The sequence below is a fragment of the Hippoglossus stenolepis genome, chromosome 16 (genome assembly GCF_022539355.2).
Source record: "Hippoglossus stenolepis isolate QCI-W04-F060 chromosome 16, HSTE1.2, whole genome shotgun sequence".
Lineage (NCBI taxonomy): Eukaryota > Metazoa > Chordata > Actinopteri > Pleuronectiformes > Pleuronectidae > Hippoglossus > Hippoglossus stenolepis.
Window position 1 is genome coordinate 18,793,020 of NC_061498.1, and position 228,314 is coordinate 19,021,333.

The 228,314-nt window shown below is 40.8% G+C and overlaps 10 protein-coding genes and 1 non-coding gene across 13 annotated transcripts; 5 read left to right on the top strand and 6 right to left on the bottom strand.

Annotated features, from left to right (window-relative positions):
* Nucleotides 1–49,678: 49,678 nt before the first annotated feature.
* On the bottom strand, nt 49,679–102,187 carry tmem104 (transmembrane protein 104). Its single transcript, XM_035180508.2, has 10 exons — nt 101,906–102,187; nt 100,527–100,593; nt 98,936–99,057; nt 97,919–98,000; nt 94,746–94,839; nt 93,620–93,703; nt 87,313–87,412; nt 85,103–85,199; nt 65,045–65,138; nt 49,679–53,813 (listed from the first exon to the last, which is right to left on the bottom strand). Exons 2-10 carry the CDS (start codon nt 100,569–100,571, stop codon nt 53,050–53,052), a joined length of 1,482 nt encoding a protein of 493 aa, XP_035036399.1. The 5' UTR covers nt 100,572–100,593; nt 101,906–102,187; the 3' UTR covers nt 49,679–53,049.
* Nucleotides 102,188–102,395: 208 nt separating this feature from the next.
* Nucleotides 102,396–107,512, bottom strand: LOC118123621 (5-hydroxytryptamine receptor 3A). The gene is made up of 9 exons (XM_035181112.2): nt 107,417–107,512; nt 107,129–107,298; nt 106,113–106,157; nt 105,865–105,974; nt 105,296–105,468; nt 105,049–105,209; nt 104,752–104,953; nt 104,163–104,324; nt 102,396–103,925 (listed from the first exon to the last, which is right to left on the bottom strand). Exons 1-9 carry the CDS (start codon nt 107,454–107,456, stop codon nt 103,654–103,656), a joined length of 1,335 nt encoding a protein of 444 aa, XP_035037003.2. The 5' UTR covers nt 107,457–107,512; the 3' UTR covers nt 102,396–103,653.
* A 1,622-nt stretch (nt 107,513–109,134) lies between these two features.
* On the bottom strand, nt 109,135–117,389 carry tsen54 (TSEN54 tRNA splicing endonuclease subunit). Its single transcript, XM_035181106.2, has 12 exons — nt 117,282–117,389; nt 115,508–115,666; nt 114,191–114,254; nt 113,614–113,697; nt 113,377–113,475; nt 113,244–113,296; nt 112,937–113,050; nt 111,260–111,722; nt 111,034–111,169; nt 110,874–110,934; nt 109,684–109,797; nt 109,135–109,354 (listed from the first exon to the last, which is right to left on the bottom strand). The coding sequence occupies exons 1-12, from the start codon at nt 117,335–117,337 to the stop codon at nt 109,204–109,206; spliced, it is 1,554 nt and encodes a 517-aa protein (XP_035036997.1). The 5' UTR covers nt 117,338–117,389; the 3' UTR covers nt 109,135–109,203.
* Nucleotides 117,390–120,378: 2,989 nt separating this feature from the next.
* Nucleotides 120,379–123,240, top strand: LOC118123613 (pentraxin fusion protein). The gene is made up of 4 exons (XM_047343881.1): nt 120,379–120,486; nt 120,602–120,663; nt 121,217–121,429; nt 122,787–123,240. Exons 2-4 carry the CDS (start codon nt 120,612–120,614, stop codon nt 123,107–123,109), a joined length of 588 nt encoding a protein of 195 aa, XP_047199837.1. The 5' UTR covers nt 120,379–120,486; nt 120,602–120,611; the 3' UTR covers nt 123,110–123,240.
* A 1,349-nt stretch (nt 123,241–124,589) lies between these two features.
* trnat-cgu lies at nt 124,590–124,661 on the bottom strand. The gene has a single exon. It is a non-coding gene; the product is annotated as a tRNA-Thr (tRNA).
* A 7,008-nt stretch (nt 124,662–131,669) lies between these two features.
* On the top strand, nt 131,670–156,076 carry LOC118122968 (polycomb protein suz12-B). Its single transcript, XM_035179951.2, has 19 exons — nt 131,670–132,406; nt 133,100–133,146; nt 133,273–133,337; nt 136,550–136,618; nt 137,380–137,429; nt 137,542–137,627; nt 137,727–137,973; nt 138,852–138,954; nt 139,041–139,146; nt 139,519–139,693; nt 139,839–139,927; nt 140,914–141,057; nt 141,656–141,813; nt 141,927–142,125; nt 142,991–143,070; nt 144,520–148,824; nt 150,146–150,199; nt 150,290–150,370; nt 155,186–156,076. Exons 1-16 carry the CDS (start codon nt 132,208–132,210, stop codon nt 145,079–145,081), a joined length of 2,379 nt encoding a protein of 792 aa, XP_035035842.1. The 5' UTR covers nt 131,670–132,207; the 3' UTR covers nt 145,082–148,824; nt 150,146–150,199; nt 150,290–150,370; nt 155,186–156,076.
* crlf3 (cytokine receptor-like factor 3) lies at nt 153,640–168,991 on the bottom strand. 3 transcript variants are annotated; one of them, XM_035179952.2, is made up of 9 exons: nt 168,859–168,991; nt 162,436–162,563; nt 159,083–159,290; nt 158,837–158,924; nt 157,426–157,603; nt 157,106–157,334; nt 156,712–156,850; nt 156,431–156,543; nt 153,640–155,565 (listed from the first exon to the last, which is right to left on the bottom strand). In XM_035179952.2, exons 2-9 carry the CDS (start codon nt 162,550–162,552, stop codon nt 155,300–155,302), a joined length of 1,338 nt encoding a protein of 445 aa, XP_035035843.1. In that variant the 5' UTR covers nt 162,553–162,563; nt 168,859–168,991; the 3' UTR covers nt 153,640–155,299. The 3 variants fall into 3 exon arrangements, with proteins under 3 accessions (XP_035035843.1, XP_035035845.1, XP_035035846.1); XM_035179954.2 differs by lacking the exon at nt 168,859–168,991 and adding an exon at nt 165,101–165,145; XM_035179955.2 differs by having other exon boundaries at nt 155,405–155,587.
* Nucleotides 168,992–169,852: 861 nt separating this feature from the next.
* Nucleotides 169,853–174,427, top strand: LOC118122794 (mpv17-like protein). The gene is made up of 4 exons (XM_035179657.2): nt 169,853–170,858; nt 171,200–171,270; nt 172,030–172,059; nt 172,458–174,427. The coding sequence occupies exons 1-4, from the start codon at nt 170,552–170,554 to the stop codon at nt 172,671–172,673; spliced, it is 624 nt and encodes a 207-aa protein (XP_035035548.1). The 5' UTR covers nt 169,853–170,551; the 3' UTR covers nt 172,674–174,427.
* A 3,170-nt stretch (nt 174,428–177,597) lies between these two features.
* On the top strand, nt 177,598–189,493 carry LOC118123438 (nuclear distribution protein nudE homolog 1-A). Its single transcript, XM_035180823.2, has 9 exons — nt 177,598–177,817; nt 178,490–178,624; nt 179,664–179,817; nt 182,926–183,074; nt 183,799–183,935; nt 184,268–184,549; nt 185,285–185,370; nt 187,622–187,764; nt 188,363–189,493. Exons 2-9 carry the CDS (start codon nt 178,539–178,541, stop codon nt 188,409–188,411), a joined length of 1,086 nt encoding a protein of 361 aa, XP_035036714.1. The 5' UTR covers nt 177,598–177,817; nt 178,490–178,538; the 3' UTR covers nt 188,412–189,493.
* Nucleotides 189,494–191,903: 2,410 nt separating this feature from the next.
* Nucleotides 191,904–218,909, bottom strand: LOC118123439 (myosin-11). Its single transcript, XM_047343838.1, has 41 exons — nt 218,573–218,909; nt 217,163–217,333; nt 215,542–215,698; nt 213,610–213,637; nt 212,813–212,912; nt 212,221–212,313; nt 212,045–212,108; nt 211,836–211,934; nt 210,565–210,708; nt 209,577–209,672; nt 209,357–209,475; nt 208,913–209,065; nt 208,637–208,810; nt 208,012–208,185; nt 207,452–207,566; nt 207,186–207,352; nt 206,976–207,097; nt 206,223–206,292; nt 205,781–205,941; nt 205,533–205,641; nt 204,759–204,890; nt 204,452–204,658; nt 204,226–204,363; nt 204,027–204,150; nt 203,686–203,857; nt 203,104–203,316; nt 202,754–202,898; nt 202,108–202,314; nt 201,750–201,854; nt 201,005–201,157; nt 200,603–200,851; nt 200,173–200,385; nt 199,871–200,083; nt 199,563–199,724; nt 198,519–198,647; nt 197,704–197,792; nt 197,068–197,191; nt 196,759–196,967; nt 195,953–196,061; nt 195,675–195,847; nt 191,904–194,055 (listed from the first exon to the last, which is right to left on the bottom strand). The coding sequence occupies exons 1-41, from the start codon at nt 218,735–218,737 to the stop codon at nt 193,830–193,832; spliced, it is 5,973 nt and encodes a 1,990-aa protein (XP_047199794.1). The 5' UTR covers nt 218,738–218,909; the 3' UTR covers nt 191,904–193,829.
* A 2,733-nt stretch (nt 218,910–221,642) lies between these two features.
* hoatz (HOATZ cilia and flagella associated protein) lies at nt 221,643–222,295 on the top strand. Its single transcript, XM_035181182.2, has one exon. The coding sequence runs from the start codon at nt 221,685–221,687 to the stop codon at nt 222,147–222,149; it is 465 nt and encodes a 154-aa protein (XP_035037073.1). The 5' UTR covers nt 221,643–221,684; the 3' UTR covers nt 222,150–222,295.
* The last annotated feature ends 6,019 nt before the right edge of the window (nt 222,296–228,314 follow it).

A 228,314-nucleotide genomic window follows, 5' to 3' on the forward strand; every position in this document is an offset into this window, starting at 1 on the left:
AAATATAGTCAGAGGCACATCTGGGTTGCTAATGTGTAAGTGTAGCCAGAGTCAAGTCGACCACAGGCCTCGGGAATTCACTTTACATTTTTGAGAAGAAGCCTTCTAAACTCATCACCCTGGATATCGTTTTTGCCCCTGAGTGTGTGTATGTACAAAATAACTCAACAATGCATGGACAGATCCCCAATTAACTTGGTGTGAATATTATTTGGGAGATTATCTCCAGATGATTAGATTTTGGAGCTGAACAGTTAAAGGTCAAGGGTCAATGTCAACAAAATGAAGGTGCAAAATACACATTTTCCAAGATACATCCACAAATAATAGAGCTGATATTGATCAGAAAATTATTCCCCATAATACGATGTCGTATAAGTGATGTCGTGAAGCATAGATCGAAAATGCTTTTTTCCAGGTATCTCTGCACCTTTAGAACTATAGACACAACTTAAAGCTTATTTTGATCAAAAATGATTAAGGATCATATGGTAGGATAGTAACGTCTCATGAGATTTCAATTTGAAAAAGTTAGCATTTCGTTATTGGGGTATATACAGCATGCTTTTCATTTCAATGCTGCTGCCCTTAAAGTGGTCGATCTACAGTATTTACTTTCTTCTCATCAGCGGAGAAATCCGTCAGAGTTTTTCCCCCCGAACAGACTCCACCACCTCCCTGAACCTCAAAGGTCACAAAGTCAGGTCCTATCCTAGAGGACGTACCTGCTGAGGGTAGGACCCCTGTTCCCGTTGTCTCCTGAAGGGCTGGACTTGTAAAGATCACAGGTAAAAGGAAACACCTAGTGGTCCTTGGAAAGAGAGAGACAGGTTCTCTTTCATCATGCTGGTGTGCTGCTTAGTTGTCAAACCAAGTCCCTGCTGGAAAAATAACAAAACCAACTAGGTCTCTGTATGCAGGATTACGAAGGGGGACTACATTTTCCTTTGCAGAGCCAGTAAAATGATCAAAGTATCATTGTAATTGTATATCAAAACACAAATAAATCAAGTATAATATAATGAATACTATGAATAAATATATATATTTCACTAAAATGCATTGCACAGTTTATTGCGCTTCATGTTCAGGTTCAACAGCTCTAAGCTGTTTTTCAGATGCTTGGTCCACGACCTATCGACCTATTCACCACACAAATATGCTGATTCATATAAAATACTGTATATTACATATTTATATTCCCTACTGAAATATTTCATTCTTTAATCCAGGTAATTTACATCCCCTATTTGGATGCAATTGTCACAGTCAGCTTAGATTCAAAACGTGTATCTTTTGAACACTTTTTACCGAAGTTATATCTCAAAAACTATTTCCCTGAATGAAGTGCTCCTGCCCCCGAGACAAATGTCACATTTTTTATAGGAATATATTAATTTCCAGTCTCCATAGGATCAATGCTGCTGCTGTTAAGGTTGTCGATAAATTAATAAAATTCCTCAAATCAGCAATGAGTAGGACAAGTACATTGAATTAACATGACAGGTGTCACTCAAATCGGATTCATTAGGTCAAAACAACAATCACTTGAGAATAGTATTAACAGGAACACAGTGTTCTGTGACTGATAACAAAGTAAAGCAAAGTGGTCATTTAGTGTGATTATCAGGCTGGGAAAGTGCCAGGAAATTTATGGACCAGGTTTCCTTGTCTGACTGCCAACATCGGCTATACAGTCATAATGCCAAGGTCGTGGCACTTTAGAGTGATGTTCATTTAAACTTTATTTGTAAAGCATTTTTCAAACAGGTTAGTGCTGTTCATGGTGCTTCACAAATGAGCCGAAAATACGACAAAACGAAAGAAAAAAGTCCACAACACATCTTCTTCACATCTATCACTTTTGGTGATATAGGCCGATTCCGCTGTTGATGTGCTGCCACCAAAACCTGTCCTGCCTCCTGCGTGCTCTGATCCGCAAATGTTCCTGTTGTTGTGAACGTGTTTGACATGGACCTTCTCCTGCTTCGTTCTTCATATGTGAAAGACAAACTCTAGAAAAAGGTCCAGACCCAATTTTCTGGATATGTCATATCTGAAAACATCTATGGATGTCATCTCAAAGGTTACACCCAAACATCACCGACAGTTGACACTAACTCAGACTCAAAAGCAAGTGACATTACCAAAGGTTATTGCTTTTCTTGCAGGAGAACATCAGATTCTTCTTCTTATCATTGAGAGAAAAGAAGAGTGCAGAGTGTATGTTTCTCTGGATACTGATCTGTTCATAGTGTATCTGAAAACACAAAACCAACTCCCTGACAATGCTTCACCTCCACTCTGTGTGGTTCCACCCCTCACTTTTTCTCTTAGACCCCCCCACTTAACCCACAGACAATGTGTTAGTGATGTGTTTAATCAAACCACCTGGATGGAGAAGAGCTGGACGAGAGCCACACACATACACACACACACACAAACACACACACACACACACAAACACACACACACACACACACACACACACACACACACACACACACACACACACACAAACACACAGGGCCCTTCTCATTAGCTCAGTCATGATGTGAATAGACCGGTGCTGACCACCGGAGCAGGTTTCTGCAGAGACCGAGGCCAGCCGCTGTTTGCTTGATGGATCCTTCAACTCCTCTTCCACTGCAGGCATGACAGAGGGAGGGAGACTCGCAGCTGCAGGGGGGGTCGACAAAATTATGGAAACAGATACAGCTTATACATCGCAGATACAAAGTCAAATGAGTCACATTCTGAAGATGACTCACAATCAGCACCTTTACCGTGAGTTGTCAAAGTAAGATCATGCAACCGAGAGCCACAGTCCAGTCGGATCAGTCAAACGTGCAATGCAAAACAAAAGCTAGCTTCTTGAAAAAATTTGCGGGTTGCTATATGTAAGGATGCGACTGTCCAATTCAGTTTCTCTGGACATATTCAGCAACTTTTCCTGCGAGCTCCCTGGTGAAATGTCAGAATGAGCCCATGTGAGAATGTAGGACGAAAATGTCTGTGAAAAATTCACAGCGAGCGAGTGAACATGTTGATAACACGTCTAACACGCGGCGGACGTGAAATTGGAGGAATACAAATATCACGTAGGAGACAGCGACAGCGAGATTCAAGAACACCAGCGTCAGTGGACTGTGCTTTCCACAGCGGAATTTATACATCATGTCCTCCTGCCAGATTCATGCTCCACCCAGACCTCCTCCTCGCCTGAAAGTTCCGGACATTTCCCTGTTGTTCTGAACGCATCTGTTTCAGAAAATTTCCAGCCTCACTCTTCATATTTGAAAGGTAAACTCTGCAAAACACCCACAAGTCAGGTCACTTCCCAGAGTTTATGTCTGAAAAGGGCTCAAGTCTTTTTCTTTAAATGAACATATTTATTTGTGTCAGGCCTCCAGGACTGAAGAGTTAAATGTATGTGTGTGGTATTAGCGCCGCCATGTCAGTGTAGTTTTGATGAATGAACTGGATCCATTTCATCAGGCTGTTATTAACTGTATGAAGCCATCGGGAGGGTGGGGGTGGGGGCTGTTGACATGAGAGATCGGGGGCATTAGATTAGTCTAATGGAAGTATAAAATAAACCTGTAAAGCACTGCTATGGATTAAAGTAACAGCGTTGACCCCAAGATGCTGCATATTATAAAAGGGACATCAATATTCCAAATCTATATATGATCATTTTTCAAAGCTGTCAATATCTTTCTGTTTCAATATCTATTTTCATTTCATCACATAATCTCATGGAAACAAAAATGACAGCTGCTTTTATCTTGATAATCATCATACATTATATATATAACAATGGGAAGTTTATACTTTTATAGTTGTGGTATTGAAAATGAACATGATAAACAAAAGTTGTATTCAGTTTTCTATTGTCTATTTTACTCTTGGAACCACAAACCCATTTTGTTTAGTAGGATAAACAAAGTGTTATGTAATTCCATGTGGGATGGGCCAAATGTTTTGCCTGATGTGAAAATAAGGATTAATTAACTTTATCAGTTTGAGTGGCAGAAATTGGCCACATCCCAAACATGCATTAGAGCCAAGAGAGCTCCATCTACTTTCCAAAGTCCAAAACGCCTCGAACTACACATGTGCATCATCACAGATTAAACTTTCACAAAGGCCGTCGTTCATTTTTAAAAACAAACTAATCAGAACTAGAAATTCTCACCCCCTTTCACGTTTATGCAAAAGCTACTGAACGGATTTCCACAAAACTCCACAAAGGATGGGGCTTGGGTCAAGAGAGAAATCATTTGATTCTGGCGCAGATCAGTGAAAAGGAGTTTTTTATCTCTTTCTTTAACATTGTTTGATGTTTTTTTGACATTTTCATTTCTCAGAGAATAATTCATGAGTTTTGATGAAAAGGTTTAGGGTTATGGAACATTAAGAGTACTCATGTCGTCTAAAGTGTTGCTGGAGTTTTGTTTTAGGATAAAAAAAATGCAACACATTGTCAGCGTATTTAAGGTAAAAAATGTATGACAGCAGAAAACAAATCAAATCTTGATGTATGAATTAATTCCAATGTTTGTTCTTCCGTCTTATCAGTCAACAAATACCTCTTTTCACGTCATTCACAAATGTCAACAGATCCTGAAGTTTGTTGAGAAAGGATCCATAAGCCTGGGAGACAGGCTGGTTCCAGTCTTTGGGCAGCCGGCCAGTCGACCAGGCCCCACAGGGCATCAGCATTACGTTGTATTTGTGGGCAGATGCCATGGCATCTGGGCCCAGGGTTAGTAAGTAACCATCAGTGTGTGCTGGCTCCGAGCGAACTCTGCGCTGTGCTGGGCCTGCCAGTGCGCGGGGCCAGGAGCTCTCAGTGGAGCAGATTGGTGGCCATGATGGAGTCTGATTTTCATCATCCATTATCCAGGGCCTGCAGATAAGTCAGGCTCCCGCAGGGGCCTTCTTCTGAACTGCACTCTCAGGAAAAGATGGTGGGCCACATGCGAGGGGCTGTGCGTGCCAGGACAGCAGGGGAATGGGATGATGCAAACTGAAAGAGTTTGTGTAAATTAATAGGTGTTTAGTTTTTACTAGAAGATTCTGCTGTATGTTGGTCCCATGGATTGTTGAGACTGGAATCCAGTTACAGTTATCTGAAGTTGGTAAATCATATTAGACATTAAAATTAAATGATCTGGTTTTCAAGACTGACTTGTAACACATATAGGAGACATGTTAAAGGAAAAACCCAAGTAAATAAGTGGACTGACAATACTGTGCATCACCGTGTGGTGTCTTCAACAAAGTTTTTCCCAACCATCATAAAAACCCCAAACAAAGAAATATCTTCTGGTAGAGAAGAGTCGAGATTAGAGAATCGATGATGACGATCACTGAAGCCATTGTGAGGATTTGTGCTGACCAACCAGGTCACAGTAAAACATTTGAAGTTGCTCTTTTTCTTATATAATTTGTCATTCATCACATATTTATTCGTACCTTCAGTGCACTGAATCCAGGTCCCTCTACCTGCAGGTGTCAGGAGAATGTGCCTTCTTGTCCTGTAGCTGGTGCAAATGCACAGATCAAACATTTTATCAGGCAAATTATTTTTCCATTTTAATGTTGATAGTAGTTTGGATTTACCTTATAAGGTCTGAATCCTCCGTCACCACCTTTAAATCACTTCTCTATTCCTGACTTAAGTGTATCACACTTGCTGAAGCCAAGTGTGATACAGTGTCATTGTTAGGCGCCTTCTAGTGGCCGTAGTAATTATGACTGGAGCAAAGGAAGTAGTCGAGTGATGACGATGATTGGGGTGGTTGATAAAACACAGGACCTTGTGGTGTTAATGTTGTGTTTGAAATTGATCAACATTGTTTCTTGTAACCATGACCTGTTCAACAAACATGTGTGTATTGCTGTAGCCATGACTACGAAGGTCCAGTACTCCTCTTTCCATATAAAATGCGTTACATCAGAGTTTGGGGACAAATGACCATTATAGTCGTTCAGGCAGGAAGACGAAAAAGACTTCACTGACCTTTTCGGCCTGATGTTTGTACCCTTGAAATTTTGATGACACTCCACGATGCAATATACGACCTTACCTCTAAAATCCCAAGCCGGTTACCATTACCCTTTAATCATTCACTTGCATCAAAACACAGTGTGCCATCTGGCCCAGGCATTCAAACCAGTGACCTGCTGTTCACCCACACACACCTCTCCACACAGTGTGGGTGCTGATGATATATTTGCCATCAGCTTGATCATGCAAACTGAATGAACCCAACCCATTCAGATGTTTTGATGTGACAGCAGCAAGGACAGAGGAGGAGAGACGTGGTTTAAAGTGCCTTCTTTTAAATGTTTCACACTTCAGGACATCTCAGTATTTGCATTTCTGTCATGTCAAGTGTTCCCTGTTGGATTGTAGAAAATTCACTACAGCTGCTTTCAGACATGAGCTGAATTCTGGATATTTTCCTGAAACTTTCCAAAGGAGCTATTGGAACGTTTGAAACTTCTCCTGCCAGCCCCTTGGTGAAATTTTTTCAGAAGTTGTCAGAGTAAGCAGGAAAATGTCCAGAGAATTAATGCCGATCAAGTGGTTGATGAGTTTTCAAATATGTGACAGATGTGAAACTGGAAAAATACAAATATCTCAAGATGAAAAAATAGGAGACAAACACATAAAAGACAGCGCAGACGTCAACAAGATTCGAGAGCTTTGGGCGAAAAAGGGCTGACACTGAAATTCCCATACAAGTTGCAGGGTCTGCAGTGGAATTTATCCCTCCTGCATGCTCTACCCAGGTGCCACCCCTCGCCTGAATGTTTCGGCCATTTTCCTTTTGTTGAGAGGGCGTATGACCTGCAGCACTTTATACTGCTGTTTACTTCATATATGAAAGACAAGCTCTAGAAAATATCCGAACTGAATTTCCCGACATGTCTGAAAACAGCTTATAAATGGTGGGACGATCAGAATCTAAATCCTAATGAAATCCACCTGATCCTCCTCGTGTTTCTGTTGGGGACACGACTTTGTGACCTTGTGACTATTCTCCGTTAAAGTGGCACGCCATTAATTAAGCCGCAGTCTGATCAATTAACAGAAAAAGCAGCGACTCGTGGCCGTTAGGAAACAATTGATTTTCTGACCTCTGCTTGTTCTCCCCCCCCCTCCTTAAACCATAGTCATGCTTCTAATGTTATTCCACTTATCTGCTCGGCAGCACACGCGCCTGCATTCAGATTAATGTGTTCCTGTCAGTGGCGTCCGACAAAGACCTGGGGTTTTCCTCTTGATGGTACAATGACAAAACACACAACATGTAAAGGACACGGGTGTTTGTCACAGTTTTATCCCTTTTCTAAAAGGTTTCTTTCCTCTTATATGGAAATAAATACATTTTAATAGCACTTACCTTCAAAGTTACTGATTTATTTCAGCATTTCTTAGGGATAGCTCTTCCAGGTTCAAAACCATAGGGTGAAGACATAAAGAGAGTTTGTTGTGAGGATAGCCGACACCAGTGTCGATGGGGTGTCAACAAAACCATGTGATCTCTGCAGCGGAGTTATTACGTGATGTACAGCCTCTGTATATTTTGATGCAGAATAATAAGCAGAAAAACTAAGTAAACATACCTTAGTTAAGTAGATACATAGTCTGTCAGTGTCTTTCAAAATAATATAATTAAATCTAATAAAAGGATAGTGCTGCGGAGAATGTGCGTTTTCCAGCTAAAATACAAAGGAATAAAATATAAATAGATATTTAGTTTTTTTTACATATAAATGTTTGTTTTTCATCATTTTGATTGTGGACCAAACATCAGCCACAACAGTCACAAAAACTGCTCTTCAATCGGCCTTTGAATAAACATGTGTGTAGCTGATAAGAAGAACAGTTCTTGAGATATACAAGTCACATACTGACAGAGCTTTCTGGAATCACGAGACAGAGGAAAGGTCACTGTTATTGATAGATTGTTCTTTTTTATTTTCTAACACATACAGGTAGATGGAGGGTGAGGAGGGGAGGGGAGGGAAGAGGGTAAGGAGGGTAGGGGGTTAAGGTGTAAGGTAGTGGGGGGAGCTGGGATGAGGGGATGATTGACAGGGCAGAGGGAGAGAAAGGATGGGAGAGGAGATTAGGAGGGTTAGAAGTTGAAGAGAAAACAGGGGAACCTCCTCGTCGTCCCCTCATTCTCCTCCTTCTCTCTCTTCTTCCTTTCTTTCTTTTTCATCTTCTCCTCCTTCTTCCTTTCTTTCTTCTCCATCTTCTCCTCCTTCTCGCTCTTCTTCCTTTCTTTCTTCTCCTCTTTCTCCTTCTTGACCCTCTCCTTGTAGCTGTCAGTCTTCAAGGCCTGTTCCTGAAAACACAGAGACAACATAAGTTTCACTCTTTTCTTTTTCAAAGTCTGAATCAGAAACAAATCAACAATCCAATATTATTCAATCAGAATGAGTTGGTGTAACGTACCTGAAGCACAATCTTCTGCTGGATCAGGAGTTTTATGGCATCCTCCAGCTTGATTTCATTTTCTAGGGACTCCTCGTGCTCGGTGGACCTCCTTTCATCTATGTCTCTAATTTTTTTTTGCAGCTCCTCTATTTCCTCGGACCTGCCCTCATTTTTGAGGATGTAGTGCTGCAGCTTGTCCTGCTGGAGCTTCAAGTCTGCATCCGGGGAGACGACCTCTTCCTCTTTTACTTTAAAGAGGGAGACGACCTCTTCCTCTTTTACTTTGAAGCTCATGTTCATGTTTCTGAGCTCCTTCTCCAGCTCCTTCTTTTTGGCTTTTTCAGACTCCACGAGCTGAATCAAGCTGGTCAGGTCGTCTTTGGACTTCAACAGAAGTGAGGCAGAAGACTCCAACTTCTCGACCATCTTCTTCCTCTCTTCTCCCCAGGAACTATTTTCCATGGTGATCTGCTTTTTGGGAGCAGCGTTTTCAGCCCTCAGCTTCTCCAGCCGTTGGTTTTCAGCCTCCAGGTCTTTCACCCGGGCATTTTCAGCCTTCAGCAAGGCATTTTCAGCCTCCAGTCGGCCGTTTAGTACCTCCAGCTCCTTCAGCCAGGCGTTTTCAGCCTCTAGCTCCTCCAGACGGGCGTTTTTAGCCTTCTGCAAGGCATTTTCAGCCTTCAGCAAGGCATTTTTAGCCTTCAGCAAGGCATTTTCAGCCTTCAGCAAGGCATTTTCAGCCTCCAGTCGGCCGTTTAGTACCTCCAGCTCCTTCAGCCAGGCGTTTTCAGCCTCTAGCTCCTCCAGACGGGCGCTTTCAGCCTCCAGCTCCTTCAGACGGGCGTTTTCAGCCGCCAGCTCCTGGTTCTCCCTCTGCGAGTCCTGGAGGGCTCGGCGGAGCCTTTTCTTCATGCTGCACTTGTGTTGCTCATCTCCTGAGCTTTTGATCCTCTCCATGTCGATTAACAGGTGCTGCAGTGTAACAAGAAGGTTTCTGTAGAGTACTTTCTTCTGTAGCTGTGTACAAAAGTTTTTGTAGAGTATTCTCTTGTCTTGTGATGGTCGAAAGTCACTGGAGAGAAGTTTCTCGTGTGTCTGACGTTGGCTCACGGTCGTCGTGTCTGGTTCCACTGACAAATGTTTCTCTTAAATAGGTGAGCTAATTTGCTATGATGTTTCATTCTACAACACTAGTATGACTTTGAAGTTGATCAAAGGAGGATTCCTATCAAAGGAGGATTCCTATCAAAGGAGGATTCCTTTGATCAACTTCAAAGTCATACTTTAATCACAGATGAAGACCATAGACTGTATATATAGATGGACGTCACCCGTTGGTTTCTGAAGAGTGAAAATGAGGCTAGTAGTAGGCGTTCACCCGGCGCCATCTTGCCGGTGCTGACTCCTCCTAGTTCCTATATGTAGTAACTATGTTTCACAAATGTTCTAATACAGGCTGGTATAACCACCATTACTATTGCCACCTTGTTTATTTAGCCTGTTATGGAATTTACAGTGAATTAGACAGTTTAGATAAGATTATAATCTCCACACACCACTGTTGGTTCTCATATTTATTATATAATTATGTTTTCACACTGAGATAAGTGGAGAGACTTGATGTGGACTGTTATCAACAGCTCTGTGAGAGATTATCACCTTGAATATTACAGATGAGGTAGAAAGACATTTTATCTATTTGTACAATGTTTTATTTCTTTCAGTACATTTCATTTAGCTGATTCTTTTATCCAAAGCGACTTACAATATGTGCATTTAACCATGAGGGTACAAACCCAGAGCCCAGTACATCGGTTCTGTCTGAAATCTGTGGTGCTTCCACCTGCTGAACACAGAATAAACTGTAAGAACCAGTATTTGCTGGAACATACACAGCATAAAACATCCTTTTATAGTGAGTTTCTTCTTTTCATTAGATGAAGCACTGCAGCACCTGATGTCCTCAGCATCCACTGTGGCAGCCGCAACATGGTGGAGATCGGCAGCTTCAGGCTGGTCAACATGAGGACGACCTGCACCAGCTTCATCTGCACAGCACTTCATGTTTTCCTCCCTTAAAGGGGAAATAGCATGCCCATTTTACCACAAGTTGATATGGTTCCTTGGGGTCTTAATGAAATGTCTGTAACATACTTTGGTCAAAATACCACAAGGATCATATAAAACAGCACCCTTTTTACCCTGTATAAAACAGCCCTCCACAGAGTGACCTGTTTTGAGTGCCTGTTCCTTTAAATGCTAATGAGCCAGCTCCCCTCCCCCTCCTCCCCATGATTTTAAACGATAGAAATTACATATTTTATATGATATAAATTATCAAATATGCATCCCATACTTTGTATTCCCTTTGTTGTCCTGGAGTTTTAATTTTCCCAATCACATAATTAAATGTCCCCTCTGCCCATCCACTACAAGCACACAAGCAGACAGACAGAGAGAGAAAGAGAGGGGTGGGGGGGGGCTATGAAGACCATCAATTACCCCCGAACCCCGACATTCAACAGGTACAACAACAAGCGGAGAAAGCAGAATCGCGGGCTGACCTTATATATACAGTCTATGGGGCTGACCAGCGCGGAGAAATCCACGTCCCGTGTGAACACCCAGGCGGCTGCGCGCTTGAGAATGGCGCTGCGCTGCCTCGCTGCGGCGCTTCCGCGTCCGGTGTAAACCTGGCGTAACGAGTGGGGGGGCTCTGTTTGTGCCAGTGATACAGTAGTGCTGAACGCTGCGGAAGTCTTCCACACTGCTGGCTGTGTGGCGCTGACACAAATTCCAGCTCACGCATGGGAGAGCGAGCGGTCGCGCCCGAGCAGCTGCTGCAGCCTCCCAGTCCCAACGATCCAGACAAATGCCGGGATGTTGCCCCTTGTTCAAAACTAATGTTTATCTCTGAGCTTCGACTTGTAAAAGAAATGTCTCGGTTGAATGTTATTTTGGCTGATGAACCCTTACTTCACAATATTTAGTCATAATAAGAAATGAATAATGTTCCCATAAGGAATACATCTTGGAATTAAGTGTTGGAATCCCACATCTCTGTAAATAGAGGTATAAAAGCCAAACCTGTATATGTTTCCCCTTATTTCATCATTCTAGATCTTCTATTAAAACCATTGGGTTTAATTGGTTTAAATAATGAACATCACAAAAAGGAAAAACCTGTGCTAGTTCAATACAACCTGAACCTTATGTTATGCCCGGTTATACTCCTGCTTTAAGGAAAACTGGGCTGCATTCAACTCGGACAAACATGGCAAAAGGTTTATTTAAACATAAACAGTGCTGCGTTGAACACTATTGTGATACACAAGTGCTGCAACTATGGCAGCCGACATGGCCATTCTTAGCGTTCTTGTGGAGGAAATCTCAGATGTAGATGACCTGGGTTTAAATTCAAAAATACACTTGATGTTACAGTCTCTGCCTTGATCGCCTGGAATAGCTGCTTAAAATCTTCAATTGATAAGAACAACAAGCAGCAACTACTTTACAATCCAGTGTGTCACTGCCTTTTTAATACTTACAGAAAACTTGCTTGTTGAAGAGAAGAAAGAATGAGGAGAAAGTTTGCTATCAGCCGTTGGTCCAATCCAGAGGCAGTAATCCTTCAAATGGACCAATCGCAGGACCTCACGTCTTTCATCACTCATACACCCACTGAGAGTTGTAAAGGGACATCTACAGCTTAAAGCAAAAGTATGACTCAGGGTCATTACACCTTAAAAAGCAAGTCTTAACCCACAAACAGCCAAAATGTCCTTACTTTCTCAAAGTGTCCTCGCTTGGTAAATTAATTCAAAATGGTCCTCACAAAGATACACACACACACACACACTGACATCGTCCCTCCCTCCTCCTGAGCTCCACGGAGCTGTTTCATAACCGAATTCTCAGGACGTCCACACATTAAATAAAATGCCTCACACTCCATAAATTAAGAGTCACTTTGAGAATATTGTGAGGGTTGTGGTGGGGTGGTGTGAGGACACGTGTGGACGAGAATAAGAAGATGACTGAAAGAGCAAAAGGAAAAAGACACAATATTTATGTGTTCATCATGAAAATGGGGACATTTCCTTAAAAAACAGAATAAAAAGTTTTGTTTTTAATTTTGATGCTGTAAAATGATTTATTAGAATAACTTGTTAACAGGTTAACAGCACATCAGCACGAATTGGCTTCTTGCTATGAACCGGACATTTCGCCGATCTGCGTCATCCACTTCTGATGTCGTCAGGTATCGACCTTCAAAATCCCACATCAAGTCGCATGACCCCCCTCATCATAAGCTTAATCCTCTGGCATTGCATGTCTTTGGTTATGGCTGGTGCAAGGGCAATGGAAGTGCTTTAATGGGGTCCTCCCTTCCTCCTCCATTTCATTTCCAGTGTCTGTGAGAGAGACAGGAAAGGAGGCCAGGCCGGATCATTATCGAGAGCTATTCACTTTCTGGTAATGAGACAGAAACCAAGGTTAACATGAAAAAGAATTCTGTTTCCTATTCAGTTTGTTCATTTGTAAGAAGACTGTTGAGACTGTGTTTATCTGCATGCTGATAAATCAAGGTAAAGCCAATATAAGCTTAATGTTCCCTGAGGAAACTCCATCGACATGTTATTCCATTTAAACACCCCTGTACCCCCCTTTTTTAATTTCTTCTTTTTTATGGCTGTACAAACTGACTTTACTGAATCTATCAATCAATGTACTGGAGGGACTTAATGATATGATATTCTCCCTCTATCTTTAAATATGATGAGGATGGCAGATATATCATTCCATTATCTAAACACTGATAGATGGTCTGGGATGATAAATCTTGAAAAGCACTTGACCGTTTTTCTTTAACGACCACTGAGGACCATTGTCCTCAACTATGAGCTGCTGCTGCTGCTACTGGGGCAAGAGGTGTTCACTTTTTTGCACTTTATAAGACTTTAATTTCAACCGACATATTGTCTACATTTTAAAGGAAAAATCCATTGTCGTGTTTGCCCGAAGGCACCCACCACGCCTTCAGAGTGCCCCTCTTGTCACTGCAAATGCCTTGATGTCCTTTGAGGTGGTTTAAATCGCTTTTTGTTTCACCCCAGCAGTCCTCCACTGCGTCCAAATGCCCAAGTGCCCCTCAGGACAGGTTAAATTACCTGGTCAGTCCAGTGGCCCTTGTAATAAGAGCAAGCATCATGGTTAGCCCATGAGTCAGCTGAAGAGCCCTTCTGGTCAATCCAAGACTGCAACTTCTACCAAGCTCAAATGACCCCCTGATTACCTTTACTGCCCCTCGAGTCATTTCAAAATCCTCTCTGGTCACCTCAAGTGCACCTCTTCTATGACCAAATCATAGACTGTGAATAAAGATGGATGATGCGTCTTCAATTCCTCACATTGTACAAAATGAAGCTAAAATATCACAGATACAGGTGCCAGCTTCTTTCATTTGGAGTGAGAGTGCAGCTGAGATTGAGATAGGGAGCCGCAGTAGTAAGGTCCCACCCATACACGCTCCAGACCAATCGCAAGACCGTCTCAGCTGTCAATCACGACATCTCAGCAAATTTATAAAATAAGTAATATAAATGACCACACATCATTTTGATCAGAGCTATGTAAAATGACAGAAACAATCTTTGAGAAAATGTATATTAACTTGTACTTTTAGCTTGGTCCTTGTCCCATCTGCTAACATTGAGAGATGGGATTTAGGACTTATACTGCAGCCAGCCACCAGGGGGCAATCCTGATGATTTGGTTTCCTTTATGGGGAGCTGCTTTGTCAACCATCTTTGTATAAAGTCTATGGTCCAAATGCCCAAGAAGTCAAAAATGTTTAAGGGCTCTTTCACTCCTTCTGGACTTCTTGACTACATTTGAGACTGAACCAAAATAAAAGGTGCCTCGGACCTACGGGCCAAAGTTTAGTTCGACCAAAAGAGGGGGTCTCGGTCGGGACCAAACTGAACCACGGTTCGGTTTGTTTGCAGTGTGAAAACACTTATTTGTATCCTTCAGACTTTTGGACCAGATGCAGGAAATTAAGTTTTGTGTTAAACAATAGAAGAAAAAGAAGCTTAAGCTTGGAGTCTTCACCTCTCCGATGATATGTTTGAACGACAAGGAGGTTCATTCTGCTGGTAGTAATATCATAATGATATTACAGTGGCAATGAAGAAGTCCATTTATCATTAAAATGGAGAGACTATGGAAAGACTTTCCTATGCACTTATTTTAGAAAAGTTAGTGAATGGAATAGCCAAATTGACAACATGCCGACATCAGACGCACGCCACACACCAATTAATAGGTAGATAGACCCCACATAAGTGATGATGACAGGACATACATTGGTCATACAACATTATTAAGTGGTCTCCCTAACTAACAATGTGAAACCAAAACTAACCAGATCAAATGTAAATAATGTAACAAATACATGAAGCTTCGTTCAGACAATGACCCAGACTTTCAGGTGTGGAAACACCAAAACCATTTGATCAATCTAAGTGCCTCCTTTCTCGTGAGTCCAAGTGCCGAACCTTGTTTCATATAAATACGCAACTGATCAATCATACTGCGTCCTCTATTGCTCACATATCCTTGAATCTGTCTCAGATGTCCACTTGTTTGGCTCAAGTTCAGTTCTACTCCATTTAAATGCACCTCTGGTCAGCCCAAGTAACCGTGAGGTGCTTTTTAACTCCCTCTACAAGCCACTGTTAGGCTGATACTTGGCAGTTCTCTGGTGTAACTGTGTGTAACCATGTGAGTCTGAGTTGTGTTATTTGTTGAGAAAGAGCCTTCACGCTCAGCAAACCTTTCCTGAATAAATAAAGTGTGAAGAAAATCAACAGTGGACATCAATCAAGCCCTTGTGTGTGAACATCGCACACAACAACACAAAACCTCCAAACCGTCCTCAAGGCCGGGAAATGTAGTTACAGTACAAGTGTCATAAAGCATATCCTCAGCTCCCTCACTCCCTCCAGACAACGACATCCATCAGTTCGGGTTGATCCATGAATTGTTTTCTGCTCCGCAGTTAATGATCCTGCAGTCTGCAACAAGGAATCGACTCATCCTCATACTCTCCTATGGATTTCAGCATCACAGACATTACAGATGGTTGACTTCTGATCATTTTTATTATTGATTTTTCCTCACAAGGCCAAATGTGCCAGGGCTACAGCAAAGGAGAAATGACCACATAAATCTGATACATGCAGGAGGTTCCACTCTGCAAAATGTACCTAGTCTGCCTGACAGTTTTGGGTGCTGATGAAACAGAAAGAGGACTTAACTTAATCTTACCATTCAAGATGGAACTTCAGTTATTTCTTGACTACTTGACAACATCTGGATGGCCCTCCAGTCACTCCAGTAACTTCAGGTTTAAGCTCGTTCACTTCAAATCAACTGAATATTCCACCTCGTTTTTAGGTGCTCAATATCTTTAGAGTATTGCGGATGACAGGCGTAAACATAGCAACAGTGACATGTGGATGTAGCCACAAAAGGACAATGAAAAGACATTAATGAACCAAGAAACAGATAATAGACGATGGAGAGAAGGACCATAAAACTAAGAGCGAGAAAAGAACTACTCCAAACAACATGGCTGATTTCCGTTTTGAGGTCTTTCTCCTATGTAGTTGCTTTTGACATGTTTGTGTTTTGTCTCTCAATGGTCTGCATGTATAAGTGATTAAAATATCACCGGCATCCTATCACACTTTCTTACAGTGTAAAAACAGATCCGCTCCTGCAAGGACAAACATTAATCTCAATCATGGAAGAGACTACAAAGACAAAAGAGCTTATTTATACTCATTTTATCGCATGAACGGTGTTTTAAATTAAGGTGAGAATGACAAAAGGTAGCATATGGAAAGAAAATTATGAAAAACATAAAACACCAAAAGAGCAAATACAGCAAAAACAAAACCATAAAAAAAGACCATAATGACAGCAATAGTTTGTGTGTGGTGGAGTGGGGGTAAAAGGTTGTAGGTTTACAGCCGCTCCTCTCCGAAGTGGAAATATCCCCAGAGGAAATCAGCAAGAAAATAGAGACCATTTATTGTATGTGCTCACTCCTCCCTACTGCAAAGGAATTATCCTGTACAAACCCCCCACATCTGCGGGAGCGGCGCTACCTTGACCTTCACCACGGTCTACCTGTTATAAAGCCTCTCAATTTGCAGCCTATTTTGTGCTGGATATAAAAAGCAGAGCGAGTTCGACCATCGGAGAATAACCTGAACTGACATATCCATGAATTCCAATAAGAGCAGCCTATAGTTTACGTCACTGGTTGTGATAGTGTAGTAGCTGGTGCTTAACCTGTGGTGGCGCTGTTAAGTCCACAAATGGTCTTCGCCGTTGTGAGCATTTACATTTGTGCGCCGGTTTGTGTGAGTAGCTCTGTAATAACACCACCAAGATACTTGTTGGCAGTGAGGTATCTAAGCCACTATGTGCGAAATTGACACTGAAATTACTGCAACACACAAAAGAGAGCAGACGTCAGAGGAGATGAGGAGAACGACCAGGAGACATAGAAACTATTACCAAGTCGACCAATCGACCAATCACAATCATTGTCGTCGACAAGTACAATTAGATGCAAATCAGGCTATGGTGCAGGGTGTTAGTGTTTGGCCAATAAGAATTGGTCTATATATGTCTTTTCTCTAAATATTGATATCTGCATTTATGATTGCTGAGATGAAAATTTTATTTAAATAGAAAAAAGAATGCAGAGAAGATGTCCATTTTTGCGGAGAGTTTGATACAGACATCATTGGCATTTTGAATAGATATTTTTCTACTGCCTATATTGGCAATTATATGAAGATTTTATTTTTACCACCAAACAGGTAAATCACATTCACCCTCATCACTCAACAATCATAATATAACTAAATTCATATGTTTTTGTTTTACAACTTTAACATGTGCAGAGCAATAAGCTGCATGTCTTAGAGACATTTATATTATTTAGACTATTTCCTGTGCCCATTCTTTACTAGACCTGCATTTTATACTAAATGTGACTGTTTTAACTTTTTCATTATAAATATTCTAACTGCTTTTATGTATTGTATTTTATGTATAAATTGTGATATATATAAATAAGGTTATTATTATTATGTATTTGTGTGAGAGTAGTTATAAAAACGTCTTTATATATTTATAAAAAGAAAAACAGAAAACACGGCCAAAGATTCTGGTCTTCACAAAAGATCACATGTCAGTACTTGACAGTCAGTACCCTGCAATTCATCAAATAAATTGATGGTAAAGATCCAGGTAAACCAGAAGATTAACATTTACTGTGTATGTAACCTGTGTTAGCTGCTATTTTACGTTTTTGGACATTTATACTACCAGTCGACAGATCTTCACATTGTGTCTACAGCTGGAACTTCAGTAATAGGTTTGCTAAAGGCTGAGGCCCGGTGTGGGTCTGATAGAGAGAGACTCTGCAGTCAGTGTTCCTGTGCACCTCTCTGACCACTCAACACACAGATAAGACAAACAGACAGCTCAATGAGCAAAGCAATAAGAGGTCAAACAACAGACGTCTCTCAGCAGGAGGTGGACGCTGAAATACTGAACAACATGAAGCATCAGGATGAGAGAGAAGAGTCTTTTATCAGGAAACGAGAAATGTCTCCACTTCACTTTGTGTGTGTCTGTCTGTGTGTGTGTGTGTGTGTGTGTGTGTGTGTGTGTGTGTGTGTGTGTGTGTGTGTGTTGTGTGTGTGCGTGCCTGCGCGTGCACTCCGTGACAACAGCAGTCGAGTGTGTTCTGACACTTGGCCCTCTGCGGTACCCTCAGTCCCACAGGTCTCTCCTTCTACACAAATTTGTTCCCACTTTACTTGCCCTCCTGACACTTTTCCACAAACTCAGTTTTATTTATTATTTTTCTTCTTTTTTTTTTGCAAAGCACGTAGAAAACTCTCAAAGTCACTTACAACAAGGTCAAAAGTTTCTTCACATCGCAGCCCCTGAGGATACTGTGATGGCCCCAGGGCCTGTGCCAGGGCTTGTGTGCATTGTGCTGTTGTGTTATGTGTGTGCTTTGTGTTTGTGTTGCAGGTTGGTAGTTGGGTGGAGCTGGACACTGCCTCCCTATAGATTATAAAAGAAGTTCTCAGGTCAGGTCAACTCCTTCCTCGTTTGCACTGAGTTCTGTTTCAGTTTTGATTGTTGTTTTATTAATTTAGCATTTCCTTTTGGCTCCAATTCCTGCCGAACGATTTGTTGAATTCACTTAATTTGTTACCTTAGATAAATGAAAATTACTTTTTGTTAAATAAAACTTATTACCTTAACCAAGGAAAACTGAACATATTTCCATGAACTCATTACATTTTCATGCGGACACGGATCAGGGGGCGGATCCAGGATGTGTTTTTTTCACTTTATTCATCATCGTGAAAGAGGACGTTTTTCCACATTTCATTGATTTCTTAGAGAATAAATCATGGATCTTGATGAAAAATTTAAGATTATGAGTGTGTGGAGTTTGTTACAAATCCAAATAAAAATCTATACAAATTTATCATCAAATCGATAAAAGATTCCTGATCTACTGCGACATTAAGTTCTTTCTTATAACCTCTCGGGCATATAAGTAATGAAACAAATGTCACATAAGGCAGATTCAGAAATACTTAGGAGAATAATATAAATTCTGATGTTTTTTTAGGTGTTGATCAACGATTACTTGCTTTTTTTCCCCTGTCTATAATAATTCCACCATAAATGTCCATAAATGGACATCTGGCAGTGTTTCAAATAGCAGAGCGTCACACAATTATGCAGACAGGTGTGGATAAATCTTTGGACACGTTCAATCTGGCTGTGTACTCTAATGACTCCACTTCTTGTTCCTGCTTCTTTTCCTGCTTTGATTCTTCTGTTCACTTGCAGATGCTTTATTTGTGATTCATCAGTGTCCGAGATCCAGGAAACTTTTTTTGAATGACCGCCAACAAGGCGCCATCTGTCTCCACCTGTCCTACGCTGGAGGTGCTGCATGAGAAATTAATATCAAGGGCTGAAGCTTCACTCGCAAAAAAATGGAGATAGGGCCTAAGGAAAATGGTGCAGTCAAATAACTGGAAATTATAACAGAGCAATGGCACCAATGTGTGAATTTTGTAGAAATCCAGTGTGCAATCATAAATGATATTTTCTGGTGCCTTTTCCTTTGAGTCATTCAGTTTTAAATTCTAATTCACCAAAATTTGGATCAGAACTGATCACCTTTGTGTGAGTAATGGTGACATGTTGCTGAATAAATAAACCATAGAAGGAAAAGAAAGGGTTTACCTTGATATGTGCTTTAGAACAGCGGTTCACAGACGTTCGTGCCCTGCAGAGCATCTGCCTCTGCAAACTGATTACCCGGAGGACAGACCTTCCCCCCATCACACACTCACCACAGCTGCTGGTTTAATTAAAAGCTGAATGCAGGTCCGCTGTTTTCCAACTTTGACCAATAATATCTATAGAGGAAGAAAAGAGGGTGTCAGAACTGTTGAGCTGTTTATTGTTGGAATTTGGGCGTCAGGCCTGACTGGACCAAGCTAGGTCAACTAGTGGCCAATATCTGAATCTGCATGTGAATATGAACAAGACAAGATATTGTATGCCGAACGATTTCTGGTTTCTGTTTCTAATATAACCAATAATGTTGGAGCAGGCTTTGGTCTCCCATGTAAAGTCTGTGTGGAGAGCAAACAAGAGGAACGCATTGAACGAAATGCATATTTATCTGATATCCACTGTCTACACCCGAAGCCCCAAAATATTGGTTGTGGCCCCCAGAGGCTCATTTCACTGTCCCGGTGGACTCACAGATTGGCTGATGACAGGTGTGTGGTATTTTATGATTATTTTCAGGAGGTTATGTCAATTTGTTTGTTTATTTGTCAGTAGAATTTCAGAAAAGACACAAAATCGATTAGTACCAAGATGGAGAGATAATTTAATTTCTTATTTATGTGCAGAAGTAGTAGTGTAGTATCCATGCATCAATCAATCTTTTATCTATATTGTTTATCCAGGTAAGCTGGAGCCAATCCCTGCTGACATTGGACGAGAGGCAGGGTACATCCTTGGCAGATCGCCAGTGGAGCGCAGAGCAGCATATAACAAATGGCCATTCAAGACAGCAAAGCTTTATTGTATAGCAGCTTTGATCCCAGGTGGAAGCCTAAAGTGCTGCACAAAGCAGGGTACCAGGGAAGTTTCAACCACAAAACTATGTGAAAAGTGTAGATAAATATTAGACACAGATTAAATCAAACACACAAATTGAAAAGTAGAAATAAGATGTGATTAAAATAAAAATTGAAAATAAAATAATAGAAAATGTGGCCTGGAGCAAAAAAGCTTAAGCTTGTATAAAAGTTAACCAGACGACCAGTTCCATCTGACCTGAGGGATCAAGCTGGTTGACGAGTAAGTCAGAGTGATACTGAGCTGCTAGACCATGTTTGGCCTTAAAAGGAAGCATTGAAATTTAAAATCTTTTCTAAAATTTACTGGAAGCCAATGAAACAACCTCAGAACTGTTGTTATATGGTTGTGTTTCCATCTTCTAGTTAAAACTCTGACAGTCATTGTGGAGGCAATTACAATAACTCACATTCACACCTATGATGAAAGTAGACTTCAGGCGGTGGGAGGAAGCCCACGCAGAGAGGCCGTGGTTTGCCAGCAAATTAATTTTCAGAACCTGCTTACTGTGAGGTGTCTGTATAGACTCGTTTTCAGACGTGTGAAAGACAAACTCCAGAGAAAGTTCCCATCTTGTGGACATTCTCTGGAGTTTGTCTCTCACACATGACCGACGCAGCAGGAGGTTCTCTGCTCAGACGTGTTCACAACAACAGATAAATCTCCATAACGTTGAAGCGAGGGTTGGTGCAGTAGGTAGAGACAGGATGTAACGTATTAACTCCAGAGCAGAGATCATGTGTTTTGTTTACAGCACATTGACACCAGCGTCGACCTTAATGAACGCTTGTGCAGGTAAGGTAAGGATACTTTGTTGTCCCAAAGGGAAACTTGTCTTAGCTCCAAGCCATCGCAACACATAACATACATCATAATTGTGCACATACATATAAATGCATCCTTAATACATTAAACATTGATGCTCCTACAAAAAAACTTGCAAAATAAGTCTGCAATGTAATATCCTGAAGAGTCAGTCGCACACATGTGCTCTTAAGATTGTCCTGTGTGTATGTGTGGTGACCTTGTTTTGTCTCTTGTCTGTTCTGACTGATCTGAATGCTCTGTGGTTTTTGCAGTACATGATGCAGATGACATTTGCTGATAGTACACAACTTTTCCTCAGGCATCATTAAACCCCTAAGGAGCAGAAGTTTGCAACCAAGACAAAAGTATATCTTCATGGACCAATGAGAAGAACCTCAATATGGGTTCCTTTTGCCGATAGATAATTACCTCAGCCACTTCCAGCGGAAACACGAATTGACCCTTGAGTCTCCTATAGTTTCTTACATCTCTGGAGCCCGACATCAGCAGCCTATCGGACATCAAGACGACGCCTCCCTCCTCAGCCTAATGAGCAGTTTCAGGTTTTATTTTGGCAGGTTTTCACTGGTATAAGGCTACACACTGCAGGATGTCTGTGTCTACTGAGTAGCACAGAACAAAATTCACAATCGCTTTTAAAATTGCATCAAACACAATCTCTACTTCCACTACAACTCCAAAAACACAATATTCTGCACACACACATTACTTCCAGTAAACAACACATGGTTCCACTACTGATTTCGCCATTAGCTAGTTGAAGCACTTTTACATGTGTTTACCTTGCAAACTCCGATATAATTCTCGTATGTAAATTTCTCGCATATCAATATCCAAATAACCAAACGTAATCAAAATAATATGGGGGCGGGGGGGTCTATTGTCCATTAATATGCCCAACATTACTATGGGTCCCACAGATTGAACGTGCCCCAGTTGAGTAATAAAGTTAAAGGCAAATAGGAATGGCAAAGACAGCTAGTGTTAGCATAATATCACAATAAAACATGAAGTACTGAACGCATGACAAATAACTTTCCATTTCATTTTCAATTATCAGACAAAATCACTATCTTTCATCAAGTTGTTATTACTCGAGCAGTAGACGATATCATGAGGACGTCCACACTCATGGGATTTGAAAATCAAAGGAGGAATTAAATTTCCTCCAGGATAAATTCGATTAATCAGGATAAGTTCTTTATGAGACGGGAATGGAGGCAATTCAGATGAAACAGATCTCGACAAATTTTCCTAAACTGACTCTGACATCTGGATGAGTCAGCACTTTTAGCCTTTTGTTCGGCTTTGTGTTGATTCAAATGAGAACATGCATTTTGTGCACTTGTACATTTCTGAATAGGTCCACTGCATTTTTCAAGCACCACATGCTCCGAATGTAATTATGATGATGACTAAATATTGATGTGTCCCTGAATTAAATTATCAATGCATTGCAGTGGAGATTCATCATTGTCCTGTGCAGACACTATAGGATGGAACTTTAATAGTTATTTATTTTATTGATTGGAATAAATTAAATTACTATATTTTGCAAGTATGCACTGACGTGAAGAGACTGGACGTCAGAGTGGTGCAGTTTGTTGACTATTGTCTTATGTCATCGGAGAAAACAGATGGATACGAATGGAGATTATTGTTATGTATTATTGTTATGTATGTAAAAAATGGTAGTCAACTCTAATTGCCCCCTGGTGGCTGGCTGCAGTTGAGGTCATGAAGCCCGCCTCCTCCATGTTAGCTGATTGGACATGAACCAAATAAAAAAAATTCAAGTACATCTCAAATAAAATGTTCTTATCGATGGTTTCTCTCATTTTAGGTCAGTGGTCGCCAACCCGTCGATTGCGATGGACCGGTCGATCTTTGAGACTTTCCAGTAGCTCCCGAAATGAGAGGTAATGCAAGAGCATTACCTCTCCCTCCCTCTTTCTCTCCCTCTTCTTCTCTGTCCCTCCCTCCGTCTCTCGATCCAGCTGATTTTTTTTTAAAGAGTAACAGGTGCTGCCTTGACCAATGAGATAAGAGATAAGTTGCCGGTACATTAACTGTCGCAAATGTCAATATACTGCACTCACCGGTGATAGGTGGCATGGCTGAGATCTTTGACACTTCCCTGTAGCTCCCAAAATTAATAGAAAAAAGTAAATGTTCCGTTTTATAAGAGCATCACCTCTCCCTTCCTCTCCCTCTCCTTCTCTCTCTCTCTCTCTCCCTCTCTCCATCACTCTCTCTCTCTCTCCCTCCCTGCTCTCTCCCTCTCTCTCTCTCTCTCCCTCTATCTCTCCCTTGCTCTCTCCCTCTCCTCTCTCTCTCTCCATCGCTCTCTCCCTCTCCCCGCTCTCTCTCTCCTTCCCTCTCTCCCTCGCTCTCTCTCTCTCCCTCTCTCCATCGCTCTCTCCCTCCCTCTATCTCCCTGTCTCTCGATCCAGCTGCTGAGAGTAACAGGTGCTGCCTTGACCAATGAGATAAGAGAGAAGTGCCAGTACGTTAAATGTCGTAACCGTCAGTATACGGTACCCACTGGTGATAGGTAGCTAAAAGTTAGCTAGCATGGCTGAGGCTCCACGAAATAAGATGAAAACATACAATTACCATTCAGAATGGGAAGAGGAATTTATTTTTACCTTGGTGAAAGACAAATACTTGGTGTCTATGCATGTTGTGCCACCAAACACAAGCACTGTTTAAAAGAGGAAATCTGGAGCGGCACCAGAACACCAACCACCAGAAATTTAAAGACCGCTACCCGGCGACGAGCGAAATCCGTACAAGGAAAGTTGAAGAGCTAAAACCGGAGTTGAATGCTCAGCAAACACTTTTCACAAAACCTGCTACTTAAGATAAGGCAGCCACTGAAGCATCATTTGGTGTTAGTCACCTTTTGGCTAAACACAAGAAGCCTTTTACAGATGGCGATTTATTCAAGGAAGCAATGGCCATTACCGAAGAGACTGTTTTCAACGACTTCAAAAACAAAGACGTCATCAAAACCGCACTCCGTCATATATCGCTTGGCCCTGCGACAGTTACAAGGAGGGTCGAGTCACTATCAGAGGACATGGATCAACAACTGATGAATCTCTGGATGTAATGGACACAGCTCAGCTTGTTGTATTTGTCAGAATGGCTTTCCAGATTTCTACAACAAAGGAGGACTTCCTCACTCTTTTGCACTTAAAGGAGAGAACAAGCTCTGGTTTTATAGCACTGTGCTGTAATGACCCTGATTTTCCAAACTTTGTAAATTATAACTGTGTGATTCATCAGCAGGCCTTGGCTGGGAAGGTCGTGGACTTTTCTCATGTAGTGACACTGGTGGTCAAACTAATAAACTTGATTCGAGCAAAAGCACTTCAGCACTGCTTGTTCAAGGCGTTATCGGATGAGCTCGATGCCGCTTAGGGAGACCTCCTTCTCCTTCTCTATGCGTCCGGTGGTTGAGTCGTGGAAAAGTGGTTGACTTGCTGCCCGAGATAAAGACTTTTCTGTCGAGAAGGAACGAGGAGCACCGGGAACTGTCAGATTATGCAAGGCTATTGGACCTGGGGTTTCTGAGAGACCTCACAGCAAAACTGAACGCACTCAACAAAGCGCTCCAGGGAAAAGGCTGACACCTGCCCCACATGATAAGCACAGTAAACGCGTTCAAGGCCAAGCTCGGAGTTTGGACCACACATGTAAAGAATGGAAGTATGACACACTTTCCCAACCTGGAGAAAATGTCACAGGCCATCGAAGACAAGGATGCGTTTTACCCTGAGCAGTACTGTGCTCACCTGGACAAAGTGGCAACCGAGTTCAATCGGTGTTTTGGTGAGTTAGATGTCATGGAAGATATTGCTGCATTTGTCTCAAATCCATTTCTGCCCATGAAATAGAAAAGGTAGCAGACAAATTCCAGCAAGTATTTGCTTTTCCATGTGGAGTTAACATGGAGATGGTTGATTTGCAAAATGACATGGAGCTGAAAGCCAGATCAAGGGACAGTGACTTTTGGGGACTTGTCAGCAGAGAGAAGTTTCCATTCCTCACTGCATGTGCACTAAGAGTGAGTGCCTACTTCGGATCCACCTACCTGTGTGAAAGGGGGTTTTCACGAATGAAAATAATCAAATCAAAGTACAGGAGCCTGCTTACTGACAGACACCTCACAGACTGCCTCAGTATGGCTGTCTGTAACTATGAGTCAAACTACAAAGCACTCACAGACAATATTCAGTCACAGCCATCACATTGACTTGAGTGAGTAACATTACTGCAACAGTTTTGCCTTCTGATGGCATTGTGGCATTGTGAAAAGTGATGCGAATTTCGTTATTTGTTGTAATTTTGTTGTGCATATTACAGTTCTACTTTCTAAAATACAAATTTTAACGTAGCAACTTGCATGAGGCTTCAGAGGATAAACATTTACAGTTAACACTGGCAACTTATATGATCTACTCACTGCAAGTGTGTTGATTTTTTTTCTTTGTTAAAATAATTTCCTTGTACAAAATAGGCCACATGGCTTTTTTTGGTGTCTTAAAGCAAGACAGTTCTGCTTGATATGCTAGTTACATTGTTTTCTTTGTTGCATCAATTTGAAAGTTGGATCAAAGCATTTCATGTAATTCAAATACAATTAGCGTAAACAAAAGTCTTCAAGTTGGAAGTTCAAACTGGCCATCTTTTTCTCTCAGTGCTTCAATAGGTAGATCTTGCCTTTCACCAAGGCCAAGGTCGGGGATCTTGAGCTTAAAAGGGTTGGTTACCACTGTTTTAGGTTGTTCTTATCACGCCAATGTATGTTCACATGTCCATGTTTCTGACAAGCTTGGTTTTAATTAGTTATTTGAGGAAATAAAAAACGAGCTGAGACGATGAAATAAAAAACGGGCTGAGATTTCGTAATTGACAGCTGAGACTGACTTGCGATTGATCAGGCGTGTGTATTGGTGGGAACACGGTACCATGGCTTTATCCCTCAATCACTATGGCACAGATTTTGGCCCAATCCTATTTCACCCCTTGGCCCTACCCCTACCCCTACCCCTTGTTTTCGAGGGTTATCTTGCCCCTTGAAACAGTTTCAAGGAGCCCTTCAAGAAGCCGTTACATCATCAGTAGTCGTTGTGAAAACCCACAACGTCATCAGTAGTCGTAGACAGTTTGGTCGGGGATGTCATTGTAATAACATTGTTGAGATCTTAAATAAACCAATGCTATTGTTTGCAGTTACTAAAGTGACAAACCTATAATATACAAATAACATCTGTGCTAATGCAGGTGAATCAATGACATCTGAAATTGAAAAGCTTAGATGCTCTGCATTATTTCACGTATGAATCAAAAGCCCACAGCTTCAGTTAGCTAGCAGCGGTCTACATGCAACCCTGCTAGCATACACACACCCGTGTATATTCGAGGGGGGGTGCTGTGATATGAAATTATGTGAAAATACGGGATTATCATGCAAAAACACAAAAAAAACAAAAAAAACATAATACATTTAAATGATATTAAACTAAGGAATTATAATCTTTATCGTAATTTTTAAATCCTTATTAATGTAAATTAAAATACTTCATTTGTGGGTCTTTCTCCCAGCTTGCTGGTGATTCGCAAGGCATTACATTTGCTTTGATTCAAAGTCAAAACGAGGAGGAAAGGTCCCTGGATTGCAATTTCGGTGAGTCAACTATCTATCCCTACTCTGCCATACGTTTCAAGGACCTTTCTGTTCTTTCCCAAGCCAGTCTCACAGTTCACAGTGCAGTTGTCTACTTCTGCAAAGAAGGTGAATATTTGAAGCCACAAATTCCTCTCTTATTGCAAATTGAAAAAGAGGGGGGAAAAAAGTGAGTCTGTCAGCAACATCCCTCCGACTGTTTCATCTGCAGGTAAGACATGAAATAAACAAGGAGACGAGAAGGAGCGGGGAGGGAAACTGAGTGTGTAAATCTGAGCAGAGAGACTGAACAAGCACACCGGCAAATATGGCGAGAGGCTTGTGGGAAGTGCATAAGAGAAGTGACAAGAATAAAACTAATATGTGTCTTGGGGCACGGAGAGACAGACTCATTTCCAGCTGATAAAATGGCCATCCCTCCTCGCGCCCTCTCAGCTGTCCTGTTTATCACGACGCGTAAAGAAAAACCTACCAAAAAGAAGCGAGAGCCACATTTTTATGGGCCTTTTTTCTTCACTCATCCAAGGATGATTTCTCTGGGAGCTCTGCTTGTCTTCTATCACCCCCCTGCACCTCCTCCTCTTGCATCAGCACCTTTGCTTCAAATCTTTCAACCCCATGCATGTTCATTCCACTCTGGATCGATGTAATGTTATTTTCCCATTATGTTGTGCTGTTATGGTTTGTAGTTACGTGGTAGGCAGGATATTTTTTGAAAACTTATACTTCATGTCAAAAATAAAATACAAGTGATTCATGACGTGTTTTACAAATTACACAAGCTTTTAATGTGACAGCAGGCCGCAAACGTGTATGAAAACACTTTTTAGCATTAATTCCACAATTCAGTCTTTCTCACTCAAGCTCATTTCAGTTAATCTGTTTCCTGAATTAAGACATGAAATCAGAGTTTTGAAGAACAAAGAAAGAGATGTCGTGGGCTCTCTGAAGGTGACTCTGAAGCATCTGGAGATTGGTCATTTGCTGAGGGCAGTGGCGGAAGTCAATTCTCCATTACAGCAGATTCTGACAGCTCTGGTGGCTATAGGGTTAAAGAACCGACCAACTGAGGCAAACCGAACAACATCCCTGCGATGGGTCTATGACACTATATATTGTGTTTGTTTCTAATTTATTTGACAGGGACAGTACATTAATCAACGGACAAAATAATGTAAATGAGTCCCAGTTAGCTCTCCAGGATGATTTTCATTAAACTGGCAGCCAGTAAATGAAATACAAATATATATGGATAATGATCATGTGCATTATACCATATAGTGCCAAGGCTGCACTGAATGCGTGAGTGGGGCGTCGCTAAACGTCTTGCTTTTCATTTCGGCGCACATCTGACAGTGTGAGACGTGTCTGTTCATCTTGTATCAAAATATTAGAGAAAGTTGGCACCATCATCATAATGTGTGTAATCCACATCGTTCATCGAGACATTTTCACTCTTCAACTTAGAGATTCCACCTAATGGTTGCACAGGTACAGTGGCCCTGAGGGTCAAAACACAGCAGCACGTTATAAAATAAAACATTTGAGTCACATTTTCTTTGTATTTTCAACATTTACTGAAATGTTTTGTAAAACATTGTGTTTGGACCCTCAGGGCCACCGTAGACAAAAAGAAAAGCTCACAGAATCCCTAGAGTAGGTTGGATACGTCCTCTCAGAACCCAGAATAGAATAGAATAGACTAGAATAGTGCCACCCCAGTTTGACAGTTAAGGGGATGCGACTGGGAATCTCTGTACTAGACTTTGTACCAATCCATCAAGTTCATATTATAATATTTCACTGTGAATGTGAAAACTTGCTGCTGGAGTGCCAGTGGGTGAAAAGGTTAAAGAGTCATCAGAGTCAGTGGGACTCATCCACAGGGGGCCTTGAATATCTGCTGCACGTGTCACAGAAATCCATCCAATAGTTCAAACTGAGGGGCTACGTGATGGACCTGCTGACCCAGAATTCTAAAGCCATGACACGAGCACGACGGGAAACACAACACGCATCATCGCACAACCTCATACGGTTTATTTATGTCTTTCTTGTTCAGCCTTGACACTGAACCTTGGCAACTGTGACAGACATCTCCATCACGACTCTACCCTTCAAGGCGACAGACCTGGAAGAAGAATTATCCTCTGCGTCCGCCGGTTTTACATACGTGGAGGAAGGATTTGTGGAAGTCAAAGCTTGACATTGTGACTAATGAGATTTGAGCCTCATAGACTGTCGTCAATCTCAAATCCAATCTAGGAGGCAGTGATGAAAAAAACATCCCAAACAATGATAACTGCTTTGGCTTCATTATTAAGAAGTGAATCACATGGCCAACGTTTACATTTATTCAAGGCTGTTTCCTTCATAATCAAAGCCTCAAATTACTTCCAGCACAGTGCTTAACATCAGTCGGCTGGCTGGCACACAGCGAGTGGACAAACTCCCAATCCAAGGTCAGAGGGTTAACAAACAGATCCGTCATTATAGCCAAAACAATCTTCTTCCCCCCCACACAATTAGTGCCAGGGTTCCCAGCGGAGCCCGACAGAGCCCGACAGTGCCCGAGCTGCCGTCTGTCTGCTCCCCACTCCGTCCAGGATGAGGACACATCCGTTCCCAGCCGCTTGTTTCCCCCCCTCTGCTTCCTGCTGCTGTGCTCAAGACACAGCAAGACAATGTGTTACCAAAGCCAGCAGTGATCAAACTAAGCTGCTGCAGAGGGCCCCGGGGCCACAAAAGAGTCCCAATACATGCAAACACAGACAATAACAAACTGGAACAATTGACTGTCTGGCCTCTTCTTGCACTAAGAGGGAAATCTCTGCAGTTTTTTTAAAGAAAGTACATACCGGTTAACTTTTTGCTTGTGTTTTTGGTGCTTATACCTGTGCAGGAAGTATCTGGTTTTGGTCTTTCCAACATTCAGGAAATATCCCTGGAGCGGGACACTGATGGTGGCGACAATGAGGACTGGAGCCCGAGGTTGTGATGTCTTCATTCTAGGATTTGAGGGTTTGATTCGACAGGTCCACAAGCCCACAGTTAGGGGATTAGCTAAAGAACAGTAGAAAAACAACTTGGGACAAAGAAGGAGTCTTGTCCTTTTGGAACATTTGCTAGGTTTCAATAGTCTCCTTATTTACATTACACAGGTCTGTTTTAAGTGTTTATAGAAAGTAAAAAAAGGTAATGATAAGAAAAAGCATGAACAAGAAGCACCTAATGAAACAAAGTAAAGAAGCCATTAATATGAAGTTAATCCTCTTCTCTCCCCTGAAATAAAGAAAATAATCAAAAAGCATGTGTCAGCCCTTACTTAAAGTGGAAGGGGGTAGGTGTTTGGAGGCACAAAGGGAAGTGTGGGTGGTTTGACAGATGGTTCAGGGGCCAAACAGTTTGGTGAAAGATGTTGCTGGTCGTCCTATCAGAGAAACGCTTTATACAGTGGGGTAGTTCTCACAGCATGTACTTAACATAGATGGTGGATCACAGCTGAAAGGCCCTTTATTCACTGTCAACTTCAGCCAAGTGGCTTGTTGGGAGGACACGCCACCTGACAGGGGCAGCTCGTCCTCCGAGGCCGAGCCAAGGCAGCGTGGTCAGGGTTTCTTCCACGTGTGAATGCGCCAAGGACTGAGAGAGAATGGATGAGGAACACCATCAAGATGAGCAGTAATGTGCTCATCCATAACATGCTGGGAAAATATCCCATAATTACGGAGCGCATCAGGGTCCAAACATGAATGAGCATTGATCATTTCAGCATAAAGCTGCCTGGTTGAACCAACTGACGACACCAATCACGGTCTAAATGAATCCTACTTAGCACCTTAGCTAGTTATCCCAGAGTCATTACTCTCCTGCTAAATGAGAGGTGCTGCACATACTTTGTATTCCTGTTCAACCAGCAGGGGGACGGTGGAGTTCCTGTTGTGATCGACTGATGGTCGGCTTAAAGGGACCTTAAGGTTGTTCTTTTCAAGTAATTCTCTTTCATGGTTAATACAAACTGTTCAGCTCTGCTAGTTTCTCAGAATGCCCCTTAGGTTAAAGTAAATGGAAAAATTGTTGATTTTTTTTTACTTTGGTCACTTAGCGGAGCAATGAGCCGTAACATGCAGCTATAATGACTTTCCTCCTCCGGCTGTTACAAGAACAAGTCGGTGGAGTTACAGCTCATGGTGAGTGACTGTCATTGTGTCAGTGAAATGATTGTATTTTGTTTTTTAAAGGCAGAGTCAAAAGCAATGGGGTTTTTTGTGAAGAAACAAAAAACTGTGTAGGTCACCATGTGTACTTTGGTAGTGAGCAGTTCTACAGGACAGGATCAGTAGATCAATAACCATTAATGACATAAGTCATAAGTCCACAAAACAATACAGTACCAGTTAAACTTACTGAGGTGTTTACCATTCTATTTTTATCCACCACAAAACACACAGATGACAGGTGGTTAGCAGGTAAGCAGCTGTTGCCAAAGTTTTTCATGTCTCAGGCCTTGTCTACAGTCCTGCAGATCCTTTTTCGAATGGATATTATCCCCTTTTTTTTTTTATCGACCTTCTTTTTCCAAAATATCTCCATCCAAACGACTACAAAGGCTTGGACAAGCATGCCGGGCCGGTAGGTGTCGATAAAGTCGACATCAATGATCCTTCAAATACCAGAGAGGCTGGACTGGTACTGGCTGAGTGGGGTTGAGAGAAGAGTGCGATTGCAAGATGACATCATACGGAGAAGAAGTACGAAAGCGACGTTTCAATAACATATTTCCTAGAATGGACTGAGTCTAAAAGTCCGCAGAGTGACTGTTTTCATACTTTGAGGGTACCTACTGACCCCCTTCAAGTAATTACGGATAGTAAAAGCCCAGAAAATGTATTTTACACAATATGGGCCCTTTAAAAGAAGTCAGTCTTTATAGAAGTATTTGAGATAATGACTCTACTTCTCACTTGATGTAATGACAGTAAACATTTCCCTGAGGAGTTTATGGTCTCAATCTCTACTTTCAAGTCTTCTTCGATACAACATGATGCTCACGTTATAAATTATGGTCCCATTTAGAGTCAAATAAGGACTGTATACCATGTTGTTGACAGCTCATACCATCCAATGGGTGCAGGTCACAGGTGTCACTGGGTGTTCAGTGTCCCAGAGCTCTCAGTCAGGCTTCAACTCCCCAATATGGTTACATCTGGTTTTAAAAAACTAAGATTAAGCAGAACAAAATTCGAGGCTTCACAACAGCAGCTCTCAAACCAATGGGTGACATCACAGTGAGTTGACACTTGGGTAAGAGTAGATTATTATGTATAATATGACATATAAGAAAAAACAGATATGATGTAGTACTGTAGAAAGCAACAGAAAAACATATTTTTACAATGAGGAATGACTTGTCCTTTCCTGCAGTAAAGAAAGTTTCAGTTATTTCACATTAGAGGTTGTTTTCTTTTTGTTTTTCTGTGTAAAAAGTTGAATAGACAGCTCACATATTCCTGATTAAGCCGTTAATCTGAGGATGAAAAGTTTGATACTTCAAATCCTCGTGTTTAGATGCGTAACAAAACATTATTTTCTGTTCTTTACTCACTGTACTTGTAAATCTACCATGGACGAAGATAATCTATGTAAGCAGCGGATCGTCACTGTCAGGATTTTTTAGTTTTGCTCCAAATGAAAAGTGAGATTTGTGGGAAAATATTCCCACACTTTTCCTGTGAACCAGTCCACCTCTCAGTGCCACAGTCTCCCTTTGAATTTATTAGCAAAGACGGCACCAATACCAATTAGGAGTAAGCATGAGCAAGAGGAGTTAAGAAAGCTCAGTTTGAATCCAGGGGACAACCAACCTGCAGCTTATATTAGCACAGTTCCCACGACCATGAAATGACCAGTCTCACACAGGGCACGACGCAGGAGCAGAGATTTACCCACCCTGTTCCCAGCTTCCCTCGAGAGGCAAAGAGGCATGCTGGTCACTAATGACAGGAACGAAGGGGGCAGCTACAGCAAGAAGAGAAGCACGTGTGTAAATCTGTAAAACAGTTTCAAAGGCAGGGGGCAACATTTCAGAAGGACAAATATTTTGTCACGTCTACATAAATACCGTTCATAAAAGCAGACATATCCTTTGGTCCTTGGAGGGCTCTCAGACGAACTGGCTCAGATTATTGAGACAGCAAGGGCAGCGCTGTTTATCAAGTGGACAGACTTGTGGATCATGGCAGTGCAACGAGCTGTTGGGATGTGATATTAAAGCGATATTTCACTTTCCTCCAATAGCCCGTAGCATATTCCTCCAGGTGATGGAGTTCACTTCAGCTTTTCAGACTCCTATTTCACCCATTGATGATCAATACAAAGAAGGAAATGAACCTGCTTTTAGGAGGCTGTGATGCAGGAACAACCCATTTGTTGTCGTTTAGTTTTTTTTTTGCAGATAAGGCCTAAAAAAAAGGGTTAATCCATTACACTTCAGCAATTTGGTCCAATTTTTAAAGGCTGCAGCTCCATTCAGACCTTTTCAGCTGCAGCTTTACATTATGCATCAATACAAAGCCGAGAATCAGCTTGTAAATGTGATTTACCTACAGTCTTGTGCAGTCTTTCATGTGGAGCTGTAAAGTGGTTGACAGGTGGCGACCGCAGACAGTGAGCAACGGCGATGGAGAGCTGAGTGACTACCTCGTGTGAACACTGAGGTAAATCACAATCAGACAAACGACTTACATCTGATTGTTCATGAAACTGCTCAAGCAAAGACGAATTATTCGACCACAGCTTAGCGACTTCAAGAACAGCATGTTGAAGTAGGTGTTACCGGGGCCATGTTAAGAGTAGATATTAATAGTGACTAGAGGATTGTTACTTCAGCCTTTCCAAAGCACAAGACCAAAACAGTCATGTCTAACCATCTGCGCTAATGCATGCTGCTATCATTAGCATGCCTAGCTAACTTGATTACTATCTACAGTGAGCTGTACTTTCAAGGCCGAAAAGCAAATAATTAACCTCCTGAGACTTGAGCTTTTGTTTGGTTTGCATTCTTAATTTCTGCGAGCTATGTGGGATTAGTAGAACCTGATATACAAACTAGGAACTGTCTTTGAACTTTGCTTACTGATCTTTTAAAGGGCCATGAATGCTAGCTGACACAAGCTAATGTCACGTTGCTGCTCTTAATTCGATTTTGGGATGTTAGCTCTCTTACGCCAGCCAAGTTTCTTGTATTGTTTGACAAATTCACAAGTTGGTACTCATCCTTATGTCTTCACATTTGTACGTTAAAAAATACAGAGTTTTTATTCCTAGCTAAAATACAACTTTAGTGCATTATTTGGGGAATTCTTTGCAAAGAAAAAGGAAAATGACCCATTGCATCCAATCATTGGACAATCCTCTTTGATATAACTTTGTTCAGGTAGCTAGCTTATAGGTTGTTGTTTCCTGTAGAGAGACACCATCCACATCCTTTAAATCAGACGTACCCTATTGAAATACGAAGATACAGTTTTTTTATTTGCCAAAGTAAACAGTATCATTTATGAAGCCCTCAAGTCTAAGACCCATTTTACAAGAATCAGTTCTAACAGATTAGTTTGAAACATTAATGAGCTAATGGCTAATAGCTATATCAGTTAGTTACTTACATCGTATAAAATCTGCCAGCGACAGTTATTTTAGCTAGTGGCCTACATGCAATGGTTGCCTGCCAGACACACCTGCTTTTTGTGAGCTTCTGTCTGAAACCGTGATCCAATGTGTCAAGATTTATAACAGAAATTCAAGAGTTGAACCTGATTCAATGTAAACGACATATTTGTTTGAAAGTTCAGTATCCGCTGTTACTTTAGAGCACAATAGACAAAACAATACAGATATTCTCCAAAATCACACGTGCACCACCATGAGCAGTGTGTGATGTAATGTTCAAGTGACTACATGATCATGGAGGAAGTGACCGTGGATTCTTGGCACATGTCGGGTGAATTCTTGGCACATGTCGCACATGTAGGGCATGATTAAGCAGCCTTATTGACCGGTCATTTGGATAAGAACAAATTGAAGGCCAAGGTTGGCATTAATGGACCAAAGTCATTGAGAGATGGGGGTGGGATGGAAAGGGTGAGGGGAGATACAAGGCACCCAGAGACTAATTAGATATGACATTCAAAGCCTGCTATCAATTTGTACCCTACACACAGAAGCTTTGAGAGGACTGACCTAGTTCAAGGGCAAGACAGCCAGGTAAGAAAAAAAAAAAAGGTGAGGTAAGAGAGGAAACGGGTATTACAGCCTTGTGAGATAAAGAGTCCTCTACATTATTCTGTAAGTAAAATTTCAAAACAGCAGCAATGCACATTCAACAAAGGAATTTCAAGAAGAGCAATTTATCGATCAACAGATTCATCCTCTCGACAAAAATGGCAAATATTCGCTGTCCATTTTGTTTTAAATCATATCAAATTAAACACTTTTGTCGAACTAACAAGACATTGGAGGCTTGTATGATGTTTCATTTAGCTGTTTTTTAAGACTGATGGGCATTTTTATTTTTTGTTTTGTTACCGACACCAAGGATGTTACCTATGTGAGTGTGTGAAAGTTGGTGCAGACCAAAATAAAAATCTGGATTTAGGGGGTTTGAATTTGGTTGCATTGGAGGATACGATTTTTTCAGTCACTGTACGGAAGCAAGTAGGGTTAGAAACCTATAACTATCACAAATGTGTATATGAGATAATGTAGATTCAGTACGGAATTAACAGTTTAAATGCATCTTCAATAGTTATAAAACTATGTCCCAAAAAAAACATGATGGATTTTGGTGCAGAATTGAATGGGACTGTTTGGCCTTGGTAGAGGTATGTGCTCTACTGTGTGCCAGTTTTATTCTGTTTTCGTTTGGGAACATCCTTAAGCATTCCAATACTTCACCACCCTCAGGCAAAAGTAGCAGCTCATTTTTCCCAGAGGATGAACCCTTCATTCTTTTTACATTACATTACATTTCATTTAGTTGACGCTTTTATCCAAAGCGACTTTCAATAAGTGCAATCAACCATGAGGGAACAAACCCATAACAACAAGAATGAAGTAAGTACAATTTGCTTCAAAAAGGCCACACTACAAAGTGCAATATGTAAGTGCAATATAAGTGCAACTAAACTGAATTATTATTATTATTTTATACAATTTTATAAAAAAATTTTAACCAAGGTGAAGTCGGAAGAGATGTGTCTTTAAATTACTTTTCCCACGCCAACCTCAGGATCACTGGTACATTACCAAACCTGCAGCTTGACAAAATTGTCAACGTCACAAGAGTTGTAGACAACAATGAATCCTTTTTTTGTGTGATATTCAGAGTTTTTTGATGTGAGTGTTGGGAAAAGGTTCTTTTAAGTGAGGAAGCTTCAAATCAGACGATGACTCTAAGTTGAGGCGCTGGGTAAATGTTTGTTCTCAGCATGCATTTGAGAAAAAAATCCAATTTGCAGAACATAGTCCTCTGTGGGGTAACGTGAACTACACATGGGACATAACGCGTGAGCCATTATAGACTTATTTCTTCCCTTACATTTACATAGAAGGAAAGGAAAGTATTCAGTTTCTACAAAACAGCATACTGGGATATATGCGTCAGTGACCTCTCGACATGAAGCATTAAATCATCTTCCACAGAGCAGCAACATGTCAATAACGATAGATGTCTCTTCAAGAGTGATGTATGTCGCTCATGTGGACATGACCAAGAAAAGAAAATGTGCCTACTAAGTCAAAGTAAGAACAAAGGGTCAAAGGGTGACTCTCACTGGTCATAAAAATGGTCAAAATAAAATAAATCTGTACGACTTCACTGAACCACAACTGATTAAAAATATTTCAGCCAAGCGTCTGTCCTGTAAGGGCTCTTACTCCGATCCTCATCACTTTCACTGACTTCCCATCAAATCCAGAATCCAGCTCAGAATCCACTTGTAACCAAAGCTGTGGCGCTGTTATTTACAACAACAAACAGCAGCATTGCTACACATCTGCATCGCTCCCGACAACGGAGGAAGCAGCAGTGGAGGGCGGAGGCGGGTAGGACAGATGGCTCCAGACCAAAGAGGAAGGGGGAGAGCTCCAGTATGTCATCATTTCATTTGAACTGCAGCTTGAATCCCAGATGAAGCTCCTGTAATATTTCAAAGACGCAGCAACAGATTGAACCTCCATCCTGTGAGAAAAATCACAGGCAACAAGAATTTATTTGGGAGCAGAGACATGCAAATCCATCGCGGCATCAAAGGTGACTGCAATTACTACAAACTTGTCCATTCAGGCAATCTGTTGTGCATCGCTGCAAGAGATGCTCTACACTTTGTGAGTAAAAGGCAAATCTGACCACTGGCCGACATCACAGCAACAGACAGACCTTTGATTTAATGTTTAAGTAAGTGACACACATGCAGAAGAAGTCTCGACTACGTACTGCTGATCTTATCAGTGCAAAGATTGAGATTGAGAGTCAATTGATGACCTGAGGTTATGAAATTGCAGAGGGGGGGATGCAGGAAAGTCAAAACATGTGTGATGGATACAGTACTGAAAATCTTAATCTGCTCCGAGAACAGCAAGACGCCGGGATATGCTGCGCAGTCAAGCATGTCACCCCACTCATGCATAAATCCACATAAAACATGCATAAAACACACACACACACACACACACACACACACACACACACACACACACACACACACACACAATCGTCACATCGTCAGAGAGGGACAGCATGAGGGAGGATGACTGGTGGGTAAGTGGGTCGGGGCTGCAGGGATAGTGTGAATCAGAGTATAAATGAAAAATTTAAATCAGGTAAAGTGTTGTGGAGGTGTACAATAGGAAAATACACTTTGCAGGACAAAAGGTCTGCTGTAGTGGCCCCTGGAGGCTGTCAGGTTCATTGCAGTTCGCAGTGTTTGAGTGTTGGACAGTGTTCTGCAAAGAATTACCAGTTGTACAGGTACAAATCCTACTTTCCCCTTGGTGCAACAGAAAAGGTCACATGATTGAAAGGAGTATTGGCAAGTGAGGAAAAAATAGAAGTACTGCCTGTGGCTGTATATCTCCTCCGCTAACCAGCACAGTGTCAGTCTGCATACGGTTTTCTATCCACACTCATAAGAGGTCACCATGACCTTTGACCACTAAACTATAATCAGTTAATCTGTTTGATTTGAAAGGATTCTTTGAGGTAATAAGATTTCGCTTTCACAACGAAAAAATGTGACATTTGAGGTCATAGGGTGATCATTAGGTCAGCTGTGGGTGAGGGGGTAGAGCGGTCGTCCTGTCACCAGAAAGTCAATGGTTTGATCCCAGTCTTCCCCATCTGCATGCCGAAGTGTCCCTGGGCAAGATACTGAACCCTAAATTGCCCCTCATAGAAAAAAAATGCTGCCCATAGTCATCAAGACTACAAAAGCTATATAAACTTACCATTTACCATTCATAGCGACTTTGACGTTTGACCACCAAAATCTTAGGTCATGTTGAGTTCAACTGAGATATCATATTCACAACAATGGGATAAACGCAAGGATGGAAAACATCATGCCTCCAGCAACTGGGTGTCGCCATCGGAATAACACCTTTGTGTAAACTGAGCATATACACTGCAGCACCACAGTTTTAGCAAAGAGAGAAATTAAGTTTTTGCAGACAAACAGGTGGTACGTCATATTGGACAACAGTGTAAATGACACCGTTGCCAAACCAGCCATTGGGACACAAGTGCGGCTAACCAGGGACCACAGTGGCCTCACGTCCAACCTGCTTCATGGGGCTTTTTTTAGCGCCATCACTCTATGGGGTTTAAGCATCTGTCAGTTTCACAGTTTTGCATTCTGAAGGCGTGTTTCAGTGAGGAGCGCGGAGGTGACCCTCTCGCCCCCACTGTCTGACCACATCAATCTAAACTTTGACACTCTAACTCTCTGCGGACAGGCTCCAAAGCCAGGCCTCACATCCTGAAGGACGCTCCGGCAAAGACGACGGCCGCGCAAAAAATGCAGCAGCACCTTTGACCTTAATTTTACAGAGGGAGCTACAAAGATGGAAATTGCTGCCAGGAATAATTAAGTGAAACAGTGATCGTGACTGGCTTCCAGAAATGGTCACTCAGAATGGATTATTACAGTGATATTCAAATATGAGACATTGTGTGCCAAACACAACATAATCATAATCATTTTAACACTGTATATGAATTAGAAGACGTTTGCACAAGGACTAAATTAAATACACCCAGATGTCAGTATGGAGACTAAGACCATGTGCATTTAGCTACTGCATAACTTTACTGGATCAACAACACTAGCACATTAATAAGCATTTCATTGCTGTTGTTAAGATCCATTTTAACATGTGTTCACTATTGGACAGTTAAATCGCTAACAAATGAATTCTCTTCGTATATCGTGTGTTTTCATGTAAAGTTGTATTTGTATTTCACGATTCTGAAACAGGTCTATTTATTGTTTGCAGGTTGGGATGTAACAAAGTGCATTTTACTTCAATACTCTACTTCATTACATTTTTATGTATCTGTAGTTTATGATTAGTAGATTTCTTTTTGGCTAATTTTCACTTTGTCTCCACTTCATATAATCTGCAAATATCTGTACTTTCTACTTCAGCATTTTGCTGGCACTGCAGTTTTTATGTTATCAATTAAAAGCAATCAATAAGATCGTATGAACAATAGAACAGATCCGCCTGATCAGGTTCAAACCCAGAACCGTCTTGCTGTGAGGCGACAGTGATAACCACTGTTCCATCGGGCCGCCCTAAGACAAGTACTTAAGAAAAAAATTCTGAAATCAAATAAAAATACAGTTACACTGAAAACATGGTCATAAATTGAGAAAAGTTGTTGATGCAAAGTTGAAACTCAACATTCCTCAAAGGATTCTTTCACGTCAAGTCATTTATTTTCAAAGCTCTGTTCATGTTTAGAATAAAGACACAATCGTCTGCACAGCTTTGTGAGCAGAATATTAGATTTCAGTGATTTCATGCTCTGAGTGTGTCATGACTTCAGGCTCATAGATAATGAGCGGAGAACCAGACACTTTGAATGATGATCAGCAGCGGCCTCTGTTGCACTCTGGGGCCAGTTTTAAGGCTAAATAATTCAATTATCGAACCAGGGGTTTCCTACAGGTGCAGCACTGCTTTCACCCCGGTGAGTGGACTGAGACGTGGACAAGAATTTTAATAAAATTCAAATCGCTTGATGGCAGAAACAGACCTGGACTCTCTGACGTGTGGCACCGTCGCGTCTGCAGAGGAACAACAGAGGTGTGTGGGAGGGGCGACGAGGTTGATGAACAGCAACGACTTCCCCCGTGTTTACAGTAATTATTAACGACACTTCAGTGCTAACTGCATCCTCATTCTGATTCGCTGAGGATTTATGGGAACACAGAGACAAACGTTTTTCTTGTTCACCATCAAATATCAATACATTCTTCAGTCCTGGTGCCTGTAAATCTTTTTAAACCTTGTGAGAATGTCATGCATTTTTAATCAATGACTTTTTAAACCTGACACGAGTGGATTTGACATTTTAAAGGTTATTTATTGCAAATGAATAATAAAATAAAATTATGACTTTTCATTCATGTTCAGCAAAAAAAAAAATGGAACCGAAGAGCAGATACTCTTTAGATAGACTTTAGATCTTATGTTCCCTGATGCATGCAGGTGTTTGCTGCTATGAACAAATTAAACTTCAAACTGTTTACGACCTTTTTAATTCTACTAAATTAGACTAAATTTGTGATGAAAATAAACACCAAAAGTGAAAAGATACTTACTCCAAGTAAATGCATTAATGTCCGTGAGACACCGCCCTGATCCCCATTCGCCCACGTTTACTTCATGAGCACTTTCTTTCACCACCGTGAGAACTCATCCTCACGTTAAACAGGCTTTCCCTGATGTTAATAAACAAGCAAGCAGGCTGGATAGAAAGTCATTGAGAAACACACTGGCGATGCAGCACCTTTGGACTCACTAGAATTCGCAGTAGAGCACATACCTTTGCCAAGGCCCAACAGTCCCCTTAAATCCAATCAAATTACACACACACACACACACACACACATACATATCAGTTGGTTATTGGGTAATTTCTGCCGCAATACATATACTTCCTGGTGTGGGACACCGACCAAATGGATTTGAACGTGGGTCCTTATACTTTTGCGAACCATGTGACCTGAGGCTGCTCTTTAATTGGTTTTTGCAGATTTTCCAGGTCACTCCAACTTTCATTTAAAGGCTAATAGGTATTGATTTACATTTTTTTAATCTAATGTGATTGGTCGACCCTCGACGCTGTCTCAGGTACGTCTGCCATCACTGAGTTACTTCTGTGAGCCGACCGGCGAAGATAATCAGGTGATTTCTTTACAAAAACTATGAAAGAAAATAAAGATCCGATTTACAGATTCACCAGCAAGTGATGTGGACGAGTTTACACCCAGGGCTCCTCCTGCTCTTGTTATGAGAAACAGAGGTGACCAACTGGACGTGGTGTAAGTAATGCATTTTACTGCTTCCCCTGTTTGCTGTCTTGCGAGACCTAAAACATCTCTTTGAAAAATGCGGCATGAAAGTTGCCACAGTCACAATGAGGCTACAGGATTGGCATATTGTGTGTTGTGTTGTTGTTGTTGAGTCTGGCTTCATTTTGTTTAAGCCCCCGGGGGAAAAAAGGATAGAAAAAAAACTGCCCCCTTCCAGTAAAGTAATTCTGTCGACCAACAGACAGTTAGTGTTTGCAATTTGGTGCACATTCAAATATGAATCAGGTTCTAGTGAATTTAAATGTGGTTTCATAAGGGGACTGTCAGGCCCTGGCTGAGGTTTGAATTCTACTCAGTGACATTGCAACATTGAATTTAAGACAATTTAACTTTTTAGATTTTACAGTTGAAACACGTGAGGTGGAGACACCTCATGTGTTCTGCTGTGTGTTAGTGTTCAGATTCAGACAACTTTATTGATCCCAAGGAGGGAAAATGAATTTGCAGCTTACCCCGTTTACAATCACACAAACAACATCCAATATGATACATGTCAAAAAGCACAGGTCAACAAACAGAGGTCGATGAAGGACATCAAGATATAGATTATGAGGTAAAATAAATAGCAATAAAAAAGACAATAATTGGATAATAAATAGGTATTTGTTACATGTGTGTTTGTAGGAGTGAGTCGTGCAGGTAACACACACTGCAGCACTGGTTCTTGATGGATGACGAGGCTTCTGACACAGCTGAGGGATGAAAAGACTCATCGATTCATCACCTGCCTGGTACCAACACCACACTTTCCTCATCTCACTGACATAGTGCCATCAACTTTCCATTTTGTATTTATATTTCATATAAAGTTTCAAGTCTGTGAGGAGAATCGTCTCAAAATGGATCCAAACCACAAACCACAGCCACAACAGAATTTGTTGTTTGGGGGTAAAGAATAAAGTCAAGTTTGAATTTAGTTAAAACCAGTTTGAAGTCAAATCCACAACTTTAAAATCTCCATGGGCTGATTACATTTTTCAATATGAACTAACCCCCACCCCCCCCCGACCACTGCAGTTTCAAGATACTGCACATTATCCCCACTCGACCGAATGGCGGCTGGGAAATGTCAAAAATTACACATTAATAGTTTTTTGAAGGTTGACAGTGATTCAGATGTTTGGCCCGAAGCTGCCGATAAACCACAATACTTTGTGCTTTTTAATCTGACCTTTGTCAAGACAAAGATTTCCATAAAATTATCTGTGTTTACTGTTTCCCCCTGCAGATATTATTTTTGTCACAGTGGAGGGAAAAAATAACACACTGAAAGTTTGCAGTTAAGACCAGGGACACATATCATTATAATACTAATCATAGAAATAAACTGTTAGAGTCGTCAGTGAGGTCCAGGGCTGTGGGGGGAATGACTCAGCAGGGAGAAAGAACAGTTATTTATTAACTGGGCCTGGATTGGAAAATGTTGTTAGGTATGTATTGGTGTCATTTACATATTTCCCTCAGTGGCAGATTTCAGAATAAAAAAAGTGATGATTGTTTTCTGTATTGTTGTTTTGTATTTTTGTTATACTGACTGAACTATGGGTCTGATATAAAGCTAAATAATAATTAAAACCTATTTTTACAAATTCCTAAATTTCCATTTCTATTTCTTCCTCATCAGATGAATTAACACTTCGTGGCCAAAGAGTTATAAGAGAAGAAGAAAACAACTGATGTACACAGACATGTTTATAATATTTAGTCTGAAAAAACTAAGAAAGGCCCGCAGCAACAAGCTGACAAAAGTTTGTAGGAAATGTTGCACAAACAGGAGGAAATTGTGCATTTTCTAGGGACTATTTTCATCAGCTGTGTGTTGGACCGAGTGTGTGTGTTCATGGTGATGAAGCATCATGTCAGAGCAACTGTGATGGAGACGTTGGAGCTTTATGGCTCAGAGGACTAACATATATCAGGCTGTGAGACACACACACACACACACACACACACACACACACACACACACACACACACACACACTTGTCTCTCTATAGTTGTCAGGATACTCATTGACCTGGGCCTTTGAGCTGAGGACAGAGCTGAGCCACACCAGTCGATCTCCGCTCTGACCCTCACGTGTGGTCATGAGGGCTGGTAGTGACCGAAAAAACAAGATTGTGGAAACAAGCTTCTGAAATGAGTTTTCTCCATCGTGTGGCTGGGCTCAACCTTGGATACAGGGTGAGGGGTTCAGAGTCGAGCTGCCACTCCGTCTAATGGAGAGAGGCCCGTTGAGGTGGTTTGGTCGTCTTATCAGAATCCTCCAGGTCGCCCTCCATTGGAAGTTTTCTGGGCACAGCCCAACTGGGAGGGGACCCCGGGGTGGACCCAGAACTCTCAGGAGGGATTATATGTCTCATCAGGCCTGGTAACACCTTCAGTTTCCCCACGAGGAGCTGAAAAGCTCTGCTACCCCAGTTGAACAGAAGAAAATGGATGGATGAACTCATTGTCACAACATATGGACGACAGGAAATTTGACTGACTCGGTCGACCGTCTATGGAGATGGAGGAGAAATAAAAAAGATATGAAAACTGGGCCTGGTGCAGTGACACATATCAGATGCTCACAATAAATCAATTTAAATCAATTTCCAATTCAATTTTGTTTGTATAGCACAAAGTCACAACGCACATTATATCAAGGTACTTTAAACCCAACAGTTCCCACAACAAGTGAGCACTTAGTGACTCCTTAGATATCCATGTAGTGTATATATTTGTTGAAATGGAGCAAATGCCTTTGATCGAAAACTCTATAGATGGTTCAGAGACATATTTTGTCTGTTGAAATTCAAGCACATTACATGAAATAATGACAAATAAAACATGGACTACTGAAAGTGACTGTGCATTGAAGGGAAAATGCTATATTCTCTATTGCATAATAAAACTTGTTAAAATCCTAAACATAAAGTACTTTTGTAAGCGCAGAAAGCAACTGGCAGCAGAGTGACTCGTTCTGAGACAATACCAGTTAGGTACAGGTGTCAGATTGTGACACATTCAAAGGTTCCTCATTAAAACTTTTCATGAACAAACAGAAAAGGTGAGGATATCCTCGAGAAAACAGCTGACAGAGGACGATCGTCCAGACAGGAGCGTGACAGACAAGATAAAATACCAACAGCAGGACTGACTCTAGGTGTTTGCTCTTCTCGGTCGCGAAAAGGCTGAGGCGCCTGAGATTTCTGAGTAAACACAGGCACATGACGCCTGAGTCAACACGGAGCTCTGCAAACAGTCGACAGCGAGGAGGTGGAGGCTGACGGCTCCGGAGAGACAGGGGAAACACCACCAGAGGGTTCTCCACCCAGTTAATGTTTCCACACCAGAGTTCACTAAGTTTGTTCTCCATCATCGAACAGTCATTTTTGGAAGAGTCATATTTCTGGCACCTGCGACATCTGCGATACCTTTGGGATCTCTACTACCATCTCATGACCTCCGGACTCCAGATTCAAAACCTGCTTAGAATGGGTGTAAAACACAGCTGCAGTATATATGCAGCTGTCTGGTTATAATCTATAAGCAGGAGGTCACCTGTGGAGCTTCAGCTGGTGACTGCACAGGTACAGCTTGTGGACTCATGCGTGAGTGGGCGAGTGTCTGTGAATGACAGGAAGCTGTGAGGCATCGCTGTATGTCGAGCATCGTGGTCCGAGTCTGTAAACCGGACAGGTGTCAGAGTCTCCGGTTCCAGTGAAAGGTTTCTCAGTGAAGCGGTGAGCTGACAGCACACAGCAGCTTGTTGACCCAGTAGCTGTAATAGAGAGCTGCAGCCACAGCGTTCAGCCTGTCAGTCCCATTGAGATTAAGAATCTCTGGACGACAATCTCATTTTCTATTTTTTTTTTATATCTCCTAGAAGAGTCAACACTCCCGTCACCCTGAGAGAAATGTTTGTCCACACACAGATTTGAACATGAGGAAGAGAAATAAGCTGCATATGTCTCTGTGAAGCCGTTGGCAGCTTCCTCCGGTTTTATCAAACATAGCTGGACGTTTGATTTGCTCATTTAGCATCTGTTGGTGCACAGACGTTGCACAGACTAGATTAGGGCCAATATGAGTTTCCTGGAGCTGGTGCTAAAGTGTAAATATTTACTATTACAACGACCATCCTGAGAAAGAAAAGTTACAAGGATGCGGAAATATTGAAATTTCCTCAGGGTATTAAAACCTCTAAAGCTGCTCTGAAACACCGACTTCTGTAAAACTCTTAAACCCTCAGATAATTTGTTTTTTTGTTATCTTTGTGATAAAAGAGTATAAAACTGTTATAAAGACAAATAAATAATAAAACAGAATCCAGTATCTGCTGTCAGGGAAAGATTTTAAATGGGGAGTGTTGAGTGATGAACGACGACTGGGTCAAAGACGGACGTGTACAAACGCCTTGTGAATGTAAACAACATGTTAGTGCTCTTATCCGAACGTTAAGCGTAATGGTTATAAATCATGCGCTGACACTCTTCCCCGACACAACACCTGCAGGATATTCAGCCACAGCTTCTGTCAACACGTCAGACAAGACGTCGAGAGACAACGGGAGACGGGAAATAGAATTTAGGATTATTGTGTAAAAAGATTAGACAAAATATATATATATATATATATTCAAGGTTGAAATGTAAAAGAATAAATCAGGTTCAGAGAAAGTGATGGAGTGAATTCATAGAAAACAACAGACAAGCAAACATCCTGCAGTGTTGCTGTCGTGACTAGAAATACGTTTGCAAAGTTCATTTTAAAGTAACATGCATTCGTCCATCATGCCACCATTGAGGGATTCTATAGGGCAGCTGGAGCCAATCCCAGTTGACATTGGGCAAAAGGCGGGGTCTCCTGAGGAAATGGCTCATGATAATTGTTTTTTACAGGTTTATGTTTGCGGCAGCAGAAATGCAGTCAAGAATACATTGGTTTCAATCTGCCCACTGAGTGGATGTTTGATATTTTTTATTCAAGAAAAACTGAAAGAGTTTCCATTAATGCTGCTTGCTTCACTGTGCAATGTTCTTCATTTTCAAGGTTCAGTCCCTTTAACGTTCACCAACAGTAAGCGGGTCGGAGGCATCCGCAATAATTCAGGGCATCTGCACATTTTGTTAAGTTCAAATCTATTCTCTTTTCAGACCTTTTTATGACAATAGAGTGGAAAAATAAAACTTTTCTTCCAGGAAGTGGGAGGTGTTGGGCCCTGAAGGCTTTGATTGAGTTGACGTCATCGCTGTGACAGCTTAACTAGACGTAGAAGCACCCTATAAGGTCTGAAGCTCAGGTTAGTCAGTAATAATGGTAACATAGATTTTCTACAGCATTTTGAACAAAGTTAAAATAGTTACGTGTCAATTTTGTATTTATTTAACATCTTATTTTTAAACATCTTTTTTAACTTGCAAAGTTTTAAGTTCCTCATTATATTTATTGCAAAAAATGTACTCCTTAAATGGAATGTCTATTTATTTATTCATTATAAATGCTTACCTTTGTTTTTTAACTTACCAATTCCCCTGAGTTCATATCGTCTCTAGACTCAAACGTATTCTGAATACTGTGTTGGAGAATCATAACATTTTGGGGTATATAACTTAATAAAAAAGGTGTTAGTTGGTTAATAATGAGCAGATCAAGTTCCAGCCTGTTTATTTCTTTATGGAAAGTCTGCAGAGCCGTTTGTATAGTCAGAGAACTGCTCCCAAGATTGTCCTTGGAGGACCCACACTTACCACACACACACACACACACACACACAGTACCATCTGCAGTTGAGTCCATTGTGGCCCACAGCTTTATTACCAGATTTATTTACTCTGGCTGGTTCAGGTGCGACTGTGAGACCTGCTCGCCCCCACAGGTGTGCCCCGGGGGGGTGGAGACGATTATGACTCTATCAAGCAGCCTTATTAAGTGTCGGCAGCAGCAGACAACACTGCAGCCGCTGCAAACCTGAATAACAGACTGGAGATACAGCGTCCTGTTTTCAGGCCTGCTCACTGCTCATTATCAGGTCACATTTTCACTCCATCCACTGTCGTGCTGCACAAGCAGGCTGTGTTCACCACGGTGCTGCCTCAGTGTAATCATTCATTTCAGGCCACAGGAAACACAGCGACTTCAAGATAGAAACATGAATACGTTAAATCAGAGCTGGGGGCTGGTTTACTCAGTGCTCAGCACTTACAGAAAGAGCAGCATCAAGAAGAGGCATTAAAAGTGGCAATTGTCCTCATCTGCCACCTCCCTTTGTTACTCTCCAACATCATTCACATTTAATATTTCCCTGCCGGGGGGTTTTAGCACATTGGAACTCATCATCAGCCAGGTGTAGTCTCATCGTGTGATGACAGATGGCTTTCTTTTAATTCCAGACAGATGCCGCCCTGTTTTTTTAATGACCCCTTTTCCGTTTCTCCCCCACGCCTCGTCGCTGTGAGGTTCATTAGCACAGAAAGGGCTCAACTGAGAGTGGGTTCACAGTGTTTTAGGGATGGAAGTCGAGTGCCGACTGAGCTGATCGTCATGCAGGACACAGCACTATTAAACGGAGACAAAATCTTAAAGGGATAGTTCACTGAAAAATGAAAATTCACTCATTAACTACTCACCACTATGCCGATGGAGGGGTGGGTTAAGTGTTTGAGTCCAAAAACTGAAGTGTCTGTAAAGCCACTTTTGGTGGATTTTTAGGCTTAAAACATGGTGTAAATGAACTCGTTTCGAGTTGAATTTGAATGTCGGGGCTTGCTGACACGAGCAAACATGTTGTGTTTTTTCCGTTGTTTTATTACGTCTGAAGTCTCGGTCACAAGTTACTTCAATTGTATTGGATTAGGCTGCAGCACTGTTTACCCCTGCAACTCCTAAAGTGTTTTGTGGAGTCAAACACTTCACCCACCCCTCCATCGGCATAGTGGTGAGTTTAGTGAGTGAATTTCTATTTTTCAGTGAACTATCCCTTTAATTCAGAACAACTTCCACAACTGTCTCCAGAACTAAACAAAACTTTTTAAAGAAAAGTGTGCTCTGTGTTTCTGGTTGACTCTGGAATCAAAAATACTGAAGCTATTATACATATTATACATGGTGGTGCTAAATATAGAAAAATAAAGTGTAGCCACCATGCCTTATAATCTGTCTTCTCTCACATGACCAGCAGAGGGCAACTCCAATGTTATTTTTTTGTTTCTTTAGAAGTCAACAAGAAAATTAGCTAACTTCTTAATTGATTTATTACATCAGTAAACATTTTCCTAAGGAGTCTATTGTCTTGATCTCTAGTGTCAGGTAGTAAAAAGGTTGTAAATTATGGTACCATTTAGAGTCAGTTAGACAACAAGGTGTAGATACATGTGTGATTGACAGTTAGTACCATCCAATGGGTGCAGCTCCCAGGTGTAGGTGGGCTCACAGTGTCCTCAGGCTCTCAGGCAGGCTCCACCCATGCTCCTCAAAATATGGTTACCTCTGGTTTTAAAAAAGAGAAGATGGCGCTGGACAGAATGTCAAACTGTAGGCTTCAAAATGGCAGCTCACAAACCACGGTGGATTGATACTTGGGGGAGAAAAATCAGTTCCGCTCCATCTACATTCTAATGGCCATCTACTGTAGCTCTGCAGTGCATTGCCATAAAGGTTTTCATCTCTAAATGTCAATTTCTTGGTGTCTGTGCAGCAGGATCTCTACACTCAATCACAGTCGTCGTTATCAATGTCACATGAGCAAAAACGAATTCAAGTATCTAATGCTCATGAGGTTCAGATGAACATAAAGCCTTTATTTTCTTAGTGAAACATTTAAAAATCAAATATAACAACAATTAAAGCTGTAAACATCCACATAAATTGAACAAGAGTCACAGGCCGGACAACATATCGTAAACAAAAGGAGCAAAAATTTGTAAATTAGACAAGTCACAGAAAAGAAATTCACTGAATTGAAATTCTAGAAAAAGTGTTACAGGGGATATTTGTGGACACACCGATTGTCAGATAAATGAAATGACTCACATGCAGATGTTTTCACATAAGCTGCTTTTTCACAAGACGATAAAAGAGAAACAGCAGAGTCAATTCGTTTTTTTAACGGTTAAAAAAAAGGCACATTTCACAACTCTAAACAAGAGTCATCTAAAACGCATTTAACATCAATATCTCATTTACACACACACAATTTTATATTCTTCTCTGTAGAGAATTATCTGCATTATCCAAATTTAAAATGTTGGTTCTTACCTCTATCAAAGAGGTTATGTTTTCTCTCCTTGTGCAAAATTTCAAATAAAATAATTTCCAACAGCTTTGGATTTGCTGTGACAATGTATGAATCAGGATTCAAATCATCTGTTCACAAGGTTTGAATCAGTATATAATCCAGCTTCCGTCCCATCATATCATTACTTTCCGTGATGTTACACAAAACAACAATTAAAGGGCAAGTTAACACAAATATTTTCTCATATACCATGAGTGGTATCAAGCCATGGAGGAAAGTTTGGGTTCATTTGTCCACGTTTACCCTGGAGGTGAATGGAACATTCCACGTGGTGCTCAAGTGTTTGAAAAATCACATTTCAAATTTACAACAGCGGTGCCTCGATCCACAGAGCGTCCTTGTTATCTTGTTGCTCCTGGAAATCCACAGAACACAGCGCTCATGCAGCCGGGGGACAAATGTAGTCAAGTGAAACCTGGATGATTGAGTTGAGAAACAGTACGAAGGCAGATGCTTCCATACAGCTGCACTGCACGCACGGTACAGTTCAACAATTTACATCCCCTCGTGCATCTGTAAAAAAGCTGAGGTGGCTATATCTGTCCATATGTATCACAATGGCAGAGAAAAAAATCGTAATGACTTTGAAAGAGGGTTCACTGTCGAGCCATCCACAGCAGGAGCATTTAGTCACAAAGTAGTACCGGTTCCACTCATTTACACATAACAAAAGTCTTAAAGATGACACTGGTCATGACACAGCTGCTGACTACGTCAGGAAATCGTCTGCCATATTGAAAAAAACATGAGCGAAAGCAGCAGCAGCAGCGGTGTCCTTTTCAAAACCTTCTAATACAAAGCAGTTGCATTGTGTCAGCCTCCATTTCGCCATCTAACTTTCCAACGGAAGTTACCTAAACCTCAGCTGCGTAACGGTCTCCATCTTTTTCTTGTGAGGTTTACTTATGGTTGGCAAATTAATTGGTGCATTAGCGCCACCGTGGAGTGCGAACCACACTGCGTTTGGTTCGCAGTCCTGTCGACATCATAGATATCATAGATAAAGATGTCCGACTTGGCAGCTCCCCAAAAATGTCTCAATTACCACCTGGTGGCTGGCTGCAGAATAGGTAATAAACTTGCCCCCTTCAGGATACATAATAATAGTAACGTTTTTTTGTATTCGTCCGTTAGTTGCCTGTAGAGGTTCCTGAATGTTTTCATTGTTTATCTGCTTGTGATCCTGTTCCCTTGTGTCCTTGGTTTACAGTTCATGTACAACTTCCTACTGGTACCTCTCATCTCATCTCGCCTTTCTGTTCTTAAACATCTGCGCGTTTTCTCTTCCCCATTAAACTGTCCTCCCTTCATCAGCCTGCCTCTGAGTGTCTGTGTTTGAATCCCTTCCCCTGAGTTCCTGTCTTCTTTGTAACAGTGGGAATACCTTTTAGAAAAGATTGGAGATTCTGTAGCATCAACACCGAGGCGTGTTGATGCTGTTCTGGTGGCCTGAGGAGCCACGACACATTACCAACAACTTAAGTTGGTTTTAGCTTTAATTTTGTCACCTGTAGTTTGGAGCTACTTTCTCTGAACGAAGAGAACAGTCCAAACGAGATGCAGGGAAAGAACCACGAGTTAGATTTCATGCACCTCCACTGTAAACTCCGCCAAAGATAATCAATAAAATATGTTTTATATACCGGGACTTTAAGAGGTACTTTACGAATAAGGAAAACCGAAGAGACAGGACCATTGGACGGGACAAAGATGGAAATGTGAGGGCAATAGACGAGAAAGCTGCCAAGTGTCAGTGAAGTCAGCGTTATTGGACATATAGCACAGAGTGTGGCGTTGAAGCTGTGGAGTTATTGTGGGCCCGGTAGCAGCCTTCACTTTGGGTCACTGATGGCTTCCCCACAGCCAGAGCAGAAGCGCTGTAGATCACGATTAACTTGTCAGGTGATGGGCGGCGTGATAGATACAGTACGAGCCTGTCAGAGTCATGAGGGGAGGGGGAGAGGAGCAGAAAAAGACGAGAGACATGCCCTGTGTGTGAACTACTGGTGATAAACAGAAATGTAGCTCTTCCTGGAGGCCTGTCTGTCTGGATCTGTCACGCACGGGGCTTCATTGTTCACGAGGGGGACGAGGAGATCGTAGGCCACTAACGCTGACGAATGGAAACACGTCAGCCACGAAAGACTTATCATCCCCGATGCGTCCGTTTCTCTTCTTCTGTTGATTTTGTTGCCAAGCAGTTCCGCAACCGGACACGAGTCTGGATGTGACAGGCCCTTTTTCTTGTCGCTACTCGGCTCTTTGAATTGCTCTAATATATTTTTATTAGAACATTCTGCGCTGAAGGTCTATTGGATCATTCAGGACCACAACCCTAACTTTCTTATAGTTGGAGATTTGAGCAAAGGCGTAGTTTAACAGTGTCTGACACATCTTGTTCCGGTGTCGGACAATTTCTATAACTGTCCAACACCAACAACCTGTGAAAACATGAGCATTTCTGCAGTTTATACATGTGTGAATAGCACATGCTCCAGAGGAATTATTTAGTTTGAAGCATACTGGACCCGATCTTTATAAAGTTATACAAGTGCAATATCTTGAGATATTTTAGGTGTTTGTTGACAAAAGCTAATTTAAATAACTTCCCTTTTAGTATTTCCATGTACTATTCCAGCTTTTATCTTTTTTATAATGAACATAAACACGTGACATTTGGTCCCTTTTAACAAATTTGATAAATTACTCTAAATTACATTGAATTTATGCAACAAAAGTCCCATAAAAAGGCACACTGTCCAACCAACAGCAAGTAAGGCCTCGAGAACAGGAACAAAGAAACTGGCCGACTGTTAGTTTTTTTGAAAGTTTTGGGAACGATGAGTTCTCATTTCTTGGTGTCATTCAGGATGATGTTGGCCGTGACAAATATGAGGCAGAAGGCGGCCCACAGCAAAACAAACCACACCCAGAAGGCGTGGCGGAAGGGAGACTGGTGCTTGTTGATGGCATTTCTGCCCATCACGGGCTCAAGATGGCGTCTACCAAAATAAACAAGGCAGGCTGGGATAATGTACTGGATCCCTGTGCCAGCATAAGCTCCTGTAATGCCCACCAGGGACTCCAGGTTGTGGGTGCAAAAGGCCACCACGATCGGGGGCACAAGGGTAATGAGAGGAAACACGACACGGTCCACCACCCAGGGGTAGGTGCCTCCATCACGATGGAAGAGGGTCCTCCAGTTGTTGCTAAGCGTGACGGCAATGATGGGGAAGTTGGTGCTGATGGTGAAGACTGGGAATAAGCCCAAGAAGTAGCGCAGCCATGGAATATTCAACACATCGCAGTTGTCTGTGAAATTCAGGGTGTACATGTCGTGCAGCAGTGAGCTGTCAAAGCAGAAGATGGCGGTGAACGACAGGAGGACGTAGAAGCCCAGGATGAGGGTGTAGTCCGCCAACACCAGGGTGCCGACTCGTTTCTTTTCAGAGATGGGCGTCACCAGGGAGGGCAGGGAGTGCTGGCACATGAAGGAGTAGACGCACACCCCAAACAGGTTGGGGACTCCGGATAAGGAGGCGACTGGTGGGCGGCCCTCACCGGTGCCTTTGCTAATGCGGATCAGAGCCAATATGATCATCATGGTAAAAGCTGCAAAAGAAGAAAACAAACATAAAAAGACAAGATTAATGCTGTTGTGACACAGAAACACAAATTTCATGTACATTTAGCTGTCAATTATATATTTCTCACAATGTTTTCATTGCATCAAATGACAAATTTAAATCAAACATATCTGTAAGCCACCCACCAAGGTCATTTTTGTACACACATTGAATTACCAGTTTCTTTAAAAACATTATCATTATGTTACCTGATGTGATTATTGGTGGTACCTGTGTGGTGGTCGTTCTGAACCTGACTCTTTTGAATGGTCTGTTTCCTTAGCCTGTGGCTACTGTAAAAGTGAACTTCAGTAATTGAGCTGGGTTAAGTAAAGACCGACTGCTGAAGATGCACCAACGCTGCTGCCCAAAGAGCTGTTCACCAGTTTATTCAAAGTTTAGTGAAGCTCAACTCCAGAACACTGAACAACAGAATCAATTGTTGAACATGCAAGAAGGTGTGTTTCTTTGAACTGAATTATTATGCTCTTGCCATCAAGAAAAAGCTTAGCAGCAGTGTAACCACAAGGAGCTGATGGGCTGGGATATAACAGCTGTCCTGGGTCATCCTGAGGCCAAACCCGGAAATGATCCTTTTATTTAGCTCATCTCTAATCCAGCCGCCTCTTCGCAACCTTTTTCCACTATTCTCTACCGATTATTTTCACAGATCACACAGACACAGACATCAGAAATCTAGACTAGTACTGCTGCTCCAGTGTACAACTGTCTGTATCTTACGCGTGTCTCTGCTTTAGGACCAAAATATATCACCAAATGAACCCTCGCACCTTCTTGGGATCAGCACTCAGATAATTGACCACATTTCAAACAAAATGTTCAAAAGCAGTTTTTAGTTAAGATAAAAATGTCCAGAAAATAAATAACTCCAGGTTATCCACTGCCTATAACTTATACTAGTATTTCTTTATATATATAAACAATTAAATTAAGTGGAGCAAAGGTTTATACTTTGGTTAATATAAAACATAGCAAAAATTTATTTTACTTCTTCACTTCCCATTTTCCTGATGCTTAGAAAATGTCTACATATGTAAGCTACTGCAAAAAAGTTAGCTTTTTGTTGACTTTTGGAAAAATTGCAATTCCTCTAGTCACTTTTTTGACTCTGTAATGTGAATTGTTTGAATTGCATTATAATGTTTGAAATGAGTTTAGAAAAAGTATCCTTACAAACTTTTTAAATGAACCTATATAATGATATTATTGCTGAAAAACTACATCAAGTTGAACACACCTCATGTGGATAAATTTCATTCTCCCAGTGTGTAACAGCTTTCCATCTGTTTGCCCCAGAAACATCGACTGTAAAAAAAAAACACTATGGATCATTTGCTGGCCCAACATAAAGTCACTGGAGCCAGGTGGAGATGGAGGGAACCACCCCCACCTCCATCTGTGTCCACTCCCCGCTGTTCACATGATGTTCACATCTCAAATTGATTTCTGGAGACGCCTCTCTGGCAACCGGCAGGAGCGTTTCAAAAGGAGACCACTGAGTGTGGGGTGCAGTCCTGTTACTGGCTGACGGTCATGTGACCCAGTAAGCCGTTTCACCTCCACACACATTCAATCAGCCCGTGACACCAGGAGTTAGTCATAGCCCTTCGATGGCTCGCAGCCAGCCCTTCAACTTTCATCACCAGCTGTCCTTTAAACACGAGGTGACATTTAGGCAGTGACACTCAGACCATGATTTGCCACACATATGCAGAAAATGATTCTATACCATACACTGCCACACACTGTTGGGGATTGGGTTTAATGCATGACTTAAAGATCCCTGCTGCTGTTGATGGTAATATTTCAGGGCCAATGCAGCAGTGTCAGAGCAAAGCAGAGTTTCTGTTTCCAGTGCAGGTCACAGTGTTCCATCAGGGTGGAGGAGTAGGTGGGAAGGTAAAGTTTGATTAATCAGCTCCTGGTTTCTCCTGCAGTGGCACTTTAATGTACTTCAGGAGGATCAAATTCATTACAATTACCGGGGGGGGGTGGCGGTGGGTGGGGTGTACGAAGGGAAGGAGAAACTATCTGAGACAAAGGCGTTCAGCACTGAGGTGAGTGTTTGGGGGGAAAAATATATAACAATAATGGAGATATTATCTGTGGGAGATAAGAAAGAAACAATAGTATCACTACGAATCATCACCAGTAAAATAATAACAATAACAGTTATTATTGTTATTATTATAACAAAGAAGTAGAACGGGGGAATAACTTTACAGAGACAACACAGAGTAACAAATAACAAATAAGAAGCGATCCATAAAATTAACAAAGGAGGAAACATCAAAGACGGAAAGAAAAAAACTGAGATACTCTGGACCTGTGTTTCAGTAAGGTGATCATTTATTTAAAATGTCAATACGTCCAAACACATACCATAGCTATTAATAACCTACATTTATTGTTTTTGATCAGACAACTGTGTAACCATATCATAGTGAGATATCTCAGTAGAGCAATGGACAGATTTCTTATCTTCTTGATAACTGATAACTAGGTTTTAAACTTGTAGATTACATATGAAGACCTGTTCTATCCTGGCTCCTGTGCTGACCAGAACAGAGGTTTAGCGAGTCGAGACTCTGCAGAATAACCAGATGTTCTGTCCCGATTGTCTTTAGATAATGGCTGGGATGAACAGATCGAAATATTCAGTATTCTGCCATTTTCCCACTGTGTTTTGTTGTTTCAGTGTGGATTATTTTGCACAATCAGTCTGAAAAACACCCCTGTAAGGACCAATTATTTTCACGGATAAACAAGAGTAGCTAAAAGTGACAGGCCGCCTCTTCTTTTCACACATTTTCTTTAAACTCACATCAGCGTAGATCTAATCACCCACTCATGTCATGAGCCAAAGTCTTTTCACTTGTTGCACAAGTGTTCAGTATTTAATGCCTCGTTGGCCTCGATCCAATGGTATCTTTGGCTCTGGGAAAAGCTCTGGGGGCAACATCCCCCCCCACTCTGACCTTAAACACTCCTCCTTCATACAGAGAGGTCAAATTGTTTGGCAGCAGACCAACTTTCAATGACATGGAGATGTAGGGCTGCAACGGAAATATTACTACTTTCTACTCTCATTTACGAGAATTAGAAACAGTAAATTGTCATGTTTTAGAAGGTGAGACGACTCACGATTTGTAATTTTTCCTCTAACAAATCATTTTCTGAAATAGTCCCAAAAAGTGGCTTTCAGACCTGCAATGAAACCCGGATATTTTCCTGAAAATTTCCGGAGGAGCTTTATGCGAGAACGGAAATGTCTGAGTACATGCTCTGGAGCTTTTCCTGCCAGTCCCCTAGTAAAATGTCCGAGTGAGCCCATACCAGAATGCAACAGGAAAATGTCCAGAAAATTCACAGCGAGCGAGTCGGCATGTTGATGACGTTTCTAAAATGCGTCCGACACTAAACTGGAAAAATAAAAATATCTTGGGATGAAAAAGAGGAGCCATACACGAAGGAGAAACTGACGAAGACGTCAACTTGGAAAGACGAGATTCGAAGGCTTTAAAGGCCAATGCTGGTGTCGATCCTTTAAACAAAAACACTGATTTCCGCAGCAGAATTGACTGTATACGTCTTCTCCTACCTCCTACATGGTATACCCAAGCTCCTCCCCTTGCCTGAATGTTCCGGACATTTTCCTGTTGTTGTGAATGCGTCTGACCACGACAATCTCCGTTTGGACTTTATATGTGAAAGGCAAACTCCAGAAAACTGAATTTGTGTGTTTTGTGGCAATAAAACTGTCTCCTACTGTTGTCTATGTTGTAGACGCCCCTTTACTGCATTACTCTCCATTCCCGCACATCATCTTTAATGTGTTAAAGATCGCTACATCCCATCTGTCTGCTCCCGTTGCTCCCTCTGTCTTCTTTCTCCTTCAAACTCTCATCCTCTTCCCACCTTTCTGTCAGTAAGAGTAGTTTCGTGTGAAGCAGCAAGCGCAGCCACCTGTCTGCTCTGCTGTATTGCCAGAGAAGAAAAGGTAGAGGACGGGAGAAAGGAAGCTTTTCTCCTCCTTGACATCAACACTCACAGGCTGCACAGGAAGGAAACAAGCATGGGGCTTTTAATTAAAAGTACCTCAGGGTGGCAGGGCACGTTTTTGGCAACTTAAGCCAAGATTAAAATGCTGCAAGAGCCTGTGTCACACCGGTTAGCTACCAGTGCAAATGTAAACAAGGGGGGATAATGAAGCAATATTGCAAATAACCCCCTCAACCACCTCAAGATGGTGGACAGAAGCTGAATACTGAGAACAAAGCCCAGAGAATAAAGCTTTTCATAATGTGCTCATATGTCACTGACTCTCAGCTGCATCCTTCTACATGCGGTGGAGGAACCATCGACACCTGCGACAACTTTAATCTCACTCATGGCACCTGGAGCCATCAATCTCAGTGCTGAGGTACGACGCCGCCATGAAGCAAATGCATTTTAGCTCACATCAACTGTCATGAAGGACAAAGGAAACTAAGGAGTGTGGTGCTATAGAGTCAATCCATATTAATGCGATTTACTTTTAAAGTCTACATTCTACAATGGAAACAATGTCCGTCCACGCGAGCGTTTTGGCTTCTTATCAGAAATGATCTTTGTTCGCTGTTCATTCCCTGCAACTCATACAAAAGTCTCCCACCTGGTTCCAAAAAAGGAACTGCATTGGCTACATGAGTCTTTAAGATGGAATTTAATTCTTGCCTGATATTTTTATCCTTGGTTTTTACTAACTTTTTCTTTTTCATTTTTTATTTTGTAGTTTTTCAAATATACTTATACACCACGAAAGTTGTGTTTTCCCCCCAATGTGTTTGTTAGCAGTGAAAAGCTTTCCACGAAACTTCCTTTCAGGACATGGGCCAAGAGAGAACCAATTAAAATTAGTGAATCCTGACGAAGGGGCTGATATAGGATTCTTTATATTACTTTCTTTATATTGTGAGAGGACGTTTATTGACGTTTTTCACCAATTTCTCAGATAATATTTCATAGATCTTGATAAAAGAAAACTTCCTCAGAGGGGATTACTATTTCATGATCTGAATCGTTTTGTTGGCTTAGCTATAAGGCCAGATTGAATTTAAGGGACTGTTCTATGCTCAAGGCCAAGGGCATTGTCGCAGGCTGCCTGACTGACTGCTGGTCTCCTGCACATACAGGCAGTTGTAACCTTATAAAACAAGAACAATTTGGCACAATGGCTGCTACAATAGAAAAACAGATTAACGACACATGGAAGTCATTACCCATGTTGCATTAAACACCTTAGGTTCATGTGAAAGGTGCGTGATGAAACAGGAAAGAACACGTATTTTGAAAATACCATTTTCAAGTAATGTTTCCAAATTTTCTACATTGAAGGGCCTGAAAAACTCTGAAGTACTATGGATGCCAGATGTCAACATAGCTCAAGTGATGCACGTATCAGTTTGGGTGCAGCCTCCGAATGGCCTCCTAGATCACTGGCTTCATTAAAGAGAGAGGTGCGAGCCACATTCAAATGCATACTGAGACCACTAACACATAGAAGTGGAATTATAATTATAATGATTATAATGATTTCCTTCATCATCTTCTTCCTTATTCTAGATTGACAGGAAGGGGAAAGCCTCTTTAAGAGATGCCACCAACTCCCTGATGTAATTCCATCTGAAGAAATCTGTCACCCAACTACAATCCAATAGCAACAGCCCCCACGTGTCCAGAGACCCTCCACCAAAGTCATTCATTCACACGCGGGGAGACATTTACTTCTGCAGATATCTGTCAGGATATGGTGATTACATGCACTTTCAAAGTGACACGCTGGGCTCTGCAGATACTCTCCGCTACACTTGACATGTGAACACGGGAAGTGAATATATATTGAGGAGGTGTCAAACAGCCACAGATCACATCCATATAAGTAGTGGTCGTCCATCATGCAGCCTGTGATTTATATTACCCGGATGGGGACAGGAATGACCTTGGGAGGAATGGCTCAACTTAACAACCCCCCGCAGCAGACTGTTACGGCTGTGCTCTCTCTGGTGGCAAACAAAGCTGTAGCTGTTAACCCAAGGCTGGCAGACACTCTCAATACTCGAAGGAGTCATCGAATGCCTATGGAGAAGGACTATCTCGGCGGCTATCTCAGAAGAGATGGGATCCCTGGACTCAATTAATGAGTAGAAAATGGTAGAAGGTGAGAGGTGATCAATCTCATGTGCGACGGAGCTCGAGAAAGCTTTGAGGGGGTGGGGGCCCGTTCCTTGGAAAGAATGACTCGGACACTTAAACGTGAGCAATTCATTGATGATAGTGAGAAGGTCAAGGACTTCTCAGCCATGCATCTAAAAAACTAACGCACAAGATTCTGCTCTTTTTTTCTCACCTCGTTTGCCAGTTTGAACATCTCCCCCTCTAGTGGCTGTACCGCTCAGCAATCATCCCATCATTAATTAAGAGAGACACTCCTTGAGCACTCTTGGATAATCTCGGCGGTAATTAGCAGTGCCGGCTCTTTGCCCACTTCTCGCCAGGGTTTCGGGATTTCTTGCTGTGGCAGAGCTCTGTCACTTCAAAATCAGGAGCAGAGCTACAGTGAGCTGTCGCTGTCGTGTCTGGTGGGCGGCCGGGTGATAAGTGGCTGCCTTGCCTGGAGACAACTAGTGTGATCTCAGATAGGACAATCGGTAAACACAGCACAGAGAAGCACAGCAGTCGGCCTCACTGTTTAACGCCCCACATCGCAGCTCAGGTTCAGAGGGAAGAGGCAGCCAAACTCCATGACACTGCAATATGTAACAGCTTCATGTGTAAAAGCTTCATGTAAACGGCTTCATGTCGAAAAGCTTCATGAAAACACCAATTAGCTCCCTCTCTCAGCCAGTGCTCAGAAAATGAGCCACAGATGAGAAAGCTGCTGCCTCTGAAACCGGCAAGATGAGGAACAAGCAAAAGAATTAAAGTAAAAAGTAAAAGTTTGTTTTGTTGATATTTAATTATTTGTTCATAACTTAAGTTATTCCATGAGACACAGTCCTCTTCTCCTGTGATGCACAGGGTGGGTTTTTTGTCATCGATTTGAAAGTCATGATGAAATAAACACGGTATCTTATTTTGGGATAAAACTAAAATTTCCAATTTGTTGGGACAATTTGTCAACTGATGGGAAATTAATGCAGAAAAACTTCAGAACTGAGTAATGAAGGAACTTTGTAAAAGAGTGTTGCCTTGACAAAATAAGCCACTTAAAAAAGTTACTTACTTTATAGACTAAGCAATTGATCTATTAAGAAAATTTATAAATCAAGAAAACAATTATTTGTTTTGTTTCCATATTTGTTTCCGACTTAGTTGACCTGAGGATAATTCTTGTGATTTAAATTTTATCTGTGACATTCACATAAAATCGAGTCTACTTTTGTGGGGTTGTGTCAAACAAGAAAAAACATGCTGTTGAACAAACTAACATATTTTAAATGTGAAAAAAGGACTTGACCCTGGTTGGGACTCAAATGGCTCCTTTGATTTTTTAAACCTGCAATTGTTGAAATCATTAATGTGTGGTTTGTATTTATTATCTCTATCTATTTATGCGATAATACTTTTATTTTATACTCTTTTAAAACATAAGGCAGGAGGTAACATCTGTCATTTATTTACCTATCACTTATTTACAAATAAAAATTATTTAAATCATGTTTGCCGTGTATTGAAATTGGCAGTTTGAACTGTTCAATGCCAGCTGAAATCTACCATAGTGTGGCCAGAGTGCGCTACAGGCTCACTTATGCTCAACGTTAGATACGTACACGAAAAAACGGACAGAGCCTTCAATTATGGTTCATTTCGTCTGTATTTGTGCGTCTTCTGACCGTAGCGATATAGACAAAATACAGCAGAGGAAATCGTGGAGGAAGCGGTGTAGCCAGTAGTTCAACAATGGCGGAAGTTTTTAAAGAGAGAATTTGCGAGTTGGTAAGAAAGATGTTACTTTGGCCGGGCTGTCTACGATACAACTCAATAAAATAATCTTCTGTTAAAATAAAGGTGCAGCTCTCATTCGTCCCTTCACACCCAGGGATGAAGGCAGCTCTGGGGTAAACAAGGTCCTGAGGTCAGCAACCGTAATTAAAAGCTTAGTTACAGGGTATAGATCTTATAGATCAAGTTCTCTGGCCGACGCAGACGTCAACTACACATTCCCTGAATCACCCTGGAACTCATCTCCGCAGGAAGTCATCGATACAGAGGGATACAGGACAGGGGCCTGCAACAACAGAGATTTGGTTGGAAAAATGCCTGATCCTTTCGTCCTTGAGTGAAAAACGGGGTGTCACAGAGAGACAGAAAAAGATGGTGTTTCTCAAATGTAATTTTTACAGGACCTCTGAACTGTGAGGTTCTGTTGTACGGTTCATTAAGAGCCGCTCATATTTCACCATCCCCCTGTGAGCTACATGCTCTGGACAAACTGAACTTTCCGCTCAAACAGCCACCACAGTCCCGCTGACCTTCAAAAACAATAGGTTCCTCTCTCACCCATTTAGAATGGCAGCAGGCGGCTGTGAATATCCCCTCGGGAACTTTCTTAGCCTCTTATACGATGTTGTAGTGAACTATGAGCCTGAGGTGGATGGTGAGACGCTGGAGTTATTATTTTTTCTTGGTGCAGAGAAGCTATTTCACATCCTTTATCCTTTGAAGATGCAATGATGCACATTTATTTGACCATAAAATGAATTGTGTTGGTTCAAATATAATCTTAAAGAGTCTGTATTTTAATTGTTTTTAACAGAAAGCAAACTATGTGTCAATATAAATGTTGAGCAAATCGCCTAACAAAATTTGACCCCTTTACTGTTTTTATATTTTATTGTTTAAAGATGCTCATTTCATTCTCTATTTTCATTCTGGGAGTCCACTAGAGTACCATTGTCTGATTTACAGTTAAAAATATAAACTACCTGTTGAGCCTCAGAAGCACTGCTTCATTCTCTCAGCGAAGTGGAGGTTCTGAAAGCAATCTGTAAAACTCAGGCTACATCCACACGACAACATGTTAGTTTAAAAACTGATCACTATTGCTACATTTACACCTGCCGTCCTCACAACTCCGTTTTCAAGCGACTAAAACGGAAAAGTTTGAAAACTCTGCTGCTGCCGTCTTAGATTGAGTGTTGTAGTATGGACGGACAAAAACTGAAATGTTGCTTGACAGTTTTACCTCTTTGTCGCTCCAGGAGAGCATAATCCCCTCTAAGTTTGTCAAAAGTTGAATTTGTAATAAAGTTTACAGATGGCTTTACATCGTGAAATTCCTGAAAGCCGGGAGTTCTGTGTTTTACAGTCTGTGGTTGCACAAAAGGAGTCACATTGAAAGTCCCAGCATGTTACAGATAGCCAAGCAGCAGGCAGTCACACCATCACTCATGTTTAGTGCTAAAAAAAAAAAATAGGGGCTCACTGGACAAGAAGGTGACAACAGTTGAGTGGCAACGAGCGTGATAAGGCCTCAGCCGAGGGCAGAAGGCAGGGCCCTGATGCATCAGCCAGCTGCTAACCCTGGCGTCCAGCACACCATGTCGCCCACATGGGGCAGCCCGGTTCGTGCGGCATGCTATGCTGGACGCCAGGCTTATCCAGGGAGTGTCACAACTACTGTATTAAAGCAAACTAAACACCTTTCACAGCTTTAAAAGCAGCAGGGGCTTCTGTGGTTGATGCTGGTGGTTCCTAAAATGTGTCATATGTTCGATGCAGCTGTAAAACATCTGTCAAAGCACCTTTGAGCATATAACATTTCATTTAAAGGAACAAACTGTGATCCACGTGTAAACAGGGGAGTACTGTAGGACATTCAGGCCACTTGCTACAGGGCGGTTATAGTGCTTTTGAGAACAGCACAGCATTTTAAATCCATCCTAACACACTGAAGCTGTCCAGAAAGAGACTCACATACATATTTCTGGAAAGAAACCACGCCATAAAAGCATAGTGCAGTCTGTTATACTCGAAAGGCTCAGAAAAACAATACATATACAAGTCAAACCGTCTCCACACAACAGGAAATGCACTTGATTCTCTGCACTACACAAAAAAGATGCACAACAGGAAAAGGAAAATTAGAGGAAATAATTTGAGTGCAACCAATTTATCTGTTGGATGATCAAATTGGTCGCTATGAGCCTTTCACATCTGATATATATTACAGAATATACAATGCACAAAAGTTATCTCCATTATCAGTGTCAGCCCCAGATCTATCTATTTGGGTTGGGCTCTAGAGCAATAATTTCATTGTTAGTACTGATGTGCATGATGTGATAAAAATAAACGAGCAGTCAGATGATCAGACAGGTAAACTAAATTATAGGTTCCCAAATTTTCAGCATCTGTACTCCAGAATACCAGTAACCAAAATGTGTGACCCCCATTAGGAGACTGAAGCGTTCAAAGAATATTGAAATGAGTTAGTTCCTTTTCCTGTGATGCTGCAAACGGATCTGCTGCAACTGATGCCGTCGCTAAATGAGATGTGTGTTTTAAAATCCAAATCTGATTTTATTTATCTTTCTTCTGAATCTGTTATCGCTCCAACACATGGAGGAAACATAAAGCTTCCTCTGGAGCCATTTCTAATCATCAGCCAGTGCTGTAAAGAGCCCTGCACAAACGACTCAAACAATCAATTGCATAGGGAGCCATGGGAGGATGAGGACAGACGAGGCAGCGTGAAAGGTGCTGCTGAAAGCCCTGTGATATTTAGCCAGCCAGCGGACAGTGCGTTTGATGCTGCTGTGGTTGTGTGTTGCTTCTGCGATCTGGCACGCGCCTGTGCGGGGGTGACGGGATCACCATGATTCAGTGGTGTTGTGATTTTAACAGCGGGGCCCAGGACGGGCGGTTTATTTTCGTCCGACGCCCTGTGAGTGACAGTCCAATCAAGCTTGGGACGGCCTGTCAAGCCTGTCAGGCTGAGGAATGAGGGGAGATGGGGACCAAAGACATAGAGCAGGACCAAACCATGATGGACGGACCTGAGCACGGCAGCCACACAGGCAAAGGGGTGTGAGGGGGGAGGGTGGGCATCAAGGAAATGGAAATGTGTGTAGGTTGAAAAATAGGTTGTAGAAACCAAAACCTTCAACATATCAGCAAACTGAAAGATGTGTAGGAGTGAGGGAGAATTCTTACCAATCCAACGCATGAATGAGGTGAGGATCTGCAGATATTTGGTCTTCTGAGCGTTAAAGAAAGCGAAAGGCCCCAACATCACCGCGAACACACTCTGCAGAAACACAAAGAAAACAAGCAGTCAATCAAACTGTAAAGCCCACATTGACAAATCATAATTTGCCACATAGGGCTTAACAATCTGTACAGGGTGCAGCATCGTCCGTCCTTAAGCCTCAACTAGATTGAGGAAAAACTTTTAACTGGAGAGTCACAAGTGAGGGATCCCTCCCACACAAGTGAGGGTCACAGAGCACATCAACATTTTGCTGGCGTGGAGGCATAAACATTTACAAGCTCTCTTGTAATTGGAATGTTTGCATTGTTCCTTGATTGTGTGTTTGCTTGACCCTTGTTTCAGTTTTGGACTTCCGATTGTGACAATTCCCATACATGTAATTCTGAAACACCAGTGGAGACGCATCAATCCCCAAGTGCTGTGAAAATCCCATCAGCACTCTCCAAAAAAAAGATGGGAGACCAGATGAACAGGTGGGCCAATCCATAGTCCAACAAAAACTTCAAATCCTCTCGGGCCACAGCTCTGATTGCCTATCAGATAGTCTCTTTATCAAGAGCTGCAATCAGGGGCAGTGGCTGAGCGTCTGCAGCTCCAATTCCATCAGTTCCACTCGCTCATCTGCGGATCTCTTCCCCCCCCCCCCTTCATTCTCTGACTGCACAGAGTGAGAGCCATGTGGCCGTCACTTGTGTGCCATCCCATCTCCAGAGCAGCCTGCTGAGTTTCAAAGGCTGTTCAGACCTGATATTAACATCCGTCCCTGGTGAGAGGATCACAACTGCACTGCTCTGAGTTTGTCAGTTCACACCTGGTGTCTCCACATGTAAGTTAAGTTTATTCAGTAAATCTTATTTCACATAAAAGTATAAATAAACACAATAAATATATGCAATTAAAAAATGTGTTAACATGGACCAACCCCCCCCCCCATAAAAAAATCTCAGTACACATTTGTGTGAATGGTCAAAATAAACTAAAGTGTTCATGTTTCTGATAAGTTTGGTTTTAATTAGTTATTACCTCCGCCAGGGAGATTATGTTTTGTTTTGTTAGGAGGATTACACTTGCAAAAACTATATTTTTATACTTGGTATATCTTGGTATACTTGGTATATACTTGGTATATACTTGGTATATTTTGATGCAAAAATTCTGACATCTTTTTGGGGTTAGTATTTAAAAAAAAAAAAATTCTCCCTCACAAACCCGCAGACACCCCAGCTAGACATCTAAAAACAATAGTTGACTCTTGCTGTGTTTACCCCTGAAACACTTTTGCAGGTAAACAGCGTTGCAGATCAAATCCAATACAATTGAAGTTAACGGTGACCGATTCTTCAAACAGAAAAAAACTACAGAAAAAAAAACATTAAATGCCTCCAGACTGCTCCTGTGGTCTCATCCAAGTGTCTGTAAGTTTAGGCTAAAAACATGGTGGAAATGATGCCATTTCGAGTCAAATTTGAATGTCGGGGCTTACGGACACCTGGAAGACAGGAGTAGTTGTTTTTCTGTTGAACACTTCACCCACCCCTCTAGTGGTGAGTAGATAATGAGTGAATTTTCATTTTTGGGTGAACTATCCCTTAAAGTTTCTTAATGTATCTTACAGTGAACTACATATTGCTAAAACTGTTTAATTTAGTTAATTTGGGAACAACGGAACTTCGGAGTCAGCTATTATTTCCAGATGTCCAGCTGGGATGTCTGCATGGGTGAAAAAATAAAAATAAAACAGATTTTAATTCTGCTGAATAATGATGTTGCCTCTGTGTCTATATATTAAAGAATCACCAGCTGTCTTCTTGGCAAAGTGCGGCCAAAGCTCAAGACGAGTCGAAGCATAAATCTGCACACCCACAGATGTAATAAATGAATCATAATGAAGACACGTGTGTCCGAAGAGGAAAGTGAAATTAATGGCAGCCGGCTGATGGACCAAACGCTTCAGCACAGGGAGCCTTTCTCAGCATCTCTGCTTTAACGTTAAACTTCCACTGCACGATATCAACCCAGGCCTAAGTTGAAATATTTATTATTGTTTGAGACATATTGATCATGTAATGAAAGTGGCTCATTTAGCTTCTGGCATAAAGACTGTATACATGCGACTGCTACATCTGTTGGCCAGCTTTACTCATAGAGTGCAGTATTTGTTTTATCAATTGGTCCATTAATCCATTAAATTCATTAAAGCTGCACCAAATTACACTCGCTACACAAATCAGTTAAAATGGAACAATGTCCAATCCTCCCTCCAAGCGGAAAAACGCAGAGTGAATAGAAATGAGTTCTGACTGGCTGTTTTCAGACGATCAGCAATCAGTTCAACGTTGGTCTAGTTTGAAGTTTAATTAAAGCGTGTTAATATCTGTTACTTTGAGAAAGAACTACAACACACAGAGACATTACAAGCTGAAGTATATATGATGCAGAAACCTTTCTCCTATCTCTTTCTCTTGAAAAACAAATTTTAAAGGGAGACAAAAGTAGCGACAGAAGTTTTTCTAAATGTGTCCAACCGAGAAACGGAGCCAGAATAACAACAATAAATTTAAAAAATCAGGTTTTATATATTATGAAATTTCATCATGCAATTTCGTCCTCTCCGAGTTCTCTCTTAAAACGACCACTGTGCATTTTCCCCACTTGACTGCACTTCGTAAATACCCCGACTGACCAGTGGTTTCAAAGCACTCCTTCATTTTTATGTTGATCTCTAAAACCTTATTATACTTGTGAAAAATGTCTGGCCCTAATGCCATATGTAAAATAATTAAGGTTAATGAGCTAAATCATGTACAACCAAAACACAAAGGCACAAGAGCGGCACAGATGATGGAGGAGGGCCACAGGAAAAGACAGCATGGGAATGGAAAAGTGGAAGTGAGAGTGGGCGAGCGTAGGGGCATCAGATGCCATGTGCCGTAGGGTGACTCAGACCCAGAGAGCTGGCACGGCTCTACCGGAGCAGATACATGAACTGGTAGTGTGTCACTAGAGGCAGCAGGAGATCACCAGGCGGACTTAAACAAACAAAAAAAAAAGGTGATGCTAGGGCGCACACATATTCTGTTTATCCCACAACGTGTGGTTCTGTTGATGTGGCACACAGGGTTGGTGCTTGGAGCTCTACCTGACGGCTGCACCACAAGGAGCTGCTGAGCTACAGCAGACTGCGATGATTAGGCACATTCAGAGATTTCCACGCGTCAAACCGAAAACAAAACACAGAGACAAGCAAACCTGCTGGAAAGCCACAGAGAATCCTTTTCTGTGCTTGATTAGGTGCATTTTAAATAGCAGTCATTTTACTAATATCACACATAATAACCTTGGCTCCATTTTCCAAGAATCAGCTGGAAATATGCAGCAGAGTCAACTCGGGAAATAAAAGTGCAAGACAACAGGAGAAGAAGAAATTAATACAACTGGAATTTCATAACTGAGACAGATTGGCACTTGGTTCCAATGCATTTATTCATTTAATACTTTGTCCAGGCTGTTCCAGCAATTTCATCTCACTCTTGCTCGCGAGGCCAACAGACAGATTTTCCTCTGCATTTTTGTGTCCTTGCCAGAGAAACTGCTTGCATTTCATGCTCAGTTTAATAAATGTCTCAATAAACACAAACACTTCAGTCAGGAGAGAAGTGGCATGAATCAGATTAGGCTGGAAGATTCCTTCCCATTGCCTCCTGCTCCTGGGCTCTGCTCCTCCTCCACAGCAGCAGCACACTCATCACCTACAAGCGTTTTACTTTTCACAACAAACATGAGAAAAATCGTAAAAACCTGCCATTTTTCCTCCACGCTATGAGACAACACCTGCCTGGCTGCAATTACACACATGAGTTTAAATGAGTGTAGCAACAAAGTAACTCATTACATTACATATATTTTGAAAAGTTAAAGACAAGCCTTAAATTGTCTGAATTGTGAAAATACCCGCTTTCCAGGTGAATGGTCCCTTTATGACCATAACCAAGGCTAACTTACATGTGCGTGGGTGTACCATTAGGCCTTTAGTACTGGAACTGTGCCCCCTAGTGTCATCACCCAGAACTCTCTGAGCTGTATTTTCACCAAACTTCACATGGAGCTCCAAAACACCAACATATAACATTTTATATTAGTTTGTTCACACAAAGGTAATGCATTCCACTGAATCACATGATGTATAACACTTTTGCTAGATATATAAAACTACATCCAGGTGTTTCTTAATCTTTGCAGGTTTGTGAGGGTTAAAAGCAAAGTAACAAAATCACATCACTTTTGTAAAACTTCTCCAGTGGCCTCTGTGACGCTGCAAAGTTATAATTTAGGAGTATGAGATTAATGGGGCTTAGATATGGTGAATGATCTCAATTATGGTGAAAAGCTGCCACTAACTGGCCTCCGAGGCCATAGCTGTCAATCACTTTCTTAGTCTATGACGACCAGTGTTTTGGATTTGTGCGGATGAGAGACCACCAATCCACTGGTCTCATTAATCACCGCATATGTGAGCGTTTCTCCTGAGCCAGGTGTTGCGAAGGCTTTTCATACATCACAGCAGGGCCGCATAAGTCAACCCCGACCGTCCACCCCATTAAATAATTAATCAACATGTTTGTCTGTTCTTTTCGGAACGGTGGGCCAAACTCTGCGATGGCACAGATGTCCTCCAGCCCTTGGACATCACTGCAGCTGAATTTGTATATCGGTTGTTCGCGACTGCCAAGCTGCCAGGCATTTAAATTGTGAAATCGCTTTTAAGTTTTAGATTTTTTTTTTTTTGTCTGACAGCAAGAGGGTTAACAGTCAAAGACCCAGAGGACCAGCAGAGATCCTAGCACAGCACGGAAAATCACAAGTGCCCTGGTGATTCCATGCGGTAGTCCAGCTTGGACACTGATAATACCCCCAACAATCAAACAGAGAGAGGAGGATTATAATCCCCAATCCCCACAGTCCCAAGATCCCCGGCCATTTGTGTCTGATGTTAATCTTTATTCCAAACAGATTGGAAACTGAAAATACTGAAACTGCACGTCAATTTTTAATTAATAATTGCAAAATTGATGAATTTTGGTCACAACTTTGGAAAGAAAGGAAATATAAATCTTAAAAAATAGTATTCTGTAGAAGTTCGATGTGCTTTAAGTGATAAATCCATGTTGACATATGAGGGGTTCATGCAGACTGTGTGTTCAGCAAACTTCAGCCTTCAACACGAGGAGCTTTTCTTTCTCAGCCTGTTTCCAGACCGATCAAACTTTTTCCAACAAACCTCAATTTTCTCAATTTTTGATCAATGAATGCAGAGCAGATCTTATGTTTGATATATTAATTATTGTCAGATGCTAACTAATCCCTAACCCAAACCCTTTCAGATGGGGTTTTAATACGTGAACATTGCATGTATGATATAATGTTGACGCAAGTCATAATTATATTATGCTCTGTAATATGTAAACAGGAATATGAATGGAATATTTTAACAGAAACTCATGTAAACATGGTGTTCATGTAAAGATAGTCAGTGATGAGGGTAATATGCATGGTGTATAACAATTTTATACAAATAAAGTTATTATTATTATTACAAGTATTGCTTCACAATTTATTTATTTTGTGGGAGTGCATTTGGAATGCATCTTGTTTCCATTAATATGTTTTGTGTTGTTTTGGCTGCTAGTTTAAGTTTGGTAGATATTTATGATGTGTAAGAGTCTGGCGCCATTTGCAATGTGGCAGACAACTCTGGTATGTGAGATATTTTACAAGGAGGTGCAAAGTCACAAGGAAGACATTTCAAGAATTTCTTGTCGTCATTTGCAAAAGAATAAAAAGAATAAATAAATAAAAAAACAAGCCATAACCCTTTCTTATAATGTAATTATAGGAAAGCTTTCTTTATTTTAGAAGATTAACGGGCTTCCTTTTAATCTCCTTTTCAGTCATTTCACCTGCAAGATTCCTCAGATGTGGAGCCAAAACCATGTCAATATTTTCAGTCACATCTTTTGTTAAACAATAAAACCAAATTAAAATCACAGCTTTAATTACAACATGCATTTTACAACACAAACATATGTGGTTGTAGTGAAGACAACAAATCGAAGAATGTTTCATCACCAGAAGAACCGCTACAAAAACACCAGTAATTCAAGTCCTCTACGACTGCACACATCATTTAACTTTAATTAAAACCTTGAATTGATAACTTGGATGTTGAATATATAGTATTAAGCAATCTAACAGTTTTTTTTTTAATCTATAGACAGTTTGACAGAAAGTAAGACACTGCTTGACACTCTTGTCATTGGGATTGGCTGAAATAAATCAGCAGTGAAAAATGAACCAAGCAAAGACAATATTGTTTGTTTGCGTGTGTGTGTCAAAAGAAGAAATCAGTGTGTAAAACAAGCCAGATTATTCAGATTCCCAGACAATATTTCATCTTAATGATGCAAAACAAAATAATATGCTTTTTGAAAAAAAACCACACATCATACACATGCAGGGTTTAATGGAGTTCTGGATATTATGGGGCAATTCATTGCCTTGGTGTTGACATGTATGATGAAAGACTTGAGGGGAACCTAACCATGGTGGTATGGAATAGAAATGGCATAAAATAGGCCATAAAAAGCCCAGGAGATACGAGCAAACCCTTATGATGGCAATAACACGTCAACTGATTCAATGAACACACGAGCAGCAGCGAGGAAAAGAAAGTTAAGACAAAGATGCTCACAACATGAAGGTGGGGGTGGGTGCTGTGAGCAGGGGCAGATATTACAGAGGGGAGCAGAGTTGGTGCCTCGGAGGCAACACAACGCACTTGAAACCATATTGGAACGATACGTCTGTCAGAATGAACAAGAGTCTACCTTCAGCACCATTAATCACCTGCAAACATCTCCATCAAGTGGACGTAATTTACATAAATCATAAAAGAATGAATCAGTAGAACTGACATATTTCAAAAACCAATTAATGAAAACTAATTAAGATGTATGGCTCCATGCTGCTTTATTTTCCCTTTGTCAAGAAAGAATTAACTAAGCGTAGTTTACCTAATGTCAGAATCTCACCACCAAATATAACAAATGTTTGATATTTACGATGAAACATCTGTGGGACAATTCAGTCGGTGGCATTAGGATAATGTCTGTAAACCCTTCACTCTACAGGATCGTTTGGCCAGATAATCTGCTCAGATCAGCCTCAAATTGGCAACGTCCCCCGCGATCGTCACGAAGGGAGAATCTGACCTGAAATCTTCCTAATTATCCTCTAGTGCAGCACGAATAAGTGTCTATGTCTGCTAAGTGACAGTGCAATTATTATTAATTAATGCCAGGATGGCAAAGAGCGTAGCGCTGCCATGATTTCTCACTGAATCATATGTCAAACAAAAAAATGTATCTTTGATAGTCGATATTCTCTGGTTTCTGCTTGTCAAAAATGTAATTATCTGTTTTATCTCTTTGTAAACTAAAGACCTCACCATGCAGACTCTGAGTGTAATTAATTTTAATAAATAACGGAGTGAGTGCACTTTGGCAAAGAGCGCAGAGCCGCCATGATTCCTGAATGAATCATATGTCAACAGACAAAAATAAATGATAAATGATAATCCATATACTGGTTCCAGCTTCTCAGTTTCCCAGCTCCACTCCCAACTAAAGATCCTTACACATGTAATTTAAACCTTTGGGCATGAAATTACTGATTTTTTTTTTTTAGATTAAACAATTAATCAATAAATTAATCAAATAATAGTCATTATTTGCCGGTCTAACAGAGTGTCAGAGCCTCATGGATGAAAATAAAGGAACAAACCAACAGAACTTGACAGCAAATTAGTCATTTAAGATCTTTAATGAGAATAAGTTAATTTGTAGATGCAGTTAATGAAAGGATCCAGACATTAAATGTCTTCTACATAATAATAATAATCAGTGAGAATGATGCTGTGCATAAAACCAGGAACTGAGGGTGAAATTACAGCAGATTCAGGTAAAGCAAGAAACTGAGCTGTGACCTTAAATCAACAACAATAACAACAACTGAGTAAGACATTAAGAAAGGGGAGGTCAACCTAAATGTGACTGACAAAGTCTGGAGAGATTTGTTTAATTAAATTGTGTGCTTTCTGTCTTCAGTGTCTGTGTCAGACGTTTTACAAATGAAAAAGTGTTGACAGAGCATCAAAATGAGTGACGAGTGTTGGCCCGGCAACAAGGACAACTCTATTTTGCTGACTCAGAGTGTCCACAAGAAAAAAATAACATCACTTCAACCTCTACAGGATCGTGTGCATTCCTACAGCTGATGAGTAGAGGAGACATGTCAGAATCTACAACTAAAACTACTTATAAATACAATTAATGAATGGCAGATTTAGGGTCACTTTAGTGTTCATGTCTGTGTGTGTGAGTGAGTGTACATTTTTTTATGTTTTATGAAAAAGGCATAAAGACCGAATGTAACTGTGCTTATCTGCTGCCAACAGTCCATCTCTCATGTGACTGTCTCTGTCGGCTGCTCACGTCCCGCTGGCTCTTTCGGTCAAGCTACAGAAACTCAACTTCCTCAAAGACATACACACAAAACAAACTACCCCACACCAACCCACACTCACACAGACACGCACACGCGAACACGGATAAACAATGCAGGTTTCAGGAAGTAGTGAACCAGACTGTGGATGACCGATCAGGCCTGATTCATAACATCGGACATTCCTTCAGCCAGTTTGTTCAAGTCAAGGCCTGATATCATTTTGTATAATAACCTAATAACAAATAAATCTAAATCGAAAAATGTAATCAAGCTGCACCAAATTAAATGTCTGACTTTGTAAATCAAGACCCATGAACCCACAGTGTTAAAGAAAGTGAAAAAAGGACCCAGCCTCTCTATAGAATCCTTTAAAAAAGTTAATGAGTTCTTCTTTGGCCAATACCTGACCCTTCCACCAAGTTCCAAGTTTCAAGAAAATTGGTTCAGTGGCTTTTTGCATAATCCTGCTGACAAACAACTATGAAAAGTTACTTCCTTGGCAGATGTAACAAAATCACTGGAAACACACGTTTTTTGGCAAATATATGCACATTTTTCCAGGGTGTGAGCCAAAGATATATTCATGCTAATAAATTAGCACTTACCTGGGGTCTTTATGGTGCTACTTAGATTGTAGGATTGTTTGGGGTTAAAAAACGGAGACTGCACTAATGGTGTAAGCAGCAGCTGATTTGCATGAATAACACAACACTAAAATGTGTGTCTGGTTTAAGGGATCTGTTACTGTGCATTTTGGAGGGTGCGAACAGACCCATCACCATCAGAATAATTACAAAGAAGCTTATAGTGTCATTAAGAGGTATCAAAAGGTCTATATTATATATATATATAGAGAGGTACAAATAATTTATACATAGATAGCTAAGCAGGCAACTTTACAGCTGCACAATCTGTGGAGTCTGCAAGAGCCAAAGAGAAAGAGTTGAAGACCAAGCTGAAGGAGATGAGGGAGAAAATGAATAAAGGAGGAGGAAATCATTTCCTAGAATGCACATATGCTGCTCCAGAAGGTTGAGACCCAGAAGGTCTATCAGGAGTGGAAGTTTAAATTTGAAGGACAGCTGTGAGGAGAAGCTGAGCCACACCATCCAAGCCGGAAATATAAAGGAAGAGATCACACTTCTGATCCGGCAAAACATTGCATATAAACACGTAAATAAATGACTTTTCATACAGGTTTGTACTTTGATTCCAGATGATGGTTGGAATACAATCTCAATGATGATCTTTAAATAACCTGGACTCAATTCCTATCATTATTTTTAATCTACTATTTATGCAGAGCTACTTCAGAAGAGGACGTATGGCCAATGATTTCTGCATGTACATTCATTTAAAAAATGCATTTAGGTCTGAAAAAGGCTTAATGCTTAGTGAAGTGGCTCGAATTATTATCTGTAACTCTAGATATTTAGGACAAAGTACATCCATTGAACTGCAGGAACATGTAAAATTACTGCAGAAAACAAAGAAAATTCATAAATATATTACTGTTGGTGAAAGTGAAACACATCCAACGCTGCAGCCTACACTGTGTGTGGCCCCAGAGACGTCTCTACAGGATTTAAGATAGGATGATAATGAGGCAGAGGTGGAGGAGGGATAAAGCCAGGCCAGAGATGTTTAAATATATCCATAAATATATGGATATTATTCTTTATTTATGGATAAATACACCCATAAATATGGATCAGTAAATGGAGCTGAGAATACATTTTGGGGTACATCTCTGACTCAGGGCCACCAGGCTCAAAAATAATGCTGTTTAAGGACTTTGGATAATATCAACGAACAAGAGTCTGGGAAGATTAACTGTGTGACATTCATCTTTGGACGACAGAGCCTAGCTGATGGGAAAAATATGGAGCAGGGACGCCTTTATTTCACTGCAGTGCCACTAAATCACGCGGCCTCATCACTGTCAACCAAAGACCGCTTCAATATGCAAGCACAAGTAATGAGTCGGCCGGACTGTTTGCGGCAGAACTCGCGTGTAAAAGTTAATCACACACTGGTCATCTGCAGTGTGATTTAGCCGGTGATTAGGATGTTCCACTTGCATGGTTTTAATAATGACAAAAAGTCGTTGTGCACGGAGCTCTCACCTTCCATCAGCAGGGTCACATTTACCACAGAGCTTGTTTACATGCTCAGAATGAAAATGAAGCAGAGATAACTCAGAAAAACTAAAACTATGAGCGCACAGCATCGTTGCGGAACTTAATATTGATTTATATGTTGTACCCCAATGAGGCAATGCTAACTTTTCTATATTGTAATAATATCATTTCATTGAGAAATAACAGTAGGACATCCAAAGGCTACCATATAATAATTTAATATTCTTCAATCTACATAAGACACACTTGAAAAAATGCATTTTTGAACAATGCGTGATGTCATTTACTGATTTCATGATGTCACTGATCATATGGAATAATTTTCTGATCAATCTATTCATGAATCTCTATTATCTGAGGGAAAACAATAGAAAATGTGTTTTTCTGACATGTTTTAGTTTATAGTTAATCATCTGGAGATAAACTCCTCAGTAATATTCCCAGCTAGTCGGGACATTTTTTGCAGAATGTGAATTTTTTATTCCCTAACATCAGTGTCTGAATCTGCCCCCATAATTCCATATCTTTCGGGCTCTTAACCCTTCTCGCACAGCTATGTCATCATGTAGTTAAAACTCAGTTTCTCTCACATCTGCACAGCTGCTTAATCCCTGAATGAAGCGGGAGTGAATATCAGATTGTCAGTTTTAGCCATTTACAGAAAACACTTGGTGTTCTATGATGGTGGAACGAGCTTCCAGAGCAGAGACTGTATACGTCTAAAACTGAGCGTAGACTGTCCAGAAAGTGAAGCCAAGATGGAAGGGCCTGAAACCTTTTGTGTGGAATGACTGGCAAAGTGCCACTCCACTGGTTTTAAAAGAAGTGAGTTTCTATGTCAATGAGAAAATGAACCTACTAAGGAGTTATGGTCTCAAACTCTAGCTTCAAGTCATCTTCAATACAGCATAATCATTTTGCAAATTATTATTGTCCCATTTAGAGTCAAATAGACAATAAAGCATGCATGTATGCGAGTGCCGTCCAATGAGTGCAGGTCACAGGTGTGGGTGGGTGTGCTGTGTCCTTGAGCTCTCAGTCAAGCTCCATCCCCTACCCTCACAAATATAGTAACTACTAGTTTCATTTGAAGGGCAAAGTGCCAAACTCAAGTCTTTAAAACAGCAGCTCACAAACCAATGGGTGAAGTCACAGTGGATTGACACTTGTTCCAGGTGCCAGAATAGCAGGAACCTCACTCTCTATCTTCCAGAACCACTTGAAGGTTCATCAACAGGAGAGCACCTCCTCTCCTAACACATCTCACCGCCACTCACTAACAGACCACTTACACTGTCTTATTGAACAGTTCTTCCTCAAGCTCTTCTCCTGTACTGAAGCTTTAGAGTTGTCATCTGCCAAACAAGTGAATATAAACGTACCCAAACCTGTTACAAAAATGTATTTGTAGTCGTTCCTTCCTTTTCAAAAGGAACTAACAGTCACCTGTCAGAGTAAACACAGATGGGCGTCTACTTATTGCAGACTTAATGACTTTGAACAAGTTCCTATTTCAGAGACATTTGCCTGATTAAAAGCCATTATACGCAGTTCTGCTCTTCAAAAAAAGGAGACCATTACACGCCCACCGTGGTAAAAATAACGAGCAACGGCACGTGGCGAAGATTTATGACAGGCTCGGGACATATCTGGGGAGGAAATGAGAAACGATAATTTGCCTGCGGTATAATAGGACAAAGGCTATTTCACACCGCCCATCATCCCCCCAACTATTGTAAAAGACAAGGGGGACGCTTTCCTCCCTATTTAAACAGGTGATAAACCCTATGAAAAAAATAAAAGAACAAATCACACAGAATAAGGACAAATTTATATCGGTGGATATTTCATTCTCAACTCTGGAGAAGGGCACAGTGGATCAGTGGACGACAGCTGAGCAGCTGTTCTTAACACAACATGAAGCCAGACACAAAATTAGCTCAAGGTAACTCAGGGTCTCGATGGGGGCGGCTATTGTTAACCTGCCTGCGTCTTAAAAGTGGTCATGATCTGCAGCACATTTCATGAAAATCACGTTCATTAGTCCTCAGCATGTGAGACCATTACGACGCTGTGACACGTCCTTGTACCTGATAACCGGCTTTACACACCTTGCAGGCGGCATGTAGATTTGTCTCCCCTCCGTGCCCCCTCATTCCAAAAAAAGAAAGAGAAATCACAGTGGGAGGACCTTGTTAAAGCAGTGAAGGAGCAACTGAAGTAAATTTACTTTATCTCACCCTCCGAGGAGAAATGCGTGGTGGGAATACAGAAGCCCAACTATTTAAAAGGAGACATATGATGTTTTTTCAGTGTTTCGGTCCTCTAGTGTGTTATACAAGTTATCTTGTGAATGTTAAGAGTTCTGTAAAGTTAAAAACCCCATACATACAAACACACACGATGCCCTTGAACATGAAAAAATCTGATAACATTTTTGTTGGGGGGAAATCTGTATTACTGATTATTAAAACCATGATGTACGAGTGTACAGTACACATTATCGAGTATAAACTCATCATAATGAATCATTCACTTTATCACGCTCCAACACAATGGGCTGAATAACTAGCTAAATCTAAAGAAAACAGGTGGTCAGTTATTTCTGTATGACCGGTGCGTCTCCTTGACGACTTCCCCTTCTCACCAGTGACCACCAGTCAGTTCAGTAGCATCTCCTAGCCGTCCTGATGCGCCACTCTGATTGGGCTTCCTGCTGTTGAGTGGAGCGGACTCCGCACAACATAGCCCACACCTACCCCCCCACCCATGTGGTATCACAGCTCAAACACTCCTTCCTGCTGTGATAATCTCTATTAGACCATCTGGGAAAGTCACTGCCCCTTGACTGTAGCATATACCCTCCTCTCTATACACATCGAATATGAGTGCTCAGCCATGTGTGTTTTGTTTCTGTGGGATGGAAAACGAGGCCAATCCTTCTCATAAGTACATGTCATCAAGTCAGTTAAGTTGATCCAATATTGGTGTTTAAATGAAAAGAGCTTAGTCAAATAGGTTTATGTTTCTTAAGAGATTTAGGACATATAATGTACTGTTTAGGTAAAGTCATTTTCTTTCAAAAATGTGGTTTTGTATAATTAATGCCACTTTAACTTTATATTTCCATAGTTTTGTTCATCATTCCTATCGGTAATAAATGTTGGTTGATTACTAAATTCTGAGAACGCTGCAAAATCCTAAGAGCTGGACATACACTGCACGTTTTGAGCCTGGTTTCTAAGACACACGATTTATTTTTGAGTCTCACAAATAACACTTCTCGCACTGTGCACAGTGTATGAGCAGCTTTAAACAAAGTCCAACCGGACATGAAACAGACAGTCAAGACGAGCAGTGTGTAACAGGGTAAAACAATGCAGTAAAAAGATGGCCTCCCTGGGGAACGGAGTTCTTCTTGGGATAAATCTTTATCAGTCAATTGATGAACCAATCAGCTCTGTATGAGTAAAGTGGCAGGATGAGTCATTTATGTGCTTAAAAATTAACAAAACTTTGATACATGAGACACACACAGTAATTCAAACATCTGCATGAAGATAAGACGCAAAAAATGCAGCGTTTGTGTTTGATCGCTTGTACTGCATTGATTTTTCCATTGCTTCCTACTTACTGGGAGAACAATAAATCAGCCATTTAAATTGTCCTAGCAGGGTGGAGGGTACCAACCGCTGCTTGGTTAGCCACTGTGACGAAGCCCCTGCAGTGAAATTCTAAAAGAAAACTTAGCAGGGGACAATCAAGGACAGAGAAGTTTAATTGAGGTCTCGGGACTCTCTGCTGGAGCTGAACAAAGACCCAGAAAGGCTCCTCTGTTGCACAGCCCCTTAATCTTTTCAATCAGAGTTGTGTAAAGGGCCAGGATCAACACTGAGGGCTCTGTTATGCAATGGCCTCAGTCATCTCTCATTTTCACACCCCCAAAGCCAACAAATATCATAGATATTGAAAGAAAAGCCCACAGCTGTCCACTCCAGCAGCGAACAAGAGAATCAATCAAGAGAAAACCACGGTCAATTGATCTTCTTAAGAGCTTTTAGAAGCTCGGAAGGAGAAAATGGCTGGCGTGAGCATGTCCATGGCTGATAGTGCTGCTGTGTAAAGTCAATACAGATTAAGTCAAAGATCTGACCTGATGAAATATCAACTGGGCTGCCTCGAGACTTATTACCATGAAGTTATTAGTCCGTCTTGATGTGAATTCAGCACAGAGGTCTTTATAAAAATGACGACACCAACTATAATGAGAGCGTGATGTGCATTTCAGTGTGAACCTCACTCCGTGGTGACTTATGGCCTTTGAAGGATGAGAAAAAGTCAACATGACGGAACTGGGTAGATTGCTGTGGACATCACAAGCAGAGGGCAGCTTATATAGTTTGAGGAAACAGCACATTTATCCCAGTTTCCCTGTCGTCCGTGCATCAGTGTCAAGACTGACACTCAGTTGATGTGACTGACACATGATGCTTGAGGTGTGGAACTTAAAAAAAAGCCCGATGCCTGAAGACACAAAAAACACACTTGAAATAAACATTAAAGTGAGAAACAGGGGTCCGATGAAAAAGAAAAAAACTCTCAGGCTAAGACACTGGGAGCGACAGGCTGAATAGAAACACTGGACTGATGAATACACACTGACATATTTAACAACAAACTGAAAATAGTGTCAAAACTCAAAATCGGACTATACTAGGATTAATGCTTAATGATATCCTCACTTATACTCAGTGCTGTAGTGCTGTTGGTAAAGGTCTACTGATACGTACAGGGGCAGTAGCCACACCTAAGGGTGCTTTCACACATACCTCGCTTGGTACGGACCTTCTGACTTTTCATTTTAGTCCGAACTACAATAAGAGGTGTGAAAGGTGCCCTGGACCCCAGTTTGGACCAACAGACCAAAATTTTGTCCGACCACAAGAGGTGGCATCAGTCTGGATAGTTAGGACTTTTGCAGAAAGTCGAGACAGCATTAAACAATAGAAGAAGAAAAAGAAGAGGAAGCATCTTGTCTTGCTTGCAGTCCAAACCTCCGACAATATAATGTCTGAACTGTGCATCTGGTGCATTGGAACTAGTTTGGAGAATTGCGCCGGAAGTTTGTGATGCTGGTAGTAAACCCATAATGATATAACAGCAGCAACCAAATTAACCTAATGAACCGGTTCATTCATTTTCTCCATTCAAATAGAAAGACTACTACCTGCCAAACTGACAAGACGGTGACATCAGACAAACCAATCAATGTCAAGGATAGGAAGACACAGCCTATGAAGCTGATGATGGCAGGATGTACGTATGTCATAAAAAATGATTTTGTCCGCTCCCTAAATTACATGTGACACCAATACTAACCAGATCCAATGTAAACAATGAAACAAAGACATGAACCTTGGTTCAGACCTTCAGGCCTGAGAACGCCCATAGAATTACCACAATTTGTTTTCCATTCTTTCCTGGAGGACTCAATCTCTCTGCCTCTCCAAAGCGCTGTGACATCAGCCTCTCTTCTCTCTCTCTTCCTCCCTCCCTCAGCCCCAATCACCCACAAAGGGATTAAAGCTCTTTATAGAAACACCATAATCGGGCTGCTCTTTAATCTCTCGAAATTTTCTAAACTCTAAAAATGTTACGGCTGCAGTAATGTCTCTACCGTCACTCCCTGTGGTTCCCATGGACACAACCAAGGCGATCCATCGGTGTATATTAATTCACTGTACAGTACGGTGTATGCACAATGAGGTTCAGATGAAATTCAAGAATTTTATGCTCAGTCTTATTGGACAGAATGTAGAATTATAACTCACAAAAGAGTTACAATATTTTGCCTTAATTTGCTCCCATCATATTGTTAAAAATAAATATCTCTACTAAAAAAATAGCAAAACTCCATAAGATGAATAAATCCTGGAGTCGTGAGAATATCAGTTACAACTCTAGCTCTTTACTGCAGCTTCACATTCACAGTAAATTTGAATCAAGGTCTGCGACACAAAATCTTGGCTTATGCTGAGGATGATGATGTTTATGTCTGTGTCAATGGCTCCTACTTTGTATTCAAAGCTTTTATTCAAGGTCTAAATTAGGTACCGGGGAAAAAGTCTCTGTTTTGGGTGTGGTACTTTACCAAAGTACAGAAGCTTTGGGGGTTAAGTACGCCAGTGTTTTATTTCAGTTGGTCAATCTCTGCAATAGCTCCAAAAGTATGTTTCCTTACATTAAATTGAATATTTTTAATGTTATATATATGTTCTGCTACAAGTCTTTGTCTCTTAAACAGGAATAGGAATTTGAATCTCCACCATGCTTACTGTTGTTCTAGTGTTGCTTGATTTAATTCTTGTTGTGTAGTCTTCTGCATTACCGCCTCCCCTGTGTGTGGAAACACACACAGGGGATGATCTGCCACTCTGTGGGTCCTTTGAAACTACAATACACACAGTCAATGTTACTGAAAATGTATCTCCTAGTTCCTCCTAAATCCCCCTGTGAGTCATTCAGGAGGGATGGATCGGGAGGACACAAGACAAATCTCACTTCAGAGGGACTGATATTAAAAAAAGGTTGTAATTGCCCACCTTCCAAAAACCAATAAAGGTCATCATAGAAATCAGTTTTTTTCTGCTTCCAATTTTGTGCGTGGCCTCTCTGAATGACCCTCTGAAACGTTGCACCTCAGGAAGAGCTGAGTGAAAATGGTGGGTTAAAGAAAGGGATGACACTGTGGAAGAAGGGCACCGTGTAAACCTGGGCGAGAATACAAAAGGAGCCCAGGTGGATCCGGGTTGGACCAGGTTTTGACGGCTCTTTCCGTAGGGCAGAGCGCAGCTGATGAGAAAGAGTCAATTATTTAGAGTCATCATTCAGAGTCTGGGCAGCCTCTTTCAGGCCTGAAGCCACACACACACACACACACATATACACACAAGATAGGTGAAGAGAGGACCCACTGAATGTTTGAACACAGCTCCGTGATTTTAGATTTTCAGTAAATGTCAACTAGGACGAAAATAAAATATAAGGATACCATGAAAATCTCGCACTATCAAAACAAAAAAACTAAATATTAGATATCCATCAGCATTTAAATAATGAGTTACTGCATCCATTGCTTAGGTCACAACACCTTTTTATATCTTCATCTTATAATTCTTTTACCATCATTACCCTATTTTATTTATTTATCTTTATTACGTTGAATCAAATCTTATCTTTAATCCGTCCAGTTCCTCCTCCCAGATTTGATTCTATCGTTGCACAAATTAATCTTTTTATCATGTGACTCCTGTTGCTTTTTCATTCGCTGTTATTCTAAAGCACTTTGAGTCAACTACTGTTGTTTTTAAATGAGCTACATCAATAAATGTGACTTAACTTGACACATTTACAGACACTAGTTAATTGCTTTCTTTTTTTCTGCAGCTTTATCTCCAACGTTGAAGACAAGACACAAACAGAGACCACTGCAGTGTAAAATCTGGCAGCCAAATACTGACTATAAAGCAAATAAAATCTCCAATATAGTTCCACCCAGGAAATATAGAACCTTTTGTTTTGGTGTTTCCACCAAAGAGACTAGTCTAAATTAAGTTCCGGGGAAATATATACCCCTAAAAACGCTCCTCACACAGAGGTTTCAGATTTGAAAATTGGAGAAAATGTTTGCACTGGCAATGGAGCGTTCTTTTATGGCCAAGAGTATCAGTATAATTGGAGAAAAAGGTCAGATCAGTGCATCCCTATTTGTCAGTGTTAAGTAGTAAAAATATTCTTCAGTGTAACAAATCTATTTCCCTCAGCGCTCATGATGAAACATGGGAAATTAGTCTGCAAAACTGCAAGTGTAAACAAACTGACCACAGCTTACAAATCAGCATTATTTCAGTTTGGTTACACACACCAAGAGGCTTATCCCATAGGAGGTAAAGAAGGGGAAAAGTTCATATTTTGGCTCATTCCGTTAAAAGGGATGAGGGAGGAGAGAGACAGCGAGGGCAGGGAGGATGAGAAATTATATGGGAGGGGATCAGCACATCTATCACTGTCGCTGTGCAAAGTTACAGCTCCAGTGGAAATCACAGAGTTTGACTCGAGTCGGACTTCAAGGACACAAACGCTTCCTGCGGGGCTGCGGAGGTGGGTTGTCACTTAGAGGACAGAAAATATCGTCAGAGCTGAATCTGAGAGAAATGCGGACGAGGCGAGGCCCATTACACCGTCTTCCGGAAAGTGTGTTTAGCGTAGTTTGGGTCAAAAGAGTATTCCTAAACACCATCCAGAAAACCTTCAGAGAGGAGAAACCCTCTAAGAAAACAAGCTGTATTTGCATTGTTTACTACCTATGTTAAAACAGTTAAGTGAAGGACATGATGCTGCCCATCTTCTTTAACGTTTCACCTGCAGCAACATGGGACCTACTGTATAGTACATGGAAAGCTACAAAGTATTTGTATCTTATCACAGACTGTGAATTAAGATGGACAACATGTCTTCACTTCCTCCCACTATCCAGAAATGACTCCAAAATATCTTGGATATTTGAGGGAGGAGGGAGGAGAGAGACAGCGAGAGCAGGGAGGATGAGAATAACGCCAATGACGTTATTTGGAGCCCGAGTTTGCGCAGCAGTAAGTCACAAAGGAAACGTAGGCAAACAATGAACTGCATGGAAGTTAAATAAAGTAAAAAATGGGTTTCTATTTATCTGCATCCACTCCTTTCGTGGTAGATGCCCCACCTTTTCACAAAATTATTTGCATAAATATTGTTTGAGTAGTTTTTGTGTAATGCTACTGACTAACCAAAAAATTATGATGAGAGCAACTTCAACAGTGGAAGTAACAAAGAGAGTGTTCATTTCTATTCTAAACATTTTTTAGGGAGTTTTGATAAATATAATAAATAAAGATAATAAAAAGAATTATAAAAAAATAAATAGTGCAGGCAGTGGTTTGCAGAGAGTGTAAAAAACTGAAAACTGCAAAGAGTTTAATTTTTTCCATTGTCTGACTCATGGAATGAACATAAATTAGATACAGCTCATAAAATCTGCTGCAGAGAGTTGTCATATAAACTATGAAGACTGACAAGTTAGCAATTAAATATGTGAAGTCTGGCATTTTAATGTTGTCTTAAAAGTTGAGCTCATTTTGACCAGTTGCTGTGACTGGAAAGAAGGAGGTGAGTTAAAGGTCAAGTGTCTTTTAGACTCACTGCATGAGAAACTGAGGCAAGGGGATGTGAATGTGGCTGTGACAAGGAATCAGGACTTACCAGGAACACCCTGTAGGCATCTTTCCTTGTGACGGAGCCCCAGCACGGGTCTGTGTCGTTGTACTTGACACTTCCAGCGCTGCACGAGTGGTTTCCACTGCACAGGAACACAAGCACAAACAAACAGAGCTTAATGTTTCACCACTTTTTTACCTTCTGAAACTGATTCACACACCAGATTGTCCCTATTGCTCATTTAAGCCTTTTGTCTGAACTCTTATTACAGCTTGTCATGTCAAATTTCTGAGTATTATCACAAACAGGAGACAGATCCGCTGAAGGAAATGCTGCTGCAGGTGGCGCAGGTTGGGAAAACTTAGAGGGTATGATTCAAAAGCAATCCCGAACCCAATCGTTGCTGCGTGACAAGTGGGGTGGTGCTGCCCATGCTACAAATAAGTCTGCAGTTTGTGCCTTCAGGCGAACAAAACTCCTTCTGAAGTCTCAGTTACGTCTCACATTTATTGTTGCTGGAAGATGAGCGGGGGTTTGACCACGGTGGTGGAGAATTTAACACGATAAGACAGCATCAGTGTGCTTTGCCAGAGGGCCGGATGAGGTACAACAGCTTTGTTACAACAACAATTGTAAAAAGAGGGCAGAGTGACTTTTCTAACTAAAAATCACCCTGTCATTTTTTTTTTATTATGAATTAATACAGTAAAGCAGGAAATGAAAGAAACTTGCTTTAATACTTGCGCAGGGTCAAATGATACGAGTCTGTTTTCACTAGAAGACGTACGATATACAAAGAGATTTCGTTTTTTGTGAATCTGTTTGTGTTTAATTGTGATGCAGGTTCAGGTTGGGTGGACAAAAACATCCTCGAGGCGATCAAGATGCTTTGGCTTCACTTTTGGAAGCTGTCATGTCATCCATCGTTATTTAAAGTCTACGGACTAAATTTGGAAATAAATCTTTTTCTGTAATGAAAGCATGTGATGTTTAGTTCCAGTTTGGCAATGCTGCTGTTTTTAATTATATTTATATGTGGTTAGGAAATCTCATAATAATACTTTGATTAGCTCTGTGTTTCAAGAGCAGGAATTAACAATGAATGTTAATAACCTGCAATTATATCAGTATTCTAATGCTCTTTCAGATGTTAATGAGATCAGTAAATCATAAGTTCAGCTGCATCAAAACACAGAAGGGACGATGAGAGAGAGCAGGAGAAACCAGCAGCAGAATATTTCACAACACTGATACGATTTAATTACAAAAACAAAATCAGCTTCAGTCCAGACAAGCATTTTAGCTCCATATCAGAAAAGACAAACACACCTGTACCACATATCGCATGACCATTCACATACAGTGGTCATGTTGAGAAACAACAAGCAGATTGTTCACTGTGCAGGTGATTACTGAGTTACAAAAATGCTACGAACAAGGAACAGCAATGGTGAGTAGTTTTCTTGGAGCAACGGGGAGGTGGCACGGTTACTGCCAGTAAGTGTAAGCAATGCTTTGCATTCACCGCTGGTAGTCAGGTCATGACTGATAACATCCAGTCAAGGAGAGAACCTGGGGGTCTGCGTCTTTGTTTCTGTTCGTCCAGGCTAAGAAGCAGACTCGAAGTTATCACGCCAAAACAGGGCCAGCTGAATTTCCAAACTTCTCCAATTCAATTAGTGTAGAGAGCAAGTTTATTAGTTTCATCAAACATATATATAGAAAGTATAATACTGTGTGTAAAAGCTGAGAGTTCTGAAACTGTCTGAAACTATAAAAAAATATCCCTGTCAGAAGGTTTAACCATCACACACTATAAAAAAAAAAATCATCTCCCTAAAAACTAAAGGGGGAACGGCTATTTCTGTGGTCCAGGCTCTGAAGGGTAGAGTCTGTAACTATATGAAATACTTTATTCTCACTCCGTCTGGCCAACAGACTTGCAATAAAAACGTTTCTGGAAGCAAGTCAACATGACTCAGATGTCGGGAGCACCAGTATGAGGTCAGCAGGCCTAAAGGCCTCTGTCAGCAAAGCTTTATTGTCTCAATCTGGAGTTCAGAAGGTGAAAGTAGGGCACAGGAGCCAACAAGACGAAGAAGGCTGTGCCAAAATGGAGATTAGCAAATGTTCCAAATGTTCTTGAAGGAGAACATCTATAAAATCCATCCATCCATATATGTATATAAAATATATTATTTTATTTCACAATAAAACAGAGAACAGATGAGATAAAGTGAGTAAATTAGTCTTACCAGGCCACTTCCATTAGTGATATAGGCACAGCTGCTGCGTAGATGGCCAGGTCCCCGTATAGATAGACTATGATGCAGATGTAGAACATGTTGACACCGACTGAAAGACAAGAATGAAAAAGATACAGACATGATATATGATATCTATATCTATATAAAGTTATTATGACTGAATGAGGGATGTGTGCCAACTTCAACTTAAATCAAGGTTCATGAAACAGCTTGACGTTTACAAGGTTACAAAGACGTTTTTCATCTTTGTCAGCCGTCCAAACCAGGGCCTTTGCAACAGCGTAGGCAAAGCAGAATATTGACTGGCTCCCCGAGCTGAGAGGGGGCCCTTCAGAGAACAGCAGACTACATTAGTCCATGGCAATGACAATTTTGTGAGAACCCCCTTGAGCCCCCCTCTGAAAATAGACCAGTGGACAGCCCCCAACTCTCAGAAGATTGTTGTTTACATGATCCTATTAGAATTGATCTTAAATAAAAACCATAACAGTTTGAACACAACTTTTGTAGCGGAAAGTCAAGGCCTTCCACCCCTATTGCCTGGGGCCCCCAAAGTCTCTTGAAACCCTTCTTGTCTAAAGGCTTGGTCATGAAATGTGGCTGGTGGACCATGAATCCCTCCATCGCTTTTCTGGGACATCGTATTGGTCCAATGATAAGTATTATTAACATGAATTTTTTTAAAGCAACCACTACATGAAGGAACATTTTACTCGTCAGCCATTGCTCTTCACAGTGACAAGCTCTTTACCATCTGCACCCCCTCAGCCACACACTCGACTGGCAGGCCCGGCACAACTGCCTTTGCCAAGCCAAGATGGAAAGCTCTCACAAGCAGACATCATCACAGGACGCCACACATCCATCAGGCTCTTGAATTCTCAGAAGAGGGGGGGGAGGGGTTCAACCGTCCAACCGGACCTCTCAGCTAATTCATTACTGCCAAGGAAATTAGAGCATGGAGTCCATTAAAAAGACATAAAAAGTGACAGATTTACAGCTTTTCAGGCTGCACTGGTTCCTTTATGAATAAAGGGCTGGGGGTGCCTATCAAACAGTAGAAAACATACGGAACTGGCAGCCTCATAAACAACCATTCATTTAGTTGTTAAAAAAAAAAGCTGTTAATAGATTCACAACAAAAAAATCCACCATTAGAGACTGGAGGCCAGAAAATTAGCTGGTGCTTTAGCTTGAGGTAAAACTAATGATTAGTTTTAAAATCAGCCAAATCTGGAGAACGAGACTGGATTTATGGTCAGCACGCGGGTAATCAGGACAATTAAAAGAAGACTAGATGCGTTTCAGAAAGATTCTTGAGTAGTTCATTGATAACCTTTCTCCATATTCTAAGTATGGTAGATGTTCAGCAACAAAAAGCTGCAACGCAGACATTTATTTGGGCACAAAGTATAAAGTATTTGGTGGTGAAGCGATTCATGGAACATTGGTTAAACTCGCGCAGCACGATACAGACTTGGGTTCATGTTTCTAATATGTTTGATTTCAATTTTATTATTTGATGTTATAAAAAACGGCTGATTGGAAGGAGAAAGTAGAGTAAATGTAAAATGCGTAGCTCATCTTTATTTCATGTTTTTGCCAAATTCAAATATCTGAACTCAATGTACAGTATGTCACCCAGTTATTTGGAGGGCCACCAGACAGTTGTCCACCCAAACTGAAACAATTAAACACAAACCGACTGACACAAAACTAAATGACTTTGTCAATCTTCTATCGGGAAAAAACAAAACACTTTTCATTTAACCCTGAATAAGCATCTAAAAAATATTTTAAAAATTCTTTAATTTTGTGCTTCATTAAATTAATCCATAATAACAAAATTACAGTTGTGATTTTAGGTTAAATAAATCTGTGTTTTTATAGTTATTGGTGGTTGTATGGTTCATGTTCCAGACAAGTTGCTGCATCTTTTAAGCTTGAGACAATGAGAATACACAAATCCCTCCCTTCGCTGCCTCCCAGTCCCGTGTGGCACAACATGGACGAGGCACATTAGTGTCTCAGTGGCAGATAGCAGAGACGGGACGTACTGTACTCTGCTGGCAAGGCGAGAGCGCAGCGTGACCACAGGGATGCAGGCCTCCACAACGCTGTAACTAATATTTCTCGTTTAACCGAAGCTACAAGGACAAAATGCTGCGAATTGGGTCTTCACGTAGAACCCTGGTGTTTGGTATGGCTGTGAAAATGCAGAACTATCCATCAACACTGACTGACAGCGGACGTGACAACCTGGCTGTGAGGAGCAGCAGGAAAAAGCTACTATTTAGTTAAGTGCACAACAGGGAAAGGCAGTTTTATTATCGTGTAAAGACTCAACGCCATTGATTTACTGCCACGATTGTATATTACATCATAGGAATAAGACAATATTTATGTAACTGTGATGTAAAGCGAGTCTTGTTTGGTGACAAATTTCTTATTAGAACCATTCTCACATTTAAAGCCTCTGAAATTAGGAACTAAAAGAATTTCACCTCATTTACATCCATCTTCTTATATTAAAATTCTGCCTCTTGTGGGAACATCAGAGTGTAAATCTGATGAACTGAGATTAAAAAATAAAATCTAAATTGAGCCTGTCCCAGAGGCGGCAAACTCATTAACAACTGGTCTCCAAAAACAAGTAAATAGGACAGTGCGGAATTAGAAATGGATAATTTAGGTCTACCTTGACAACAAAGCAAGTCTGTGTGACAGAGGAATCATTAGAGTGAATCTGTTCGACTGGGAATTCACTTTTGTGCATCTAAGGATTACTGGGAAGGAGAATAAAACTTCAGAACTTAGTCAGAGCCGGACCACCACTGGTTTCGTTTTCTTCAAGGTAAACAGATTTTTGAGAGATTTGGCACCTGATAAATTCGACACAGTTCATTTTTAACAAACATTTTGTTATGTCTTCATCCACGTCCTAATCTTCAGTTGCAGTAAGCAGCTCCAAGCTTAATTTTTTCACATAAATAGTAATAATAATATGGTATTTCAAGTGACATACTGCATTGTCGCGTAAATCACATTCATGTTAGTTGCCATTTTTCAATTCTCTGATTGTGACACAGAAATAACACGTCCAAGTTCTTAGGTTTGCCTCCAAACCTTTGATTGGTTTGATTGTGTTTCCAACAGTAGAAACTAGAGAGTAGACTCGCTGTCAGACTCCACCCCCCACTCCTCCGAATATGGTTACTTCTGGTTGATGGCGCTGGACAAAATGCCAAACTCGAGGCTACAAAACAGCAACTCAAACACCAGTGGTAGACGTCACGGTGGGTTAACACTTAAAAGCATTGCAATTTTGTTGTTTTGTCTATATTGGCAATACCGATTCTTAGATCTTGAGCAAGAGGAGAAATTAGCTTCCCTCTGATACATGAGTACTTTCTATACTACCGCTAGGTGAGTCGTAATCTTCGATCCATCAGGAAGCAGAGTTGAGGTCTGAAAGTTCTGAATAGTGCTACAACATAGGCTTCACTCAGTTCCATTTTCAGAAAAAATTAAGTTTTCATGGAGCATACTTCCTTCCTGAGACTAAACTTGTGAAATCCATTTGTTGGCTTGATCATAGCTGTAGCCGTTATAACATATACTCCCTGAAAATTTAAGTACATCTTTTATGAAGCTGACACTGAAAACTATTATAGCAGTGGCTTATGGAAAATGATTGGGCTGCAAGCTGAAGCAAACATGTCCATTTATCTTCCCGGAGGCTCTTGCACCCCTGGATCCATTTTGCCAGTGCTCTCAATGCACAAGTATGACATTTAAGTAAAAGTCACTGAAGTATTAAAAATGGATGTGCCCATGTTTGGTTCTAATTAGGAGACGCAAGCCTGGGTTAAAGCGGAGTGAATTAGTATTCGCTGCCGTGGTCCTCCGTATGTCAGGGGAAGGAGCGCTCATGTTGAAGAAGCGAGCCAGTTGTTTGCACAGCCGCTGTTTGAACCGCCACATCACGTCACAAGAGGTAAGAACAGCTGAGACGAAATGCTGATGCAAGGACGGTGTTCAAGCGTTCGCTCTCTTTCTGACTTTAGCCAAAGACGTCTTCTAATCAACTTACAAATCATGAATGTGAAGGTTACAGTAACACCTTTACACAGTGGTGCAAATACCCCCCCCCATCAACATTCCTGTCAGTGGCTGCAGGTCAGGCTCATACAACAGCCGTGGCCTTATTCCAAGTCTGCTGCACCGCTGCCACATCAATTTCAGCCCAGGAGGAAGTCAAACGCCCTCTAAGCAGGAGAGATGCTTTTAATTGCCTGCGAAGGTGCAGGACAGAAAGACAGTGTGCAATCACGCCCCCAGTTTATTACCTGTGAAGAGTTGGGAGGTGGTGTTTAAACTGTTTTAATGTAACCTGTAAATCCAGCAGAGTAAAATAGACTTGTTTGACTCTTTCCTGTCTTTTAGCTCCTAAAATGCATGAAGAACTAGCTGTAGTTTGCCCCCCCCCCCACTCATTTTGTGGCTATCAAATGTTCACATCTGTCTCCTCACAAGCAAAACCCCTTGTCATTCAGGGCAGTTTCCTGGAGATGGTTTGGATTAAATTGTCACTTCTAACAAACTGCACAGCCATTCACTTAAAAAGAGGACAGATTTCCATTCAGATAAACTATCCAAAAAAGTGTTATCACGCCACCAACAAACCAAACCATAGTTCAGTTTGATCTGGACAAAGATCACCACTTTTGGTCTGACTCAATTTTGGTCCATTTGTCCAGACCATGAACCCCTAACTTTGGTTTGGACTAAAACTAGGTAGGTGTGAAAGTGCTCGAAAGGATGACAAACGGACAGACAAACAGGCGGGCATGGCGATCCCGATAGCGCCCCCATTACTTGCCAGGAGTGATAAAAAGGTTCAATGGTCTGGTTCGAGATGTAACATTTTGCAATTTGCCAATTTAAAAATGTTTTATTCAGTGCTTGCACAACTGTTTGATTCAGGCACCACTTGAAATTTGAAATATCTCAATGTTTTTTTAACTGTTTATATTTTCTGTGAGGGATTGAAAACCTTTATCATGTTGTCACTAGGATGAAGCTGAGGTATCATATCATTACTAGAATCACATTTCAGTTGTGCAAACAAATTGTGGCCAGCAGGTCGGAGCTGAGCAGGTCTGTGTTTGTCCTCTCCCCTTTCCCCGTTCAGCGTGTGCCGGGACCTGAGCCTATCTCATTCATCTATGATTCACCGCGCCACTTTCCCTTAGCGTGGGGAGAGTGAGAAGAGGAGAGAAAACTCATTTCCTTATTAACAATCGATACCTCCACGTGCCTCACCTGCACACTGTCCGTTTCATGCTGGGAAAGGTCATCAGCAAGGTTTTTTTTTCTTTAACAGGCAGGAGAGTCGAGTGAATGAGTGACAAGAGGGTGAATCGGAGGGAGCACACTGCAGCTTTGACAGCCTGAACTGCATGTCAACATGCACGAGTGCGTTCACACGTGTGGGTGTGAACACAAGCTGAGTGGACCTGTGGGTCTGCTCTGTGCGTGTGCGCGCTGAGTGCTCCACCTAGTGTCGCCATGCTGAACGACAGAAAGAATCTGCTCACACGACGTTGTCACAGCTTTGACCTTTCACTGTTCCTTCATTCCTTCAAACTGTTGAGTCGCCTGTATGTGGTTAGGAAGAGCTGGTCGGCGTAATGCAAGCAGACAAAGCCAGAACAATGTTCTGATAAAAAAGAGAAACGTGACGCCACAATGTTTCTCCGTCTCTGGTTCAAGGTGAATCTACTTTCAATATGTCATCCCATGTTAGAAGACGGTTCATTAGATCCCAAGTCATTCTAGTGGAAGCTTCACTATCATTTGCCACAAGCACAGGCAGTTACGCACAGGCAGTTACACACACACACACACACACACACACACACACACACACACACACACACACACACACACACACACACACACACACACACACACACACACACACACACACACACACACACACACACACACACACACACACACACACAGTGGGGAGATTAACAGCCTTGATGGGGTCTGAAACAGGTAATTACAACCAAAGGCAATTAATCCATATAGAATTACATCCAATTAAACAGCCAGCAGCCTTCCTCTGTGAACGGACATAAAAGAAAAAAAATAAAATCTTTTGGGATTCATCCCACACAACCTTCACCACTCCTCCATAAATGTTACACATGGCTAATGACGGCGGTGTCTGCAGTTAATTGAATAACGCCATGAGAGGAGCAGCTCGAGGCCAGAGGGATATTACCTTTGTTGAAGTACATGGACGCCATTTGGCCCATCTCCACCCGCTCCACGATGTCGAAATGATCGACGTGACCTCCTGACCTCTCTGTGAAAACACATCCAGCAGTAAATAACCAGTCGCAGTGGAGCCACTTTAGGTGTCAAGAAACAGATTTAAAATATATACACATATATATATATATATATATATCAGGACAAACATATGAAACATATAAAGCACTGCTGACATTTTAAATGCTGAAAATAAATAACTATTACTTGGCTGTTATTTTAGTCAGCAAACAATGTGATCTCAATCCTGAAGATGTTTACACGAGTGATAAATAGAGTGTTTCAGTGTTTCACAAATTACTGAGATTTGATGGCACCAGCAGTTATATTTTAGAGGAACATGTTTTTAAATCGATTAGTCAGCAGACAAAACATAGAATTCACAGACGTGTCAATCATTGATTAATCAGTGGTTCCCAGAACTTAAATGTTGGGGGTTTTGGTCAAGCAAAGACAAATATGTGGAGATTTCAGATTGGTTCTCTCATTTTTTACTTATTATAAAAATAGAAAAAAAAAATTAACAGATTAGCTTATGGATGAAATATTTGTTAGTTGTTAGTTGTGTTATTTGAACAGTAATAACATATATTCTGATGATCACCGAAACATCTTGATTAGAGTCTGACCGATTTATGAGTCTTTTACAGACATTTTGTTCAAAGATATGAAAACTTTTATTGTACAGAATAAACCATGTAGAATATATTTGATGTATTTATGTTTACATTTTATATAAAAATATTTGTATTTTCTTAATTCAAGTTCTATTTACTTGCATTTGTGTTATTTATAATGAAGTTTATGTAAAATATTATTCCTTTTCTTTTTCATGATGGTTTGAATATGGCCTGATATTGGTCGGGCTCTAATCTTGATTATTTCAAAATACATTTTTTATGAAATACATTTACACACACAAACTTAAAGTGCAGATTTATTCACTGTCTCTGCATCACTTCATCAAACTTTAACCTAAGCAGTGATGGGTCAGAAAACAGTTACACAAATAATTTTCCCGAAAATGAAGGTGTTTTGATTTCGATCGTTTATCGACTGTAAACACTGATACTCACGAACAGACAAGATGGGCTTTGTCTCCGGCTCTGATCGACCTCGACCCACAACATCATCGTCCGAATACTCAGAGGTGGAGTCGCTGTCGTTGATCTGAGGGGGAGAATGATGATGATGAGGATGATGATGCAAGTTTGTGGAGCTCTATTTAACCTGCCTCTTTTCCTAATTTCTCAGCATAAACCGCAGTGAGTTTACAAGCTATTAACACAGTGTTTATTTGCTATGTATGTGACACAGGGGAAGGCAACATCTGGAAATTACTAGCAACAGCTGGAAAGCACTTTGGAGAATGGAGGACGTCACAGTTCGCAGCTATCACGTGCTCACACATCGCTTATCATTTCTCTCCAGAATAATATCAATGAGCCGTCAGTGAACGTTGTGATCAGCTGAGTGAATACAAGACACTTTGGCTGAGACGCGATGAGCGATGGCGGGAGGTAACGGCTCTGTGACAAAGCGGAATGGAACAGAGGCAGCTTGACAAACCGCCACATTAATGTGAGTAGCTACGGCTGAGACTCAGACGAGCTTCTAGCGACAGACAAAGTCAGACCAATCGTCTGAAAGTAGAAATCCGGTCAAACACCAGGCGTTAGGCAAACGTGGGACTCCCCACTGTGGCTGGGATGAATGTTATATTTCCACTTGCTGCAGGTGAATCAGAAGAGGAAGCGGAGGCAGTTTTCTCCGATGAACCACAGACTTAGGGACGCCAACATTTCACATCACAATTTTAACTACAAAAGTGAATTATAATGTGAGACACTTTTACCTGAACTGGATAAAAGAAATTAATTAACTCATCGGCCATTGTGATTGAGAATTTAAACAGTGACTTTATCTTTAATTTTAGACCTATATAGTTTTATAGAAATATTATAGAAACATGTGAGATCGTAGATTAGATTCTTTTATCATTTATTTAGTACCCCAAGTAATCATCAACAGACTCTCTAACAACCCCTTGCAACAGTGATAAAAAAAAAATACAATTCCAACATATGGAATTTCAAGACTAAAATGTATTCACCAAAATAAAGAATCCAAAGATGATAAAAATGTGTTTATTTTAGGAAAGCCTTTTATCATTTTTACACTCCTATTGCAAGCAATTGTTTTTTATTATTTAGCATTTATCTTCATTCCTGGGGTTTTAATAATTTTCATTATATTTATTATTCTGTCTATTATATTACTTGACCTTATAAGGTCCAATGGTTTCCATCCTGTTTCAAACTTGTAAAGCACTTTGTAACTTTGTTTTGAAAGGTGCCATACAAATAAATTATTATTATTATTATTATTATTATCAAATAAATCATAAATTGAGTGTGAATTAACATGGGACCAAATGGGGCACTTCAACACAACAAACTGTTTAAATAACACAGGAAATTCCAGGAAATTTCCAAGAAATTTATTAGGAGATAAAATACCCTCAAAATAGGGCACTGCCATCAATTACATTATTATTTTGTAAGTATTCTTCTTATTATAATTTTGGGGATAACATTTCTCAGTCCATCTTGGAGCTTTAACGAAAGTATATAGTTGCACTTTGCTCATACCACCAGCAGAGGACAGTGTCTACAGCCAGTGCTGAACATAAAAAACCTCGTTCAGCTGTAGATTAAAAACACAGTCACGGTCGGGGGGCTCCTGTAAAGATCTTTTCCCATCACATGACCAGAGTTTAATACTGCTCTTTTAAGTTCTCTGCTTTTGACGTAATAATAATATTTCTGTTCAGAGGCTTCGCTCAAGCTGAGAGAAATAAAAAGCATTCAGCGGGAAACATTTCCAGTTTTTCCTTGTTTTCCATTACGTGGGAGGGAAAATGCTGAGAGGAGTCAAGGAGCCATGAATCAAGGCCGAGTGTTGGGGGCTCAGGCGATTGTCCGCAGGCTCGTAACTCCTCAACTGGAAACCCACTGGCATTAACCAAGATGGTTTCTGCACCGTGGGAGACACAAAGTCTTTTTCTCGTTCAAAGTAAAAATGATTGAAGAATGCTCGGTAATCGAGTTGAGTCATACATGTCCTGTAGACGTGTGGCAGGAGGCACATTTCACTTGGGCTAGAACTGAGCCATAAAACACCCTTCTAAATAAAATTCAAAAATGTATAGTTTATACATTAAAAAGGAATTTTCCTTTTGGGATTTTCAGTCATAGAAGATGAAAGTTGTTTGAATTTTAATTCCATTTCTCTAAGAACAACGACTATGTTGTCAACTTTGGATAAATTAAACAAAGAACAACAAAATTTAAATGTATTTTTTTCACAGTGCAGACTCAGCATGTACGATACCGCCCTCTATTGTTAGTTGAGACGTAATGCGCACAGACTCATGTTTACCTGTGTAATAATCATTTTTCTGTGCCATTTTAATGTCTTATATGTGCAATCCTGTTTACACTGCATATGTTCTGTTTACATTGTACTTTTTATTCATACTTAATGATATTTGTTCATGCTTTCATTGTAGGTTCTATTACTTCTGGAAGAAGGCAAAGTTTTCCCGTAGTGGTACTAATAAAGAATTATATTATTTTATCTTATCTTTTTGATTGCAGACCTGCCATCTACCACATGCATCAGGCATAAATACAGCTTTACCTTAAGTCAACAGTTCACTGACAACTACAAGTGAAGTTGAATCTGTGATCAACTGCTTAAACATGCTTTGACCTACATAAGTAACTCATATAAATGCTTTAATAAGGTCCTGCAGGGTGTAAACAGTTTGCAACTTTTATTGAACAACAGCACCCTCTGCAGCCACATGTGGGGATGGCATGGTTTTCATGCCATCCCCACACTGAACTGAAACACAACTGAACGGTGAATATTACCCATGATCCCCAGCTTCCTAAACCAGACCAGCTGCTGTTGTAACAAATACACCAAATTGTTTAGAATTCTTCAAATATCAAAAGTTTCCTTGCAGAATATTGGCGATAAACGCTGGTTTTTAACAACTTTTGAGTCCTTTTAAACTCATCTACAGCATTACTCTTGAACTTGGTGGACCTGATTCTGGAAATTGAAGGTACGACTATCAGACTGGGAATGAAAGAGGAGACATTCTGACAGAGAGAACTGTCCATCCAACCACCATGCAATTAAAAATAGTTTTTACACACACTATAGATTAACATCTCACCTCCTCCTGCTCTCTCCTTTTCCAGCGCAGCTGAGCGTTGGCCGCCGCCATCGCCTCGATCACGAAGGTGGTGGTCATGTAGCTGGTGAGGGGAGAGAGGGACCACCACAAGACAAAAAGAGACGACAGGTGAGCAAGGAGCTTTTAAGGACTAATGGTCAAATACAGATAATGCAGGTTGTCAGACATCAAAACTGTTCCATTATCAGAACAAATTTATGTTGGGAACTTAGTTGATAATTTTTTTTTTTCATACAGAATGATCAATTAAAGTTTTATGGTAAAATGCTTATTTCCACCTTAAGTGAGTGTAAATATGAAAAGAGGCAAATCTATTGAATGAAGACAGATTTGCTGGTCACCAAGGGGGGGAACAGAAACAACATCTACAAACTCCTGATGGAAATATGAGGCTCTTAAGCTTCTGTGTTCACCAGCTGTTGTCTAACTGTGTCTGAACCAAGTGTCATCCCAGCCTGACATCACCCATTGGTTTGTGAGCTGATGTTTGAAGCCTCGAGATTGGCATTTTGTCCAACGAGCGGGGGTGGAGCCTGACTGAGATCTTTAGGACACTGCACCCCCACCTACACCTGCGACCTGCACCCATTGGACAGTACTAGCTGTCAATTACATGGTATCAATGCCCCAATGCATACGGGGCTTTATCGTCTACTTGAAATCGAAATGGGAACATCATTTACTAAATGAAAATCATGCAGTATTGAAAAAGACATGCAACTAGAGATTGAGACACATACTCCTTAGGAAAATGTTTACTGATCTTATAAAGCAAGTGAGAAGTAGAGGCATTTTCTCATAGACTATTAAAAAAAACTGTGCTGGTGACACGAGAGAATACAGGTTTCAGGCACTTTCCGAACCCAGTGCATACATCTATTATTATATACAGTGTCTGCTCTATATATAAACAAAGAAATATTTCAGATGTTGGTCTGAGGAAGTGGGCGTCGTCTGTGTTGTGGAAAGCTGAGTTTAGGGTCGAACGGGACTCACCTCATGAATCCTAAAAATGAGATGAGTGCTATGCTGACCACCCAACCGGCTGTGGCGAAGGCTTTGGGCATCGTCAGAGCTCCCGTGCCCACGATCAGGTTGAACATATACACCAGCCCGACCTGCGGAGGAAATGGAAGGTGAAGTCTCACACAAGTCTGACATGAAGACCACAATTTCACTTTCTACTGCATCTTGTGTCCTAGAATTTCAAATTCCACCTGCGACAATGTTTTACTTTTGACGCCTCACTGACTGAGATTACACAGAAAAAAATTCTGTGATCTAATATTGTAATATTAATATCAAATATCTAATGATGTTTTGGTAAAGTCCAAAATCTCAAGAATAAAAGTATCCAGTGTTCCTCATCATCCTTGTGGATGAAGACAGTCGTTGGGAAGGATGACGGAGGGCAGCTCTTCTTACCCTGCTCAAGTAGCAGAGTCCTTTAAAGATTTAAAGCTTCCTCTGGAAAACTAGAATTACATACATAGTCTACATACAATTGTCTCCAACTTATATTAGGTCACTGTGATCACTGAGATCTAAGAGTCAAAGTGACAATTGGTCCAAATTTAATGAAATTCCATAAAGGCAGACTTGAGATATCATGTTCAAGAGGCCAAACACACGTTTTGTGAGACCTTTGATCAGAATTCAATCCAAAAAGTATGAGTGAGTCTCAGTGAACAGTTGTGCCAAATATACAAATGGTTCTCTCGAGGCGTTCTAAGGATAACACGTTAACGAGGCAAAAAGCGTTTTTGCATAGTCACCGTGACCTTTGACCACCAAAATCTAATCAGTTCCCCCCTGAGTCCAAATGATTGTTTATTCCAAATTTGAAGAAACTCCCTGAAGGGGGTTTGGAGATATCGTGTTCACAAGAATGGGATGGATTGACCGATGGGTCCGGCCACTGGCAGTCGTCAACGGAGAGACACAAAAAATGTTTGACCAGCGGAACTTAACGTTTGTGGCAAAGTCAAGCTGACGTGGGCAAAGTCAGGGACAGCTGTCAAAAGCGAGTCCAGACCATAAAGAGGCCTTGTGTAAAAAAAAAAGAAAAAGAAAAAAGATGTGTAAGCAATTTAGTTTCCTCTTTATTTTTCACAGCACTTTCATATGCACCCTCATTGCTCAAAGAGCCATTAGACCTCGAGATTGTTCTTCATGCGTTCTTTTCCTCTTGTCTTTTCACCAGACAGAGTTTGCATAGATTATATTAGAAACCGCAGCAGCCAGACTTACTAACAACTAACAGAGAGCCCGTCACTCTGAGTTATGCTTCTCTTTATGGTAAATTTGAGGAGAGATCTTAGGATTTTATTGTTGACTTTTAAGCTTCCGTTCTCCTTTCTAAGGACTTGAATTTCACAAGGAGTAAGTCATGAATCTTGAAGAAAATAAAATCCAGTCTGATACATCCTCAAAGCTCCAACCTACTAAGGACTTTATAGACAAAACACATCCTTTCTGAGCTTTTATCTTATTTTTGCAGGGTTGTTTCAATGTGTATCTGACCCCTGACCTTTGTGTGATCAGAAAGAATTCAGGAATCAATAACATGATTACACAGGACACTCACAAAGGCAGAGTAGGGTTCCCCGGTCTCTGTAATTCCACCCGCCATGGTTGATGACACAGGTCTTCACCTGAAGGAGGGAAAAAAAAAAACACAGCCAGGTAACTTAAGCCTTCCATATTGACTTTCTTTAAAGCTGATAGTTGCTTTATTGGCATAAGGGATGAAACAGTTACTGGTTTCACCGTGTACTGTGGTAAAATTCCTGACAGTTAGTTGGATGGTTTAAGTGTTTAATTACTATAGTAACCATGGTGATTTAGTTGGTACAATAACCGCATGAGCTGCTAGGGCTCATTCACTGTCGCCAAATTGCGTGCTTTAACAAAACTGATATTTTGTCCTGACTGTAAGACATTCAGGGTCAACGTGACAAGTCAACGACATTCTATGCTCCACTGTGGCTCTACTCCAATTGTCTTGTGTTGTTGTTGTTGTATGTTGTCAACATGTGACATGGGTTGTTTTTTTTTACATATGGTTGTATTGTTCCTACCTGCACATTCTCTGTTCACAATGGTTGTGTTGTTTTAATAAGCACATTTGATTTACTTATTTAAGGTTTCATTTAAACCTGCATCAGGGGAAGTTTTCATTTGAAAACAAAAAGCTTCTTGAGCAAGTTAAAGCCTTAATGTTGCACATTGATATGGCATTGGTACTAAATCATTTATATCAATAATTCACATATTTAAATCTAATAACTGTGAAATTACTTCAGTTTGTGTACGAGTACTTTTTTAAACATTTCTGCACATTTGAACATTGATAACAATGATATAACATCACAACGTTTCAAGTCTGAGTGACATATTTAGTTCAGTAATGTACAAACTGCGTGTACAGGACCCATGATGGAAAAATAAGACGCACAAAAAAGAAATGGAGAAAGAACTCCGATCACACGTCTTTACATTTAATGATTATGTTAACGTTGACTCAAAGACACACGAGATAAACATTTGATTCAAGACTTTTCTTACATTTTAAGACCCATTTTTCAATTCGGCATCAATATGCTTCGCTAATAATCCACCATGTGGCGCATATTTCAATAAAATACGCGTTGTTTTTTTGCTTGTTTTACAAATATCTACACACGAGTCGTGTGACAGGGACAGCGTGAGGAAGAAATGCTTATTTTCTTTAATCATAAACAGTATTTTAGTGTTACTAACTAGTGTAAACTTGTGTTTACTTGTACAAAGTTGTGTGACTACTGATCTGGAATCTGTTCGCTAACGCGCAGGTTTGGTGAAGCTGTGTCACACACTGTTAACGGGTTATTGTGATTTCATAATCAACACAAAGAAATGTGTGAATCTTGTGGAGGCTAGCCACACATGGTCGTTCACTGAAGACAGATACTGAGACTGCTTTACCTCACTGCTCCCAGGTCCACTGTGTTTTGCTAGTTTAGCTGCTAATCTAGCCGGGTTGCTCCAATGCTGTCAGCCGGGGATCAGCTCCTCACTCGCCGGGTAGATAACCGCAGAGTCTCGGAGCTAACGTGGGCCGCTCCGGAGTGAGACAGCCGGAGGTAGACAGTGTCTGTGGGCTAACAAGGCTCCGACATTGGGCTAACAGACAGTGAGCTCACCAGGTCAGTTGACCTGCATCAACAGGCTGACCCTTCCTGCTAACACACACTTTCACTTCCGAGACTTGCTTTCAAAGTAAAAGCCTTTCTCTTGCTGTCAATCGAAAGCTTTTATTCTTAAATCACCAAAAGATGTTTTTTTCCCAATGACGTAATTGATTCATGTTTTTTTCTTTATCATCATTGTCATTATACAGTTAGCACAACAATAACAATAACGTGCCTACCACATGATTTCCATTATAACACTTTTATTTTGAATTCCGGATTAGTTTCAACCCGCCCATCGGTGCTGCTGCGGAAACCAGTACGTCCTGTCACATGACCACAGCATATGACAGGCGCACATCTGTTTGCAGCAGTATCACCTATTCTTCTGTTTCCATGTCTGCCGATGATTCAATTGTTAATGTCAATGTCAATGTCAATTTTATTTATATAGCACATTTAAAAACAACTCGGTTGACCAAAGTGCTTTGCAGGAGTAATGGTACAACAAAAGGACAGTAAAAAGGTAATACATTATAGTGCAAGTAATACAAATAAAATACAATTATTAATGTAAAATAAAATAAATGAATAAAATAAAATAAAAGATATATGATAAGATAAATAAAATCAGCTGCGATGAAACGTACTCAACTCGAGCAGAAAGCCTGGGAGAACAGGTGTGTTTTTAGTAGCGATTTAAAGTGTGTTAAAGACGGGGCAGATCTAATGTGAAGTGGTAGGTTGTTCCACAGGTTTGGGGCGGCTACTGCGAAGGCGCGATCACCTCTGGTTACGAGCCTTGTCTGAGGTTTGTCAAGGAGCAGTTGAGTGGCTGATCTCAGCTCCCTAACTGGAGTGTGCATAAAGAGAAGTTCGGATCAGTAAGACGGTGCCAGTCCGTGAAGAGATTTAAAAGTTAAAAGCAAGATTTTAAAAAACGATCCTGTGACAAACAGGAAGCCAGTGTAGGAGGCGCAACATGGGTGTGATATGGTCCCTCTTTGTTGTCCTAGTCAGCAGGCGAGCAGCAGCATTTTGGACTAGCTGCAGGCGTTTAATGGATGATTTGTCTAAGCCTACATACAGGGAATTACAATAATCCAGACGGGAGGTTATGAATGCATGGATAATTCTCTCTAGGTCTTTTTGTGGGAGGTAGGCCTTTACCTTGGCTATTTGTCGCAGTTGAAAAAAGCTACCTCTGACTACTGAGGAAATTTGCTTTTCAAAATTAAAAGCCTTGTCAAAAAGAACACCAAGACTCTTTACAGTGGAGTGAGTATAAGAAGCCAAAGGCCCAAGATTGTCCATATCTTGCAGTTCCAATTGTCCAAGTATGATAACCTCAGTCTTATTGTTGTTTAATTTGAGGAAGTTTGAATCCATCCATGATTTTACGTCATTTAATCAACTAATCATTGCATCTCTCAACTTCTAGTTTCTGGACGAGAAATAATGATAATTTGATCATTTATACATTTGAAGTCAACAGGGGCCCAAAAACATATTTTGCCTTATATGGAGGCCGATTATAGTGAGCTACTCTTTATTATTTGATAAATAGCTTCCAAGCCACTCCACATTCATGTACATCAAATATGTTGCAATAGTGAGAAAATAGAGGAAAAAGTACACAGAGTCTATGATTTGAGCCAGTCTTGCGTAGCGTCCCGGCTTCCTGTCGTCTTTGACCTGTCGTCCGGTTTCCTGTCGAGCCACCTTCACTTCCTCCAGGATGAGCATCAGCAGCTCACCCTCACTGGGCTTCATCACTGGACTCACCTGACCTCGCTCTTCAGCTGCAGAGGGGTCTGAGTGGCAAACATGATTCAAAAGAATGGTACAAGTGGAGTAAGTAAGACCACAGTTTAAATCAAAAACTAGGATATTAAAGGAAAACAATTCAGAGAAAGTAAATAAGTAAGCAAATTTTAAAAATTATAAAATTCTATACAGTATAAAATGTATAAAAAAATAAATAAAATTCAATTTATAATAAAAGTAGTATACAAATAGTATAATAATAGCACATAAAACACAAAACGTACCTTTGTGAGAGTTGCCTTCCAGCTGAATTTCCACTTCCTGGCTATTAACCGCGTTTTGAGCCTTGTTTCCACAGTAATCATCGAGCCCCAACAGAAAGTCCATCAGCATGGTTTCCAGGATGCTCAGCCCCACCAGTGTGAAAACCGACACACAGAAGCTGGCTGGAACAAACATGCACATGGTCAGTGTGTAGAGGGTGAATTTGGTTAATGTTTTTGCAGTTTTGATTTCTGTGACTTATTCCGATTTCAGTGACATCAACTCCATGAAGTCATGGGATTTGAGTCACATTGTATTTATGCTAATTTATAGTAAAAGTCTTGTTGACTTGATTTTGTTTGAACAGGAAATAAACAGACAGAAATGTAGGTGTCCCACATTCTCTAATATCCCAGATTACCAGAATTCACCCTGCAGATGGATGGATCGCTGGTGTGTGTGTGTGTGTGTGTGTGTGTGTGTGTGTGTGTGTGTGTGTGTGTGTGTGTGTGTGTGTGTGTGTGTGTGTGTGTGTGTGTGTGTGTGTGTGTGTGTGTGTGTGTGTGTGTGTGTGTGTGTGTGTGTGTGTGTGTGTGTGTGACAACTGACCCATCAACGGCAGCTTGTCTTCTGTGGACGGCAGCATATCCTGAAGAATGAGCAGGAGGACGGAGATTGACAGGAGCACAGTTACTTTGAAGCTCAGTTTTTCACCCCTGATGAAAAAAGACGCCAGATCCAGGATCAGGAAGTAAAGCAGAGGCACGATTAAATTTATCACATAAAGCATTGGCTTCCTCATGATGAAGACCTGAAATAAAAAATAAAAAAAACGTTAAATTAATTAGGCTAGAAATAAACCTAGTTGGACGATGTGGAAATAACTATGTTATGAAATATTCTTACCGTGTATATGAGCCTGCTCTGAGATACATTTTGTATATCGAAAGAAAAATAAATAATTGTCATGTTTAAAAGTTGCCATTCTCCCTGTGTGATCATTATCTGCTCAGAGACTAAAGAAAGAGTTGCTTCACTGTTGAATGTGCTCAGTTTCATAGATTCCGCTGTGTAAAAAAAACAAAATAATTACATTAAATATGTTCTCGTAGCAGAAAGAAAAAAACAGACAGCTGATGTGGTTTTAATTTACCGTCGTAGTTCATGGATGAAAATGTGATGCGACAACGCTGCGTGTCAAATGGGAAGAGGTAAAGGTTGAACTGACAGGTGGTCGTCAGCCGCTGGCGTCCGTTTGCGATCACCAAGCCATCATTTGTCAGAGTGAGCAGAGGACTGTTCTGAATGCTCCCAGTGTCAGAAGTGCTGAACAGAGGAACAGGAAATGGAATCTTTTCAATCTCTCACCAGGATTACAATCCCAAATCAGTGTTGGTGTGTTTTCTCTCTTGACCATTTAGACGACTATAAAAATAACCCAGGATATTAAATACAAAAAGGTGCGCTTGGTTTTTTCAATTTGTGATAATTGTGTCTACAATTTTTGGAAGGAAGGAAGGAAGGGAGGAAGGAAAGGGAAGGGAAGAAAGAAAGAAAGAAAGAGAGAGAGAGAGAGAGAGAGAGAGAGAGAGAGAGAGAGAGAGAGAAGAGAGATAGATAGATAGATAGATAGATAGATAGATAGATAGATAGATAGATAGATAGATAGATAGATAGATAGATAGATTGATTGATTGATTGATTGATTAGATTGATAGTTACTCCTCTTGAATGGCTACATCTGGGACCCAGAGCATTTTCCTAGGAACCGTCAACGTTTTAATTTCACAGAAGTTTGAAGAATTCCACCTCAGGAATTCATTTCTCCACTTCTGAGAGGAGACAAGAAAAGGCTCAGGTTGGAGAGTGATGAGACTCAAAGAGCTATGACAGTGGACCATGCTCCTGAAGTTAATGTATCTAGTGACATTAAAAGTTTCCACGTTTCATGTGAATGTGCAGATTCTTACCATTTGTGTCTGGATGTGAGTGGTGACAGTTTGAGACATCTCATCCTGCAGACAATCAGCAGCACCATGGTGAGCACTCATGAGTATTAACAACAAAAACAGCCACGTCTCCAAAACACACCAACATGTCAATCATCTGGGATGAATAAAACGACTGGATGAGTTACAGCATGTTTTCGTAACTTGCCAAGCAACTTGTGTTTTTCTGCTGAACTGGATCAGGGGGCAAATCCAGGAATTTTGTATTACTTTGACATTGTTTTTCAACATTTTCACAATTTTCCCAGAGAATAATTAATGGATCTTGTTGAAAAACCAGACATATTTAAGGGAATGATATTAATGATTTGGGGAAATGTGGTGCAAAAATCCAGATCTATAGTGAATTTAAACATGGTTTAATTCAGGGACTGTCACTCTGTGAGTGTCATTCTAGTTCTATTTGTTGCTAGAGCTTTTACTTTATTCAATGCTATAAGGATGCTAAGAGGATTTCAAAAGAACATTTGTACAATACTTTGAAATATAAGAGTTTAACATCTTCACAAATGTTGTTTAAATGATGTGATCTTAGAAGTTTAAAGAGGGAAACATCTCTTGAAATGTAAACACTTGTGTTTCTTCACTTCCTGTTAATATTGTCTGGCTCTGTGATGGATGCATGTGAGTGGAGGGAAGAGTATTTTTTAATTTCTTTTATCCATTGCATTACATTGTTTGTATGAAAAATGCTGTGCAAATAAAGTCTGACTGATTAAAGTTTTGTTGTATATCAACTCACACAATTGTTTTCAATGTAAAATATAAACCTTAAAGTAACTATACTTTCTTTGTTACTAATCATACTTGTTCACTATGGTGAATAAAGCTGGTAAATAAATGTAGAGCAGCAAAAGGTATTATCTTTTCTTTCTGAAATGTGAATTGTAAAGTAGAAATAAATCGAAGTATTTAAGTGCCTTAGGAGCAGTATAAATACATGTAGTTATAAAGTCAGTTTGGCAGAAGACGCTCACCACTTCTAGAATACCATACAGCACCATGTCCAGGTAAACAAGGGTTGTTGTAGTCCAGTTTTTCACGGGTCTCATTATTGACATAGAGGAGTTTGTTTGAATCAGGTTCAAGTGAGTCAGGAGGCTCAAGTACGAGCAGTCTGACGTCTCACTGCTGGAGACACCTGCAGCTGAGGAGGCAACGAGGAAAACACAGAATCTGAACCCTCACAAAGTCAAACAGCAAAAAGAAATCTCAGCTGCAGCAAGATCTGTTATTATCAAAAAAAAAAACATTTTGTAACTCACCAGTGACTGCAAGAAAAGCGAGAATCGTCAGCCCTGACATGACTGTTTGCCCTCAGCTCGACGTGAGCCAACGCTTTTTAACTGCGAAAAACACACTCACACAAACAGTGGAACAATAGAAGATGTACGTGTGGATGCAACGTCAATAGGAGTTATTAACCTCATTGTCAACTTCTCTTTGTTCCTTAACAGAACAGTCTATTGTCGACCTGCAGCTGAAGCAAAAAGTCAACATGAGGTGCATCTCAGCGAAACGTCCAGAGGGAGGGGAGAGATTTTTTCAGAAATGTAGACTAGAAATAAAAAAACTGAAATGATTTCAGGTTTTTGTTGTATGTCCCCACCAGCCAGTGCAGTTTCAGTTTCCACACATTGTTTCCAGACTCATGAGGTCACCTTGATCTTTGATCACGAAAATCCTTACAGTTAATCTGTGAGTCCAAGTGGCAACTGATCAAAATTCAAAGAGTCAGACTTTAAATATCATGTCCAAGAGGCCAAAGACTGTTTATGAGGCCACCCTGAGCTCAACCTTCGACCATCAAAATCAATAGAGTTCCTCAGTGAGTCCAAGAGAATGTTAATGGAAAATGTGAACAGATTCTCGAGAGGCGTTCTTACATCAAGCATTCACAGACAAAAAAGGGTTTGTGAGGTCACAGTAGCCTTGACCTTTGAACTCTAAATCCTCGAGTCCAAGTGGATGTTTGCACCAGATGTTATAAATACCAAATGGGTGTTCCTGATATATCACATTCACAAGAACGACACATCGACCTTTAACCACCAAAATCCAATCAATTGTGAATGTTTGAAACACATTTTAGAAAATTCCCTCAAGACGTTCTTGAGATATCGTGTTGACTGAAGTAACTGACCAAAAACAGTGTCTCTGGCCACTGGCTGTTGGTGAGGCGGTTGCATATATATATATATATTAAAAAAAAACAGATATGTGACCAGAGATGATTCCAGGTTTTTAGTTTAAATATCTTAAAATGTAAATAAAATACGTGAACAGCTAGTTTTCAGTATTTAAAAAAAGCAGACAACCACTTTACTTGTTGTGGATTTGAAAAAACATAGACATTTATTGCAGGAGGATCTTTCATTTTAATTATCCTTTTTATTATGGGCTTCACCCTGATTCTCCCCCCACGCACATTTAAATTCCTAATTTGTAATATTATTCATACAGTTCATCTTCAGCCCTATTCTGTGTTATTATTCTGTTCCACGTCCGCCATAATCTTTTCTTCTGAGTCTTTTATTGCATTTTCCTCTTGAACCTTTTTCAATTCTAACATTAAATTAATTTATTTACACGTTTTTTTCTTTGTCATGCTTTGTAAAGAACGTTGGCTCAACTTCTGTTGTTATTTTGATGAACTTTATGAATAAATCTGACTTGATTAATAACGTAGTTTTGTTGTAAACTGCACCTGCTGTACAATTAAATCATTTTTCACCTGAAAATAAACTAATATTGAGTCTTGTGAGATTCATAATTAACACCAGATAGACAAAGCGTCTCCATTTTCTCCCACTGTACAAAAATGGAGCCAAAATACCTTGGATTCTAGGCTACTTTGAATTTTGAATCTGGTCCAATGTCCCATCTGTTCACGTGGAGGAGGCGGGGTTTATGACCTTATTTGGAGCCAACCAAATATCCACTCGTAGTAAATCAGACACACAAAATACGTATATCAAACATATCAGTCCGACATTTGCAGATTTATTTAAAAGTCCCGAAAATGTGTGTGTGAATGTTTTGCAGCGACGTCTCAGGGGTACACATCGGTTGGCAGCTGGAAGTCTTTGAAGGTGTAGAAGGAGATGTCTCCGTAGTCCACCACAGCAAAGACCACTGGGACGTCTCCGCTCTGGGAGGCCAGCAGCTTGATAGCTCGCAGGTCGGGCACAGGGCCGTCGAAACTGAAACGCGGCAGGGATGGAATCACATTATGGAGAGTGGTCAGTATCGGAGGAAGACACAAGCCTGACATCAGTTAGTCGATCAAGAGAAAATCGACAGCGATTCTGGTTATTTCTGGTCGTTTATCAAGTAAGAGAGACAAGTGTTCTCGGGAAATTATGTTTGTTTTCTGGCCTTTTTAACTAAATGACTGATCAAACAGCAATGTTACCAGAATCATAACAAGACAAGACAGAGATACAAAAGAGCCATTCATCTCCAATCACTGTAACTCGGGTCAGGTACCTGTCGTTTCCTGTAAACCAATCCTGAGTAAACATGGCCGTACCTGCACACACACATGCGGGAGTAAGGTTTCCCCGGGCTGTTCTTCTTGAACTCAGCCACCGAATCAGGTTGGTAAACACCGAAACAAATCCTCCAGTCCTCTGAGCCTTTTAACCTGAGCACACAAAAGCACAATGTTGTCACACTGCATCACACTCGGTGAATGAGAACACGACAGGGCGGGAAGTGGCTCTGGCGTTTGTCTAACAGATATGGATTAATTGGTTATTTGCTAGCAAACTTAATTTATACATTTCAAGTCTCAAAATGAAATTTCCCGCTGCTTCCGTGGGAAATAACTAACGGCTTAAAGAAAATCAAATATCTGAAATCATTTGTGATTTAGTCAGAGCCCAGCAGCGAATCCTGTGATCCAAATCTGTGAAAAGGGCACCAGGGTCATATTTGCAATATTTATTCATTCATCCATTTTTAATATAGGGTGTTTCACACCTGCCGTCTTTGGTCTGAACCTTCAGACACAAAAGGTGTGAAAGGTGCCTCGGACCAACAGACCAAAATTTAGTCCGAACAAATGAGGTGGTCTGCATCAGGGTCAAACTGAAACATGATTTGGTTTGTTTGCCGTGTGAAAACACACTTTTTGCATAGTTTGGACTTTTGGAATGACTGCAGGAAGTTGAGACAGCATTTAATAATAGATGAAGAAAAAGAAGAGGAAGAGGCTCACAGGATTGCTTGTCGTCTACACCTCGGCGATATATTGTTTGAACGATGAGGACATCAATTTGAACACGTATGGAGTACTGCACCTGAAGTTCCATGATGCTGGTAGTAAAACCATGATTATATTACAGTGGCAACCAAATTAACCGATTCATCACATTTTTCCATTCAAACAGGAGGACTACTAACTGCCCAACTGACAACAAGCCAACATCAGAGTAACACCCGCCTTCAAACCAATCAATGTCAATTATAGGTAGATGCAGCCCAAGAAGTGGTGATGACAACAGGACGTACGAATGTCATAATTCTTAAGTGTTTTCCCTAAATTACAATGGGAAAGCAAAACTAACAATAGCAAATGTAAACAATGCAACAAAGACATTAAGCTTGGTTCAGACTTTCAGGTGTGAAAACGGCTTGAACTGATCTCAGGTTACCTATTTATTCATTCATTTATTTATCCGTTTTCAGTGTAAAAAGAGGAAGCAGAACAAGTAATACCTGGACGCCCCCTCGAGTAAATCTGTAGACTCGATCACGCTGATTTTATCCAACAGCTCCTCTGGAATAAAAGAAAAGAATATCAGTGACGTGGTTTTCAGGTTAGACTGAAATAACTTTGACTGAACGTTGAAGTAAAACTCGGGTCTTGTAGTCTCACTGGTGGGGATGGGTTGTCTTGGGTCATGCAAGGGAGTGACTTCTCTGTTCCACAGGTGAGCTGGTCGACCGTCCCCTCTCTCATGTCGCCTCTTCAGGAGCTCCTGATACTCGGCCCAGTTTCTGCATTGCCGGACCTGAAGAAAATCAACAAAATCATTTCCCTGATAAAAAATTTCAGGTACGTCCTAATGTCATGTTTGATATAAATTGTTGTTGTCACAAACGTCTTTGTCTTTGTTGACATCCCGCCGCCGCCCGTCTTCTTCCCTCCTCTGCTCATTTGAGGACATCGCCACCTTCCGCAAGTTTATCCTCTGCTTCCAGGGGGCAACGTCACAGACTCCCACAGCCAAAGCCCCAGGCAGCAGAGAGGGGTCTGGAGATGCCAGACAGCTGGACAGATGTTCACTGGAGCCAAGGTCAGGGAACGGGATGGAGCTGAAGTCCCAGCGGGAGGGAACAGAGGTGGCGCTGTGATTTGATCCTCTGGCCGAGTCCCTGAGACCATCTGCTGCCCACCAGCTCCTGCCCCCACCTTCGTCTGCTGGATTAGTGGTAGTCGCGGTGGAGATCTGGACCTCCATATCCTCTTGAGAGGTTGACTCGGGAAGCTTTGTGTCCTCCTCGCCTTTATCCTCCATCATCCTCTCAGTTCTATCAGTGGAATTTTCTTGAGCGTCAGTACAACTGCAGCAAAAACAGAGTGTGGCCCTTTAGGAGAAGATCTTCACACTCTCACCACTGCACTGGAGCGGCAGTAACATTTTAACAGTCAGACGAGGTTGATGGAATTTACTCTGTGCAGTTTTAGATTTGTACTTTTTTTTTTTAAATCTCCAGTTCCCTCAATTAGCTGATAAGTTGATCAGAGAATTTAGTCTCCATTTACTGTGTCGTGAACATTTGCTTTTTGTCCAAAATGATCTGTGCCAATGCTAAAATCAAACCACAACACGGAGAAGAAGGTGAAGAAGCATTAAGCGTCTTTACGAGCATAGGTCGTCTGTGCTGAGCCTGGTCGCCATCTTGAATCAGCTGATAACAACCTGATTGTTCCCAGAGCCGGATTGTTGATTAAGGTGAAATCCATACTGATGATTTTTTTTTTTATTATAAAATCAACATCCATCCACATGAGCACTTTAGCTCCATATTGAATCAAGTCCATACTGCTATACTACTTTTCAATACTAACACACCTGAAACACATATCACGGGACCATTCATGTGGTCACCACGTGCCGTTTTAAACAGGAAGCAGATTGTCTATTCTGCTGTTGGATGCTTAGTAACAGAAAATACTACAAAAGAGGAACAGCAATGGTGAAAAGTAAGAGCAGGGATTTCCTTTTTTGGGGGGGAACACAAGGTGGAACTGTTAGTGACGGTACGTTTTAGCAACACTTTACATTCACAGTTGGTAGTCGAGTCGTGACGGAACCAATCAGGAAGAGAAAGTCGCCGTCTGCATCATCGTTTAAAAAAAGTCTCTGTTTTTGTTTGGCACTCCTGAGTTTTCTAACTAAAAACGAAACCAGCAGCGTTTCCAAAAGTCTCTCTTTAAGGCATTCAAAACCAGTAGTGTGGACGTCAGGCGTAACCATAGGAACAGCGCATTTTAAAACTAAAACACAATAGTGTGGATGATGCATAAAGGCTGTCTGACATTTTGCAGTATGAGCCCCCAAATGACTTAACCATAGATTTCTAAATCTATAACTGGTTTTAAATCTTTACATGTATCTTTAAATGTTCTTTCTGGAAAATCTTTCATCTGTGTGAAATTTAAATTCCTATCATCTTATTTTATTGTTGTTTTATCCTTTTGGCTTTGAAAAGGTGCTTTGCATATTAAGCTCATAATTAATATCATTTCTGTATGATGAACTGGGCCAGTTTACCTGGATGTTGGGGTGGAGGAGGGGCTGAAGCTACGTTTCCTCTTCAGTAGTCTTCCCGCTCTATCATGGGACTGAGGCAGGTTCAGCTGCCTTGCGTACGACGATGGCTCCGAACTGGAACAAACCACAAATAATAAAAGATTTAGCTCATTTTTGAAACCTTGACCTCCGTTATTTATCCACTTATAACCGAGTCTTTAAACCATCCATTTGGACAAAATCAGGTTCAACAAACGGCGTGACGAAGTGGGTTTATATGGATGTGCTGTCTTACTGGACTGGACACTGGACATTAGGTTTTTGTTACCTGGGATCAAACCTGTGTACCACATAGCCAAGCCTCTTCAGATGCCCAAACACCTTTGTGAGGAGAAAGATTTATTAGACCGATTCAGCATCGTGCTCCGCTTCCAGAACTTGAGTCGGACTGAAAGCTTTACCTGATACTGTCGGAGGCTCACTGTGGCTGAGGACAGAAATCTCTCATAACCGTCCTGAATGGACAGCGGCAAATCCTGATAAAACACCTGCAGGTTTCCCTGTTCACACAAAGTTTGTAGACCACAGTTTATAGGTCAAACGTATTTCTTGACTCTTATTACAATAATGCTGATGAAAAATTATGAATTTTTGTGCTCCAGGTGACTTTACCACACCAGGTTTTATCTGCCACTCACACACTCCATCAGGTAGAGCGCCTCTTCAGGGAGGAGACACTGTTTGCCATTGGCAGAAAATCCCATCGTATGCCAGAACTTTCCCTGTGTACAAAAAGTGTATATATCATTCAAAACATTTTCAAAAAATCCAATTCACATGATAATAGTTTGACAAAATCTTGAAACCAAACAGACAGGAGACAAAGTGCAGAAGATGTCAGAGGGTTCGGAGTGTGTGTTTATAGTTGGTCACACTTGCTGTGATGCAGGCAACATCCACATTAGTATGTATTAGTTCTTATACGAAAAAACAAAACCTGTGGTTGTGTTTTCATCTGAATGGACAAACAGGAAGTTGTTAGTAAACGATGACACAGATGTCCACGTTCTCTTCCTGATTGGATCTTATCAGTCATGACTCGACTTCCAGTGGTGAACACATGACTATGTGTATGTGAATGGTCATGTCATGTGTTCTATCGTGCGTTAACAGATGGAGATTATTTCTGATGTGGAGCTAAAACGCTCATCTGGAAGCAGATTGATTAAGTTTTGAATCTAAGACGTGTCAGTGTGGACACAGCCTCATACTCACAGCTGGAGACTGAAGCTCCACAATCCGGTCGTCTGGAATCCATGTGGCCTTCACTAAGTTTCCTCTGCAGCAAAATAAAAACAGAAAACATGTATTACATGTCAGGGCAGCACAACCGGACTCCTGCTGTTTGTGCATCCTCTTACATTAATGACAAAGTGGAATATCAACATGATGCATCTGGTTGTCTGATATAGGGTTTGCGGACACTTGGATGACACCACAAGAGCAGTATGGAGGAATTTTATGTTTTTTTACGTTTGAAAATATTCAACAGTGTCTAAGGTATTGGAAACTCTGACCAGGTGTCTAACTGCTGTGATACTGTCTACCTGATGAGGATGGAACCTCTTACTTGGTGGTGTCTCATCAAGTTATGACCTTGATCAACAGGGTGCATGCCCTTATTTTGGTGATGTTTTTCTTCCAACTGCTACAGCGGACGGACAGACAGATGATCTCATGTCTTTCATGTCTTTTTCATATTATGTTTTATGAAACGCCTCTTTTGTATAAGTTCATTTTTGTGAACTTGCAAGAAGTTCCATTTGAGCACTTGCTTGTTGTGTAACCTCTGCAGAGCTTACTATTAAAAACTCAAAGGCAACTGGGAATCTCATTTTTCCACATCTCAAGATGAATTTCCATCACAGTTTGTGTTGTTTTCACACATGAACTTTGAAGTGAAAATTTAGTCTGGACTGTTTCTGGTGTTTGTCTTTCAGATATGAAGAACTAAGGAAGAGAATGTCCTGGTCAGACATGTTTACAACAACAGGAAAATGTCACTTCATATTCAGATGAGGGGTAGAGCAGGATTCAGGACATGATGTATGAATTCTGTTGCGGAACTCACGTTTTTCTTTACAGCACATCGACACTGGCGTTTGATTTTATCCCCGAAAGCTCTCTAATCTCATCGTCTTTCCAATTTGACATTTCCGTCTGCATTTTCCACATTTATGGCACCTCCAGTTTTCCGTTTGGTATCATATGTTAGAAATGTGGATTATCCGGACATCCTACCGTATACTGACATGGTCTCATTTGGACATTTTACTCAAGGTGGCAGCAAAAGTTCAGGGAAATGTCCAGAGCAACTGACTCAGACTTTTGTGTTCTCACATACAATCCCTCAGGAAAATATCCAGGAGTTCAGTACCTGTCTACAAACTTTTTTTTGGCAACCTCAGTAACTGTTCCTGCTTGTTTTGCACAGTTGACAACAGAGCTCAAGTAGGATACTGTCATAAAATGCAGGACAACAATAAAGGCTTCAAAAAGGTGAAATCAGATGATGGACAGATGCCTACTCACAGCCTCTCCACTCTCTCCTCTGATAGGAGGCTCCAGTGCTCGGTCAGACTCTGGTCAAGCCGCTGTCTCTGCTCGTCTGAGCCGTCAGGGAAGAAGTCCTTCGGTCCTCTCACTGGGATCTTGTGACTCCTGGACCGAGCTGCAAACAGCTCAGACGGACTGGAAGTTACAAACAATAAATCTTATATAACTGGTGTGACAATAAAACATAGTGAATAGAGTCATAATATCATGACTCACTGTCAACAAGGCGGTGAAGTTAATTTTAGGTTGGATATTGGACAGACATCCACTCTGGATCACAGGGATTTCACTTAGGGACCATCAATAAATTCCCCTTTGATTTGGATATAACTGCATTCTATTTAGGCTTCCATGTCATGTCAGTTTAGAATTGTGTGCTGCACATAAGCATTAAAGTAGTAGGAAAAGCTCTTAAAATAGTCTATTCGATCAGGGTGGCCACACTTGGCCCCCTCTTGGTAGCGCCACTGCATTGAGGTGCATTACTCTGCACCAGTCGACAAGCAATTCTGCTCTCCTGATCTTTTCTTAACACTCACATGTAGAGCTGATCTTTACAATAACCTCATGAATGAAAATGTATATACCTGGATAAGCGGGGTGTCGCTTCTACTGCAACAATTAAAGGTTCATTGTGTAGGATTTAGTGACATCTAGTGGTGAAGTTGCATGTTGCAGCTAAATGCCCCTAACCTCACCCTCCCCTTCTAAACATGGGAGAGAACCCGTTGAAGCCTTCAGTTGTCATAAAAACTCAAACGGTGTTTAGTTTGTCCAGTTTGGGCTACTGTAAAAAACATGGTGGCCTCCGTAGAGAGGACCCACTCCCGGTGTATTTCAATAGGGCTCATTCTAGGGTAAAGAAAACAACAATTAGTACAATTTAGATGATCACACACTAGTGAAATCATCACTAGGATTATTTCAATTTCAATTTCTGCAAATAGATCCCTTTAACCTACATCTTACACACTGAACCTTTAGGTTAAAAATAACACTGCGTGGTGTGATAATCAGAGGGAGAAGTATCTCCTGTCTGCAGCCTGTGTGTGTCGTCTGCTTATTATTCAATGGGTTCACATCATAAATCCACATCATTCATGTCACTTTACGCCTGATGTCCTGGTTGTGTACGTCCCTTGTTGTGTGTGGCAGGTGAACTGAGTTTGAACAAAATGTTGTACTCAATATGTTTATGCATGCCACGTGACCGAATCAAACAAACCCAAAGTTAACTACAGGTACTGCACATGTCCTAATGACTTCTGTTGCGCCACCACTGCAAGATCAACATGACAGATTTTTTTAAATATTAATATGTATGTATTAAATAGAGGAAACATTCAAATCCATTCAAAATAGATGTTTGTCTATGGTAGCAACAATATCTGGTGTGATTTGGAGTCAGTGGGTCACAGGAAATAAAAGTTGTTCTTCCCTGTTCAAAGATGAATTTATTGATGGTCCCTAATTCAAAGCCCTGTGAATACCCAACCTCAAACTAACTTCACCATAGTCTGACGAAAAAGGCAGATTTACTCAAAGTCTTTCATAATTTCTGCTGTTTTCAAACAACACAACTAATTTCTACGTTTTGCTTCTCCGTCACTCCTGTTCCACCATGTGTTCACTGCAACCGCTCCGGCGACAGAGAGAGACGTGAAAGAGAACCACCGAGCGACAGTGATGGAAGCTGAGCTGCTGCTCGTCCCTGAAGGAACAGTTAAGACCAACTGAAGCGACAACGAACCTTAACATCTCACTGTAGAGACTCTGCTCAGCGTGGGGCTTGTTGTGGTCCGCCATGTTGGCTGACAGGCTGTCTCCTCTGGGTCCTGGCGCCCCTCCTGTTCTCTAGATCTAAGTGGTTACACTCATGGCCAGCAGGGGGAGCCAACGCGCAGAGGGTGGATTGTGGATCGTGATTCGGATTCGGATTCGGATTTTGGATAGTGGTGATGGATCGTGATCGTGGTGGTGGATCCTGATCATGGAGGGTGGTGTTGGATCCTGATGGTGGATCCTGATCATGGAGGGTGGTGTTGGATCCTGATGGTGGATCCGGATCATGGATAGTGGTGATGGATCGTGATGGTGGATTGTGGATCGTGATGGTGGACACTCATCATGGATCATGGTGGTTGATCCTGAAGGTGGATCCTGATCATGGATAGTGGTGATGGATTGTGATCGTGGTGATGGATCGTGAAGGTGGATTGTGGATCGCGATGATGGATCCGGATCATGGATAGTGGTGATGGATCCTGATGGTGGTAGATTGTGATGGTGCATTGTTGATTGTGATGGTGGATCTTAATCATGGATCGTGGTGGTGGATCGTGATCCTGGTGGCATCGGATCATGGACAGTGGTGATGGATCCTGAGGGTGGTAGATTGTGGACTATGATTACAACACAATATTGTTCTTCATCTTGCCCAAGGACACTCCAACAAGGATTACTGAATGAGCCACATACGTGAGTGGGCAGTAGGTGAGCAGCTGGATCTGATAGTCAGGTGTAATAAGAGTGTATTTCTTTTCATATTAGTTTATGTGAATTAAACTGACCCACATCATAACCTTATCTGAATAACATGGAAGTGGTTCTGTTATGGCTCATGTATATTGGCATTTATTGATGAAGATTGATTTCTGTTAGTGTGCCAAATGCAACATTTCATCAATCAGTAACCTTAACAATAGAGCATTTTGTTCCTAACAGTGGTACCTGATGTTGGGCCATGGTTTTTTGTGAAACCACACTTCGGCCTACATGTGCCATCAAAGCCTGGAGCAGCATGTCCCTCCAGGACTCAGTCTCCCAGGGGCCATCAAAAACCAGAGCAAGGAACTCAGTCTCCCAGAGGGCATCAACTTCACACAGAGGTGTGACCCCCAGGGACACAGGTTTCAACTCCCATTGGTCACTCTGGACCCCATGACCTGTGAGGTCACTGGGCCAATATAAGGCCTGTTCTCCCCCTCTTCTCTCTCTTCTGCCTCTTCCTACGATCCTTCCACAGGAGGGAAGGCTGTCGAGCCTCTTCTCCAGCTCACATCTTCTCTTCCCATCCAACTCTTCGAGAGGAGCACAAAGGTGCAGCTTCCAGCTCATCTCACCAAGGAAACCTCTTCGCACTCCAAGCTCTACCAACCCTTCAAGCAGCGACTCAATGTCCTGCTTGAAAACTTCAGCCAGCAACTGAGCTGCACAGCTCAACAGAATCACTAAGGCGGGAGCCACAACCAGCCAGAAGACTTCACAAAACTTCGAACTGCACAGCAACTTCCTTTTTCCCCTTTCCACGGACGGGTAACACAACTGGGCTTAATAATTATACTAGGCTAAGCAAGACTGTTTATTCGATTCTGTATGATGTTTATAAGTTTGATTTGTGTTGTGATATTGTGGTTACAAGTTGTTGAGAAAGTTAATGCTAGTTATGCTCTTCAGTCCTTCCTTGCATACATCTAGCAACCTTCTCTAATTTGGCACACACACAGACACACGCATAACTCTTCACCTCATTAGCTCTACAGGTCGTAAACATTCCAATAGGGGGGAGGGTGTTATATTCAATTGGCCAGCCGCCATTTTGAGAGCACGCTGACTCACACAGACACACACACATGCATACTCACATACCTGTCTTTGTTTAGTAAGTACACCGTTAGTAATTTGTGTTTTTATACTTTATTATATTCATAATACATGTTTTTCTTTCACAAATGTTTTTTCATTAATGTTGCATAAGTGAATTTTGCCAACCTCTACACTGTCAAGAACTCCATATCCTTCAACTTAGCTAACTATCTATATGGTAATTTTGGTTATAGTTATTAATTTAATTGTTAATCAGAGTTCCAAATTTGTAGTTAGTACCTTTATGAGACTTAATCAATAAATTTGGCTATCTTTCCTTTGAAGGGTGGTGCCCCGAGGTAACTTTAATCAATTCAAGTTATTATTTAATATTAATAATAAATATTAATATTTAATATTTTTATTTTGATAACCAAATTTATTGAATGCCGAAAGGCACACCATTTTATGGTATCACGTTTAATGCATTGTGGCACAACACTGAAGAGCCTAATGTTTTCTGAGGTGGTACATGGTGTAAAAAGTTTGAGAACCACTGGACTAAAACATGTTAATGTAACAAACTTAATTTTAAAACTAAAAAACAGTATTCAAAGATTAACAAGTAAAAATCTAAATAAGGAAACAATGTCCCTCCCCATGATTATGAGAGACATGGTGCAGTCCAATTAGTGCTTAAAGCCATTTAAGGTTGTCTGCTGCAGCCGGGCCTCCGATTGATGGCTGGCCAGACGACTCCAGCAGCAACCCCCAGGAACTGGTAACTCAAAGAAAACTTGGAAAAACTATCACAGAAAAAAGATATAAATAAATGAATGAAGTATGTTGTATGAAACCAAAATTTGTGTCCAGTTATTTATCTGTGATGTGGGTGTGTGTGCAAAAAGAAACAAACTAAGCAAATTAAAGAAAGGTTACCACCATGTTACTGAGTTTCAGGTTGTGGTTGCTGGTGCGGCCATCACAGGTACTATAAGCTCTTTAAGGTATGAAGGTGCCATATTATTAAGGGCCTTGTAGGTGAGGAGGATTTTAATTTCTATACTAAATTTAACTTTAAGGAGGTTTAGTGAAGCTAATACAGGAGAAATATGATTTATTTTCCGGGTTCTTGTCAGAACTAAAAGGCTGAATATTGTCCAGTGAGCTCTCCTCGATTGTTCCCCTCTGGACTTTGTGTTCTTTCACCTTGATTGAACCACACTTCACAAGAAAAGCTGCCTCTGAACACTGATATTATATAATCCAGACAAACAGTCAGGGGAGGCAAGTAACTTAAAAACCCCTGTTCAGATGATACAGCTTGTTTAGTTTTTCCAGTTTTCTCCCGGGGCCCTCACAGCAACACAGTATGTGTAAAGCTTTATTTATTTTAACCATCACTGCATATAGTTTTTACTACAGTACATGATGCATGAAGAGAAGCTGAATGAGTTGATGAGTAAATTGTCTTTCTTTTGGCAGATCCGACAAGATGAGACTTCTAGTCGTCTCTTTTCTCGTCGCCATCTCCGCGGTGTTGGCTGGTAATAGTATTCCTTTTGTGTCTTAATATGTGTGTATGCATAAAAGTATATTTATTACATTTTATTCTTAATGTGAACGCAGCCAATTTGAAAGTGATTAAACTAACTAGAGCTAAACTATCAGTCAATTACTTAATGAACAGAATATAAATCGGCAACATTTTTTCTTTTTCAAGTGATGAATCATTTAAGTGTTTTAAAACTATTAATTAAGACAATAATTGTTATTAATTTAAGGATGAATAATATTGTACTAACCCACTAAGTCTGTCTTCAGGTGCATTTAAACACCACAACATCCCTCTGAATATATGACCTATATAATTTCTGTGTTCAGGGCAATGAATATTTTCAGTAACTGAGTCATTTAATAATCCGGACCACTGTTAAGGACAGGCTTTTCCCTAAATCTAAGAGTATTTTTCAAGTTGTAAAACATTTGACAAACGGTGATCATTATAGACATTCGTAGGACTTTAACTTTTCGGGCCCAGATAATGTTTGCTTGTTGCCTGCTCTTTCGTAACTCCTCGACAAACCTCTGGTTTCTCAGGGAGCGTCGTCATAAAGACCATGGTGTTCCAGACTGAGAGCAGTAACAGTTTTGTTGAGATGCTTCCTATGAAGCCCCTGAACCTGAGAGCCTTCACTCTGTGCATGCGTGTGGCCACGGAGCTGAAAGGTGAGCGAGAGGTCATCCTGTTCGCGTACCGGACAAGAGACTACGATGAGCTGAACGTGTGGCGTGAGCTGGACGGCAGGTACAGTACAGACTGTTGGTGCTACTTCCGCTCTACCACTCTCAACACGTCTATTACTAGTTAGTTACTTCTAACAGTACTTTATCCACTAACAATACTTCACTTAAAACTATACTACTGCTAAATATACTACTTCAACTAACAATACCTTTGCTTCTACCACTGCTATTACTGCTATTTCTTCTTGTACTAATACTACTTTTATGAAAGATGAGTCATTATTGAATCGCAACTACTTGTACTACTACTTACAACTAAAAACTAACAACTGCAATTGACAATACGATAAAAATAGAAACATTGATACTAGAATAAATAATAGATACTACTACCTCTACCAAAATAGATACTGCTACACTAATACTACAAATTCTAATAATAATACAAATGTGATTGCTAATAGCTCTACAAACACCACCACCACTACTACTACAACTCTTAGTCTTATGACTATTACTACTACAGATATAGGCTACTAATAGCAATAATACTATCTCAGTCACCCATGTACCTCACCTCTATACTTAACTAATACTACTACAAACAACACTACAATGTACTGCCACAACTTTGAACAAAAGGCTACAATATATACTTCTACCCCTATTACTACCACCACTGCCAGCCCAGTATATAGCAATATAGTACTATAATGGACAATACGCTGCTATTGAATGGCAATAAAATGTCCACTACTATAAAGATAAAAAAGAATATTGATTTAAAATTGGATAAAACAAAACATAAAATGTGGTTAACAAGTAAAAGGTATAATGCAGTTATAAAATATAATTTAAAATGAATATTTACTGTGTTTTTATTTTTTTAATTCTATAAACTATTGCAAGGTAATATTATAACATTAATTATTTAGTGCATCCATCTCTAAAAGATGAGTTTGCAATATTACTATTCCTTCTATTGCTACGTCTACTACTACTAGTACTACATTTTCTACTTATACAGATAACACTACTACTAAAAGTAGCGAGAGGCCAGTAATACTACTGCTACAATTAATACGACTAATAACATGATGTAATGGGAAATTGTTATATAGTACTGTTCATTTATTGTGCCTTGTACTAAATAACTCATGCAATGTAAAACCACAGTCTGTTCACACTATCGCGCATGTCTGTACATTTCTGATAAGACAACTGTTCACATTTAGGAAAGGGGGAGATCCCCTCTATAGGTATTCTCTGCATCTGCATTCAATATTCCAGCTTCTGAGAATGCCCAGCACTCTATACGGTTGTGAAACTTTCTTGCAAGAAATAAAACCTCGAGGACAGTTTGGAAATTTCCACAACAATGACTAAAACATCAATACTTTCACTTCTACTCTTATTGCTGCAGCTACTGTAAACACTAATGCTAATACTTACGATACTGCAAACCTACACTTTCAGCCCAAGATTTACAAGAAGGGTCACACCATCCGCCCCGGGGGGAAGGTCATCATCGGACAAGATCCGGACGCCTACATGGGCAATTATGATGCCAAACAGAGTTTCGTTGGGGAGATCTCTGACGTTAATTTGTGGGACACTGTCCTGCCAGCCAGCACAATCCAAGACATCTATACAGGGAAGAGAGTGGCAAGAGGAAATGTTTTCGACTGGGAAACCACAGATCTAAAAATCAACGGGGAGGTAGATGTTGTAACTCGAGAGCTGTAGATTTAATGCTGGAATTATGCGGCCTCTTTACACCTGAATGACCTTTGTGAAGAAGGTTTGTTGATCAAATGTACGTCTGTGCACCAATGTCAGTGCCATTGTTGTTCAGTCCAATAAAAACACTTTGACAATGTCTGTTGTGTTGGAATAAATTACATGAAAATGTCAAAATAGAACATATAGTAGTTAGTAGTAGTAGTTATAGTCATGTTCGACAGACCACATCCTTTTACCTCATTCTAATTTAATGATCAGTTATTGATATGCCCACTGTACTGATTTTCAGATTTATAACAAAATGTTATATTTCAAGTCAAGTGTATTTATAAAGTACATTTAAAACTAGCAGAGTTGACCAAAGTACAAGAATAAAATAATATGGCTAGTGGAAGTCACATATTTTTAGAAAATAGGACAAGATGGTGAATATCCCTTGACCGTTTGAAGTTCTTCGGCACAAATTAAGTTACCAACTATTGGATGTTAGCATGTGTTGTGCACCTTAGCGCCTTCAAGGATGCAGGTGTTTTGGCCTTGTAGTCAATGATACAGGCTGAACTTGATGGCACGCTGAGGCTAAAGGAAAATCTGACTGGCTACTGGCTTGTATGCGGGTCACTATGAAAACCATGTGACCCGCTCAGTAGATCACACATCATTACCTCTACGCCTTTTTAAACTAAACGCTGTCCCATTTTATGGTATGTTCTACAACACTAATGCCTACCACCACTTGATGTTATGTGATGTTAGTGACCACCAGCGGCTGTTGGGGACATTTCTTCAGTTGTGTACCTTAGTGTCCTCTGATAATTCTGCCTTTTAATCACAAGACGAGCTCTTCTAAGGGAGGCCCACCACAGGTTGATCAGACCTGGGTGCATGTCTCTAGCATCTTGGAGCCGTGTTGGGATCATTCCTCCTGTTCAGAGCCATTAGCTGCAGCGTTCTGCAGTGTGAGATGTTTCTTTTACGGTCTGGCGCAGGGCTTGTCCGTGGATCCCCAGATCTTTGAGCAACCTGATGGTGGGTGTTGTAATGAAACCCCTGCAGCCAACCTCCACAGGGCAAACTATTGCTTTCCTGCCAAGTTGCTCTGCCTCAAATGCCATGTCTGCATACCTTCATCAACAGCATCCTCCCAGGGTACTGTCAATTCTACAAAGTAGACGACGCGCAGGGTGTTGGACCAACTATGTGGGTTGTTTCCCCCCCCTCTAATGGAAGTCACAATAAAGAACACAATATTATGGTAACAAAAAAGTAACTTTGGGGTTTTAGTTTCTGAACAATTGAATAATAATTTGAATCTGACTGATTTGTCAGTAAAGTTCTTTTATATATTTTCAATTTCACAAGGAGGAAATCAGAACAATTCATTCATCGTTTATTTCCTCTGTGTCGTCATGCGAAGAATAATTGTGGAATTCACAATCTTAAACTGATTAAGAAAAGAAATATGGTCACACCCACGCTCCGCAGGCACGGACGGGGTTCGAACCCGCGATCTTCGGTTTACGAGACCGACGCCTTACCACTTGGCCACCGCGCCTGGTAATGTAGACGGGGCTCTGCGTCTCTTTTTATACCCAGTGTCTTATATGAGTTTGGCTGATGTATATTTTTTAATGTTGAGCCTACAGCACCATCAAATCCCTTTCTGTCACCAGGTCGACCGAGTGGCTGGTCTGTAATTCCAAACTCCATTCATGATAGCTACTCTTTTGATTAGCCATCGCACTTTCACGTAGATTTCAAAGTTCAAACATTTTCCTGATTGTTCGAAAACACTATTTCACACAAGTCCGCCAACCTTTGTAAAATGTTCAAATGTGTTAAGTAGCGTCTGTTTCGGATGAGATAAAAAAGAAACCCGACTAAAATCTCAAATTTACCTGGACAGCTTTGGTGAATGGTGCCGAATGTCCCAGCAGATGCCATAGTTGATTACAAACAATGTTTCATCAATCATATTTTTGACGGTGGGCCAAGTTAGAAAAAGTGTCAACTTTTGAAGGGACATTTGGCGCAGCGTCCAGACCATCGCACGGGAGAAGGGGACACTAGAGGAGGGAACACACCAGGGTTGCCAGGCCTGCGGCTTTCCTACGGGATTTTGTTGAAAAGAGAAAAACTTAGTGTTTCTACAAGATAAACAGTAGAGCTGAAATAATTATAACATAGTATATCCACTGCCCATTTACACATAAAATACAAACTAAACGTAAAGCATTTTTAGTGGTCATCAAGACCAGAAAAGGGCTATATAAATACAAACCATTTATCATTTAAACTTGTTAGTTTTTGCTTTCTCTTCCCTTTCTTCCTCCACGTGCACAAACAACATGAATTTCACTATTTATAGCTCATATGCATTTGGAACCAAGTCGACCAGCTACGAGAGGAATCGTGATCATAAAATATTTGATTCAGAGCAAAACAAATATTCAAAAACGGATAAAATGCTAAGGTAGAAAACTGTATGCATAATTATTTTTAGAGTGAACTCCACTTCCCATAAACCATTTGAAATGATCCCTTTCTACATTACGTTACATTACATTTCATTTAGCTGACGCTTTCATCCAAAGCGACTTACAATAAGTGCATTCAACCATGAGGGTACAAACCCAGAACAACAAGAATCAAGAAAGTAAAATTTCTTCAAGAAAGCCAAACTACTAAGTGCTATCAGTAAGTGCCATTTAAGTGCTACAAAATGTTAGATTACATTTTTTTTTTTTTTATTATTTCTACCAACCTCCTTCTTCTTGAATTGAAAGGGATAGTTCCCCCCAAAATTTGAATTCACTCATTATCTACTCACCACTATGTGGAGTCCACAAAACACTTCTTGAGTTTCAGGTGTAATCAGCGTTGCAGCCAAATCCAATACAATTGAAGAAACTGGTGACCCACTTCTTCATACAAAACCATAACATGCCTCCATACTGCTCCTGTGATGTCATCCAAGTGTCCGTAAGCCCCGATCATTTCAAATTCGACTCGATATGGCATCATTTACACCAATTCATTTTTTGGTGAACTATCCCTTTAACATTGTTGTTGATATCGTGTTGCAATACATTGCTGTGTGTATCTTGCATATATATATATATTTATATATAACACAGTTGGTATCATACAGACAGGTAAAGAAGCATATAACATCGTTTCAGTCTCGTGGCAGGTCTACCTTGGTAATGGTTGGTTACAACATTATGGCTGATAATCAAAACCTATATTCACAAAATGAATTGAAAGGGATTTGTACTTCCGCTATTGGGTTGGTCTTTATCACGCAGACCTGGCAACCCGGGGACCCACCCGGAAGCAGCTTTCAGCGGCTCGGGGCGGACGGGATGACTTCAGTCCGTCACTGAAACATGGTGGCTGCTTCAGATGGGGAAGTTTCGAGCTCGTGTTCCGGGTGTCGGGGAGTCTGTGCGGACCTTGTGAGGAGAAGCTAATGCTGTGAGTAACATGACTCTCGTTTGGTGGAAAATCCTCGTTTGCTTGGCGGAAGTGGGAGAAGAAATAATGTTTACAAGCTAACGTTAGCAGCTAGCACATATCAACACAATTGGGGGAAAAAACTGTATTTACCTGCTAGTTTAGATGCTGCGAGAATATGCAGCTCCATTGATCAAGTTTATTACTATGTGATGAAGGATAAACCTGTTTTATATTATACATTATGTTGTTGAACATTATTAATAATGTCTTGTAAACCCTGCTACATACTTCATCCTGTCACAGATTCATTCAACTTGAATGAAAACGCTCTGATACATAGAACATGCCAGGAAAACATGAGTTCATACTTCCTACGTGTCACTGTGTTCCATTCTCTTCTACAGCACATCAAACAGGACGTGACCTTTTGTACAGGGCCTTGTGGGAAGATTGGTTTTCCAGTTGTCATAATTGAAGCTAAAGATTCATGTGCAGTATTTGAGCAGGAAAATTGAACTCTGATTTCTCCCTGTTGCTCAAGCTTCTACCGTCGAGCTGAACGATAATCAGTAACTCGTATTTCTAATTTAAACGGCCTGATGTCATGTTAAGGTTTTACACAAGTGTTGCTATTCAAAGTGGAGATGACAGCAAAATCAGCCATGAGTTGTTGAAGGACAATCTGTTTCTTCACATCAGTGTAATTATTGTGATATGTGTGATTCTTACATTCATTTTCATTTGGAAAAATTAATTATAAATGTGCAATAGATTTCAGCCAGATCAGCATAGGGTATAAATCAGCACTGAATGATTGTTTCGGTTGTTCTTGAGAAGGATGACATTCTTAATTTTGAACTTTATACCGTTTATTCTTTACAAACGAGTGAAGACTTTTTCAGGTAAGCTCCATTAGCAAAATGAAAAACACTACACAGAGGACAACTTAGCCTAAGTCTCCAGGTGTTAACAGTTTGTCCATTCACTAAAGCAAACTAGGCTGTTGAACTTGTTTTGTAACATATTTCAAATGACTGACCCCTGTATCATTAACAACCCTCTTCAGTGTTGTGTTTGATTGTGGCATTGTCCGTTCCCTACTGGAAGTCATCACCTGCATGTGTGCTTCCGCGCAGGCAAGTGTAAAAATAATAATTCAATAATAATAATATTATTATATAATATTACGGTTTGGTTGAATTCCTATTGCGACGCATTCTTTAGAACTTGGAGAAACTCTCAACACGATGTCCACTGTGTGAAAAGTTGCCCTCCCTGAATTTCTGAGTGATAATAAAAAAATATATATATAATATGCAAAAATTACAGTAATAGAATAAGAATAAAATAAGAATATTTTGTACTGACATAATGGAGCAGATATATACATTGAATCTGTGGACAGTTAGCTAAACTTGACTAAACTAAACAGTTTCTGTTTGCAAGTTATGATATGACAGTGTTTTTTAAAAAAATTTATCAAGACTTGGCACTAATGGAAGCAAAAATATTCTGGCAACAATAGCACCAGTTTCATTCTACAGCAAATGTTTCAACATTGACCTTGGATTAAATTGTGTCATGTTGTTGTTCCAGTCTGATCTGCAGCTCAGCCCCCCCGTCTGCTTCACCATGCCACTGGTCTTGGATGCCGTGTGGGCGCTGTGGAGCATTGGAGCTGGTATCTATGACTACTTCCATACCAGTGCCATGGAGGAGAGGATCCACACGCTGGAGAACCTCCTCTCTATCCACCAGTTTGTGATCACAGCCCTGTCTGCAGGCTTCATCCTGCTCATGATGTACATACTGTGGAGAAAACACTAAAACCTCACCGACCTGGGCAACTGCTGCCACTAAATGTTGTTTTGCCGCAGGACATCTTTCATTACCTAGGCTAATGTCCTTCAAGATGTTGGCACAGGGACAGTCTGATTCATACAGCTGTTCACACTTGAAGATGACGCGTGTTCAATGAAGGTGTCCAAGGTGAGGTCAGGAGCACTGAAGAGCAACTAAACCGAGGACTATGGCTCCATAAGGACATCTTGTGTCTGAAAACTTGTCGGTAGTTGAGCTGCGTCTGTCTGTGTTTTTTGAATGTTAAACTTGCCTGAGTCATCTACAGACCAGTGTCCAAATTAACCCCAAATCACAGCTGCTTCTCAAGGCAACTTTGCACTTTGACTTTTTTTTGCCGAGCTTGAAAGAATTCAATGTCCAGAGGTTTTACAACCTTTGATTTGTTACAGAAGCAAAGTGTGACTAGTTACCACTAACTTTTTTAACCCTGATATCCCAATGTGATTACTTTGTGTTCACAGATCAGTCATGATGGGGTTTTTTTTACATATCGGCTCTTTTTTTTTTGGCTGAGTTGATGTAATTATTTCATCCTCTTGACGTCGTCATCATCACAACTTTATTATTTCTGTCCAGTCTCCTCTTTTATCTCTGCTTTGTTCTCTCCTCAGATACCTCAATCTCACAAAGTTGAGACAAATAATAATAATGAAATCCACTTTGGATAGACCCTAAAGTAGATAAGTCTGTTATCTGGAGCTATTTATGCCTTTAAGTTCACTGAGCAGTGTCTAAAGAAAAAAACCTCTCGGTTGAATATGTATAGTTGCTTTCAGACATGCATTGAAGTCTGGATATTTTCCTGAAATCTCCTGGAGGGGCTGTATGAGAGAACTCAAATGTCTCAATCAGTTGCTCTGGACATTTTCCAGAACTTTTCCTGCCTGCCCCTAATGTAAAATGTCAGAATGAGCCTATATGAGAATACAGCAGGGAAATAACCGGAAAATTCACAGCAAGCAAGTGTATTGATGGAAGAATACAAATATCTCAATATGAAAAACCGGCGCCATACACACAGAAGACACAGAAGAAGAGATTCAAGAGATTGTGGTGATATAAGGGCCGGCACAAGTTCCTGTTCTTTCCACAGTAGGATTTATATATTTCTTCATATGTGAAAGACAAACTCCAGAAAATGTCCGGACCCAAGTTTCTGGGCATTTTCCAGAGTTCGTGTCTGAAAAAAGCTTATGTCAGGCAGGTGGTAGGCAGACTGAGGCTTTGAGGAGAATATGTGGCGGCTGTTAAACTCTGGGTGTTTTACGGTTTCAACTACAGTAGAATAAGAGAAGATAAACACAAAACTCCAACACTGGGAAATGAATTAATCTGTTGTGTGGTTCTTTTTCTTATGCTGTCTAATGGGTTTTGGAACTGTAGCTTGTGTGTGTGTTTGTGTTTACATTTTTACCAACCATGTTTCCAGTATATGTCATTTAGGTTTCCTCTTGTTTTTCCCACTACGTTAAAAAATTTGATCAGATGTATTGATCACTTGCTTACTCTCTGTACTGCTTACTGGACCTCTGCCATGGCTTCTACTAAAGGGAATATGTTTGGATAATAAGCCAGAACTTTGCTTTTGCCCACTTGTTTGTTTTAATTACAACAATTTTTCTTTCCTGTCATGTCAAATGAGTTGTTTTTAAATGGAATAAATTAAATGATGTTAAATAATGGGAGGAACATTCTGGTCTACATTTTTAAAATGTATTTTAATCTTCTGTATCATGTGCTCTTTTAGTCATTGTGAAAATAGAAATTGTGTTTGCAGGAGAAAATCTTTATAAAACAGAAAACAAATCTGAGACAGAAAACCTGATTATATAATAATTGAACATTGTCACATCTATGCAGTTTAATTGGTATTATAGTGGTAAATAAAATACAAATAACAGTTTACACGCAGGTAAACTAAGAATACAATTAACAAGGTTTCCCTCTTAGGACAAAACTCAAAAGTGAACAGCCATACTGTCAAGAGATTTTTCTGTTGACTGGTTAGTTATTGTTCAGTAACACAGTGGGAATATCTCACCAGTGTGTGAGTTCAACTGTGTGCTCATGAGCTATTTTTGTCCTCATTATGTTTTGGGTTCAGTGGTTGAGTCATGTGCAGGACACTCATTTTGAACCAGAATGGGGGAAATTATTACCATGCACAAGTTGTGTTCACACAATCATCAACTGATTTAACATTTGGTACTAAGGCCCCCTGAGATACATGGTTATAAATATTTGATGCAAAGTTAATATGAAGAAAATATCCCAAATGTATGGCTTTTAGTTCATTTCAAGGCTTTTTGAGCAGAGTAGGATTAAAAATATAAAAAGCAAGCAATAAAAATAATCATATTGCAACTATTTGGACAGATTTCATTTTACTGAATGGGGGAAAAATCCAATGGCGGTTTTTGCATGTTCTGGACCAAACAAGCATTTCCCTTATTTTAATGAGAAATTGCAGCTTGTGCAATTTGGATATTGCATTTAGCCATTTAGCTATTTCAATAATATTTGGATAAATTCGTTGCAGAACTGAATTTCCCTTCCCCCCCACCACCTCATTCTACACCTGGTACTGGATATATTAATATTAGTAAACTACTGCATCATGTCATAGTTTTCTTGTGTACATTTTAAGTAATTATAAGTAAGAAGTAAGATATTTACCTCTGGGATGTTGTCCTTTAGTAATACAAAAATTGTACGTAAGTATTCGACTAAGTTACATTCCATCACTGATTAACTCCGGTGTAATTCAGTGGGTTTTCCTCCAGTCGCGGGTCCCTGACCTTATTTAGAGCTGCTCTCCATGCTGATGCTGCAGGCGGCAAATGCGCCTCTGAGACCGGACAAACATTCCCACTAATCAGAGCGCAGCCTTTTGCAAACAAGCACGGTGATTGGGTGGAGCTGTTAGAAGGCGGGATCTTTCAACAGAAGTCACACTGGAAGTGTCAACCTACATTCGTCAAGTTGTCCGTTAGACCACAGAAAACGGATATTTGTCGTCAAAATAAAAGCACGCAACTGAGTAAAAGTAAGTTTCCACAAGTGATGCGTTAAATATTTGGAGGTTTACATAAATGTGTGTTAGCGAGATTTGTAATAACACGTTTATTACACAAAAACTGCGTGGAACGCGCAGTTGACAATTGTAAGTTCTTATTGGAATATATTTTGAAAATATAAACCGGATAACGTCCGTGGTGCTTTATGCTACTTTCCACCACAGCTATCCCAACTTGCAAACAGGCGCCCGGCAAGAAGTACTGTGAGGTCTGGTGAAACGATGGCGTCTAAACCACAGGGAACGTGCTTTATTTCTGGCTTTAATCAGTTGTCGATTAGCGGCAGCTTTCGTTGAGTTAATTGGGGAAGTCACAGTGTCGGAGAATGCTAACCGGTTAGCCCGGCGTCGTTGCTAGCTGGCTAAGGAAGTTAGCCAGTTAGCTAGCAAGCCGCGTCAGCTTGCCGGAGGCTGTTCTCTTGTTTCGCGCAATTCAAGCCTGTGGACGGAGCTTTGTAACTTTCAGACGATCGCTGAAAGGAAAACCTTGGATTGTGTCTTCACTAATTTTTAATGTGATTCAGTGAAACTTCCATCGTCTTGTTTAGAAATGAGGAGTCAACACAGTTTCTCCTGAGCGGCTGGTTCTCTGCCAGCGCTGCTCTTTTGTTTTGACAAAGGAGAAGGAACTGAGTTTCTTTCCCACATCAGGTGGGGGTAAAGTTTCTTTGGCCGCTTTTTTATTTGTGTATTTGTCGCGGCGATGGCTCCACACAAGCAGAGCTCCTCAGGTGGGAGCCACCCGTTGGGCTGCGGTCCCGGAGGAAAAGCCAACGGGTTTCACCAGGCATCGTCCTCCGCCTCCTCCTCCTCCTCCTCCTCCTCCGCGGTGGTCGCAGCCAAGAAGCCCAACATGCAACAGATTCAAGCCGACCACGAGTTGTTCCTGCAGGCCTTCGAGAGTGAGTGCCTGCTGTCATCGAGCTGCATGTTAAAACGACATCTGTGTTATAAGTTTAATTCAAGGTTACAGGAAGCTGTGGGCGGCGAGGTGAGGACTTGCAAAGCTGGATGACTTCACATTCAGTCCTGTTGCACCTGATTCCAACCACGTTACTATGAATTACACGTGTTGTGGTGCTGTCATGCTTGAGTTCACATGTCACACAATTTGCAGCTGCCACGTTGTGTCATTGGGTTCATATTTCAATCAAAGGAAATTTAGTAGTTTTTTTTTTTTAACACAGGCAGATAATTACATTACTCTAATCTGTGTGTTGCTGCCGTTTAACCACGTGTTTAATACTGCTGCAACAAAACAGTGTTCTGTTTCTGTCTGATTATTTTAAATATAAATTTATGTAGTTAATGTAATCAAGCAATGGACTTAAACACAAACTGTTGCCTTCACCCCTAATTTAAATTAGGACCAGAAACAAGTCAAGTCTCACATTTTCGAAGATTTAAGCAGAAACTGCTATTTTGATTAACTTATTAACAAAGTTTTCACTCATCAGGTGGATGATTATTTAAGCACTAAGTGCACTCAGGTTATCATGTTTCTGCTTGTTTAAAACTCAACATGTTCATTTAATGTGATCCATTATTCATAAAGGAAAGTCTTGTGCTGATGGTGCAACTCAATTTCTTTACAGAACCAACTCAGATCTACAGGTTCCTCCGCACCAGGAACTTAATCGCTGTGAGTGGCCTTTTCTTGAAACTACCTCACATGATTAGCTGGATCATTTGACGTATGGGGAAATGTTTGTGTATCGTTCAAGCAATAACACATTTATTTGTTTTATCTCTCGCTGTTACATTTCAGCCCATATTCTTGCACAGGACTCTAACCTACATGTCCCACAGAAACTCAAGGAATAATGGCAAAAGGTAAAAAAAATCTGCTGTTTGTATCCAGTCATAACTGTTTTCCCTCACGCTTTTGTTTGGTGTGAACTTGCAGGGTCATGGCTTGACTCACTTCTTGTGTCTCTTTATGGTTTTGTGTCTTTCTGTTTAAAGTTGAATTTGAAGTAGTTTGACTCGTAGAAAGCGAGTCAACTGTTACCGTGAGTGAAAGTAAACCGACAGGTCGGCTGATGTAGGTGGGGACAGGCTGGATATGTTAAAGCTCAGATAGGAGAGACTTTTTCAGTTTGGCTGCTTTGCATACAGACTCTTCACAAAAGAAAAGATCTTGCTGATGCACACAGGGCTGCTTGTGTTTCACTTTGCACTAAGTGGGCGGTGTGTTTAAAGACAGAGGGGCTTCTCTTATGTCAATTTAAAGAGCTGGAGGTTATGTGCATACTTGAAAAGATTGGGCTGCATAATCAAAAATGCTGACAACTAATATTTCGCAGCCGTTATTGAAAAACAAGTATGTGCATGTTGAATGCTGGCTGATACAAAATAATTGTTGCTGTTAAATGCAGTGTTCTTGCACAAATGTGTTGGTGTTACAACTTTTTCTTTTGTAGAAACACTCATTTTCAGAAAAACAAGTTATTTAAATCACCTTTATAATTCTTATTCTTATCAGTCTTAGAACTGGTCACAAAACTCAAATGTAGTTGACACTGGCATCCATAGATTTCCTATGTTAATCTGACACTTGTTATCGAGCTGATAAATTATTTATGTCTTTCAAAAACCAGAATTATATGCAGAAGTAATATTTATAGATTGAATGAATGGTCAAAAAACATTTAAAAAGACATAAATATATTGTAAGATAATTTGTAAGATAGTTTGTTTATTTATTTCAATTCTTTATAATCATTATCTACATCTGAAATACTACAATACTGTGTATCAGCTCATCTCTTTTTTCATTTCCTTTATTTGGAAATGCATTCATCAGACAGGAGCTTTTCTTATTTGTGGTGCAGTAGATTCTGTTCATGGCTCAGGCCTCGGTTGGGGACTAAAAATGGCCGCCGTCAGAAGGTGTTGTGTCTGATTTTGAAGTAGATGTAGTGCGTGAACCAGATGACGACGAGAGGCTGCTGCTGCTGCTCCTATCAGTTTCATTTTGTGCTGCACTCGTGCAGCTTTGGTCACATGATACATAGCTTGTGATTTGAGACACTTCACAGTTATAAAGTGTTCACAGAGCATGAAAAACATAAATTGAAAGAAAAGAGGCTGTGTTCATGTAAGGCATTCTGCACAGAGGTGGTTATTTAGTGTGTTGCCGGACAAGTTTTTAGTCTCCTTAAAACATTTTGTGATGTAAATCACGTCTGTACAGTCAAAATTTTAGCACTACCGTTGTTTCTTTTATATTGTCTTTGAAAGTGTTTTTTCATCGCCTACACAACCTGTCTTCAAGTCTTTTTATGTAACTGCAAGCAAGTCATAGAAGGCCGCTGAAGGGTAAATGCAGGTCTTAAAGGCTTGAAAAACACTGATTTCAATTTACTTAAATAAGTTCCGATAAGGTATTAAAAAGTCTTGAATTCCATTTACAAAAGTCTTTCATATTTTTTGTAGCCGGCCATTTGCAGTTATGTTACTTAAAAGAAATATTTTAAAACTGTGAAATAAATATCAACAAATCGATGCATTTTTGTTGAGTAGAATTACTCAGAGCATAAAAGTATTACTTTGGAAGTGAAAAATGTCTGGATTTGAACTTGTAGAAAAGCAATAGAAACACTGGCATTGATGTTACACAGTAATGTAGGAGGAATGGGAGAATGCGATTTGGTTGATGAAGTGCGTTGGTGGATGTTGTTTTGTGGCATTGCAGTTAAAATAAAGCTTTTATTTATTAGTCTAAATCAGTGGAATGAATGTGGAGGCTGAACTGTGTTTATCCCTGTCTGATGTCGGCCTGAATCCGGCTTCAAGGCTCCTTGCAGCCTTCCAGGTGTTTTCAGTTACTCTGGCTCATTAGACGTCTCTGCAGGTTGACGCTGTACAGAACTTGGATTTATGTGCGGTCACTAAACCCTGCGTACTAATGGCTGCAATTTGAGCCAAGAGGCTGTGTTTTAATTTCACTTCAGCACACAAACCAGCACATGTGCTCCTGCCAGCATGAATTCACAGCTTGTTTATGGCACTCAAACTAAATTTCACATCTACCAACCTGTCAAAAAAGTCTATGGTAAAGACTAATAAATGCAGATCTGATGGTTTGTCATGGTCAGATCCAAATGTAAAATGTTTTGTCTCCAACACTTAAGACAAAGGTAATAAAAGTAAACCACAGCGGGTTTCTCGGTTGGTTCCACTTTGTATCAGGCCACTTTTCATGGAGTCTGAGCGGCAAACATTCGGCATGGAAAACAGAAATGATCAAAAATACTAATTAAAACATACAGACATGTGTAGATCACTTAAAGCTAGTCTGTCTAATCAGCCGCAGAAAACCTGACATTAAAAAAGTAATTCTCACATTTGAGATCCAAGAACCACCAAATATTGTTTTTGCTGGAAAAAATTACTTAAAGGTTCAGTGTGTAAGATTTAGGTGAAAGGGATTTATTGGAAGAAACTGAATATAAAATAGTCATAGTGTGTGATCACCTAAATTGTACTAATTGTTGTTTTCTTTACCCTATAATGGTTCCTTTTTATATTTAAATACTTTATTTTTACATCGGGAGCGGGTCCTCTCTACAGTGGCCGCCATGTATTTTACAATCGTTCAAACTGGACAAACTAAACACCTTTTTGAGTTTTTATGGCAACTGAAGGGTGCCACAGGTTGCAGTGAGGGGTATTCAGCTGCCACATGCAACTTCACCACTAGATGTCACTAAACTCTACACACTGAACCTTTAATTGATTATTGATGTTAATATATTAATTCGATATTATTATTATTATTATTATTATTTTTTCTTTCAATTAGCTTATTGATTTGCGAGTCTCATGTTTGGAATAGAACTGACTTGAAAGTGACCATTAAAAGCCCAGCTATGGCTTAAATGTGTTTGTTTGTGGACTGACTATCTCCAGAAGAAGTACACGCTCTGACCTCACACTGGAATTGACTCACTCTGTGTAATGACCTGTTGGTCTGTCTGCGGGTCAGTAGGGGGAGCTGGCTGTGCTGTGTGGTTGCTAACTGCTGCCCCTTGTCTGAACAGGAAAAGCTCCAAGGTGGACAATCTGCTGTTTAAAGTGGAGAAGATGAGGGGAGAGCTAGAGACTAACAGGTAAACACTCAGTCCTGTTGTTGTTTTCTTTACTCTTAATATGTGTAGCGATCTGGGATTTCACTAACTAAAATTATTAATATATTTAAATAATAAATTCAATGTGACATTTTTTTTTTTTATCTCATCCAAAGACCAAATGTTTTCAGCTTTGTTTCCTTTTTTATATGCTCAACAAAAGAATGAAATAATCTCTGTCCACACTAACGCACCTGAAAACATGTCAGAGAGAAGAGAACATGGGCATCTGCATCATAGGATGTAAGAGTTAATACGTCACTTCCTGCCTCTGTCTGCTGCTCCCAGCTGCTTCCAGGGTAGTGTGGAGGGCAAGCGTTACTGTAGCAACAGCATGTCTTAAAACAAAAATGTACTAGTGTGGATGTAGCGTCAGTTAGCCTGTCAACAATTTTTAAGATAAGCCTAAACATTGAAAACATAAGCAGAGACATTGTGGTTTCCATCAGTATTTTCTTCCATATAAATTCTATATTCTGTTTATTACTGGGTTTCACAAACAGCACATACACAACATAAAAACAATGTAGCTAGTAGTTAATGTATTCCTTTTTTTAATTTTATGCCACCTGTTTGGAATATTATATATTTACTCTTTCTAAAGAAATTAATAAACAGTCAAAATGTTGTAATTGTTTTTTAAGTAATGCTGATCATGTGACCTTCATATCCAATGGATATTTGATCATACATCACATCACATGTTTAAGATATAAAGGAAAACTTTTCTGTTTTTCCAACAGCTTGGCCTCTAACCTCCAGCTCACCTTCACTGGTTTCTTTCATAAAGCTGGTAAGTTTGTCCTAATCAGCTGCCGTCCTTTTGGCTTCTTTAGATGAAGTGTCTCCTCTGAGTCAGTGCGACTAACAGTCTCCTGTCCTGTATTGTGTTGCATTGTTTTCAGGGAAACCATCTCAGGACTGTGAGAATGAGCAGAACTCTGTGTCGCTGGAGGTGCTGCTGGTCAAAGTTTGTCACAAGAAGAGGAAGGTGTGTGTTATGATGTTCCGCTTCATCAACGCTGACTTTTATCCTTTGCATTGGTGTCAGTGAAACACATCGGACATTTCTTCTCCCCCATCACTCCAGGATGTGAGCTGTCCAGTGAAGCAGGTCCCCACAGGGAAGAAGCAGGTTCCCCTGAACCCGGACACGGGCGCTGGAGTCCAGGCCAAGCCGAGCTCCTCCCCCTCCCTGCTGGTCCCCAGCAGCGAGTTTGAACCCAGCAACTCTCACATGGTCAAGTCTTACTCGTTACTGTTCAGAGTGTCACGGCCCGGATTCCCCCGAACACAAGTCAACGGCCTGACCAACGGAGAGAGTCACCACAACAGAGGTCAGCAGAGTTTTAAAAACAATAATATTAGTAATAACATAGCTGATTACTGACATGATCTGATCTTTCTGATCAAAAATTAACTTTTTGTTATTTAATTGTATCATCTTTTGTGTTTGGTTTCATGTCTTTCCATCCTGGAAAAACAATCCCTTCTCTTCTTGAGGTTTCTTCCCTTTTCCTCCATTTAAAGTTTTTTTTTTGTTTCATTATTTGAATCAAGTCTTAAATAGGTTAATATTACGTTCTACCTTAAATAATGCTGTAATATGTCGGAACAGTCCATTGCGATTACTGTACAAACAAAACGGCCATTTTTATTTATTGGCAGAAGATCGAGAGGTAGATGCTCCTAGAACAGCTATCAATGAATCCGATTTCGAGTGCTTCCTTTAAGCCCCTGAAAAACATCGGGGAATGTGTTTCCTGTAAGTTGTAAGAAGGGCTGCACATGCGATATGCCATAACCTTGTTGAATATCGCAATGACGATATGACTTGTGATAAATAAACATAAACAGTCCCTGGTTACGGACGCAGAGACCACGGACAGCTCCACATACCGAGGGAGACGGCGCACAGCCCGGGCCGCAGCGCCACCAAGTCTGGGGCAGACACCCAGGGAGCCATGCACAGCTCCACTGGGTCGCCTATAGTCTTAATTTGGAATCTTTTCATACATGTTTGGACCGTTAAATACATTTTTTTTAACAGTTTTTAGCGGCTCTGTCAGTAATTTACTTCTCATCTCTGAGTCTCTATCATTCCCGCTGCGCCAACTGCGTCAAACCATACCGAGCGCGCCCCGACATCTCCTACTGTCATCTGCGATGTTGGTGTGATGGAGCAGAGCTTCATGACATTATGTGACTGTTTCAGATTTTACAGAGGAAGTGGTTAACAGGAAGAGGAGGAGCTCCTCTCTCAGGGAGGAGGGAGAAGCCACATTTGTGGCTCAGATGACCGTCTTTGATAAAAACAGGTGAAACACACACACAAGCTGTTCTGACACACAGGCGAGCATGTTGTTGTTTTCTCTGTGTGTAATTGATGTATTCTTGTGTGCAGACGTCTGCAGTTGTTAGACGGAGAGTACGAGGTGTCGATGCAGGAGATGGAGGAGTGTCCTGTCAGTAAGAAGAGGGCAACCTGGGAAACCATCCTGGATGGAAAGGTTTGTGTGTATGAGAGTGAAATTTGTACAAAGTACAAAAAATGCTCTGCTCTTAAAATAACGCCACAACAATATCAACTGGGAATAATAATAATAATTCATATGGCAACTTTTTAATCCCAAGTTTCAAAGTGATTCGCTCATAACAGCAAATTCAGAAATCATTCGATTTCAGAATGATTTCAGAATTTCCCTTCATCTGGTGGAATGAAAAACATTTCAACAGAGAAGTTGATTAAACAAAAAATGTAAAAATAGTTTAATCAGTTTTTCCCTTTAGGGCAGTAGACATAATTTATGTGATGCCTCAAAAAAAAATCTAATCTGGTTAATGATCATATGAATTTAAAACTGCTGTGTTTCTCTTTGCAGCGTCTACCTCCATTTGAGAGTTTTTCCCAGGGTCCCACGCTGCAGTTCACCCTGCGTTGGACCAGCGACTCCTCCGATCGCTCTACTGCACCTGTGGCTAAACCTCTGGCCACCCGCAACTCTGAGACCAACCAGGACACCAGACCCAGCACGCTGAGAGCAACGCAGACACTGGGTGAGCATGTCACAGCAACACAAGCATTTCAATATTAGAACTAACAAAGCTTTTTCAGTAGATATATCATTAGGTGGTCATTAGTGAAACAGTTGATTAGTTTATTTAAATGTTTTTGATCCTGTTTCTCTCCTCTCTGCTGCAGCTCTAAAAGAATCGATCAACACTGATGTACAAAGCAGAAGGGAACAAATCTCAGCAGAGCCCAGACAGAAACTACGCATCTTCTACCAGGTCAGTCTCTCTCAGCACAGACTTTTGCCCAATCCCATTTCACCCTTCCCCTTTGTTTTGCACGTTCACGTGTAGGGGTAGGCTGTCCCAATACCTGTTGAGACGGAGGGGTAGAGCTAAGCCGTAGGGCTTTAAAAGCGTCAAAACTGAGATTTTTTTTTGTGCATGATAATCACGTATTTTCACATAATTTCATATCGCAAGAGGCAAGATAACCCTCGGAAACCAGGGGTAGGGGTTGGGCCAAGGGGTGAAATGGGATTGGGCCTATGTATGTGACCTTATCACAGATTGAATACACATTTTTATCATCAAGTACACATCTCTGAAACTAGTTAGAAGAGAGCTAGAGGATGTGGAAGATAAAGGTCAGCTTTTGTTAGAAATCAGCCAGTGCGTTCATCCGACCAGGTGTGAAAGCAGAAGTGTTTGTAGTTGTTCAAAACGGCCACAAAAGGAAGCTGCAAGTAAAAACTGGCATTGTATAGTCAGGTGAGATGTGATAATATAGGGGCTTAATAGAGCCCCTTCAGGCTGATCAACTTCTTTGAAAAAGCATTCACCCTAACTGGATTTCTGCAAAGTTATGTGAAATTTTCTTTACGTCCAGCCTATTTTAAAAAATCTTAAGTTTATCCTCTTCAGAGGAAGAAATCACAACATCTAAACCACTCAACTTGTGACATTGCTCGTATGTCAGGACAATATTTCATGCCCCCTCCGTTAGCCTTTGTTAGCTCCATGTATGTTGGTAAGTTGTAAGACTGAGAAATAAAAGATACTTAATCCTTTATATGGTGAACATAGTGGAAGGTTGTTTTTTTTCCTGTTGAATTGATGCCATCTGGGAGTGATTTTCTCAACATTAGCATCTTAGCGTCCGTCTCTGCTCGAGTTTCAACCAAGAGAAAAACATCAGAGCTCAAACTTGACAGATCTGTGTCAGTTTGTACTGCTTCACATTCACCTTTTCTTTTCTCATCCAGTTCCAGTACAACAACAACACTCAGCAGCAGACAGAGGCCAGAGACGACCTCCACTGTCCCTGGTGTACGCTCAACTGCAGGAAGCTCTACAGTCTGATCAAACACCTCAAACTGTCCCACTCCCGCTTCATCTTCAACTATGTGGTGAGATGCACAGGGACTGTCACTGTGCAGAAAGAATAATAACATAAAACATATCTTGATAAATTCAGTACTATTAAGTTAAACTACAGGTTAAAAAAGTAGCTCTGCCGGAACGTTCTGACTTGTTTCATTTGTGATTGATTGATTGACAATAGACCAGAATAGATGAAATGGACGTAAAGTAAACCGTAAATGTCTGTTGAATCAGAGTTGGTGTGTTACAGGAAATGCTTATATTTACAGATCGTAATTGTTCAGTCGTCCACGTTGATTAGATATCAAACACACACGTCCCCATGAATGTTTAAATTGAATTAACTACAATTGTTAAAAAAGTGGTGACAGATTATAACCACATTTGTTCACATCACACAACTTTAAAACAATATGTGATTGTTTTTTTTCTTTTACAGATCAGAAAATTCTTTTCATTTTTCTGAAAACTACAGAATTGAACATTAGTTATTAGGAAGTAGTTTTCAGTTAATATAAAGATTTTTTCAATACATGTTTTATCACCAACCTGTGAAGATGTGTGTACAAACTCTTTCGGCATTTAGAAACTAAGTGTATTTTTCTTGTCCGTGATCTTTTACAGCCACATCCTAAAGGTGCAAAGATTGAAGTCTCCATCAACGATGGTTATGATGGTTCCTACGCAGGAAATCCTCAGGACATCCACAACCAGCCAGGCTTTGCCTTCAGCAGGAATGGCCCCGTCAAGAGGACCGTCGTCACCAACGTGGTCGTCTGCAGGTACTGCTGGTTTTCTGACCGAAATATTTACTTAAAAGTTTTGTTGTTTAGGTTTTATTTCCCACCAACAGTACTGGTACCGACCTACTGTCCTTTTTCTGTCCTCTGTCCAGACCCAAGAGGATGAAGCCAAGTCTGTCTGAGTTTCTGGAGTCGGAGGACGGCGATCAAGAGCAGCAGAGGTCGCATATCAGCGGACACAACCGCCTCTACTTCCACAGTGACAGCTGTGTGCCTCTGCGGCCTGAGGAGATGGAGGTGGACAGTGAGGACGAGAAGGACCCTGACTGGCTCAAAGAGAAAACCGTTAAGGTCGGTTCCAGACGGCCATGAATTGGGATTTTTGAGGAGGGGGAGGCCTTATCCCCTCATTGAGTTTAACTACAAGATGTTTCTTCAGTGCAAAGTAGCTCCAGTGGAAAACGCGACATTGTGATTTTGAATTTACTATGAACTAAATTCAACTAATGCCTCCTTCACATTACACGATTGCCAAATCTGCATTAGATTGGCAGTTGCTTATGTCCAATCTACTCATGATGTAGATTTAACACCGGCTAAATATCAGCGACAACTACAGCCAATCTGAGTGGACCTGACATGCTAGTGGGGATTTTTCCCGATGAAAGATCAAGGAGAGTTAAACCCCTGTTGCCAGTCGGTCGTGTCATAAAAACTCACAACATCACATCACGACTTTAGAGCGAGCGGGTGTGTTGAAGAAATTTCTAGCATGTGGCAGACACTAACCTCAAAGAAGAAATAATACAAATATCTCAGCATGAAAAAGCGGTGCCATACACGTATGTAAGACACCAACAAAGATGTTAAGAGAGCTTTTGGTGATGAGAGCCAACGCCAGTGTCAATGTGCTGTAAACAAAACGTTTGAACTCAGAACTACAGCAGAATTCATAGGTGCCGTCCTGCCTCTGCCTGCTGCACCTTATTAAGTCTCGATCGATTATTTTTAATGTTTTCATCCATCTGTTACTTTTCTTTCATGTTCATTTATTTAGTAAGGAAGTATTTATAACAGACAAATATGTGACCAATGTTTAGGAAGTAACTGTAGGTCTGTCTGTTCTCCATCATTCTTTGACTGGAGTGATTGTTAATATTGTCTGCGGTGTCTAAAAACGTTTTTAAAATCTCGACTTCCCTGCTCCCACCTGCAGCAAATCGACGAGTTCACAGACGTCAATGAGGGCGAGAAGGAGATCATGAAGCTGTGGAACCTGTACGCCATGAAGCGCGGGTGAGTACAAGGAGCATTTAAAGGAACAGGCACTCAAAACAGGTCACTCTGTGGAGGGCTGTTTTATACAGGGTAAAAAGGGTGCTGTTTTAAATGATCCTTGTGGTATTTTGACCAAAGTATGTTACAGACCCCAAGGAACCATATCAACTTGTGGTAAAATGGGCATGCTAAGTCCCCTTTAAATCAAACCTCCATCAAATCAAATTGAATCTTTTTTGTTTTAACATTCAAAGTTTGCAAGTAACAAAAAGCTGAAATAGCTTCAACTCTAAAGATTCAGGATTTTTCTAAACAATCAGGAACCACAAACAAAACTGAACCAAGCTTATGTTTTCACTGCTGCAAAACCTCTGGGGCCTCATTTATAAAACAGTGCGTAGGATTCATACGAAAATGGCATCCGCAAAAAAAGATTCCGATTTATAAAACCATGCGCACGCTCACCTGAAGGCAATGTTCCCTTTATAAATCTCACTCCACCTGGAAACGTTCGTACGTGGATCCGCCCCATACTCCGCCCTCTACACGACCACATTCAACAATAAATGGTCAATGCAAAGCACCTCATGAATATTTAATTATCCTGCTGGCTCAAGCAATGAGGAGAGGAAGAGCCACTTCCTGACACTGACATCAAGGTGTTTGTTAGTGAGGCGGAGGTGAAGAAACACAGATTGTTGGGTGGCAGCAGCAGTGTTGTCATTAATAAAACAAAATACACTGATGCGCTGCTGCTGTTAATACAGTGAGCGAGAGTGAGTACGATAGAAAGAACGGAGCCTGAAATAAAATAAAAATCGAATTCAAAGGTGGAGGCAAAATTATATGATATTAATTGGTAATGGAAGTTTGAAAGTGAATAGTTTTTCTTTATTTTTTGTGAGTGATCTCCAGTGCGCCTGATGGCACAGTCACGTTCACTGCAGCTATTTTACACACACTCATCCTTGAGGATACACGTACAGTGTTAGAAGATATTAGAAACTATTAATGACTCTGCTGTTTATTATTATCTGAAACTAATTTGCAATAAGTTGTTTTTTATCTTTTTGAATTGAAGGTTCTCATGGAACAGTTATGTGAGTGAGCACAACTAACTCTTTTGGTTTTAATGTTAACGATGAAGTGGATCAATAATCTGCTTCAGTTCACCTCCTCTTGTCTGCATCGTCATTTTCCCGTTTTCAAAATGCTCGTACGCATGGGTCAGAGTTAGCGTGGAAGTGTGCGCAATATCCCGTCAAGTTAGTTTTTTTAAAATCCCAACGTTTGCGTGAACAGAGGTGTACGCAGCGGTTATAAATGAGGCCCCTGGTCTTTCTCCATTGATGTTTTTTTAAAGTGCCTTCTTATATTTGCCTGTTTCTTTTTAAGTTTTACAGTAATCAGAAAAGAGGATTGTTTTTCTTAGCAGCCGTCACACTGACTCTTTTCTTTGCCCGACAGCTTCATCGCAGATAACCAGATGAACAAGGCTACTCTAGTGTTCGCCAAGCAACACGGCGCCCACATCGTCAAACACAACCTCTCTCGCAACTTCCTGCTGCACCTGGTCAGCATGCACGACTTCAACCTGGTCAGCACGCTGACCATTGACCAGGCCATGGCCGGACTCCGCCTCCTCCAGAGCCAGGCAACTCAGAGTGACAAAGACGAGGAGGAGGAGGAGGAAGAGGAGGACTGGGAGACAGCTGTGGAGTCCCAGCCAGAGCTGGATCCTGAACCAGACCCATCTGAGTATAAACCCTGCAGTGACGAGAAGGGCAACCACGGGGGTCGGGGGAAGCAGGAGGAAGAGAAGCAGGAGGAAGAGGAGCAGGTGGACGAGGAGCAGGTGGATGAGGAGCAGGAGCAGGAGGAAGAGAAGCAGAAGGACGAGGAGCAGGAGGAAGAGAAGCAGAAGGACGAGGAGCAGAAGGACGAGGAGCAGAAGGACAAGGAGCAGAAGGACGAGAAGCAGGGGGACGAGGAGCAGGAGGACGAGGAGCAGATGGAAGAAGAGCAGTGACAGAGAGGATGTGATACAGATCCAAAACAGGACATGGATTTGAAAAACTGATGCTACAAACCAGAATCAAGAAAAGGCGACGGACAGACAAACAAACAAACAAACAGGTGTTAAAACACTCAATTCACTGCAGGGTTCGTATTTTCATCAGAAATGAGACAAACTTTTTATCACAAAAGTCGTTTGTTTTTCTCAGTTTTCACACATTTAAACTGGAGAAATGCTTCGAAGCTCAATACTCATGGAAGTGAAGAATTCAGTCCACCAGGTAAACTAATGAATCAAGCTCAGCCTTGAGTCTTGATTTGTAGCAATAGATTTAATAGAAATAAAGCACGTGGTGATCTAGATTTTTCTAATTGTCGACAAATGCCGCAACAAATGCAAAACAACCAAGTGTTACTTCTCAACGCTTTCCAACTTCTCCCCCGTCTGTAGCTCTCAGCTCAAAACACACTGGTTTGTCCGTAGCACAAATCTTAAATTTCAAACAAAGCTGTTTTTTAACGGGAGGAAATAGTGCATTTGTTTAGGACTATTTTCAGTGACGGATTCATAGAAGATTTGTTGCTCTTTTGAGTATTTGGGGCAGCAGGTCGATGTGTGTGTGGGACTGAAACACACTAGTATTTGACCCACACACTTGTTTGCAGGAGACAGTCATTGTTTGTTTGGATCATTTAGGGATTTGTTGACGATAAGAAAATGTAAGAATGAGACGAGCCGACAAGTTTTTTCTGTTGGTATAGTTTCTTTGTCAATGTTCAAAACTAACTATAATTGAAAAGTGGATGATCTGAGGGTGAGAAGAGCCGATCGCTGACCTTCCACATCATAAACTGTAAACAAAGATGGACGGCGCGTCTCAACTTCCTCCTGTCAAACAAAAATGAAGCTAAGAGATCTTAGATACTGATGCCGCCATCTTGTGCTGGTGACTTCATTTGGAGCCAGATCAGGAGTGATCGTGGAGTGGAGCTCCCACGATACACCCACCAAACCAATCACCTCTTTTTCATTTCATCACTTGAAACCAAACTTATCAGAAACATGAACACTTGAACAAACGTCAGTGTGATAAGAACTAGATAAAATGACAGAAACTTTGTTAAATGTGTACTTCATTTTTTTTTTTTTGTTTCCTTGTCCCATCTGCTAATATGGATAAGGCTGGATTTATGTACTATACTGCAGCCAACCACAAGGGGGCAAGGAGACTCTTTGGCTTCACTTTCTGGAGCTTGTCATGTTGTCCATCTTGATTTATAGTCACACCTGCAGAACCCTGAAACATCAACTGGAGATGACAGGTTATACTTCTCTTTTTTTTTTTTTAAACGAGTCATTTCTCAACTGGGGTTTGGTTTATTTTCCTCGATGCAGCACCTGCCCACTTCACCTGTTATGTACATAAGACTTTGTGTATCTATATGTAATAAATTAGCTTTTGAATATGGATGTTCAGAAACCTGAACACCATGCGGGAGTATTTGTTAGCTTCTTAGTTTACAGACCAAAGGGGATTAATTTGCTACAGATTTCCTCGTTCCTGTTTCGCGTCTCCTGTGAAAATGAAAAACACGATTTCTGCGAAGCAGACTCAGGCTGAATCATCCGACAGCATGTCACTGCCTCAAATGCTCTGACGGAACAAGCACCCGGTGCAAATGCTGGTGCTGCCTTATAGTTTTAAGTTTTACTGCTCAGTTTTGATCGCAGTATGAGCATCCAGATGTGACCAGCTGTTGGGAACTGGCACTAATGCAGACATTTTCAAGTTTGATGGGAACAGTTGATTTTATGTGTAACTCTCATGTTTCAGTGCCGCTCTTTAAAAGCTTTACATCAGTCAGACGTCGGACGGTGACTGACCCAGCGAGCAGAAAACTGGTTTAATACGTGACAGTTCTGAGTGTCGTTCTGAGCACTTTTTCTTTTATCAGAGTTTGCTGTTCATTTTAAAGTACGTTTTTTTGGGGTTGTTTTTTTCACATGAGACCAGCAGCATTTTGCACAGTACAAGAAGAGCCATGTCAAGAAAACAAGACTTTTCTTCAACAATAATGTAAAACTAGCTGAGTCAAAATGGTTGTTTATTAAAAAGAACAATTTTGTACAATTTTCAGAAACATGGTCCATTTCTTTCAACAACCTCATTTATCACATGTACAAAACACATTTAGGCCATTTACTGAAACTTGTACCAGATTATCTAACACAGTACTGACCTATCAAAGCAGAAATATTAGAATACCAAAAATCACACGGATTTGTCTTAACTTCTGTCAAATTAAAGTTTTATTTTGAAAATCTGTTGGTATTATTTCTGCCTGGTCTCATGGCAACAACAGTTCATCGTGTGAGGAGCGTCCAACAATGTTTATCCTTATTCCCTCTGCCAAGGATGTAATGTTTTTGCATGTGATTGTTTGATTGCATGATTACACAAAAACTACTGGACAGATTACCACAAAGCTTGGTGGAGGAATGCGGTAGGGGTCGGGGAAGAACTTTGGTGTGGATCCAGATCAGGGGGTGGATCCAGGATTTTTCTACTTTAACGTTGTGTGATTAACATTTTTCACAGATTTTTATAGAATAATTAATGGATCTTGATGAAAAAAACAGGCGTGTTTAGGGGGTATTTATGAGTGGGTTAAATCTGGTGCAATTTGATAGAGGTATGAGGTCTGAGTGATATTGTAGTTTCTAATTTGTATTCTTATTCGCTCTTATTTCAAAAAGGTAATAAGTCAGACTGTGTCTCTCAGCGATGATCATATTAAGGTAAACATTTCTCTGATTGGCTCAGAGGTCAGGTGAGTCGCACTACTTTGTACCTGTGTGCAAGAAAAACTAATGTGAGGCTGTGGGGGGGAAATGAAGCTGTTGTCCCAGATGATATGTCGTGTGCTATGTGCAACTTTACCACTAGGGGTCGTTTTAAAACAAAAACTAAATTCGGAGTTTGGCAGAAGCAGCGTGGGATCATGGGAGTTGTGTTCCCTGCGGTCAGCTCCTCCTGGTTTGGATTGGGTCAGGGGGGTTTTAGCTGGAGCTGAATTCTTCTCGGATCTCTCCTCCTCCATAAGACCCACAGAGCCGCGGATCAAATCCAGTCAAAACACCGACTGAACAAGTTTCACGTTAAAAATCAATGTTTCTCTGACCGAGTCTGGTTTTCGACCACAGCGCTGACGCATGCGCCATAGGGAGTATATTTAAAGACACTTTATGTGCAGCTTCCGTGTCAAAATGTCTAAAAATAACCAGACTTGCTTTATAAATATTTAACTCAGTTGTGTTCCTTCATTTCCCCAAGTGTCTCCAGAGATTTTCAAACCTGGAGAAATCAGTAAGTTGTGTCCACTGTGGTGGTTCGTTTCATCCGGTCGCCTGTGGATGACGTCACAGCCCAAACACCGGATGAGGCAGACTCTCGGAAGAAGAAGATGTTGAAGTAGTTTGAATTATGATGGTGGCTCTTTCTTCTTTTCACTTCATTCTGTCGTGATGGATCATCTCTACTCGCTCCCGTACGGCGCGCAGCCTCCCGCGGATTCTGTGCCCGAGATCACGCCCGAGGTGCAGCAACCAAACGGGGGAGAACTGCGCTTACTGCGCGACCGGATGCAGGCGAAGACCAGGGTGAACATCGGCTTCGCTTTCCCAAGATGGAGGGCGCTCCGGACCAAGCTGGGGATACGGAAAGACGCCGAACTGGCGTTGGTTCTACTGGACAGGTAGTTTCTGTTTGTTCATGTTATTATTACAAGGTAGTAGTCTGCTGAGTTAGCTTACATTAGCTACCTGGCATCATTAGAGAAGGTGTCACCCTGATAGCTCAAGGCACTGCAACTTAAGAAAACACATGTAAACAGATACAAACACATGTAAACAGATACAAACACAGGTAAACAGACAGAGACACATGTAATCAGACAGAAACACATGTAAACAGACAGAGACACATAAAAGATACAAACACATTTAAACAAGAACATGTAATAGACACACATGGAAAACACATAACAGACAGAAACACATGTAAACAGATACAAACACATGTAACGGAGAGAAACACATGTAACGGAGAGAAACACATGTAAACAGACAGAAACACATGTAAACAGACAGAAACACATGTAAACAGAGAGAAACACAGTAATCAGACATAAACATATGTAAACAGACAGAAACACATGTAAACAGATAAACACATGTAAACAGACAGACACACATGTAAACAGACAGAAACACATGTAAACAGACAGAAACACATGTAATCAGATAAACACATGTAAACAGACAAATAATGATGATTTCTAAGTCGCAAAGACCAAGAGATGCAGTTTATCTCTATAACTAAACTTTAAGTGTGGATAAGTAATAAGTTCACAGACCAGTTGACACGAGGATCATTGTTAGAATGTTAGAACAGGTGTCATGTCAAAAAGTGATCGTCTGCCAGAATGTGATTTCTCATCAGTGGAAATGTGACTTTTATGAGTTGTATTTCCACCTTGAATATAAACTGGTAAAAGAGCGGGATTGGTTACAATCTAGGACGTGAGTTAAAACCACGTGTTAACTGCAAAGACAGTTGGTTTATTTAATGAATTAAACCCACAGTAGATAATGTTAATTACAGTCTAGCTTCCGAATGTAAACAAGGATATTATACATAGACCTCCAAACACCTGATATACTGAAAACAATAGTATTGGTTATAATCAGTTACTCTAAATGTCATGCCTGATTACATTCTAAATTATAAAAACTTCTTTGGCCACAAATGGGATTCTTCGGTAACAATAAATATAAAAATTCCACCAACGCGTATCCTTATCACCAGGGACATAAAGTTAATTGTGTTTAAGTTATGGGTGTGTGATCCAGATTAAATCAGCTGTAGACGTAAATAAACGGAGTAATACAGCTTTATGAGGCTGTGCAGTCAGTTTTGGGCAGACATCACTTTCTGGCACAGCACTTGTGTGTTTACATGCTTGTTACCGTTCGCTGTTACAAATCAGTATTTTTGATTCTTGGTGTTTGTTTCAGCCTCTCGAAGAAGAGAGTTCAGGAGGAGGCTGGTATTGATCCTCAAACCCCTGTGTAAGTATTTAAAAAAATTTTCTTCACTCTTTGTGTAATGTGTGTGTGTGTTCCTGTCAGTTAATGTGTGTGTGTGTGTCTTTTTTCCAGTATCAACTGTAAAGACTCATGGGAAACGGCCAGTGAAGAAAGTGCATCTGATGAGGACTGTGTTGCATCGATTAGTCTGAGGTTTGTCAGAATCAAGTTTATTTACACTGCATTCTCTAAACATGCAGATAGATGTGAATCATATCAGAGGGATCCAGACTAACTTCTTCTATTGGTTGCACCGGTGTGCCTAACTTTTTCATTTAGGTGCACCCAAGCGCCTTTTGGCACTGCAATAATACACCTGTTATACCATTGACATTTCCCATATGCATTGGTAATTTCTTCCCTAGGGCTGGGTTCAATTTGATTTGTTTGAATATTGATTCAGTTCAGGATATTTTATTGTACAATACCAATTTTGCCTGGATATTAAATACATTCACAGAGAACTAAACAAGGAAAGTACATTCTTAAAAATATTATGGTAGACCTATCACAATAATGTATTTTGTTGGACGGTATTCTGTCCAAGAAATTATTGCGATCAATGATATTATTGTCATCATTGTGAAATCATTTTAAACCACTGGCACTGATAATATAGCATAATCATGCAAGTTCACCCTTTCCAAGAGCAATGGACTTAATTCTAAAGATTATTCAGTCTGAAATTTTAATTAAAAATATCCTAAATACATTAAATATCAACCGCAGACAACCAAAACAATAAAGAAATGAAAACTCTGCCTCTGTTAACAAAAAGTGCAATTGCTTGAATGAATATTAAATATTTGGCACATTAACCAGCTCAGTAAACAGGATGGTTATGATTTAGATGAGCTTTTAGGTTTGTATTGAATGATGTTAGTATTCCAGCGTTTCACCAGAGATTTTGTGTGTGCGCATATGCGCTCTGCAGTGCGCACAAAGTGTTGGACTTTTTCAATGTGTTTAAATACGTGCCTCATAAACTCTGGAGCCAATCAGACAATGTTACACGGTACAAACCAATCACTGCTTCTGTTCTGATCCGGAAGCAGTTGTTTCACAGTGTTGGTCCGTGGCAAAAACCCTGTATTCACACTTATTGTCGCCACTGCTCGACGTACACCAGCTAGTTCATCTCCTCTCTCATCTCTGCTACACTGTCCATGTGTGAGTGAGTGGGGGCGGGGCCTGTGTGTGTGTGTGTATGAGTGTAAACTCCACAGAGGAAAGAGATGAGGAAGTGACAAGACTTGCTTTTTTACAGAGACAGACCAGCTAAGGAACACTTTTAGTCGCACTTCTGGAGCCCTGTATACTTCTGAGGCTGCATCCACACTACACATTACCTTAAGGTTTAAAAACTATGGTTACACCTGCCATCCACACTACAGAGTTTTTGAGCTCCTAAAACAGAGACGATAAAACAATAAAGATAATTTTTGCGAAATAAGATATGGTCGATACGTCGATAGAGCTCATTCCATCCATGTTTTGACAGACAACACCAACAGCCAATGATAATGAGAATAGCGCCGCGTCGAACCAATCATGTGGCTGGAATAGAGTTACAGCCACGTCAGGTTAGGTTGAACACAGCACAGAGCGTAGAAGTAGCAGCTGGAAGCAGCACACGTGCTAATGTTTGGGCTCCTGCATCGAGGAGGACGACTCTGCATCGATGCAGAGACAGAACATAATCGATTCATGTTTTCTGCTACGTTTATTGTTTGTGTTTTTTCCCCGCACATTAAAGGTCTGGTCGTCCTGTGTCAGAGTCTCTGTCGGAGTCGGATAAACACCATCACTGATCAGAAGTTATTAGGACACGTACAGGACTGACATTTACTTTGTGTTTGTGTGGTTCTCTCTAGAGTTTATGAGACACATGTTTAAACCTGTGACACAACACAAGACGTAAAGTGACGCACAGTCAGGACATCAGGGTTAAAGTGACCAGAACGATCCAGATTCATGATCTATCATCACCAATAATAACTAAATACATGTGATTAACAGCTTGAGTGTGAGGAGGGTCAGAGACGAACAGACACACACACTCCCGCAGACAGAGGTTCTTTCTGCAGATTATGAAGTAACGCAGTGTTTTAACTTCATTGTTGCAGTGGAAGCGAAGCTCTGTTTATCCAGGAACATAAATATGAATTCAGCAGGTTTTTACAAAGATCAGTTCTAAGTGTGAGTGATTAGAAAATATCAGAGGAGCAGAGTCACTTGTTGACCAGCGCAGAGTAATGCACCTCAGTGCAGTGGTGCTTATTTGATTTTTATTGTCACCCGGCTGTGATATATATATATATATATCTCAACTGATATAAAAAAAAACAGGTGTCCAAAAAACACGGCCAAATACCAGTTATCTCTCACACTACATCAAGCCTGTTGCAAAGGATTCTGGGGTGTGTTCGAATTGTCCATTTTGCTTAGGAACATTCCTAAGTAAGTGAAAAGAAGAAAAATTATCTAGATGACAAGGAAAGGAGCTTCAATGCATCCTAACATATCTCCTTTAGCATAGGAAAGACCAGATCATCCTTTATAAAAAAGATAGGAGAAAATCCCACAATTCATTGCGGCAGCAACATTTAAAGTGATGCAACATCGTAGACAGGAACACTTAAATATCAAATAAACAGAACAGCTGTTTTATTGTCGTGACCCCATCCAGAACTGATGTGAATCCTCACACGATCTTCTGAGCTCCTGGTTTCTTCTGTCACATCTGTCCAGTGAACAACAGGCTTATTGAACTTTAGTTCACAATATCATCATCAGAACTAAATACAAATGTAGATTTTCGGCCGCAGCCTTGGTGTCGTGTTACGACTCTATAGAGATGCAGTTGTACATGTCTTTATTCCTGCTTAAACCCCAAAACTTTGAAAAGACTTCTGACTGTTTAAAACTCAGCTACTCGACTCTCAAACTTAAACTCGTCACACCCTCTTTACACTTGCTCTGTCTGTTTTACAAAAGAGATCATTGATCACCTGCATGGCCTGGTTTCTGATGATAGTTTAGACCTTCTGATCTCATATGAACCTTTGTGAAGCTTGTTGTCCTTGGGCAGAAGTTTTCTCTCTGTTCAAGAGACCAGGTTAAACACTATAGGGGACAGAGCCTTTGCAGTGAGGGGCCCAGAACCTCTGAACCACCTGCCCGATGAAATAAGGTTGAGTCAGTCATGTTTCAAATCCCTTCACACTTCTCCCAGAAAGCTTTTTCGATATTTTATCTCAGCTGATAAATACAATTTTTTGTAACTAAACTTAAAAAAGTGCAGTTTCTCCAAACCCCCCAAAGTTCACTCATGAGGCTCAGGTTGTTTTTTGTTGTTGTTAAAATGTACCTTTTGAAATGTCTGAGTCTGTCATGCAAAGAAAAAAAACAAAACAAGGTCCGACTTTCACAGTGAGTTTTCTTTTTGTTAAAATAAACAAATAATGATGATTTCAAAAAAACACCAGCAGGTTTATCAGTTTAAACCGTTAAAAGAGGCAGCGGCAAATCGTAACAATTCTGCTCCAAAAAACAAACAAACATTTATCGTCATGTGACCTGGGAACAGAGTGTGTGTCCAAACAGGCTGCGTTAAACTGTTACTGTGGCTAAACAAACAACACATAGATACATGGACAAATAAAACAGCTTCAAACAACAGCCTAAACAACACAGCTTCCTGACGACTGAACAGGAACTTGATCGTTTCTACACAGAGACGCTCGACACTGATGAGGTTTGCAAAGAGTCTGGAGGGGGGGAAAAAGTATCAATCACATCTGTGTCCTGGAAAAGGCTCAGACTCTTCCAGTCATCATCACTGCTACGTCTACATGCACACAAGAAACCGAGTCACTCAGAGGAAGCAGGTCACAGGAAAACTCATTCGTAAAGGGGCAAGTTCAGTATGTGTAAAAAAGAAAAATGGCTGCATTGGTAGAGGCTAGTTGCTCCTGGTACCAGCGAAACAATTCTTTTATTACCTCCAACAAGGGGGAGATGTTTTCCTTTGTTAGTAGGATTACGCAAAAACTACTCAACCAATTTCCATGAAATCTTGTGGATCTGTGGGACCCAAGAACTCAGAAAATGTCGGTACGGATTTGGATCAAGGGGGGGATTCAGGAAATGTTTTCACTTTCTTTAACACTGTGAGAAATGGGGTTTTCCATTGACATTTTTGTTGATTTCTTGGAGTAATTCATGGTATCCATGCACCCTCCCTACCAAGGCGAGTCACCCGGCTGAGAAATCCGTTTTCTCCAGAGGAAATCTCACCGGGGGAATCAGCTTGTGCTGACTGTCTATTACAAAGACTGGGCTTGTTGTAACAAGTGCAGATTCATTTTATTACAGAAAGCCAACAGCAACCAAGTTACCTAAGCGCATGTAAACAAACAGAATTTTCCTGAGGAAAGGAAAGAAGCTTCTGTTTTTAAAGAAATAAACATCTGATAAATGCAACGCAAATTTTTTTTAAACTCGTCTGTCCTGTTTATCGGTTCTGCTGCTGCAAAATTATTCCCCCTGGTGCAGCATGAGTGAGTCTCACCGTTTTTTTAAACTATACTAAATATGAGACTCCTTGCACTTCCATGTTTGGTTCTGGAATCATGAAGTCGCAGATTGAGAAAATGGCGGAAGTCGTACTTGACCATACTCAGGAGGAATTATGTTTTGCAATATGTTATGTCAATTCTGTATTTTAGCTTCCATTTGTGCTTCATCGTACACTCGCAGCTGACGATTTTTCGACGTGGTGAAGGAAGGTCACAGGAATTTTCCATCTTCGTAAAAATACACGACAGAATTGCAGGATCTCTCCAGGCTACGTGGACAGTTACTGATGGATATTTGTGATGTGAAGAAATATGTTTGAGGGTGAACTGTTGTTACATTTCAGAAATTCTGGGTAGACATGACAGATGTTTCCTGTTTTTTCCCCAGACTCTGCAGTCGCCCTGCAGAAGATTCAGATGGAAGAGGTGAAAGAACAGAAGAAGAATGACGAATCTGAAGATAACGGAGCTCCCAAACTCCAGCAGATCGACAGAGTGACTCTTAAAACACAAGGACCTTCCAGCCCGAGTGGAGGAACGAGCAGCCGAAGAAGAGGCAGTCCACCGCCTGGTCCACCAGCCAATCAAACACCACCTCCCGGTTCCCTGAGCCAATGGTCACCCTCAGCTTAAAGTTGCACCCTTCGCTCAGGTTATTGTTGCTGATTGGAAACAGGTTCACCACTTCCATGTCAAAGGTCACAGCAGAGCCGGTGGTGATGGCGGGCAGCTGGTTGGTCATCTCTTTACCGTTTACAAAGACAGCACCTGAGCGGAGAAACATCAACACCTGTTGCAGCACGCCATGGGAGGAAACTGAAATTTCAGACTTTTTTTTTGGTAACTTGAAAACATTCTCTCTGAAATGCGCTGAAAGAAAACAAGCCTAAAAAAGCAGAATTATTTGAATTATAATTTATACTTTTAAGCTCCATGTGAGATGATCAGAAATCTTTGAAAGTTTTGAATGCAGATAAACTTTGATATCGCACCAACAACAAAAATGATTTAACTGATATTTTCTACAGTTATTCCTGCTTTTTGCAGTTTAAGCCACAGTGCAGCTACATTTACTCTACGTTTGAGTATAATCTGTCACTGTTGCTATGGTTACGCCTGCAGTCTATCTTTATAGATAGATGAAGAACTTAAGAGCATGTGTGGACAGAGACTAAGTCCTAAAATGAAAAAGTAATAGTGTGGATGTATCCTTCATCTCTTCAGTTGCATCAAATGCTTTACTGTCGTGAAATGAACAATAAAGTTGTTTTTTTTTAAACTACAGGTGGAGAGAGTGATCCCTGCTGAACTTACATGACTTCAGTTTTTACATAGAACTCAAGTGCAACGCTTCGCTGAGATGAAAAGACTAAAGTAACTAGGACATTTTGAACCTATTTTATCCATTGTAACATTGACTTATTTAATATAATTTATAAATAAAAAAAAACACCATTACCCATGTATCTCTAAATGTGATTTAGATTTTTTATATAAACATGATGCCATAATGAAATCCCTAAATATAGTGTAAGATAAGTATCACATAAATATCACAGTGACCACAAGGCGGCCTTTTAAACCAAGTGTGTGTACGTAAACACGCGGATGCAGATCCTTTGTGTCCACATACCATTGGTGGAGATGCAGACGGCCTGGTCTTTCTGAAGAGACTCCGCCCCCCTCTGGTTGTCCACGCACACGCCCAGGCTGTCCCTTCGGTCCGTCTGACCTGCTGCAGAGATCCTGCAAACACAGAATATGGAGATGCACAAATACTTAACACAAAGAGTCCAGCAGAAAAGAAAAGTAAATTTATCATATACTAGATTACATGTTTGATTCAGCTGTAGAGAAACAGCTACAGATTTAATGAGCTGAAGTATCTGAAAGGGTCCAGGTGCATGTGCGTACTTGAAGGTCAGTGTCTGACCACAGAAGTAGGTGGGTGCGTTGGAGTAGAGGACTTGGCAGCGGGTTTGGGAGGAGTCGTTGCATAGAGCGATGTTTCTCCTGCTGCTCAGAATATAGCCCTCAGTGCCCGGACGCCACTCTGTTACAATGACACATCACACACACACATTAGATATACACAACACATCAAAGAGTAACAACACAGTCTGCAGGTTTGCCTACGATGCTGTTTGCGCTGTTTTGACAAATAGTATGTAACGTTTGAACAAAACCAACGTCTTGTTTAGAATGGCTTCACTGCACAGGGTTTCCCACTCTGAGTGAGTTGTTTGCAGGGCCAGAGGTCGTCCTTTAATAAGTCACTGCATGTGTTGCAGAAGTCTTCTTCACCTACCGTGCGGTGCGAGTGTGGTGTATCCCGTCTGTGGGATGCTCCAGGGGCTCCACTCAGTGCGACCCTCCCCGCGGGCGCAGACCCTGAACAGATAATCTGTGTGAGGGTCCATGTGGAGAACCAGAAACTCACTATCCCGACCAATGTAGGAATCCTCATATTGGCTGCCCCCGCTGCCTGATCGTCGGTACTGCAGCCGATAATCTGCTGCTGCAAAGTCCTCATCCACCTGACGCACACACAAAAACGACGAGGTTACAGGTGCTCAACATTCACATGGAAGTGTCCCTGTGTATTTTGTGTCCCCTTCCCTGGCTGACCTTACACCAGCGGACCAGAATACTCCCCGGCCTCTCCTGCAGCTCGTCTATCTGGACAGGTGGGTGGGAGGAGACGGAGCCGTGGCGTGAGACCCTGTCCCTTATCAGCCCCAGCAGGGAGTCGTCCAGCTGGGCTGAAACACTCGGCACGTCCACCAACGCTGGTACCTCTGGTAGACTGGGAAACACATGGAGCCAGTTCATTTCAATAGAGTGAATAACTGCAATCTGGTCATAAGTACCAGTGTAACTGTTGGATATTTGGTTTAATGATAGACTATCTCTCCACATATCAGGTGATTAGTTTTGCCCAATTGTAGGTGGGACCACCCCCCACCAACCTCAGCAGGTCATTGGTTGACACAGAAGGGCAGTGTGGTGTGTGTGTACATGCTCGTAATTTAGGTAAACAGTGAACTGAATGAATCATTTTGCAACTGATGGAACATATTTTACTGTAACCGGCATGTTGGCAGAGCATGGCTGTTCTCTTTCTTTGAGCAGATAGAAGTTCAGTATGATCAGATAGAAGTTCAGTATGATCTATTTTCGAAGGTATGTGGCTAAATATTGCAATTTGAGCAGATTTCCATGGCATGGAAGTTTTCCTGTGTTGGGATCTTGTTACTTCTGTATTCAGATGTTCAGATGCTGAGTCATGTATTTTATGTTTTTGAACTGTGTCATTTGGTTCAAACAAACCACATACTGTTTGATGGATGAGTAGGAGGACTTGGAGTAAATCATTTAAAACTAGAATAACTCTCAGTAGAGGTCATACCTCTGCCAAATCCCTACAGTCCACTTACATTGAATCAAGCTGCACCGAATCACCCACACTAACAAGTGACAGTCCTGTAAATGTCCCCGATTGTTTTAATCAAGGTGAATTTACAATCAGGGAAATCAGTGAAAATGTCAACAACAAAAAACGCCTGACAATCTCACAATGTTAAAGAAAGTGATTCAAAAAAAGATTCCTGTATCCAGCCCCTGATGCAGATCTGCACCACAATTTAATTAGTGCGTTCCTGACCCATATTGCATCCTCCACCTCCAATCTGTCCAGTAGTTTTTGTGTAATCCTGCTAAAGATCACACAAACACAAACCAACCAACAAACAAACAGGGGCGAATGTTGGTATAGGTAAGAATGGAGATATGGAGTATGAACTGAACTTTGAACTGAAGTCTGAACAACACTGCAGGAAGGTTGTCAGCTGATGAAGTTCACTTGGCTCAGATTATAAAAGCTGGCTCACTCTTCAAACTGCTGACATGCACTTGACATCAAGCACACCCTGACCATTCACTGCATCTGTAGCTTTTAGTGTTAGCTTTCAAAATAATTTTTTTTTTTGTGTCAGAGGGAAACACCTGCAGTGATGAAAAGAGAAATAAAGAGAACTACCTGTCCAGCTGGATGTGCATGGCCTTCTTGGTGAAACTGCCCAGTTTGTCCTCCTTCTCCCCGAGACCACAACGTAGAGCTGCTTCCCCTGGAGACAGAGGGTAGGTTTATTCTTTAGCCAAAAAACGTTTAACCAACAGTCTACAAACCCAAACAAAGGTCTTTTAGTATCATGTAAAAACAGAAAAGGTTGAGACAAAGTAGAAAACAAGCATCTCTTTCTATTCCTTTTTTTAGGGGCAGTACCCTCTCTCAGTAGCTCGTCGGCCTGGCCCACCCCATGCTCAATGAGGCTCTGACAGTCATCCAGCGGTTTGACACTGTCAGCTTCCATGGAATCCACTTCAGCCAGCAGGGAGGCCAGTCGCTCCGTCAGAAGTCGTGTTGCCGCCGCCTGCAGCTCTGCAAAGTGCCTCCGGAGGGCCTCACGGGCCTGACCTGAGCTCCCCCGCACCTACAGAGCAAAGAAGAAGAAGAAGGCACAAAAACCCAAAAGGTGAGGATGTGAACCTGTGGGGTCAAACAGAGAGGCGCTGGCTGTTGCTGCATCTTTCTAATGCATCCCAGAAAAGTCATCTTAAAGAGTCACTTTGTTAAAATAGATAATTTCTTATTTGTGACACATCTGCTGATTGTGTTTGAGATCATCTGCGGTGTCACAGTGGCGTCTAAATTTAAACAACCAAGAAGTCTACATACGAAGACGGTGAAAAGCAGCTTCTCACATCTGAGCCGTTTTCACTATATTTAACTCACATCAAATAGAGTAGTGTTTGGGGACTATTTTCAGCGGTGGCTTGGGACTTATTTGAAGCTGTCGTCAGTTTTTGAGACAGCAGCATAATGACTTTAAAAGACACAAGACAGAATATCTTATCTTTATTACACAGCCACCAGTACTGTTGGTATTACGATTCAGTACTGCATTTTATAATAAAATTGCCTTACCTGACTACTACTCCTTTGATTAATGTGGACATTATGAGCCAAAATCACTATATAATGTGTGTTGGTAGTTATTTATTTGGGCTAAGAGATTTGTTTTGTAATTATAACAACTGGATAAAGGCGGCACGGCTGAGTTTATTTTTATTTTTTTTACGGTTTGATTGTGTTACACAAAGATGGGAGTAGGGCTCCAATATGTTCTGTTGGCTGTCGCTTCTTTCTTTCTGCCCCAGGTCTGTGATCAGAAGTCCACCCACTGCATGACTTTGAAAAATGCTAAACACTGGGCAGGGCCTGAGGGGGTGAGTCAGGCGGGGCTGCATGCCACTGTCACTGTCAGGGACGTCCTCAGGCCATTAAAGAAATGGAGAACGACAGAATCTCAAGGCGCCTCTGCCACAGGGAACTCTTCTAAGAGAGCCTTTTCCCCTCCAAAATCCCCTTAAGTGGGCATTCGTGTGGTGGGGGACCATGATGGTCCAGAGCCAGATCAGTTCACTCCAGTTCTAGCTCCATCTGAACCTGAAGGATGGAGGTTCACTTTAAATCATAATAAACAATCCCTCAATCCACGCAATCTGCTCTCCACTCTGATATTACTCCTCTACCACATTGTATTTGGACTCATGGATCATTTTGAAGTTGTCACAGTAAAGAGCCTGATTAGCCTCTTTGCAGCATTTTTTTCCCACGGGCTGTTGTCGCAACGTGGACCGCACACTCTGACACACACACGTACTTCTGTTCATACGCTGCAATGGGGAGTATGTGTACAGTCACATGTTCCACACTTTCCTCTGAGTCCACAAGGATTCAAATTTTGGGCTGGCAGCATCTGATTGTCCATCATCATGGAAACCACGAATTGGCGTTTACACCAAACACAGCGAGTGCAGGTTACTCTCACTGTCAAGTAGCTCGTCAGGAAGCTTGATGGTTTGTGATCGGAGGAAGAGGTTATGTTTCAGTTCCTCCACGAGCGCGCGCACACACACACACACACACACACACACACACACACACACACACACACACACACACACACACACACACACACACACACACACACACACACACACACACACACACACATTGAGGATTGCACAATACGTATACACACCGAGAGATAGCAGGAAATGGACGGCTGATTGACAACTGCTGCACTGATAAAACAGGGACAGTATGATGCTGTGAATGGAAAACACACACCAGAGTACACACTGAACTCTGCGTGTGTGTGCTGCAGACATAGAAGGTTTTTCCACTGGCGACAATGCATCACTTCCTGACGATTATCAGTACGATAACAGACAAATGACAATCAATATTTTGGGATTGGTAAAATAATAAATACAACTAAAAATAAAACCAGAAATCTTCAATCATTTTTTAAACATGGGAGGAGATGATCTGACATCCGACACAGCCAGAAGTTTGTTTCCCAAATATTTGGACTATACGGCTCTGACAATGACGAGATGTTGCAGTGATAGTATTGTCTCAGGGAGCGTGTGTGTGTATGCGTGCGTGTATGAGAGAGTGTAATATTTCCTGGAGTCCGATAATCTGGTGATGAGCCATCCCTGCTGTGGGAAAGAGCAGCGTTATGGGAAAGAAACCCCACCTCATGTCTGATTCTAAACAATGTATGATGGAACAGCTGGGATTGGGCGGAGGGAGTCTTACACACACAAACACACAAAAAAGACTTCTGGAGGAATGAGGTGCACTTTTCTCTGAACTTCATACATATAACTTAATACGATAATCAATAAAAAGCATCGGAGGGGTGATGGTCGACTATATATTCTTATAGGATACAGAGATACCTTGACATTTTTTTTTTATGATTTTAATGTAATTTTCTGACTTTTTCATGACGTCACAGATCTTACAACATCATACAGATATTCGTATTCTTCCAGTTTTCAGGCTCTGAGGTGTGTTATATGTAAATGTCATCAACACACACAATCACTTGGTGTGAATTTTTCTGTGACATTTTCCTGCTGTATTCTCACTTGGACATTTCACGGACATTTTACGCGGATGCTGGCAGGAAAAGTTCTGGAATGTGAAGCAACTGTTGCTGACATTTGTGTTCTCACATAGAGACCCTCTAGAAACATTTCAGGGAAATGGTCTGGAAGCAGCTTAACTGATTTCATATTTCACTTTTTGCACTGTATAATAATAAACAAATAAGCCAGAGCATCATGTCCCCCCCCCCTCTCTCCCTTCATCTCTTCTCTAGAGACTCTCTGTCCGTCTATAGCAACCGGAAGTGGCTGCATTGTTGACTGAGCAGCTGGACGGGTAAATCTAAACAGAAGGAGGAAGGAAGAGATAGCAGAAAGAGAGACGGGGAGAATATTCTCTCCTGGGACTCAGCCTGGTCAGAGGCGAATACTTCATTACTGCACTGCTTGAGTTTATTTGAGAGAAAGAGCGTATTTGAAATGGATAAAGATGGCGGTGAGGATGGAATATCCCTCATTTCTCAAGGGGACAACACTGGCTGCAGTAATATGAGCTGTTTTTCCTTAACAGAAGAATTAAACCAGCAGGAGGACTAAAGAGCTAAAACATAGAGTTTATAAAGTCTGAGCGACAGAATTATTGCATGTAGGCGTGGGAACAAATAGTAGTACCTGTTTTCGGGCCTGGTTGAGGCCATGCAGGCGCTGCTGGAGTTCACTGCGGTAGTTCTGGGCAGCCTCTATGCTTTCTTTCGCCTCCTGCAGCAATGCATCCACCTCCACAGACATCCTCCCTCCTCCTGAAACACACAGACAGATTATATACAACACACAGCTGAGTGGATCGACTTGAATAATATGGATTGACTTTTGTCATAATTTTCTAGACAAAAATAAATAAATCAAGAAAAATCATAAAAATCGTCAAATATTATGTGGTCGATACATGTTAATTTCATATATTTAAAGGTATGCCCAATGAAAATAGTATCTGGCTCTTCCAGCCCGGTCTCTTTTCTAACTTACCCCAAGCATTGTGATCATCAGATTCTGACCTGTTCAAGATGACCCCAATGAGCTAAACCTCTAAATATATTTGTCCTTGATGGAACTTTTTAAAAGTAATGCACATTCCTTATCATTTATAAAGTACTTGCAACACAGAATATGTCATCAAATGTCAGTGAAAATACTTAATTAATCAAACTGAATTTGATCACATTGGAGGCACAATATGACATTTTACAATTAATTAAACCTTGTTTGAAAATGTGGGGTAAAGTGTACTGCTGACAGAGGAAAACTGGGTCAGACTTTGTTTTAATTGTTACACATTGAGTCTGATCTGATGCATTTTCTCCAGTGAAACCTCGACATTGTGCTGCATATGTTTAATACTTAAGAAACAGTCGACAAACAGCAGCAAAATTGAGTGGAAGCTCCGCAACTTGATTTGACTAAATGACAAAATTATTATTTTGTGTTGTTTTAAGGAGACATATGTTTATTATTTTTTACAGTTTTTCTTTCCTCTAGTGTGTTACAACGTTTTTTCTGAATGTTAAAGTTCTGCAAAGTTAAAAAGCCTAAAGTCTGTCATAAAAGAAGCTCCTCTCCCCCCACAGAAAACACTGAAGCTCCTGAAACACCATGTCAGTACTCCAGATCATTCTTCTGCATCACTGATGTCACATGACAACACAAAATCCCATGTTGCATAGTGCACGCTTAGTAGCTGACCTAGCACGCCCCTAAAACTTCCAGGTAAATTGAGAGCGGAGGCCGAACTTTCCTACATGCGCTGGAAGCACAACACAGTGGGCTTTATCAGGAGGGGGGCTTTAAAGAGACAGGAGCTAAAACCAAATGTTTCAGACAGAGGCTGAGGAGAGGAGCTGTAGCAATGGACAGCCGTTTCCACACATGAATTCCAAATAGTGACTTCATCCGGAGATTGCGTTTCACCAATGAACAATGTAGAAGGAGATTCTTCACTCAGACTCGTTCAAAATAACACAGAAATCTCTGTGTCTCTTTGGGTGAGGGGTGGTGCAACAAGCAGAAGCAGGACGTAACACATTAATTCCGCTGTGGACATCCTGTGTTTTTATTTACAGCACATCGACACTGGCATCAGCCCTTATCACAAAAAGCTCTATTGTCATCTTTGTTGGTGTAAGGCACAGCTTTTTTAACCTGAGATTTTTGTATTTCTTTGTTTTAAAATGTTTGCATCTGTCGCATGTTATAAACATCGACAACATGCCCACTTGCTCCCTGTGAATACTCCGGATAATGTCCTGCTGTATTCTCACAAGAGCTCAATGAGACATTATCCAGAGTTTTTACCAGGGGGCTAGCAAGAGAAACTAGCAAGCCTCTCACTTGGACATTTGCGTTCTCACATACAGCTCCTCCGGAGAATGTCAGGAGATTTCCAGGACTTCAGTGTATGTCTGAAGGCAGCTTATGAGGAAAGTGATGTGTTTTCTGAACATTAGAGCATGTACAACTTTTCATGTAATAACACAATTCAAAATTATCAACCTGAATATGACCAGAAAGTCTCCTTTAAGTTAACTTCCCATTTGAAGCTAATTAAACAATTAAACAGTTTTATGTTTGAACAAAAACTGACAATGTATTATTGATTGTTAACATGGCAGAGTATCGATAAGGGAAAATGCTTGATGTTTTCAACCCTAATGTGGAGCTTAACTTTTAATAACCTACAATCTTCATACTACAAGGTACAACACCACATGCAGAAAAATGTGTGGCAATGTGTGGCTACAAGAAGTAAACTTCCTGTTGCAACAAACCCACCAATCAGCTAACAACACGAGTTCATGCTCGAGTTGGTTTCAGTACCCAGCATTGTGTGATTATACTGTTACTGACCTTTAAATAAAATAATGGATAAGGTTTGAGTCCGTTTAATAGGCTCCTCACTGTGACCTTAACACCTGCTATCAACAATCACTAAAATAATAAATCTGGTTATTTTGGCTGCGTGTGAATGTTAAAGCCATTTGGTTAATGGGAAAACTGATAGCACAGAACAAAGTAACGTCAACACGTTGGAGTATTTTAAAAACAACGGGTCTGTCGGCTGTTGCGTTAGTGCTCAGACCACTGCAGTCTCAAGCAGTCTCAAGGCTGCTGCTTAAAGTTAAAAGTTAGACAGTACTGTGACACAGATCATACAACATTCTTACTGACACAACACTCCTACATGTCTCAATACAATATTCATTATATAGCATTAGTCTGCATTCAAGAATCAAAAACATGTTTGAACAAAGAAGCTGCTGCATGAAATACACAAATACATTACCAATAGCACCCTCATACCCAGAAACTCTGACTGAAACTGAATATGGGACAAATTTCCTTTTGTACTACCCTAAACGTCTTCCTGTCACAGACGTCTGTTTTGTGGTGAAAGACTCCACGAGGCTTGAAAGTCAAACGGTTGATTTTCATTTCGAAATCAAGCCATTAATAGTTCAAACCGTCACAATTGAACTTTTCATCTCAAAGTTTATTTGAATAACTGTGTGTGACTGAGGGTTTTTCATTTTGCATCATCTCTTTATACCTTCAATTCACAAGATGAAGGTTTAAAATAAATATTTTTACACAGTCATAGATGACAGTTTAAATAATAGTTATATAGATTTATTTGTAATCTAACACAGGAGGTGTATTAAATACTCGTCCTCCTCAGAGCTGAGAGCAGTGACACAACCTTGTCTCCTGCTGTGGTCGACCATGCTTCCTTTACAGCTTCTGAAGAGGAAGTCACTTAGGCTCATGTTCTGCACCATACACATCGCGCAGTTTCACTATGTGAATCAAAACAAGCAGTCTGAAGACCTCACCTTGGACCCTCACGATTTTCTGACATTATATGGACTAAATTATTGATTGATTAAAAAATAAAACAGATTCATGGATGATAGTTGTCATCAAATCATTCAAAAGTAATTAATCTTCATTGCAGCCCTAAGTATATTTGTTGAAATTTGAAAACTGATATTATACTTATATCACAATATTCAGTTTTAATAGTTCTATATTTCTTAAACTAATGGATTAATTGGCCATTGTTTGACTTGTTTTTTTTCTGTTTCCTTACACTAATTGTTGTGTTTATGTGTTTGTTTGTGGGCTTTTTGCTTTACATGCCTGTGTCTTTATATTGTTTATTAATTTATACCTTTGTGCCTTTGTCCATGTTTTCATTCCATACATTTATGTCATGGATTATTATATATATTTTTTTTTAACCATCAACCTACCAGGGAGTGCAGATGAATGGTAGCCTACAATGCTAAATCTGCTGAAGCACATATCTTAATTGATGAGCATTATCCCTTTTTAATAAATACACATAAACTTAAATCAACTATCAGGCTAAACACAGATAAATCAAAAAAAGAAAGAAAAACCAATGGAAATGGAATGGTAATGGTAAAAACCACAGATGCGGAGGGCACCACAACTTTGTGTTTGTCAATCTGTATCTCATATCCACGATTCACAGGTCATTCAGTACAGAAGCAGTTGAGTCTGACTCCAAATGATGTCATCAGCGTAAGATGGTTGCGTTTGTATTTGGGATCTTTTGGCTTCATATCTGGAAAGTGGGAGGAAGTGGAGACATGTGGTCCATCTTTGTTTACAGTCTATGATTCAGACTATAAGGCAGTGAAAGTGAGTCAGACACTGTTAAAATAACTAATCAGCGTTCTTCTTTTCATCATTCTATTAAAAAAACATCAGCCAATATTACGTTGTTTTTTCGTTTAAATGTGGAAAATAACATCAATCTTAAAAACCCTGCATTAGTGGAGCTCAAATAGAATTTATCTATTCATAGAATGTTCTTGATTGAACATTGATTGATTGTCATGGAACAAATTGAATCTGATGCACACAAAACACAGCCAGTAAACTGATCTGCTGTCAATGGCACAACACACCAAACAAAAGTCCACTATATAAAAGTTATACACATGGAAATGTGGAGCAGCAGAATTATGCAGGCATGTGCTCCCTCTCTCTATTTGTCATAAACAACACCCACCACTTAAATTTGGACCAGCCATCTCTCACACTCCTTTCTTTCTGCTAACAAAGTGCCCAGGACAGCAGCCTTTAGTGCAGCCTTAACAGCCAGTCACACTATAAATTCTCTACTTCTTTTTCATCCTCTGAAAACAGGGCTGGTCATCTCTTCACCTCTATAAGCCAGCAGTTTATAATCCCTCTTTCTCTCCAAAACCAGAAGACTCTTAAGTGAATATCAGGCGCTTAGCCAAGCAAACATCAAGCTAGTTCTCCTGTAACACAGTAAATCTCTCTTCTGTTTCTATGAAACAGGCGTGGCAACAAACAACAGAATTCTCACTCTGTCTTTATTTCTTTTATGCTTTTGACGTAAAGTGAATTTGCAGCCAGACAATAACCAGCAGTGTGCTTTTCACAGTATTTAGGTCAACCTGCATGGGAACATGTCGTGCTGTCAGGCTGTTTATGGGTCACAAATACAGTGCGTGCTTCCAAAACTGCATTGACACAACCACAGCCTTTGTATGACCTAAGAAATCCCACCTCATGTTTTGGTCACGATCTAATGCTGTACGAGTACTTTACTTTAAAGAGTTTTGTTGTGCAAGTATTTTAGCTCCTTTGCGTGTGCTTGCTTATCCAGGTTCATCATATTGTGTTTTTGTATTCCTCTTTACACCTGAGAACGTAAAGTTGGGCTACTTAGAAGTTTATGACATACTGTTTTCAAACTCAGCACAATTTTCCTGACACTAATTAAACAAACATACTAAAAAAGTTTTAAAATGTTATAAGGCTACAACTAAGTGACTATTTTCTGTCATCAGAAAATAATGTCCTTCAGGCTGCTAGGTCTTCAGATTGTTTGTGTTTTTGTTTACATGGTTCAAGATCCACAATATTCAGTTTACTACTTGTATTTGAGAAGCTGCAGGCAGCAAGGGTTTGAATTTTTTTATTTGTCAAAACAGTACAGCCAATGAGTTTTCTATTGACCAATCAATTTGAATTAATTGGCTAATACTAACACATTTTGCATTTTGTTTTGACGGGACCATGCTTCAACCTTTTACGATGCAATCTTAAGTCAACAGGCTTCATGTGAGTGAGGAATTTAGAGAATCTGCATGCAGCTCCTGCAGATGCTGCATGCATGCACATGCTCTGACCAACAGGAAAGTTATGTTTGGAACTCGGGTGCAAACAGACAGTTATAGTATTATTAGAGCAGACCAGTGACGAAACGACTCAACAGGAGACATCAGACATGTCTAAACTCGGTCCCAACGACTTCCGTATTTTGTAGTTTATTTTTTACCAAGTTAAACCTCCACCCAGCAGCATTCATCCATGAGATCCAGCATTTAAAATTCACAATTACATAACTCACGATGTGTAATCTCTATGTTTTTGGGCTAGAATAGTCACGAGGAGGCAGCTCCATGGATCGAGTGCTGAGGATCTCACTATTCCCCACACCTCGCTGAGAAATGTTCAAATTTTAGGTTGGCGCCTTTGTCAGCAGACCCAGATAAATGATAATACCCCAACTAACATATCGTTTGAATGAGTTATGCATTTAAGTCAATTCGGCGTAGAAACAGGTCCTCAGACGACAACTCTCATCCACGAAAAGTAAACTTAAAACGATGGTTACCGCTGCGATTAGGGTGAATTCTGGTGGAAGAAGATGATGACAATAACAGACGAACTAGCAAAAAGACGGACACGTTCAGCTGTGAAAGAAAATGAAAGAGGACCAGGGGAGAAGTGGAGAGTTGATAGAAAGCCACATGTTATTAAATATCTATTCACCAGTTAACGACACGACGTTACCACCATTACAGTTTGTCTTTCTCTCGATGAAGTTACGAGACAAAGTTGGGGCGAGATGTGGCCAAAAGACAATGAAACCCGGAGCATGTCTGACGAAGCAAACACCGCCTGAAGAACCATCGGGAAGACGGTGAGATAAAAAAAAACGCTCCTTCTCACGTGGAGGACAGTTTCCTAACGTACCTGTTTTAATGGTTTCTCGTCGCCATTTCTTCCCGGAGCTCGTGAATCAGCTCGAAGCCGCCGCCAGATATATGAAGTTTTGCTCAAGTCCAGAAATGACACTTCCGAGCCTTTAAAGACAACAGCCAATCACAGGCAAGATCCTGCAGATCGACCGGAAAAGCAGCCAATTGGATGAAGATATGATCCCGCCCCCTCGGATCGATGTGAAATTGGTGAAACAGATCCTGTTTGTGTCTGATCCCAGGGCCGCAGTCCAGGGGGCCCCAGACCTCAGGAGGCCCCAGACCTCAGGAGGCCCCGGGGCCACAAGTCTGCTCCACATCAGATGCATCTATAGAGTTTGATATTTGATGTTTCTTAATGATTGGAAATTGGAAATTGCAGATTTAATCAAATTACAGTTTAAATTACACTATGGATTTTACATCCCCCATCTTGCTCTGGTCTCACAGAGGAGCCATGTATAAAATCAATATTTCACACCTATAGTATTTTTTTGTCAAGTTATCTGTTGCATTGAATTCATTTCCCTTTAAAATTAAAAAGCACGAGAAGGGATTACAAAGTTTTAAATGTACATTAAATGACAGAGGATACAAGTACAATGGAATTGGCCAAATACAAATGAAGTACAGGGTTACACAATTACTTTTATGTTGTTAACAATAACTGGAGTCATTTAGAATTCAGCTGTAAGTGACTTACAAATAATCTGTTGGTCCGTAAAAAGGTTTGCAGATGAAATAATAAAATTATTCTGATATTCAACAGCGCCATCCTTTGGATTATCGCAGTAACGACACAAAAATGAATTATTTCATGCACTGGTCAATTTGGAGATTGCTATTTTGTTTCCATAACATGTTTTTTTTCAGTCGAGTGGAAAGTAAACATCCTTGATATACAATCATGTGCTCAATTTATTTTTAATTAATATATTATTAAGTATGTGTTTGTGGGTCTTTAAACATAATGAAAGTTGAGGTCTTGGAGGTCAGAAGCTCTTTCTAATGGTGAGTTGACCGTAAGGTTTCTGTGCGTCACTGATCTCACAGCGCTTGGACTGGCTGAAGGCGCAGGAAACCGACAGCCGTTGCATCATGATGTCAGCGGCGCAGTTAGACGCGGACGCACATCTGAGCAGCCCCAGGACCAGCCCTCGGATTAGCGCTTGAGCCGCAGGATTTACCGGAGAGGTGCCTATAATTCACCGGGAGCGACGCGCCGAGTCAGGGCAGACGGGAGTGATCCAGATTCACTTCATGTTCCAGTGGAGCCGCAAGCTTCTTTTTTAATATCATAATATCGCGTTTTGCGCACGTGACTCCGGGACTTTCCATACTGGACGCAACACTTTAGAAAAGCCTTGACCGAGTGACCAAAGTTGAGCAATGGCAGGTTGTACTCACGGCCCAGTGTTTGGGAACGTTTTTGGTGGAATCTGGTGTTTTCATTAGTCATCAGAGGAGTGATAATGTGTGTTAGTCCTGCTGCCAGTGGACACGTCTAATCCCACCCCCGATTATAGCGCACAGATGGATTGCTTCGTGCCGGCCAGCCGGCTGACACCAGGGCCCGGTCACATTTATTTAACCGCTATGCTTGCGTGTTGATTGCTGAGTTAAAGTCATTTAGGGGCAGTTCAGCATCATTTGGAAGCGGGTTCCCGGTTTCTCCTCCCGGCGCCAAAATGAGGAGAGCTGTGCTGAAAGAAGCCGCCAAACGATTCCCCTGGCTGGCCAATGTCACCTTGTACGGCTGCTTATTTGCCGGAGGTGACCTGGTCCATCAGCTCATAGCTCAGAAGGAGAGCATGGACTGGAGACACACTGGTAACGTGGCCATCGTGGCTATCAGTTTCCATGGAAACTTTAATTACTTCTGGCTACGAGCCCTGGAGAGGCGCTTCCCTGGAAAGTCTGCCGGGATGGTTCTCCGAAAACTGCTGCTGGACCAAAGCTTCGCGTCACCTTTGGCCACCAGTGTCTTCTACACAGGTGAGACTGTGATAATCTCACATCTGAGGTGTTTATGTCGATATTTCAGTGAACCTTTCCTATTCCATGACTAAGCGTCAACTATTTGTATTCTTCTTTGCAACTGTGACAACACAACCTCAGGAGGATTAATTGTAAGGCTAACTGTCTCACCAGGCACCCACACTCAGAGAGATGCGTTAAGAAAGGCAGAAATCTGGGGATGTACTTTACAGGCTGTACAGTTAGTGAGGTGATGCAGATTTATCTCCATCAAACATCATTTAGGCAAACCTGAGGAGTTAGACGCGTTGTTGGATTGTGCGTAATGACGCACGAATGGTTATCTGTCTGTCCTGCAGGGGTGAGCTTCTTGGAGGGTAAAGATGACATCTTAGAAGACTGGAGAGATAAGTTCTTCAACACCTGGAAGGTAAGAAAGGCCTCGGCAGCGTCACCTGAATTAAAGTCACCTTCTCCTCGCACACGGTGGCGGCTGCCGCTGCTGCTCCTGACCAGATTAGCCTAGATTGTGCCGCGGCTGCAGGCACGACGCCCGGGAGGATAAAATAAGGACGTTTTGGAGCTGAATTCCTGCCAAATGTATAAAGCACTTCAGTGTCATGCTGCTGCACGGCGGTGTGATCCGGAGTACACAGATATTTTACAATAACAGCAGTTTGAAGGCAGGAAAAGCACATTGTCTATGTCTGAGCCAAAATCGACCATTAATACAACCTATTTACTCTGAATTAATTAACATTCATAGTTTCAAGAAATGTAAGCAATCGTCTATCAATTTCTCAGAGGCAGAAGACCATTTACTCAACTACTTATTTATATAGATTATTCCTGGCTATCAATTAATCCACATTCAGAACAAACATTTCCTCTTTTTTATTTTTGCTGTTTTCAAACATCAAATAGGAAAATTAGAGACATATTTCTGCATTGCAGTGATACCAAGTGATACCAAGTTTGAGAAGCCAGAGGAGTATGAGCGAGATAATAAACAGTAACAATTGTGAGTGTGTTCCTTTGTTTAAAGAGGGAGGACACAGTTCATTTCTTTAGAAAGATGGTTCCCACATTCAACATATCCAGTATAAACTGTAATTATCTTTAATGTGTATCTTCATTGGATTCTGTGGAGCCCTTCAAAACACTCATCATGTCCTGTTTTCACTTTCAGACTGGACTTATGTACTGGCCTTTTATGCAGGTAAACGTCAACTCAGTTTTATCGTTTTGTGGACATTTACTGCATTTCTTACCTCATGTGTTTTTAAAAAAAAGATATTAGAATATTTGTTGTGACTTTATTGTTTGGCCAGAACTGTTTTACTTTTATGCCAAAGAAAGTGTACAAGGTCAAATTATCAAAAAGTAAGAGCACATTTTCCAGAATCCCAATGACAAGCCTAAATGTCATAACTGATCCAATTCTTAGACAACAAGGATACATTAATAATTGCTTCTTAACATTAGAAAATACTTTGAATGATTAAAAGAATTGTTTTGATTTCAGATCCTCAGTACTGTTCAGTAATGTACCCACTGAGTAACCTCAGGTGAACATTGTCCTGTTCTCTTCCCTCTCATCTCAACCCCTCCTGACAGTTTCTGAACTTTGTCCTGATGCCATTATACATGCGAACGGCCTTCATGGGCTGCTGCGCCTTCCTCTGGGCCACCTTTCTGTGCTTCTCGCGGCAGGACGGCGACGGCACCGCCACCGTGGCTCTGGCCTTTGTCATGGATCCCCGTAAAACATTGGAGGAGATGCGTGAGGCCCGGCTCGCCCGAAGAAAGCAAAGGACCCAGAAGGAAAACTGAAGGAAGGAGGAAAAGAGGGTCACCACGTCTGTCATTCAAGCCTTTGAGCTTCGATAGCAGGACAGAAGGTGTTTTCACTTTTGCTAAAACCAGCATTCAAAAAGTGAAAGTGTAGAGAGCTGAAGAGCATCTGGTTTAAGAGAAAAACTGTGTCACTGGGTACATACATCTGTCACATACACTCACAAATGATTGACTGATATGGATTTCTAAGGCCATTGTAGAAGTAAATATGAAGAATTCCCAAGGTACTGGAAGCACTGGACTAACTGCCTCTGCCCCTTTAAGTACTCCCATCGCTACATCACAATAAGGCAACATTTGGTTTCAAATGGGATCAACTTGGACCAATGATCACTTTAAAGGGTATTTGAGTAGTGATAAGGGACTGCGGCTGGTTGTAGTTGATGCTGGTTTGATGTGAGCCTGCAGTGAAGATCCTAAGATCAGATTTAAGGGCTCACTATTTCTTTACACTAGTCGTGCCTTCTTTTGGTGAGAAGACCACTGCCCGCGACCCCTGGTCTACGAGCTGATGGTGTTTGGCTGACTAGTGACTAGTGGTCACTAGTTGTCATTGATAACAACTAGTGACCACTAATCACCATATATATTTATATATATATGTGCTTTTATTTTGGGATGCACTGATGTATCAGACCGACAGCATACACAAGACAACAGGCTTCAAAACCAGACCAAAACTATTGATGTTAATATTCTGAAGATATCAAGTGGTGGCATTAGAGGAAAGGTCAGGATGTCATCAGAAACATTACAAGAGCTTTACCGAAGTTATTGGCTATTGCTACTTAACACCAACAACTAATTCTTACAAGTGTAACAGAAACATTTTGAATCCAGCATCAAAAGTTCTCTAATAGCTGTCTCCATCGATGGAACTTAACACCATTTGTTTGTGCAGAATACAAAAAAGAAATGTAATATTGAGCTTTAGTTAGGAGGCTGGCTTGCTTCTGGTTATTATGCTGATAAGCTAACCACTAGATGGCTGTAGGAGGATATTAATGTGAACAGACATGAGAGTATACATCTTCTCATCCAACTCAATTCCAATTTATTTATGCAGCAGTAAAAAAGAGTATAAGCACATTTCTGAAAATGTTGAACTTTCCCATTGAGGATGATGGTCATGCTAAGCTTAGCACTACCAGTAAAAGGGCTCATTATGTGTTACCACAACAGGATATTTGTCGGTGCATCCCACTTGTGTTGTGTGTCCTAGTTTTACCTGTTTTACCTGTTACTACACTTTCTCAATCCTGTCCTCTTACTTGAATGATCACATAGGTTGCCATCAGCCCAGATACCTTATCATGCAACACATCCAGTTACCTGCACCAGACCCATCATTTACTTTTTGCATAGATTTTTAATAGTGAAGTTGGAAGATTTGTGTAGTTTACTTCTATTTATCCAAAAGAGAGGGAAGAGACTCGTTGCTTCATGTACAATAGATAAACAGTTTTAAATCAGTGGTGTATAACTCTGTGTTGTACATAATATTTATGGATTTCTGTTTTTCCCTGTTCAACACAAAAATAAAACCTCAAAGAATATTATTTATGGTTCAGAACATAGTAATATTGCAATATAGTAAACTGTGAGATTCGTAACTATTTTGTTGCATCAGTACTATTGGACCATTGTGTTGTATGAAAACTTGTATTTCCAATTTGGCATAAGGGACAGGACATTAAAAGTGATGAATAAATCAGAGTCAAACACTTGAATAGATGTGATGTCACTGCTGGGATTTTTTTGTCCGGGAAATTGGTTCAGACATAAACAACAAAGACTGGGTTACCAACTGCTTAAAGAGTCTCCAAGAGTCCCAGGTTTACTTCAATTAACCATTGTGAATATTCATTGATATGCAAATCAGAAAATTGCACCACTGAAGTAGAATATCCACTCTGATGGGTCCCCCATTCTTCATGTGGATCTGGTCTGTGTCAAAATGTTGTTTTATGACCTGAACCATTTTAATCTATATTGAGCTCTTGAGCTCAAGAACACAAGAGAGTGTCTTATGAATAAAAGACAGAAACAGTTGTACCTTTAGCCTCAGGGTACCCTCAAGTTCGGCCTGTATCATTAATTACAAGGCCAAAACACTTGATGACACCAAGGTGCACAACTGAAGTTATGTCGATAACATCTGCTGGTGGCCGCTAACACCTGCTAACATCTAATGATAGTTTGTAACTTAATTTGTGCAGAAGACCTGTGTTGTTAATGTTAACAATTTATATGTTTTACCAAATTGTCTTAGTTTTTTGTGTCTTCAGAGTCTAAGACTTTTTTATTATTTCCTACACAGAGAAATCTGGGTAAGGAAGTATTATCTCACACAAAAGACCAGTAACCAACAATTAATTAATCTGACAGTTTTCCAGTGCATAAAGTGCATAATTGGTAAAAAATCCTCTTCATTATTCTGGCTATCGTAAATAAACATTTTCAAATAGTTTTTCTTGTTTGACTAAAAGTAAAAAAAATATACATTTATATGAATATTTGGTAGTGCAAACTTTTTTTTGTATAAACATATTGAAACAATTACCTAAGATTATCAGTGAAATGTAAATAAAAGTTTTGATGTTATGCCAAAGATGTAACTTAAACTTAAAGAAACGCCCCACATTACAAATTTGAACGCAACGAGGCTGATCTGATATTCCCATTCTAAAATTTGTCATGTTAGGAATTTTTCTTGTAAAATGAAGACTTTATCCTCATAATAATATGACCTTATTCTCAAAATCTCAGATTTTTCTCTTCAAGTGGCCCTATTACTCTGCCATATAATCGCAAGTGATGCCAATGTTGTTTTTCAATTCCACACTTGAAAAAAAGCATGCAAGTTAAATTCTAAGCAGTGAACTATACCTATAGCCAAAGTTAAAGACATGGTCGCAATGTCACTCTGAAAACATGTGAAACAAGGACACATTGGATCTGTGTGTGTGTGTGTGTGTGTATTCAGCAGCTTTATGCTCTGATGATGGTGTGCGTGGATTAACCAGGATCAGATAGGCTTGACTAATCCCTCTGAAAAGGACAGAGTTGATCCAGTGTGACCTCTGACCCCACAAACAGGAAGTTAAATTCTCCAATCAGAGCCAACGGATGGGTCAGGTGCTGTATAACTGAAACATAAACGCTGTACTTTACATCATATAAATAGCCAGATGCAGAAGAGGAGGAGGGGCAGGAGAGGGAGCACTCTTCCCTGCATTAAGGTGTAATACCTGAGAATAATAATACAAAATGATATAGAGGAAAGGAGTGTTACAGGCCAGTTAATGTGATGCATGTGGATTCTTTCCTTTCAGCTGTTAATGACTCCATGTGAATAAAACACTGATGTTTTGTCTAAGCTCTTATTTCTGTTGTGTTGCCAAAGCCCCATTTGAAAACAGCTGCACATAAAGTGGTTGTTATATTTACATGGGAAATTGAAATAGAAGTACCTGAGAAAATTACATAAATAATAATACATTAATGTCTTGAACATCACTGTTTGAATAAATGAAAAGTTATAACTTTTAGAGGTGTACACAGGACCCTGACACACTGAGAAAAGTGGCTCCCTTTAAAGACCCCCCCCACACACACACACACACACACACACAAACACACGCATACTTCCTGACTGAAAGTTGTTCACAGTCTCTTAGTGTCTCTTTATAGTAATTTTTTCATCTCTTTGTCATTTTGCATCTTTATTTTTTCTTCTTCTTGTTTTAGTTGTTTTGAGTCTCTTTGGGGTCATAATGTGTCTTTATGGTAATTCTTCCTCTCTTTACAATTATTGTATTGTTTAATACTCTGACTCGTTTTAGCCTTTTCGTCTTTTGTGATCATTTTCTGTATCTTTATGGTCATATTTACTGTGTGCAGTTTTTTTTGCTTTGTAGACATTGTTTGTCTCTTTTTTAGTAGATTTTTATCTAAATTTAGTTGTTTTGATTCACTCACTCATTTCATTGGAATAGTTTTGTCTTTCTAGTTGTTTTGTGTCTCATTTTGGTCATTTTGTCTTTATGTGAAGATTTCATGTTTCTTTATGGTCATTTTGTATTTTTGTATTTTTCTTCTCCTATTGGTTGCTTTTGTCTATTGTTTGATGTCTCTTTGTGGTTGTTTTGAGTCTCTTCATGGTCATGATGTGTGTCTTTATGGTCATTCTTCCTGTCTTTACAGTTATTTTGTATCTCTTTTTTGTTTTGTTTTTTATATCTCATTTTGGTCAATTTGTCTTCATGTTTCTTCTTTTTTCAGAAGCTTTGTTTGTTTGTTGTTTTTGCTCCTGTGGTTATAATGTGTATTTTATTATTCCTGTCTTTATAATTAGTTATTTTTCTTTCTGGTCATTTTGTATTCATTTTGTGTGTCTTTATAATAATTTTATGTTTCTTTTCTGGTTGCTTTTGTGTCTCTTTTAAGTCGTTTTATGTATCTGTTTATTGTTTTGTATCTCTGTATCCCTCTGTAATTGTTGTATGTCTCTTTTTAATGGTATTGTGTCTTTTGCTATCTGGTATTGTCTCCTAAGGGTGGTTCTCTGTCTCTTTTCGGTGGTTTGGTGTCTCTCTGGTTGTTTGGTGTCTCTCTGTAGTTGTTTTGTGGGTCTTTTTTGTCGTTGTGTGTCTCCGTTGTCCTGTTGTGTCTCTTTGTGATTAGGGCTTTTCAGTCACTAGTAATCATGGTCGTTTACTTATAATCCATCAACACGTCTGGAGTCGACTGTGAAGATTATGCAGATATTCCTCCACACTGATATCACCTCTCTGATTGGACAATAACCCAGATCCCGCCTATCACTATATGATTGACATACAATGGACCAATGGCATCCGTGAACGAGGCTGCCGTGAACTCATGATTGGTGGACTGCTCTGCACCATATGAATGGACGCTTGTATTGTTCGACGTCGTCCACGAAGCTTGAGCGAACTTTACTGGCTCAAACTCCTGCAACACGTTTCTTTCTCTTCTTCTTCGACATTTAATTCGAGCGACAAACTGCTGGGTTGCGAAACCAGCGCACGAAGAAGGTCGCGGAAAGGGAAACAACTCGTTCACGCCACGTTGAACGGAGCGAACTGCAGCTGAGAGTAAGTTACAGCTGTTTGTCTGAGCTGGGATTTAAACGGTTAACGCTAAACTCCGTTAGCTCGACTAGCTCATTTATCTGCATTTAGAAGCCGACTAAGGAACATGCTGACTTTCTTATACCGTGTTGCTACAGGTCTGTTGTGAATAGTTTGAGCTAACCGTCTTTAGTGTTCATAAAAACAGGTGTTTCTAATGATAAACCCCATGAGGGTGAGAGTTCCCCGTTATCTTCTGCCTTGGGCTCCCGTTGTTTTGTTTGTAGCCAGACTTGATGTTAATCTTGTATTTACTGTGGATTGGGTTCACTTTTTATCGCATCTTACTGATTTTAAACAATGTGTTTATGAATCGTTAGAATAAATGATTTAGTTCGTCATACATTGTATATTCAAGGAAACGTTATTAAAAGTTGGTTGAAACTCATTCATGTGATTTTTACCGTTATCTGTCCCATCTAAGCGCACTGCTGCACCCAAAGTCTAAGAAGCTGGGATTCGATCTGAAATACAGAGCTAATTGTTGGTTCACACACAGGCCGAATGAACGTCAAATTGCAGGAGAGTCGTCTGTAACCACGTCCTGCCATAATTAATGTTGTTCTATTAAACGGTGTAATGTTGACAGTAAACGCCCGGAGCTTGTCTAAATGTCTCGTTTCACTGGAACCCCAGAACAGTGTTGGTGCGTCACCGGAGAGTCAGCTCTCCACCTGGCCTGGAGATGGGGGATCCAGAGCCTCCTGAGTTTGGGTCCCTGGAGGAGGAGCTGGAGTACTGGAAGGAACAAGCCGCCAGGCACCAACAGAGGTGTGGTTCCCCCCGTGTTTGTTTGTTTGTTTATTTAGTTCCCCATTAGCCACTATACTCTTCCTGGGACGCCCACACGTTTTCTGTACTAGTACTTTAATAATAGAGAAACATTAACACGCAACCACATCAGTTATACTAACAAAAAGACTTACAACTCACAATACAGTGACTAAAAAGCATAACCAACATCAAATCAAAACTGCTCTATCCTATTATAGCTCAATATTAATGAATTATTTAATAAATCTTCAAGATTAACAAACAACTAAATCCTATAAAAAAGTAATGTAGTGCTCAGCAGCAAATAGTCTTATTCATGTCTCATTTTCTAAAATCAAACTTTGTGAATTCTAGGCCACCTCATGCTTGATAATAAATTATCCTCTGTATTAAACTAGTTATACATGGAGGCAACAGGAAGTTACCTTCGAGTGTCTGGGAAAAAATTATAAATCAATATAAAGTTACTGCATGTTGGTGTTAATAGATGAGAATATGTTTTCACTCACAACTTTAAAAGTCTTAAATGATTTAACTCTGTACACATTATAAAGTTATTTATTTACACTGCATCGTGATATGAGAATACATATTTCCTTACCTTCCAACACAGTCAAAACATATTTTCAGATAAGATAACAACTTGTCTGCACAACGTCGAATCTTCCAGTGCCTCTTGTTCTCTGTAGTAAATTCTTTAAAAAATAATGAGTACTTTGTATTCGCTCTCCATTTCAGTTTGTAGAAATATGAGTCCGTAGAAACTCCTGAAAGACAAACTATCATGAGCCCTGAGGTGTTTTCCTTTTAAACACTTTTCTGTGGTGTTGAGACTTTTGTGTAAAATCCACGAAGGACAGATCTTCTTTCAGTGGGAAGATGGTCAGGTTGTGTTTTTCATCCAAACACGTCTGGTTTAGACTTGGTCTGTTTGTTCTGTGTGAGATTTGTTTGCCAAATTAATTATGCAAACAGAAACGCTGTTAAAGAATAACATAACACGTGATTTTTACTCTCTGCGTCTGTGTGCGATCAGTGCGGAGGAAGCTCAAGAGGAGCTGCAGGAGTTTCAGCAGATGAGTCGTGACTACGAGGGCGAGCTGGAGACGGAGCTGAAACAGTGTGAGGCGCGGAACCGCGAGCTGCTTGCCGCCAACGACCGCCTTCGTATGGAACTAGAAAACTACAAGGTACATTACCCACATTGCAGCGTAACAAATAAACAAGAAGTTGAAAATAAAGACATTCAAAAATTAGAAATGATACGCAGAGAAAGTTATCAAAGCTCAAACTCTGAGAAAGATGACAAAATAAACACTTCAGCTGTGGATGGTTAAATAGTTTGGGAATAAAAGCAGTTCTGTCCCACTGTACCATGATAGATGGAGTAGTCTTGTTTCTTCAGGAGTTGTACAATTGTTCAAAACCAAGTGGACTTTCTTTCGGTTCTCAAAGACATGTCACCTCTCATCTCAAAGGCCTCTTCATTTCTAATTGACTAAATGGAGGTTTCAGGTATTTAACCTCTGTGGGTCTGTTGAGAGTCGTTACTTTAAATAGGCAGGAAATAGCCTTTTTGATTGGGCAGTGCACATTGAAAATGACAGAAGCCTCAACACACAGACTCGAATTGAACAATACATACTCATTGACTCACATCATCCACAAGCTTTGCGTCATCAGAACTTAACACTGCCGAGAACAAAACATACACACAAGGACCACATGCAAGGTGAAGGATCAAAAACCAGGGACAAGAACTAGAAACAATGTAGTGATTCCATATGTTACTGGAGCCTCTGAAAAACTGAGGCAAATCTTCTTACGAACACCACATACATGCACATTTAAAGCCCAGCAACACCCAAAGACAGAAGCTTGTTCACCTAAAGATTAAAACACCCTGAGACAAATAGAACAATGTGGTTTATGCAGTCCAATACAATAAGGATTGCTCAGACCTAAACATCAGGGAAACAAAACAACCAATGCACAAACTCAACAGTTCACTTAGACTCAAGGACTTTAAATATTTACTTCTAACCTCCCTGCTTTCAGAAGCATCTCTAATGCAAGTCATTGCTTAATTTGCTTTTATAGCTTTTACTGAGGCATAACGCTGTTTTATTAGGGTTGTCCAGAGGTGCAAAGTTATTTTCATAACATGTAATCAACTGACTGCCTGTTAAAGTGGATCTGACTGGTTATTTCCCTATTTATCAGCTGATATTAGTTGCATTTTATAGCTCCTGTTTGACTGTGATGAATAGACTCCATTGGTGCTGTTGTCTGAGCGGAACACACACACACACACACACACACACACACACTTTCACAGAGGACTTATTCAGGGTTGGAAAAAGCAGCTGACGCCTCCTGCTTGGTCTGTGTCTGGAGGGGATGGGAGTTCTTCCATCAGACTGCAGTAATGTCACAGTTCACTCACACCATTTTCTCTCCTAACAAAACAAGTTTATCTTCCTTATGTGAACAGATCCATTAACTGCCGTTAGGCTGGAATGGGGCAAACCTCACAAAACAGTACAGATCATGAAATTGTAATGTCCTTAATTGAATGAATCCACATAATCTCAGCTGCATTCAATTTAAATCTGTGAGGTTTTTTTTGTTGTTGTTGGAGCCGCACCAAATTTCACTGACTCAGATATGAGTCCTCTAAATGTTTTTTCTATTCATCAAGAACCATGAATCATATCTTGCAACGTTGAAAAAGGGGATTAAAAGTGGCTGTGTCTTCCCTCTGTCTAGATCCATGACAAATGTCTTTTGTCCCATTCCCATCCTTCCAAGTTAAACAAATATAAACATACTGACAGGAGTGAAAACATAACCTACTTGGCAGAGGTAAAAAAAAAAACACTATTAATCCAAATTAAAATAATCCACTGGAGATAAAGTTAATGAACAAACAACAAGCTAATACTCTACAGCCAAGCTCATTGTGGAACTGTTTTCAAGAGGTTGATTCAACTGTATGTTCACTTTGTGATTCTGTTGAACTGTATTGTGTTATACTGAGGGGTGTCTTTATTATTTCACCTGCCCTGATTGATTCAAATCTTTAAATAAATATAAATGGCTTTAATAAAAAGTCAACTGTCTTAATGAAATTAGGGTGTTAAACCACATTATTTATGGCTCTGTGTCACTGGCAACTGAATTCATAATAATATCAATATGAATATTAACAACAATATTATGAACATCAAAACTAATGGTAGTAATACAATTTATAATAATATTATTATTGGTGGAGCGGGGAATTTCAACGTACAAACAGCCCCTCAGTGATTACATTTAGCTTTAAAAAATGTTTTCACATATTTTATTTACTCCTTAGTTGTTGTTTTTTCTCAGGTCAAGGTCTGACCTTTGTGTAAAGTGATCGGGGGAACTAGGTGGAAAAATACTTTAAATTAAAGTTAAAATTCTATTCTGATTCATGTCAAAATAGAATAAGAGTCATGCGGCTGCAGTCTTGTGCTCCCTGTCAGCACAGTAAACCTGCCTTATCTCAGACAGCATGCATGTCCAGTATGCAGAGACGTCATGGAATTTTGTTCTAACGTGCTGAAGCTTGACAGTGTCGTGTTGTGTGATACCTGTTCTTGTGCGAGCCTCAGTGTCTCCTCTGAGATTGGCACAGACAATAATTTACCATTATAAGATAAATAATTGCAAATGTCCGGCACTCAGGTTTTTGCCCTGTGTTAAACATAATCCAGTAACAGAGTGGTAGTAATTCCACCTGTTCTCTGGGTCCAGACAGTGAAGCTGATGTGGATGTGCCTGAAACCTGTTAGTCTCTGGACTGACCAGCAGAGGGTGACTCCACTAGTTTTAAAATAAGTCAGTTTCTATAGAAGTCTATGAGAAAATGACTAAGTCTCACCTGATTTAACGTCAATTATCATTTTCTTGAGGAGTTTATCTCTCAGTCTCGGTTACTTCTGGTTTCCAAAATCCAACAACATGTCAAACTCAAGGCTTCAAAACGGCAGCTCACAAACCAACAAGTGAGTTGACACTTGTGAAAAACACATTGTCCAAGACATCTCAGAGAGACAGTTTAAAGTTTATATTGATCAGATAATTATTCCACATCGCATGATGACACAGGATAAATGACATTAAGAAGAAGTAAAAAACATATGCAATGCATAATTCAACATTTTCTGCATATTATAGGACTCTAGAACTACCTAGCCGACTCTCTTCCTCTTCTGTGTTCTCTATCTTCTTTTCCCCTCCTAACACCGGGGCTGGCCTCCTACCAGGAGAAGTATGAGATGCATCACTCCGAGGCCTGTCGGCAAATCTCCAGCCTGGAGGGCGACCTGGCTGAGACCACGGCCGTCAGAGACCAACTTCACAAATACATCAGAGAGCTGGAGCAGGCCAACGATGACCTGGAGCGAACCAAGAGGTCAGGAAGCACACATAGTGTTGAAGGACATTTTTGGTGATTGTACTCTACCACAGAAATGAATTTGCTCAGGTTCTGAACAAAAAACACTTGTTTTTCATAGTCTGACTAAATGGCTTTTAGTCATGACTGTAGAGAGAAATAAGGCGAGCTGTTGACTGTTACTCCCTTTGCTGTGAATAGTGCAGTTTTTTAAAACTACTTTGAAGCACGCATTGTCTTTGTACAAATCAGGAAAGACCCATACAATTTATAGCCTCAACCATTTGATTACTATGATCAATTATTTAAATTATATGTCTATATATGTATATGTAACTCACAATGGCCCATGAAGAAAAAATATTCGAATATTCTTCATTAATTATCATCAGTTATTAGTTATTTCTCAAACCTTCTCTCTAACCTTTTTCTCTAATGTTACCAGCACCGACACTGTAACAGGGACCATGTGACAGGTTCACAAGTTAAAGTAACAGCTCAGCTGTCCTGCAACAACTGAAACATGCTTAGAAAGTATAATAATGTTGAATTTAAACTTTTGTTCTTGATAAATTCAGAAAACAACCCTATGAACTGTTTAGGAGCTGACAGGAAATAAGAGCTGCAGTATCTGCAGAACGTGCAGATTCCACGTCTGGTCATTTGCCTGATAATGACTAATACACAGAATCATTTCACATCATTCACTGACGTCTCCATTTTTTTGCCCTGTGTGTTTCAGGGCAACCATCATGTCACTGGAGGACTTTGAGCAGAGGATGAACCAGGTGATAGAGAGAAATGCTTTCCTCGAGAGTGAGCTGGACGAGAAGGAGAATCTCCTGGAGTCTGTTCAAAGACTGAAGGACGAAGCCAGAGGTAGAAAGAGTCAAAACACAATACCCACATATCATAATAGTTTTAATGCATGGAATTTGGATAGTTTTCATAGATCCCTTGGCAGTGTGCCACAGACCCCAGGGGGTCAGCACACCCCAATTTTAGAGCTGTATTCTAATCTTATAAACGTACTTACATACACGTTTAACTACCGGGACCTATAGTATCTACCTGCGATGCCTATACTGCTGATTCCTGGCTTAAAATTTAAAAATCCCCCCCAAAATGAAGAAAATGACAGTGAAATGGTGTGTGTGTGTGTGTGTGTGTGTGTGTGTGTGTGTGTGTGTGTGTGTGTGTGTGTGTGTTAGACCTGAGGCAGGAGCTGGCCGTGCAACAGAAACAGCAGGTACAGGACAGGAAGCCGTCTCTCAGCAATGTCGTCAAAGAGCCTCCATCATCTTCGTCCACCTCCTCCTCGGCCGGGCTGCCCACCCCTCCTCTCACCCCTCAAGATATAGGAACTGAGGACAAAACCACGTCTCTGCCCTCTAACCAGCCCATCCCCTCTGCCACCACCACCACCACCACGCCGTCCAGACCTCCAGCCCAGTCTGACTACTTCACCACACCTCCGCCCTCCACCAGCAGAGGTCAGTTCATCAGCTGCTCGGGAGGGAGACAGTTTGTGATTCACATGTTTGGGTTTTTAAACTCCAACGTGGGAAGTATACGTACGCAGCCACAGGGCTGTGGACTGGTTCACGTCATTGGAACACTTGCTCCCAGGCTGCAGGGAAACCATCTTTACAGTTGTCACCTTGAACTTGTTGCAGTCTGTGCTGCAATTTTCTTTATTACTGCCAACAATGATATGCACATTTTATTACCTACACCATGGAGGTTAAGTTTTCATCTGCATTTGTTTGTCTGTCTCTGTGTTAGGTAGCAGGATTGAGCAAAAACAACTGAACAGATTCTTATGAAACTCAGGGTACAACCTTTAAAATGTTGTTGTGGATATGGATCGGGGGGGAATCTAGGACTTTTTTTCCCCACTTACTTCAACATTGCGAGATAGAAAAACTTTCAACATTTTTGTTGATTTCTCCGAGAATAATTAATGGATCTTTTTCTTAAATATAGAATTAACCAAATATTATTTTCCAGAAGATCTAATCAAATCAATTAATAATTTAAGTTTAATAGAGAAAATTAAGAGACATCTTGAGCCAGGAATATTATAATGCAATACTAACATAGCACAGGATTCCTAATCTAATCAATTAGTGGATCACGAACAAGATTCTGGTAATTGATTGATTCTCTTTCTTTTAATATCAATGTGAAGTGTCTCTGTGGACTGATCAGCTGGTTTGTGTCTGCAGGTGAAAGACTTTTAGCGACTCCTCTCACCACCTCGGCGAGAATCTCGGCCCTCAACATTGTCGGGGAACTTCTGAGGAAAGTCGGGGTGAGAACCGCTCTTGTGATTTTTTTTTTTTACCCTGTGCTCTCATGGACACAAGAGAACTTCTGTGTTAGATGTACTGTGATAAATCAACCTGTTCACCCGCTGTGCTGTTTCTCATATGATCACCTGTCATGTGACGCTGCCTCCGGTTATTCTTCTCTGTGACTCATCAAACAGCACAAACAGCCGCTTCTCCCAGAGCTCAAGAGTTAATTGATTTAGAGAAGCAATAAACTGCAGATTGTATAGTTGTTGTAATGTGTCCATTTCCCTCGTGTTTTCACAGTGTGAACAAATCGAACAAAAACTCAGTCTGTGCCCAGACTGTACACTGTGTGCACAATTATTAGGCAAGTTGTATTTTTGAGGATTCATTTTATTATTGAACAAAGACAGTGCTCTCGGTCAATCCAAAATGTTAATAAACCTCAAACCTGAATATTTAAGAATGTAAAAGTGAGGTTTTGGCTTTCTTAGGAGAATATCTATGTGTGCACAATTATTGGGCAACTATTAGTGTGCAGAATTATGATGCAACTAAATGATTAACGAAAATGTTCCCATCTCACTTGTTTATTTTCATCTGTTAAAGTGAGAATAATAAACAAACAACTCAAAATTTACAAATAAACATTTGACAAAAATCAGTGACCAATATAGCCACCCTTCTTTTCAATAACAGTAATAAGCCTTCCATTCATGGATTCTGTTGACGATCAACTTTTTGTGCAGCAGCAACCACAGCCTCCCAGACACTGTTCAGAGAGGTGTACTGTTTTCCTTCACCGTAAATCTCCCGTTTAAGAAGGGCCCACAAGTTCTCAATAGGGTTTAGGTCAGGTGAGGAAGGGGGCCATGTCATTATTCTTTCATCTTTAAGGCCTTTACTGGCTAGCCACGCAGTGGAGTACTTTGATGCATGCGATGGAGCATTGTCCTGCATAAAAATCATGGTCTTCTTGAAAGATGCAGACTTTTTCCTGTACCACTGCTTGAAGAAAGTGTCTTCTAAAAACTGGCAGTAAGTTTGGGAATTGATTTTGAGTCCATCTTCAACCCGAAAAGGTCCAACTAGCTCATCTTTAATAATACCAGCACATACCAGTACCCCACCTCCACCTTGCTGGCGTCTGAGTCGAAGTGGAGCTCTGTGCCCGTTACTGATCCAGCCACGGGCCCATCCATCTGGTCCGTCAAGAGTCACTCATCTCATCAGTCCATAAAACCTTTGAAAAATCGGTCTTCAGATATTTCTTGGCCCAGTCTTGACGTTTCAACTTATGTGTCTTGTTCAGTGGTGGTTGGGTTTCAGCCTTCCTTATCTTGGCCATGTCTCTGAGCACTGAACACCTTGTTCTTCTGGGCACTCCAGGTAGGTTGCAGTTCTGGAATATGACAGCACTGGAGGATAATGGGGTCCTGGTAGCTTCACGTTTTGATTCTTCTCAAATCTTTGGCAGTTAATTTGCGTCTTTTTTTCTCAACACGTTTCTTGACTATTTGCAAAAAACGTTTGATGGTTCTGTGATCACGCCCCAATATCTTAGCAATTTCAAGAGTGTTGAGTGCATATTTGACTTTTCAGAGTCAGTTAAATCTCTTTTGGCCCATTTTGCCTGAGGAAAAGAAGCTGCCTAATAATTATGCACACCTTGATATAGGGTGTTGATCTCCTTAGGCCACACCCTTCCTCATTACACAAATACACATCACCTGATCTGCTTAAATCCAATAGGCATTCAAGTTTATACAGCTTGGAGTTGGAAAATATGCATAAAGATGATGATATGGTCAAAATACTCACTTGCCTAATAATTGTGCACACAGTGTAGTGTTGGGTTACACTCACTGACAAAGATTCTCAGGGGTTGAAACATCTGCCTGTCATGTATTTTTACACTTTGAGGCAAAACGCATTTTAATGCTCATGTTAAACAACACATACAGAATGAATTTATCCAAATATTACCAAAAAAACTAAAAAAATACAGAACCAATTGAACATAAAATATCTATTTATCTAAAATAAATGTCTGTCTGGCTTTAATATCTTGAGAACTGTTCATCGCATCATCTTGAATAAACAGGTGATCAGCTTCTTGTGCAGCAGCGGTGGCGCTTCTGTGGACAGCAGCAGGTGTTCACTTGCCTAAAATGACAAACAATCTTTTCGACATTTTTATTTAACGTGCACTAGAAGGAATGTCTTAAAACAGTTGAACCTTTTTTTCTTCCACCTCATTTCTGATAGAACCTTGAGTCCAAGCTGGCATCGTGTCGGGAATACGTCAACGAACAGACAGCTAATCGCAGAGGTCAAGCCGGGGGACAGGGGGCGCCGACGGGCCAGAACTCCTCAGAAACCCCTCCTACCAACGGCCTTTACAACAAGGGGTGAGGTGCTCTGTCCTGTAGGGAGCAACAGGTTTAACAGATGTTAACAAATCTAATGGTCAGATGGATAAACATATACATAAATACGACCCTCCTGTTCTTTACGTTCATGATTATATCATTGTCTTCATAACGCTTGATGGTGTTGGAGAGTGGCCGGAGAGGAGCAGAGAAAAATGTTCATATCTCAAAAACCTAAAAATGTATATATTTGGTGCATATGTATATATGTAGAAATGTTATGATTTATATGTTTTTTTTGTGTTTTTGTATTTATATAATTTAAAACACTATTTCATTACATAAATAATTTATTTCAGTTTATTGACTTGTTACATTGTGCAGATTTGAGAGAAATTAACTATTTGGAGATTCTCCAGGAAATGACATCACAGTTAAAAATGTAGACACTGGAGGAACATTTCTATTTTAGAGTTAATGATCACTTGTGTCTATTTTTTATATTCCTTGCCATATCTCCTGAGAGCAGCAAATATTGTCTCGTTATTCAAAAGTTGAAATTCTTTTGAAGCATGCTTGTGAGTGAGATGGAAGCGGCAGAAGAAGCTCTCTGAATGTGTCTGCCATGTTTCAACAGGCTGGTGAAGAGGTTAGACTTTGGAGCGGGACACAAAATGCTGCTGTGAAAGTGAAAACCTCCTCCACCTCCATCCTCTGAGCTGCTCTCCTCCTCCTCCTCCTCCTGTCCGTCCAGCCTGGATCCCTCGAGCACGTAACGGTACCGTGTCCCGCACATTATACTGGTGGCTTCTGCTTCAGGACACGGGACGCTCTAACAGGAAGCTTCCGTGATGAAATGGATGGAAATGTTACTGCAAATACTCTGGGATGTCTGTCACCAGCTCAAATCTTTTCAGCACTCGCACTTAGCTTGATATACCTTCTTGGACTCGTGCTGCATGTCACCACCTCACCTTCTTTGTTTGGATTTGCCAAGTATTTTGTGTGTGGGTTTTTTTTGTGTGTTTGTTTGTTTGTGTGTGTTTCACTCTAAAGGTGTGTTCAGTGAATCTTTACAGAGAGAATTAAACTGTCAGAATTGACAGATGCATGTTTGCTCTGCGTGGTGATGTAAGGAGACCAGGAGTCATCCACTCAAATTTAAAATGTTTATTTTCACAGCACTCTAGTGGAGGATGTATGTCCAGAAGGAAACAGCAGGAACAAAATGACACCAGTCAGTACTGTAGATTTCTCTTGTATACATGTTTTCATGTCATGAAGTAGTCATTACTTTCATTTTGATATGACAGATACAGGAAGTGGAGCATAGATAAATACAGATGGTCAACATGGTGGCTCCTAAAATCAGGAAAGACCCAAAAAGGGAAGCCAGAGTGTCTTCACCGACCTCTGGTGGCAAGCTGCAGTATAAGTCATAATCCCCACCTCCTCCATGTGTGTAGATGGGACATGGACAAAACAAAAGTCAACATTTTCTCAGAGGGTTTCTGTTATATTAGGTAGTTCCTATCACACTGGTGTTTGTTTAAGTGTTCGTGTTTCTGATAAGTTTGTTTTTAATTAGTTCTTTGATCCCCCGATCGGTACTGCAATGACACTGGTTCCAAATTAAGTCCTTGGCGCAAGATGGCGGCGTTCGTATCCAAGATATTTTGGCTTGATTTCTGAACAGCGGGAAGAAGTGGAGGGGTGTCATCCATGTTTATTTAGAGCGAGCGACCATGGCTGCCACCCGCTACCAACAGCGGGAAGAAGTGGAGGGGTGTCATCCATGTTTATTTAGAGCGAGCGACCATCGCTGCCACCCGCTACCAACAAACAATTTGTGCGAATATGTACGAATGCTCCCTTACTTGTGACTTCCATTTTCATAGCAAAACCCTGAGGGTTGAAAAGAGCACGCAGAAGGTCAGGCTCATAGTGAGCGCCCTCTGCTGTACCATGAGACAAACTGCTTTAGACCGAACAAGTCATTACAGTTCAATAATGAAAATTCTCCCACACACATTTGAATGAATGTTCATATGTCTTGTAACAAATGACAGCCGTGATCTCTGTGCTGTTGCATTTGTTGTCTGTTAAACACAAACTTGCACAGTTAAAGTGAAAATTTGCTCTTTTTTTTTTGTCTGAACACACCTTGAGTGTTTGAGAAGGAAATACTGTAAGGGCACTTTTCTCTTCACAAGAACAGAGGGTCTTTTTAAATACTACTTTTATATTTATACCACACTGTCAACCAAGGGACAATTTACTTCCACAGTAAATGTCAAATAAAGGGTTTGCAAAGAAGCTAGATCTGTTTCAACAACCAAGCGCCACTAATCCAAGTGAGAATGAAAAAGAATAATTGTCCCTTGTTTTACTGTTTTGATCCAGAAAATAATCTGTATTTTTATATTTTACAGATAAACTAGTTTCCTAACCCTAGACTGCAGAAGAACACAGACTTTGAATCTGTGTTGTCAGCCAATCTCCTCTGAAGAGGTGATTGGAAGTATGGATGTACCTCCCACTGCCGATTTTATTTGTCCCTGAGGAAAGAATACTTGTATAATGCTCAAAGGGAAATGGACTGAGTTGAGCTAACCTGCAACGAAAAAGTAGCAAACACCACGTGTGAACATGATAAACTGAGACACCGGTCAAACATGTTTTCTAACGTGCTGTATCTCTCTGGGAGCCTTAATGTTTAAATGAAACTTGGCCTTTCAAAAGACGTTTTTGAAGGATGTTGATTCACCCAGTGGCCATGAGTGGTCCTGCATCTTAAACCTGCCTTAATAAATACAGTTTTCTAACGTTGTATTAAATGTGAAAGGAGTTGCTTATTATGATTATCATCATCTCTGCTCTCTGCTCGCTCCATGGTAACTTCTAGCATCATCATTTGTTTTGTTTTTTTAATTTGGAATATCTCTTCCATGTTAGCAGATGAGACATGGACCAAACTAAAAAGTCAAAGTGTGCATGTTTTTCTCAAAGATGTTTCTGCCATTTTAGGTCATTCTCATCACACTGATGTTTCTTTAAGTTCTCATGTTTATGACAAGTTTAAATTTAATTACCTCAGCACAAGAGGTTATGTTTTCACCCCTGTCTCTTTGATTGTAAGCAAAATTATGCAAAAACTACTGGACTGGTTATCATGAAACTTGGTGGAAGAATGTGGTATGGGTCAGGGATGAACCCATTAAAGTTTGGTGTGGATCCGGATCAGGGGGCGGATCCAGAAACATTTTTTTTATCACTATCTTCAACATTTTGAGATTGTGGATGTTTATTTGACATTTTTGATGTTTTCCCATAGAATAATCAGACATTTATGGAAGGGATATCTGAGAGTGTATGTGATTTGGTGCAGCTTGATGGAATTTCTGTGACTGTTGGGCCTCAGCATATGAGCTCTATTGAATCACATTCTAGTTAGTTATTTGATGATATGAAAACAGGGTGAAATGTTATGATTGACCGCTAAGACTGATTATACTGCGGCTCCACTCTATGAACAGTAATGTGCAGACTCTGCCTCCAAATGAACTGTGAAAGATGGCAGCTCTCGTATCCAGGATGGTTTGGCTTCACATCTGGATAGTGGGATGAGGTGGAGAGGTCATTGATCCTCTTTGTATGCAGTCATCAGTGGAGCCTTAAATTTACAGTATAATATTATCAGCCCAGCAGATGAGTACATGATGCATCTGTTTAAATGGTCAAATCAGTGAATCCACTTCTGTCTTTCCAGGAGTGAAAGTGGGGAACTCGTGAACTTCAGTGAAGGCTACTTGTGTTTTATGTTAAAAAGAGAAAAGTATGTAATAGAATGAATTGTAGTGTTGTAGACTTTAGCTCTGCAGTAGGGTTACTAATGTAGATTGTGGTTCAGTCGCTGACTCATGTAAAGCAGCAGCAGCAACAGGTTTCAGTGAAGGTCAGAGCTGGAAAACAAGACTCGATGAGTTTTCTTTTGCCTTTTGTCTTGTGACTATCAAACTACTTACATGCTCAGATATGAAACAAACTGTTCTGATGTGTTGTTTTTACCTTCAGTGCTGCTTGTGATGCTTCTCCAAAAGCAATAAAACTTGAAATGGGGAAAAACAGTCACTCAGTTTACTCGAGTTTATAAACGTAAAGAACTGCGACGACACGTGTTGAGTTTAGCAACAGATTTAATTTCACTTCACTGGTTCACAAAAAGCAGAAAGTCCTGCACAGCACAGCAGCCGTTGTACAAATCACCTTAATTAAAATATTGTTTTGTGTTTCTGTGAGGTTGAAATCACACAACTTAATCCCTAGAATAAATATATGAAACAGTTGGTTTACAGATATAACGTCATATTCAGTTTCCAAACTAAATATTCTTAAAACCCTTTTGAGGAGGTGAGTTAAGAGCAAAGTCAGCTCTAACTTGTGCTTCATGTGTTTCTATTAGATTTGAGACACAAAAACAAGCATCTGATATTTCAATTTATTTTCAATCAAATCTGATGCTTTTCTCTGTGACTTGAATGTAATGAGAAATAGACAAGAGACTTGGGTTATTGTATGGGAATTCTTTAAACTACATTGAATAATAAAGTGATATAAATAAATTAAATTCACATAAATTATGTTATGTTATTGTGCAAATATTGAAAAATTCATGGTGACTTAAACTCATTTTTAATGTGGGAATCAGGCTTTCTTTACTTTAGAGATGATTCAGTTTCATTTTTACTTTACAAACCTAATTTAAGGTAAGGAGCTGGAATCTGCAGGATTCATACATTTCCCTTTGTGCTAATTTGAAAAATAAGTATCTTCTTAAATGATGAACTATTTATTACTGATTGGTGTAAGAACAGATGCTGGAATTTCCTGAAATAGAGAAGTAAAGGACAAACTCCTGGGACGTGATAACAAACTGTTGAATTTAAATACATGACGCTGTCCTGTCGCCATTCACACATTGGTTGCACTGATCAGATTCAGGTTTGACTTCAATCTTTAAACAGTAAGTGTACATAATATAATGTTTGTGTACATTTTTTGATAGTATTTATTTTTGAGGAGGGTTAAAGATTCAGGTCAGATATAAATAACTGAATGGAGCTACACAGAGAATGAGAAAAAGTCTGCTTCTTCATTAGTTTGAAGCTTCATCATTTACGAAGCTTCTGATACTTCAACCCAAATCAATCTGAAGCATTTCAGCTCTGGAACAAGAATGAAACATTGCTTTGCAGCTTGAAACACCAGAGAACACTGAGCTGAGAAGAACGTGGACAAAAGAAGAAATTAAAGTCAAACCTCTAATTTGGATTTTGGATCAATTCAACAAATTTAAAACAGTTTTAACAGTAGTCACAAAATGCCCTGAAACTAAAACTGGCTGCTGTCTTCTGCTTGTTAACAGATGCTGAGGCTCATGGGTACTTAAATGAACCCTTAATTCCTAAAAGAGGATGCCATATATGATCATTTCTAAAATACGAAAAAGTAGTTTAAATCAACGACTTGAGAGGAAATGTGCATTTTTAGAAAAGAAAAGATCAGGATTCCAAACTAAAAACAAATATTAAGTTACTACTGAAAACATTCTATTAAATAATTGAAGATCATTTAAATGTAAGGATTCTTCTTTATATCCTTGTTCCTGCATCTGTTCATTATTTTCTTGAAAAGTTCAGAAATTAGTGAAAAATGTCGGCGCACAAAGGGAGCGGGATCAATGTCACTGCATGAAGATTCTCAGTTTATGATCACATATGATGTCAAAGCGCATAAAATCCTGTTATTTGAGAATATGGAGCAAAAAGCGTCTACTTTTCAAATTATTGAAACGATCAGTTATGAAAATCATTGCCAATTTAAAAAAACAAAACTTTAAAAATAATTGAATGGCAAATGCATGATCAGAATGACACGTTGGCATTGATATTTTCAAATATATTTTTCAAACCAAAATATCCAGGAGCGCCATGTGTTTTTGTGTTAAATTAAAATAATTAAAATATTAAATTTAAGTGTAAAAATATTCCTGAAACATGTCGATAACATTTAACTTGAGCGAAATCGAATCAGAAGTGGTCCCTTTACTCATCGGGGGTGTAGACCTCCTCACGTTCGTCCAGAGGGGAGGTGCAGGCAGGGGGAGATGGGGACGGGGGCTCGTCCTCCTGCAGTTCCATTGAGTTCTCTCTGATGACGCTCCTCCGGCTGATGCTCCCTCCCATCGCAAAGCTCCTGATGCTGGCGCCACCGCTGCTGCTCCGAGGGCTGGGGCTGGCAAACATTGCCTCCCCGCCACTGCCACCACGCCTGGGAACGCCAAACACATCAGGAGGAAGAGACACAGGAGGAAGAGGAGGGTCAGAGGGAGGTGAAGCACAGAGGAGGAGCAGAGAGCAGCAAGAACTCGAGGGATTTGCAGAGTGAAAATTAAATAAATCAAAAGGCTGTTAAAGAAGAAGTTTGGAGGACAGTTTGCAGATCAGTGGTTCCTGAGGACAGATGTGAAACGGGAGCAGCCAGACATGAAGAAGAGAAGGAAATTTATGATCACAAACATTGAAGAATCCAGGGTGAATGGGATTTTTATCGCTTACAGGGGTGAAATTTGATCATTTAATAATTTCATAATTACGCTCAAAATAAAAAAAATCTGCCTTCAAAATGAATCTCCGGTTTTAGAGTTTTATACCATGATCCGATGCTGAATGTCAAATCATGTGTCACATGGACAAAGTTCACTTAATTTTCAAAATTCCCTTATTTTATAAGATTCTTTGAAACTTGTGGATTTACTTTTTTTTTGTTAACAGACGACATAACGGCTACTAAAAGTGAAGCAAAGCATTTTTGTTATCCTCCATGTAAGTAGATGGTACATGGACCAAAAGAAATAACTGAAGTTCACGTAAAACTTTTCTCAAAGATGGTTTCTGTCATTTTAAGAAGTTCTTATCACACTGTAGTAGTTTGTTCCAGTGTTCAATGATCTGTTTGGTTTCAATTAGTTATTGGATTGTATAAAGATGTGAAATGTCATGATTGACAGCTGAGACTGAGTTATGATTGGTTGAGCATGTGTATGGGCGCCACTTCGCCACCACGGCTCCATACGATGATCTCTACTGTGGATCATTGGAGGAAGTGGAGACGTGTCGCGAATCTTTATTCACAGTCCCTGGTTTATTGATATTCATCAACTTTTTCTTTCATGCTTCCTTTTGGAGGTAGAAAATAATTCAGGAAAAGAAATCCAGAATATTTGAAAAAACGAGCATCAAACTAAATTCAAACTAAAATTGTTAGAATTAACATTTAAATATTTTACCTTTTGTATAATTTACTAATTGGAGCGACAGGTTCAAGCTAGTTCGGGCAGCCAATTGGAGCTGCACTGCTCCAATCATGTGCCTCATTCTCAACAATCCTCTATAATACACACCCTCCCAATTTGGCAGTCTATTTAAGCTCCCTTTGCTTTCTAATATTGCTGCTGTTTGATTCAGTAATTCCACCACTCCAGTATCCACCTGTAGGCTACAGGGGGGGAAATAAATATTTGGTCATCACTCCCCATATATATATATATATATATAATCATATCTTTGGGGGGGTTGATGAAGTTGGAGCCTATAAGTCAGACACTAACATTGTTCTAAACATTTAAAACATTTTCAAACATTAAAACGTGAGTTATCTGACTAAAATGTATTTACAAAGAAAACAACTATAAAGTACAATCATCTCAAAAAAGAGGAAATGTCCTCAGAACCAGATTTATCTTCCAGCTAATTTCCATCTTTACAAATTGGATACATTTGAATATATCCGACAGACAGAAGTGACAATAATCCTTTAATATGATTCATAAATTGTTTAAGCTCTGTTCGACCCCCAGCTCCACCCTCTCAGTCGTCCTCCGCTGTTACCTCAGTTTGCTCTTGAGTGACGACACCTCTCTGTTCAGGGCGTCGTTGGCCTCGGTCTCCTCGTCCAGCTCCCTCTGCAGTTTCCTGCGAGCGGCCACCACACGCTGAGCCTCCTCCTCCGCCTCCTCCAGCTGATGCTTCAGCTGCTTCAGCCGCACGTTGCCCTTCTCCATCTGCACAGAGTGGACACACGGACCGGCTGTGACATTTACACACTGAACACATTTTGCATCAACTGGTTACAGATTACTTCTGTCATCAGATTACAGCCATGTTACCTGGTCCTTGTACTGCTGTGCCTGCTTCCTCTCATCCTCCATCTGGATTGTGAAATCCTTCAGCTTCTTCTCTTTCTGACGTAGATTCTTGCCGTTGGCCTGGCGCTCTCTACAAAAACATCATCATGCAGGTGTTTCCTTCAGCAGACGTCATGCATAATGTTATCGAGCCTACGTCACAGATCAGCTACACAGAAAATATACTGAATGATATCAAATAAAAATTAAGTATCACAGAAAAACCCACTGTACTCTCTCAAAATGTTACTCTAGAAAGTAAATGAAACATTCAAAGTAAAATGTTTTGCCTTGTAGCTTACACTCAAATATATATGTAAACATACATGTCACAGGAGGATGTTATGAATGTCAAAAGTTTCTCATGATAAGAAGAAGTTCTTCGTCGTGTTCTATGATTGTGCCTCGCCAGAACCATTGGCTACAATGCTGCTATGATATGCTGGTGTAACTCCTTCATATGGGCTCCGTCCACATCTATATCTAACATCGAGCATAAATAACCCTGTAACTGTACAAACTTATCATTAATAGATTTGTAGATTCATATATTTGATCATTTGCATAATTGAAATGTCAAAGTTGTTAAACGTTCTTTCAAACCACTTCACCAAAGAACGAATCTGTTTGTATGACAGTTCCTGCAAAGGTTTTTTATTATGGTCAATAAAATCAAATTAAACCTTTCATATTTCTAAGAGATGTTATTAACCAACTTATTCTATTTTGCCAGTGAGTTGGAATGAAACCTTTGGAACCAAACTCCATCTCCCACCATGCACCTTTACCTGCTCTCCATCTCCAGCTGCTCCTCGACCTCTCTCAGCTTGGCCTCCAGGGCGGCGATGGAGGATTTGAGTTTGGAGCGGCCCTGGCTCTCGGTCTCCTGCAGTTTGGCCTTCAGCTCTCGGTTCTGTCTCTCCAGCTGCTGCCTGGATCCCTCCCTGCTCTGAGCGGAGGATCTCTCAGCCGTCAGCTCGGCGCCCAGCTGCTCCACCTGGACAGCGACAGGCAGGATGCACACGGACACTCAGAGTCCAGACTCCAGCTCCACTTACACACACTTACAGTCAGGTCTCTGCCCTCCCTGAACCTACCAGCTGCTGGTTCTTCCTCAGCCTCTCGTTGAGGCTCTCCATGTTGGCCTGCTCCTCGTCCAGCTCCTCCTCCAGCTGACTGATCTTCGTCTCCAGACGACGCTTCTCTTCGGACAGCATATTCCTGAACAAGAGGAAGAGGAGGAGAGAGAAATTGGATGTTGTAAAAGAAGGATGGAAATTAAATGTGAGAAGTCAATACCTTATTTAAGTAAATTTTTTAGACCTTTCCTTTCACAAGAAGTTATATTTCTGAAGGAAAAATAACTATTGCAAAACTGGTAACGTTAATTAAATGGTAAAACTATTCCTTATAATAAACAATAAAATTCATATTTCTTTATTCCTTGTAATAGCTAAATAACAAATTACTCAATCAAATGCGGGCTACATCTTCATACATTTTTCAGATGATGTTCATGAGGACTCTTATTAATTTTGTCGGCCACTGACTTTACTTCTAGTGCCACTACCTGGCTGAACTGTTCTCTTGACCCACTCGGGTCCAAGAGGATGCATCTTAGGATCTAATACTCCAGAAATTCACTTTGGCCCAATTATTTAATCTTTCACAACACAAAATGGAAGTGCCCTTTGTAAATACATAAATACAGCATCTGCAGTAAAAACACCTACTTTCCAGAGGAGTTATTGGCCAGTTCTTCATGAAGCTCGTCTCTTTCTGCCTCCACCTGCTTTCGAGCTCTCTCAGCTGCTGCCAACACCTGAACAGAGGAATGAGAACCATGTTATCGGAGCAGAGTGTGAGAGAGAGTTGAAGGCATCACTGTAGAAAAATCAGCATTTTCTCCCCTGCTCTCAAATCCATGGAAGCCATCAAGGCAAGGGGAAAAATATTTTGCCACAATAATTTCCCCAATTTTTTAAAACAAGGTTATGTTGCTTTCTGTTATAAATTATAAAAAAATAAAAAGAAACGAAAAACAAAAGAAAAGAAAAAAAGTCTAAATAATAAGTTGTTTAGGTCAAAAGCATAAAATGGGATTGTACCACTGTCCCTGTTACCCTCTAACCTAAAGAAAACATCATATTAATGTAACATAACTCTCTAACACACTATTTATGTTTCTTATGTAGTGGTGCACTTAAACCTCTGGTCAAAATTAGTATTGCAATAATAAAAAACGATCGTCTAACCTTATTTTTACCTATGTTCACAAATTTAAAAAGTAAATACCGAAAAATAATCTGGGTAAAACCGAAAATAAAGTATTTATATTTGTAAATTCATGAGTTTAAAATCGAAAACACATGAACTTTGCTTTCTGTCTGATCTTTAAGAACAGACAAGTCATGAGGAAACGTCTATTACATTTATTATTCATAAACAACATTCTCAATGATTTTTTTTAATGAAAGAAAAACTAAACATTCTGGTGACACACAATCACAACTGATGGGAAACAACAAAGTGTTGTCTTTGACCTCACCTCTTGCAGCTGCATGATGTCGGCCTCCATGACCTTGGTTCTGCGCTCAGACTCTCTGGCCGAAGTGATCACTTCCTTCTGGGCTGCACGAGAGTCCTCCAGCTCCCTCTGGAGATCCTTCACCTGGCCCTGTGAGGAGCACAGGAGGTGCACGCTGCTATTTAAACATATATGACTCGCATTGTGGGAGGCACGCTACCCTGTTTCAAGATACATTTATTCATTTGTGAACATGCGGCTGCTTTAAGGTGCATCTTTTTTTCTAAAAATATCAGTCCAGCTTAGTTTCTTGAAAGTTGTGATTTCTTCTTCTTGATTTCAACTGGAACAGGCTGTTCCAAGAGACAATTCAGGAATCCAAAATAATTCTCAATTATTCTCAGAGTGATGAAAGAAAATTATATAACTTGTCTGTAACATAAAGCATGACCGCGTTATCACTGACATGCATCATGGCGACTGTACGAACGTCCTCAGGATAATGTTTGGGACAAACGTACTTGATTCTGCTAAAGACTGACGGAGCCAAACCAGCTGTGAGTAGTGCTCAACCATTATGGACTTTTGGGGGCAGATGCCGACACCAATATTAGGAAGTAAAAGATTTGCAGATATACATTTTTAATGGTGTCGTTATCAAACCCTTATGACAAAATTAACTTAACTGACGCTTGCTGTTTTACAATATCAATATTTAAAATGTTCAAACCCTTTCTTTTTACAGTTATAAATAAAAAGAAAAGTATACCAAATATAACGAATGTGAATTAAGGAAATAAACACAATTTTTATGTAAAATATAAACATAAATGCACATCTTCTCTGCAATGTTTATTCTACAAATAAAAGTTTTCATATGAACTGATTTTATTGGCCACCCAAAAAATCGGTCTGACTCTATTGAACAGCTTTATCATCATCTTCATCATCATCTTCATCAAGGGAAGCAGTTCTAGAACTCGAAGGATTTTTCTTGGTAGCAAATGGTTCCTCACCCCTGAACAAATAGATGCTAAAAGAAAAACAAGTTCACAAAAAACTGACCTGGATCTTGCGGAGTTGCTTCACTGCCTCGTCACGCCCCCTGTTGGTGGCCTCCAGCTGGTCCTCCATGTCCTTGAGTTCCCCCTCAAGCTTCTTCTTCCCGGCTGATGCCTGACCTCGCTGCTTCCTCTCCTCCTCCAGCTCCGCCTCCAGCTCACGCACCTGATGGAGAGAGAGAGGGTGGGGGTCATCATTTTGGACTCCGTGAAACTGATGCAAGACTGAACGACTGATGTGGGAGCAGTTAGAGAAGAAGTGGTCGTGAGGTTTTGAGGAAACAAACGTTACACTTCAGCAGGAGGCTCCACCTGTTTGAGGAGCTGCTTCCTCTTCTCCTCGCCCATGTCATCTCTGGCCTGCACCTCCCTCTCGTGCTGAGCTCTGAGGGCCTGAGTGTTGACATCCAGACGCAGCTTGGCGTCCTCGGCGACCTGCAGCTCGTCCTCCAGCTCCTCCATCTGTGTCCTCATCTCATCCACGATGGCCTCCAGGCCACGCTTTGCCTTCTCCAGGTCGTGGACCTGACGTCAAAAGAAGATCAGACCAGGAATTATTTCAACCTTCGTTAATCCTGGAAAAACTCATTCACATTTCAGACCATATGTCTTACATTCTTTCCCACGTCATCCTTGGAGCTGATGAGGTCCTCCATCTCAGCTCGGAGCGCCTTCATGATCTTCTCCGCCTCCTCTAGAGCATCCTGGTTCTCCTCCAGAGCTCTGGCCAGAGCTAACACCCTTGTCTCCTTCTCCCTCGCCTCTGCCTCCGCATGATCCCGCTCCTCTGCAAACTTACAGGACACGGCTCGCTCCTCTGCCAGCATCTGTGCAACATGAGGACAGCGGAGATTTCAAATATACGTTTCACTCAATGGATTCAACAAACAAATCTGTCCACATGGACAGAGAAGGACAACCCTGTGACTTTATTCTTATCCCTTTCTATGAATGAGTAAAGGCTGCTGCAGCTCTTGACGCTCTTGGACAAACTACAACATTTTATGGGCTTTCTAACAAGAGAGAAAGAGAAATCTTCCAGACCTGATCAAACTTCTTCTGCTTCTTCTCCAGGTTGGAGACAAGCTGCCGCTGGCTGTCCAGGTCCATGAGGACGTCCTCCAGCTCCTGCTGCATTCGGCCTCGGCTCTTGTCCAGCTTGTCGTAGGCTGAGGCCTTCTCCTCGTAGTCATTGTTTGTCGCCTCCAGCTCCCGCTGCAGACGCTTCTTCCCCTCCTCCAGCAGCTCCACCGCCCCCGACATCTCGTCCAGCTTCTTCTTGTAGTCCGACAGCTGCCAGAAGGTGAAATGGGGAGAGCTCAAAGGAGTTTGTCAAACTTCTACAGGGTGTCACTAATGTCTAAGTGAAGGTACATACAGATTTATTTATTAATCTCTGAATGTCAGATGACCGTCCTTCCCCCACTCACGTCTGAAGTTACTGACCTGCATGTTGAGGCTGGAGACCTGCCTCTCCACGGCCCTTTTGCCCTCTGTCTCCTCCTCCAGCTGCTCTATCAAGCTGTTCCTGTCGTCCTCCATCTGACGGAGACGTCCGGACAGATTCAGCTTCTGACGAGTCTCCTCTGACAGCAGCTCCTGCAGCACATGTGGGGAAAGGTGTAATATCGACAGTAACATCAGTCAGTTTTGTCCACGACTCTGGTCCGGACTGAAATATCTAAAAAAACAAGTTCGATTTTCACGTTCTTCGGAAGCTGAACCTCTGACTTTTAGCAAGGCACCATAATGAGGTTGACATTTGTGGTTAAGAGTGAAATATCTAAACAACCACCATGATATCTCCAAAGCCGTTTTCAGACATGTCCTCAGGAGCATGCCCCCAGAATTGGAAAACCCAATAGCTCATCTGGTTGAGCGGCCACCACATGTATAGAGGCTTGAGTACAGTCGTCCTAAATGTATGACTATGTAGGAATTTTGTCCCAGGTGATCTTTGAACCACTAGGACAACCATTATAAGGCCACGGCCAAAGAACAATCTTCTCTCATGTTGGTCTGTAGTGTGGGACACTGTTTACCTGCCAATATTACGGTTAGATGCATACTCCCCCTGACTCTAGTGGACCAAAACCTACAAAGTAAAATCTGGACTCACTTCAGGAAGTTAGTAAAGTAAGATTATACAAAGGAACTGTTTAAACTGAACTACATCTTGAGTAAGTCTCACCTGTGCGTCCTGAAGCTGAGAGGACAGACTGGAGACGTCTTTACTCAGCTTGATGCTCTTTCCCTCGACCTCGTTCAACAGACCCGTCACACCGTCCAGCTCCAGCTAACACAGAGGAAAGATATAAACAGAAATTCATGGTCTTGAACTGGAATCTTTCAGCTTGCTTTTCACAATAAAAGCCTATCCTGACATTAAAGAAGGATCAATGTGACAACTTCATTCTAAAAAGATGATGTCGTTTTTTGGTTTGTTGCTTTATTCTTTAAATCTCAGTCGTGTTTTTTTTATTTCAATGCAGTATGTCAAAACAGTAAATATAATTAGTATTAATTCATTCAGTATTTGTAGGACTCACGCTCATCTTGGAGACTCTCTCGCCCAGCTCAGTCCTCTGCCGCTCGCTCTCGTTGAAGCGTGAGTGCAGTTCATTCAGCTGACCCTCCACCTTCTTCTTCTTGTGCTCCACGTCCTGTTTGGCACTGGCAAGGGATCGCAAGTCGGTGCTCAGATCCGCTGACTCCTTCTCCAGGGCCTGCTTAGCTTTCTCCAGACCGGCCCTCACCTGAAAAGAGGAATGTGTATGTGTGTGTGTTAGACAGTTAGTCTTTATCGTTTGGCCAAAATAAAAGCCAGTTCAAGGCATAAAGCTGAGAGTCTAATGACCACTGAGGGCCCACAAATTAGTAGTAAATCATGTTATTTTTGCTGTTTCCATAACAACAATAAACTAGCACCATGAACCTCTCTTCATGAGAACCTTTCTGCTTGAGAAATAGTCTCTGTTGGTGCTGAAACATTTAATTCATTAACTGCTAAAATGACAGAAAATTGACAGATGAACCATTTAAGGATCTTAACCAAATGAAACGACGGCTAACTTCATTAAAATTACAGATTTCCCTGTGTTTGAAAATGATTGGAGACATTTCAGATAATGTTAGTAGTTCATGTCATATCATATTATTGTGGTTGTTGTGTAATTATTATTACGTAAGATGTACCCTCTTGGCCTGCTCCAGCTGCTCATTGAGCTCCTCCACAGCCTGACTGTGTTTTTGTCTCAGATCCTGGATTTGAGTCTCGTGGCTCCGTCCCTCCTCCTCAATGGCTTTCTTCAACATGGCGACCTCTTGCTCGCGCTTCGCCCTGCCCACCAGAAACACACATACATCAGATACCCACAACACATCCAACAACATGGCCTACAGATTTTAATTGGCAGCTCCTGCTTTTATGCAAATGACACTGTTTTGACACTGTTTTACTTTACAGAGCCTTCTCAGATAAAAAGACTTGTGTCATTCACAGTCTGCTTTTAATATTGTTCGATACAAACTAAATTATTTGAGACCGTAGCTCCTGCTGAGCAGCGGTGGTGTCCAGGCTGTCCTCCAGCTCGGTGCGCAGCGCATTCAGCTCCTCCCCGAGGTCTCGTCGTGCTGCCTCGGTCTTCGCCCTGGCTGACCTCTCGGCCTCCAAGTCCTCCTGCAGCTCTGAAAGCAAAGCCTCCAACTCCCGAATCCGCTTGACCGCTGCCCCACGATGATTGATCTCCTCCTCCAAGCTGTGAGCACAGAGAGAAAAAAACTGACCTGACTATAATTTCTGGAGTTTTATAGTGGAAATATCTCAGAGTATGAAATGGCTTTCATGACACTTTCATTAAGAGCTGGGCAGGACTGTACTGTAGTTACCAAAGAGGTTATCTCGAAAAAAACTGAGTCATCAGGAGATGGCATATCTCTGGCAAACCCAAAATATCATAAGGCATCACTTCACTACCTAATTAACATAATTGTAACGTTTAGTGAAAATATATCAAATGGTTTCCCAGTTCTGCTCCAGAAACAAAATGATTACAGATAAACGGAGGGCCATACTGTAATCAATATATCCCTCCGCATTAATTGTCTGGGGATATAGTCCCTCTTACTGGGCCTGTGTGGCCTGGAGCTCCTCTTCCTTGGCGGCCAGCTGGGCCCGGAGCTCAGCTAGCTGAGCCTGCAGGTCGGCGTACTGCTCCTGGAGGTCGGCCAACTCTGCCTCCACTTTCCTCTTGGCCTTCTCGGTGTCCTGACGACCCTTCTCCTCTTTCTTCATACGCACTGGACACACCGAACAAAGCAAGATGCTGAACAAACCTCATCCAAAACTTAAAATTGTGATATAGGTATTAGATCACAGTCACTAAAATATTAAATACATTATTCTACTTTACTTCAACTGACTGGAGGCCAATAAATACACAAGTTAATTATCTGCCGACTGACTGACCCTCGAGGTCAGAGATCATGGACTCGTGTTTGGTCTTGAGTTTGTTCAGGTTCTTGGACTTCTCCTCCTCCTCAGCCAGGTTAGAGTTCATGTCGGCCATCCTCTCCTCCAGAAGCTTCCGCTCCTGCAAACAGACACATTGAGAAAATGAGAGCAAAGTACGTCATCAGACATCTGCCCCCCAAAAAATCCTGCGTACCTTCTGTAGTTTGTTATTCTGGTCCTCCATCAGCAGAATGTCCTCCTCCATTTTCCTGACTTTTCCCTCCACGGCCACTTTCTCCAGTTGCAGGTTCTGCCGAGCGTCTTCTTCTTTTGCGATGTGGTCCTCCATGAGCTGCAGAAAATAACGTCACGGTGAAGGGCTGTAATGTAAATGTAGAAAATTTTATAATGCTATCAATAATAGTGATAATGTCGTCCACCTGTAGCTGCTGTTCCATCTCCTTCTTCTCCTGCTGATGAGCGCTGTTGCGCTCCTCCTCCTCCTCCAGCCGAGCCTCCATCTCATGCAGCACCTCCTCCAGCTCCTGTTTCTTGGCCTCCAGTCTCACCCTCGTCTCCTCAGCCTCAGTGTACAGCTCCGTCTCTGCATGTAGCTTTGACTCCAGCTGGGTTCGCTCCTCAACCAGCTACAGCAACGTCATTGACAGAGACGTCAGTCACGTCGGCATTCATATAAAATATATATTTGTAATGTATAGAGGAGAAGAAAACCTGTGTTTGTCTCACCTGGATGTGTTTCTGGGAGATGTCCTTCAGTTCGGCCTCGGTCTTTGCTGCCACTTCTTTTGCCGTCTTTAGTTCCTCGTCTTTCTGACCCATTTCCTCTTCTTGTCTGGTCACCTGCAGCAGGGGCTTCACCTGATCCATGGACACACACATCCACAACTCAGGCTTGATTTCATTAGATTATACAATACAAAGACTTTCAGAGTCATAATAATTACACACCCAACCCAGAAAAATTCTGTCAAAACCGATGGATGAGAAATAAGAGTGTTAAGAATCTCGGTAGTCATGATGGTACCTCAATACAAAGGGTTTATCTCTGGACAGTGACAATTTCATGACACGGTCAGCTCATATTAGCCTAAACTCGATTTTACAGCTAATGATAGTTTTTTTTTTTATTTACAACAAAATCGCAAGTTAGTATTTATGACATAACAGCTACAGGACATTGTCATTTGATGCTAATGTTTTTGCCCATGGCAGCTGCAGCACCTGCAAACCTAGCGCCCTGATATAATATAAATGTTTTTTTTAGTTGATTGAAATGAAGACACTGTTTTGAGCCTAAACAACTCGGCCGATTATAATGATCATATTTACATACTTACATTTATTAGTGGCTAATTAGAATGATCTTTGCTGCATCCATGGTCTAATCCAATGTGCATAGGAGCAATAAATCCTGTACATGTGTACATGTACATACATGTAAATACACATACGTGAACAATGTTGTGTGTGTGTGCACATGAATGTGCGTGTGTGTGTAACCTTGGTGAAAAGCCTCCACCACTGCCAGTTCTTGAGTTTAAGGTAACAGGCACAGTTCCTCTGGATGACCTTCATGGCGCTCAGCTGCTGCTGACGTTTACTGAAAGCCCTAAAAATACACAAATATACAAGAATCTGATTTAGGCTTCCCTGTGTGTAAATGAGCAACATTTCATTCAAGAGGCAACAGGTCATTTTGTGTAATAGATATTTAAACCTAGTGATATTGGTTGAACAGTTTCTCTTACTTTCGGGCCAGGAAGCCTCTTGCTTGTGCCTGGAAGGCGATGATGACGACGGTGAGTTTGATGTCTCTCTCCTCCTCCAACTGAGCCAGAACTCCCGTCCTGAAGAACATCTTACTCTGACCGATACGAAACAGGTTAGGATCCAGATCCAGGTGCTTCACCTGAAGGGGGGCAGCAAGAGGGAAAGTGTGAAGTTGAGGGGAGTTTGCTTAAAAGAGGGAAACCATGGAAAGCCCTGTTTCTTACATATCAATTTTTATAATCCAGTTTGATACTATGGTAAAGTCAAACTTAAATGGAGATTTGGAAACTGTTACTGGTTCCCTTCGGACATCCTCTCAACATCAGACCTACAGTCTGATGCAGCAGCTCATGTCCAACGTTCTCAAAACAAAACAGACCTTTCAGCACTAATCTGTTAACACAGATCCATCCAGCTCACCATCAGACAACAGGCCTGTTTCCCATCCATGAAGCCTTTAGGGATGGCGTTGGCAGCCAGAATCTCATACCTACAAACAAGAAAACAACACACTTTAAACCACACTTTTTAAAACAAGCCCTAACACTATGTGGAACTGCCTAAAACCTATATTCTCTCGAATGCCCAGCAGAAGGCGATTCTGGTTTTAGAAGAAGATAGTATATAGTTCCTCATTCTCAAGTTTCAAGTCTTCAATGCAGCATGATGGTCATTTTGTAAACTATGGTCCCATTTAGAGTCAAATAGACGATAAAGCTCTGTGTGGACTAGGTTCTGGACACGGTGCGATACCATGACAGTTAGTACCACCCAGTGGGTGCAGGTTGTAGGTGTGGGTGGGGGTGCAGTGTCCTTGAGTTCTCAGTCAATCTCTGTCCCCCGCTTCTCCAAATATGGTTACTTAAGGTTTTGAAAAAAACAAGATGGCACTGGACAAAATGACAAACACAAGGCTTAAAAATGGCAGCTCAGAAACAAATGCGTGACATCACGATGCGTTGACAGTTGTGTGATGCTAGGGGACTGTTAATGTTTAGTGCCCTCCAGTGGTCATAATTAGGAACTGCAATATTGCATTTAACTCTATGGCTACAGACCTGTTATCAACGTCCAACCTAAGTGATCCGGTCACATGTAGATCAATGTTTCCCATACATTGATTTGTTTGTATTATTATTTACAAGGATATTTTGGTCTCAGACAGTTCCTTACCTCTGTCTGAACTCCTGGAACACGATGCGGTTGGGGAATCCCTGTCTGCAGATTCGAATTCCCTCCAGCACCCCGTTACACCTCAGCTGCTCCAGCACCAGATTAGCGTCCATCTTCCCAGCCTGTGTGACACCAGCAAACCCACAAGCACTGAATATACTGTAGTCACTTTCTGTAGATTGGAGCTTAGCCTAATCAAAAACAACCTACCCTCTTCTCATGGTTGGGGATGATGCAGCGGACAAAGTTGGGCTGTGTGTTGTGCAGCGTGGTCATCAGTTTGCCCAGCGACTCTTTGTACAGCTGACCCACTGTGCGGAACATGCCCTTCTTGGATTTAGTGGAGGTCATGGTCTCCAGACCCACCACTCGATCCGCTAACAGGGGCAGCATAAAATGGCCTCATGTTAAAGATCTGAGGTGAAACATCTTGTTAAAGCAAGTAAGGACATGATGTCCCCTCATGGACAACTTACCGTCTTTCCACATATCCTGGATGAAGTTGCTGGAGGAGTTGTTGAGCAGAGCCGTCACATTGTCATTCAGAGGATCCATGTTCTTTGTCAGCCAGTTAGCTGCGTTATAGTCAACCTGGAAATGTAAATAAAGCTGTAAATCTGTAAAGGGGTTAAGAATTTGCAGGATGTAAATAATTTACATGATGAAATGTTGTTATTAACAGGTCACATGAAAAGACCACATCAACAATGATTGGGCATCTCTCAAAACTTTGGTATCCAAGATCATTCATTCCAACTGAAAATAAAAAAAAGTCAAACAGTCAAACAGCTGTTAACTGTTGTTTATAATCAAATAAACAGAAGGAAATGGTCTATTTGTTGGGGACTATTTTCAGCGGCGGATTAATCATCATTTGCTATATGGGACTGAATCAAAAATAGACTGCAGGGTGTATATCACAGCACAGCAGTGTGGCTCACTGATATGTTTTTAATAGTTATCGGACTCAACTGAACCACAAATATACAGCTGTAATGATTTTTGTCTCCTTCCTGCAGCGGTCAGTGATCCTCACCTTTCCAGCATAGTGCAGAATAGCGAACATCATTTTATCTTTGTGTTGTTTGGGTTTGGAGAACTTGACGTGATCGCTATGGGTGTTCAGCAGCTTGTCCACGAAGGAAACATCAGTGGCTTTGGGGAACCAGCACTCCTCGTCCAGCAGGGCCAGGATACCTGGAGGGTTGTTCTGTAGGACACAAAATGGACTAAGCCTGAGAACATGTAGAATCAAACCATAGACTGTAAATAAAGATGGATGACATGACATCTTGTCAAAAGTGAAGGCTAAGCCGCTCGATCGCCCCCAAGTGGCTGGCTGCAGTATAGCTCATAAACCGCCAAAATTAGTTCTAGAAAAAGTTTTGGACTTTGCCCAGTGACTCTTGTACATCTTTGTAGAGGATTATATAAAAAAAATATATATATATATATATATAAAAGACTTGATATTATTTTGAAAGCTGGATTTATAATACGATGTGATAAAATCCAATGTGATACATTAAGATATGATATATTGAGATACAATACGTAACGATACGATACAATATGATAAGTTAAAATCCAATGTGATACAATACAATATGATACAACTGCTCGTGTCACATGACACGTGTGTGGTGGCAGCTCATCCTGACCGGCCTCTCGATGAGCTCGATGCAGGGCTGCAGGTCCAGGCCGAAGTCGATGAAGTTCCACTGTATGCCCTCCCTCTTGTACTCCTCCTGCTCCAGGATAAACATGGTGTGGTTGAAGAGCTGCTGCAGACGCTCGTTGGTGTAGTTGATGCAGAGCTGTTCGAAGGAGTTGTCCTGAGGATAAGCGTCAAATTGATGGATTAGAAAAGTTGCATATAAATACAATAAAACTAAGACTCAAATATTGGAATGATCTGTGTTTAGTGATCCAGTCACCTCGAAAATCTCAAAACCAGCAATGTCCAGGATCCCGAGGAAGGAGGATGACTGTCTCTTACTCTTGTCCAGGGTCTTGTTGACCCTCGCCAGGATCCAGCGGAAGAGACGCTCATACATGGCTTTAGCCAGAGCCTCCACTGCAAAATCAGCCTAAAGGGGGCGGAGGGGTGAGGAAGACACAGGTGCAGGGTGGAGAGTGAGGGTGACGGGAGAAAACCTTTTCGATTCCTTTTATCGCTGTGTGTTGCTGGAAAACAATGCCACAGAAGGGTTCAACTTCACACCGAGAAACAATTCTTGAGGTTCAGAGGTGTAGTTTGTGAACCTTCTCTGTGAGTCTTACAGAGTGACATCCTGAGAAGTCAGACTTTCCTCCACTCCATTTCATATTCTCCAAGATCCTTAATTCTCCGCGTTTAGTTAATGAGGTTTGGCTTTTACCTGCTGCTTGGTCTGAGCCTTCTGCACCACCTCCCTGCCCACTTTGATCCGGGGGGTGAGGATGGCACGGGTGAAGTCGGTCACATTTATGCCCTGCAGATGACACACCTTCTGGGCAGCTGGGGTTGAAGTGATGAGATGATAAAACGAGACAGAGGAGGTGAGACGTGTTTACAGCTTAATTTACAGAGCTGATTTTGGGACTTTGAAAAGGATCTACCTGTGTTGTCAGGCATGGTCGCCTGCTCGCTGTTCCTCTCCTTCTCAAGCTTGACGTTGCCCAGCTGCAGCACAGTGGACACCACCTTCATCATCCCTGCAGAGCGGAGTCGAGGAGGGTGAAAGTAAATGTCCCTGTCCCAATTCCTCTCCCTTGGCCCTACCCCTATGAAGTGCCCTTAGCTGGAAGTGTCCCCCTCCGTTTGGAGGGGGACAAGGGAGAGGGCTAGAACATTTTCCCTGAGGAATTGGGACACCACTCGCTACGTCATCAGCAGCCAACCAACATTATAACAGTGACACATCTGACAACTGCAGGACAGGTGGGACGGATTGATCTGTTGATCAACAGTCAGTCAGTGTTTTTACATCGGCTATTTCAATGTAACGTTAATCCTGTCCATAGAAACTTCTGCCCCGCACTGAAAACATTATGACATGAGCGGGGATTTTTTTTTTTTCAAACTTCGTATGCACGACATGGGAGTAACGAACGTAACCCGTTACTTTCACTCAGACTATTTACATGCTTGTTTTGACGACGTAAATATTGCTTTTCCTGAAAAACTTGCCACAGCTATTCAGTTCCATCTTCATTTGCTACTGAATTAAAACAGATATTCTGCTGTATATGTATATATATATATATAGAGAGAGAGAGATTTAGTACATATATTTCTGAGCATTTTATCTGCAGCGGTCGCCATGTTGATTTGCTTCGTCAGTTAATGCATTCAGGAATTTCAATTTCATTCATTAACAAAGGGGTAGGGCCAAGTGGTCGGGCTAAGGGGTGAATTGGGACAGGGCATAAATATCCAGCAATGTTATGGATGAAGTTTTTGATGAGTTTTTGCCTCATGCATGTTAAACAGTATCAGCTCACACATTTTTACCTCAACAACAAGAACAAATAAAAGGAAATAGTTAGATACATGCTCAAGTATACGAAACTTAGCAGAGTAGGGTGAAATAAACAGTGTCTGTACCGATTCTCTCCTCCTCTGTGAAGCCCATGATCTCCATGGCCTCCAGAGTCTCAATGAACATCTCGTCGTCCTCCTGACCAGGGATCTCCACGTGACCCGCCCTCAAGAAACGATAGCTGCCGAAGTCCTCCAGCAGCAACTCCTCTACACACACACACACACACACACACAGTCAAAGCTTTGATGTACGTAATGAAACATGTGCAGCTTGTTTGTTAGCCGTTTGCATTCGGAACACAAAAGATGAGCATCAGTCTTTGTGTTCAGTAAAAACATTGATGAGTTTATGTTTTTTCTTGCTCATATTAAAGTTTCACTTGTGATGCCGACACTTCTCATCATTGCATCCCTGTATAGAAAAGCTGGGTGACAGATGTGATATAGTGTAGTGGCCAGCAAGTGCCAATCACAAAACCCAATGGCAATAAATTCTACTGGAAAAGGTAAGTACCTGCTATCGGCAAGGCTCACTGATTGGACGGATGCATTATTCGTCTATTTAAGGAAGGAAATGCTGACAAAATGTGTTTGGTTGTTGTGTTTTCATATTTGTTGTTGTAAACACTTCAGGAAATCTGTAACATTGATTATCGTGTCAGTTCTTTGCTACTTTCTTACTGGGAAGCTCCCTTTTTTTGCTTCCAGGTTGAACTGGTGTGAACCATACCAGACTTTGGATGGACCATACTCAGTTTAAGGACGGACTTTCACTGCAAGTCCCACATGTCTGAACCAAACTTGGAAGATGTGCTTCTATGCCACGATCACCCAGAACCTTCTACGAAACACCCAACAACTGAACCCTTTGGTTACAATTAAATCCATGATCACAAACCATTCAGAATATGTTTGTACCTGTTTTAACTATAAATTTAGTAACTTTTAAGCCTTTTATACTCAACGTGACTGTGTGTGTAAGCCGGCCCTCAATGATTCTACCTTAAAGGTTCAGTGTGGAGGATTTAGTGATATCTAGGGGTGAAGTCGAATGTTGCAACCAACTGAATAACCCTCCCCTCACTTCTCTCATTCCTTGTGTGTAGGAGAATCTCGATGGCCTTTAGGAAACATAAAAACTTTAAAGCCCCTTTGAAGAGCCATTGCTTGGTTTGTACACTCTGGGCTACTGTAGAAGCATGGCAGTGCAACATGGCGGACTCTGTGGGAGAGGGGCTGCTCCTGATCCAGATATAAGGGTTCATTAAAAACATGATTCTACATTAGTGTTTTTTATTGAGATCCTTTAAATAACAGCTTTATAAGCTGCTCACCCCTTATCGATTCTTTGGCTCCAGCCACCATGTAGTAGAAGATGTGAAACGCTCTCTCTGTGCCGGCCTGACGAATACAGCGAGACTTCTCCAGGAGGTCTGAGCAGAGATGGTCAGGTAGTTAACCAGCGAATATTTCAATCAATAATGTCACTTGAAGTATAATATTTTTGAACTTAAATCAAAGTTTAATCCAAGAAAAAGGATACAGGTGTCGATGTTTGCGCCAACAATATAACCAGTCACATCAAAGTTGAGTTTAATAAACTTTCCCTGTGAACAGATGCGACAACAAGGGCTACAGATCAGTAACAACCAGAAGGAAGCTAAAAGCCAGAATGTTTGTGTTTGAGTGTCGACTGATGTGGCTGATTAAAATGCTTACGAATCGCGAGGAGTTGTCATTCTTGATGGTTTTGGCGTTTCCAAACGCCTCGAGGATCGGATTAGCCTGCAGCAGCTGCTTCTCGAGCTCCCCCTACAGGCCACAGCGTGGTTACACATACATCCCTTCATCCGTACAGACCAAAACACGTCATATGAAAGTCTGAGCAGAATCTTGATGACCTATCGTGTCTGTTTGACATTTTATACTCACGAAGGCCAGGGATCCCGCCTGCTGCTGCGGTTGCTGCGGCTGTTGCTGCAGGAAGAACCAGGAAAACAAACTGGTGAGAAACCCAGTGAATCGGGAAATTCATTTTTTTTAAAGACCGTCCACATGACCCCGCCACATTAAAAATGAAGCAAAACACCAGGGTCAGAGGTCAAGCCTTAACAAATAACAGTTTATTAAACCCCGGTTCATTACTTGACTTGAGCAGCTTTGACTTTAAAATTGTGGTTATAGATGATTTGTAGATGAAGCCAATTTGAAGATTCACGACCAAACAGGCTTCTCTAAACATATTATATTATACAACATAATATATCAATAACTCATGAATTTTCGGGAAGCTTAAGATGCTTTGACTCACAGGGTTTGCATCCTTTTTGCCTTTGTGAGAGGAGGCAATAACAGCCAGGTACTGAATCACCTTCTTGGTGTTTTCCGTCTTTCCTGCTCCAGACTCCCCTCTGGGTGACACGGTGGGCAAGGAGAAGAGGAAAAGGGCAGAGAAGAGATTGAGCTTGAAATGGAGAAAAAATGACTTGGATTGTTTTTGTTTAATCTGGAGCTATACAATACAATATTTCAGATCATGTGCAATAGACAAGAGCTGTGTTCCATTCCCATTTCAGGGGCTGCATCCTTCCGAGGACTCCGTCTATGAAGGTCACACCTGTAGACTGAGCAGACTGGGAAGGCCTAATCAAAATGAGATAGTCTGGTCTAACGAGGATTCCCTCTTTGCGTCCCCAGCTTGTCCATTGCATCGTTAGCTACTTTGAACAGCAGAGCTTACTGCAGCTTGGCCACCGATCCAGCACAAAGAATCCACGGGTAGGAAGCAGCGTTTGAAATTGGGTCAAGTCAAGCCACTGTGCTGTGATGCAATCAGGCTTTAAATGCAGCCTCAGAAGGAGCCAGGTCTAGCTCCTGACATTTTAATATTTGATGGAGTATTTGGGGATCTGAACTTAGTCTTTTATTGCGTCAGGTTTGGCCTCTTCTGGGGATAAAATGTAAATGATTAAAGCTTGTGGTTCATATTTGTTTGAGCCATGTTGACGTTATGGTCAGGGTCAGTGATGGAAACAGGCTCGTGTGTGTGTGTACATGAATGTGCGGTGCGATGGAAAAAGGTTAAAAGAGTTTAATATTTGGACTCACGTGCAGAGAATAGACTGATCCTCACGGTCTGTGGAGAGGGAGAGAGAGAGAGAGAGAGAGAGAGAGAGAGAGAGAGAGAGAGAGAGAGAGAGAGAGAGAGAGGGAGGGGAGGTTAAAGAGAGTCGGGGGGGGCTGAGATAATGTGAAACGTTGACTGAGCTGAACTCGTTACTCGGAGCCAGAGACGACTACATGAACCTCGGACACGGGAGCAGAGCGGCTCCCTCTTGAGATCTCGTTCGAAGGGAGATTAGCCTCCATCGGCTCACATCATCTAAAAATAGCAGGTGGATGCAGCACTCCGTCGCTGTGATCTCGTCTCACTGCTCCATGTATGGCCATTCTGCAGCTGAATGGAAAGTAGGGAGCCGGCCTGAGGTCACCGGTGGACGAATCTGGAGGCCAGACGGCACGCTCGGAGGCTTCCGCCATTACTTCGCTCTCATTTGGTCAAAAATGTGTGTTTGCAGTTTCATACAGATTTATACTGTCGAAAAGCACAGTTGTGTTTTGAGGGTGTATGATGCTGCTATGTTTCTCCCTCTCCCTCTTACTTTCTAATTTACTTCACATAAAATTTGATAAAATGAAATGAACGAGAATAAAAAGGTGATTAAGAAACTCAGATTAAAAGATGAGAGGAAGTGGTCGTACAGGCTCAGAATCCAGAATTAAACAAGAGGTGATTTTCTTTTTGAGACGTCTTGTTTGTTCTTGTGGATTGTTTTTCTGATTTTCGTCACGGTTGGGTTCACTGGGTGGTTCATCATCACTGTTGATTTGTCTTTTTGTTGAATTTATAGATTTGGTGAATATATGAGTATATTTGAACTTGTTTTGTATTTGAAATTTGCCTTGTTAATTTATATCGGTTTGTTTCTTGGATTTATTAGTGCAGTGCCTGTTCTAAACCTGCCTGTTCGCTTGTCCTGTGTTAATGCTCCAGAGCTACAGAATGATTCCTTGTCATTAGTGAGTCCTCCTTAAACAGTTCTACAATATACTGTTACTTTTTATTGTTTGTTTGTTGGACATTGTGTGCAGAGCTTTTTAAATAAAAGTGTATGGTGCAGAGTGAAGTTAGAAAACTGTTTATTTAGTTTTTATTAATGTTGAACGTATCAAATGTCCAAATCGCATCAAATATGCATTCCACTTACAGAGATTTGTAGAATGAGTAGGTAAATGTCTAAGTTGAGTTCATTATTTGTTAGTTCCTGTTTTACTCTGAAGCGTCTTTCCTTGCGTGCCTCTCTTACATGACTTCCTGTCTTTGTCTGTACCTGTCCTAATGTGTCCCAGATGAAACCAGTGATCCTGTCTCTCCCTCTCCGTGGTCCTCGAAACTGCAACTTTCGTATTTATTGTCTTACTTTGCTTTTATTCTGGCTTTTAATTTATATTTATTCGTGTGTTATTTATTTACACATTTTGCAAATGATTTATTTTTCTATTTTTGTCTTAATTTTTCTACTCATGAAATGTTTTTTCCGTCCTGCCTCTGAGTTTCTGTCTTTTATTGCTTGTACAAAAAGTGCTATGAAAATGAAATCTGATTGATTGATTGATTGATTGATTGATTGATTGATTAAGTTGATCTTTCATTTAACTAAACACACACATAAAACTAGTTTCTTTTATTCAGTCAGACGAAGACTGCTCATCTCGTCCGTCCTTTCTGTTCTGTTTTTATTGTTTATTATAATTAATGAATCTACTCTTCATTAACTGCAAGAGCTGTTGTGCACATTGTTCTTCAACACTGTAAGGACAACTAATCTCCATGATCCGATGGAAGACAAGAAGCTGCATTATAATCTGTCACTCTTATTATTTGGGTGAAATTACCCTTTAAATCACAAAACCATATTTAAATTCACTTTCCATAAAACACACACACACACACAGAGACCCTCATACATAGGCAGTTACCTTGCATCATGTTCCTGTAGGCGTTGTCTGTGATGGAGTAGATGTGCGGCGGCACCTCGTGGCGCTTTTTGCCCTTGTACATCTCTATGATCTTTTCAGAGTAGATTGGCAGCATCTTGTAGGGATTCACCACCACACAGAACAGACCAGAGTACGTCTGTGTGTGTGTGTGTGTGTGTGTGTGTGTGTGTAGGGAGGAGGGGGGGGCACAGGACGAGAGAAGAGACACGTCATTTTAAATTATGAAGGTGAAACACTTAGTTAGTTTTCCACTGTTCTTAAATAGACTGCTGTGTCCTCTCTGCATCTTCACACATTCCCCGATCTCTCCTGGAATACCATCCTCTCAATTCTATGATTTTCCAGGAATCCCATGTTAGTATGTTTGTCAATGTAATCTATAGTTTACCTAAACACTGTGAGCTTGAATACTACTTATTTCTTTGATGTTTGAGCTGTCGCCTGCCTCCTGATTCTTTCTTTTGGGTGGGGCCTCATTACTCAGACCCTCACACTTTGCTGAGGGTTTGGCCTCACCTGTTTGGGGTGAGCCAGGTGAAGCTGGGGCCTTAAGGGAAAACAGCCGAGGGTCAATCCCCAAAACGGCAGATGTTTTGGCTTGATTTTTGTAAAACATGAGGTAGTGATCAATGGATCTGCTGATGAGGTCACACTCACAGATCAATAAACCTGCAGCCCGTTGTTCACATCACGTTAAAAATGTAAATCCAGCAAGTTCAAGTCTGTGGAATAATGAACGAGTGGACTGCGCTGAATACAATTTAGTAAAAAGACTCTTTTCTCTGAAACTGAAATGTTACAAGCTTTCACGAAATTTGAATTCAATTTAAGTTACAGCTTGGTATATTGAAAATTCAGAAGTAGTTTACCAGGAATGTTTAAATGGGACATCACAGTTACAGCTCATCTTCAGAGACCAGGCTCTGAGATTTTTTTTTTGCTATTCCGATGCCGTCGTCTGGTCATATAAGGAATGGAGGAACTGGACTTCTGAACTTCAAGTGATCTTCATGGCCCTAAGTATTAGATGCATAAGCTTGGATTGTAATTGTTACATCCCACACCTTATTAGACTTTGTCTAAGGCCGAGTAGAAAAAAATAACCTGACCTTCCAGTCCATTCCAGTCGGCTTGATACTTAATATATAACAAAGGTCTGGTCCCAAACAGGGTCTTAGGGTTATTTAGGGGATCATGAAGGGTCTTGTGTGTGTGTGTGTGTGTGTGTGTGTGTGTGTGTGTGTGTGTGTGTGTGTGTGTGTGTGTGTGTGTGTGTGTGTGTGTGTGTGTGTGTGTGTCTCACATAGATCAGGCTGGAGAAGTATCTCTCTCAGGTTGTGGAGTACGGAAGCTTTGTGATCCCCTAAATAACCCTAAGAGCCCTGTTTGGATATATATATATATTTATATAGTATCAAGGAGACGCAAGATGGACTGGAAGGATCAGAATCTTGTGCTTTTATTTTTTTCACATAGGGTTATTTAGGGGATCACGAAAGGTCTTCACAAATGTGTGTGTGTGTGTGTGTGTGTGTGTGTGTGTGTGTGTGTGAGTGTGTGTGTGTGTGTGCGTGTGTGTGCGTGTGTGTGTGCGTCTCACGTAGATCAGGCTAGAGAAGTATCTCTCTCGCAGGTTGTGGAGGACGGAAGCTTCGTTGAGGAAGGTGAGGGCGGCCATGTCCTCCACTTTACTGAACTTGGGCGGGTTCATCTTCTGGATGTCATCTTTGTTCACCGTCACTTTCTGACCGTTGGGAAGCTCCACCAGTGCCTTCATTATCACAACAACAACAACAAACAGCTGTGTCAAAAAATACTATCTGTTGTTTTTAAAGAACTTCATTTAAACCACAACTTTATATGCGAATATCATACTCAAACACAGGTAAAAAAGAAATGTAATCTACAGGAGTCTTTATATTTTTTATCCTGATTGAGTTTAATTAATCTACACAAAAAAAGATATCTTTAATATAGCTCCATTGTAGATCATAACGACTGTATTAATATTGTTTTTCTGACATTTTGTAGATACTTTACAATGAAAACAAACCACTTGTCGATTAAATCAAGGGCAGGATCGTTGCAAAAGCACAGGCAAAGCAAGCAATTGCCTGTGGCACTGAGCTGAGAAGGGGCCCCTGAAGACAACTGATTACGTTAGTCCAGAGCAAAAATACCTTGAAATCCCTAATCATAAATTTGAATTAAAATTAGAACAATAAAAGGTCCAAACATTGCATCTAGATTGAGGTTTATGGGAAATACTCAGCATTGCTCTTTAAAACAGAGGAGTAGCCATCGTACACAAACTGTTGAGCTGTATCTCCATAAGATGGAGGCAGCAGAGTATATAACTTTGTTATTTTTAAATCGCCACTTTTTATTACCAACTTTATTTGTTTAAAAATGACTTTTCACTCACTTTAATGGAGACAATGGGAAATGGATGACTCAGCTGTAGAAATTTAACCAGAAAACAGACTTTCCACGAATACTGGCTGATTCTATGAGATTGTTGTTTGCATGATCCTATCTTAAAATAAAAACGATGACAGGTCACTGCCTCTTTCACCTCATCACATTGATAATACTTGGTGGTGCCAGAGAGTGGCAGGTGAGGAGCAGAGAAAATGTTTATCTCTCAAAAACAAAAACAAAATACGTGGTTCAAATCATTTCTTTAGTGTTAATAACTATTTTGTTTATGTTTCTATATAAAAAAAATTGTGGGGATCAATATGTTTTATGTGTTTATTTAGAAGAATATGATGAAAAATGTAGGAATGAAAAAAATGATTGACATACATAACCTTTTAACTTAAGTTGTACAGATTTTAGAGATATGAAGCATTAGATGATTCTCCGGGAAGTGACATCACAGTGAGAAAAAACACTAATATTTGTTCCAAGAGAAAGGAACAAGAATGTTCTCTGATATGGGTGTGACCATTAAAGGGTTAAAATACTTGTTTAAAAGTATTTGTAGTAAAAATGACGTCATCATTACCTCATCGCCCTTTTCCTCCTTGATGCTGGCAGGCTCGAAGCCCTCCCTCTCTGACGGCACCCACACCATCTTCTTGGCCATCCAGTCGGCTTGCGCCACTCCGCTGTTGCGAAAATCATTTTCGAGAAATAGGTACTTGTTGTCGTCAGGGGCTGGGTCAGCCATATTGGAAGTGTCACTGTCAGGAGTTGGATGGATCTGTTGTTCGCAGGCAGTGGCAGACACAATCTCTGGTGGTTCAGGTGTGGTCGATCCGATGTCTCGATTGTCACTGGCGACTGGTTCGGCCTCTGGTGCAGTGATGGGAGAACAGTTGACCTCTGACCTCGGTTTGACCTCTAGCCTGCTGACACACAGAGCAGAAATCGCACACTGAAAATAATAGTGATGCAACATCCCTGTAAAAGTTTCATCAACCCGGCCAGCAGGTTTATGGAACAAAATCTTAATTTGTACATAAAGATGGATGACATGACAGCTCCCAAATCTAAAGCCAAAGTGTCTTGATCGCCCTCTGGTGGCTGGAAGCAATAAGTCATAACCCTGCCTCCTTCATGTTAGCGCATAGGACATGGACCAAACTAAAAACATCAAAGAACAGGTTAAATACGTTTTCTCAAAGAGAGTTTCTGTCATTTTGGGACCTTGATACCACGGCTCAATTCCTTGATTGCTACCACTCAGACTCTGACTCCAAATGACTTCAACAATGCAAGTTGGTAGCGTTCGTATTCAGGATATTTTATATATTAATTTCAGGATAGTGGGAGAAGTGGAGACGCATCGTTCATCGTTATTTGCAGTCTATGGTTTGGCACCTGTGGAAGAGCGGTGGAAACACCACCCACAGCTGTGTACAGGTCATATGAGGGGAAACTGAAGCCCTAACCCAACTCCTGTACTTGTACTGTACATCATTTTACTCATCACACATAAGATGAGTAAAGATTTTTGTTTGTTTTTCCCATATTACAACTATTTTGATCACACTTTTTTCTCAAAATATAATTTATTATTATTCTCTCATTCTCCTTTGATGGGCAACATTGTGCAATCTTAATTAAACAAGGTTATTTGACAGTCAGAATTCATTTAGCAGGTGAGCTTTGAAGAGGTGATGTACAGCTGAGCTCCAGGACCCTGTGACATTTCTGACCACAGCCACGAGTGATGCTGGTGAGAGGTGACACGGACTGAATCTCAAACTGTTTTTAAACATTGCGTATTTCTATGTAATTTCAAATATTTGTGCACAAATTAGCAACAATGAAAGATAAAGTTAAAAAATAAACATACCTGTTATTTTAAGTGAAACTCCCACAACTGTCATCACATTTTAAATCAACACACAAACAGCCCTGATTGTAAAAAAGCAGAATTATGCACAGGAAGACATCATCTGTCTCAGTCTCTATAGATTCCTGAGGTAACAGCCCCTGTCCTTGCAATTCGTCTCTCAGAGGACTCGGCAGTGATGAGGACAAACGAGTATCAATTAAACAGATGCATTGTCTCGCATTTTCTCTTCCTCTACCTGCTGCCTCTCCATCCTGACAAGGCGGATCATTTACATTTGGTTTAAGTGATAGCGACACTTTCCCTCAATTTGCATTGAGCTACTTACTCACTTATCCTGGTCTTCTCATGTGGGTCACAGTGCTGCTTTGAGTTCCCATTGAACAGCAGGCAATAAATGATGAAAAGCAGCACAAAGATAACCCCTGTAATCAAACAGCTGAGCTGCCATGCTGGAATGCCCATGTTTGGCTAACCATTTGCTCCTGGTAGCTTGGTAGCCCTAGGAGGGATGCTAGGGACTTAGCAGGCATACTACCTTATAAGGTGCAGCTCAAGTGTCCAGCCAAGCTTACCGTTTACACCAAAATGGTGACATGTCACAAAGGTGCACCCATGCGTGGTCACAAAACAGGCAGGTATGTGAGCAGAAGTCAATATGGAGTTTAGCACCTCTCATTGAGACAAATTTCAATCTTAAAGTGTATGAAAGTTGCTCAACAGACACTTATTTGATAAAAAATAACCAATCTTGAGCTACTCTTTTCAGCTTTTAGATTTTGGATCATGAATCAGACTAATAGTTTTGAATTCCACTCTGTTATATTCTCTTCAATTTGTTGCTCATTAATAGAACAATACTAACACAGTATGTTGCTTTTAATGTTCTTTGGTTTAAAGAGTGATAGACAAGCTACTTTTTTTTTGTTTTTCCTTAACATGAACAGTTGTTTTTTTTAAAATTATTTTTGCAGGTTTAAATGACATAATTAGACTTTATGATTTATCCAACCGTTAATTTCAGTTCATTTAATCCAAGTGTGAACTGCATTGAGACTGTTATTGAGTTTTACTACATCAACAGTTTGAAGTGAAATAAAAATGATACTCACTGTGCAGTGCCTCAGTCCTCGGTGCAGAGTGAAAGCTCAACTCCAGGGAAATGTGAGAATCATGTCAGGTAAATGAAGTGATGATGAGGAGTATGGTGATGATGATGATGATGATGATGTGCTTCCTCTTCCACACGTTTAACCGGCCTGCAACACCTGGGGGTGGAGCATCATATGCCTTCAAATTAAGAGTCTTGAATTGTATGAGCATGTATAGAGAGGCCCAGTCTGATATATTTGCTAAACTAATAAGTACATCTAGTTACAAGTGGTGGAAAACAACTGAGCACATTAACTCAAGTATTGTACTTAAATACAATGTATGTGTACGTTTTTCCAGCTATTTCTAGAGGTTCCAAACATATGTATAACAAATCATTGTTAATGGTAAAGTAAGTCAAAAGTAACTAATTATATTTTCTAAAGTAAAACATTTAGGTGGTAGAGTAAATCCTTTTTCTCTATCTTCATGTGACTCTAATACACGTCAGAGGGAAACATTGCACTTTTTATTCCATTATCCATTCCATTATCTGATCGCTAAATTATATTGAAACATTTTCCTTATTAGCCAATTAAGTCTACTTTTATTTTTGAAATGAATTTGCGGAAGGTGTAACAACGGTTCCTGTTGGTCTGCTGTTAGTCTCGTTACTATGGTGACCACACCTAACAACATCACTTTCCTTCTTCCTCCTAAAAACATGTCTGTTCACCCGGAGGATTTGGATCAATTCTTCACGGTGTTTGACGGCTCTGCTCCGGAGGACGTGTCCCACGCCCGGCAGCTGTGGAGCTCCATGTCCATGCTGCCGCCGCTCGAGTCCCGGCTGCTGCTGTCGGCTGATATCCGACAGAGGCTGCCGGTGTCCCGGCCGCAGCGCGGCAGCACCGCGGCTGCAGGACCCCGGACCTCCAGTGCCTCGGAGACACCGAGCGCCCCGGCTCTGCGGCAGCGACGGGAGGAGAGGCAGCGGTACGAGGCCATGGCCGATCAGAGGAGGGAGATCCTGGCTCTGCTGAGGAGGCGGAGGGAGCAGAGGATCCAGAAGGAGCTGCTGTCTGAGCCCTTTAAACCGAAGGTGAAGCTCGGAGGAGGAAATGCGCTGAAAGTGCACCAGAGTTCAGACTGTGAGATGGACGCGGAGCTGGTGAAACAGCTGCAGTAGAACTGAACTGATCAAGTGTTGGTGATGTTTAAAAAAAGGCTTCAGACCTTTAAAAAGAAAATACAAAAAACTGAAGCAGCACTTTATAATTTTTAAAGACTGTTTTAACTTATAAAGTGATGCAGATAAAATGTGGTTTAGAGTCACTCATGTTCAATCTCACTTTCATCCAACATAAAAGCAAAGTTTGTCCAATATTACTGAAAAATACTTGATACTTCAATTGTTTTAGTTGTGATTCGGTCTGGAGTGTCAATACCACAGTGGCACCATGTAAATGTTGCATACAGCTGTAAAGGCTCTTCACACAGGGGTTTTCATCACACCTGTAGAGATGTTCAAAGACACCAACATTCTCCCGAGAGGACGTCCAAGGAGGAGTATTAGGATTAGACAGAGAAGAATGTCAAAATGTCAACAATAAAATCAAAATGTTCGGAATAATATTGAAATAGATCGGAGGAAGAATTAATGTTGAAAATTAAGATGAAATATCGAGGATAATTAGGTTGAATTGTTGGGAATAAAATCACAAACCAGTGGAAATTTCGAGATTTAAGTCAAAATGTTGAGAATGAACTTAAAATCAAGTAGAGTACATTCCCCCAGTCAGTGTATGAAACCACATTTTAATTTGCTGGATCACGTCATAAAGATGTGGGATCTTTTTTCCACCACGTTTTGTAGAACAGTATAGTTTTTAAGGAGTGAAAATATAACTTCCATCCTGAGCGGAGGTAATTAGAGGTGTAGCTCATCGGTGCAACATAACAGGGTTAAAAGTGATGATGAACTTAATGAGGATTTTCTAATGGTCTCATTTACACTGGAATACATTTTTAATCTGGGACAAAAAGATGTCCCTCCTTATGGCGACAATGTGCTTTCATTTTTTTAAATTTTAAATCAAATATGTCAAATTGCCTTTTTCCATGATATCACAAGCTCTGGTGTTGCTGCTGCTCATGTGTGACTGGTGGTGGCTTTAACTCTCACAGCATAGTGCATAACCCTGTGGCTCCCGAACAGTCAGTACACAGCAGTTTGCTTCAAACAGCCTTACATGATGTGAAGTGAAGCGTAGGTGGATGTTCGAATTCCAAATGTCCAGTGGAGAAGGCCCAACCATAATAGGATAAGAAGAGGCCTGCTGACTGTTGACTTTAGCTGATTTGGTTAAAGTTTTCAAAGCACACAGAGCTCACAGGAGCCCATTGTCCATAAACGCTCTTTAACCTCTCAGAATCCCAGATTATCTGTGTAATTCACCCTCCATCTGCCTTCAGAATCAACAATCTCCTCGCGTGCCAACCCCAATAACTATCAACTAAGTTCCCTTACTGATGGAGGACAGCATCTTATTTAATGAGAGTTTTAAAGGAAGCAGCAGGATGTTTAGCTTCAGTTTGTTCTGATGAAAAATGCTGACACAGACGCAGTTCTGGAAAAGTCTGCATGAAAAAGGAGCAGTGGTACAGTGTCGATTGGTATCACTTAGAAAAACACAGACTTATTAAATCGGTCCTTTAGCAACTCTTCATCTGTTAGGATTGCTTCAGCAGCATCTGGCGTGACATTTTTTCATTGTTTTCATTTTATTAAAGGATAAGTCTGGTGATATTCTAAATATATTTTTACTGTCAGCAAATGCAATGGAAAAAACCCAAACCAACAATGAATTTCTTCTGCTAACATGTATATTATTGTGTTTAAAAGTCTGATGTTATCTTGATCTCAATCCTCTGTGGCACAATGAAGCTCCATTGTTGTCAGTAATCAACTAAAGAGAAGTGGTCATGTGTCTCAGTTCACGTGCCTCCATACTCACACTTTATTTAAGTCTATTTTGAGGACTAAGGTGTGTTCACACTAACACGGTGGCAACATGCAGTGCTCTATGAGTACCTGAAAGGTTCAATCAGAGAGGTAACCCACTGGGATGTGAACTGCTATTTTAAAACCTCGAGTTTAGCATTTTCTCCAGCGCCATCTTGTTTTTAAAAAAAAAACACAGAAGTAACCTTATATGGAGGAGTGGGGGGTGGAGCCTGACTGAGAGCATGAGGATACTGCACGCCCACCTGCAACCTGCACCCATTGGACGGTGCGAGTTGTCTATCACATAATATCCATGCCCCAATGCATATAGTGCATTGTTATCTATTTGACTCTAAATGGAATCACAATTTGCAAAATTGACATCATGCTGTATTGAAGGAGACTTGAAACTAGAGATTGAAACAGAAAGTCTTCAGCAAAATGTTTACTTATACATCAAGTGAGAAGTAGCGTCATTTCCTGGAAACTTACTTTTAAATTCAGTAGAGTCACCCTCTGCTGGTCATTTGAGACGATACAGGTTTCAGGCACTTATGTATTGGCTTAACTTTCTGGATCTGGAGTCTACATCCATTTTTAAATACAGTCAGTGGTTCAGTCGAAACTGTGTTAAACATTTTGACACTTCACAACGGCAACGGTTGCCATTATAGATAAGTAACCGAGGGGGAGGGATCACTATTTGGGTTTCAAACTTTTAACTTTCTTCTTATAAACAAGAAATGAAACAGTCACTTGAAGCAGAGGCTTGCGCTTGGGCTCATGCTTTGCAGATAATTGGTTGTGGCAGGGGTTGCTACACTAAAAAATAAAAAAATGTCTGCACAAAATGCATGGTCTTCCATCCAAACCTCAATGTGGACCTGCTCGTGGTGCTAGAGGAAAAATCAGAGTTTCGCCAAAGTCAGGACGATGTATCCTCTGTGGAACATAAATGTCCAACCAGTTAACATTCCTATCCACCATGAACCCACATGAGTAGTAAAACACACATCGTGCTGTGTGAACAGGTCTGAACCGTCTGAACCCAATTACGTCCTCAATGCATCTTGAGCTCAGATCACTCAGACCGTGTTCACAACGTCATCATTAAGGAGGGTTGAGACTTATTATGAATTATCTATGCGTCACAATAGTTATGGAAGTTTTCTGGAAGCTGGTGAAAGGAGAACTCAGGCAGCAGCTGATGTCTTATGCAAAAGATTTTAATGTAGACTTGATGCATCAAGGAGACCAGAAGGTGGAATAATACACAAACGCTAACAGAGTAACATGAGCAATTGTCACCTCCAAGTCTGAAGATGTCTCCCATAGCATCCACCTATATCTTCCTCTACTTGTGTCACCCATTCTAACAGCACATTCATGAATGGCTAGAATTGCTGTCACTCTCTATGTTACATGTAGGTGTTCGCATCCTATTGGATAGTTAAGTCTACTGATGCACTTGATAAAACACAGGGGATCAGGTTTTAATATGCCCAGTTTGTGTTGCGGTTGATGCCATGATGAGAATTTGCCATAAGGTGTCAGTAGAAGCTCAATTATGCACTTGATATAGAGCAACCTAAGTGTGTGTGTGTGTGTGTGTGTTTGTGTGTGTGTATATGTGTCTGTCTGTCTGTGTGGAGGTACTACTCGAAAGCAAAGATGGTAAAAAACATTTCCACAAACAAAAAAGGTAAGAAACAGAATGTGTCTGTTTGCTCCTGTGTTAAACCCTGACCGTCATCACACAGATACTTCACCGTAACATCCTGACGCTCTCGGGCTGTGGTGTTGGTGTCTGATATTTCTCATCCCTGCTCGCTTCTTTTCTCAGGAGGGGAAACAAGTCGCTGTCATATCTGTGCACCAGCTGTTGCTTGCTCACTTTGCTGCACTTCATCACTGCTCATGTGAGAGTTGCAGCTCTGAGGGAGTATTATGGTCAGTGGGAAGTGACGCTCCTGATATTTAACTGACATTTCCCCGCAGAGCCTCAGGAGACCTTACGACCTGCAGAGCTCATCTGATGAAATGTTCAGCTGCAGCATCTTGTTTAAAGTCCAGCGCTGTGTCCTCTCCTCTCCCGAGCTTCCTGTTCAAACAAAAGGATGGACAAGCTTTGAAAAAAGGACACAGAGATTTAGCAAGTTCCTAGATTTTGTAAGCAATATTTCAGATTAGTCACATGTTGTTATTGAAATACAAACCTGTGTGTGTATGTGTGTTTCTACTTATTTCTATACATGACTATGTGACAAAGTTTACTTAAAGGAGACCTATTATGTTTTTTCACTCTTTCCCAGTCCTCTAGTGGGTTGTATATGTTTTTTGTGAACGTATACTGTGTCCATGGCTCATAATCTCAAAGTCTGCAACAGAGGGAGCTCTTCTCTCCCACGGTAAACACTTCTCCGGAGGCTGCTGACACATCTCATCTTCGATTTTTTAAATACTTCCGTGGTGTGTCTGCCTACATCACAATGAGTTACTTTTTGGTGCTGTCGGAAAATCAAAACACGACACAGAGTACAACCAAGCTAAACTCTCCTGGTGTACACAGTTTGCCTATTTACTAAAGCAAAGTGGGCTGTGCACCTGTTTTTTTAAAAACATTTTTTAAATGATTTACACCTTATTGTCAGTCTTGTGTTTAATTGCAGCATTGTATGTTCACAGCTTCGTTTCGTCCTGATGTACTGGAACTCATCACCAGCTGGCCAATCTGAGCATACTGGCCTTTCTTGCAAAGGTGGGGTCCAGCTGTGTGAGTCTTCTACTGCTGCAACAATGAATAGAATAAAGAAATTAAATTGTGTAGTAATCAGTTCATCTTTGAGTCCAAGTGACAGAGGCCACTGTGACCTTGACCTTTGACATTCAACCACCAATATCTAATAAGTCAATCTACCAAATTTGAAGAAAGTCCCTCAAGGTTCTCCTGTTGCTGTTCCATTAGGTCACAGTGACTTTGAACTTTGACCACCAAAATGCAATGTGTTCACCCACGAGTCCAAAAGAATGTTCGTACCGAGAATGAAAGATTTCCTCGAGACATTCTTGAGATATTTCACAAGAATAGGACAAATGGACAACCTGAAAACATAATGCGTCCGGTCTCAGGGTGTCGTCAGCAAAGAGACATAAAAACAAAATCTTTCTTTCTCTTAATGTCAGCTGACAGAGAAGCTGCCCCATCGTGATAGAAAGTGATGCAGTGTGCAGTGTCCAATAGTGACTACACACACACAAACAATAACACACACACGGCACCATCCATTCATTTTAATTACAGCTCCATTGTTGTGCTGATGGTTTGGGAATTAGGTCTTGTTGTGATCAACAGGCTTATTTCCCTGTGTCCTGCTCTTTATCATTCTCGGTGTGCCTGCAGGATGAAGATGTCATCAAATATAAACTGCTCTAATAAACTCCCGCTTACATTTTAATTAATACTAAATAAGGCAGAGAGAGAGTTGATTAAAAGAAGCTTGATGAACCTCTGTATCATCCATTACCTCTGGTCACCATCATTCAATTCAACTTGACACTAGACAGCGTCAATAGTGATGCACACTCACCGTAACACAAGTCAAATGGAGGCACTGAGTAACACATGCATACGTTTCAGTGATCAGTGAGGGAGATCAAGAGAGTTTATTTTGCACCAACCCTGTTGAAACGCTGCCCTAATCCACGAAAATCTGTTATTACAAATCTTATTTAAGGAGACATATGATATTCCTCTAGTGTGTTATCAAGTTTTTTTGTGAGTGTAAAAGTTCTGCAAAGTTTAAAAGCTTTTAAGTCTTTGATATAGGGAGCTCCTCTCCCCCACAGAAAACACTGACGCTCCCGAAACACCTTGTCAGTCGTCCGGACCATACGTCCTAATCATCATGTCATGTGATACCGCAATGCGCCACATTTATATAAAGCAAACTGAGTGGCTAGTCTTACACGCCTCCTAAAAGTCAGGTAAAGCGAGAGGAGGCGAGATTTCCCACACGCATTGAAAGCGATTGACATCAGAGCAGACTGGGATTCATCAGGAGGGTGAAGGCCTTACAGGGACAGGAGCTAAAACCAAGTGTTTCAGACAGAGGCTGAACAGTGGAGCTGCAACAACTGACAGTGTGAGGACAGGGATGTGTTTTCTGAACATTAGAGCATGAAAACCTTTTCAAGTCATAACCCGAATTAAAATGATCAACCTGAATATGAGTATGTTTTCTTCTAAATCTGGTGTCTGTGGTGACATTCCCAGGCTACACACCAATGTGTTTTTAATGAACCAGCAAGTTTGCAAGGGGTTGAACAGAGACAGATACAGAGACAGAG

What these genes read in the sequence shown, in the direction of transcription:
- LOC118122794 (XM_035179657.2), top strand. Translation starts at nt 170,552, where the DNA reads ATGAGGAGAGCTGTGCTGAAAGAAGCCGCCAAACGATTCCCCTGGCTG. An exon ending in CACCAGTGTCTTCTACACAG is followed by an intron (nt 170,859 to 171,199) that starts GTGAGACTGTGA and finishes TCTGTCCTGCAG; the next exon opens with GGGTGAGCTTCTTGGAGGGT. An exon ending in AGTTCTTCAACACCTGGAAG is followed by an intron (nt 171,271 to 172,029) that starts GTAAGAAAGGCC and finishes TTTCACTTTCAG; the next exon opens with ACTGGACTTATGTACTGGCC.
- crlf3 (XM_035179952.2), bottom strand. Translation starts at nt 162,552, where the DNA reads ATGTCTGTGGAGGTGGATGCATTGCTGCAGGAGGCGAAAGAAAGCATA. An exon ending in TCAACCAGGCCCGAAAACAG is followed by an intron (nt 159,291 to 162,435) that starts GTACTACTATTT and finishes TTTGCTCTGTAG; the next exon opens with GTGCGGGGGAGCTCAGGTCA. An exon ending in CGTCTGCATCTCCACCAATG is followed by an intron (nt 155,566 to 156,430) that starts GTATGTGGACAC and finishes TTCTCCGCTCAG; the next exon opens with GTGCTGTCTTTGTAAACGGT.
- LOC118123439 (XM_047343838.1), bottom strand. Translation starts at nt 218,737, where the DNA reads ATGGCTGACCCAGCCCCTGACGACAACAAGTACCTATTTCTCGAAAAT. An exon ending in CACAGAGGAGGAGAGAATCG is followed by an intron (nt 209,673 to 210,564) that starts GTACAGACACTG and finishes TCCGCTCTGCAG; the next exon opens with GGATGATGAAGGTGGTGTCC. An exon ending in GCTGCTCAGCAGGAGCTACG is followed by an intron (nt 202,899 to 203,103) that starts GTCTCAAATAAT and finishes TCTGGTGGGCAG; the next exon opens with GGCGAAGCGCGAGCAAGAGG.
- tmem104 (XM_035180508.2), bottom strand. Translation starts at nt 100,571, where the DNA reads ATGGCGGGTGGAATTACAGAGACCGGGGAACCCTACTCTGCCTTT. An exon ending in AAAGCCCATCTTGTCTGTTC is followed by an intron (nt 93,704 to 94,745) that starts GTGAGTATCAGT and finishes GTGTTTTCACAG; the next exon opens with AGAGGTCAGGAGGTCACGTC. An exon ending in CTCATTCATGCGTTGGATTG is followed by an intron (nt 53,814 to 65,044) that starts GTAAGAATTCTC and finishes CTTCTTTTGCAG; the next exon opens with CTTTTACCATGATGATCATA.
- tsen54 (XM_035181106.2), bottom strand. Translation starts at nt 117,337, where the DNA reads ATGGCGGACCACAACAAGCCCCACGCTGAGCAGAGTCTCTACAGTGAG. An exon ending in TCCTCCACCCCAACATCCAG is followed by an intron (nt 111,723 to 112,936) that starts GTAAACTGGCCC and finishes TTTTTGCTGCAG; the next exon opens with TTGTACTGACGCTCAAGAAA. An exon ending in TCCCGCATGTGTGTGTGCAG is followed by an intron (nt 109,355 to 109,683) that starts GTACGGCCATGT and finishes GCCGCGTTTCAG; the next exon opens with TTTCGACGGCCCTGTGCCCG.
- LOC118123613 (XM_047343881.1), top strand. Translation starts at nt 120,612, where the DNA reads ATGAGACTTCTAGTCGTCTCTTTTCTCGTCGCCATCTCCGCGGTGTTG. An exon ending in CATCTCCGCGGTGTTGGCTG is followed by an intron (nt 120,664 to 121,216) that starts GTAATAGTATTC and finishes CTGGTTTCTCAG; the next exon opens with GGAGCGTCGTCATAAAGACC. An exon ending in TGAGCTGGACGGCAGGTACA is followed by an intron (nt 121,430 to 122,786) that starts GTACAGACTGTT and finishes TTATTGCTGCAG; the next exon opens with CTACTGTAAACACTAATGCT.
- LOC118123438 (XM_035180823.2), top strand. Translation starts at nt 178,539, where the DNA reads ATGGGGGATCCAGAGCCTCCTGAGTTTGGGTCCCTGGAGGAGGAGCTG. An exon ending in ACTGAAGGACGAAGCCAGAG is followed by an intron (nt 183,936 to 184,267) that starts GTAGAAAGAGTC and finishes TGTGTGTGTTAG; the next exon opens with ACCTGAGGCAGGAGCTGGCC. An exon ending in AACTTCTGAGGAAAGTCGGG is followed by an intron (nt 185,371 to 187,621) that starts GTGAGAACCGCT and finishes CATTTCTGATAG; the next exon opens with AACCTTGAGTCCAAGCTGGC.
- hoatz (XM_035181182.2), top strand. Translation starts at nt 221,685, where the DNA reads ATGTCTGTTCACCCGGAGGATTTGGATCAATTCTTCACGGTGTTTGAC.
- LOC118122968 (XM_035179951.2), top strand. Translation starts at nt 132,208, where the DNA reads ATGGCTCCACACAAGCAGAGCTCCTCAGGTGGGAGCCACCCGTTGGGC. An exon ending in AGAGAGTCACCACAACAGAG is followed by an intron (nt 137,974 to 138,851) that starts GTCAGCAGAGTT and finishes TGACTGTTTCAG; the next exon opens with ATTTTACAGAGGAAGTGGTT. An exon ending in ACCAACGTGGTCGTCTGCAG is followed by an intron (nt 141,814 to 141,926) that starts GTACTGCTGGTT and finishes TCCTCTGTCCAG; the next exon opens with ACCCAAGAGGATGAAGCCAA.
- LOC118123621 (XM_035181112.2), bottom strand. Translation starts at nt 107,456, where the DNA reads ATGTCAGGGCTGACGATTCTCGCTTTTCTTGCAGTCACTG. An exon ending in GATGTAGCCATTCAAGAGGA is followed by an intron (nt 105,469 to 105,864) that starts GTAACTATCAAT and finishes TCCTCTGTTCAG; the next exon opens with CACTTCTGACACTGGGAGCA. An exon ending in GGAAGGCAACTCTCACAAAG is followed by an intron (nt 103,926 to 104,162) that starts GTACGTTTTGTG and finishes TTTGCCACTCAG; the next exon opens with ACCCCTCTGCAGCTGAAGAG.